This window comes from Aedes aegypti, chromosome 3 (assembly GCF_002204515.2).
Source record: "Aedes aegypti strain LVP_AGWG chromosome 3, AaegL5.0 Primary Assembly, whole genome shotgun sequence".
NCBI classification, from domain to species: domain Eukaryota; kingdom Metazoa; phylum Arthropoda; class Insecta; order Diptera; family Culicidae; genus Aedes; species Aedes aegypti.
In genome coordinates this window covers 168,788,397-169,056,804 of record NC_035109.1, presented here as the reverse complement: position 1 = coordinate 169,056,804, position 268,408 = coordinate 168,788,397, and the positions used below count along the sequence as shown (strand labels likewise).

The window sequence follows — 268,408 nt, the reverse complement described above, 5'->3', positions numbered from 1 at the left end:
TGCCACACGAGATACGAATGCGAAAATGGCAACTTAGGCAAAGAAAGCTCTCAGTTAATAACTATGGAAGTGCTCATAAGAACACTAAGCTGAGAAGCAGGCTCTGTTCCAGTGAGGACGTAATGCCAAGAAGAAGAAGAAATTGCTAAGATTTTACTTAAAAAACGATTACATTTTTTGTTTGTTTAAATATATTAGAAAAATAGTTTTGTACAAAGCGGATACCGTATGTCAAGCCCACAGCTTAATGTGGTTTTATAATTTCACACTTCTACATAATTTTGAACATAGTGCTCATATCGCCCCAAAGGTGCAAACTTATTGATATAATCAAAACAATTGAAATATTTCATAAATTTGATAAAAGTTTTGCTATACGGCCAGAAAGGTATGAGTGAATTTGTTTACGTAACAAAAATATCACTTTCAAATGCTCAAATGTTATATAAGAGGGTAAATTTTTGGACTACAATGTATTTTTGACAATATTTACGTTGTGTTGTTTATTTTTTAGTTGAAATTTATGGCCGTCATATCAATTTGATGATATTCATCAGAACCCCAAATAATTTATTGAAAAACTTCGGTATGAACGACACAAACAAGGGGTGCTCATCTTGCTCCACCCCAAGTAGATTAAATCATTAATTGCGACGAAAATCAAAAGTTATGGAGACCATAACGTTTTCTGTAGTGTACTTTAAAAAAATGCAAAGTACTGTGGACGTTATTCTGGTGATGAGTGAAGGAAACATGATGTAAATGATGGAATGACACAAAACCGTGTCCTTGAAGTTGTGGTGAACAAAAGATGTAATTATGGAACCGGGATCGACATAAAAAAGATTTTTTTGGGAGTTTGTAGTCAGTTATGATTTTATTTCGATCGGGTGTCTACATTGTTTCCACACCTATGGAATTGATAATAATAGCTGAAGCAATTAAGTACTTTTATATTGACATATGAGGCAGAGTTCTCCAATCAGAGTAGGAAATCCCAGAAATGGAGACACATGGGCTACACATGGCAGTATATAGCCTTTATTCATGTGCTTATACGAAAAAGTTACGCAAGAGGGTTCACTATAACACGATTGACTGTGATATAATCAAATAATCAAGCTAAACTTGATACAAATTTTGTGCATCCACCAGTGTTGTGAAAAACTCAATTTCTCACAACTCACGCTTGAGATTTTTCATGCGTGAGTTGTCAACCAAGCAACTCAGTAGTCAAAACATCATGGATGACTTGGGTCACCTTTTTGACTCATTGTCTCGTATTTCCACATTTTACTCACACACGGCAATAATTTCTTGTTAGTCTGGTAAAATTATAGTAATCCTTTCTACCGTAAACAACAACATTCGGGTTTCACGAGTTTTTGCCGGACTGAATCATTTTTTACGGTTTGAGTTGATTGAGTTTATTTTGCATCAAAATCTCATGCGTGAGATTTGCTAAGCAGATCTCAAATGAGTTTGCTCTCACGGGAGAGCGTATTGATTGAGATTTGAGTGTGAGTCTATCAACACTGGCATCCACTAATCTACTCATATATTTCGCATTGAGTACATTATATGTACACGCAAAAAAATTGTGCGGTAAAAACTACCATTCTAGGGGGTTAGCTTAAGCGCTCGCACCGGCAATTTTCAGCTGACCAGAAATGCGCTTGATTTTACCATGTCTGTAGTTGAAATCAGATTGTTGTAAATTATTTCTGTCAAATGTACCAGTAATGCGGTGGGGTGTACCGTAAACATAGTATATTGGTCTGAATTTCCATGGTAGTTTTAAGAATGGGCGTAGTCAGCTAAAATAGTTATTTTTACCACAGAATTTTTTCCCGTGTAGGGTTTGAAGTGCCTGATTTAGATTAAAGGAGCGGAATTACTTCGGATGGACATGGTGTCTTCGTCGTAATCATTTGTCATAAGATGAAGAATAAATGCGATGAAGAAACAAAATCGATACGGCGTTATCCGCAAAACTACACACAGGGCACAGTTTGCAAAACAAACACAACAATTTCAATGGCTAACACTGAAGCTGAATATATTTATGTATACGTTAATGATGTGAGGTTCTGGAAAATGCATCCAAACAGCAACAACAAGATTTAAATACAACTCTACATAAAACCTTTACAAAATTGTTGCACATACAAGAAATGAAAGGATACCATCTTCATCTTTTCTGGCGTTACGTCCCAACTGGGACAAAGCCTGCTTTTCAGATTAGTATTCTTTTGAGCACTTCCACAGTTATTAACTGATAGCTTTCTTTGCCGATTGACCATTTTTGCATGTGTATATAGTGTGGCAGGTACGAAGATACTCTATGCCCTGGGAATCGAGCAAATTTCCTTTACGAAAAGATCCTCGACCAGCGGGATTCGAACCCACGACCCTCAGCATGGTTATGCTGAATAGCTGCGCGTTTATCGCTACGGCTATCTGGGCCCCTAAGGATACCATATAAAGTTTTGCTTTGAAATCTTACATTCTCTGTACATGTAACGATATTTTACAATATTTGTACCTCTAGTTTTAGTATATATATCGTATAAAGCTCTGTGTAAAAATCTTCCTTCTTATTTTACTTAAAAAATGTAAATAACAAGGCCAGTAAGAGTGAACATGCCATACAAAATCGGAACAGTGCCATACCCTATATTATTGTACAGATGTTTATGTTTATAGCACCTATTTGTCCTAGATAATGAGGAGGTCGAAGTGAAAAATGGCTCAATCAGCATCTGAGGTTGGTTTCAACTCATGAGACAATTTCTTTCCGAGTTCAAGAGTTTATCTTTCGATATCTAGGAGGGAAACGATTCCGAATCAGTGGAATAGCAGACCTCTTAACTTCTAAAATTAGCTTTTTGTTTCAAGGAATCTAAATGTTTCATGGGATGAAACCTGTTCACAGTTTCAAAAAATGACTTTGAACCTTATAAGTAAAAGCAATAATTTGATACGCTAGAGTACCGATGCATGGTCAAAATCAGTATCATTCAACCAGCTTAGTGGCCGAACCTGATTAAGGGGCGCGCTTTTGAGAGTTTAATGGTGACAAACTGTTTTCTCCAAAAGGTATAAATAGCGGTATCTTTTTCTTAAGAGGCTCTATGCAAAATGGTAAAGAATGATATTTGTATAAAATACGACTACTTCATTATTTCTCAATAGTAATGGAGTATCAGGTATCAGAAGGCCGGCTCCAAAGGCACGTTTCCCACCAGTTGGGAGATTTGTGCCATCGCCATATTTGAGCCTATTTCATCATCTACCCGATGGGAGAGGAAAGGGAAGGGAAAGATGGGAGGAAATAGGAGTGGGGTCCCTTGAAGAGGGAAGATCGCATAAGCGAAATGAGAGCATGTAGCTCCATACCACAATGGGTTCGAACAGCGCCCTAAAAAGGGCACTGCAAAACGCATGAGCGTAAAGAGAGCCTATAGCTCATTACCACAGCGGGTTAAGAATAACAGAATGTCCTGAAGATTCAGGCTTCTGTATTCAGTTTCACTTAATAAGTGTTTACCAAGTAATTGGAATCGCATTTGCGCAAAAACTGGACAGTTACATATCAGGTGATACGAAGTTCCGTAATCGGAGTCACAACTATCACACACAAATGAGTCAGCACGCTGAATATTTGCCATGTGATAGTTGAGTCGGCAGTGGCCTGTCAACGCTCTGACCAAGAGACTGCAATTCTGCTTTGACAGATTTGTTAAATACTTCGCCACCTTTGGAGATGGCTCAGTAATATACAATTTTGTTCGACGACACGACTCCAAACTATTCCAATATTGCTTGTGCTGAGTTGCCGCCCAAGAGTTTATCTGAAGCTTCACCCAGCACTTCGAAATTGGAATAGCCGGCTCAGGGCCAATGAAGTCATGCGATGCTCCATCGCGAGCTAGCTCATCAGCCAATTCATTTCCAGCGATGGAAGAATGGCCAGGTACCCATACAAGGTTTACAGAGTTGACTGAATTCAGTTCCTCAATTTGAGTTCGACATGCGATAACAAGCTTCGACCTTGAGTTGGCCGAAGCGAGAGCTTTTATAGCAGCCTGACTATCTGAACAGAAGTATATGACTTTACCCATTACGCGCTGTTGAAGTGCTGATTGCACTCCACACATAAGAGCAAATATTTCCGCCTGAAAAACGGTGCAGTTTCTACCAAGTGAGTAAAACTGATTCAGCCTCAGCTCACGAGAATATACTCCTGCACCAGCTCTACCTTCAAGAAGGGAGCCATCAGTGTAACATACTATATTGTTTGATATACTTCTTTCCAAATAGCCAGACGTCCACTCTTCCCGTGAAGGGAATTGTGTGGTAAATGTCCTGTAAGGAAAGTTACAAGCAATTGTGAGATCACTTGGAGCAAGGACAATTTTGTCCCAATTCACCAAAAGTGGAAACAACGAAGTGTGTGTAGATCTACGATTCACTGGATTTTTCTCCAGTAGATCCAGTACCCATAAACGGTAAGAGCAAGAAAGTGCTTCTTGTTTAAGATATATGTGTAGTGGCGCAACGTCGAAAAGGGCCTCGAGCGCTGCTGTGGGAGTTGTAGAGAACGCACCAGACATCGCCATCAAGCACATCCTTTGGAGATGGCCCAATTTTGATTGGATTGTTCTCACTTCGCCCTTTTGCCACCACACAAGACATCCATATGCCAATATTGGTCGAACAACTGTTGTGTAAATCCATTTGATATATTTGGGTTTGAGGCCCCAAGTTTTACCAAAGGTTCGCCGGCATTGACCGAAGGCCGTACAAGCTTTTTTGACACTGAAATCAATGTGAGCTGTCCATAAAAGTTTGGAATCTAGAATGACTCCGACATACTTTACTTGATCAGTCACATTAATCTCAGTGCCAAAAAGACGTAAAGGTCGAATTCCATCGCGGTTTCGTCTTTCCGTAAAAAGAACAATAGATGTTTTATTCGGGTTAACCGAAAGGCCATATTGGCGACACCAACTCTCGACTACCTGAAGAGCACTTTGCATCAGGTCGAATAGGGTGCTTATGCACATACCAACTATCAGAGCTAGATAGTCGTCGGCAAATCCATAAGTTGGAAAACCGCAATTATTGAGTTGCCTCAATAGCGTATCTGCTACGAGATTCCACAAAAGTGGTGACAAGACTCCCCCTTGGGGGCATCCGCAAACACTCAATTTTCGAATCGCTGCTTGACGCAATGTCGAGAAGAGATGTCGGTTTTTGAGCATTTGATGAATCCAATTGGTAATCATTGTAGGTAGCCCATGGTTTCGTGCGGCTTCCAATATGGCATCGAAAGACACGTTATCAAAGGCACCCTCAATATCCAAGAAAACACCCAAGCACGATTGCTTCTGAGCGAATGCTTTCTCGATATCGTATACAACTTTGTGTAAAAGAGTCACAGTGGACTTTCCAGATTGGTAAGCATGTTGATTCACATGAAGAGGCATGTTTGCCAGATAAACATCACGGATGTGATGATCGATAATGCGTTCCAGACATTTCAGAAGAAAAGAGGTCAGACTGATTGGTCTAAAACTCTTCGCTTCCTCATACGACGCACGTCCTCCTTTTGGGATAAACTTTACAGTAATATCACGCCAGGATTTGGGAATGTACCCGGTAGCAAAACTGCTTACAAGTAGCTTTTTCAAAACATGTTTGATAGACTCAAATCCCTTTTGGAGCAGAACAGGATAAATCCCATCCGCTCCTGGAGATTTGAAAGGAGCAAAACTATTAAGTGCCCATTGAATCGATTCAGTAGTTACGATACTGCGAGCCGAGGCCAGAGACTCGTAACTACATGAAAAGACATTTGGTTCATCCGTAGATGCTATGTCCACACATCCGGGGAAGTGTGTATTGAATAAACATTCTAAAACTTCTTCATCGGAAGAAGTAAAGTCACCATTAGGTAAGCGAATTTCGTTCACTTGGAAATCCTTAGATTTTGCAAGAATTTTGTTCAACCGACTGACTTCACTCAAACTGGAAACATTTGTACAAAGGTTTTTCCAGCCGGATCGTTCAGCAGAACGAAGAGCCTTCTTGTAAGCCTTGCGAGCTGACTTGAACGACTCTGATCCAGCTGAATGGCGTCTTATAAGTAAAAGCAATAATTTGATACGCTAGAGTACCGATGCATGGTCAAAATCAGTATCATTCAACCAGCTTAGTGGCCGAACCTGATTAAGGGGCGCGCTTTTGAGAGTTTAATGGTGAAAAACTGTTTTCTCCAAAAGGTATAGATAGCGGTATCTTTTTCTAAAGAGGCTCTATGCAAAATGGTAAAGAATGATATTTGTATAAAAAACGACTACTTCATTATTTCTCAATAGTAATGGAGTAGAACGACATGCACTAAACAAAGGACACGGGTATACCACAAAAGATCAAAGAAAACTGATCGCAGTGGTTCATCCCGAACAGAAACAGATAAATATGTTTATAGCTGTATGTAATTGTATAATTTTATTAACATTTCTACTATCTTAGGTAAGCTTCATGTTCAATAACAAATTCTAATGATTCCAATTATTCGGAAGAATTGGGAACATTGATAAGATTGAAAAATTGTAGCATTGTATTATGTTCACTCTAAATTTATATATGGATATGCCAATAAGTGAAGTCGATAAAAACGGCACACCTCGATGGGCTGGTCATATTTCGTGAGCGCATGCAGAAATAATGCTCAATTTGAAACGTCTTATAATTCATTCATGTTCCAGATATGTCAAGTTGGTCTTTAAGCTGTTGAAAGTCATCAAAATTAGTGTAACTTTAATATTCTCCTATAAAAAAAACGTCAAGAATACAAAAATCGACTTTTTCAATTTTTCGCCGATGAAAGATTTTTTAATATGTAGCAAGCTTTTTTTGATCACCAAAATTTACTTTTAGTGAAAAAAGATACGATGTTCATGCAAGTTCGATGATATGTGTGTTTCAGCACACTGTGAGCTTTTTTTTGACGTAGAAGTACGTCTCTCTTCTCTATACAGGAGTGAAATTGGAATTTCAAAACCAAGAGCGTTACGTTGGCATGAAATATTTTAAACGTTTATAACTTTTCGCTGGCTTAACGAAATTTCTTGATTAGCATCTCAATCGAAAGCCAAGACATCAAAGCTTCATGTCGTTTACTTACTGAATCCCACATACCTGTCCAAATAGTTTAATAACTGTTTTAAAAGAGAACGTTGATTTCAAGCAAATCTATAAATAGGGGTGACTAGAGAAAATTTGACGTCATTTGCTTTTCACTCTCCGATTGGCTCGCATCTCAGCAGGCGACAGATCGGCTTGTTCTGACCGGGCGTGCTTCTCAGGCACAGACATCGATAGTGAAGGACGCCCCCGTTTGTCTTGCTTCGCTCAAATCAAACTGTCGAGCGAGCGAGAGAAGATGCCGTCCGAAGCTAAAGCCATCACCGCTGCCACCGCCTAGAAGAAGAAGAGAAGCAGTCCACAGGAGAAATTGCGGTCGAACTGTGAACACGGTCGGGCGAGTCTTTCTCGCTTTGTGGTTCACCGCTTGTTTGCGTTCACCCAGCCATCGTCATCGCCGCCGCAAATTTCATCGGCCGAGAAGCTGTTGACCTACGCTTCAAAATTTCGACTCGTGATGAAATCATCATTGGTGGTCAAGAAGCAATCCCGTTAGGAGCAAATACCAGAAGCCCCCTGAGTTGTGCTGGTCCGAGCAGTGTTATTTATCCGTAACAACATCGAAGCTAACAAAGCCATCGGTTCTTTTCAGAGCCATCAAATTTGTGGAAAAGAGTTAAAAGAGAAATATTTCCGACTTTATTTATAACTTCTAGTATTCCTAAATCAATTTCACGGCCTCATACAAAATTTCATTTGTCGTGAATAATTTATGACTCAACCATTTGGGATTGTACTCGCGGACGCTGCTGCAGTGCCGTCGGGTGAGTGCTCATCATTTCACAACGATTGCAAAATAGAGTGGCTTTTCCAACAGCGCCTTTTATGTTCCATATTTTATGGGAACACTTTGATTAGGAAAATTATCCCATGTGACAAAATTGCGACATATTTAGAATGCTTTTGAAAAGACATTCTCATTGAACAATTGTAATAATTTTGGCACCCATGGATCAGGAATTTACCGTCATAATAAAGAAAACTATTAATTATCAATAGCTCGTATTGAATATTTAGGGAATGCCAATCATTCCAACAATTCATGTTCGACCAATTTCTCACGTATTAGTATTCTCCGCAATTTTCAAGTAATTCCAAGCAAAAGACATTATTGGCACATACCCATTTCCCAGATTGGTCGATCAGAAAGCGAAGAGCACAAAAGGGAGGAGCATCATCTGCTATTCCAATGTTATAAAACATGCTGCCTTCGTTGGATTCAGTTTCATTCCATTTCCGCTTTCGAGCTGGTAAGAGCTCCTCCGAACTTGCTTAGCGAGAAGTACCTCGCTGCTAGGAGCCTGCTGAGCTGTTAATCCAGAATCTGGTTTGTGAAATCGCTCAAGATTTCAAGATTGAGCTAAGTTTCCAGATTTCAACTAAATCCCTGTGTACGCTACTCTGTTGCTGTTGTGTACCCATGAAATATTAAGCTTGTTTGTCGAATAAACAGAGAACTTATTCACATCTTCTTATTCTTCTTCTTCTTGGCATTAACGTCCTCACTGGGACAGAGCCTGCTTCTCAGCTTAGTGTTCTTATGACACTTCCACAGTTATTAACTGAGAGCTTTTGTTGCCAAAGTTTCCATTTTTGCATTCGTATATCGTGTGGCAGGTACGATTATACTCTATGTCCAGGGAAGTCAAGAAAATTTCCATTACGAAAAGATCCTGGACCGACCGAGAATCGAACCCAGACACCTTAAGCATGGCTTTGCTTTTTAGCCGCGGACTCTAACCACTCGGCTAAGGAAGGCCCCAACTTATTCGCATGCATTTGCAACTTTTTCGATTTTCCATACAAAATGACCAACTTTGGTAAGTTAGATCTCAGTTATTTATGGAAATGTTTTCGAATGAAACATTCACAGAACATCAGATGTAACTCGAATTTTAACATATATTTTTGAAAATTTTTCCAATCACAAGTTTATAAGTAATAACGGTTTACTAAACTGTAATTTTCGACGAAAAATTCAAAACTTTTTATCTTAAAATCTGATAGCCTTACACAAAAACTGTCTTCAACAAACTTATTCATCTCGTCAAAATCTACAACTTTTCTGAAGATACCATGAAGCTATTCCTTCAATATGTTTAGTTATGTCAATCATAAAAAATCGTCATAAAAATCACTTTAGTCAAACCGTTACTGCTTTTCAACGTGTGATTGGAAAAATCACTCAAAAACATATGTTAAAATTAAAGTTATGTCTGATATTCTGTTAAAATTTCATTCAAATCTGTCCATAAATAACTGAGATATAGTTTATCAAAGTTGGTCATTTTGCATGAAAAATCAAAAGAGTTTCAGTTTTTATTTCTCAGCGAAGAATCACACCATCATCGAAAATAGCGCGAAAGCAATAACCAATCGCGTGCGAGTAGCGAACGGAGTGACGAAACAACCAAGCGAGAACCCCACCACTCGCCATCGGTGAACGGAGCTCGAGCAAATAAAACCACTGGTTGTTCTGCTCCCAGCTCATTCACAAATCGAACGGCATAACGAACGGATCAAGCAGCGGAGCAGCAAAGAAGAGTGCGTGAAAGCCACAGCAGTGTGCGAGTAGCGAACGGAACCAGAGAGCGAAAGCAACAACTGAAAATCATTCAGTGGACGGATTAGTAGTCAGCGCCAACCGACGACCTGTTGGAAAGTAACGCCAGCAAAATATACACAATCTGCCTCTCCTTACCATTCATATTCTTGTACTTGATGAATTCAATGAAATGGTTTGGTTTGGCGATGGAGCAAAGAGTTATTAAGGATGATTTTACTTAACAAAGAGTTGTTGATAAATATTCCAATCAATAAGAGTTGTTTTGAAAAAGTTCACTTTTATCAGAAATTTCTGCTTTACCAAAGAGTTGTTAATGAAATTCCTGCAGCAAAGGGTCGAGTTTCTCCCCACGAATATTTCCAGCCAGAACCAATCATGGAGGACAATCCATCCCGAGCATCACGGCCCCCACTTCCAAAATTCTCGAGTATGGAAATTGGAAAATTAATACATAATGCTCATCTTGTACATCTCTTGCCAAGACATCAATTTCATATAGCCTATTTCTCAGATTAACGCAATAGACTAACATGTAGAAAAATTTCAGATCAATAGTTGCTTATTACAACAGTTTATTGAACAGTAAAAAAAAAATCTGTCGCAATTTTAATACATTTTCCAATTTAATACTCGAGAATTTAGGAAGTGTTCCCCCATTATATGATAAATCAACGATGCTGTTAGAAATACCATACAATGCTGAGTAGCATGATGTTATTACGTTCCGACGGCGCTGCAGTGGTAAATTCTCAAATTCATGTAATTATGTGGGGTAAATTATGTGAACCAAATTGTAGTATACCGCGATATTTAGATCATTATAGATAAATCAGTAAATATCATCCAATAAACCCTTTTATGAACGTATGTTGGCCCTGAAAAGGGCCGATTGAGCTTGGATGCTGTGACCACGAGTTTACCACAAGGCGAAATCTAGAAGCGCGGATCGGTCAACCTAGAAATCTTGAGCGATTTCACAGACCAGATGCTGGATTGGCAGCTTGAAGAATAACAGCTCAGCAGATTTCTAGCAGCGAGGTACTTCTCGCTGAGCAAGTTCGGAGGAGCTCTTACCAGCTCGAAAGCGGAATTAGAATGAAACTGAATCCGACGAAGGAAGCATGTGTTATAACCTCAGAATAGCAGATGATGCTCCTCCCTTTTGTGCTCTTCGCTGATCAACCAATCTGGGAAATGTGTATGTGCCAATAATGTGTTGGGCTTAGAATTACTTGAAAATTGCGGAGAATGCTAATGCGTGAGAAATTGGTCGAACATGAATTGCTGGAAGGGTTGACATTAACTAAATATTCAATACGAGATATTGATAATCAATAGTTTTCTTTATTATGACGGTAAATTTCTGATCCATGGGTGCCAAAATTATTACAATTGTTCAATGAGAATGTCTTTTCAAAAGCATTCTTAATATGTCGCAATTTTGTTACATGTGATAATTTTGCTAATCAAAGTGTTCCCACAAAATATGGAACATCAAAGACGCTGTTGGAAATGCCACTCTATTTGACTATTGTTGTGAAATGTTGAGCACTCACCCCAACGGCACTGCAGCAGCGCCCGCGAATACAGTCACAAATTGTTGAGTCATAAATTATTTATGACAAATGAAATTTTGTATGAAGCCGTGAAATTGATTTATTAATATTAGAAGTTATGAATAAAGTCGGATATATTTCTCTTTTAACTCTTTCCTACTAATTTGATGGCCTTGAAAAGGGCCGATGGCTTTGTTAGCTTTGATGCTCTTACAGATAAATAACACTGCGGGATGTTATCAGTTGATTGTCATGATCAAACGGGGAATCCTCAACTCAAATGTATAAATTTGAGCAAGTTATTTGCTTAAACGACGAACCGAAAGTTTCGTGACGTGGATGGCGCACAACAGTAACAGGTAGTGGATCACCGGGCTTAAGTCAAAATCTGATGATGGCGGCGATGACGATGGCTGGGTGAACGCAAACAAGCGGTGAACCACAAAGCGAGAATGACTTGCCCGACCGTGTTTACAGTTCGACCGCAAATTCTCCTGTGGACTGCTTCCTCTTCTTCTTCTTCTTCTTCTTCTTGGCGGCGGCAGCGGTGATGACTTTGGCTTCGGACGGATCTTCTCTCGCTCGCTCGACAGTTTGATTTGAGCGAAGCAAGACAAACGGGGAGGTCCCTCGCTATCGATGTCTGTGCCTGAGAAGTACGCCCGGTCAGAGCAAGACGATCTGTTGCCTGCTGAGGTGCGATCGAAGCGGAGAATTGAAAGCAACAAAAGTCTGGATGACTATGACAAAAGTCTGGATCAGCAATTGGTATATGTTGGTTTGCCGCGGGTTACTTCACTGCAAGGACTATTTTTGACAAACTCTACCAATTCTTCCCAGTTCCATCACGCCAAAGGCAGCAATTCCAAGGGTTGACTTGAGGAATGCGCTGCAGCGCTTAGGCAATCATCGATTAGTGACGCTTTGAGACGTGAAATACTGGATCATAGTGGCCCAACCTGCATGTTGATGAGTATCAATGTACAGAGCCTAAATGCTGATGCAATGGATATTGCTACAGACCATAGCACTGGACCGATTCAATCGATTATCACGATCGAAGCACCCGAGCCATCAAACATCTAATCTACTGGAGGAGTTTGGCGAACTACAGCTGGAGCCAGAAACCGATCACCCAACCAAGCAACACAAGGAAGCAACGACCAAACAAACAAATTCAAACATCTGGCATTATTCCTGGAACACCATACACTGGTTCTCGAAACCACAGAACGACAAATGGTTCTTTTCAGGACTACCAAAATGAGTCGAAAAAGAGTTAACTTCTGAAAACTTCATCAGATCAATAACAACACAAAAATAGTACACTTACAAATTCATACACATGACAAATCAAATTATTAATCATCGTAGTTCTACGTCAACCCCGCGGTAATGTAATAGACATTACCCACCCCAAATTTTTTTTTTGGTAAAATTACATGGAATGAAAAGAGATGAGTTTCCGAATTTACTGTTCCATATTGCGTTTAGTCGCATATACTCCTAGATTTTGCAGACGATGACTACATTGGAATCGATCGCAGTGCAGTAAAGCAGGTTTTCACTATTTTAAAGATGGACAACTAGGATGAGCTTGTAATGCCATTTCATCTACCCAAACGTATATGGTTGCATGTTGAGAAAGAAGTAGGTTCAGATGTGTTGGTGTTGAAGCAGTGATTGATGGAGATGTAGATGAATTTGTTGAAGACTTGTGACGTATGATAATAATGTTCCCCGTGTAGTAAAAACACATGTTCTTCTTCTTCTTTCTGGCATTACGTCCCAACTGGGACAAAGCCTGCTTCTCAGATAAGTGTTCTTATGAGCACTTCCACAGTTATTACCTGAGAGCTTTCTTTGCCGATTGACCAGTTTTGCATGTGTATATCGTGTGGCAGGTACGAAGATACTCTATGCCCTGGGAATCGAGAAAATTTCCTTTACGAAAAGATCCTCGACCAGCGGGATTCGAACCCACGACCCTCAGCATGGTCATGCTGAATAGCTGCGCGTTTACCGCTACGGCTATCTGGGCCCCTAAAAACACATTTTCTGGCTGCGAATATCTCCTTTTACGGATTTCGAAACCAGCTTAGCGACCCGCAAGTTAGTCTAGCTCTAATCGACTATAAAAGTATTCACATGGCTTATCTTCTAACTATGAACTATGAAAACAAAACATACTTAAGCCACTCCGGTATGTTAAGTCAGTTGTGAATATTTAATAATATAACAACGGTAACAATTGTATACAAGTTACGAGCAGTTTGCCTAACTTATTGAGCGTTTTCGTAGTTTTTTTTTCAGTGCTATTAAAAGATTTAAACAAGATTTATCGAGATTCTTCCTAGGGATTTTTTTTAAATTGGTCCAGAGGTGCAGAATGGTCTCAGGAATCGAGCCCTGTGCTCAGATTTGATGAACAATTTTATTTCATAATAACGGTCTGTCGAAGCACCGTGAAAAAGTAAATGAATTTCGATAATTTGGCCGCCATAGTCGGCTTTAGAGCTTTTTCATAAGCAAAGACTTTTCCAACCCCATATCAGCTAAATCAAAAATCGAAAAAAACATTGTTTTAAACACGCTGAAAATTTTCTAAACACCAAATCTTGTAGGGAGCCGGATCCTATTCTAGGCAATTTTGATTCACTTCGGCAGTGGGGTTTTTTGAAAGCTGCAGAGCTCATATTTGGCCACAATGTGCATCGTATTGATGCGCTTCTGATTGCATGGTTTTATACAATTCGGCCGAGAAAAAACCCCCATGCCAAAGTGAATCATGGAAGTGCCCAAGTGGTTCTGCATCCTATATAGACTATTAGTTACGAATGATGGATTCCAGTACTTGTTTTCAAAATATAAAATTAGAATTCTCAAATAAAACTTTTAAAAAATATTAAAAAAAAATATCTTGGATTACGATAATCATTTTAATACTCTATTTTATCAGAGAGTTCCGCATGTGATAGACCTTGTTATAAAACATCATCTCATGACGTTTAACTTAATATATGTTTCATATTTCCAATTAGCTTCTTCTTTGTTAGTGATTTAAATGGAAAGCAAAGAAACTGTCATTTCACGTAAATCCTCATTGGGCTTTTGTTCGGTGGCACACTTGGCCCATAGTTCTGAAAAATATGTTATTTTGGATAATCTCCATACTCCTCCCCGCTTTTGTTTGACTCGAAAAAACACTGGCTTTTTTATAGCAATTTTACTAAGCATAATGAATAGACGGGGTTGGTCGTCTGATGGCTACCGCTTCTGCTTCATATGCAGAAGATCATGGGTTCAATCCCAGGCCCGTCCCTTTCCTCGTACTTTGTAGTTGTATATCTCTCACTTGCTTCTATCTTCCATTCTAAATATATCACACTCAAAAACTATTCGTTCATAGCAAACAATAGAACCAGAGACGGACAAGAAACCGTTTCCCTAACGCTTCCTACTTCCACGCGCACGCCTTTCTTACGCCTGATATATAGGCAGTCTGCTAACCACAAAAGCGAACCTCTCTGCCATGCCTTTCCCCCAATCCATACACTCCCGCATAAACTGACGTGGATGCAGTGGAATATACGGTCTACGTGGGAGCCAGTTCAATGCATCGTCAATTCCTCCCCCTTCCCCTCATTGGTCTGCATTCTGACGTGGCAGGTGCCATGGTCTTATCCACTGGTGTACTAAACTAACTCGGTCGAAGAATTTTGACACTAGAGCGGGTCCAGATCACGTGGGGATCATACGGGAGCGTGCCCCGCTCAAGTGTCACAATTCTCAGTCCGAGTGAATTTAGTACACCGGTGGATTAGACCATTGTTGCCTAAAATAGAAGATCACCAGCACTTATACACTGAGGATGCCTGTTAGTCCCAAGCAGTCGTTCGGTTGGTTCCTTGTGTAAGTGCAGCTGATCTGGCGATACTGGAGTGCATCCACGGGCGGCCAATCAAGCTCAAGCTCAAGCTCAAGCAATTTTACTAAGCATAATGAAAAAAATATGTCATGCAGATTTTTTTCTCCAAACTGGTCAAAATGATGACCAACGTAGGCATTATATCCAACAATTTCGAACGAAATATTTGATTCAATGACAATTTCAAATTAGGAACTCGACCACTAAAATCAAAAAGCTTCTAGCGTAAATGCCATAAGAATCCCAGTATTCCTAAATTTCAAAATATCCATCGTTCAAATGGCAGAAATCAATAATTCAAGAAATTTTAATATTCGAAGAATTTTAACGGAATCCCAGAGATCCTATTGGATTCCTAGTAGTTTCAACTAGATTACCTGGATTTCATCTAAAACTCCAAGAATCGCATTGAAATCACAGGAGTCCCGATTTTCTCCAAAACATATTTCCAATATAATCATCTATCGAATTTCCCAGGATTTCTCCCATAATACCAGGATTCCTATTGAAATGGCTGAATTCTCCTTGTAATCTTAGTAATTCCCCTATATTCCCTAGATGCTGATCAGGATAATAAAATACCCTAAAAAAATCCAGATTGCCATTTTTACAGAAACTATACCATAAAACTAACATTTTCGCTTTCAGAATCTAAGAATTCGTATAGAAAACTTAGAATTCTTCTCAAATTCTAAAACATTCTATAGACATTATACAGTGATACCTCCATGAGTCGATGTTCCATAACTCGATATCGACTCATGGAACCATACTAAAAAATTTCATGGTTACTACGATGGTCCCCTCAAACAGCTTTCCAAAGCATTTATTTCCACGACTCGATATTTCCATGAGTCGATGGTCCCTTCAGATATCTACTCATGGAGATTTGACTGTAGTATTCTCACCGAAATTCTTGAAAACCCAAACTAAAACTCTTAATTTCAGTGTAGTTCAACTGAATCCCTTAACGTCATACGGGAATCCCAGAATCTATATTGACATCTTTCAGGTTCCAAGGGCTTTCATTGGTAGTGGATAAAGACTCCCAAAAGTTTTACCATAAATTGCAAGAAATTATACCGAAATGCAAAAAATTATACTGAAATCGTGGAATTTCCAACCGAAATCTAAAAATTTCCAATGTACCAGAATGATCTTCGATTCTTCTAGAATTACCACAAAAACACCTGAATTCTTGCCGGAATCTACAAATTTTCTAAAACTCTAGCAACCTCCTAAATCAAAGTCCAAATAAAAACCAGAACTCTCAATTTCTACTGAAAACCAAGAACTACCATCAAAATCGCAGAGTTCTTACAGGAATCCAAAGATTTCAACTAGATGCCCAGAACCACCAGAAGCACAGAATTCCAATTGGAGTCCCAGCAAACCTTACATGAAATCTCAGGGGAATTGTCATTGAAATCATGGATTTCAACCGGAACTCAACACTGCCCCTCATAATTTCTTCCGGAATCGTAGATTTTCTTCAATATACCTTAAGGTTCATTGGTATTTCAAAGTTCCCATAGGTATTTCAGAATTCTTATTGGAATCCTACAAAACTAGAAATCTTCGGAATTCTAGCCTAAATCTTAGAATACCAACAATTTCAACTGAAATCTCAGAACAAAGAAGTTTTGATAACTTAGAACTTCCATTGCAATCTCAAAATTCATACCGGTGTCTTGAAGCTTCCTCCAAGATTTCTGAACACCAATTGGGATCCAAAATTCAAAAATATAGAACATGCACCATAAACCACTAGAATCCCTCGGCAAGGTTTTGTGTGGCCCGCGGAGTGATTTTGAATATTGGAGTGGTTGTAATTTCACAAATTGAAAATTTATCATCTGTTAAATCTCGCAAACTTTATTTCTATAGTGGGCCCTTGGATTAATCTTCAGATTTTTTTTCTTTCACATCAACACATGTGGAATAGCTATTGAGAAACTTAAGGAAATTGAAATAATTTCTTATTTCTAGAGTTTGTCAGATAACCCACAGTTTCTTCAACTCTTGGTATCAGAATAAAGATAGAATAAAAGTGTTTTTTTTTTCTAAGAATTTCTATTTTAGTTCCAAAATTACACTGAACTTCTAGTTCTGCTGTGGCTAAGAATTTTATATGACATGTAGCTTAATTGTTGATATTATACTATTGTTTCAGTTATCCTATTAAAAATGTAGAAAATATTAGAAGTCTGTCAAAGCTTGTTTAATCTTTGAAAAACTAATCCACACGCTTTACATCTGAAATCGGTACTGGATTGTTTGTAACCATGTTGTTTAAATTCCGCAAATCTTATAATTTTTGACGTGCATCTTTGTACGAAAAATGAACTCTTGAGAATCAAGGTACATCGGTGATATTAAGAAAGATTATTAAACCGTTAGAAACTGTCGAGCACAATAAGATATCATATTTCAGAAGTCACCTATCGACCCCACCAGTAACCGAGTCAAGTTGAGTAACAACTGTTGAAAAACTCGAATGACAGAGACGAGCCGAGCAAATTTTTTAGACGACAGTATTGTTCGTTTTGTAACGAATAGGTTTCGTGCAAATCCTCAATGTGGGGAAATAAATATGTACTCACACGCCAATTTGTATGTTGAGCAAAAGCACACACCTTACATTCAATGCACAATCCAAAAGTGTACGTTATATGTGCGATACATGTGGATTTTGTTAGATCCAATATATGTCAAACATGATGTGACGATACTTTGATGTGACAACATTATTTAGGTGTGACTCCATTGGAGGGCAAAATACCCAATAAATCGAGTCGTTTTGATCAGACTTAGACATTTGTGGCCCGCGACGTATTTTAAGAGCAAAATGGTGGCCCGCATAACCAGTTAGGCTGAGGATCACTGCCCTAAAGCTTCTACCGGATTCTTGGTATTCTCTTCAACTCATTTGAAATCATAGATTCGCCAACGGATGTGATACTTCCTATCGAATCACGCACTTCAAAAAGTAGACTTACGATGCACCTATCGAATGCTTTTTGGACTGACGTATGGCTAATATTTTTCCATCTATAAAAGCCCTTCTAAAAAATTTGGGGTGGGTAATGTCTATTACATTACCGCGGGGTTGACGTAGAACTACGATGATTAATAATTTGATTTGTCATGTGTATGAATTTGTAAGTGTACTATTTTTGTGTTGTTATTGATCTGATGAAGTTTTCAGAAGTTAACTCTTTTTCGACTCATTTTGGTAGTCCTGAAAAGAACCATTTGTCGTTCTGTGGTTTCGAGAACCAGTGTATGGTGTTCCAGGAATAATGCCAGATGTTTGAATTTGTTTGTTTGGTCGTTGCTTCCTTGTGTTGCTTGGTTGGGTGATCGGTTTCTGGCTCCAGCTGTAGTTCGCCAAACTCCTCCAGTAGATTAGATGTTTGATGGCTCGGGTGCTTCGATCGTGATAATCGATTGAATCGGTCCAGTGCTATGGTCTGTAGCAATATCCATTGCATCAGCATTTAGGCTCTGTACATTGATACTCATCAACATGCAGGTTGGGCCACTATGATCCAGTATTTCACGTCTCAAAGCGTCACTAATCGATGATTGCCTAAGCGCTGCAGCGCATTCCTCAAGTCAACCCTTGGAATTGCTGCCTTTGGCGTGATGGAACTGGGAAGAATTGGTAGAGTTTGTCAAAAATAGTCCTTGCAGTGAAGTAACCCGCGGCAAACCAACATATACCAATTGCTGATCCAGACTTTTGTCATAGTCATCCAGACTTTTGTTGCTTTCAATTCTCCGCTTCGATCGCACCTCAGCAGGCAACAGATCGTCTTGCTCTGACCGGGCGTACTTCTCAGGCACAGACATCGATAGCGAGGGACCTCCCCGTTTGTCTTGCTTCGCTCAAATCAAACTGTCGAGCGAGCGAGAGAAGATCCGTCCGAAGCCAAAGTCATCACCGCTGCCGCCGCCAAGAAGAAGAAGAAGAAGAAGAAGAGGAAGCAGTCCACAGGAGAATTTGCGGTCGAACTGTAAACACGGTCGGGCAAGTCATTCTCGCTTTGTGGTTCACCGCTTGTTTGCGTTCACCCAGCCATCGTCATCGCCGCCATCATCAGATTTTGACTTAAGCCCGGTGATCCACTACCTGTTACTGTTGTGCGCCATCCACGTCACGAAACTTTCGGTTCGTCGTTTAAGCAAATAACTTGCTCAAATTTATACATTTGAGTTGAGGATTCCCCGTTTGATCATGACAATCAACTGATAACATCCCGCAGTGTTATTTATCTGTAAGAGCATCAAAGCTAACAAAGCCATCGGCCCTTTTCAAGGCCATCAAATTAGTAGGAAAGAGTTAAAAGAGAAATATATCCGACTTTATTCATAACTTCTAATATTAATAAATCAATTTCACGGCTTCATACAAAATTTCATTTGTCATAAATAATTTATGACTCAACAATTTGTGACTGTATTCGCGGGCGCTGCTGCAGTGCCGTTGGGGTGAGTGCTCAACATTTCACAACAATAGTCAAATAGAGTGGCATTTCCAACAGCGTCTTTGATGTTCCATATTTTGTGGGAACACTTTGATTAGCAAAATTATCACATGTAACAAAATTGCGACATATTAAGAATGCTTTTGAAAAGACATTCTCATTGAACAATTGTAATAATTTTGGCACCCATGGATCAGAAATTTACCGTCATAATAAAGAAAACTATTGATTATCAATATCTCGTATTGAATATTTAGTTAATGTCAACCCTTCCAGCAATTCATGTTCGACCAATTTCTCACGCATTAGCATTCTCCGCAATTTTCAAGTAATTCTAAGCCCAACACATTATTGGCACATACACATTTCCCAGATTGGTTGATCAGCGAAGAGCACAAAAGGGAGGAGCATCATCTGCTATTCTGAGGTTATAACACATGCTTCCTTCGTCGGATTCAGTTTCATTCTAATTCCGCTTTCGAGCTGGTAAGAGCTCCTCCGAACTTGCTCAGCGAGAAGTACCTCGCTGCTAGAAATCTGCTGAGCTGTTATTCTTCAAGCTGCCAATCCAGCATCTGGTCTGTGAAATCGCTCAAGATTTCTAGGTTGACCGATCCGCGCTTCTAGATTTCGCCTTGTGGTAAACTCGTGGTCACAGCATCCAAGCTCAATCGGCCCTTTTCAGGGCCAACATACGTTCATAAAAGGGTTTATTGGATGATATTTACTGATTTATCTATAATGATCTAAATATCGCGGTATACTACAATTTGGTTCACATAATTTACCCCACATAATTACATGAATTTGAGAATTTACCACTGCAGCGCCGTCGGAACGTAATAACATCATGCTACTCAGCATTGTATGGTATTTCTAACAGCATCGTTGATTTATCATATAATGGGGGAACACTTCCTAAATTCTCGAGTATTAAATTGGAAAATGTATTAAAATTGCGACAGATTTTTTTTTTACTGTTCAATAAACTGTTGTAATAAGCAACTATTGATCTGAAATTTTTCTACATGTTAGTCTATTGCGTTAATCTGAGAAATAGGCTATATGAAATTGATGTCTTGGCAAGAGATGTACAAGATGAGCATTATGTATTAATTTTCCAATTTCCATACTCGAGAATTTTGGAAGTGGGGGCCGTGATGCTCGGGATGGATTGTCCTCCATGATTGGTTCTGGCTGGAAATATTCGTGGGGAGAAACTCGACCCTTTGCTGCAGGAATTTCATTAACAACTCTTTGGTAAAGCAGAAATTTCTGATAAAAGTGAACTTTTTCAAAACAACTCTTATTGATTGGAATATTTATCAACAACTCTTTGTTAAGTAAAATCATCCTTAATAACTCTTTGCTCCATCGCCAAACCAAACCATTTCATTGAATTCATCAAGTACAAGAATATGAATGGTAAGGAGAGGCAGATTGTGTATATTTTGCTGGCGTTACTTTCCAACAGGTCGTCGGTTGGCGCTGACTACTAATCCGTCCACTGAATGATTTTCAGTTGTTGCTTTCGCTCTCTGGTTCCGTTCGCTACTCGCACACTGCTGTGGCTTTCACGCACTCTTCTTTGCTGCTCCGCTGCTTGATCCGTTCGTTATGCCGTTCGATTTGTGAATGAGCTGGGAGCAGAACAACCAGTGGTTTTATTTGCTCGAGCTCCGTTCACCGATGGCGAGTGGTGGGGTTCTCGCTTGGTTGTTTCGTCACTCCGTTCGCTACTCGCACGCGATTGGTTATTGCTTTCGCGCTATTTTCGATGATGGTGTGATTCTTCGCTGAGAAATAAAAACTGAAACTCTTTTGATTTTTCATGCAAAATGACCAACTTTGATAAACTATATCTCAGTTATTTATGGACAGATTTGAATGAAATTTTAACAGAATATCAGACATAACTTTAATTTTAACATATGTTTTTGAGTGATTTTTCCAATCACACGTTGAAAAGCAGTAACGGTTTGACTAAAGTGATTTTTATGACGATTTTTTATGATTGACATAACTAAACATATTGAAGGAATAGCTTCATGGTATCTTCAGAAAAGTTGTAGATTTTGACGAGATGAATAAGTTTGTTGAAGACAGTTTTTGTGTAAGGCTATCAGATTTTAAGATAAAAAGTTTTGAATTTTTCGTCGAAAATTACAGTTTAGTAAACCGTTATTACTTATAAACTTGTGATTGGAAAAATTTTCAAAAATATATGTTAAAATTCGAGTTACATCTGATGTTCTGTGAATGTTTCATTCGAAAACATTTCCATAAATAACTGAGATCTAACTTACCAAAGTTGGTCATTTTGTATGGAAAATCGAAAAAGTTGCAAATGCATGCGAATAAGTTGGGGCCTTCCTTAGCCGAGTGGTTAGAGTCCGCGGCTAAAAAGCAAAGCCATGCTTAAGGTGTCTGGGTTCGATTCTCGGTCGGTCCAGGATCTTTTCGTAATGGAAATTTTCTTGACTTCCCTGGACATAGAGTATAATCGTACCTGCCACACGATATACGAATGCAAAAATGGAAACTTTGGCAACAAAAGCTCTCAGTTAATAACTGTGGAAGTGTCATAAGAACACTAAGCTGAGAAGCAGGCTCTGTCCCAGTGAGGACGTTAATGCCAAGAAGAAGAAGAATAAGAAGATGTGAATAAGTTCTCTGTTTATTCGACAAACAAGCTTAATATTTCATGGGTACACAACAGCAACAGAGTAGCGTACACAGGGATTTAGTTGAAATCTGGAAACTTAGCTCAATCTTGAAATCTTGAGCGATTTCACAAACCAGATTCTGGATTAACAGCTCAGCAGGCTCCTAGCAGCGAGGTACTTCTCGCTAAGCAAGTTCGGAGGAGCTCTTACCAGCTCGAAAGCGGAAATGGAATGAAACTGAATCCAACGAAGGCAGCATGTTTTATAACATTGGAATAGCAGATGATGCTCCTCCCTTTTGTGCTCTTCGCTTTCTGATCGACCAATCTGGGAAATGGGTATGTGCCAATAATGTCTTTTGCTTGGAATTACTTGAAAATTGCGGAGAATACTAATACGTGAGAAATTGGTCGAACATGAATTGTTGGAATGATTGGCATTCCCTAAATATTCAATACGAGCTATTGATAATTAATAGTTTTCTTTATTATGACGGTAAATTCCTGATCCATGGGTGCCAAAATTATTACAATTGTTCAATGAGAATGTCTTTTCAAAAGCATTCTAAATATGTCGCAATTTTGTCACATGGGATAATTTTCCTAATCAAAGTGTTCCCATAAAATATGGAACATAAAAGGCGCTGTTGGAAAAGCCACTCTATTTTGCAATCGTTGTGAAATGATGAGCACTCACCCGACGGCACTGCAGCAGCGTCCGCGAGTACAATCCCAAATGGTTGAGTCATAAATTATTCACGACAAATAAAATTTTGTATGAGGCCGTGAAATTGATTTAGGAATACTAGAAGTTATAAATAAAGTCGGAAATATTTCTCTTTTAACTCTTTTCCACAAATTTGATGGCTCTGAAAAGAACCGATGGCTTTGTTAGCTTCGATGTTGTTACGGATAAATAACACTGCTCGGACCAGCACAACTCAGGGGGCTTCTGGTATTTGCTCCTAACGGGATTGCTTCTTGACCACCAATGATGATTTCATCACGAGTCGAAATTTTGAAGCGTAGGTCAACAGCTTCTCGGCCGATGAAATTTGCGGCGGCGATGACGATGGCTGGGTGAACGCAAACAAGCGGTGAACCACAAAGCGAGAAAGACTCGCCCGACCGTGTTCACAGTTCGACCGCAATTTCTCCTGTGGACTGCTTCTCTTCTTCTTCTAGGCGGTGGCAGCGGTGATGGCTTTAGCTTCGGACGGCATCTTCTCTCGCTCGCTCGACAGTTTGATTTGAGCGAAGCAAGACAAACGGGGGCGTCCTTCACTATCGATGTCTGTGCCTGAGAAGCACGCCCGGTCAGAACAAGCCGATCTGTCGCCTGCTGAGATGCGAGCCAATCGGAGAGTGAAAAGCAAATGACGTCAAATTTTCTCTAGTCACCCCTATTTATAGATTTGCTTGAAATCAACGTTCTCTTTTAAAACAGTTATTAAACTATTTGGACAGGTATGTGGGATTCAGTAAGTAAACGACATGAAGCTTTGATGTCTTGGCTTTCGATTGAGATGCTAATCAAGAAATTTCGTTAAGCCAGCGAAAAGTTATAAACGTTTAAAATATTTCATGCCAACGTAACGCTCTTGGTTTTGAAATTCCAATTTCACTCCTGTATAGAGAAGAGAGACGTACTTCTACGTCAAAAAATCGTACTCACTGCGGTCCAAATCAGTTTCAAAAGGGCCAGACAGGTCATTGTAAGCCAGGAAGGAATTCTTTCATCATTGTGATGTATGTGGAAGATATAAACTACTTTGAAAACAGCCTCTTTGTGCGGTGGTAAGTAAAATTTCTATAGTTTTGCATAAAAAATCATAAAAATTTCAAACTCAACATCACGAGGGATGGGCTAGGGGGGATGCGTCAACTTCTAGCGCCACCAGAAACATAACTCTAAGGGTTTGCTGCCGAATAATGGCTACAGAATTCGATTTCATTCGTATATGACTGAGATTCAGCCATTTTCACATGAACACTCCTATATAAATCCGGATTCACTGGTGTCCTCTTTCGAGAGGACCATAAGGGTCCAAAATGCCTAGGCTGGCCTGAGTTCATCATTTTGACCAGTTTGGAGAACAAAAAATCTGCATGACATTTTTTTTTCATAATGCTTAGTAACATTGCTATAAAAAACACAAAAAAAGCCAAGTTTTTTCGAGTCAAACCAAAGCGGGGAGGGGCATGAAGGGATGGGTCATCCATCACTATGTAGGTACACTAATCACCTTTCCATAACTTTTCAAAGAATTGGATTCGGATGACTATTGACTGAGATCGAAGCATTTTTGTGAACTAAGGCCCGTTCTGCCACTTTAAGGGTTAAATGACACAGTGCTTATGGGAGAATGAGAAACTAACATCATAACGTCACATTGATGGGTTTAATAAGCTTTAAACAAAGTTTTAGAACAATTTACTTAAGATGGCTCACTTGCCCCGAATTCCAATAGTTGTCTGATTTTTAGCGAAAAACATCATTATAATACTGATATTCACACTATTCGGTTGCACAGAATGATAATATCAGTCAGTTTTACGCCTTATTCCCCGTGTTCCCGTGTCGTATCACCACTTGTTATAAAACTATTAATCCCTCTCAGAGCACACATTTGCGAAAGGGAACTCACGTCTCAACGGTTCATCCAATCGAACGAAAGTATAGTGCCGAGCTCAATCTCTTTCGATGCCCAAGCCCAAGACTAGTGCTGGGGGCCGCTCAGTAGCTCATTCACCAACTGCGATGTGTCGCGAACGGGTGTTTTAGGAGGTCTCGCTATCAATCCCCACACTACTCTGAAGAAGACGCGCCTTGTTTCGATCAAAGTCTATATTGCGGCAGTGCGGAACCTGTTGAGTGCGGTTGAAGGATTTAACGACTGCAGACTCTATAGGTCGATCACGTCATTATTGTACTCAGAAGACTGAAAAGAGAAGAATTGGTTCTATTGATTGTGCGAAAAATTTGTCGTCATTAGAGTGCTTTAAAGGAAAAACCCGGCTGTGCTTCATGAAATGGTGTCGTGCTTTATCGTTATCGTCACTTATCAGCTTCTCCTATATGTATCCTGTGTGGTGGTATAGTGCTCGGGTGCTCTAAAGCGGATCTTGCATACATAGGAAACATGTGACAAGTGCAATACTAACCAGTGGACTCCATGGATGTATAGAACTGATTGTTTGTTTAGTAAATTAAAGCAGACCAAATAGTCTTCGAAATGAGCTGCAATTGAAGCTTCCCGCTTTTGAATGTGCTGAATGTTGATTATATAGTGTCGGGCCGGGTTGGAGGTTCAAGTGTGTGCCATGAATAATTGATATTCAGCTTCGTGTCGTCTCTAGTTTTGTGTGTGGTTTTGCATTCCACCCATATATCTATGTGCATAACGAACGGTTCGCAGATGTCTTAGATGCAAAAATCATCACCGCTGACATTAGCAAAAAAATTCAATCGAAAGCTAAGGCAGTTTGCCGTTTGATGGTTGAAAGTGACTCAATCACCGATCATAGAGGGGACGGACCTGGTGTAGTGGTTAGAACACTCGCCTCTCACGCCGAGGACCTGGGATCGAATCCCATCCCCGACATAGTCACTTATGACGTAAAAAGTTATAGTGACGACTTCCTTCGGAAGGGAAGTAAAGCCGTTGGTCCCGAGATGAACTAGCCCAGGGCTAAAAATCTCGTTAATAAAGTCAAACCAACCAAACCGATCATAGAGTGAGTCTTGGGCGCCCCGTTGTCGTCGCTTGGGAATGATTTACGCCTCGAGTTGCGCTGCTGTGTCCTGTTGGTGTTGGTGCTTATCTGTAGTGGAATAATAACGTTGACGGTTTGTAAATCGAAACAATCCAGCCCTCGCATAGTGGGAGTCTTCTGTGAAAACAATATTTAGTCTCAAAATGCCACTGATACCGGATAGCTGAAGTTGTTTATAAATCAAAATTTAGTTCAGGATTGGAGCTAATGCTTCATTATGTACATAATCAGCAAAACTTATACTGTTTTTCGATGACCTCGCTTTTTGTAGTTGTTAAGACATTCATTTTGAGAACAGCAAGTTTCCTACACATTTCTAAAAGTAAAGTCCATTTTCATCTATAGATAACTTTTCAAATATAACCGGGATCGGTAACCTTATGGCTACTCCTTCTTCTTATTAAGCAAGTGTCATAAGCTCAGTCCCATGCCTATTTATTATGTAAACATTTTTGAAAACGTCCAATTTTCCCAGATACATATGAGAATATTTAGATGTATTTACAATTCTTTTGAAGGTATCAAACCCAGCTGTAAAAAGAGTGACTAGGATACACATCGATTCTCAAATGTTCGTAAGGTGCCTATTTTCAAACTCTTATAGATTTCCAAAGTCATGTGCTGTTTTGATTCATATTACGGACACTTAAGGCCTCAGTAAAGTATATCTCATCAAAACGCATGTAAAAAATCATTCCGTATGATTCCTTCGCGTTATAAAACCTTAAATACACTTATTTTTCGAATGGTTAGTAAAGATTTTGATTCTGCAACATGAAAAATTTAAAATAAATAGAAATGTATGGACTTTTCATGATTCTTATTCCGGACGCTTCCTTACTTCCTTACGGACAGGCCAAACAAATCAAAGATAGAAAAGTCGAATCATCAATTGAAATCGTCAAACCACTAAAGAGACGCCTAAGGTAGCAGAGCATTATGAATTTGCATAGATATCTATGGAAAATCCTTATTAGAACAAGCCTCGAAAGTGAGAACTTTTGAACGGCAAAAATTTAAACATTTCGTGTGAAATGTTTCCCATATAAAGTCGAGTGTCCGGAATTTGAAGCTGTCCGCAATATGAATCGAACCGGTAGATTTATATCTAATGGCATTTTCATTTCAAGGAGATATTTTGAGGAAATCAGTGACAGAGCACACTTAGCTCATTTTACGGATTTTGATAAATTTTATTGAAAACTCAACAGATGAGCAGTTTAGTTAAGTTAAGCATCGTAATTGGGTTACTTAGCTGTTTAAAGGTTAAATGTTTCTGTACCTGCAGATTTTTAACCGTTTTTCAATCATTTATGACATCAAGAATAAAATATTAAAATTGTTTCGTACTTAGAAAAATGAGGCCTTTCGAACGACCAACAAAAAACTATAACTTTTCCGTCACTAAACATCCCAAATTTGATTTGAGAGCCAAAACATGGTTCTAATTAGAAATAAGGTCACCTAATTATGATTGATAAAAAGCCTCATGAAGAAAATGGTTATGCCGATTGGTGACACCACTGTAAGCTGCCTTTCCAAACCTCTGATTTCAATTGGTAGAGAACTCGTGCACCTAAATACAAAATCCATGAATTCTAAACATGCAAACTAGAACTGATATTGTGTAATACTGTAATGTCCCGATTTTGTCAGCCCCATTCTGCATTTAGGGTTGACAATAATAAAACTTAAAAGCTTATTTTTATGATTTTGTTAATATAAACATTGTTTTTTTACTTCTATTTTTATGTACCATAATCCAAGGTAACATTGATCAGTTTCTTGGATAATGATGATGATTATTTAGCCACCATCAGCGCAAGGATTACCTATGGCTGCAGAATCATACCGGGATGGAATGATCTACCTGATGGTTTGTTGTAGCAGGGCTAATTAATATCTTTGAAGACCTTTGGAAGACAACACTAAGGCTGTTTTCTCATGATAAAAGGCTGGCGACCCCACGCACTTTCATCCAGTCAACAGTTCAATTAACTCCCTTAGGCTACCCCTCCCCAATACCCAATATATAGTAATATATCATATATAGTGTTATTAAAGTATCTTACCTCTTTGTACCTACAGTTTAATAATATGAAAACTGCGTACATAGGTACAACCAGATTACCACTATCTACGTGTCCAGTACACAAATTATATGATTACTTTCCTCCCATGAAATGAAAAACGGCGGAGTAATCATGAGGATAATCCTCACATGTTTCATGGAATGTTTAAAAGCAATTGGTCATCGATTGTGCAGTTTGTCGCTTCTGAGTTTAGAGCATTATCCGCACTCGAGCACCAATGGCCCTCAAGCAATCACAAACCATGTGAGATTCAATTGAAACAAACTCACCGGATACACCTTTCAGCTGAAACGTCTCCTTATCTGTGAACCATTTAAGAAGGATGATGAGCGACCCACGATCCATCGGGTACTGTCGATACTTAGTTGCAATAACTCCATAATAGAGCGGCTTACAATCACATCCAGAATTGAACGAATTACACAAATTGCTTGAACTATTCGTCATGTTTCTATACTAGGCAAATAAAACAATTTTCAGAAATTTGACGAAGCAAAACATTTTTGCTTCCGTTTTTAATCACCGCACACTTCGATGATCAGTTTCTTGGATAATTAATAAAAATTTGAAATTTCAAAATTTCGGTCTTTAGATGATTGTATAGACGTGGCCAAGGTCATAATTGACTTCATGCACCCAATATTGCCAGTATAGTCGTGTTTACTCTGATTAAAATGAATATACATTTTATTTGCGGGATTAGGACACCTTTGATAATATTTGCGTGGATTTTATCGAGTTAGCCAAGATTTAAATTTATGTTTTGATGCATGGTAAAATGTATATCGAAAAGTGTAGCGTAAAGCCTGATTCGCTGCATGGAATGCATGGGAAATTTCTGCGAGGAATTGATCAAGAATGCGTTTTTTTTTTTCTGATAGCAGTACGCAGTTGAAAAGAAATATCAGTTTAATTGGGAGTCGCTGTAGAAAATTTCTGCAAGGAATCGAGTTAGTTTCCCCCTGAAGAAGACACTAATCCCGTGTCGAAACGTTGGGCAAGAAATAAACCTCGTTTGATTCCCTTAAAGACTGCGTAGCCGTTAAATCAGAAGGAATTACAATCAAATTTTCTGTTTTTGACGAACTTTCTTACTAAAATTCATTGAAAATGTTACATATGTTTAGAATTGGTGAACGAATTGCCAGACAACCCCCTCCCCCATTCTTGTGGCCCTCAAGTTAATTCTCAGCAGATTGAGCACGAAATGCAAATAAAACACAGTTTCCCTACATATTTCAAGAGTATCTCTTGAACCATAAACAAGTCTTCTTATTTCAATTACTGCTCCTTTCGGAACTTAGCAAAAATCTTGGGGAAATTCAACATTTTGTTGGAAAATTATTTACACTTTTACTTGCAGATCCTCAACGAGATCAACAATCCCTTTTACCTTATTTTCTCATAATTTTGTACCGGAATTGTTCGATAATTATTGTCCCGAATTTCACAAAGAGTATTCCACAATGTACTCTTTAAATTATTCTACCGAAAATATTTCAAGAAACTTCTTTCTGTATATTTTCCTCAGATTTTTTTCAAAAATTTCATCAAAACGTCCACCCGACTAACAGACACCCTCACAGTGTACAAGTGTTGGTGATCTTCTATTTTAGGCGACAATGGCGCCTGTCACGTCTGAATGCAGACCAATGTGGGGAAGGGGAGGAATTGATGTTGCACTTATACTGGCCCAATGTAAACCATGGAGTCCGACTGCATCTACGTCAGTTCATGCGGGAGTGTATGGGTTAGGGAAAAGGTATGGCAGAGAGGTTTGCTGTTTGGTTAGCAGACTGCCTATGTAGCAGGCGTAAGGAAAGGCGTGCTATAATGATAGAAGAATGGAAGCGTATGGAATCGGTTTCTTGTCCGTCTCTGGTTCTAGCGTTTGCAATGAACGAATAGTTTTGAAAGTAAGAGAGTGAACGACAGAAGCAAGTGACAGATACAACTACGAAGTATGAGGAAAGGGACGGCCCTTGGGTTGGACCCATTTTTTCTGCTTTTAAAGTAGAAGCGGTAGCCATTAGACCACCCACCCCGTCATCTTCCAAAGTTCTAGGATATGATTCAGAAAATTGTTCCATAAATTTCACTACAAACATTGACTCTAACTTCAACTTTTAAGCTTATATTGGATCCCATTTTTATCTCTATGATTTTGATGATTTTTTGAGACGACATGTACGTCCAACACGTTTCTTCGAATTTCGCTAAAAATCTGAAAGGTTTCTGCTAGATACAACTTCAGGTTCAGGTTCTAACGATTTTTTTTATTAGAATGATACATGATAGAAATTCAAAAACAATTAATAATTTCATCATGGAAAACAACATTTTTCCAAATTGCTCAGAAACAATATATCTTTTTTTTAATGTTCAAGAAATTTTCCCAACATTTTTTAGCAGAATTATATTACAGTTATTCTTAGAATAAGTTTCATTGAAATACTTTTTTAGAATATTTAACAACTCTTAGAGATAAGATTCTGATAACAATTCATCTACGGAATTTTTACATAAAAATCTGGTAAACCACTTCCAGTTCAATGGAGAAATTCTAGCAGATATCTTAATAGAATTTGAGAAGTAATAACTGACGTGTTGGCAAAGCAATTTAAGATGTTATTATAAAAGAAATGTTTGGTCTCTGAGAGACAGTCCTTATAAATACTATAGCATAATCCATAACAGAATATTTCATTGCAAGAATATAGAATCATACTTTTCAAAATTATATTTTGAGGAGACTTTTTAGAAATAATCAAATTTTACTTGGGATTTAAAGAGTTCAGTATTCCTTAGATATGTTATTTTAAATTTCAACAAGATTTTTTCAGAAATTTTTCTGTTAAAATTGTCTGATATTTATTAAATATTTTCTCAAGAATTTTCTCACAATAAGCAATTGGAAATGCATCTTCTGATAATTAATTTGGAAGCTCCTTAGACCATCAATTTCGGAACAATATTACCCATTAATGATCATTAGGAATTTCTGGAAGAAGATTAAAATCATTTCCTACGATATACCGTTTTGATTCATATTACACTTAAGGCCTCAGGGAAGTATAACTCAGCATAGGACATACAAAATAAAGCATTCTGTATGATTCCTCAGCGTTATCGAACATCGGAAACCCTAAACTTTCGAATGGTGAGTAAAGGATACGCTTTCGCAACTTGGGATATTTTAAATAAATCGAAATGTGTGGCCTTTTTATGATTCTTATTCCACACGCTTCCTCAATTTTGCCTAATATTCCGGACACTTTGATTCGAATTCCGGACAGCTCATGGAAATCCTTGAAAGAAAAGTAAAATTATCAATTAAATTCTTCAAACCACTAAAGAGACGTGTAAGGCGGTTGGGCATTAGAAATTTGCATAGATTTGTATGAAAAAAACTTATTAAAATGAGCCTCGAAAGTAGGAACTTTTGAACGGCAAAAATTGAAACATTTCGTGTGAAATGTTTCCCATACAAAGAAGAGTTTCCGGAATTTGAAACTGTCCGTAATATGAATCAAAAGGGTAAATAAATTGACTCCACCAAAAATTTCGGATTTTTTTCTTCCTTAAAGCCTAAATACAAAATCGTAGTAGAACGGTATTTTAGGTGATTTTTACGTCCAACAGAAATAAATAACATAATTCGTAGAAAATTAGCATGTTTTTTTAATTTGAGTTTTACAAAACTATGGTTTTGTCACTTACGCCCTTCTGCTAATCATTTACTCCTGAACTTACGCTTCATTTAGAGTAATTCGTGTACAAAACTATTGAAAATATGCACTGTTTACGAACTTTGTCAATTTCCCAAGGATAAACAACTTTTATGGGAAAAACTACGCAATACTCCAGATACCAGATGGGGAGGGGGTCTTGGGAAATGTGACAAGCCTTATAATTTTTGTATTACCCCTAGTAATGCTTTCTGTTTGTAATACAGTCAACAGACATTATGTATTATCGAGTAGGTATATTATTGCTAGTGGCATTATGAGCATTTGAAAAACAAGCTAGATAAGCGTTTTCTTACGAGCTACTCCCACTGTGCATTGGCGGAGTGAAAAGAAAGAAAAAATATCGCACATCAAGTGATAAACGATGGCAGAACTCCTTATCGGTGAAAAATACAAATAATTTCATTTTTCCTTGTTGAGTGTGCTACCAGTTTGCGGCCCAACCAGTCTGTCCAAGGCGGTCGTTGTTGTTCACAGCCATCACCATCGGCATATATCGACACCCACCGATATAGATTTCACAGTGTGTGCTAAATTTGGATTTCGCAAGTGAGAAAGAAGAACACACCTCAATTGATTTCGATTACGCGCTGAAGCAGGTCCAACGCAGTTCCAATCGTCAATTAATACAACCCAAAACCAGAGATCGCGAGTGTGGAATTAATCTTTCGCTCGGTCAACAAAGCGGCAAAGGGAAAATCAGCTTCAGAAAAAAAAAACTCTTGTGAATTGTCGGAAGAAATCAGTTACATAAAACAACCAGTCGTGAAAGCAACGAATCGCGACCACGTTCGCTTCAGTGCATCGTCTACCTTTTGGGGCGCATTTTTGGAAGCATCTTTGCCTTACCTGTGCGACCTAACATACCTAGTGCAAAACCAGTGGAGCCTAGCCTCGAAGAAAGCTGTGTCGTGTGTGATAATTAATTAAAAGTGAAGCCAAGAAAAACTGGATTACATCAGACGGTTGAACGCTGCTGAGCACCACCGGTTGTTCATCTGAGACGACTCCCAAAACTCAAAAGGTGAGCAAACTCCGATTAAGTGGCATGGTCATGTATTTCTAGGAACCGTATCACGAATTCCACTTGTTGGTGTTGCCTTGTGATTCACGGGTTAGATTGTATGCATATCATATGGCTGGTGGTTGGCGCGTTAGGAACGGATGACACACAATGTCGTTTGCTTCGGTTTGGCATTGCAGTATGAAATATATTGCTTGAATGCACTCTCAAAACAACGAGTGTAGGCACGAGGGCACTACTGATGGGTGTGGTGCAGGTTCTTTTGGATGCTCTGCTCAGTCGGTTGGTAGGGGTGGCTGGGGTAAAATGCACTGTTAGGGAAAAACATACTTTGTCAATTTTTCTGGGGTAAACAACTTTTGAGTGATTTTTTTTTTGACGTTAACTACGTCTTACGGCAATATACTGGGTGTCAATTGAAAATCTAAAATGTTGCGAGCGTCACGAAATTATGTAAGATTTTAAATTCTAATAACTCAGCCATTTATCGGTAGATTTTCAATATTTTCCCACCAATCGGTCGGAAATTTATACAACATTTTACTCAAATGGAGAAAACTTTTGATTTTTGACGATAGACTGTCGAAAATTGTTAAAATGTCGACCCCTTACTTACCCAACCAAACTCGTTCATATTGTCTTCCACGATTCCTTTGGGTTGGCTAGTGCACTATAAAAGCAGACCAATTTCTGCTTCTTCGCGCATTCTTCTTTTGACGTTAACAACGTCTTACGGCAATATACTGGGTGTCAATTGAAAATCTAAAATGTTGGGACCGTCACGATATTATGTTAGAGTTTGAACTAAAGGAACGCTGCAACTATGAAAATCGACTAAAATTCAAATGCAAAAAATCACTTGGCGTAGTTAACGTCATGTGGTCGTGTCTTGTACACAACCCCCTCTAATTTTTTGAATAGATTGAGGTTGGTGAAACTAAGTTAGGCTTTAATCAACATTTTGAAACAACATATTACATATCATTTTCCACAGCAATTCAGAATTTTAACAGGTCAGTTTATTTCACCTGCTTATTAGAGAAAAAAAAACCCTTTCAATTAACTTAACCTAAATATATAACGCATTAATCGTGAGAATAGAAGATTGCAACAATTGTTGTCTTAAATTATTATTCATTTTATCGACATTTGTTCCAATGTTTCAACATTAGATATTCTATGTAATTATGGCAGGCGCCACCACACTGATGGTGTCTGTTAGTCTCAAGCAGTCATCTGGTTGGCTCCTTGTATAAATGCAGCTGATCTGGCGATACTGCAGTAGCAACCACGGGTGGCCAATCAAGCTCAAGCTCAAGCTCATAGTAAAAGTTTGTTTTCATGGCTACCTCGATGGTCCTTCGATCGCATTTGCACTGGTTTTGTATTTTATAACTTGGAGACATCCCTGGAAGACTAACTAAACAAATTTGGTTGGGCGCCAAGAGTAACTCATGGCTGATCAGCGGCAGCTACAGTCAGCTCAAGGAGGGCCCAGTTAACCACGTAAAAATGTGCATCCAAATAAGGTATGCATATTCGAACGTCGAAAATCAGAATCGCACAATATGCCAAATTAAACGTACTGAATGTCAACACAACTTGTATATAATTCTCCACTACGATTCAATAACGACGATCTGCATTGTAATCAAAACATGTCGCAAATAGTGCAGCATAGAATCGCATCAACTTTTATGAACTGACAGATTGTATATCAATCCAGAACAGCATCAAATGAAATCGTATTAACTTAGCAAAAGTTGCCAAATCCAAAAGTCACATGCTCATGACTCGCTGGAAACATTATTTTTTATTTTCTTTCAAATTGTGTGGCATCGTATTGCTGACCACGGAAAGTCTGAAAAGTCGTGTAAAGTTGGTATATGGCCTCCCCTTTGGTATGTATATAGCCTTTTCGTGCATTATATACGAGTGAATTGATTCATATAGAATTATGTATAACCAAAATGTTTACTGATGGTTCACAGAAGGTGACCTTTCCTAGCGGCTTACGAGACTCTGTAATAATCCCTCATCTCTAGGGTCGGCACGATTATCCTATGCTGTTTCGCGGAATTCAGGAAAACACTTGAGTTGCCTTTTCACACTCCTGTTCATTCTTCTTCGCCTTCTTCTACTGTCTAACCTCGCAATCTACCTTTCTCTCTACTTCACCCACTTCTTAAAACTATTCTGACGTTATCTCTTTCACCTTAATGGCCTCTGCCGACGTCTTCACTGTTCCTGCTTAGTCCATGGTTTTCTGCAACGTTTGCCGCCACACCTGGATTACGCGATGAGTGCCAGAGATGACCACCAGCTTGACTCCTGGTCTAGCGATTGGCCGAAACTTCATTTGCCCAATTTTGGGTTTAACCACGGTGCTGTTATACGGTGTTCTGTAGAAGGGGGGGGGTGTACAGGTGTTAATTCCGGTTTGGATCTAAGGGCTCCAACTACTACCTGTGTCCCTTACACACCACGCTCACTCGTCCACTTTTCTTTGGAGGGATTACTTGGGCAAATGGTCGATATTATCCATTGCGGAGCTCATCCGCTCATGCCTATCCGTGCTTCCTTGCATCGCTCTCTGTTTGGCGGGTACCAGAAACCAGCATCCGGCTTCTAGCCACGTTCTTCTCATTCGTCATTCTCTGACACTCCTCGTCGAACCAACAGTTCCTTGGTCTTCGTTGAGCAGTACCAACCACTTCTCGCGCTACTGTGCTCACCGCTCGGTAGACTGACTCCCACAGATTACTGAGGGTGATGCTCTCGTTGATTTTGCTATTCGGCTCGTCGAGCTTTTGATGGTAGTCCGCAGCTACACCATCTGTTGACAAGCGTTGGTTATCGAAATGCAACGATTGTCGATTTCTAGTACTTGAAACGGTTGATAACCGTGCTCGAATTTTGCAACATTGATGACATCGGAGGGCCCAGATAGCCGTAGCGGTAAACGCGCAGCTTTTCAGCATGACTAAGCCAAGGGTCGTGGGTTCGAATCCCACCGGTCGAGGATCTTTTTGTAATGGAAATTTTCTCGACTTCCCAGGGCATAGAGTATCTTCGTACCTGCCACACAATGCAAAAATGGTCATTGGCATAGTAAGCTCTCAATGAATAACTGTGGAAGGGCTCATAAGCTGAGAAGCAGGCTCTTACCAGTGGGAACGTAACGCCAGAAAGAAGAAGAAGATGACATCGGAAAAATGTCGGCCGTCTACCAGAACATGGTCAATTTGATTGCAAAGTTTGCCATTTGGGTGTTCCCAGGTGTGCTTGCGGATATTCTTGCGTGCAAAGTAGGTGCTACTGATGGCCATCCCCCTGGTGGTAGCACAGTTCCCTAAACGTAGGCCGTTGTCGTTGGTAACAGAGTGAAAGCTCTCTATAGGGCGGAAGAAGTCCTCTTTTCCGACCTGCGCATTTGCGTCGCCGATGATAATTTTCAGATCGTGTTTTAAGCATTCTCCATAGGTCTTGTCGAGACATTCGTAAAACGCGTCCTTCACGTCATCGGGTTTGTCGTTAGTCGGTGCATAGACGATGATCAGGCTGTAGTTGAAGAACTTGCCCCGAATCCTTAATGCGCAGATTCGCTCGTTGATCGGCCTTCACCTAATATCGCGCTTCATCTGCTTCCCGATCACTATGAAACCGACTCCGTGTTCAGCTTTATCGCCAGCGCTTTGGTAGATGTTGTATTTGAATGCGGTGTTAGCGACGGGGTCTACCGCTCTGAATTCACGTTCTACAGATCTTAGTCAACGCACTACCTGAATAGCAGCCACATACACGCCAACTTTTCGCAATTCACAAGCCAAAAAGGTTCACTCGTCCAGGTTCATTTAAGGTCATGACGTTCCAGATACTTCTTCGTCTTCTTCTTGGCATTACGTCCTCACTGGGAAAGAGGCTGCTTCTCAGCTTAGTGTTCTTAAGAGCATTTCCACAGTTATTAACTGAGAGCTTTCTTTGCCAGTTTGCCATTTTCGCATTCGTATATAGTGTGGCAGGTACGATGATACTCTATGCCCAGGGAAGTCAAGAAAATTTCCATTACGAAAAGATTCTAGACCGACCGCGAATCGAACCCAGACACCTTCAGCATGGCTTTGCTTTGTAGCCGCGGACTCTAACCACTCGACTATGGAAGGTCCGTTCCAGGTATCGAGTTTCCAATCATAGTCCTTATTTCGTTGCCATGTCGGTTGCCGAAAGTATCGTTCGTTATTTCTCATTTCTCCATTTTCCGTGGTAGGTAAAAAATTCGATATGCTACCTTACCAGGGCCGCGCTACCTACATCACGTTGATGGGGCTGCCATCTTAGGTGTAGCTGACGTAATACAGCATTTCATACTCAGCTGCTGAATGCCAGAACAAACGCTGTTTGCGCCGAACCTCCTGGTGTACAGATGCTCAGAACGTACCTTCTCACTCTAGCTGATGTCAGAAGGACAACATGGCCCAGGCTGTACTACCAGCTAAGTACGCAACCCTTAGCTGGCGGTCTTTGTCATCATTTGACCCGTCGAAGCGCGAGGTAGGAACTTGTGAGGACCAGTGCTATGTTGGTCACTCCTTCCTGATTGTTGGCTCACCATTTTGCAGTGCTGTCTGGGTTCGAGTCCCGGTCGATCCAGGATTTTTTCGTAATGGAAATTTCCTTGACTTCCCTGGGCATATTACCTGCCACACGACATACGAATGCGAAAATGGCAATTTTGGCAAAGAAAGCTCTCAGTTAATATCTGTGGAAGTGCTCATAAGAACACTAAGCTGAGAAACAGGTTCTGTCCCAGTGAGGACGTTAATGTCAAGAAGAAGGAAAAGAAGAAGAAGAAGGGAAAGATATCGAGATGTAGAGCATCGAAATGTGGAGAGTCGACTGTATGTTCAAAATTTTCTTTATATTTTTTGTGAACATGTAAATTTGGTGAACATGTAAATGAATTAAATTTGAATTTACTCATAAAATTAATATGAAAACTTTGAGAAAAATAAAATAAAAACTACGAGACTTTTGGCTTCTTGTCCGGAACTGAGGAATTGGATTAAAAACAAATATTTTTAAGTACTCGTCTTCCTGGCTTAATGAATTATTCACGCAAAAATAGTGTTTGGAAAAAGTTTAATTTTCCCTAATACCTACTGCAATTGGAATAACAAATCGTTTATAATCATGCAGGGTGGACGCATAACAACTAGATTCGTCTAGTTGAAATACTTCATTCGTATTGTTTAGTCTTCATCTCGGCTCATCTTCCTTGACTGGTGCACTTTACCCCAGATCCCCCTAGTCATTACCAGTAGTGAGAGCGACAAGCAGGCAAATCGCCTACCTTCCTATTACCTGGCTGCCGCTAATGTAGCGAAATGAATCGTTCAACACGTTTTGAGCGAAAAGTGTACAATTTCTTGCGTGACATAATTGCGTCTCGAGAGGATTCACCTTTTGGCATGATATGCAGGGTCTGTACGTCGCCCTATGTAACGTAGGGATATGGTTGTGTAGTTCATTTGAATAGTTCCGTGACTATGAAGGGAAGCCAAATCATGCCATTTCACAGCTTTCAGTGTTAATTAAAAACAAGTGTGTGTACCATCGCATAACGTATGGAGGATCAAGTAGGATTGTGAAATGTGAATTTTGAGTACACAATGTGAATGAACCAGTTAACTAATGAGCATTTGAAAGTTTGTTTACAGGTCTTAGGATATTCAGGAAATCTCACCGAATTTTGAGTTTTTGTTTTATTTTAGAACTCACTTGTCGAAATTGAAACCAAGTTACTCAAGATTTCGAATGTTTCAATCAACAGAACGTTTTCGACACATGTTTTGAAACTGATTTCTAAGAAGTAAGAACAATCATTGAAAAAAAGAAACTATTATTTTTTTGTTATCATACAATCAGCTTGCTTTCCTCCATCAGTAAACTTTTTGCAAAAAGTCATTTTGAACAGAATAATGGTTCACATCAATGAAATAGTTATTTATGCAGCAAGTTGCGTCGTACATTCATCCAATGAGACTTTCCGAGTAATTCATGTTCAAATTACAACGTTTGGAAAAAAGTATGATATTATAAAAAAACCGTAATCATTCCATGCTTGCATTTGGCGAGTAGTGATTAAAATAAGTGACGATAAAATCGAAACCCCATTGTACTTCAACTGCAGCAAAGTTTTCCAGCCGGAAATAGTTCTGATTTCATACGAAAACCAGTCATCACTATAACGGCCTTGCTGTTCTATTATCAAATCAGCAGCCTCGCTATATGTACTGCCCATCTCTCACTACACACTGTAAACATGTGTTTTTCGAAAAAGTATGAGTGGAGTAAAGACACGCATTGCAGCCTGACCCTTGGCCATCGCTCCAAGTCATGTACAAGATAATGGTTTAAGCCCGCAGAGGCGTGAGTGTGAAGTTAAATAATTGACGTCGATTAATTTTAATTAATCGTAGCAAATGGTCAAAGATTAACTACTGGAGAATCTCAAACATTGGTGTCGGTTATATGAATGAAAGCAGTTACAACTGGGTTTGTTTAGGACCTAGTTAATCCAATAGGAAAGAAGCTTGATTGGTAAACTGCCGCTATAGGTCGATGTTCAAATAAAAACGGCTTATAAGGAGTGACATTGATGTGTATACTGTTATTGTCGGAAGACTCCACTTTCTGCATACAGACTACAGGTGCCGGTCGGTGTTCGTTGATCGGGGTTCAGTTTCTTCATTGCCATCTATGAATTACCTTTCTGCGCGAAGTGGTGTGACAACACATAAACGGTCAGGAACTGGTAATTGCGGTTAGTAATGTTGTTCCGAGCATTAGTCACTATGTTTAACTGATGAATGTTCCTCGGTGAGTGCTTCGCATTTTCGCTGTCGTAAACCTTTTCTTTTCATTAATCGTACGCCTTGTGCCTCCACGCTTAGGTGATCCACTCGATGGTGGTTGAATACATTTTTTGGTGTGAAGCCTACCGGTGGAGATAGTCATCGTATTGAAGCTATGTGGTATGATTCATTGAATGCAATATTTCCTTGTCTTGAAGAATCCCCTCCTCAGCCATAAGACTCACACGTGTGGAAAGAGTGATCTTGAAAATTGGTAGGAATTTGATCTACTTTCTTATTTATTGTCAGGATTTTATCACGCAGCAAGTTACGTCTTGTTAGGCGTCAATTACTTGACGGTCTGTACTAGTGCTGACACGGTGCTCCCGAGACTGTTTTTATCAGAAAAAAAATCTATATCAAATCTGTGCTCACCAGTCGTTTTCTATGACTAACCTACACTGCCTATAACTGCATATTTGTAACATCCGACAAAAGTATTAATGCCTACTTTTGTCGAATGTTACAAATATGCAGTTATATAGAGCACGAAGTATGCATTTTGTGCCAGTATGGGAAGAAACTAAAATTTCTAAAAATTATCAAGAGCTCAACACTACTTATTTGAAGCTGAAATTGTGTACAGTTTATATCACATATTGGGTGAATAGACAGAAAATAAATCTGATAAATATTTCATTATTACCACATTATGAGGCCCATGTATAATCTCAATGTGACTGTTATACGTTTATATTTAGCAATGTGACAAAACAATTTGTTATTTTTTTTCAAACTTTCTAGAACATTCTCACAGATTTTATTAAGTTGGTCGAAAGTATTTATGATTTGATGGCGTTCCACGGTATTAACTCGAAATCGTAAAAAAATGTCGAATGTGACAAATATGCAGTTATGGGCAGTACATGTCTGGACAAAAAAAAAACATTGATTCGTTTTGGATTTAGTCTTTTTTGATGATAATACTCCACTAATTCGAAGGAATTCAGAGTTATTTGGACGATATCACATTTGCTGGGATTATTAAATAAATTGTACGGTCAAAAGTATGTCTTTAAAGTTATGTGAAACCTCTTTGCGGAGTTTTGAATACCAAATATGTCCTTTTTGCGGCGTTACCTCCAAAACATTACTTTTCAATAGATGCGTCATTAATCTAATCCGTATATCATGTTTCAATGTTGTCAATTACAAACTGTAATTATCTACATGTTGCATAAGCTTTGCACAATTCACTTACTTTTCATAAAGCTGTAAGACGTTACGGAGCCAATATTCTTCTTCTTTTTGGCATAACGTCCTCACTGAGCCAACATTATATTATTATAAATCAAATAATTTTCATTGCATATTAATCTGAATAACAAGGCGAAATTGGACAATCATTTTCTTAACTTTTATCCAAATAATACTTTCAAAACTTTTCGTTTCGTTTCATTCGTCCTTGCTTTGCTAAATTCTTATTTCCAATTGCGATCTTTTTGATCGAGTGTAACTCTGATGAACAGTGCGATCTCAGTGGCTCCCAACCTTTTTGAAGTTGCGTTCCCCCTTTAAGCTGTACAAACATAAACATACTAGCAACAACGCGGACTCCTAAAAATGTATTTCTTGTTATTAATGTTTATGAATATCTGTCAAAGATCTCAGAATGATTTAACAGATATACGAGACAGATACATTTGACAATAACGCCTGTAATCCATCACAGATATTGCAAGAATTCTGCTATGATTCTTTGAAGGATTCCACTAAGCATTGAACCAGGAGTCTATCAAGTATGCTTACAAGAGTTCGACAGTGAACTTCCTTGGACGCTCTTGCCAAAATCAAACAAAAAACTTCCAGGACAAGTAGGGTAAAGAACCGTTCAAAACCTCTAAGATCCACTCTGATATTGGGGGTTTTCGGTGCAACTCATCATTAACGCTCTCTTGCAAGACAAGCTAGGTATCTTATTCCTCATGTTTATTCATCAATCAAGGAAAACAACACCTATGTTTAATGACTTAGTGGGTCTCCTAAGAAGTCGTCACGACAAGGGATCACGGACACCCGGTTAGAAAGCCCTAGTATTCATCCTTTACTATTTTGTTCCATGTAATGTTCAGAGCAGAGATGACATTCAAAAAAAAAGCTGGCAGAGTAGGCTGTTTATCTAAAGTAGGAGTTTTCAGTCTTTTTGACTAGCGGATCACTTTTTGAAATAAAATAGTTACACAGAGCAGCTTTTCTCCATCCCACTTCGTTTTAAATCCACGCTTGAATAGACTCTATAATGCCTACGAAAATCATTAAGTAGGATTTTAATTATTTGTGATTTTATTTTGAACTTATATTTCTAATCTAACAAAATCTGTTTCATTTGATCGGTCAAGCTTTTTATTTCAGGCTTAAACTGTGACAATTAGGCATCAATCTAACTATATTTGTTTTGTCGTCATTTTGTGGCTCTCAAACGGCAAATTATTTTGTTTAATAGGTTACACAGCGCAACAAAAATGACATTTTTGCGTGTCTCAAGGATCAAATTATGTGTCTCTAGTCGATTTCTGGTTGCTGAATCTGATGCCTTTCTCAGAAATTTCCCAGCACGTCACAATTTTTAGCTACAGGTCGCCAAAGTTGTATAAAACATTGGTTTTATTGATGTTTTCCTAAAATTTGAAGAATATTTTATCAAACTTTTTTTATGATCTTATCCACTAAGCATGCAAAAAAGGGCTTAAACTTTCGTTTTAGATATATTTTGGTTGAAATTTCACGAATAAATTTAGATTAAACCGGTTTTTTCAGCATGCTTGCAGTCTCTATACAAAATTCTTCGTTTTTCTTATATGGCAAAGTACAATACTTTTCTTAACCATCAAAAAATTACTTTTCCGAATTGAAAGTATCATAAACTTTGATGATAAGTATTGTTATACACATAAAGTTTGAATTCTGTGGCAAATTAAGCAAATAAATTGCCTTACAAGCTGGCAAACTTGCGTGCAAGTTGGATGAAATAGTCAATTTTTGCATTTTCAACAACCAATATCTCAAAAACTAGACGTGCTATGATATTTCTGTAAACGGCAATAGATTCAGCAACCCTTAATTGAGAGAATAGCAGTATTATGGTACTTGAGACAAAAACGTGTTCCGCAGTGTTTTGTTCAACACTCTCGGAAATATTAAAATAATTTTGATAAAACTTGTGAAATCTTCCAAATTTAGCAAAACGGTGTCGAATTCTTGATTTTTATCAAATTTTTCATGTAGGTATCTCAGATTTTTTTTGACAAGGATAAGTAGCCCGACAAAACATTAACACCCTTAAAGTTTCAAAATATCCTGTCGGGGAAAATTGTATTTCTTCAACTTTAAACGTTCTTTTCTATACAAAATTCAAGAAAACACAATTTGCATCCAAAATTGTCTCTTACAAAATGTATGGGAAAATTTCCACCAACGTAATATTTTTAACCTCCCTTCTAAGCCCGTTTTCGTAAAAAATATCCAAGATACATCAAAAGATCGATTATTATCGAGATTTTGCCATCAAGTGTATAAGACTCGTTGAAACCGTATTTCATCATCCATAGTCTCGAAAACACCATAAGGTGAAGATGAATTCAAACCACCTCCAAATTTTGAAGCGCACAAATCTAGAGAAAAATTGTGGTCGTAAATGAAAGGTCACAATCAACGAGTGATCTAATTTTTAGTGAGATCGGTTTGATCACTATATTTGTAATCCTAAAAATTCTAGGTATTGCTTGGTTTGGTATAATCAAAAACGTATTTTAATCTTTCGGTTGTCGCGCGATTTTTTGTGACGTGAGTAGTCGCGTGTTGTATTTTGTACAACACCCTTGGTTTTTCATGTTCAACATAAAATACCTCGCGATCCATATTAAATATAGAAAACCATCTTGCTAAAGTTGTTAAGCAGATCAAGGGCTGACATGCGGTGATTATTCAGTTTCTGTGGCGATGCTAGGTGCATGAAAGTTTGTATGTCAAATATTTCAGGAGCCTGACCACTTAGAAAGATGACGTCTTGGGCAAAGTTGTTCAGTGGCTCAAGGGCTATCATTATTTGATCAAAAAACTCGAGATTTTGCCACTAGACGGAGCTAGTGAACATGGAAATTTTATTTTGCAGATATCTCAGGAGCCTGACCAATTAGAAAGATAACTTCTTCGGCAAAGTTGATCAGTAGCTCAAGGACTACCATTATTCTAGACAAGAGATTCGAGATTTTGCCAGCAACTTTGCCGAAGAAGTTATCTTTCTAAGTGGTTGGGCTCCTGAGATATCCTCAAAATTATAGTTTCATGCTCACTGGCGCCGCCTGGTGGCAAAATTTTGATTCAACTTGATCGAACAGTGATAACCTTTGAGCTACTGAACAACTTTGATGTAAACAAAAATTGCTGAGTATTGTTCTTAAGAAGATTCTTGAGGAATACACTTTGTTTTGGTGTCGATAGATATTGTTACGTCTAGTGGTCAGCGTTCAGGGAAAACCGTACTCTGTCCGTTCGTTCCAATATGACTTATCCGTCAGGTCCTGTGTGCTACTCATACTACTTACTCATGTCCATGCTTTCGAGTCAAAGGGCAATCTCGTAGTGTTCTTTACCGGCATCGCAGTTTTGAGAAAACTCTTCACATCGGTCTAACGCAGCTAGGATGTTGATACGCTTCTGCTCGAGTTGTAGAATCTTATTCTTGGTCATGTTGTCCGAAGTTTCCCTTAAATCAAAGCTCCGGTAGAGACGCAAGGAGACGTAGGTTGCTTCTAACGTTGCTCACCTTGTACAAGGTGGAATAATGCCTTGTATTTTATAGTATCTGGAATCAGCAACCTCAGTAGTACGTCTAATTTAAATTCACTACTTCTTTCAACACGTCTTTCCTGTGGCGGCTTTGGAGAGAATGGTAATCGGGCCTATTCATAGATACCCCGGGCCTATTCATTTAAAGGGCTCTAGTCTTGACTATTGTTGGCGTGCGCGAAAGGAAAACTCGTCTAAAGCCTAGCTGAATAGCAGATATCTTTATTGTAAAATGATGGCATATAAATCAAAGTACAACAGCGCGACAGACCGAAGGTTAAAGCAAAAAGTTAAGATATTTCAGAGTAGGGTGCAGAGCTACTTGGGCACTTCCATGATTCACTTTGGCATGGGGGTTCTTGTCGGCCGAATTATCTGAAACTTTTTAGACGCTTTAGTACGACGCACCTTGCGACCAAGTATGAGCTCTGTAGTTTTCAAAAAAAAAAAACCACTGCCGAAGTGAATCAAAAGTGCCAAGAATAGGATCCGGCTCCTATTGGTACAAGTTTTCAAACCTGTCTCGAAGCATCTGCTAAGGCTTCGCGTAGCATTAACTGCTCCGCGGAGCACTATCTGAAAGCCGCTGATCTAAAGAATAAAAGACTCATCGTAGAGTAATCAACAAAGCGAAGAAGATTTTCGAGTATAAAATAAGTTTGCGCACTAAGAATTAAGTGTCCACGATTATACCGTCTCTGAGAAAAGTTATATACCTCCTGGAGTACGATTTCTTGTGTTTGGCTCTACCGGTTATAGCGGCTAGTGTATTTAAACTCGATAGGTACAGTAAGCAACTCAGACAAATGAATATAAGCAGTATATAATGTCTACCTTATTAAACAGCATTCATGAAATTTAAATTATTTGATTAAATTTGATAAGCTTGAATTATGGTACAATGTTGCAACAAACGTTGGCTTTTATACATATTTAGCAGCACGAAACTCAAAAGCGATGATGGTGGCGTGTTTTAGACACGTGCACAGTGATCTCAACGTTCTTGGGTCGATTCCAGTTTAGCTTATAAATTTCATGAATGTAAATACCTTATAAAACTAGTAACCATCATAATGATTACTTTTGATAGGTTTTGATAAGGTATCATATCAAACAAAAAACAATATTCTCATCCATGTTGTATCACTGCTTTGAATGTCGTTAATTTCGTATTATTTCATACACTACGGACACTGCATTTTTAATAGTAACAAAGGTTAGGAAAACTCTAATTTTTTAGCATAAATGAACAGCAGCGATCAATCTTTGCTTACCTTCGCAAAATGCTACAACCAAAGTGGTGTTTATTCAAGAACCTTACTTTCACAGGAGAATTACTATCTTGGTAACCTTGTGGACACAGTTTTTGTTACTTTCAGTAAACATGAAATGGCGAACTCGCATGTCGTGCATACGTGCTCATTTATAAAGCAATCCATGCTACACTCATTTCTGAGCTACCTAACAACCAGAAATGTATGTGCTGTCACAATTGATGTTGCTGTTGATGACCACAATGGACCAATGCACGGGTTCACTCGTTGACGTTTGAGCGGTGCCGTGTTATTTATGTGGCCATGGCAACAAGTGAATTCGGCTCCGCTCAAATGTCAAATTAGTGAACTCGTGCATTGGTCCATGGACCGATGCACGAGTTCACTAATTTGACATTTGAGTGGTGCCGAATTCACTGGTTTCCGTGGTTACATAAATAACACGGCACCGCTAAAACTTCAAATAATGAACCCGTGCATAGGTTCATAGGAAATACGTCTATCGTTCGGTGTATTTACCACATGATGAACCATCCCCAACGGATGATTTCAAAAGAATTGTCGTACGTTGCCTATGAAAAGGCCTTCCGCTGATTCTGGGCAGTGATGCTAATAATCATCACATCATCTGGAGCAGCTCAGATATCAATTTGAGAAGCTTCAGTCTGATCGAATACTTAAGTAGTACAGATATTGGATTACTTATTATAGGCAGGTGTTTTTGATTCTTCTACAGACTTGTTCTCCCGAATTTATGAATATTGAGACGTCGCACGGTATGTTTTGGACATGATACGAAAATGTCTCCAAAGGGGCCCTGGGGGAACCGACTATGGTGTTCCGGAACGGTCCTCTAATCCAAATCAAGTTTGAATGATAATAATCGATCATTATCTTTTTCAGTCGGCTATTGAAGATGTAGCTGTATGATAAGTAAATTGAAGGTGGAGCTGATATGATTAAGAATCGCTTCATCTTCTTCTTCTTCTTTTTGGTATTACGTCCTCAGCGTAGTGTTCTTATGAGCACTTCCACAGTTGTTAACTGAGAGCTTTCTTTGCCAAAGTTGCCATTTTCGCATTCGTATCTCGTGTGGCAGGTACGATGATACTCTATGCCCAGGGAAGTCAAGGAAATTTCCATAACGAAAAGATCCTGGACCAACCGGGATTCGAACCCAGACACCTTCAGCATGGCTTTGCTTTGTAGCCGCGGACTCTAACCACTCGGCTAAGGAAGGCCCCTCCAAAACGTACCCTACGATTTGTTTTTAAAATTTTGGCCAGGCATGCAGGTTAGCCAAGACAAAGAATTTGATGAAATTTTTTTTTTCTGGTAATAACAATCTGAGGATCACCGTCACGTGTGCTTATAAAATTCACTACTGTACGGTTGAATGATGATAAGGTCGACTGAAAGACGCCACTCGTGGATGCTACGCTCACTGTGTCATGCATTTGTCGATTCAATAAACGTTCTCGCTGCTGGCTGACGCCGGATGTGACGGCGTGGAATGTTTGGTTTTAGAGAATGCTCTACATTCCGATGTTTGCAACTGTAGCGAAGAAAAATCAATTTACTCCAATTGACTGACCCTAACTGTATGATTTAATTGGTTATAAGTAAGAAAAAAGAGATGAACGCATGATTGAAGTACCTGCATTAATGGAAATTTAAGGTTTTTAATATTTTATTTTCTACCACTATTTGTTTTTAAATTCGTTTCTGATTATTAAGGGAACTGCATTCGTATGTTTAAATAGATTAACGGCAAGTCAGCATCGAAAACGATTTTTAGTATTTTTTACTAACTAACACATTTTAACAAGCTTTTCACAACAGAAAACATACGTTTTGCTTTTTCTAAAGCCTTGACATCATTTAGATCACCTAGGTAAAACTGAATAGAAGGAAATTCTTGACAAAGATTTATTTTTGGCGATTGCCAGATGGGATTATTTTGATTGATTTTATGAAAACTTTTATCAAAAAATTCTCTGCACATTTTCTTAATGCTCATTTTTTATATATGGAACTGACTTGCGATTTACGAAAAACCAGTCCATATTTATTTCTTCCTGTACACTCAGTTGAGCCTCCTCGGGAATCTTTGTTTTACAATTCTGAGAAGAAACCATATAAAAAAGGGGTTTTTATGTTTAAATAAGGAAGTTATAGAACAATAAAACTGGCCATTAAGTTATGCAATTTGTTCTACCTTTGTCAAACCTCTCTATGTGAACTGGTCCGAAAAAAGATATAAATGTTGATCAAATATTAAATCGCTTATAAAGTTGATCTAACCAATGATCTTAAAGCTTTCTCAGTCTTATGTTAATGACCGCCATGGAAACAGAGTCTTTCTGTGTGCTGTTTGGGATTCCATAAATTTGTAAAATTTTTTGGACATCCTTGGATAGAGTGCAGAGATATTTGAGCACTTCCATGATTCACTTCGGCGTGGGGGGTTTTTTAACGACCGAATGGTTAAAAAATAAGAATGGTTTCAGTACGACAAACATTTTTTTTTTTTGAGGCACTGTGTGCTCGTGGCCACTACCTTCTTTACCGATACAGATCTATTTTAAATTTATCTATATTTAAAAAAGACAATTAACACCGTCTTCAGCCATAGGCTGCACAGACTGAACATAACTAACATTAGACAACGGACACACGGAACGACCAGTGGACCAGTGAAGAATTTTTCGTTTGACGAAAAGTTTTCTCCGACTGGGGCAGGAATCGAACCCACACTCCGTAGCACAATACGCCTAAACGACTGACGCCGCTAACCGCACGGCTACAGAGCCCACTACATCTACTTTCACTCTCTCCTACTCTTTTACTCTCACACCGAGCAGGTAGGAGATAACTTTGCTGTTAGTGAGGCTTGCTGCCTGCGAAGAGGGACAGTTTGTCTCAGTCAACATCTGATACTGACGGAGGATGGATGTGCTCCCCAAAGCACGGTCCTCCGTGAGGCGTCTTCTGGTGGCTGGACTTTTTTTTTGTGGAGGGGCTGGGAATCGAACCCATGACCTTCCGCTTATGAAGCGAAAGCGTTACCTCAAGGCTATAGACCCCCCACGACAAACATTGTGGCCAAAAATGTGGCGCTCGTCCACTCATGGTTTTGAACAGAGTTGCTCGATGTCACCATCAATGCTTAAAATTTGCTGATTTGTACAGGCCGACTGCGATACAAATCGGATCATTCCATATCACATCAACATCATGCTGTCTACTCCATCACCAGTGCATTGATGACGATAGACTATGGATATCACTGATGGGTTAAGTTTAGCTTTAAATTGAGCAGATAAAATGGCAATTTATCAGTACGATATTTTCGACAGTGTTGCGGATAGATTGAAACTATGTGTTGGTCACTGAAAAACATCAATAGCATGGATAATGACCACGTGATCACTCATTCTGCAGTGATTTTGATCTAGAGTGCGATGTCGCATCACTGCTGTTGGTTGTCAAATCAAAGTGATATTGATAGTTTGAGACCATCAGACATCAGCTGATATGATTGATATTAAGCAACTCTGGTTTTGAATGTAAACGCGCCTCTGGATATAGCCTTAAATTCTTACCAGGGATTATAGAATTATGTATAGGACATTAGGTAAAATAAAAAGAACTCATCAAATAACAAAATAATCATATCAGATCATCTCTTTCCTTCGCAGACTGACGTCAAAATGACGATGGGCAATATGCGTCCGCTAAAAATCACCACTGTCGGCGATGGCATGGTCGGCAAAACGTGCATGCTAATTACCTACACACAAAACGAGTTCCCCGTCGAATACGTGCCAACGGTGTTCGATAACCATGCCTGCAATATCACAGTCGACGAGAAGGAATATGCCCTCACACTTTGGGACACGGCCGGCCAAGAAGACTACGAAAGACTACGACCGCTAAGTTACCCAAATGTAAGTGCAAATTGGTTGTCATTGGCTGTTATCATCAGTTTTATCATCCGTAACCTTTTCTTTCTATTGTTATTGCAGACTGATTGTTTTCTTATATGTTACTCCATATCAAGTAAAACATCTTTCGATAACGTGCTATCGAAGTGGTACCCCGAGATAAGGCACTATGCGCCCCACGTACCGATTGTGCTCGTTGGTAAGAACTTTTGCAATAAAATTTTACACTTTAATCGCCTATTCTCAACTTACCGAATTCCAGGAACCAAAAGCGACCTCCGAGTACACGGATCGGAAAAGTTTGTCACAACTGCTGAGGGCAAGAAACTGAAGCACAAAATCAAAGCTTACTCACTGGTAGAATGTTCCGCTAAGAAGAAACTCAACCTCGGGGAAGTGTTTGACGAAGCCGTGCGAGCGGTGGAGAAAAAGCCCCACGCCAAACCACGTGTCTGTACGATACTCTAGCTCCTCCCTGTGGCCCTTTTCTAGTGTTTTAGGTTTCGTTATTAACTCTATATTATTGTAGTTATATATCAATAAGGCCACGGCCAGTGATGTTAGGTAGATAATCTCCTTTCTACTTAAACAATCGACTCAGAAATCTATAGTGAGCTCCACAAAAAAGTCACATTTGGCCTTAATCAGAAATGAAAATCCAACAAGCGAAAAACAAAAAAAGAAAAGTATTCGACGATTTCCTACCGTTATAGTATTGTGCATATTGACCACAGAAATGTTTTCTTCAAAACCTACATTAGAATGAGTGATCGGATATTTTGTGCTATATTCTTCAGATGTATAAGTTTGTTACATTTTTGATTGGATATTTTATTATATAGTTCCAACGTATGGGACCCATTTCCATATTCATCAGCTAGTCATACGATTTTTGTCAATATGATCGATGAAAATGTAACTAATATAACTTGTAAAATATTTGTGTACAGATCCTTTCGCTTATCTTTTTGTGTTCAGAATGTTCTGCAAGAAATTATGAACAAGTACATGATGACATCCATGATTTTTCTCATTACAGTTAAATCTACTCTAAAAAAAGTTACACAAAATCAGGCTCTTCTGCGTCAACACACCGTTTGTGTTATCTTCACAAAACCTAAATAATAATGTTGTGCTGATTTCCGTTTCGCATAAAGCGGATCCATACAAGAACAGGTAGCATTTTAAAGAAGACATATAATTCTCATGATGCGTCCTTATGCGAAATGTCCCATTCTCGTTGATTTCTGGCTAATGTTTCCAAACTTCACGACGCACAGATATGCTTAGTATTGTAGAGCTTCTTCATGTGTTTATTTGTTTATACTTCATCAACAGGCAAGTAGTAGCTCCAATGATGTCTTAAAATATATGCACAGTACCAAAAAATAATGTGATTTACATCTTTTGGGATGCACATAAAAGAAGCGAGCCGAATGATGTAAAATTGTTTCAAATTTAAAATACGTTAGTGTCTGATTCGGGAAATGTCGATCACAGTTCCATCGTTTTCGAGTCCTTTAACATGTAAAATTACATTTTTTGTTCAATACATCTTCATGGACACGTTTTTGTGTCATTCCATCACTTACATCATGTGTCATTCAGTCATTACCAGAATTACGTCCAGAGTAATTTTCATTATTTTTAAGAGTGTGTATATGCAAACATTAAGGCCTTTTGGTGCGTCATCACAAAATGGCTTCTTCCAAAATCATTAACATATTGTCATGATAGTATTGGTATTTGCAACATCGTTGAAATATAACTGCTTATCACCTGATTTAATGTATAATTTATGCGAAGAAAAATGCTTCAGGAGGTATTTCAATATTTAATCAACACTTTCAGATACAGCATTATCAATTTAGCGACAATATACATGAGATTTATATTCTCAAAAAAAAATCTCCGACACTGAACGAAAGCACCTTCTTTGTATTGAATGATTCGTAACTCACATGGCCGCAAAACATAATTTTCCTTATTTTGAATGACTACGAAAGAAGATGATGCTTCCACCGACTACAGAACGAAAATCATCCAATTTAGTAATGATGTGCTGTACATAGCCGTATGACAATAAGTAGATAATTGAATGAAGTCAACACAAATGAATAACCTACAGCTTCTGAAGGATTTTATTTCCTTCCATGTCCTAATTCGAAAATCATTCAACTACCATCTAAAATATCATACAGAAAATTAATGATCCCAACTGTCAAATCATCCTTGAAAACATTGTAAAAATATGGTGGCAGCAGCATGGTGTGTTGACTTTTCCATCATGGATTTCGTAGGTAATTGCAATTTTAAAATGAATTCTCCTAAATAATCTTTATTGGCATCGACCGAGGTTGCAACTAGTACTGTTTGTTTTAGTTTCAGGGATATATCGAGACCGCTTATGCACAGTTCGTGCAATCATGTATTTTTGTGCACTTATGGTGTTTGGACGAGTATTTGGTGGAGTCACAACGGGCAGACAGCTACTCCTGCGGACATGAGATAAACTCATATTTGTGAATAATGGAAATAAATAATGAAGTGTATTAAACTATCAACGTTTGGATATTTTTTATCCCATTGGAATTATTGTGATGTTTTATTACCAAGCATGCAATGTGGTTTGTTTACATCCATGAATGATTATCATTCAAATTCGAACATCTTTTTGAAAGGAGAAAATAGTTTCAAAATCGGATGATTTTCATTCGGCGTGATTTATAAACAGATGATTCCAACAGAGATGAAAATCATCCTGAATGTGTCTGAAAATAGGCATGGGGCTCGGATGAGTCGAAAATCATTCAGTTCAAGGCGGGGGATAGGCCTTTTCATGTGACAGATCCGTCTATGCATTTGTTTACATCGGTGAAGGACCGGTGCTAACACGGGCCTGTCATTTTCATAGAAGAACTGTCAAAGTGCTTCCCGATCAGCTGATTTGAGACGTCGTGTGAATAGGCCTATTCCGTTCAGTGGATTTCATGCCGCATTTCATTGCCTCACACAACTACACTTGTAAATAGAAGGTGCTTACCTTTTCGATTGTAATTCAGCGGCAAACATTTGTGTTTTGGATTCCATATTGCGTTCACTACACTTCCACTAAACAAATCTTTTATTCACTTGCCTTAAAGGAACACATTACCACCGGGATTTCAATGTTTATAAAGTTTTATCAACCGCATCACTCAAAACTATTATGGCGATGGTTTTCACTAGTTGCGAACCGACGCCGCCACCGCACACTGAGACATGCCTGTGTTTATAGTCTAAAACATCCAACTTTTTGACGTAGAAGTACGTCTCTCTTCTCTATACAGGAGTGAAATTGGAATTTCAAAACCAAGAGCGTTACGTTGGCATGAAATATTTTAAACGTTTATAACTTTTCGCTGGCTTAACGAAATTTCTTGATTAGCATCTCAATCGAAAGCCAAGACATCAAAGCTTCATGTCGTTTACTTACTGAATCCCACATACCTGTCCAAATAGTTTAATAACTGTTTTAAAAGAGAACGTTGATTTCAAGCAAATCTATAAATAGGGGTGACTAGAGAAAATTTGACGTCATTTGCTTTTCACTCTCCGATTGGCTCGCATCTCAGCAGGCGACAGATCGGCTTGTTCTGACCGGGCGTGCTTCTCAGGCACAGACATCGATAGTGAAGGACGCCCCCGTTTGTCTTGCTTCGCTCAAATCAAACTGTCGAGCGAGCGAGAGAAGATGCCGTCCGAAGCTAAAGCCATCACCGCTGCCACCGCCTAGAAGAAGAAGAGAAGCAGTCCACAGGAGAAATTGCGGTCGAACTGTGAACACGGTCGGGCGAGTCTTTCTCGCTTTGTGGTTCACCGCTTGTTTGCGTTCACCCAGCCATCGTCATCGCCGCCGCAAATTTCATCGGCCGAGAAGCTGTTGACCTACGCTTCAAAATTTCGACTCGTGATGAAATCATCATTGGTGGTCAAGAAGCAATCCCGTTAGGAGCAAATACCAGAAGCCCCCTGAGTTGTGCTGGTCCGAGCAGTGTTATTTATCCGTAACAACATCGAAGCTAACAAAGCCATCGGTTCTTTTCAGAGCCATCAAATTTGTGGAAAAGAGTTAAAAGAGAAATATTTCCGACTTTATTTATAACTTCTAGTATTCCTAAATCAATTTCACGGCCTCATACAAAATTTCATTTGTCGTGAATAATTTATGACTCAACCATTTGGGATTGTACTCGCGGACGCTGCTGCAGTGCCGTCGGGTGAGTGCTCATCATTTCACAACGATTGCAAAATAGAGTGGCTTTTCCAACAGCGCCTTTTATGTTCCATATTTTATGGGAACACTTTGATTAGGAAAATTATCCCATGTGACAAAATTGCGACATATTTAGAATGCTTTTGAAAAGACATTCTCATTGAACAATTGTAATAATTTTGGCACCCATGGATCAGGAATTTACCGTCATAATAAAGAAAACTATTAATTATCAATAGCTCGTATTGAATATTTAGGGAATGCCAATCATTCCAACAATTCATGTTCGACCAATTTCTCACGTATTAGTATTCTCCGCAATTTTCAAGTAATTCCAAGCAAAAGACATTATTGGCACATACCCATTTCCCAGATTGGTCGATCAGAAAGCGAAGAGCACAAAAGGGAGGAGCATCATCTGCTATTCCAATGTTATAAAACATGCTGCCTTCGTTGGATTCAGTTTCATTCCATTTCCGCTTTCGAGCTGGTAAGAGCTCCTCCGAACTTGCTTAGCGAGAAGTACCTCGCTGCTAGGAGCCTGCTGAGCTGTTAATCCAGAATCTGGTTTGTGAAATCGCTCAAGATTTCAAGATTGAGCTAAGTTTCCAGATTTCAACTAAATCCCTGTGTACGCTACTCTGTTGCTGTTGTGTACCCATGAAATATTAAGCTTGTTTGTCGAATAAACAGAGAACTTATTCACATCTTCTTATTCTTCTTCTTCTTGGCATTAACGTCCTCACTGGGACAGAGCCTGCTTCTCAGCTTAGTGTTCTTATGACACTTCCACAGTTATTAACTGAGAGCTTTTGTTGCCAAAGTTTCCATTTTTGCATTCGTATATCGTGTGGCAGGTACGATTATACTCTATGTCCAGGGAAGTCAAGAAAATTTCCATTACGAAAAGATCCTGGACCGACCGAGAATCGAACCCAGACACCTTAAGCATGGGTTTGCTTTTTAGCCGCGGACTCTAACCACTCGGCTAAGGAAGGCCCCAACTTATTCGCATGCATTTGCAACTTTTTCGATTTTCCATACAAAATGACCAACTTTGGTAAGTTAGATCTCAGTTATTTATGGAAATGTTTTCGAATGAAACATTCACAGAACATCAGATGTAACTCGAATTTTAACATATATTTTTGAAAATTTTTCCAATCACAAGTTTATAAGTAATAACGGTTTACTAAACTGTAATTTTCGACGAAAAATTCAAAACTTTTTATCTTAAAATCTGATAGCCTTACACAAAAACTGTCTTCAACAAACTTATTCATCTCGTCAAAATCTACAACTTTTCTGAAGATACCATGAAGCTATTCCTTCAATATGTTTAGTTATGTCAATCATAAAAAATCGTCATAAAAATCACTTTAGTCAAACCGTTACTGCTTTTCAACGTGTGATTGGAAAAATCACTCAAAAACATATGTTAAAATTAAAGTTATGTCTGATATTCTGTTAAAATTTCATTCAAATCTGTCCATAAATAACTGAGATATAGTTTATCAAAGTTGGTCATTTTGCATGAAAAATCAAAAGAGTTTCAGTTTTTATTTCTCAGCGAAGAATCACACCATCATCGAAAATAGCGCGAAAGCAATAACCAATCGCGTGCGAGTAGCGAACGGAGTGACGAAACAACCAAGCGAGAACCCCACCACTCGCCATCGGTGAACGGAGCTCGAGCAAATAAAACCACTGGTTGTTCTGCTCCCAGCTCATTCACAAATCGAACGGCATAACGAACGGATCAAGCAGCGGAGCAGCAAAGAAGAGTGCGTGAAAGCCACAGCAGTGTGCGAGTAGCGAACGGAACCAGAGAGCGAAAGCAACAACTGAAAATCATTCAGTGGACGGATTAGTAGTCAGCGCCAACCGACGACCTGTTGGAAAGTAACGCCAGCAAAATATACACAATCTGCCTCTCCTTACCATTCATATTCTTGTACTTGATGAATTCAATGAAATGGTTTGGTTTGGCGATGGAGCAAAGAGTTATTAAGGATGATTTTACTTAACAAAGAGTTGTTGATAAATATTCCAATCAATAAGAGTTGTTTTGAAAAAGTTCACTTTTATCAGAAATTTCTGCTTTACCAAAGAGTTGTTAATGAAATTCCTGCAGCAAAGGGTCGAGTTTCTCCCCACGAATATTTCCAGCCAGAACCAATCATGGAGGACAATCCATCCCGAGCATCACGGCCCCCACTTCCAAAATTCTCGAGTATGGAAATTGGAAAATTAATACATAATGCTCATCTTGTACATCTCTTGCCAAGACATCAATTTCATATAGCCTATTTCTCAGATTAACGCAATAGACTAACATGTAGAAAAATTTCAGATCAATAGTTGCTTATTACAACAGTTTATTGAACAGTATTTAAAATCTGTCGCAATTTTAATACATTTTCCAATTTAATACTCGAGAATTTAGGAAGTGTTCCCCCATTATATGATAAATCAACGATGCTGTTAGAAATACCATACAATGCTGAGTAGCATGATGTTATTACGTTCCGACGGCGCTGCAGTGGTAAATTCTCAAATTCATGTAATTATGTGGGGTAAATTATGTGAACCAAATTGTAGTATACCGCGATATTTAGATCATTATAGATAAATCAGTAAATATCATCCAATAAACCCTTTTATGAACGTATGTTGGCCCTGAAAAGGGCCGATTGAGCTTGGATGCTGTGACCACGAGTTTACCACAAGGCGAAATCTAGAAGCGCGGATCGGTCAACCTAGAAATCTTGAGCGATTTCACAGACCAGATGCTGGATTGGCAGCTTGAAGAATAACAGCTCAGCAGATTTCTAGCAGCGAGGTACTTCTCGCTGAGCAAGTTCGGAGGAGCTCTTACCAGCTCGAAAGCGGAATTAGAATGAAACTGAATCCGACGAAGGAAGCATGTGTTATAACCTCAGAATAGCAGATGATGCTCCTCCCTTTTGTGCTCTTCGCTGATCAACCAATCTGGGAAATGTGTATGTGCCAATAATGTGTTGGGCTTAGAATTACTTGAAAATTGCGGAGAATGCTAATGCGTGAGAAATTGGTCGAACATGAATTGCTGGAAGGGTTGACATTAACTAAATATTCAATACGAGATATTGATAATCAATAGTTTTCTTTATTATGACGGTAAATTTCTGATCCATGGGTGCCAAAATTATTACAATTGTTCAATGAGAATGTCTTTTCAAAAGCATTCTTAATATGTCGCAATTTTGTTACATGTGATAATTTTGCTAATCAAAGTGTTCCCACAAAATATGGAACATCAAAGACGCTGTTGGAAATGCCACTCTATTTGACTATTGTTGTGAAATGTTGAGCACTCACCCCAACGGCACTGCAGCAGCACCCGCGAATACAGTCACAAATTGTTGAGTCATAAATTATTTATGACAAATGAAATTTTGTATGAAGCCGTGAAATTGATTTATTAATATTAGAAGTTATGAATAAAGTCGGATATATTTCTCTTTTAACTCTTTCCTACTAATTTGATGGCCTTGAAAAGGGCCGATGGCTTTGTTAGCTTTGATGCTCTTACAGATAAATAACACTGCGGGATGTTATCAGTTGATTGTCATGATCAAACGGGGAATCCTCAACTCAAATGTATAAATTTGAGCAAGTTATTTGCTTAAACGACGAACCGAAAGTTTCGTGACGTGGATGGCGCACAACAGTAACAGGTAGTGGATCACCGGGCTTAAGTCAAAATCTGATGATGGCGGCGATGACGATGGCTGGGTGAACGCAAACAAGCGGTGAACCACAAAGCGAGAATGACTTGCCCGACCGTGTTTACAGTTCGACCGCAAATTCTCCTGTGGACTGCTTCCTCTTCTTCTTCTTCTTCTTCTTCTTGGCGGCGGCAGCGGTGATGACTTTGGCTTCGGACGGATCTTCTCTCGCTCGCTCGACAGTTTGATTTGAGCGAAGCAAGACAAACGGGGAGGTCCCTCGCTATCGATGTCTGTGCCTGAGAAGTACGCCCGGTCAGAGCAAGACGATCTGTTGCCTGCTGAGATGCAATCGAAGCGGAGAATTGAAAGCAACAAAAGTCTGGATGACTATGACAAAAGTCTGGATCAGCAATTGGTATATGTTGGTTTGCCGCGGGTTACTTCACTGCAAGGACTATTTTTGACAAACTCTACCAATTCTTCCCAGTTCCATCACGCCAAAGGCAGCAATTCCAAGGGTTGACTTGAGGAATGCGCTGCAGCGCTTAGGCAATCATCGATTAGTGACGCTTTGAGACGTGAAATACTGGATCATAGTGGCCCAACCTGCATGTTGATGAGTATCAATGTACAGAGCCTAAATGCTGATGCAATGGATATTGCTACAGACCATAGCACTGGACCGATTCAATCGATTATCACGATCGAAGCACCCGAGCCATCAAACATCTAATCTACTGGAGGAGTTTGGCGAACTACAGCTGGAGCCAGAAACCGATCACCCAACCAAGCAACACAAGGAAGCAACGACCAAACAAACAAATTCAAACATCTGGCATTATTCCTGGAACACCATACACTGGTTCTCGAAACCACAGAACGACAAATGGTTCTTTTCAGGACTACCAAAATGAGTCGAAAAAGAGTTAACTTCTGAAAACTTCATCAGATCAATAACAACACAAAAATAGTACACTTACAAATTCATACACATGACAAATCAAATTATTAATCATCGTAGTTCTACGTCAACCCCGCGGTAATGTAATAGACATTACCCACCCCAAATTTTTTCTGTTGTATTAATTTTCAGTGCGAAAAGGTTGGGCAAAGCATAGAAACTTGAAACTCATACGTTGTTTGTTTTTCGATTCTCTCAACTTACAGAAACCATCTCTACGAAGCATAAAATCATACCAAGTGTTTATCAATTTGGACCACCCAAAATAATTGAAAAGCACCACAGTGCGATGCGTCGGGATGCGTCTATCGTGTGTGCACAATCATCGTGATCGTTGAGCGCAGTGATGTCAGAATTGCTATCTGTAAAATCATAGCATTTAATGTGGATTGATCACAAAAATCATTAAAATTTTATTAAATCAGTGATCTTGTGATGAAAAACTATTTGCAAAATGATAAGTTTTTATAATATGCAACAAATCGTCCCCTTAATGCTACAACTAGATAACTCGAAAATCAAAATTTTGGGATGTGTAACTTTGAAAATATGACCGTTTTACAAGGTGATGGTTAATCGCAGAGAAAATGATTGAGGATTAAACTTTAACATGTGTATTTTGAATCACACGCTTATGAGCTGCGGATATTTTGCAGTCCAATTAAGAATAATGTTTTGCCATATTGAAGTCAAAAATTTCAAATTTCGAGTTATCTAGTTGTAGCATCAAGGGGACGAAATGTTCCGAAAACAAGCATATAACAATTGCTAGAAAAATCTGTCACCAATCACCTGGCAACACCGTCATCCCTTGCAAACATAAACCGTACCGATGCATAACAAAAATATGCGATAAATCCAATAGAAAATAGATAAATTCCGTTGTCCTTCATTAAATTGTTATGTTTTCTTTTGATATGTACGATTGAACAGTTGATTTTGATTTCCAATACTCGTCAATCTACTAAATTTCCCATGTGTTTACATAAAAATATGCTTAACACAAATGTTATATTTTTTGTTTGTTTGTTTTGAAAATATACATGGAAAGCCGACACTACTACTGTTACATCAATGATGATTCTAATGATTCTTTGAGTTACACGCCGCTTCACCTTAACAACAGGGTACAGTGACGTCAAAAACAATAATGAATAATGAATTTAAAAACAAATATTAAATAGTTAGGCAATAAAACGTAAACCAAACACTTAGACTAATTATCTCGTTCAGCGAAAAACAATGAAAATCTTCGACGGAGCGTCTCTCGGATAATGTTGAAATCAAACAATGAAGATACTCTGTTGAAAACTCGCTGTAGTCCACTAAGAGCACCGTGAAGTCCATAATTTGTACGAAATAGAGGCAGTCTTAGGCTCTTAGCATGATGTTGTTGCGAAGCGAGCGTGGGCGGACGTTCAAATTAATTTGTTCCAGAATGGTTCCACAGTCGATGCGTCCCTGCAACACATCCGCAATAGTCAAAGCTCTTATGACATCCCTTCTACAGCGAAGAAGGTCCAAGTCTATTAGCTGACAACGACTTTCGTAGCTCGCAGGCGAAACGGATCTCTCCACGGTAACTTGCGAAGTGCGAATCGAAGAAATCTTCGTTGGACAGATTCGATCCTTTCCGCTCCATTGTTGTAAGCGGGGTTCCAAATCGCAGCGGCATATTCCAGCGTGGAGCGCACAAGAGAGCAATAAAGCGATTTCAGGCTGTAAACAGCTGAGAAATTCTTGGCGATTCTGTAGATGAAACCGAGAGTTTTCGAAGCTTTACTGACCGTGTACGAAATATGTTGTTTGAGTGATAACTGTGAATCAAGGAAAACACCTAGGTCCTTGATGTGATCCACACGTTCGAGACTCGTCCCGAGCAAACTATAAGGGAACGCTATTGATCGCTTTTTCCTGGAAAACGTTATGATGGAGCACTTTGTTAGATTCACTTTACAAAAAAAAGATACACTTTACAAAAAAAGAAGAAGAGATCATCCCACGAGCAGGTTTTTCAGTATGTCATATGTTAAAATAACACACCTAATGTGTTGGTCCAGAAGAGCTCGATTTGGTGTGAATTTTACTAATTTTTGTGTAACTTCGTTTATGCGTGAAGCAGCATAAGACCTAGGGCGGTCCAAAATTCAAAAAAGTTTTAAAATTCAATCTAACTTATCGTTTTTACCATCATTACCATAAAAATAGCGTTCTGTGAAATTTTCAGCTTTCTCGGTGGTGATTTAAAGACAATGTAGGTTTATAAGGAAATTACTATGTAGAAATTTTGAAAAATGTTCCAAGCACATTACTGCCCATAACTGCATAACAGTCACATTCGACATTTTTGACAAATTGGAGTTAATACCATGGAGAGTCATCAAATGATAAATACTTTCGATCAACTTAATGAAATCTGTGAGATTGTTCTAGAAAATTCGAAAAAAAATACCAAGTTGATTTGTCACATTGGCAATTGTAACCGCATAACAGTCACATTGAGATTATATATGAGCCTCATATTGTAGTAGCAACGAAATTTCTATCAGAATTATTTTCTGACTATTCACCCAATATGCGATATGAGCTGTACAAAATGTCAGCCTCAAATAAACTCTTTTGAATTCTTCATGATTTTTTGAAATTTTAGTTTTCTCCCATACTGCCATAAAATGCAAACTTGGTATCCCATTTACTCAATGCCTACTTTTGTCGAATGTTAAAGATATGCAGTTATGGGCAGATTAGTTAAGTACAAACTTATCATCCCATAGCGAAAACTCGTTCTTCAAACCATAATGAAGAAAGTTGATCAAAAGAGAAATTCAATCCGATAAATGAAAGAAGATATCTCGATTACTTTTTCAAATCGACGTAAGTAACTTTTATACGGTTTTGAGATAATTAATTAGGAAAAATTACAATCTATCTTCTAAAACTGTTTAAAAATGAATCACCTTTTTAACATTTTTTTTTGCCGTGTACTTCGCTCAAATTTTGCATACACTCAGTTCACGTTCAAAAACTAGGTAGTTTCTATTATTTCCCACAAAAATAATTGTAAGAAAATGATAAGCCGTTTCATTCAGTTACTTTCGACGTTTTTCTACCAGTGTAAAATCGGCTCAAGTAGTGTTTTGTTTTGATTCGTGGTTAAGTCACTTTGTCTCTCCATACAGCGGGGCGACGAAAGTAGTAGTTAGGTTGCGAAAGTTGAAAATCTTACTTTCGTCGTTTTGTAAATCCGGAAATTAAACGTTCTAAAAGTGAAAAGTTGAGTTGGTACAGAGCGGTACGTGTAGAATTCCGCCTGTTTAACACGTAGGATCGATAAAGTAAGTTTGTAGCGCAGTTGCTGGCTAGTGTAGTGTGCTATTCCTATATCTAAAAAACAATGCGCTCTCGGGCTAGGCATTGGATATATATAGAAAGCGTTGTGTTTGGATGGGCATCTAATTCTTCCGAAAGAGGTGCACTTTGCGAAAGAGGACCACGTGATTATTGAGCTGAAATCGAATTCAGGTTGACTTCTGCGTTCATGAGTCCTCTCATGGCGTAGTGGTTAACGCGCCCCAACTAGAGATCGGGGAGTCGTGAGTTCGATTCTCACTGAGAAGACGTGTAACTTTTTCGCAAATCTTCACATCAATTTGTCCATCTAATCCAATTGCAAATTATATGTAATGTTTAGCTTTTCGGTAGTTGTTAAACTTCCACTCGGCTGGTTGGCCGTAAACCACGATTCATAATTAAAACAAGTATTTATCGAGCAACGGACTCATGTTCCGTAACCGGTCGTTTGAGAACGTCGCGACCCATTGGAAGCCCACACAATAGAAACCTCAGCCAGCGCAGTTGCTGGCTAGTGTAGTGTGCTATTCCTATATCTAAAAAACAATGCGCTCTCGGGCTAGGCATTGGATATATATAGAAAGCGTTGTGTTTGGATGGGCATCTAATTCTTCCGAAAGAGGTGCACTTTGCGAAAGAGGACCACGTGATTATTGAGCTGAAATCGAATTCAGGTTGACTTCTGCGTTCATGAGTCCTCTCATGGCGTAGTGGTTAACGCGCCCCAACTAGAGATCGGGGAGTCGTGAGTTCGATTCTCACTGAGAAGACGTGTAACTTTTTCGCAAATCTTCACATCAATTTGTCCATCTAATCCAATTGCAAATTATATGTAATGTTTAGCTTTTCGGTAGTTGTTAAACTTCCACTCGGCTGGTTGGCCGTAAACCACGATTCATAATTAAAACAAGTATTTATCGAGCAACGGACTCATGTTCCGTAACCGGTCGTTTGAGAACGTCGCGACCCATTGGAAGCCCACACAATAGAAACCTCAGCCAGCGCAGTTGCTGGCTAGTGTAGTGTGCTATTCCTATATCTAAAAAACAATGCGCTCTCGGGCTAGGCATTGGATATATATAGAAAGCGTTGTGTTTGGATGGGCATCTAATTCTTCCGAAAGAGGTGCACTTTGCGAAAGAGGACCACGTGATTATTGAGCTGAAATCGAATTCAGGTTGACTTCTGCGTTCATGAGTCCTCTCATGGCGTAGTGGTTAACGCGCCCCAACTAGAGATCGGGGAGTCGTGAGTTCGATTCTCACTGAGAAGACGTGTAACTTTTTCGCAAATCTTCACATCAATTTGTCCATCTAATCCAATTGCAAATTATATGTAATGTTTAGCTTTTCGGTAGTTGTTAAACTTCCACTCGGCTGGTTGGCCGTAAACCACGATTCATAATTAAAACAAGTAAGTTTGTATACTTTTTTGACTTGAGTCTGTATGAATAAGTTTTCGAGATATATTCATGAATTTGTTTACTATTATAGAGCTTCATATAAGAATATAGCCCTGCAAACTTCTGCAAAAATCCAAAACAAAATTAGCTCAAAAAGGATTTGTTTCTTCAGCAACATTCTTTATTGAGGTTTGAATAATGAGTGTCAAATATAAGATGATAAGCTTCTACTTGCATTACAGTACTGACGTGTTGGTAACAATTTTCAAAATTTCTCCATAGTAATTTCCATATTACACCTTTGGGCCATCTTTAAAACACCACCGAAAATTTCCAATAACACTATTTTTATGGTAAGAATGATATGAGAGATTGAATTTTTTAGTAGTTTCAAATTTCGAACAGCCCTAATAAGGCCTAACGAATCCTTCAAAGGCTTCGTACCGAGAGCGGAAATATGCATAGGCAAGGACAGAACGGAATCATGTTGACAGATGGACACGAAGTGATCGAAAGGTAGAAGCATATGATGTAACCGGTTGGTTCCAATTTTTAGATTTTCGTGTTTGTATGAGTTTTTGCGTTTATGAAAATTCACGTTTTTGAATATAAAAATGCAGTAGGCTACACTTCAGCGAGAATAACGTACCGCTGCAAACAAAACGATCTACGTTGCTGAATGGGATTTGCAGATCTCGCACAAAAATGGTGCATAAAGAAAACCCACAATGAGATCAAATTGCTGGGCGTTTTCAACTTCTAAAATTGGAAGATTGGTCAGAAGATATTCAGGCGTCCGTGTGTACAGATTGGTTAGTGTAGTGCAGATTAGAAAATCAACAATAGCTGCATCAGTAAGTACAACAATTCCTCATCTCGCTTACACGCCACAAAAATTTGTCCAACCCACACCCACACTTTACAGGAAGGGATCAATAAATGGTTTTAAGAATGTGAAATTACTAGTTTTATTTCTTAGTTCATACCTAGTTCGCGAAGCCCCTCCGATTACCCAATAACATGCCGACCCTGCGATACAGTTCAGGGGTCTCATGTTACTGAGCTAGTTTACCGGGAGTGACTGGAAGTCACTGTAGCTCTCCGGGGATTCCCAAGGGAGTCTCGGGGGAGTTATAATGATGAGCACCTGAACGCATTTGATCGGGACAAAAAAAAGTGATGGGTATGACAGTACCGTAATCTGGGGCTAAATTGATTAAAAAAAGAAACGGACACCGTCTTCAGCCATTTAGCTGCACAGACTGTAACTTAACACTAGACAACGGACAAGCATGCTCCAGTGGCACAGCCGTGAAACATTTGTGACGAAAAGTTTCGATGGCCGAAGCGGGAATCGAACCCACACCCCATGGCACGATGCGCTCATTGCCTGACGACACTAACCGCTCGGCCACGAAGCCCAGTTATATAGTCGTCTCTTCGTTTTCTTCCATTTATATGAAATAAAATAGGTATATCTATCTATTCTAGTGAAATAAAATAAATATATCTCCACATTGAGAAGGGATTCAAGAATTTTCTGCTCAAACAAGTTTTAAAATGTATAGCATTACGCAAAGTATATACACACTGCGCATCAAAAAGAAACCAGTTAAAAAAATGTTATTTCTTACTCCGCATAAGTGCTCAACTTTCCTCGCAGCGTATTCAAGCCAATTGAAAAACTTCCTTAACATCCTAAACACAATTTATTTAATGATTTTTTTAAAACCCTCTATGTTCATTGGCTAGAACATGACGTGACAGCTCAACTAAGACTACCCCATTGTTTTCCAGTCGATAACCTTGACGATACAAAAGCCAGTGCTACCAGTACCCTTGTTGAGAAAATCTTGTGAACAAATTCAAATATCGAGGCTTACAATTTGGTTGTTTCTTGCACGCATCATTCATTCAGTGCAATAGAGGATGCTGGTTTATTCAAAAATCAGGTTTATATACAAAACCGGCTATATTTTTAGAGAAAATTGGCACCATTTCCGTTATACTGCCTTCATTTAAGTATTTCATGATAATTTTAGCAATGTAGGAGCACAGACGGTAAGTATAACATCGAATATAAAGTCGTTTTTAATTTTTTGAATTTAATTATCGCTTTTTATGGCAACTAAGCAGCATTTAACAAAGTTTGACAGTTTGGGCATACTGTTTTAAGAATATACGCAAAACCAATGAAAACGGATAATAGTTTTGCATTTTCTCATTAGGAAAGAGTGTTCTTTTTTAATAACGCAATATTAGTGATGTAATAAATTTGCAATTCTAATGGTGTTTTCGCATCTTAGGAGCCCAAATACTAATTTCAGAGGTATAAATAAGGTAAGTTATCAGAAGCCACGTAGAAGTCATGTAGTTTATAGTAGCTTTTATAACAACAAGGTGTATTATATGAGTCTTTTATCATGGCCGTGACAAATAAGGGTCATTCAGCCACGGCAAGCAGTTTAAATAAGGTATTTTATGCTGCAATAAAGCCACAAAATTTTGAATTTATGTTTTGGCTCAAAAAGGTTTTGAAAAGCTGAATTACAAAATATCATCTTTTAGCACCGTCAATGTCGCCTCTAAATATTATAGCATTCACGTAACTGTCATAAAACATTAATAAATCTACTCGAAAAAAATTGCTGTTGGATTGTTACTTGGGATAAATCGAATCACTTAACAATGCTGATCATGTAGATCCAATGTCATAATACCCAACATCGACCGAGACCGCCGAGAGCCGCTACAAACTACTGAAGCAACTCGATCCGTAGACATGCAGATCGCTGAGTTAAGACCTCAAATTAATGAAATATTGACAACACTAGCTACTATCACCGTACCTAGGCCGTCTTCATCCGTAGAGAACGAACAAAGCCATTCTACCCCAATGCCATCGCCTAACACCCGTGCAGAAACAAATTCGTTGTGTGAATACAGTCATGCAGATGTTCACACTTAAACAGAGTGATTCCAAGCAACAGCACCAAAATTTGGTAAATTTTTTAATTCATTTTTTTCTATTGAGCTGAAACTTTGCACAGTTTTCCAGTTCCATCTAAATCGTCATTTTCCGATATCAAATCTTCAAGTTGAGTCACGACTAACTTTTCAAAAGGGTGTATGTGAAAATGGTTCAAAAATATTCAAAAAGCTGCACAGCAAAAACGGTTCGTTCGATTGTTAGACAACTAAAGAAACAAAGTTAGACAACTAAATAAAGATTCCAAAAAAAAATACACACAGTAAAAAAAAAATTTTTTTTTGCATTAAAAACATAATTTTTGACACAAAAACTCAAATATCTCAAACCCCTATCGGAATACCAACGTAATTTTTTGAGGGAAAACGGTCCATTATATTAGCTATCTACCATAAAAATTTGGTGATGGTAAACCAATAAACAAAAAAGTTATGACATTTCAAACATGTCAAAATTTTCACATTCAGTAGAAAAAAAATTTTTTTTTTCGGTGTAAATTATTACGGGAACCGCAGTTTGTTGCTGATTTTATTGTTAAGGGCCTTGCGTGAATTAAACAAGTCGTTTTCATGTATTCATTAGTATTATGTATATTATATGTATAAATATTATGTATATGTATAAATATTATATGTATATGTATATATGTATAAATTAAAATGAATTAACAGATTACACGAAAATAATTTTTTTTTTTACCAGGATATTTTTTTTTAGAGTATGATCAATGAGTTTCTAAATGTTATATATAAACTTTAAAAGTTTTGGATTTGGGTATGCGTTATGAGATCATGAAAACATTTTATTAATACTTATTTATTTATTTATTGTTATTCAATTTTTTTACAATATCGAACACTTTTGCATCATTATCAGTACAGTTCGAGTATAGTTTTGCTTTAATTTTATTTTCTGACAATGGAATGAAACAGTGAAATTTTTGGGTTCCTTGGATCGTTTTCGCGTTATTATATTGCTCGCTGAGCTCTGATGCCGTTAATTCGTACTCTTCAGTAGTAGTAAAACAAAATGATAATTTTGTTAAATCTTCTTCTTTTCTGCGATTCGCCCAATCAAATAGTTCTTTTGCAGTTTTAATTGGATGCTCACGTTCTTTGGTTAAACTTGCTCTTGTGGCCATGCGCTTTATGGTTCCTCCAATAGCATCACAAGGACCTTTGCCATGTGACGTAGCAAAGAAATGCCATTCTGCATCAATTCCGTACTTTGATTTAAATTGACATAGGCTCGAAAAATTCTTACGGTTTTTGTACTGCGATGCTGCTCCATCAGACATGAAATATATCTTTCTGATTTCTTTATCAACGCGTAAAAAGTTAATCATTTTGGCAATATTTGTTCGACTGAGTCGTGTCTTAAATCTTCGGAAATTACAATAAAACTAAAATGTTCAATTTGCGTACTTCCATTGAAATAAATAACGAACGGATGAATTGTAGCTTGTTGTACGTTCCAGTGATGGGACTGCACTTCATCTTGCAATACAAAGCTATAGTTTTCAGAAAAATCACAAATGACTAAAAATTCACCATCTTGTAATGTATTTTTCGTATTTTTTAAAAAGCGGGATTGCTCTGTTTTAATAAAGTCGTGAGGAATTAAACTTTCTAATTTCAAGCAAAAAAATGACACAAACTCATCTACAGGTTTTACAATAGTTTCTAGGTCACACCTATCCGTGGTCACCCATTGCTCAAATGATAACTGATCAATATAATTTTCTTCAAACTCAGCGAATAAAGTATTTTTCAATGATGAAGAATCTGGACAATCCAAACAAGATCGTAGATAGCAATTTGATGTTGTATTTTCACACAAAAGACTACCAGTTAACATTTTGATATCACGGTGTGCCAGAAACCGTTATTAACGGAAAAAAATGTCCATGAATTTGGCACCTACCATTCGAAAGATATAGTATTCAAGCATCTTCTCCGTGAATTTGAAAATATTCTAACGAGGGAATCGAAAGTTATCGTGATTTGAAAGTTTTGAGCTATTTTGGAAGGGAAATTCACATGCTTATAAATATTCCCCAACGGTTCGTCATTATTAACTTGTAAACCAGCCAAGTTATCACCAGCTTAAAATTAAGCATTCGAAACATGTGATATCCAAGCACCTTCTCTGCAAATTAAAAATCATAACGTCGAGAAAATCTGAAGTTACAGTGATTTGTATTTAATGAATATTTCCATGAAGTTTAAATTAGGGCTGATTTATATGCCTTTGTTATGAAAGTTTACGTAATTTGCAAATAAAAATGTCTATAGGACTGACCCTCGGCATTCAATAAATATAGTAGTCAATTATCTTCGCAGTAAGTTTTAGATTATTTTATCAAAAGACAACATAACTAGAGTACTTTGAAGTTTTGGAGTCATTAAGATTTTTTTTTCAATCGTCTAAAATAGTGTTCGCAACACGCATTCAATAATTTCGACACAAATTAACTTAAAAGATTTTCATTCAACTTATATCTTACATTGAAGAAATGCAGTGTTTCGTTAAATGATAAGCAAATGGATTCGTTTTTGTGAATGTTGTTTCATTTCTGCGTGTTTTGCGGGGCAGTGTTTCGTTGTGACCCAAATAAGCATATTGGCGAACCCGAACAATTTGAAAGTGGCACCATGTTGCTCAGTCGAGGTTAGATTATCAACTAGTGAGATCGTTTTATGCTAGTGTTTTAAATAAGTTAAATATGATGGTTCACATTTTGTTCATGACAGCGAAGGGATACGTTTATATATGTGTTTGTTCAATTAATAGTTAGTAGGAGTTTCACTTATAAGACGCGACGTGAGACAGGACACAACACTTATTGTTCTTACAACGATTAAAAGGAGTTAAAATTACCTTTTTAGTCGACCGGTTTCGGGCTCGATGTTGCCCATCTACGGGACGATGTCCGACTGATTACATAATTTACTAACACTAGTATTCGTACTGTAGTCAGTATACGTCGAGAAGTGTTGAAGGTTACTGCATTTTCAGCTTAGTCAGGTGGAAGAGTGGAGACACAATTGGAGCATCGTCCTCATTCATTAGAGGACGATCAGATGTTGCGATATACATGGACTCCCATGCATTCAAGTGAGATGTTTTTCTGACGTTTTTAATCAACTTTGCATTCTCCCAGTCGACAGTGTGATCTAGGGTCGATGTATGTGCTGCTACACTTGAATCATTAGCACGTTCGTTTTCGACCGCGTTCCTATGTTCTCGTAGGCGAATTTTGAACTTGCGCCGAGTCTGGCCGATGTACACTGCAGGGCAATTACTACATGGTATTTGGTATATTCCTGATTTTTCCTCCTGCGGGATTTTGTCTTTCAGGTTGCATAACAAATCTTTTAGTGTGTTGTTGCTTTTGTAGACTACATGAAAACCGTGGTGTTTGAGAACTGCTTGGATTGGGTTGGTGATCTTTGGGTAGAACGGGAGACTAATTCTTTTAACCTCGTCTTTTGTCGATATCAGTGTTGTGGCATTTTTCCTGTGTTTTTTCCTTTCATGTTTTCGTAGAATTTTATCTACGAACTCCTTACCGTAACCATTCAGTTCGCCTGCTCTGTGAATTCGATTTCTCTCTTCCACAAAATCCTCTCTTTCCATGGGTATATTATAAAGCCGGTGCGCCATGGAATGAAACGCGGCTTGCTGCTGAGCACCGAAATGGTAGGAGTCAGAAGTTATATACCGATCCGTGGATGTTGGTTTGCGGTATATTCCAAATTTTAAATAATTGTCAGCCTTCGCTGATGGTACCGTGGCAAGACTATCTGCACTTGGTACTTCTGGTAACTCCTCAGTTGTTGTCGGTGCATCTAGTAATTCCTCAGTTGTTGTTGTTTTCGAACTTCCTGCAACCTGATCCACCGATGATGTACAGATTGCCCGTTTGTCAACGTTTAAACGGCAGGACGTACAAATGCGTAAATTTGTAATCAATGTAGACATTGGAGCATAACCAGCCGCTTTCAGTTTATCTATGGTGCTTTCGGTGAGATTTCGTAGCTCATTCGAACACTTTTTTTCTGCAAACGGCCTGCAACAGTTGAGAAAGCGACTACTCATGTTGCTCGTTAGATTTTAATAAACAAAATCACTTTTAAGTTTTTACTGACTAGTTTGGTGTCGTTTGCTTGACTGAAGAAAAATTTTACAATTAAATCTTTTATAACCATAGTGGTAGTATATTTTTAGCTTTTTCGTGAGTATGTTCATGGTATGTACCTATCATGTTTTTGATGTTGTTGAAGTTACTCGCTTTCTCCCAAATATGATTAACAAAGTCTATTCTCTACCAAGGCGGGTCTATACCCAGGTGTAATCAGATTTTAACTTTGTGGAGAAAACCACCGCCGAGAAAACCGACCTGCTTTACGTATACTAGATCACCTGGGTAAAGACCCGCCTTGTTCTCTACGAGGTAAACTTTTTGCAGGTAAACTAGTCGTATACCTGTATAGAAAACTTTTTTTGTAGCTTTTGTCTTCAATATTAGATTTCTTATAGGTTTCTTTTATCAAAAGGTTTCAACACTATTGAGAGAATTTTTCTTCAGTTACGTACAATAAAAAATATGACACTATCAAGACTTTAGATCACAACACTGGATCGCGTCTAACTTTCTAATAGATGCTATAATAGTTATGAATAATTAAATAAAATATCATGAAAACAACTTGTTAACCTCATGTGGTACCCTTAACAAAAAATTCAGCAACAAACTGCGGTCCTAAAAAAAATCACCAATGAAAAAAAAAAAAAATTCACTAAGTGTCAAATTTGTGAAATATTTGAAATGTCATAACTTTTTTGTTTATTAGTTTACCATCACCAAATTTTTATGGTAGATTGCTAATATAATGGACCGTTTTCCCTCAAAAAATTACGTTGGTATTCCGGTTTTGAGATATTTGAGTTTTTGTGTCAAAAATTATGTTTTTTAATGCAAAAAAAAAATTTTTTTACTGTGTGTATTTTTTTTGGAATCTTTATTTAGTTGTCTAACTTTGTTTCTTTAGTTGTCTAACAATCGAACGAACCGTTTTTGCTGTGCAGCTTTTTGAATATTCTTGAACCATTTTCACATACACCCTTTTGAAAAGTTAGTCGTGACTCAACTTGAAGATTTGATATCGGAAAATGACGATTTAGATGGAACTGAAAAACTGTGCAAAGTTTCAGATATTTTTGAAATGGTCGATCAGAATCGACTTGCATGCCTCCGTGGAATCCCTCAACAGAATCGCCGAGAACTCAACAGCTGATATCTCGGTAATAATTTGACGATTCTCGGTAAACGTTTACCGAATCTCGATAACGTTCGCCGAGATCTCGGCAAAACATTTGAATTGCCGAAATCTCGGTAGAATAAGTACCGAGATTCGGCATTGAAAATTACGAAATTTTCAGCTGTTGGATTCTCGGCGAAACGTTTTTCTGAGGTCGGTGAAATAATTTAAGTGTGTTTGCGGAGTAGATGAAGAACATTATCAGAATGACGTCAATAAAACGTTCGATTTGTATTTGACGAATATTATTCCTAATATTGTCGCACCGCCACCAAACCGGATCGCGCCAGTGAGACTCGCGACGCGCCTCAACTCGCACGATTTTGAAATCAGTTTTTTAGTGTGGCGCTGCATTCTTACGATTTTTATGAACACAGCGCACTATTCACATATTAGCTGCGACGCACGGGACCCGAGAAAACAATAATTATAAATAAATGTTGGTCTTGATTTCTACCGGATACACAGTATAACTGAACTTGAAATCATCGCGATGGTTTCTCGTTGTTTAAGCTAAGTATGCTGTTCCGCTCAAGAAAAGTAAAAATTTCTGCCCAAGAAATGGTCAAGAAATTTCGTACAGGGAGCTCCATTTGAATTGACATTTCCTTTCAACTGCGTACACCCGATTCTGTTTTTGCACGGATTTTTTACACGGCCGTGCAAAAAAAGTTTCCATACATTTTTTTCCGCCAAAACTTTATTTTTGCATGAAACGTCGAGAAATAGTTTTACTTTTTTTACACGGTTTTTGAAATTTTGAACTGAAAACTTTTTTTGCACGGGGGATGCATACCGTGCAGCATTTCTTGCAAGAAATTTCCCACGCATCGAGATAGGCGATTACTTTTCAGTTAAAGTGCATACTTCGCTTTAAGGCCGGTTAGCTACTGACAAGAAAAGGATTTGATCGCCTATCTCGATGCGTGGAAAATTTCTTGCAAGAAATGCTCAAGAAAAGCATTTTTCGTTGATCGCAGTACACCCGATTTTTTGCACGGGGGATGCGTACCGTGCAAAAAAAGTTTTCAGTTCAAAATTCAAGAAATGGTCAAGAAAATCACTTTTTTCTGATCGCAGTACGCAGTTTTTTTTATTTTATTTTATTTTATTGATGTACAAGGGGGTCAGGGGCCAAGTCTCCAGCATAAGTTTAAAAACTCACACCTTCCATAATACACCGGGGGTTTTGGAGTTTGGGAAGTAGGCAACGCAACATCTTTGACCAGAAGGTTCTTTAAGTTTTGCTTTTACTCTAGACTTCCCCTACACGTATGAATGATGCAAGGTCGAAAGAACATGAATCAGTCATACATATAACGGTAGTGAAGTGTTTTGCCTAAGGATATGTGAAAGGAGGGATTTTGTGTGGTGTTTTGTAAATCGCTCTGTGGAACAAATTTGTTATTAGTTAAATAATAAGTTCATTTGATTTACCTTTCAATTAGTATTCAATGGTTACAGAAACTTTATACTTAACAAAGGCGTGGAGTGCAGCAAGCTAGGTGGGCGGATCAAGTGCGTATCGATTTGGCGAGCGTGGGGCAGAACCGAGGATGAAGAGATGCGACCGCAAACCGACGTTTTCTCGGCCATTACGCTGCCATGATAAGAGATGCCTTTCCTCTTCGATGAATTATTCCTCGAAGCGGGTTAGATATGAAAACAAGGATAAAGAGAGAAGGAATGTTAGTGATTGTTACATGCTTTATGGCAGTATTGGCGTACATTGAAGTCATACAAAATTAGCTCTTTGGATTCCCACGATAACAATCCCTGAAACTAATGATAAACAACAAAAAATGAATCCGAAAGAGCGAGAACCTTGATGTTTCAATGTATGACAATCCAGCTTTATTGCATGTGAGAAGTTCTTGGTGATATTCTCACAACGGCCATTCAGAATGGTTCGACGGATGTAGATAAAAGATCATTATGATAAAATTAACGCGACGACATGTTAGTAAACTCAAAACGATTATTATATTTGCAACTGTTAATTTAAATAGTTAAGCTAAGGGTCGGTTATTGCATATAACTTTATAGATAAGCAGCAGTAAAGCACGAACGCGAATCCATCCCATCTTCAAATGCACAACACTTCATTCTGGAATTTTAGAACGTCCATGTTGTAACTTGTTCACACAAGAAATCTGCCTCGACCGAGTTGGCAGAACGCGCCCATACCCCTTTCTGAACCAAAGGACAGGGAACTAATACCATAATACCTTAATTACAAATACAAAAGCTACTTCTATGTTATTTCCACTACTACGCTCACGATAATTATGTTATGATCGTTAGAATAAAAACGATAGAGGTTACTACTCCATAACAGAAATACTACCCAAAGAACGCTATTGTCGCCAGTGTTGGTGTGATAAATGCAAAGTAGTGCAAAAATGCGTAGAGGATTAAATAAGTTATTAATTACAGCATTTTGTTCAACAATATTATATTATATTATGAAAGATATTTCAAAATGAAACATTTCATTAACATCAGTGCCATCAGTTTTCTAATTATTATACATATATCAGTAATATTACTAAACTATCTCTAACACTGCTACAACCTACCTTACTAAATAACGCAATACCGTAAAATGCCGTAATTCAGAACATTTTGGAACATTTCTCAAAAATCGTAAATTATTGTTAATGACAATTTTAATTGGAATTATTATGCATTACCAGCATATACAAATAGCGGTATGGACAAATTTCAAAATTTTTCTTAAATTTCGATTAATTTTGGACCAAATATGCGGATTTAGGCGATGCGCTGAATTACGGCACCTTACGGTATTACTAAGGTAATAATTACTACATTGTTAGTAAACCTAACACAAATGTCTATTTTCAATGACCTGTGAGACGCAGAGACCACCCGCACTCACTCTTGCGCCTCATGGTCTACTGAAAAAGATTTATGTATATTGAACTAATACTACTATTAGAAATAGTGCTACTGATGAAGGTGATCGTTGGTTTCCCAGTCTTGTTAGTGATTTGAGTGTTAGTAGAGACTGGTAGTGAGCCCTGCCGGTCCCTCCAGCATTACGCGTAGTTATCTGGTGTTAGATCATGCGACAGTAACTAAACTCATGCTGAAGGTGTGATAAATCAAGTGTAAAATATATTTAAGCATTGAAACACATGTCATTATTTAATTTAAAACTATTAGACTAGCTTACATTTTATAAGTTATAATTACGATTATTTTCGCGATCAATATATTAGTATTAGTATATTTCACAATATCAACAATATGCAATCACTTGATAAATCACCGTCAATCCCATCACCTAAGGGCAGGGTATTTTCTGATCGCAGTACGCAGTTGAGAAGAAATGTCACTTCAGAGCCCCCTTTAGGAAATTTCTTGACCCTTTCAGTCAAGGAATTTCTTTACTTTTCTTGAGCGAAACAGCATACTTAGCTTTAAGCCTGACTTGCTACTGAAAAGGAATCGCTAAAGAAATTTCTCGCCGATTCCTTGCAGAAATTTTCTACAGCGACTCCCATTTCAACTGACAGTTTTTTTTTCAACTGCGTACTGCGATCAGAAAAAAGCGCATTCTTGATCGATTCCTTGCAGAAATTTCCCATGCATCAAGATAGGCCGAGAAATTACATGTCAGCAGCGAATCAGGCTTAAACTGTGGAAATACGTCAAAAAGGTGAGCCAACTCATCCATGATTTTTTGACTGCTGAGTTGCGGGATTGACGCATGAAAAATCTCAAGCGTGAGTTATGAGAAATTGGATTTTTCACAACACTGGTGTCAAGAGGAATAGATTGCTCTAAACTTGATTACGTTTCCTTTAAAATTGCATTGAACGAACATTATATAGTACTACAGTCATCTCTCCCTTACTCGATATTGAAGGGACCATCGAGTTAGGGAGGTATCGAGTTACAGAACATAAATCCAGTGCAACTGCGATCCAAGGGACCATCGAGTTAGCCATGAAAACCAACTTTTACTATGGTTCTCTAACTCGATATCGAGATACGGAATATCGAGTAAGGGAGAGTTAACTGTAGCTATGAGTGGTGTTACTTGGCCAAAACTAATCAAATTCCGTGAATTTGTCGAATTTTGTGTCACGTAGTAGCTGTTATTGATTGTTTTATTGTTTGCTGTTGTTTTTCCTGAGATACAGATGATGACTGTTATAAAAATAAACTATGAATGAATGAATATGGTTTTATATTTCGTATGAATACTATATGTATCGATGTTGTTATATTGTAATGTTTATGTTCTATTTTTATGGTTTCATTGAGACCTCTCAGATCAGATGGATAAATTAATAAATACAAATACAAATTTCCAACGAAACTTAAAGCGTCCGGATTAAATTAAATGGATCAAGTTTCTTGGAAAATTGTCATCATTTGTACAACTTTACATCGCACAAAATACAAGCGACTGAAAAAAGTTTTTTTTTTTCTTTGGATTGTCGTACTCGCCAGACTGAAAAAAGTTGATTTGGACATGATCTCGGAAAATACGGAACAACTCCGGTGTCCGGTGGCCATTATGCATGACCTAAAGGATTTAAGAAACTAGACCAAATCACTATATCTTGCTTCATTAACAAGAAATATTACGGATTAATTTAGCGAAGTTATTATCGAAAGAAAGGATCGATGAAGAGATATCGCTCATATCACTTAGGCCCTATTGAAGTAACAGTGTAGAATTGTACGGTCATCAATGATCATGCTCAAATACGCTGCTATTTGTAGATCAAATGGATTTCGGCAACAAACCTAAACAATTGTGCAATATTAAATAAGTTTTGTATTACAAAGTAAAGATAAACGAGATGAAAACATATCAACTTAGTTAGCTTGCAAGGCTTGAATTGTAACACATCCCAGATCCATGATTTGTATGTACTCAGAACCTCCTCCTTGCAAACGGAAGCAACATTCCTATAAATAATAAAATGCAACATTATGATCAATTGTAACAATTTAATTTACAAACGCAAAACTCACCCCCAGTTTGTCGCAAATAATGCTTTTTTGTTTATCGCTCAATCCATCGTGCAAAACAACGAATTCGGTAAGCTGTTCGAATAGCTGCCCAACGCTGTACGCATCATAGGTGAGATTCCGGACGTAATCTTCGAGTTTTCCGTAATTCGCAGTCTTGCAAACGGAGACAAAATCTTCCAGGTACTTTCTCGGAACTACACCGGACATCTCCAGTATATCCGTGTGCTGAATTTTTGCTTCTTTGCCTTTTAATCGGTGGCACGACTGCAAAGTGGTGATCGCCCGACGCAAATCTCCTCCGGAGATGTCCACGATTTCCCTGTAGGCTTGATCTTCAACGTCCACATTCTCCTGTTCACAAATGAAGCGCAACCGCTCTATGACCTTCTCTTCTCCCAGAGGCTTAAAACGGAACTTGGTGCAACGGGAAGTGATTGGCTCGATGATCCTCGAAACGTAATTACACACCAAGCAGAACCGCGTAGTTTTGGTTTCCTTCTCCATTGTCCGACGTAGAGCGGCCTGTGCAGCGTGTGTCATGGCATCGGCCTCATCCAGGATAACAATCTTGAACGGTGGACATGGTTTGCCATCGGTTCTTGTGCCACTGGCCGTCAGCTGGGCAAACGTTTTAACCTTGTTACGAATGACCGCAATTCCCCGATCATCGGAAGCGTTCAGCTCAAGGATTCGTTCCTTGAACATGTCACCGAAAAGTTGCCGGGCTGCAGCCAAAATCGTACTGGTCTTACCCGTTCCTGGGGGTCCGTAAAGCAACAGGTTGGGAAGATCGGCTGTGGACAAACTCTCGCGAAGCACGGCCACGACTTCTGCCTGTTCGACAACATCGTCGACACTTTTCGGCCGGCTAGAGGGAATAGTTAGAAACAACAAGTTAATATTTACTGCTCTATTACGAACAATACAAACAATATTATCGTAATCTGGGATAAAATTGATGTACTACAGTATGTTTTATTATTGTTTGTATTATCATTCAAAATCATAAGATCATTCGAAGGGCAGACATTTTTAAGCATGAACAAAATAATTTATTCACAAATTTCTTGATTTTTATGAGCTTATGAATATAAGGAAGAGATATACAATTAGAAATACTGATTCGAACTTTTCACGACAAGGGTAATTTCGATCAATGTTGCCCCGTTTTACGGTACTTACTATTTCTCGACCCATGGAACGGAATGTGTTTTGGTGCGTTTCTCAGACGATCCGTCGCTTGGGCCGGCTTTCGAGGGAGAATCCGATATTTTCCCGGTTTTCAAGAATGCGTGCATGATTGTTGGTAGTTAGACAAACCAGCACTGTTAACACTGTACAGTTTCCGACTTTTTGATGAACTTTTAGTACGAAAAACTGACAAATTCCAGGACAAACTTGTGTAAAAACTTAAAAACCAAAAACGCTGAATTTGTTTGGTTTGACAAGGCGCGAACTGTTGCGTACTGTAACGAAATGTTACATTTCTCTGAACAGTCAAAGAACGAATTTCGTTACGTGTATAACGTATGAGCTGTACGAAACCAAGGTCTCTTGAAGAGAGGTACTTCAATCTGCACGGAAAAATCAGACTACCTAAAAGATAAGTATTTTAAACTCATATAGAGTAAACTGCACTGAATTTTTACTCACGCTTGGCTTATTTTGCTTCTCTCGTGACAGCATTGTTGGGCAGCGTCTATTTAGGCCGGAACAAAACCTTAAAATCTTCTTTTGTCAGTTTCCATCAAAATGTGTCGAAGGGGGGACAATAAATAATAAAATGATAATTGGGTCCTAAAATTTTTAATGAAATCTTGTTTTTATTTAATAACACGAAAAAGCATGTTACTGTAACTACTTTAGCAATTTTCCCTGCTCAAATAATGGCTATATCATGTTTAAACTTTAATTTAAAAATTTGGTCCATAAATGAACCTTGACACTTTTGATCATGTTTGACGTTCGCTTAGTCGACAAAAACACCACAGGGGTTTTAGTTCGACCACTGGGGTTGTTCCTATCTGACATTTCGTAAGGGACACGGAAAACAAATTACACCCAAAATTTGAGTTTAAGCCAAAGGATGTGACAAAATCTTAAAAAAATGTTTTTTGGGCTTAAACCAACGGAAAACATTAGAAAATTGAGTAAACATGTGTTTTTGGCCTAAACTTAAGCGTTTGGCACTAAAATTGGGACAGGGCTTTAGGACCCTATTCAGGTAAGTTTTTTTTATTATTCTATGCTGCAAAACCATGTTTTTGCAACATAAACCCGTCAATCAAAATGTTTTGAACTATTACCACGTCATTTTTTATACCATTGGTCCTACATATTGTTGGAGTATGCAATGGTTGTGCCTCGTAAGCAAAGCGGCAACACTGATGTGTAGAGAATGGCGAATGACGCATGCGCCGGTAGGGCAGGCGGCGAGCGCGTCAAATAGAAGGAAGAAAGGGAGAATGGAAAGTTTGCCATTCATTCGTAATGTTACTATTCAACCCGAGCAGACGTTTATTAAAGTTTATCTCGTTTCATTCACACAAGTGTTTCATTCCTTGTCCGGTTTCCTTTTCTTCGGTGTTTCGCTTCCGTTGTGCCGTGTCCACCTCTGCCCAACAGGTTATGGACCCAGCAGTGCCGAAGGGAAGGTTCCGGATTGCGTAGGAAAAAGGTTCCGAGAGAGCGAAAGTGATCACGCCGTGTGTGAGTGTGTGTGAGTTGTTTTCTCCGCAGTGGTGATTTTGTGTGGACAAAATGGCGGATGTGAACAAGTTTGCGTTTGCCAGGTTGAGCAACCACAACTGGCAAATATGGAAGTTCCGGATGGAGATGCTCCTGACGAGAGAGGAGCTGTGGTATGTGGTCGGTGATGCAAGGCCGGCTGTAGTGACCGATCAGTGGACGAAGGACGATAGGAAAGCTCGTGCCACTATCGGACTGTGCATAGACGACAATCAGTTCGGTTTGGTGAAACAAGCGGACAGTGCGAAAGCTTTCTGGGATGGTTTGAAAGCTTATCACGAGAAGAACACGGTGACCTCGCGTGTGTCGTTGTTGAAGAAACTGTGTTCGTTGAATCTCGCGGAAGAAGGTGACCTTGAGAGTCATCTGGTGGTGTTGGACGATTTGTTCGACCGTTTGACGAATGCAGGCCAACAGCTGGAGGAATCGCTGCGGATTGCGATGATCCTGCGTAGCTTGCCTGATTCGTACGGTGGTTTGGTCACGGCGTTGGAGAGTCGTGCCGATGCGGACATCACGATGCAGCTTGTGAAGTCAAAGCTGATCGATGAGTTCGAACGTCGGAGGGAGCGTTCCGGCGAAATGCAATGTGAGACGAAAGCGATGAAAAGTGTGGTAGTGCGAAACGAAGTGCAAAGCGTGGGTGGACTCGGCAATAGAGCGCCAGTGAGAAGATGCTACTTTTGCGATAAGCCCGGTCATTTGCGTCGCAACTGTCGTTCGTTTTTGCTAGCGAAGCAGGAGCTAGAACGTGAGTGCGAAAAGAAGAAGAAGCAGGACGACAGAGTGCGTGTGAATCAAAATGCGAAACAAGCGAAAAACGAAAATTGTGGTGCCAGTGTGTGTTTTATGGCTGGAGTGGATCAGCGAAAGTGCTGGTACATTGACAGTGGAGCGAGTCGGCACATGACGGGCGACAGGAACTTTTTCAAGTCACTGAAGGAAGAAAAAGGCCCAAGTGTAGTGTTGGCGAACGGTAAAGTGGTTACCGCCGCTGGTTGTGGCGAAGGTGTAGTGCACGGTGAGGACGGAAATGGAAGCAGAGTTGAGGTGAAGCTTACCAACGTGTTGTACGTTCCGTCGTTGAAGAGTGGACTGGTTTCCGTGGACAGACTGACGTCGAAAGCGTTTTCGGTGAAATTTAAGAAGGATGGTTGCGACATTTGCAATGCATCCGGTAAGAGAGTGGTCGTATGTGAAAAGTCGGGGCCGTTGTATCAGCTGAAGCTAGCGAAAGTTGAGAAGAAAGTGGAGGGCCAGCGGCCGATAATTGGCGAGAAGAAGACAACGAAGGGAAGAAGTTCACTAGTCAGTGTGGTGAGCTGGTATTCGGAGAAGAAGCCGAATAGAGCCGAAGAACGTGAAGAAGAAGAATACTTCGATGCGGACACTTCAAGCGAGGAAGTGGAGCCGTTGCAAGTTGCGGAGTCCCAAAGTGGAGGATCAGATTCGGATGCTGATAACTGGAGAGAAGTTAGACGATCCAGGAGGAGCAATCGAGGAGTCCGACCCGGCCGGTTGGTAGATTACGTTGTCGATGCTTGAAGCAGGAGGAGTTTGACCCAGCAAGAAAGGCAGAGAGGATGCGGACGAGTACGAGGACAACATTGAGGAGGAGTGTTGGAGTATGCAATGGTTGTGCCTCGTAAGCAAAGCGGCAACACTGATGTGTAGAGAATGGCGAATGACGCATGCGCCGGTAGGGCAGGCGGCGAGCGCGTCAAATAGAAGGAAGAAAGGGAGAATGGAAAGTTTGCCATTCATTCGTAATGTGATGTTCGATCCGTTCAGACGTGTGTATTAAAGTTCTCTTGCGTACAGTATAGTTGATTTGTAGTTGTTTCTTTCCTACCGAAATCCTGGTTCCGCGTTCCGCTTCGGTTGACCCTGTTCTGCGTTGTGGTGTGTCCACCTCTGCCCAACACATATAACATATTTCATAATTAGAATTTTCATAACAATATCCAATTCAATCAATCTCCAGGTTTATTACCCATAATCTTGTCATATTATTTGCAAACCTTAGCGAACATGAGGTAATGTGTCCTGAAAAGCAGCTTTGATTGCACTTATTCTACATTATGTTTTTATATGTATAGAGCAATTTTCCCCAGTAATATGATTTTATTTTATAACGAAAAATAGATTAATAACGTTTAATAACGAAACAATTATGATAAGGTATAGTAACACATTCGATACGCAGCTTGTGGATGATGATAACGCTTTCAATTTTTATATATCAAGAAGAACAAGAATCACCTAGGAAAACATGTAACATTGATCAGCAAGATCGAAATGACCCTCCTCGTATAAAGTTTGAACATTTTTCCTTGAAACATTTTCAATGCATGAATTATGCTTCTCATTCTCATCTTCTCACATGAACAACACTAAAGAAATTGCAAACTTAATGTTTATGTACTTGGAACGCATATAATTTATTTATCTACCTCAAGATTTTATTTATATGTGCAAACATAATCATCATTATCACTTGTTTAGCCTTTATTGGATATCGTATGAGTCATATATACGACACTTATTTCACCTATGTTTGCACAAACATAAACATTATTGGCGACAATTTATAGTTATAAATTATGTTAGGTCACATATAGTTTTTATGTTCTTTGGTTCAGTGAAAATTTTGCAACGGTCGTGATGATAGAGTTCGCATGAAGGCAAAAAAAACTTGTTTTAAATTGTTCATGGAAATACTAATCGATTAATTTCAGAGAAATAGGAGAGTGCATCATTGCGATGAAAACGGAAAATAATGCATCATAAAAGTTGCACTTGTTTGATGCCCCCGGAATAACGAAGGAAGGCAGAAGCCTCGAACTACAACTCGTGAAGCACAAGGTAAGCCTTGTGAATATTTTTGATATTTGCTCTTTATAATAAAGATGTAATGAACTAATTATGATAAATTAACTTATACAAAATACCACAAAGGATGCGGACTTCACATGGGAATAAACAAAGGATAGTCGTTGCTTTTTGAGGTGCACATGGTGATTGGAATTAGTAATCCTTTATAAGAGAGATTCGTGGAAGCTGACATTTCTGTCAAAGTGTGAGCCAATCGAGCAGCGAGAGCTGTCAAAGTGTGAGCCAAACGAACATGCGTTATGTTTGTTTTGAACTTTTCTTGAAGAGTAATGTAGTCCGCTTGAAATTATTTCGGTAAAAGTAATTTTACATGAAGCAAAAATAAATGAAATATTTTTCTTTTTTAAATTTTTGTCAATGCGATTTTTAGTTATTGATTTTTTCGGCTGTTCATTAGTTTGGATATGTAGCACTGACTAAACTGACGTGGTGGCTAGAGCATTTTGCTTCATGAATAATAGCCAAATATTTGAATGAAAATACGTTGGAACACTTACTCCACCTGGTGGTTTTGGTAAAGAAACACTTTGACGGACAAATCTTTAGCACTCCGAGGAAAAACTACACATGTTCGGGTAAAAATACGAGGAATATATTTAATCATATTGGGGAAATAGAGAATACAAAATTCTAAGCTTTCCTTTACGAAATAAAATTTTCTTGACTCAAATATATTGCTTTAGAATCAGACTCACATGATTGTCGATAGTTTTGACAACACTAAAATGCATCATACGAAATTGATTTAGTTTATTTTAGATTTAGTATTTTACTCATACCTTACTAGTTTGAAACCAGTGTGTATTGTTTGGTTTGACTGATGAAGATGCTCGTTGTATAAATGTCACCTTCGTACTATTGACGTTGCATCAGTTTGACATTTGCGACCACTCATCATTTGAATTGACCGTTGCATATTTTCGGTTACCGTCTGCAATCGAGAGTCACGTCAGTTTAGTCAGTGTATGTAGCTCAAAGATCTATAACGAAACAAAATACACTTTTTAGCAATGAGGAAGTCATGTCCGTGTTACAATATTATTCTCGTTGCCGAGCAAAATCAGCATTGCTGGTCAGTTGCTAAATCATTCTATTTTACTTCCGCTTATCTCTCTATAAAGGATCACTAATTGGAATCACTTAGGAGTGCTGAGTCCTGAGTCAGGACTAACAGAAAGACAACAGCAGCGGTGTGCCTTTGTATTGATCGTGGTGCATTGTTGAGCAATTTTATACAACTCGAATTTGTTTGTTATGCAATTGAAATAAATGGAACAAAAAAACAAAAGTCATTATTGTTCAAAATATATATTTTATCAGAATATGACAAATAACTATTATGAATCACCTAAAAATAAACATCATAAAAGTCACACATACATTTTATTTATTGTTGTTAATTGATTTTATCTCATATATAACATAAGCGTCATTTGTTGGAGATTCGATAAATTTTATGTTTCCTCCACACATAATTTTTATTTATGGCAACCCTTTTTGAGAGAAACTAGTTTAACTCATAAAAAGAGTAAAGGGCCTTTACTCATTAAAGAGTAAACCGCTTGTACGTCAAGTCAACGAGTAAATTTTACCCATTATGCCTAACTAAATAATTGAGAAACAGGGTAAAATTTACTCTCTTTGAAATATGAAAATTAAATTTAATTTTTGATATTTTTTCCTATAACAATCATATAAATATTGAAACATTTTATTCAATCACATATTAACAATGTTCCGATGCGGATGAATCATTTACTAAATGCTGATTTGCTTATCTGCTAAAAGAGGCTGCGGTTGCTGGAGGAACAGCAAAACATACATGGTTACTCAGCAGCAAAGGCTTCCTGTAAAATAAACTGTTCACTTAATCAGAACACAACAAGAAAATTTATTCTAGGGCCCATTCACAAATTTCATAACGCTTGAGGAGGTGGGTGGGTGTTCTAACGATGTTACGGCCCATATAAAAATTGAATAATATGCAGAAATGAATGAGCCCCTACTGAACCTACCTTGAACCTACACGCATTTATGGAAACTTTTTTCTTTAGGGAAAACAACTTAAGTATACCATAGCCCAGTCTGGTAGATAGCTTTACTATTATAAACTGCAAGAAATTTTTCACTCATTAAAGAGTAAACCAACGGAATTTACAAATGGGCACAAATTACACATTATGCGAAATTTTGAACTACCCCTTATTTTGACAGCTTCATATATCAGAAAAAAGTGGGTATTTTTTACACCTCAAAGGGTAATGTCAGGTTTACAGTGTAGGCCCTTTAATAAAACAGGTAACATAACGACTGTAACGCATATCTGTCAACTGTCTCGCCGTCAGCAGTGTTGTTTTTGCTCCGCTGTTTGTTGTGCGCTTGTTGTCGGTTCTCGCTAGATTGGAATAAAACATAATTTTGTTTCAAAATGGATAATGTACAAACAAATTTCATTCTATTAGGTATGTGTTCATAAACGTTAATCAATATCTATTACTTTCAGCTACCGCTTCAACAAGGAGATCGTGAAAAATCGGAAAAGGTTAAAATAGCCAATCAAGTGAAGCACATCCCCAAAGATGCACAAGTGATTATGTCCATCCTCAAGGAGTTGGGAGTAAGCGATTATGAACCGAGAGTTATCAATCAACTTCTGGAGTTTACTTACAGTGAGTGCGAGGGCCACGGTATTTGTTCTGTGAAAGATGAACTACATACTTATATTTCTGTTTCAGGATACGTTACCTGTATTTTGGACGATGCTAAAGTATTCGCAAACCACGCCCGGAAGAAGGTCATTGAGTTGGACGACGTGAAGCTGGCCACACAGATGATCCTGGATAAAGCTTTCACCAGTCCACCTCCGCGGGACGTTCTCTTGGAAATCGCTCGTAATCGCAACAACATCCCACTGCCGTTGATCAAAACTCATTGCGGGCTCCGCTTGCCGCCTGATCGTTACTGTCTATCGGCCTGCAACTACAAACTTCGAGCTGTTCAGCAGTCGAAGAAGATGAATAAGTCTGCAATCGAACAGCGGTCCACATTGAAAACTACACTGGGCAAGGGGGCCTCTGCATCGGTGACAACCGGTGTGAAACGTCCTGCTGTGCAATCAACTCCCAAAACTCAAGTGGTGACGATTCCTAAGCCTGTGTTCAAATTCACCTCGACGGCTACCAAAACCGTTTCGACAAAAACCGTTAAGACCAGCAATCCCATTGGGGAAGGACCGAATGGTATAGAAATCAAAACGGAAGTGGTGGATGATCCTCTGGCATTTGGCACGAGCGATAGCGAAGTTGGTAGCATGAAGCGGAAACGTGAAGAGGATGATTTTGAAATCGTTCAGTAGAATGTGAGTATATAATTTACATAAAACTCAATTGTGGGTTCAATATTTTAGTCTCCTAAATATTTCTATGATTTAATCCATTATGAAGACTAATAAAGCTAAAATTCTTAAAATTATTCAATGGCAACATGTTGGAAATCCGAAAGCCTCTTTGCTTGCAGTATACCGACATAAGCTTTAATTTAACCGTAACATGAGGATATTATCTTTTTTTTTAAATTTAATTGATTTCTCTGTTCTCATTAGTAACTGTTGAAGTGCTATTAGAAAACTTTAAAAACAAGATCTCTGAAGTGGGGATGTAATGCCAATAGGAAAAAAGCATACGGAAGACCGTGTCTCCAAATGTGATAAACTGCATGAAAATTTAAGGCTAAAAGACCAGTTAATTCGTTCAAAATGGAAGAAACGGTCATGGAAATATTTAACTGATTTTCAGCATTTTAGTGAGAACAATGATGAAAGTTTGGTTGATAAATCCAAGCGAAAGGGTTCGTGTTTTTTGTGTTGCCGGTGTGACTTCAGTCTAGGATGGATAACACAAATTTATATCGCGGAAATGTTGCATTTATTTAATCGTTAAACAAACTGTGGTTCATCACTATAAGTGCAGGCATAAGCCCTTCCCTTTTCCGATGACCGTAAGGATGACGTTATTGACATTACTAAGTTTGGAGTTCTTGAAATTGTTTGGAGTTCTTGAAATTGTTTGGAGTTCTTGAAATTGATGGTATGGTACTCCCAAGCTGCATCCGTTGGTTCCCTGTACAATTTTAATTGTTCCCATCAACCACGGTATAGCATCTACGAATTGTAGGTACGGTAATCAATGCTTGCTTATGCTTATTGAGTGGAGAACAATAATACATTTTCAAATAATTGATTTTGAACAAAAAATGCTTTTGATAGGGAGTAGAGTTGATTCACTTCGGCAGTGGGTTTTTGCGAAAGCTTCAGAGATCATATTTGACCACAATATGCGTCGTACTGAAGCGATTCTTACTGCAAAGTTTCAGACAATTCGGCTGAGAAAAAATCTTCCATGCATAAGTGAATCATGATAGTGGTTAATTTTCATTTATTTAGTTAACATGTAAACAGATAACACTGAATCCACAATTTCACGCCACAATACTCGGTTCGTGGCCGCATCTCTCCATCCTCGGTTCTGCCCCATGCTCGCCAAATCGATACGCACTTGATCCGCCCACCTAGCTCGCTGCGCTCCACGCCTTCTTGTACCAACCGGATCCGAAACGAACACCATCTTTGCAGGGTTGCTGTCCGGCATTCTTGCTACATGCCCTGCCCAGCGTATCCTTCCAGCTTTGGCTACCTTCTGGATACTGGGTTCGCCGTAGAGTTGGGTGAGCTCGTGGTTGATCCTTGTCCGCTACACACCGTTTTCCTGCACACCGCCACAGATCGTCCTAAGCAGCCGACGTTCGAAGACTCCAAGTGCTTGCAAGTCCTCCTCGAGCAACGTCTACGTTTCATGCCCGTAGAGGACTACCGGCCTTATGAGCGTTTTGTACATGGTACAATTGGTGCGGGTGTGAATCTTTTTTGACCGCAGCTTCTTGTGGAGGCCATAGTAGGCCCGACTTCCACTGATGATGCGCCTCCGTATTTCATGGCTAACATTATTGTCAGCCGTCAGCAAGAATCCAAGGTATCCTCGTCGATCGTAACACTGCTACCTAGGCGAGCCGTGTCGCGCTCGGCCCCACCAGCTAGCATGTACTTTGTCTTGGACGCATTCACCACCAGTCCAATTCTCGCTGCCTCGCATTTCAGGCGGGTGTACAGGTCTGCCACCTTCTCAAATGTTCGGCCGACAATGTCCATATCATCCGCGAAGCAAACAAATTGGCTGACGCCTGAAACCTTCACACAATTTTGCCCACCTTCCATCGTCGCTCTTATCAGTCTCGTGAGCTTTCCGGGAAAGCTGTTCACGTCCATGATTTTCCATAGCTCTACGCGGTCGATACTATCGTATGCCGCCTTAAAATCGATGAAAAGGTGATGCGTTGGAACCCGGTATTCACGACATTTTCGGAGGATTTGCCGTACAGTAAAGAGCTGGTCTATTATAGATCGGCCGTCAACGAAGCCGGCTTGATAACATCCCAGGAACTCGTTTACTACAGGTGACAGACGACGAAAGATGATCTGGGATAATACGTTGTAGGCCGCATTTATAATGGCGCTCGCTCGAAAGTTCTCACAATCTAAAGAAAGGCGTCAATTCTTGTAGATGGGGCATATTACCCCTTCCTTTCACTCGTCCGATAGCTGTTCTGTTTCCCAGATTGTGCCTATCAGTCGGTGCAGACAAATGGCCAGCCTCTCCGGGCCCATCCTTATGAGTTCAGCTCCGATACCATCCTTACCAGCAGCTTTATTGTCCTTGAGCTAGTGAATGGCATCCTTAACCTCCCTCAAAGTGGGGGCTGGTTGGTTTCTATCCTTCGCAGTACTGACAAAGGCATTTCGTCCGTTGTCACATCTTTCATTGCCTGTGCTTTCAGCGACATTCAGGTGCTCGTCGAAGTGCTGCTTACACCTTTCGATCACCTCACGCTCGTCCGTCAAAATGCTCCCATCCTTATCCCTGCACATCTCGCGGCACGAAGCCGTTATGGGATGCGTTGAGCTTCTGATAGAACTTACTGGGCCAGTTTCTATTTTTCAATTGAGTGATTTTTAAACAATTTAACATGTACCTAAACTTTAGAGCAACATTAATTCCAGTTTAAACCTTAAGGTGTATCCCAAATTCCGTAGAAAATTAAAAAAAAAATATTGCTCTAGACCGAATATTTTCGTTTTGGTTTCAAATAAAAGACAATCGTGGCTTTCTTAGCATAGCATAGCATTAACGACCTATACAATGCTCAGCTCTATCAGTTTTGAGAAATCTATATGTACTGTCGCAAAAAAAAACGTTTGAGATGAACGTTTTTTCTACATAATAGAAATAAACAAAACAAGCCTCACATTGTACACCTGGCCACGTCCTTACAATCGCTGGGGGAAGAGAAGGAATGTTAGTTCAACATCTACTTAAAAAGATACAGGGAACCCAAACTATCTTCATAGACGTCACGGGATAGAAATATTGTGTAAGTAGGGTAGGGTGTATAGGAGGATGTGCTCAATTCGACAATTTAGAGCATTGTTGGTAACATATGATATTGCGCATTTCTTCCACCACTGGACTATCGCAGAATTTTTTACAAGTGCGGAAACGCCAATAAAAGTGCGCAATGGCATCAAATCGGGTAGGTGTCTTCGAGGGACTCATTCTTTGTAAATCAGAAAAAAAGTGCTCTGAAGACATCAACGTGATTTGATGCAATTCTGCACTTTTATTCACACTTTCGCACCTAAGAGGCCGCACTCCGCAGTCCAGTGGTGAAAGAAATACACAATAATAAGTACATAAATAATAATTTTGAATTTACCTGATATATCCGAACCATTACTGCAATAAAATTGTTGATTAGATGAATATAAAAGAACACATAATTTCACTGCATTACGTGCACAATACACTATCCCTATTCCACAGTACTACACAAACGGCGCAACTGACACGATTAATCCCGACCCCTTCGCCCACCCCCACAGGAGCAAGCGTCGCAGTCAAAGGATCACACACTTCTCAAAGGGTGTCCCCTCGTGGCTCTCTTGTGCCAAAATTTTAAACATGCTGTTTTTTTTTTTTAAATGAGCCTCTGTACGTGCCATAAATTCTTTTGTTCTTTTGACTTTTAATGTGCGCCGTGTGTTGGTGCTGTCTCGCTTTTTCTCACGGGCAACTTGAAAACAGAGCGCACAGTATAAGTCAAACGTTTTATAGCATGCAGAGGATCATAGGCTCATTGGCTCATGAGCCTGTGCATGCTATAAAACGTTTGACTTTTACTGTGCGCCCTGTTTTCAAGTTGCCCGTGGGAGAGAGCGAGACAGCACCAACACACGGCGCACAGTAAAAGTCAACTGAACAAAAGAATTTATGGCACGTACAGAGGCTCATTGCTCTACAAAACACACCGTGTTCTGCTTCTTCTTTATGGCATAACATCCCACAGGCCTGTGTTGGTACACTGAAATGAATTTTATTGTAGAAACTACTAAATCCATGGTAAAATTAAGAACTGCACCAACGATTTTCAACCGACTACATTAATCTGTTAACTCTACCAAAACATAGTCAACATCACTACACAAGAAAATTTCTTCTGTTGATTTAACCAGAGTTGTAGTATTTTTGACTAGAAACATTCTAGATTTGAGAAGTTTAGCATCATACTTTTGACCACACTGTGTTGTACGGTGGGTGTCACGGATTGAAATACAATGCTTTGTAGTGGATGCTACTATGGACATAGTCAAATTTACTGCACTGCTCAGTGATTTTCACCAGATTATAGTAAACTTAACAGATTTTTGTAGTCGGTTGGTGCAGTTCTTAATTCTACCATGGATTCGGTAGATTATACAACAAAATTTGTTTGCGTGTAGCAAAGCAAAAAGTTTTGAGCTAACCCTTCTCCAGTAGAGAAGCTAGGTAGAATAGAGGACGCTACGATGCTTTACTGGTTCCCCTATGGTTTGCTCAATTTTCACCACCTAATTATTGCGAATATTTTGTAAAATTTTACTTTCGTCGAGTTAGTTGAGTGCCGGCCAATTACGCGCCAGGTTTACGCGCTGCCCAGATCCACTGTGTGTGGCCAACGAAAACGAGGACAAATGGCAAAAGGGCCCATTCACAAATTTCATAACGCTTGAGGGGGTGGGTGGGTGTGCTGGTAATGTTACGGCTCATTCAAAAACTAAAAAATATCCATACAAAAAACGTTACATGGGGGTGGGGCGGTGTCCAAAAAGGCCAATTTCAGCGTTATGAAATATGTGAACAAGCCCAAACTGGTCTACCAGCTGACCGTTGTGAAGTGTTTATGCATGCTGCAAGGTACGGGTATAAATTTTGGTCCGTTTAAATATTAATTGACTGTGATACAAAAGTTGCGAAAACTTTTCTTATTTATCTGTGGTATTATTAATTGTGCGCCAGGTAGTTGCGCGCAGTGTTGTGTGGATTGAATGCTACCGAGCAGGTATAATAAGCGCGCTGTCCATGATAAGAGATTCACCCTGGCGCATAACTGATTGACAGTCACAAAGAAGATAGAAACTAAAATATATCTCAAGAAGCGCCATAATTTCAATCTTGTCGCTCCCACGCGACGCCTATCCACTAGGGTGCGGGTTATTTTTCAAAAGTTCTCAGAAACATTAAAATAATCAACCATGTCCAGTCCCTAAATTCGGACATCTGATGCATACCTTGGTTTTAAATCCCGACACTTGTGAATCAAAATCCGGACACCTGTATCGCAACATAAATTATTGGAATAAAATCGATAAAATTGCATTTTAATTAACTTAAGGGATCATTTGATGTAGGCGTTTGATCTGTGAGGCACGTAAAGAAATAAATTTCATAACTGACATATTATTGTCAGCTGAACATTGCAACGCGTAGTTGTGCGTTCGTCAAGGCTTTCTTTTGAACATGACCAACACTGCAGAGAAATCAAACTGGAGCTGCACTTTTTTTTTTAATTAATTATCAGGCAAAGGTAACTAGATCATGAATGTAACTTAAATGCTTAATAGGCTTGAAAGAAGATGTTATGGATAAAATTATATTACGGTTGTTAGGAAAATTTTCCAGTTTGCGGTACCGGCAGAGTTCTACCGCAGCTGTCAAAGTTCTACCGCAGCCTTCGAAATCATTCCATCATTGAAGCAAACAATTCAATCATAGTTTGCGTGAAAGAAAAAACGCTATGAAAAATAGCAACAAACAACAATCATCAGTTGCCTTTCTTCTCTAGTCTGCGTTGGACGCAACAGCAACGAGCGCTCGGTCGGAGAAGTAAACAAGTACCTAGCTGCCTTTTGTTGGGTGCTGCTTTTGTTCGTTCGGTGTGTGCTATTTGGCTATCAACGTTCGGTACCACTATGGAAGTGTATGCTAACACTCTTCAGTTTCGGTTCCCCGCAAGGGCTATGCCGCCCTCATGGTCGGAAATTGCGGAATTCGCCAAACGGGTGCATTCGGACGTCATGCAAATGGAAGTTGTCTATAAACTTCCACAGCAGAGATCCGTGTGTGTAAAATATAGATCACGGGAAGCCATGGAGGAAGCGCTAAGGCGGAACGAGGAATTAATCAAATTTTATTACGCTGACGGGAGAGCTGTGGACGTGCATATGTCTACCGCGGGAAACAAGGTGGCTTACGTCAGAGTGTTCGACCTCCCTCCGGAGGTTCCTGATAGCGTTCTGGTTTCGGTTCTTACGGAATACGGAAAGGTCGGGAATACTACTCGTGAAAAGTTTCCTGAGGGACTGGGACTTGATCACCTATACACTGGTGTTCGAGGTGTCTATTTAGACATAAAAAAGGAGATTCCGCCATCTCTGGAACTCGGCACTTGGAAAGTGAGAGTTTTTTATGACGGACTAAAGGACAAATGTTTCTTATGTAACCAGGAAGGACACTACAAAACCTCTTGTCCAAACCGGAAACCAAAGAAACCCAAACAGAAGGAAAAGCACTCTGGTTCGTTCGCTGAAGTAGTGGAGTGTGGAGCTCCAGCTTCGGAGAATGTGGTGATAATCGAGGAGGAAATAATACAAGAAGAGTTTATTGGAGACGGACCAACAATCGATTACACATTGGAACAGCAGAGGAAAGAACAAGAAGAAGCACAACAAAAACGAGGAAGGCAGGAGAGAGCGATAGCGGAGTTGGCGAAAGTGGCTAACATGTTTAAGGATCATGTGAATAGACATGAAGCGAATGAACGTCGAGCTCAATTCGCGGCGTCAGGATCGGTTTCGACGGAGATGTTGCGTCCAAAGAAAACAGCTAGAAAAAGCTAGTTACTTTACGGTTAATTAATTGTAATAATATATTGTGACAATATCACTTCTCGGCTCCGTTAAGTGTCATGCACGTTTGAGCCTTCCAAATAAATACATAGAAAAAAAAAAAAAAAACAACAATCATCACGACGGTATCCAAGGTATCATTGAAGCCTACTGATGATTTACTAGTGCAAATCAGTGATGTGACAGCTGCGGTAGCTTATCGTTGAACCGTAAAACGGAAAGTTTTTCCTAAAATTGCAATACAAAAGATTGCTCGTTTCTACATTTAATTCATGATAATTATCAAAGTGTCCGGATATTGGTACCGTCTGGATTTTGATTCACCACGGTACATGCTGCCGTTGAGGGAATTTCTTAAATCCAATAGTGAAAATGTACCGTGGTGAATCAATACCCGGACAACTGAGCATACACAAATGTTTAAACCCCATTTTTAATGAGTATTCTTCGTAATTCATTATTCATCATTCGTCTTTTTTATCAAATGAATAGTTTTATGTCAGATCTTAGTATAGATGATGAATTTTTTGATAAAAATTGAGATTACACTATTAAAATAGATAAAACAATGTGGATTGAATTGTCTTTAAATCCGGACACCTGCAGCAAGCTATGTCTATATATCCGGATATTTTTGGATCAAAATCCGGACAGCGACATTTTATCATGGAATTATGAAAACAATCACTTAAAAGTTTTGAAATCTACTGAATTTAACACGTTTTTAATAGCTTGTCGAATGTATACTTGCTGTAATAGTTTTAACGTTGAAATGTATAAAACTATTGTGATATGTTTTGAATTTGTTTATCGGTATATCGGTTTATTTTGCGCGAAGTAAGAGGGAGCATGGAGAAGAAAGCAATGAATACTAGATGGATAGGTACCGTAAAGGGAACGGCGAGAGAAATTGTATTAGATGTTGAAGAGGGCATACCATATGAAACAGTAAATATTACTTGAAACGTCCTTCCTTGTGGCTTACGTCTCCTATGGGAACGGCTTGGTGTGTTTTGAGAATGACACTACCAAGACAGCCACTGTGGCCATTGTGATATGGTTACCTGAGTTGAAAAGCCTATGGCTTGAACTGCAACTATTATTAATTTGTTCAATTTTACCACACTAAACAATGCGTTGAATTGTTCTTTACACTCATTTGGCATGTTTTGGTGTTATTTAATGTTTTGTCTTGATTTTCATTGTAAAAAACATTTTAACGCTATAAAAATATTGGACTTCACTTCAACGTCCGGATTTAAAACCACTTGTATCGAAAACCGGACACACACCTCTTTGGATTTAAAACAGATATTTACTGCATATTTCTGAAACGTGGTGCCACTGAACTCTTAAACTAGCGCTTCGTGAAAAATTATATTGTGAACACTACATCAAAAGTAATATTTTGATACTTAAGTTTCAACTATACATTGTGAGTGTGCTCTTCGACGCTACCAACAAAACCGCATGCACCGCGAAAAAAAGTCATTCATCTGAAACAACTTTTTTGTTTTCGTTATTTTTACTTATTTTAGCATTAGTAACTAGATTACAAATGAATGTACAGTGATCAGTTATGATCATAATAGAAGGTTTAATTGAAAATTATCGTTTTAACATTTAATTTGGCCGGAACAAATCTTAAAATCTTCTTTTGTCACTTGCCTTCAGAATGCGTCGGGGGGGTGTGGGGGGAGGGGGGATCAATGAATAATAACATGGAAATTCGGGTAAATTGATCATTTATTTTTCTCAAATGCTGCCAAAACCAATATAAGTATATTTTTTGGTGTTTCTTTTGGAATCGCCTTATCTTTGATTCATAACTGAGGTATGGTTTTCAATACCCCACAGATATGAATCAACGCTTCTAGGAATATGGTAGACATTTTAATTCCCAGGAAAACGCGTAAACGTCCATTTTAATTGATTGCGATTCTTTATAGATTTATGGTCAACGTAGGTAAAATGTGACCGTTGTAATATCAACTCTATTTGATGAGATATTCTCCATTGAATCGTCCTCCATATGTGTGTGCTATCCATAACTATAAATTTATTGCATTTTGATGTACAAGTTGACGAATCACAACAGTTTTCACAAACTTATACTTGGAAAATGAATCTTGAATTGTAGATAAGTTCGAATATCCGCCCTGATGGAACATTTCAAGTTTGATATGATGAATAATAGCGCTTACAGTCACCCCACAGTTATGGATCAGCTAAAGGTAAGTTATTAGAATAAAATATGATTACAAATCATGGTGACCTTGTACATAACAAAATTACCCGCCTTGCAATGCCAAATATAGTTGTTTTTGAGAATACACATACAATATTACGATTATTATCGTTATTCGCTGGAAATTTCAGATGTTGTCCATCCCACAGATGTGGATCAGTGGAACAGGAGGGTCCTTATTATGGATCAAAACGACTCATATTATGGATCAGAACACTATAAAAGCAATTTATCTGTGAAGTAAACGAATGGTGTTTTAGTGAAAGTATAAGTTTCGGCGTTTCTTTCGGAATCGCTTTGTTGTTGATTCATAACTGTGGTACCGTAAAACGGGGTAACTTTGATAGTTTTTTCGAAGAAAACTTCAATATTTATGCATGCTGATGCAAAGGATTACAATTTATATTTTTAAAACAAGTACTGACATCCTAGCTATCGATTGCACTTGATAGATTGCCAAAATATTCTGAATAGATATATTATTTTTCATACAATGGAAAGTAGGATTTCTGTTTTGGGGTAACTTTGATAGTGGAATATAAATCGAACAAAATTGAATGGATTTCGGAACATTTATAGGGCGTTGCATAGCTCTAGGCGTTTAACGCTATATGGAAATTTCTGACTTAGATTACAAAAATGGTCCCAGTTTGTAAAAATGGCTTTCGCTAAGAAAGACCGAATTCATGTTCTACTATAACTAGGCTGTCAAGGATAAGTGACGAAATCATTATGACTTCGTCAAATAGTGATCGTAAAACAGATTCTTTGTAAGCGTTGCAAAAATGGTAAAATTTGGTAAATTTTTAATATTTGCATAAAAATCCTCAAATGCTACAAATAAACTTTAACACTTCACTTTTTGCAAAAAAAAAAATAAATAAATAAAATACTAAAATCACTAAGGTGAGCAAATACCTTTAAACCAAAGACAAATTAAAGACCTTCATGTCCCTTGCAAATGCCCAAAATTTTATGGCTCATAAGGTAATCTAGAATGCCGTGAAAAGTGTACTGCGATGTGTCAAACTTGGGTACCTTTTACACTACCGAGGGACCAAATGCAGTACTAGAAGTGGTATCCAATCTGAGCCCGAGTGCGACGGACCTGTTTAAACTCTAATATGTAATATGTGTTGCTTATCTTGACAGATAGGCCTATTTCGTCTGCGACTTACAGACTTCTTCAGAGTCGAGCACTCGACACTGAAGAAGTCTGTAAGTCGCAGACGAAATAGGCCTATCTGTCAAGATAAGCAACACATATTAGAGTTAAAAGGTATTTGTAAAGGTAGTGATTTTAGGTTTTTTTTTTTTTTTGCAAAAAGTAAAGTGTTAAAGTTTATTTGTAGTTAAACATACTCTAATAATCCCTCCCAAAGTTTAATATAAAAAAGTGTAGTCCTCAAATGCACCTGATTTAAACGAAAATAGATTTGACATACAGTGTCATACTAATACTCTTTACTTTTGCATTCGTTTTGCTTAACTGATTTACAGAAACTTCGTTATTTCGTTTAATATGTTGTGGGTCTCGCACTATCAAAGTTACCCGCATTATCAAAGTTACCCCGTTTTACGGTATGTTATTCAATGCCCCACAGTTATGAATCAACGCGTCTAAGCCTATGGTTGACATTTTATTTCCTACAAATGAAAAAAATGCTTAAGCATGTTATTATTAATTGCAAAGCTGTACAGATTTATGGTTTACTTACGTAAAATGTGTGTTGCGTAATTGCAACTTAATTTGATGAGATATTCTCCATCTAATCCAACACTGATCCACATCTGTGTGCTATCCATAACTGAGGGATTCCACGGAGGCATGCAAGTCGATTCTGATCGACCATTTCAAAAATATCTGAAACTTTGCACAGTTTTTCAGTTCCATCTAAATCGTCATTTTCCGATATCAAATCTTCAAGTTGAGTCACGACTAACTTTTCAAAAGGGTGTATGTGAAAATGGTTCAAAAATATTCAAAAAGCTACACAGCAAAAACGGTTCGTTCGATTGTTAGACAACTAAAGAAACAAAGTTAGACAACTAAAAAACATCATTTTTGTCACAAAAACTCAAATATCTCAAAACCCTATCGGAATACCAACGTAATTTTTTGAGAGAAAACGGTCTATTATATTAGCTATCTACCATAAAAATTTGGTGATGGTAAGCCAATGAACAAAAAAGTTATGACATTTCAAATATTTCACAAATTTAACACTTAGTGAAATTTTTGTTTTTTCATTGTTAATTTTTTTAGGACCGCAGTTTGTTGCTGAATTTTTTGTTAAGGGTACCACATGAGGTTAACAAGTTGTTTTCATGATATTTTATTTAATTATTCATAACTATTATAGCATCTATTAGAAAGTTAGACGCGATCCAGTGTTGTGATCTAAAGTCTTGATAGTGTCATATTTTTTATTGTACGTAACTGAAGAAAAATTCTCTCAATAGTGTTGAAACCTTTTGATAAAACAAAAACCTATAAGAAATCTAATATTGAAGACAAAAGCTACAAAAAAAGTTTTCTATACAGGTATACGACTAGTTTACCTGCAAAAAGTTTACCTCGTAGAGAACAAGGCGGGTCTATACCCAGGTGACCTAGTATACGTAAAGCAGGTCGGTTTTCTCCACAAAGTTAAAATCTGATTACACCTGGGTATAGACCCGCCTTGGTAGAGAATATACTTTGTTAATCATATTTGGGAGAAAGCGAGTAACTTCAACAACAACAAAAACATGATAGGTACATACCATGAACATACTCACGAAAAAGCTAAAAATATACTACCACTGTGGTTATAAAAGATTTAATTGTAAAATTTTTCTTCAGTCAAGCAAACGACACCAAACTAGTCCGTAAAAACTTAAAAGTGATTTTGTTTATTAAAATCTAACGAGCAACATGAGTAGTCGCTTTCTCAACTGTTGCAGGCCGTTTGCAGAAAAAAAGTGTTCGAAAGAGCTACGAAATCTCACCGAAAGCACCATAGATAAACTGAAAGCGGCTGGTTATGCTCCAATGTCTACATTGAATACAAATTTACGCATTTGTACGTCCTGCCGTTTAAACGTTGACAAACGGGCAATCTGTACATCATCGGTGGATCAGGTTGCAGGAAGTTCGAAAACAACAACAACTGAGGAATTACTAGATGCACCGACAACAACTGAGGAGTTACCAGAAGTACCAAGTGCAGATAGTCTTGCCACGGTACCATCAGCGACATCTGTTTCAACAAATCAATCAGAAGATGAGTGCATCCAGAAGGTCAACATCGAACGCTTCAACGAAGGGATAGCTGGAATAAAAGTGACTCCGATTAAATGGACGAAGATGGGTTACGTCAATTATCCCGAGAAAAAATACCGTGAAATCAACGAAGCTGTACGAAGAAACCTCAAATTAGGACCTGAGGATGTGGAAAATACAGACTACGATGAGGTAATTATGAATATGAAGGAAAGGTTCTCGAATCTAGCCACGGCAAGGAAAGAAAAATTATTGATTTTGTCGATGCTGCTGTCGATGCTCGTGGTCTATTCAAGACGCCATTGATGAGTTCAAAACCAATAGAAATACAGCAAAAGAGGCAAAACAATTCAAAAATAACTATCTTGCAACCAAAAATGCTAGGTCGAGTACTTCATTAACAGATGAGACAAAAGAAAAAATAATTCAATATTTTGAAGACGATGAAGTAAGTAGAGCTATGCCTGGCCAAAAAGATTATGTATCTGTAAAAAAAGATGGAAAGCGTCAAGCAATCCAAAAACGATTAATGATGACTACTTTGAAAGAAGCGTATAGACGCTTCAAGGAAATTAACGAAAATATTAAGGTAGGTTTTTCCTCATTTGCAAGCCTTCGTCCAAGGCAATGCAAGCTTCTATCCAATTCAGGAACACATAATGTTTGTGTGTGCACAACACACGAAAATATTAACCTAATCTTACATAGTTTGAAAAGAATCAATTTATCAAAGGATATTAAAATGTTAACTGGTAGTCTTTTGTGTGAAAATACAACATCAAATTGCTATCTACGATCTTGTTCGGATTGTCCAGATTCTTCATCATTGAAAAATACTTTATTCGCTAAATTTGAAGAAAATTATATTGATCAGTTATCATTTGAGCAATGGGTGACCACGGATAGGTGTGACCTAGAAACTATTGTAATACCTGTAGATGAGTTTGTGTCATTTTTTTGCTTGAAATTAGAAAGTTTAATTCCTCACGACTTTATTAAAACAGAGCAATCCCGCTTTTTAAAAAATACGAAAAATACATTACAAGATGGTGAATTTTTAGTCATTTGTGATTTTTCTGAAAACTATAGCTTTGTATTGCAAGATGAAGTGCAGTCCCATCACTGGAACGTACAACAAGCTACAATTCATCCATTCATTATTTATTTCAATGGAAGTACGCAAATTAAACATTTTAGTTTTATTGTAATTTCCGAAGATTTAAGACACGACTCAGTCGAACAAATATTGCTAACATGATTAACTTTTTACGCGTTGATAAGGATAAAGAAATCAGAAAGATATATTTCATGTCTGATGGAGCAGCATCGCAGTACAAAAACCGTAAGAATTTTTCGAGCCTATGTCAATTTAAATCAAAGTACGGAATTGATGCAGAATGGCATTTCTTTGCTACGTCACATGGCAAAGGTCCTTGTGATGCTATTGGAGGAACCATAAAGCGCATGGCCACAAGAGCAAGTTTAGCCAAAGAACGTGAGCATCCAATTAAAACTGCAAAAGAACTATTTGATTGGGCGAATCGCAGAAAAGAAGAAGATTTAACAAAATTATCATTTTGTTTTACTACTACTGAAGAGTACGAATTAACGGCATCAGAGCTCAGCGAGCAATATAATAACGCGAAAACGATCCAAGGAACCCAAAAATTTCACTGTTTCATTCCATTGTCAGAAAATAAAATTAAAGCAAAACTATACTCGAACTGTACTGATAATGATGCAAAAGTGTTCGATATTGTAAAAAAATTGAATAACAATAAATAAATAAGTATTAATAAAATGTTTTCATGATCTCATAACGCATACCCAAATCCAAAACTTTTAAAGTTTATATATAACATTTAGAAACTCATTGATCATACTCTAAAAAAAATATCCTGGTAAAAAAAATTTTTATTTTCGTGTAATCTGTTAATTCATTTTAATTTATACATATATACATATACATATAATATTTATACATATACATAATATTTATACATATAATATACATAATACTAATGAATACATGAAAACGACTTGTTTAATTCACGCAAGGCCCTTAACAATAAAATCAGCAACAAACTGCGGTTCCCGTAATAATTTACACCGAAAATTTTTTTTTTTTCTACTGAATGTGAAAATTGTGACATGTTTGAAATGTCATAACTTTTTTGTTTATTGGTTTACCATCACCAAATTTTTATGGTAGATAGCTAAAATAATGGACCGTTTTCCCTCAAAAAATTACGTTGGTATTTACGTAGGGTTTTGAGATATTTGAGTTTTTGTGTCAAAAATTATGTTTTTTAATGCAAAATAAAAAAAAAAAATTACTGTGTGTATTTTTTTTTTGAATCTTTATTTAGTTGTCTAACTTTGTTTCTTTAGTTGTCTAACAATCGAACGAACCGTTTTTGCTGTGCAGCTTTTTGAATATTTTTGAACCATTTTCACATACACCCTTTTGAAAAGTTAGTCGTGACTCAACTTGAAGATTTGATATCGGAAAATGACGATTTAGATGGAACTGGAAAACTGTGCAAAGTTTCAGCTCAATAGAAAAAAATGAATTAAAAAATTTACCAAATTTTGGTGCTGTTGCTTGGAATCACTCAACTGTGGGGTGACTGTGCAACGAAGTAGATTGAAGCCCTACCTTGTATGGTGAATACAAATCAACTAGATTCGTGTTTTGAAACATCATACATGCTGCTTGGTTTTTTTATTTCGGCACATCTTCCTTACTTTACCCCAGGTTCCCCTACAATCACTATGCTGAAAGAACAAACAAAATCGGGCAAAATTATCCTAACTGGCATATAAACAGCTCTTACGAAGCTTTCGTGGCTCCCGATGTGGGTCAACCGTATCGATGTAATCGTGCATAGAATGGGAGAAACAGCTTACGGTAACTCATCCACGATTTCGACTGTTCTCCCCGATCCGCAGTGAAGTCTCTCTGCTCTTTAGGTCACTGTTACGCTACCACCCACCAAGCATCACGCGCTGGGTGCCTTTGGTGAGCTTTTTTATGCTCATCTGGAAGAATGTTTGCGTCGTGCTCGAGCATCCCATGTACTGCTTCTGCTGTAGTAGACTAACTAAGTGCTTCTAGGGTTCATTCGCGAGTTTGATGTCGTTCAAGAAGGACGTGATTTTACACCTGGTGCATATTGAAACGTTGGTCCAGTTTTAGGGGACATAGCCTTTTCTAGCTAAACTCCAGATTAGCAGTCGCAGAGGGTGTATGTGATTGCACCTGCAAGAAATGTGTTATCCCGGGGGTTTGTGTGGATTTATGATACATCGCAACAAGGATTAGAAGAAACATGTGAAAGTGTGACGACATTTCCTGGCGTAGAGAGCAACCTGTGCTGTGATGGAATTTTAAATGAGTGAGATTTATAATTAACGAGCCCTTGTTTGCGCCCGCACATTTTGTGTTTTAAAAGTGATTACATTTTCCGCATAAGTGTGTGTCGTAGGTTGGGAATTAAGGCTAACGTATAAAAAATTCATACGGTTCATATGAGAACCGAAGTGCTGTGGATGAAACAGGAAAACCGAGAAGTGAAACGAATTGAGGGTCAATATTTGCGTTTAATTTCCCCGGGGCAGTAATCAATTACACTCGCCAGGTAATAACCCACTTCCAATTCAATCTAATCAATCAATAAGGTACGCAAAGTACAATCTTTATCTATCAATACATAAATGTTATCTGCTATTTAGACATTAGTCGGCGTCTTTCTCCTAAAATGATAAGAAAGAATAAACATGTGATTGGCCGCAGAATGTTTGTCTACACGCAGCACTACACGCGAATGGATGGTCGGGTTATGAACTTTTTTCTCTGCTTTGTGGTTTCATACCGCCACAACTATATTGTTGTTTTTTATGTTGTTGACATCATTTGCGGACATCTATACAGCTCTTTACAGTAGCGAGAAGGCATAGTGCTGTAGTTGTTGTATACATATACCCACTCCATCAAGGCCTTCAACTTTAGGTTGATTCATCAGACATAGGTAATCCAGAGAGTGTGAGAGCTCCATGCCTAGTAATCGGTGGGATCTAAGGCTAAGACCAAGGTCTTATCGTTTGGTTGGATGTGGTTTTGCCTAGTTAGCGAAGCATTTTCGCAGTTTTTGGTGGTTTGAGGTTCAGTTAAATAAATAACAAAGAACAGATGATAATAACACAGAATAAGCGAAAAAGAGTCGTAGCTGGTTGGAACTGGTAACAACAAATTGATCTGTGTGGTTATAAATTGATTTTTTTAGAGATTCTTTTCAAGAGCTGATGTTTCGTTTGTTTTGAAAGCTTTTAATATTCTTCAAGGTGTAATACTAGACTGGTGTAACTCTCAAAGTTTGAACTGGTTTAGAAGAAATTTGGCTGGGTACACGGCAGTATGGAAATTACTATGGATAAGGCCATTTTTTTAGTTTAGCTCTCTATCTCTGCATCATAATATTCTATTGAAAAGTTCACCAACTCTCCCAAATTAAAGGCTTCCTAGCTAAAACTTTGCTGAAGACCATATTTTGATTGGATATCAGGATTGGCGTTGGGCAAATTTGACCAGTACCGATGTTACTGAATCGATTCAAATTCGTTATGTTGAATCGATTCATCGATTTAATCGAATCAATTGAATCGATGTCTTTGAAACAATTCGATTTTCAAGCTCAAACGAAAATTTACAAAAAAAAGCTCTCAGATTAATACTAAATGCAATTGCTTACGATTTTCAGAATTTCTTCAATTGAATAACGTTTTAAATTAAAAATTATATACCGTCAAACGGGGTAACTTGCAACACTTTTCAACTTCAAAGCTATATGGATGAAAAATTTATGGATTCAGATGAAACAAAAACCATCTAGTATCCTTATCGCCACGTAACGAATACCACGCGGTAATAATTTTATCAGGATTTGGTTTTCTGGAATCAGGAGAGATGAAAAATATACATTTTTCATGCTACTCCTGATGTGGGGTAACATGCAACACAGAGTGCTTCTAAAAGCATACTATTCAAAACATAGCTCTGATGAATTTAATTGCGAAATTATTCATTTGAATATGATTTATTCGTGCTGTTCGGAATTTGAGTCAAGGTGTTCGAAATATGAGACAGAATGAACACAGTGTTCGGCATTTGAATCAAACTTGTTGTTTCAAACTTTTACGTTAAAACAATACTTAATCAGTTTAAATGAACAATTTCATACGCACACTCAATAGCTAACAGTTAGACTTCTAGGAGAAATTAAAATTTCCACAAATATCAGCTAATTAATGCCTATCAGATGCATTTGAAGCCACTGTCTTAAGTGTTCGGAATATGAGTCAAAACGGTATATCGTATTATTATGAACATTCAATAATTGTCTGCAGTAAAAGCATAACAACAATCAAGAACAGAATGATCTACTCTTAGAAAACTAATTATTATTGATTGAATTGTGAGTATTAAACCAATTCGATTGAAATTTCCATTGGTATTGCATAGAGTGTCTACACGGGGAAATTCTAGCTTGTTATAAGTTTTTACAGTTAATGGAAAGCCATTAAAACGATCTACAAATACAAACATTTTTTTTTACAAATAGTTCACATAACTACTCTTTTATTCATATTTCGATCAATGCGACGTATCACATACTGATATGTATGCTGAAAATAATCTCTTTTTGTGTTTTGGGATAACTATCAGCATATGCAGAAATTTCCCAATGGCGGATCTGCTATGTAATTTTGATGCAGATTTTCAAAATTATTCATCATGTTCATGAAGAAAATAAAGCTAATTCTAATTTTAGGCGCTTTATGTATATTTTCTAATATTCTGTACTAAACGTGTATTGAATTGATTGAGCTACAAAACATTTTAATGTTGTTGAACAAACATATAATTTTGTTTTTTCATGCGTTGTTGATGACGAGCCGCAAGAAATATCCAACAATTAGGATTAAAATTGCTGTTGCAAGTTACCCCACAAGGCTAGCCAAAAACTTTCTTGAATTTTTATAGTGTTTAAGGATCAAATTATCAAAACTTTTATATTGTCTATTTGTACACTACTAAGTACTGTAACTGATAGCAATAGCCTCGAATGACATATTTATACCGTTTGTGTGGTATGAGGAACGATTTTCAGCGTTATTTTCATACAACGCAACGTGTTATATGATTTTCACCTCCAGCAAACCAACCAAAAAAGAAAAAAAATATCCAAACACGAAAAAATCGATTTTTCGAACATCGATTCAAAATCGCCCATCGCTAATCATGATAAATTGTTATTCACTACCTATTATATTTAAATTGAGTTTGCATTCTACATGCTTCATCAACTGTTCGGCAAAATACACACAGTAAAAAAAATTTTTTTTTGCATTAAAAAACATCATTTTTGTCACAAAAACTCAAATATCTCAAAACCCTATCGGAATACCAACGTAATTTTTTGAGGGAAAACGGTCCATTATATTAGCTATCTACCATAAAAATTTGGTGATGGTAAGCCAAATAGTTATGACATTTCAAATATTTCACAAATTTGACACTTAGTGAATTTTTTTTTTTTCGTTGTTAATTTTTTTTAGGACCGCAGTTTGTTGCTGAATTTTTTGTTAAGGGTACCACATGAGGTTAACAAATTGTTTTCATGATATTTTATTTAATTATTCATAACTATTATAGCATCTATTAGAAAGTTAGACGCGATCCAGTGTTGTGATCTAAAGTCTTGATAGTGTCATATTTTGTATTGTACGTAACTGAAGAAAAATTATCTCAATAGTGTTGAAACCTTTTGATAAAAGAAACCTATAAGAAATCTAATATTGAAGACAAAAGCTACAAAAAAAGTTTTCTATACAGGTATACGACTAGTTTACCTGCAAAAAGTTTACCTCGTAGAGAACAAGGCTGGTCTATACCCAGGTGACCTAGTATACGTAAAGCAGAATTAATTTTTTTTTCGAGCCTATGTCAATTTAAATCAAAGTACGGAATTGATGCAGAATGGCATTTCTTTGCTACGTCACATGGCAAAGGTCCTTGTGATGCTATTGGAGGAACCATAAAGCGCATGGTCACAAGAGCAAGTTTAGCCAAAGAACGTGAGCATCCAATTAAAACTGCAAAAGAACTATTTGATTGGGCGAATCGCAGAAAAGAAGAAGATTTAACAAAACTATCATTTTGTTTTACTACTACTGAAGAGTACGAATTAACGGCATCAGAGCTCAGCGAGCAATATAATAACGCGAAAACGATCCAAGGAACCCAAAAATTTCACTGTTTCATTCCATTGTCAGAAAATAAAATTAAAGCAAAACTATACTCGAACTGTACTGATAATGATGCAAAAGTGTTCGATATTGTAAAAAAATTGAATAACAATAAATAAATAAATAAGTATTAATAAAATGTTTTCATGATCTCATAACGCATACCCAAATCCAAAACTTTTAAAGTTTATATATAACATTTAGAAACTCATCGATCATACTCTAAAAAAAATATCCTGGTAAAAAAAAAATTATTTTCGTGTAATCTGTTAATTCATTTTAATTTATACATATATACATATACATATAATATTTATACATATACATAATATTTATACATATAATATACATAATACTAATGAATACATGAAAACGACCTGTTTAATTCACACAAGGCCCTTAACAATAAAATCAGCAACAAACTGCGGTTCCCGTAATAATTTACACCGAAAATTTTGTTTTTTTCTACTAAATGTGAAAATTGTGACATGTTTGAAATGTCATAATTTTTTTGTTTATTGGTTTACCATCACCAAATTTTTATGGTAGATAGCTAATATAATGGACCGTTTATCCTCAAAAAATTACTATATTTGAGTTTTTGTGTCAAAAATTATGTTTTTTAATGCAAAAAAATTTTTTTTTTACTGTGTGTATTTTTTTGGAATCTTTATTTAGTTGTCTATCTTTGTTTCTTTAGTTGTCTAACAATCGAACGAACCGTTTTTGCTGTGCAGCTTTTTGAATATTTTTGAACCATTTTCACATACACCCTTTTGAAAAGTTAGTCGTGACTCAACTTGAAGATTTGATATCGGAAAATGACGATTTAGATGGAACTGGAAAACTGTGCAAAGTTTCAGCTCAATAGAAAAAAATGAATTAAAAAATTTACCAAATTTTGGTGCTGTTGCTTGGAATCACTCAACTAAAAAATTAGGTTAAATGTTTATTCCTACTTTATACATGCACTGTAACATTGTGTTCACTGACTAACTTCTCTCTTGCTCAAATGATCAACGTAATTGCCTAACCTTCCTTAAGATATGGGTGTAAAATGATTTGAAAAAGCACCAGGTTGTAACTGCCGCAAACTACATACATGCCATGGATTATTCATGAGTTGCATTGCGGTGACAAAAAGTGCCAAGTTTCGAATGGACAAACCTGCAAAATGTCTTCGCTATTTACTTTTCGTTTCCGCTTCATTTATGGTGGAGCGGAAATTTTGGCGAACGTTTCTCGAGTTCTTTTTCGTAGATAGGAACCTTAGAAGCGGTGCTTGGTTTCAATTTGAAGTCATGTGTTAAATTGCAAAGTGATGGTTACTATGTATGTAATATATTGAAGTCAAACATTGATACACATGAAGTTTGGTGAATTATGACTGTGAGTACACTACACACTGAGCAAAAATTACCGACTTCGGTGATTCGTTTACCGAAATCTCAACAGCTGAACTGTCGGTAATCGTTTCGGTAAACGGACGTTTCGGTAAACGGACTGATCTGTAAGCTAGGACAGGAGCAGCAACTGTCAAATTTACCGACTGATTGGTAACGTTTACCGAAAAAAGGGTGGTTTGTAATTTATTTTGTAGGATAATTGTATTTTTATTTTAGAAATGAAAAATCTCCGACGGCTTCCTGTGTGCAAGAAAAAAGCAAGAAATCATGTTTCCTATTTCATTTTAATGTATTTTTTTTATGAAAAATCACTTGTTCGGGACAATCTTTCTCTCGTTGATGCTCACGGTTATCAAATCTTAATCTCGTGGCCAATAATCATCCATCTGCTCGTTCTTCAGCTGGTAACAAGGATACGTTTTGAAGTTGCATGTAGAATGATACCATTTGCGAAGCAGGACATGCGATAGGAACCGAGCACTTGAATGTTTTGCCCTATACGTAATGATGTGCAGAGACAGCTTCTATCGAGTGCATGTGGTCATCACCCAACCATCTAAAAAAACATGTTTTACTTCGCGAATAATTTATATCCTAAAAATCTTACCGTATAGCGTGGCTGCTTATATTTCGCATATATTCTCTTCACGATATTGATAAAACTGCCTCTAACACCTGGTTTTACAACACAGAAACATCGAAAAAACCAGAAGAGCTGAACGAAAACATAATATGGCGGAGTTGACGTTTCTCGCTGTCCAGGTTACCGATTTCGGTAATGACGGACATGTTTTACCGAAAATCAGCTAATAGCTTTACGGATTTCGGTAACATGGCTGATTTACAGGGTAATCAGTAAAAACTTTCACCGTATTCGGTAAATTCGTGAGAATTCGCTGACCGTTCGTCTTTTCATTTACGGATGTCGGTAATCAGGCTATAAATTACCGAATTATCAGTAAATTTCTACATTACAGATTTATTCCGCTAATTTATTTTACCGAACTCCGAGTGTCTGTTTAAGTGTGTAGTGCTCACAAGTCATTTGACAAACCGTTCAGTACACCACCGCTTCACATGATTCACATTGCCATTGGAACAATGCCTTGTTCCTAAAGTACCTGTAGTGTAGTGTAGTGTATTGTATTGGGTCATCTACATATGTATTTAATACACACAGATGACTCTCGCTAGTAGGATTAAAAGGTGCCATTGCGCATCGTACCTTCGTGCTGTGCGTACACAAATTATTAGTGTACGCAATGCTCGTTCTTTATTCAATACTAGTGGTCCCGGCAAACTTCGTTTTTCCATCAAGTAGGCTGTTGAAAAATGTTATGAAATCTTCCATACAAAACGGTAGATTAGTTTTCTCCCGTTTTCCTAACTATTTCGAAAACTTTCCTAGACTTTTTCATCGCACGAACACGTCGCATCCCCTGTTGAATACAACAGTGAAAAAATATGCAAATCCGTTGACCCTTTCAAAGGCCATTTCGTGACATACAAACACCATTCCATTTTTATTTATATAGATAGAGAACGAGTTGTTTAATTTTCTAACAGCTAATAACATACATATAGCAGTTATTAATGAAACTTATTTGAAGCCTGGATCCAAACTCAAAGGAGATCTAAACTATTTTGTTTATCGTAATGATCGACTTGATGGGCATGTGCAGGAGTTTGTAATTATCATTCATAGGCGTATTGAAACTAAAGTTTTTGAAACTCTAGGCGTTTCTGTTTAAACACAACTTGGTAAATTTACTTTCATAGCTGCCTATTTGTCTTTTAAATGCTCTGGGAAGCAGGTGAAGTTGTTCCAAACAGACTTGTGAAAATTGACTCGCAATAAGTCATTTTTTTATCATTGGTGACTTCAATGCCAAACATCGTCCATGAAATAATTCGCAAAGTAATTCAAAGGGTAGAATTTTATTTGATTATTTAATTTTATTTTAATTCGCAAAGTAATTCCAAGGGTAGAATTTTATTTCATGAGTGCTCTTAGGACATTTCTCAATTCAATACCCTGATAGCCCTACTTGTTTTCCCTCTTCTAGAAACCCAGATAAAAGCGTATCATTTAGTGAATGGAATAAACCATTAATGTACAATATAACATATTGAATACAATACAGTGTATTGTAATTCAATGAATGTCGAAGCAACATTATTTTTGTTTGAATATACAATTCAAAAACAATATAATATATTGTAACATAACACTGTATTGTTTTTTATTGTTTTTATGCCTTAAAATTTTGGTCTAATTACCATTTTTGCGTAAAACAACTTATGCTTTTTTCTGTGTAGCTTGGCTGAAAGAAGTAAAAAAAAACAAGTTAAGAAAGAAATGTTTGGTGAAAAATATTCAAAAAGTAGAAATAAGTGGTTTTGTAGAAGTCACTTGACATTATCTGTAACGACGAATGCAACCATGCTAAATATCATTACTTCTATAGGAGTTAAAATTATTTAGCAGCTGTTGGCACGAATATCCGGTAAGTTGGGGGACAATCCATACAAAATACAAATTCTATACTTTTAACCACTTATTGAAATACAGTTCGTTGAATAGTTTTTGTATTGTACAACAATACACAAATTGCTAATCAAGACAATACATGAACAATATATCGTATTGTATTTTCAAAATGTATGTATGAGAAAATATCTATATTTGTATTGTTACGATACTTAACAACCCATACAGTATATTGCAAAAATATCATATATCATACAGTGAACTGATCAAAACAATATATTGTACTGTAAATGTATTGTCATTTTACAATATACTGTATTGTATTTCCAATATATTGAATGGTACTGTTACAATTCGTTATATTGTTTTTGTATTGTATTTTTTTATCCGGGAACCCTTCTACGATTGATTTGGTCTTAACCGACTCTAGACACTTTTGTAGCCAACTGGTAACTCACGCTGATTTTGATTCTGATCATGTTTCTGTTACATTTCAAATATCCCGTAAAGCGGTTTTCAATCCTATCAGCTCTACGTTAAATTATTTTCAACCCCACTGGAATACATATGAAGCATACATCGATAGTAATTTTGATGTTAACATACCTTTGCAAACAAAACTTGACATTGACAATGCTCTTGAAACTTTAACTAATTCCGTTGTTGAAGCTAGGGGCGTTGCAATACCAAAATAAGAATTAAAATTCGAATCCGTGATTATAGACGGTGATTTCGAACTCTAGATCCGCCTTTAAACGTGAGGAGAAGGCAATTTCAACACAGAAATAAAAATCCATTTAAATTTCAGCGAAAAATCATGCACATAAAGGGAATGCCAGATATGTCGCAATTTTACATGACAGATCGTGTAAAATTATATCAACATCATGTAAAATTATGCGAATTGTCGCGTAATCGGTTAGAGTTTATGCTAGATTACACGATGTTCAGCGGAAACTTACATGATGTTTTTGTAATTTTACACGATGTGACGGGTAAATTTGCGACATATCTAGCATTCCCTTCATGTGCATGATTTTACGCTGAAATTTGCATGGATTTTTCTTTCTGTGAATGCACTCGCGATCCTGCAATAAGAATTATATGGCAGGATCTGCAAAAAGAAATCTATAAAAACGAGTTTCTCGAAGTAGAAACAAAAATTTTGAAAATAAAATTTCGCAATTGGACCCTGGCTCTAAGCCCTTTTGGAAATTATCTAAAATTAAAAAAAAAAAACCCTTAGAAGCCAATTCCGGCAATGAAAGAGGAAAACAAATGATTCACGCTATGTCTAAACCTTTCGATTTTGAAAATATGACCCCAATACTGAACTCTAGCGGAAAAAATTCTGAGGTACATTCGATTTGCATAATCTGCTGGTTTAGACATAGCGTGTGATTACTTATTTATTGCGCAAAAGCTCGAAAATTTAGTATGCAGTTTGAAAGCGCGAACAATATAAATTTAGGATTTACTAGTCCAATAGAAAATCAATTTACTCAGGATTTCGAAAACATTCTCGATCAAGAGAACGTTTTCGAAAATTTCATTCAGTATATTTTTCATTCTTAGTTGATATATTTAACAAATGTTTTCAGTTGGCATATTTTCCCAACAAATGGAAGTATGTCAAAATTGTACCAATTTCAAAACCTGCAGAAGTTTCCAGCTATCTTCTTATCAGCTTGCTTTCCTCCATCAGTTCACATTTTAAAGAGGTAATTTTGAACAGAATGATGGTCCACATCAACGTTCACAAAATTCATTTTTTGCCAATGAATAGTTCGGATTCCAACATGGACATTCGACCACTCATCAACTTTTACGTGTAACAAATTTGATTCGTTCCAACAAATCTGAAGGCTATTCTACTTATCTCGCTCTTCTAGGCATAGAAAAAGCATTGGACAGTGTTTGGCATGAAGGCTTAATCGTAAAATTAAAAAACTTTAATTTTCCAACATACATTGTTAGAATAATTCAAAGTTAAGTATCTGTCAAATAGTACACTTCAGGTTAATTATCAGAACTCCAGGTCTGAATACTTCCTGTAAGAGCTAGTGTTCCTCAAGGTAGCATATTATACAATATTTTCACATCTGACTTACTTTAGTTATCTCAAGGATACTTGTTTTAATTATGAATCGTGGTTTACGGCCAACCAGCCGAGTGGAAGTTTAATAACTACCGAAAAGCTAAACATTACATATAATTTGCAATTGGATTAGATGGACAAATTGATGTGAAGATTTGCGAAAAAGTTACACGTCTTCTCAGTGAGAATCGAACTCACGACTCCCCGATCTCTAGTTGGGGCGCGTTAACCACTACGCCATGAGAGGACTCATGAACGCAGAAGTCAACCTGAATTCGATTTCAGCTCAATAATCACGTGGTCCTCTTTCGCAAAGTGCACCTCTTTCGGAAGAATTAGATGCCCATCCAAACACAACGCTTTCTATATATATCCAATGCCTAGCCCGAGAGCGCATTGTTTTTTAGATATAGGAATAGCACACTACACTAGCCAGCAACTGCGCTGGCTGAGGTTTCTATTGTGTGGGCTTCCAATGGGTCGCGACGTTCTCAAACGACCGGTTACGGAACATGAGTCCGTTGCTCGATAAATACTTGTTTTAATTATGAATCGTGGTTTACGGCCAACCAGCCGAGTGGAAGTTTAATAACTACCGAAAAGCTAAACATTACATATAATTTGCAATTGGATTAGATGGACAAATTGATGTGAAGATTTGCGAAAAAGTTACACGTCTTGTAACTTTTTCGCAAATCTTCACATCAATTTGTCCATCTAATCCAATTGCAAATTATATGTAATGTTTAGCTTTTCGGTAGTTATTAAACTTCCACTCGGCTGGTTGGCCGTAAACCACGATTCATAATTAAAACAAGTATTTATCGAGCAACGGACTCATGTTCCGTAACCGGTCGTTTGAGAACGTCGCGACCCATTGGAAGCCCACACAATAGAAACCTCAGCCAGCGCAGTTGCTGGCTAGTGTAGTGTGCTATTCCTATATCTAAAAAACAATGCGCTCTCGGGCTAGGCATTGGATATATATAGAAAGCGTTGTGTTTGGATGGGCATCTAATTCTTCCGAAAGAGGTGCACTTTGCGAAAGAGGACCACGTGATTATTGAGCTGAAATCGAATTCAGGTTGACTTCTGCGTTCATGAGTCCTCTCATGGCGTAGTGGTTAACGCGCCCCAACTAGAGATCGGGGAGTCGTGAGTTCGATTCTCACTGAGAAGACGTGTAACTTTTTCGCAAATCTTCACATCAATTTGTCCATCTAATCCAATTGCAAATTATATGTAATGTTTAGCTTTTCGGTAGTTATTAAACTTCCACTCGGCTGGTTGGCCGTAAACCACGATTCATAATTAAAACAAGTATTTATCGAGCAACGGACTCATGTTCCGTAACCGGTCGTTTGAGAACGTCGCGACCCATTGGAAGCCCACACAATAGAAACCTCAGCCAGCGCAGTTGCTGGCTAGTGTAGTGTGCTATTCCTATATCTAAAAAACAATGCGCTCTCGGGCTAGGCATTGGATATATATAGAAAGCGTTGTGTTTGGATGGGCATCTAATTCTTCCGAAAGAGGTGCACTTTGCGAAAGAGGACCACGTGATTATTGAGCTGAAATCGAATTCAGGTTGACTTCTGCGTTCATGAGTCCTCTCATGGCGTAGTGGTTAACGCGCCCCAACTAGAGATCGGGGAGTCGTGAGTTCGATTCTCACTGAGAAGACGTGTAACTTTTTCGCAAATCTTCACATCAATTTGTCCATCTAATCCAATTGCAAATTATATGTAATGTTTAGCTTTTCGGTAGTTATCTCAAGGATGTTAAAAATCTTTGTTTGTGGATGATGCAGGCCTCTCCGCGAAAGGACGAAGCCTGCGTGTCATCTGTAGTAAATGTATTTATTCACTTATTAACAAAAAATCAAAACTTTGTCTTAAGGCGAAGTAGGCCGTCATTGAAATTTGTACGCATCGTCAATGATGGTTGCTGAATCAAGTCACAATTTAGATTTATTGAAAATCGGTTGGTATTGCACTGACGAAACTGAAAAAGTATCAGCATACTTTCTGTACGCCAGCGCATATAAGGATACTTTTCCATTGCAATTTGAACTGTGCGAACTGAGTTTTATCACTTTGAAATTGCGACCTGAAACGTCAACATGGCTGCCGAAACGAATGACGGGCTACTTAGCCTTAAGAACAAGCTTTTGTTCTTCAAAAAAAATTCAGGCCAGCCATGTTGTACGCTGTACCAATATGGACTGTTGAAGCTGTTGAAAGAAAGAAAGCTCTGAAGACGATTCAAAATAAAATTTTGAAAATGATTCTGAAGCTTCCTCCCTGGTAAAGTACTAATAAGATATATAAAATAAAATAAAATAATTGATAATTAAAGACAAAAATCGTTGCAATCTTCTATTGCCAAGATTAATGCGTTATATTTTTAGGTTAAGTAAATCGAAAGATTTTTATTTTCTCTCTCCTTTGTTAACAAAACGTTAATAAATGATTAAATTAGGATGATAATGTTGTCTAATAACACAGAACACCTAGATATAAGAAATGAATGTAATGTTTAGAATGTTACTAATAAAGAATTAAAAAAGCACTTTTAACGCCTAAATGTAGGCAATTTTTCTTCTAAATTGGCAAACTGATCATATAAAAACGAGGTTTTCTTTGCTATTTCAATATGCGATTTAATATTTTATTGGAGACTGGATCAAGAATTCACATCGAAGATTAATATTTGGACCTTAAATACCCAAATTATGTCACTCTAAAATGGGAAGGGGGGAAAGTGTGACAAATCTAACGAAATTTCCAGAGAATTCATACAACCCATGAGGGGTTTTAGAATGTTCAAATAGAGCATGACTAGTAATCCTTTATAAGGATCACTAAGCATGACATTATTTGAGTTTCATCCTCAAAGCCCAAATAAAACATCAAAATATCATCAATATAGATCTATGCACACCATTGTGAAATTTTGTTGCTGACATTAAGTACTGTAAAAGAAAAGTATTGAATTTAATTCGCACTATTTTCATTATTCCAAAGCCGAACCATTCTGTTCGTCCAAAACCTTATTACTTCGTTCCAAACATCTTGGTGTCTTGATACGTTTGAAACAGGTGTATAAATACAGAAACGATCACAATGATATGACGTTGAAGTGATGTCGATGCCTTCCTTGTATCGAGAATTCGATGTTCACTCGATAAATCCGCTCTATGGTGAGTGAGCACCAACGAAGGCCCCCCAAAATCATGTTGTAGTGGTTAGGTATGCATGACCGGAGATGTTCTCTTTCAGCTGATGTCTCTGGCCTCTCGGGGTTGACGCGAAACGAGAGCTCAACCATCAGAGAGCCACTCTGTGTAGATATATCCACTAAACGATGTAGAATGCCCTGACTATTTGCGGAATCGCAATTTAGTGCCGGTATAAGACATCGCGAGTGACGACGAACTATCGTAGGGACTCCGGATTGTGTAAAACAATTTGATTTTGTTGATGTGTCAAATTTACGACTAAATATCTAGAGCGATACAACGGTAAAGAATCAAACTTCAAACGTTATTTGAATCATAATTAGGGAACATTCTCAGTTTCCCGGTTACGTTTGTTTAGATTTAGCAGGTGTATAAGCGCTTTACCAAATTAGTTACGGTACTATAATTACCTGATTCTAAATGGTCTTGATGTGAAACAAATCGATTGCTTTCATGAAGCAAAACAGTTCAGCAATAGTGATAGTGAGATTTAAGGAGTTTTATGGAGCAAGCTGTTCTGGACAATAGGAAACAATCTGAAGGTTATTACGATGTGACTTGCCCACTATGGGAAGAAGACGATGATGTCATGAGCTTACCTCATTCGACAGAAATGTTTTCTGCATCGTGTCTGGGACAGTGTTATTGGTAAAGGGAACACCGGTCGGTGTTTCGATCGGGCATGAATGAATAACGTTAGAACCAGTTATTGGGAAGCCTTCGGCAAGGTCGTAAGCAATTTGCTATTATCAAATGATGGAGTAGTTCCTTAATCAATTACGCACATAGGATATTGGGATTGAATTGTGTATGAATTTCGATGAACAAGTAATATGTACACAAGTTAAATCCTAGTGCGATGCATACATTTATGCATGACAATATCAATTGTACTGGTATTCTATTAAACAGAAAGTATCGGAATTTCGGATGAAATTGATCATTTTCTCAGTTTTTTCAAGCTTGATTTTAATAATGTTATCAATTCCACCAAACTAAATGTAGTAAATCAGTACGACGGTAAACCTAATATAGGTTGTCCCAGAAAGTATGTGCACGACTTTTATAACAATATGTTTTAAATAAATAAATATTTTTATATTTTTGTATTTTTCCTTGGGGTATTTCAAATGCTGCCTATGGAAATTTTGCTAGAATAAATAAAATTTTACAATAGAAATTTTTATTTAGGAAAATTATTTTAGGATTTCTAGCCAGCACAGACCCTACTTTTGTGTTTTGTTGGAACTTAACTAGTAATGATTTTTTTTTTCAAAATCCTTTGATGTGGTGAGTTCAAGTAGGGGAAATCAGGGTAAAACCGACACTGTGAGTAAGATCGACACCCTTTGATTTTTCAAATTTTGAACAGATTTTCATGCAGTTTCCACCAAGCTCTATCTTTACTTGTGAAATGTTGTGTTTTGGATGACATTACAACTGACGCTACTAATGAACTGCCAAAATAAACAACAAAATCATATTGGATAACATAGAAGCAACAGTAGTTTCATTATTTCGCTGTTATTCTTTAACTATTTCGCACGTGAAATTTTTAAAATGCCATTATTTGTTCTGTGTCTACATTATCATTTACTACTATTACGTTCATACAACATGAAGGAAAATTTAATTTTTGGTTTTTCGACAGCTGAGAATGCTTTTGAAATATAAATGTCCGCTCGGGCTAAGATCGACACTTTCATTTGTGGTAAAATCGACACCTTTTTTTGCTTCATAATCTACCTTCAGGGAATTTTTCTTGTCGGAAGACTTCCTCTGTAGTTTATGTGAGTCTTTATTTTCGAATTCCAGTGAAGTTCATGGATGGCTCATTAACTCATAAACTCATTCGATAAAGCTTGAAAAAAAATTTCTCATTTGAAATTGAAGAATTAAAATAATTTGAAATGTTTTCACATAAATTAATCTTATTGTTTATTTACAAACCATGAGGTTCGACAGTTTTTAATAACTAAAATTAATTACACTTTTGTGTCTTGTTAAAATAAAACAGTAATTGTTTTTAAAACCAATCATTTGCCACAACTTCATCCTCGTAAAAATTCCATGAACACAAATTAGTCATATCCTCATGAAACGGCCTACTTTCCTGCACTGAAGTATGCAGTGCGGGAATAGTCATTACGCAACTGAAACCAGTGCTGTAATGATTCATTACGCAACGCTTTCTCATTACAATTTACATTACAATTTTTCAGAAATTGTAAAATAATGGTGAGTGCATTCCGATATAATTTCTGATACCCTCAAGTGCTCTTTTATGAAATTGCATAAAATGTTGTACGTAACTCGTTGCAGAACTCGATTTTTAGGATAAATTTACGACTCGTGCTGTAAAAATAATCATTCTGCAACTTGTTCCGTAAACTACTATTACATATCACTAAATATACTTTACTTGAATTGATGTACTTTTTAAGATTCACCACTGACCCCCACATCGAAAAGCTCATACATAGAGCCTTTTGCTAGTGGATAATTACTTCGATAAAATCTATTTTAAACAAACACGCGGAGGTTAAAATAACATATACAAACAGTTTGAAAACCCAGTGGAGCATTGTTTCTTTGAATGGATTCACAGACAATGTTTCAGAAAAATGTTTCAGAATGGTAAACATATTAAAAACAACAGTGATAACGATTGTGGTTTTATGGCTTAATGGCTTAGTGGCTTTAAGTAAATAATTATGAGTAAGAAAATTATGCAGGTAAAATTAGCATGATCCAGAAAATCCTACATTTTTGAATGGTTAACACGTACTGTAATGTAATCTTTTATATTCCTTATTAAATATTGCTTGAGCATGTTTTTAAAATAAATACTGTTAATTATATATTAGATCATTTGGAAGTGAATTACATTTTAAAGGCCCGTAATTGCTGATGAGTTCTAGCCTCAGATTCGTGTATCCTCTGCTTCTCGAAAGTTCAAATACATGTCTAGTATTATGTTGTATAGTGTTGTGATGGAAACTGAGATTCTTCGAAGTATTGTGAACATACATATTTGTTTGGGAAACGCGCAATGGAAGAGCAGGGAAAACTTTGTGATTAAACTTACTGTAGAGCGAAAATGTTGAAAAGAAGGGAGCTAATGTAAAAATGATTTTCAAGCATCTGTTCTGCAAAACCTGCATTCTTTTGGTTTCGCGGCATGACCCCTGACAGTCATGAGATACTTAAGAACTGAATGGATACAAGCATGATTAAATTGCATTAGTGCCGTAAAACGGGGTAACTTTGATAGTTTTTTTTTCGAAGAAAACTTCAATACTTATGCATATAATTTTTCATATAATCGAAAGTCGGTTTTCTGTTTTGGGGTAACTTTGATAATGGAGTATTAATCGAACAAAATTGAATGAATTACGGAACGTTTATTGGGCGTTCAATACCTCTAGGCATTTAACGCTATATGGAAATTTCTGACTTAGATTACAAAAATGGTCCCAGTTTGTAAAAATGTTTTTTGCTAAGAGATTTCAGACCGAATTCATGTTCTACTACAACTAGGCTGTCAAGGATAAGTGCCGAACTCATTATGACTTCTTCAAATAGTGATCGTAGAACATATTGTTTGTAAGCGTTTCAAAAATGCTAAAATCTTATAAATCTCTAATATTTGCATATAAATCCTCAAATGCACTTGATTCCAACGAAAATAGCTTTGACATGAAGTGTCATACTAATTCTCTGTACTTTTGCATTCGTTTTGCTTAACTGATTAACAGAAACTTCGTTGTTTCGTTTAATATGTACCTTTTAAGCTGTACCGTAAAACGGGGTAACTTTGATAGTGCGAAACCCACAATTCGCACTATCAAAGTTACCTGCAATATCAAAGTTACCCCGTTTTAAGGTACATATTTGTGCACAAAAGAACGCTCTCTCATTCTCTCATTTCAGATTATGGGGTTCAAATTTAGTGGATAAGACTATTACTGCCAGATACACTCCTACTAAAAAATCTAATTTTAATCTTCTGAAAGACATAAATTATTAATCTGCTTTTCCCTTAATGTGAGTGAAAACATTGCAATATGGTCCAGTAAGCAAATTTACGAGTTAACATGTATTTGGAGATATTAAATTAAACTTAAGATAAAGACTATCTTGTTCAAACTTAAGTTTTAGTTAGGATTTTTGTTTAGTATTGTTCACATTCGGGTGGTTTTTCAAATGAATCAATAATTTTTTTCATTTGTAGAAGTTATAATATACAAATGCAAACTGATACAAATTTTGAAGTTTTTGCATCCTTTTGCTTAAACGGTATCAACTACACTGGTCCCACAATTATGAATCCATTAAGGCTTTGCAAATAAATATAGCAAGCTAAATAAACAACATATTTTAGTGCATTCAACACCAAATGGTAAAGTTGGGCATATACTTACAGTTCATGCACATTGTACTCATTGGAATAGCTGATAACATTGAAAATTTTCACTTATTTGCACATCGTCTAAAACCACATTTTATGAATCGGCGAAAAACCTGTCCACAAATATGAATCAATATGACCGCAATTTAAGAATCAGCTAATTATTTTCTACTTGTTGTAGTCCATATGTGTATGAGAACACTGTCTCGGACATCATAAGGGATACACAGCGGTAGACTGGAACCAGTTCCGAGAACTCAGGAAATGAATGATGATGGCTTGATTCAAAATTGTACCATCTGCTGAGCAGTTAAAGTGAACATATATTTGTAGACTAGTAAACCCCTTAAGTCTGTTAATTTAACCGTGAGCCAACGGTGTAGCCTGGAAGTTAATCCATAGGAACGTAGGGCGATTAGGGACAGAAAGGACATATTAAATAAATGCATATTTTAAGACCATAAAATTGCGATATTATTCAGTTACCCTCAGCTTATTACCAAGTTCGTAGTTAGTACGATGTGTTGCAATCATTTATGGCGAAAGCAACACATCGAATGTCAGACAAACGACATAGAAATAGAAAATTGTGTCAAAAACAAGGTTGGTAAAAAGGTATCGGGGCAAAATGAACGTTTTCATGTAATTTAGAGAATAATATATTAAAAATTAGTGGCATACGTTATGATATATAGAAGAGCTCCACCTCTTTCACATTAGCAATAAGAAATATTTTAGATTAGTAACTTGCTTATAAACCGATTCAAAGCTGAGAAAAAAAAAATCAAATTGGAGAGGTCAAATGAAGCAGATCATAATGTTTTATATCGTCAAACAGTTCATATGCACAAAATGCATGAAAATTTGATAAATTATGCATATTCTTGGAGATCAATTGCGCCTCGTGCGTTCATTATGCCCTTAATCACCTTGCGTGCAACAATTGCGATCCCAAAAAGTTATTACATACACCTGATATCAATACGAATCCGGAGGGATGCAGACTGGCGCTTTTTTAACTGGATAGTTATTGCTTCCTACAGAAGCAAACAAGATCATGTAGCACCTGGAAGAGCCCAATAACCGTAGCAATTCATCATGACCATGCTAAGGGCGGCTCGTGAGTTTGAATTCCGCTGGTCTAGGATGTTTAGAGCTGGAAAAAAGACAAGTTTTGATCATTGATTAATTAGAAAATAATGCTGTCAGTTAATAATTGTGGAAGAACTTAGTTGATAATCATTTGAGAAGCAGGCTAATCGCTAGTAGGGAAGTAACACAAAAAAAAAAAGAATTGAAAGGAGGCGCATATCAAGTAGGGTAAAAACACCGGTTTTGGCCAGTCTAAGAGAAATTGTCAATAAAAATTATATGGGAAGCCCTATTTATACTACAAATATGTCAAATGCAAGCTCTCAATCCATATAGGGAAAGTGTACCAGTTATAGCCATAGTGGTTCCCTATTTGGCCATATGCAAAATTAAGATAACTTTTACATCTTTAATCTTTTTGAATGTTTTAACATCAAAATTTATCCTTTACTTTATGGCTAAAACACAAAAGATTTTTCAAAATGTGAAGGCGTTCAAGATATCACGTATGGCGAAATAGGGAACCACTATGGCCATAACTGGTACACCTACCCTATGTCAAATGCAAGCTTTCAATCCAATATCGGAACTGAGCTAAAACCCTTTTTCCGCTTTGAAAATCTCGTTGGCCACCAGAACCACTTTCGGCCAGAGATTTGATTTCGGTTCCTAAATTGGCCAATTACATTGATTTCTTATGAGAGTGGCCAAATTTGGAGTACCCTGGCTAAGTTAGATGTATGGGTGTTAAAATTATAAGGAATTTGATATGTTTTGAATCAACTCGGCCGAGTAAATGATTATAGCTGTATCATTTGAATGTGATCTACTGAACACGAAAAGTTTCATTCTGATTGGCGATGTAAAACAGTGTATAATCAACTATGGCTGCAACTGACGTATGACGAAAACCGGTGCTTCTACCCTACGTCATAAATTTTTCAGAAATCCTATCCAATGACACTTTTTCTGTTTGGTTCCTTCCAGACTTGACTACAACAATTTATTCGCCTTTACGTACTACTTTGTCTGATATTCATGATTTATGAACGGTCCCAAAACCATGTCATGCACTTTTCGAACTCCCATCACAAAATCTGTTTTTGATAATTGATTATAAATGGGTATAACATTTAAAATTCATCAAGTTCTAGCAGATTGACCGCTGATTCAAAAATTGTGACAGGTTTATTTCCCACATTTTATGAATCAAGTATTTCACGCAAAAATCTCAGACAAATCTATCATATTTCACATTTTTATCGTATACCCATGGTTATTTAATCTGTAAATGTTGTATGTAACTCATTCTCGTACAAATATCTTTGTATTAACCTTTTAAAACGTCGCTTCTAAATAGCCGTTTACAGGCGTGCTTCTTACGAAATTGACTAAAAATACATCCTCATTGGCAGCAAACATAATGCATTGATTCATTTGGAAAGCATTGAAATGGTTGGACACATTGTGTAGCTTATCAGCCAAAATGTTTCTGTGATGTTTTTTAATGAATTTCATTATAATTGTGGGTGATTCAACTGTGTGGGGTGACTGTATAATAAAAATTTAATTTGTTTACCGGCATATCAGTCTATTTTGCTTGAAGTAAGAGGGAGCATGGAGCAGAAATCTATGAATACTAGATGGATAGGTACCGTAATGGAACGGCGAGAGAAATTGTATTAGATATTGTAGAGGTAATACCATATGAACTAGTATTACTTGAAACGTCCTTCCTCGTGGCTTGGCGTGTTGTTCGAATAACACTACCAAGGCTGTCTTGGTAGTGTTATTCGAACAACATGCCAAGCTGTTCCCATAGGGGACGTTAGTGACAAGGAAGGACGTTCCAAGTAATACTGTTTCATACGGTATGCCCTCTTCAACATCTGATCCAATTTCTCTCGCCGTTCCCTTACGGTACCGTCATTTCTGGTGAAATTGATCATTTTTCACGGTTTTTCTTGTCTGTTTTCTATAATGTTGACAATGCCAAACAACTGAATGCAGGAAAACAAGTACGAAGGTGAGCCTCATTGGTTCATGTATTGAAATTTTCTAACAAATGTCATTTCAGTGCTAAGAAACATCTCTAAAATAAAAAAATCGGTGGATCTCATTTCGGGGTGAAATTAATTACTTGCCAATGCGATTATTGTTAGTTTTCAAAACAACTGTACACAGTAAATGTGTGCTCCCTGAATCCGAATATGCTTTCTAAATTCTTAACAATACAATATTTATAGAAATAATGAATAGTCAAATTTCAAGAATTTCACGGAAACGCCTAAATGTATGCAATTTTCTAAGGAATTTCCGGATATCTAACAGAAATTCAATTATTTTACCCGAATGAGCAAATTGGTATGAGTTTTGGTGATGAAATCTTATTTGGGGATGTATCTTAAGCATCATTACAAACTTTCAGGTTTATACCATGTTCGAATCCTGTTTTAGGACTAGAAGTTTATGGGTGTTCCTCAATACTATACCGTGGATGGTTTTGAAATTTTACATTATTGTCATAGAAATAAACATTCTTTAACGCAAAAAACTTCACAACACACAATTCGACAATAATAACGACAAACAACGTTCATTCACTGTAGGTTACATTAATATTTGTGCTCAATTGGGAAGAAATAAAATCGTGTGACACGGTGATAAATTTCACCCGAATTTACGGTACCTATCCATGTAGTATTCATTGCTTTCTTCTCCATGCTCCATCTTACTTCGAGCAAAATAGACCGATATGCCGGTAAACAAATGCTCAGGTTATTTGTAGTTCGTCATTAACATTTCGGCCGATTCGGACTACTAGGAGCATTTTGTGTGGATAAACAATATTTGGTTACTAACTTTTCTCACTGACTGTAGCTGCTAAACTCCCAGATTTATATATTGCTAATCGTGAATAAATGTTCCTAAATTCTTTGTCTACCTTAAACGTATGTGGATCAATTTCAAAGCAAACCCATGGCTCATGATGTACATATACAAATGTGATAACGATGCTAGAGGAAATAAGACAAATTTAATTCCCGTTGCTGTGGCGCTTTATGGATCAGGTTACACAATTTACGGCATGTCGTATTTTCCTCAAGGGGGAGACTGAGAGGAATCGAATGAATCATGAAAAGAATAGTAGGAAGTCCGTGAAGTTTCGTGCTCTGCTTTGTAAGCCTTTGATCTGCAACAAGGGTGGATAATCGTGACCGTTTAGTCCAGATTAAGTTTGTTTTTAATGATTTGGGGCATATCGAGATGGGAATAAGTACGATATTTTTCAGGGGAACCCCTGTTTTTGTACGTTTTTTTAAGTTATCAATTTGATTGAAATCATTTCAACAATTTTGCTAGTATATTTAAGAATGTTCCTGACAACTTTACAAAAAAAAATAAGTTTTCCATTTCTAACTATCCAAACTTTTTTGCAATCTACTACAGATGACACGCAGGCTTCGTCCTTTGACGGAGAGTCCTGTGTCATTCGAAAACAAAGATTTTTTATATCCCTTGAGGTAACTGAGGTAAGTCAGATGTGAAAATATTGTATAAAATTGATCCCAAAATACTGCCTTGGGGAATATCAGCTCTTGCAGGAAGTTTTTCAGACTTGGAGTTTTGATAATGAAGCTAAAGTGTAACTTTGGAGAATTCTAACAAAATATGGCAGAAAACAATAGTTTTTTTAAATTTTACATTCAAGCCTTCATACCAAACTCTGTCGATTGTTTTTCTATTTTCTAGAAGAGCAAGACTAATAGAGTAGCCTTTAGATTTGTTGGAACGAATCAAATGTTTTACACATAAAAGTTGAGAAATGGTCGAATGTCCATGTCGAAATCCGAACTGTTGGGAAAAAATGAATTTTCGTTGATGTGGACCATCTTCTGTTCAAAATGACCATTCCAAAAAGTTTACTGATGGAGGAAAGCGATCTGAGTGGATGATAGCTGGAAGCTTCTGCAGGATTTTTGTCCGGTTTTAAAACTGGTAAAAACTTGGCATGTTTTCATTTTTCATTTGTTAAATATTACACATTTGTTAAATATATCAACCAAGAATGATAAGCAATTTTCTGAAGCTGATGTAGAGAGTTGTATCATCGTCAGGGGGTTTCATATTTTTGAACTTTTTTATAACATTTCTCAGTTCTTCCAAATAAGCCTCCCACGAATTTTCGAAAACGTTTCTTCGATTGGTAGCAAGTTTTTGAACTTTTTCGCAATTAGTAAATAATAATTTGCTTTCTTCTTCCAATTTGAGAAATTTAATTTTCAAAACTTTTGATTCTTATTTAGAATTACGATTCTTTTTATTAAATTGAGAAAAATGTTTTTTTTTTGCAAATGCTGCCATATAATATTCATAGCAGGAACGCGAGTGCGTTGAAATTGCCTTCTCCTCACGTTTTTAAGATTGATAAAGAGTTTAAGATCATCGTCTATAATCACGGATTAGAATTTTACTCCACATTTTGGTATTGCAATGGCGCTTGCTTCAACAACGAAATTTGCGAAAATATCGAGAACATTGTCAATATCAAGTTTTGTTTGCAAAGAAATGATAACATCAAGATTACTATCGTATGTATGTTGCATATGTATTCTAGGCGGCTCGACAATAATTGAAAGTGGAGCTGAAAGGTTTGAGAATCGCTTAATGGGATATTTGAAATGTAACTGGGACATAATCAGAATCAAAATCAGCGTGAGTAGCCAATTGGCTACAAAGCGACTAGAGTCGATTAAGATCAAATCAATTGTAGAAGGGTTTCTAGAAAAAGAAAAACAAGTTCCAGTTAAAACTTATTCTTACGAACGAGAACCTAAAACAAAATACTTCTTATTGGGAACCTATTGCTGTATCCCTTCCAATCTTTCGATGTACATACAACTTGCCTTTCGCTGCTTCAATCACATAGTCTCGACAACCGCATAATTTGTCTTAAAATTGTTCGTGTTTTATTTTGATTTGAATATTTGGTGTTTCCTCATCGTCTATTTTTAGCACGTCCAAAGCATCGCACACACATCCAATGTGGTGAACTCGAACGGTGGGAATAAACACATCACACATCAGAACCCCACAGAATTCCACCACCATCCGGTAGCTGCACACCCGATTCAACACACTGTACAACTTATCACACACTTTATTGTGCACCCTGAACATACTATTCATGAATATTCTTAAGAAACTGCAACGATTCATCCCCGTCTAGTCATACCCCGAGTGATATTCGTTGAGTTAACAGGTGTTTGTCAGCAACGCAGACTGCACTTCATTTATCAGATTGCTTACTAATTCATTTAATTTTAATTTTTAAATTATTATTATTGATTATGTTTGCGTTTTATATTTTCAGTTCAAAAGTTATCGATGGTTCGTTAGAAAAACATATTGGCAATATTGGTGATAATTTCATAGCGAGAAATTTCCGATCCATCCGGGGGGAGCATCCCAGTACGAGTGTAATCCCATCCAAGAGAGAAAATGAGGTTTGTTTTCATAAGAAGAGCACTTCCAGCTCAAAACGATAATGAAAGTAGCATTTTCAGACTGAATATTTCACTGTGGAACACGTTTTCATCTGAAGCACCAAAATACCGCTATTTACTCAATTAAGGGTTACTGAATCCATTGTCGTTTTCAAAAAATATCATAGCACGTCTAGTTTTTGAGATATTGACTGTTGAAAAAGCAAAATTTTAGTATTTCAGCCAACTTGTATGACAATTTATTCCCCTAATTTGTCACAAAATTCAAATTTTATGTGCATAACAATTATTATTAGCAATGTTCATGATATTTTCGATGCTCAAAAGTTATTTCTTAATGGTTTCGAAAAGTATTGTATTTTGCCATTTAAGAGAAAAAAAGAATTTTGTATGGAGACTGCAAGCATGTTGAAAAAATCGAATAATGTAAATTTAATCGTGCAATTGCTTGGTGAATTAGATCACAAAAAAGTTTGTTAAATCATACTTCAAATTTCATGTAAACTTCAATGAAAACCGTGTTCTATATAACTTTGGCGACCTGTAGCTAACAATTGTAACGTGGTGGAACATTTCTGAGAACGACATCAGATACAGCAAATGAAACTTTACGCATGCATTAGAAGCTATTAGATATGGCATTGCCCATTAAAAAATTGCAAAATTTCCCAAACAACATTTTAAAAAAGGCCTATAAAAGAGTATTTTCAGAATTTGAAAAATTTATAGCTCAACACCGTGCATTTGATTGAAACGGTTTCTTCGCAGAAATTTCAGTAAATAACTAGGACTAGGTTTAAATAAAAATATACTACGAGGAAAAATCATAGCGAATCCACGTTAGAATAAACCCATTTCACGTTAAATCGTATTACAAATTGGCAGCACCCTCTCAGATTTCAATAAAACTTTTTGGATGCGCAGACCTTGACTAAGTAAGACACTTTGCATACATAGTTTTCCCAATGTTTATCTGGACTATCTTTTGGATAGGGCAAAACTTTTGTACCTGCTTTTTTCAAAATAATATAATCGAAAAATGGCAACTCATACAAAAAACTGTTGTGTGAATGAATTTTAGACAGTTGTCTTAATTTTTAAATAAAATACTGAAAAAAAATCCAGTTTGTGGCTCACAGTGCAAAAAAAAAAATAAAGTAGATTAAAACATATGGTCTTTTTTTATTTTAATAAAATTTAGTCACAAGATAGGTAATTGTGTTTACTATCAACCGTCCATACAAAAACTTTTTCTTGTTTTGAATTAAATGTTTTAGCTTATCGTTTTCAAACCAAACTAAAAAAGTGAAAGTCACAATTATCTTAGAATTTAATGAAGCTCAATACGTCAGTCAATTATGTCTAATCAGTTTACTATAATTATCGAAAATTTCATACTTGTTTTTAATTATGAATCGTGGTTTACGGCTAACCAGCCGAGTGGAAGTTTAACAACTACCGAAAAGCTAAACATTACATATAATTTGCAATTGGATTAGATGGCAAATGTGAAGATTTGCGAATAAGTTACACGTCTTCTCAGTGAGAATCGAACTCACGACTCCCCGATCTCTAGTTGGGGCGCGTTACCACTCGGGCTAGGCTAGGATCCGATGTTCACTTTACACATGTTCAGATTCGAGTGTATCAGTTTGAACACGAGAACAGAGTTCAAAGAGAGTTTGAAATCGCCTGAACCAACGTGTTTGAAGTTCATTTGGGAAGACTGCATTTCGACCCATTCGGAATGTTATGCGAGATATACAAGTTTGTACTGTAATCATCATTTTTTTTAAATAAAAAATGGAATGGTGTTTTTATGTCACCACTTGGCTTAAGAACGGGTTACTGGATTTTAATAATCTTTGTTTTAGAATTGAATATTATTCTACAGTTGAAGACACACGTTAACACAAAATTTGTGCCAATTTTCAATAAATTTTAGGCCCTGAAGATGGTCTAATAGCCGGACCAAAAAGTAGGCGATGATTTAAAATTAGTCAACGCAATTAATTAGACTGAAAGCCGAAACTACGAAAAAATCTACCACCTATCCAGTCGAAACATACTACGGTTGTTTTTTCGTTTTTATTTTATTCACAGTACAGAATTCTAGATCTCTATGCATGAATTAAATAAGTCCCGAAAATCATTTCCGGATATGAAATATGTTTATACTAACGAAGACTAATACGTCAAAATGATTCAATAGTGTATTACCCGAAGGATTGAACATAAATTCTCAAAAAACGCACATTATTCCATTCGCCAAAAAAAAAAGAAAATTGGTAATTTCTGGTCTTCATATGAAAAGAACTTTAATTGCACAAGAGTTAAGTATCTAAGTAAATAAATAAATAAAAAAAATAATAAATAAATAAATTGATATGGTTTTGTCCTAGGATAATCATAGAAATTATCTAAAAGTTACATCAGGAATTTCTCCAAAGATTCATTAGGATATTTTTCATTGAAGTTCAAAGTTCTCGAGGATTTTATCCGGTGATTCTTCCATCGATTTCCTTAGTATATCCTCAAGATTTGCGTTTAGAAAATCTTTAAAAAATCTTTGTAGGATCTCCTTGAGCAACAACTGTGGTTCAGTTGAAAGATTAGTGAAATATTATCTAGAGGAACTCCTTGTAAAGTGTGCTGTGTGCTGAATAGCCCCTTAAAAATCTATATGTCAAAGAACAATTTGAGAGAAAAAGATTAGTTTCATTATTTTAAATTGGTTTACTTTCAGAAGAAATGTAAAGCTATTTCTAACGTTATAGAATAGTTTGACTTCTGATAATGAAAACCTTACAAAGAACATTAAAAATATCAAGTCTATTCTAAAGTATCAACATGTTTTCTGGGAAAAAGGCCTCAACAGGACAATGTCCCCTGGGCCCCCACATTTATAAATATGGCCCTGGGTCTGAGGCCGATTATGATTCACTTGATAATACGACCATCATTTGACCCAGAATAACATTACCTACTTCAATGTGGTGGAAAACAAAACTAAGGAAAAATGTGCCAAGCAGAAGCTAGGAAAACTTCAAAGGCTAACAACAATGTGCACAACAGGCAACAATGCGCAGCGTACCCACTAAAGCTTTACATGCCATTCTAAATCTTCGTCCGCTATATTAATTCATTCAATTAGAAACCGAAAACCGCTCCTCGATTTCACTAATGGAAACTTCTTCTTAGTGGTGACATCGAAACATCTTAAATTATATTAAATTTTTTCCATTAGTCACAGTCAATAATTGAGCCCACCCTCTCCCCGTTTCGAGCGCTATGATATTTGTGGACGTCGCAACGTGGATACGATTTTTCTTAATGTGTCTTTTTCTAATAGTCCTTGTTATTTACTTACATCTGCGAAGATACCATTTTAATCAAATGCACCGTTTTGAGTTATAAGTTTTCAAATTTTAAAAATCCTTTTATTTCATATGCCCTTTTCAAAACGTAGTTTTAGCAAAATTTGGATGGAAAGTGCCATATTATGAGGCTATACATGTACAGAATATCATTCAATTTGAAAAGGGTTGCGTCTAGACGATTTGCGTTTTGGCTTGGAAATGCTCAGAAGCAAAATTTGATTCTATGATTTGTGTTTGCGTGCTGTGCTGTGCTGTGACTTCATTCTCACTCCATCTCTCGTTTTACAAAGATTAGATCACCGGGTCGCATTCAGTGCAGAAATCGTCGCGTATATGTTCTAGTTTTCTCAAACGAGGTTAATTGAATTATCAGTTTGTGAATATTTCAATATTCTTTTTCCGTTTTCTGTCCTTTGATTGAAACAGTGATACCACTAGTGGCATAAGTGACACTGGAGAGATACCCAGCAGCTCATTTCCGAGCAGTTCTGAGGACGATAAACTGTTGGGTGAAACTGGGGCAGCAAACGACGTTGTCGACGAAATGACTGGCGCCAGCAAGGAGCAAAATCCGGAAAAAGAGGAAAATGCACAACTCCAGGGCACTACTGGCGACAACGTGGGCTCCCTGCTGTATTCCTTCGCCAAGAAGGTGGTGACAGTGGGTATCATATATTTCGTCGGTTACATGGGCTGGTCAGTGGCATGGTTGATTACACCGGTCTTACTGTCTGTGGCACGCGAACAGTGGCGAAACAAGAACGAGACTCGTCGTAATGTGGCCAAAGCATCGGCATTGGCCAGTGATAAGGAGGTCATCCTGGCACGGCTTGGTGATTTACCTGCATGGGTGAGTAGTAATGGATAGTCGATATTTACCTTTATATATTTTCATTCATTATCATCATCATCATCTTAACCGTGTGTCGGAACGTGTCAATATTTGTCAAGCGTATGATTTATTTGTGGAAAAAGGTATTAGCAACAATTAATGATGAAGAGATGAATGGAGAGATAGTTGAGAGATTTAGTGTAAGCACAGACGTTAATCATTGCAAAAACTATAATGTAGCAAAGTCTAATACAAACATTTCGAACCTGTGTTCGTGCTTCTAATCTCTCAGAGGATAGTGAGAAATTTTGTTTAAAACTCAACTGAAATTTTTGAACTATTTTAAGTTATATTATTTCATTTATGGAAGAATCGACTGTATCTTTCAATTGTGGAATTTACGGCTACGCAGTCTTGGAATGATTAAAACGAGGTTTATTTTAACCCATGAGCGTTTTGTACATCGTCCGTCTGGTCCGGGGTGCATCTTTCTCGACCGTAGTTGCTTCTGGACCCCATAGTAGGTACGACTTTCACTGATGATGCGCCTTCGTATCTCTCGACCAACGTTGTTGCCAGCCGTCAGCAAGGATTCGAGGTTGACGGAGTCATTCACCACCTCGAAAGTATCTCCGTATATCGTGACTAGAGTTTGCATTCCCGGGAACATTTCCTGGGATTGAGATTTCCCGGTTCACGGGAAATGATTTTCTGTTTCCCGGAATTCTCGTCTTTCCCGGGATTTCCATATTTTCCGGGTTGCTCTATATAAAAAAACTATCTATTTTCAAACGAAAACCATCGCAAAATTTACTTTTCATATAATTCTAACCAATGAACTCACTAAATCCCTAGTTGTATTTCGATGCTGATTTTTTTCTGTTTTTTACAACTATGAAAGAGTTCTTCATAAAATGGATATCGTTTTTGATGAAAGAGTTTATGCTATATAAAATAAAGGAATTTTCGTAGGATCTTTTCTATAAATTCAGTAGGCTTAAAAAGGTTTCATGGATATAACAGTCACAATTTTCAATATAAAGACCCAAGTTGGATTTTATTCTAAACTTCATTCGATCATTTTTTTAACATAGTCGATTTGTGTATCAATGATACTTAGATAAATAGTTCCTGAGCTTCATGTCAAAAAATATTTTGCAACGATTTATAGCAAAACGGCCATAAAAATCCACTAGTGCGACTATAGGGGACTGTCTATTAATGGAACACTGACCCTACACGCAATACGAATAATTTGATAAAGACAATTCCACCAAATTAGCTTTATTTTCACATTTCACATTGCTACCTGCTCTGTTCTGCCTTCTGCTCAATTACGCCTATCAACAAGTACTTTGCACTGAGAAAAATCAACACGTCAAGGCCGTGTGTTTTACTTATAGATTTGCGCAATGAGGAAAATCACATGATTTGAGTGTGGTAGCCATATGGATTTCGTCACTGACTTCACGGTATAATAACATGTGTATCCAACTGATTTGCTTATTGAATTCGAAATGTAGTAGCTTTTGATAGTCATGTGTGATAGAACATGAATATCATGAGACTGAAAGAAGAAATTTGATAGAGAACTCTTGCTCCTCAAAATATGGATTCGCTCGTCGCAAGCTCACTTGAATGTTTTTTTTTTTTCAAACAAGTGAGTCAGCAACAAGCGGGGCACCGCAAATCCATAATTTGGGAAGCCTGGGATTAGCATATTTCATTTTATTCGAAGCTGAAAGCTAGGAAAATCTGTTAGTGGAATCCGATTGTTCTTCAACACCATACGTTATATCCAATGCTGGAAGTTATGCATGTTATTTATAGAAAACTAGAATGAACTCCTCATCTTCACTCGGACATCTTCACTAATAGAGAGAAAAATGAATCCGCAAATTTTCCTCTAACACTTTCAGCTTCAGAATTTGCTTCTTTTCTTTCAACACGAGGTCCGACCGCAGTTTAGTTCGCTATGGGTTGATCACAGACAATTTAGAAATTTGGAACACGGAAATCGATAGCAAGCTCATCGAATTCAAATCGACCAACTTGAACATGATGATCATGACACAAGATAATCATAAGTTAAACACACTGAATCCGTGTTGGGTGATAATTAATGCACCTATAGGTTAACGCATATGAATTTTAAATGGAAAGCTTCAGGAACTGATGTGGAAAACTATGGAATTCATGTTGTTGGCTGATGAATCAGTTCATGAAGCAAAACTAAAGAATCGAATGTGTAACACACACGAAGTTTGTAAGAAAATCACAACAAATCGATATAGACGTTCATGAATCGATCCATAATTTTGAACACACGGATCAAACGTGTGGATTTTTTTCAGTGAGTTTTTGACGCATTCATCATCATTACGAAATTTGTTGCTTCGCGTTTCAAGCAGGTGAACAAATCTGCCATCCTTTCAAATTGTCTCCCAATAATATCCATGTCGTCCGCGAAGCAGACAAATCGACCGGATTCTGTGACAATCGTACCACGGCTCTAAGAAATTTTGAACAGCTGGCACATAAGTTCATCACCTTTTCGTAGTCTCCGGCAAGATTCGAAAGACTGGAGTGTTCATTCAAGATCTTCACGCAGTTTTGCACACCGTCAATCGTTGTTCTAGTCAATCTTGTAACCTTCCGGGAAAGCTGTTTTCGTTCATGATCTTCCATAGCTCTCCACGATTGATACTGCCGTATGCCGCCTTGAAATTGATGAACAGGTGGTGCGTAGCGATCTGGTACTCACAGTATTTATGAAGAAAAAGATCTGGTCCATTGTCGAGCGTCCTTCGATGAAACCCGCTTGGTAATTTCCTACGAGCTTGTTTGCTATAGGTGATAAACGACAAAAGATAATCTGGGATGGCACTTTGTGGGCGGCGTTCAGGATAGTGAATCCAGTTACCATACCACAATAAGTTGAAACAGCGCCCTGAGAAGGATGTTTCAAAATACAGAAAGGGCCGTCCACAAACTACGTGGTCATTTTTTTTATTCCCCTCGTGGTCTTATACAAAAATTTTAATACTGGTAAGAACCGTGGTCTTTGGCTAGTCTTTCCCATTCTTTATGACCACATCCCAAGTAACAATTCCACAGCAATTGGGCATTCGTGTGGATTTATTAATGTTTTATGACAGTTACGTGAATGCTATAGTAGCTAGAGGCGACATTTACCGTTGCGAGAAGATGATATTTTGTAAGTCAGCTCTTAGTTGTTTTCAAAACCTTTTAGAGGCAAAATATAAAATCAAAATTTTGTGGCTACAGAACCAGCTTTATTGCAGCATGAACGGCTATGATAAAAGATTGATATAATAAACCTTGTTGCCATAAAAGCTGCTTTTAAACTGATTGACATGCACTTGTATCTTGATAACTTACCTTATCTATTCCTGTTAGATCAGTATTTCGGCACTCAAGACGCGATAACACCATTAACATTGCGAATCTATTACTCACTAGACCAACCAATAATGATAATCCACGTTGCGAAATTACTCAAAAACACTTAATGCTCATGAAAAAATGCGAAACTAAAATCCATTTTCATTATTTTTGCGTATATTCTTCATAACAACACGCCCAAACTGTCAAACTTTGTTGAATGCTGCTTGGCTACCATAAAAAGCGAAAAAAGCTGAATCATCTTCAATCAGCATTTATTAAGGCAATTTTACACCCACAAATGCCGAATCATAACATTGTGTTCTCATTTGTGTATTTATGATGACAAAACAGCATTTGTCGATGATAACTATCAATTATAGTTCCGCCATATTAATTTTACTCCGGTTGGTACAATTTAACTATTTTCGAATCGAATTATCTTCATTAATTTGATCATAAGATGCGATGGTATGATAATTAAATTGATCAAATATAATTTTCAGCACAATTACTGCCGAAACAAACCAAGAACTGCTGAATATGTTTTATTCATCGCCTGGTGATTTATTTTAGCAAATGCTAAAAAACCAGATATATAGCACTTTCAGAATGTTGCTTCTTTTTCATCACATTTCACTGTAAATCTCACTCGGCACTAATGATTTGAGCACTAAATCCAGATAAATCACTTTAAATAAAAAGCACTACAAAATAAATTATCACAGACGTGTTTTGAATCTTATTTTGTTTTGTTTACGTTGGAATAAATCCGGCAAGATCGAAGTTATGATAAAATCATTTTCAAGATGAAGCGACTTTCATCTAGGACAGGTGGCCTCAAAACAGCTACCATTAATGCTATTTTGCTTTATTTGTGTGACATAAATATACACTTCATAGCCTCTTTTAGAGTGGGCCAACTAGTCACGCTCTAGTCTACAAGAGGTTTTGGGGGACGCGATGAAGACAAAAGTGCCTTGACCGTGGTTTTATGGGCGTTTATTTATAGCACCCTGGAAGTAATTCGTAAAACTAAAATTGTTACTTGGGATGGTTCATGGGCGGCCCTTAGCATAAAGAGAGCTTTCCCTGAAAATTCAAAATCGTGGTTCACTCAATGTTTGTTTACCAAGAAGTTGAAATTGCAGTTGCGCTAAGCCTGAGTTACATATCAGATGATACGAAGTTCTATTATTGTACTCACAACGATCACAATCAAATGAGTCAGCTCGCTACATATTTGCCATGTAATATTTAAGTTGACAGTGACAAGTCAACACTCTAATCAGAGGACTGTAATTCTGCTTTAATAGAGATAGAAGAATGTTTTTTTAATACTTATTACCATTTTTATATGATTTCTCAGCGTTATCGAGCTTCCATACCACTTAACTCTCTAATGGTGGGTGAAGATTTTGATTCCACAACATGAAAAATTTAAAAATAAATAAAAATGGATTTTTCATGATTCCCATTCCGGACGCTTCCTCGGTTTTGCTTTATATTCCGGACACTTTGATTTGAATTCTGGACAGCTAATGGAAATCATAATTACAAATGTCCAATCATCATTTGAAATCTCCCAACCACTGGAGAGACGTTTCAAAAGCACCTTAAATATCGGAGAAAACAATTAGGATAGCTTCGGAGCGAATGTATTATCGATAGTATACAACAGTGGACTTTCTATATTAGTGTGCATGGTAATTCACATTTTTAATTCAAATTTTTGTCAAATAGACATTATGGATGTGATGAGAGTGCTTCATAAAGCCATAAAGAGCCGTTTTGTTATTTATTTGCGCGTGTGCGTTACACTTGTTGGTAAAGAACTTCAAAACAAAAAAATGAGCTGGATTATCAATTGGTGAGCTCGTTTCAGGCTTCTATTTCAAATGAGTGAAATATGTTTAAAGTATCTTTATCATGAAAAGGCATGAATGTTGCGTTCATGTATATGATCAAAAAACTATGATTGGTTCAACACTCCAAGTGTCGTACTGTAATTAATATTGTTCATAATACATATTGAAGGATTTGCTTTTTATTACTTTCGGGATAAACCGCGGGATAGGTAAAACTAATTAATATTTATGATTAATTTATGACGTGCCCAAACATCCGTGAAATGTATATTGCTGTACATTTGATATTGCTAAGCGAAGATAAGCTGATCTCCATACGAAAAGTGTCACATACGAAGGAAGGTGTCCTAAATGGCCAAATTGAATCATTTTAATATGCAAAAAAATCATCGATATCATATTATTACTTAGCATCGCTTTGATTGATGATTATGAAAGTAAAAGCATCAGTGTTGATCAGACTCATTTCCCCGAAATTCGAATTGTGAAGCCATGAACTGTTATAACTGTGCGTTGTATTCCTGAGATGGAGGGGGAGGTGGTTGGGCTTGAGTGTTGCACATGGGATCCGACAGTTTCGATCTCGGTGGGCCGCAATTCAAGTTTCGGTGAAATGATTCGCACTCACTCACTCACTCATTTCATTTCACCGAAACTTGAATTGTGGCTCTCTGGGATCAAAATTGATTGATTTTGTGTGCAGTACTCAAGCTTAACCATCTGCTTTTCTATCTTAGGCGGATAGAGCATGGCTGTAGTAGTTCGTGGCTTCGTAGATCGGAAAATGTTATTTTCGGGGAAATGAGTCTGAACAACACTGAAAAGCATTATGCATTTTATCGAGTTACCACAAGATAAAAAACTCGTACTGCTACTGTGTAAATGATGAGTGAATAGGCATACCGTTCCAATTTTGTACAAAAGATATCCACCGACACGAGAACCAATTGTTTGCCCCCCTCTTCATAAAAACCGGAAACAAACAAACAAATACAAATATTTGATGCTTTCCCATGACACAATGGTGAGAGTTGGAGTGTAAAAACATCCCACCCGCTGTTATCAACAGTCGTAAAACATGGTGACATGGTACAATAATTATATTTCGTTGACGACACTCCTTCTCCTTCATGGCATTAACGTCCTCACTGGGACAGAGCTTGCTTCTCAGCTTAGTGTTCTTATGAACACTTTCACAGTTATTAACTGAGAGCTTTCTTGGCCAAAGGTGCCATTTTCGCATTCGTATATCGTGTGAAAGGTACGATTATACTCAATGCCCAGGTAAGTCAATGAAATTTCCATTACGAAAAGATCCTGGACCGACCGGGAATCGAACCCAGACACCTTCAGCATGGCTTTGCTTTGTAGCCGCGGACTCTAACCACTCGGCTAAGGAAGGGGTCTGCAAGTTATACTCCGGTAATTTATCCAAGATCATTCGCAAAGTAAACATCTGGTCCGTTGTCGATTGGCCCTCATAAAAACCAGCCTGGTATTCGCCGACGGTGGACTCCTCGAGCGGTCTCAGTCTGTTAAACAGGATGCGTGACAGTATTTTGTATGCTTAATTCAGAAGGTTAATCTTTCTGTAATTGACGCACTTCAATCCACTGTGTTTTATTTTCTCGATTTCATGCGCTTTTTAAATAGCGCCCAAACCGTTGATTGATGATAGAAAAACTATTTTTTTCAAAACATTTAGATAGACGTATGGTGTTTTGGGCAAAGTTGTAGGATTGGCAATTTGAAACAACTTTGTCGAAGACACAATTTTTCTATCTCTTATACTTTTTGAGATATATGCCGTTGTATGTGAATGGCCCCTAAAAATCATACTTTTTATCATAACATTTTTCCAAGATTTTTAACATTTTTTGTGTCTTTTACAAAGTTGTTTGTCATAAAAAAACCCGTGTTTTTGCTGAACATATCATTACTCTATCTTTTGAAGTAACAAAGTGATTCATGAATTACTCTTTTTTCAAAGGGTAGTTTAGGCCTCTATAACTGGCTTCGGCGCAAAATGGCGCAGACAACTCATACAAATCATGAAAGTACCATATCTCCTCTTTCCGCATTTGATAAAAACTGTTGTCTATAAGCGTCTTTGCATGGGTTTTTACTATCAAACAAATAAGCCTTATTAAAATAAATTCGACTGATAATTCTTTTACTTTAAGAGATAGAGAGGTGCGATGTTCAGCAAAAACACGCGTTTTAAGACGTTTAACAACTTTGTAGAAGACATGAAAAATGTTAAAAATTTAAGTAATCGTCCATAGTTCTTCAGCTGACACTTTTTTAACATCTTATATGGTCGGTGAGTCCACAGCTTGACCGTCTTCATCAATATTCACCCTGTTACTCGCTACATTGTCATTTCCGCCGTTCAACAACTGCTGAAAGTGCTCTTTCCCTGGGCAGCCACCGTCGTTTAATCGGTCTGCAAATTTCCCTCTCAATGAGCACACGGCGGGCACTGGTACGGTATTGTGCCGCGATTCGTTGACTGTTGCATAAAACTTCCGCATATCATTCCGGTTCATGCTATCTTGAGCTTCAGCTACCACACTTTCTTCGTGCTGTCATTTCTTTATACGGTGGATTTGCTTTTCTTCCGCTCTCGCTGCCCTGTACCGGTCTCTATTATATCGTGTATCGCCCACAATCATACGGCTTCAGGCAATACGGATTCTGAAACGTTGCATAGTTGAACCCAACATGCTAGTTTTATTGAAAATATTGTAAATGGATTTTGCATCATCACAAAAATGTATAAATAACTATCACATATTATACAGAATATCGCAACAGTTTTACTTATTTTTAATTATATTTACAGGTATTCTTTCCAGATGTTGAACGTTGTGAGTGGCTTAATAGGGTATGTTCTCATTCTCCCTTAGCTGTTAAGGTATTTTTTCACTAGTGAATGATTCCTCCGTTCCAGATCCTGAAGCAAGTATGGCCCAACGCGAACTTCTTCGCAAAGAACCTCATCAAGGAATCCATCGAGCCCAACATTCAACAAGCGTTGGCCGGATACAAACTGAATGGTTTCAAATTCGACCGAATGATCTTGGGAACAATCGTAAGTATTACTTCGACTATGGAAACAATTTGCAAATGGTAAACTGACACCGGATATTTTCAGCCCCCGCGAATCGGTGGGGTAAAGGTGTACGAGAAGAACGTGTCCCGTAATGAAATCATTATGGATTTGGACTTGTTCTACGCCGGTGACTGTGATATCAACTTCTCGTTGAGTGGATTACGGGGTGGAATTAAGGACTTCCAAATCCACGGTACGGTGCGGGTCATAATGAAGCCACTTATTTCGCAGATGCCTCTGGTCGGTGGTCTCCAGATTTTCTTCCTAAACAATCCGAATATCGATTTCAACCTGGTGGGGGTGGTTGATCTGCTTGACATGCCCGGGTTGAGTGATATTCTGAGGAAAATTATAGTGGAGCAGGTCGCCGCTATCATGGTGCTACCAAACAAGCTGCCAATCATTCTGAATGATGGTGTTCCAGCGCTTTCACTGAAGATGCCAGAGCCGGAGGTGAGTTTATGGTACACGGTGTGTTTGGAATCGTTATTAATGAATAGATATGTCCATCAATTCGGGCACCTACCTTTCGAAAGATATAGTATTCAATGAGGGAAACGAAATTTATCGTGGTTTGAAGGTTTTGGGCTATTTTAAAGGGATGTTCAAGAGAATGTTGTACTTTGAAATTTGAAGTTCGACGTTCAATAAGAGGTTGCATACTGATTTTTTAATAATCGAAAACTTTGATTTCATCAGTACATTCTTATTTTAAATCATCAAAAGTGGGTATCGCATTTAACGCTATTACAATTTTGTTTAAATGAATAGAATAGTAAAATAAGTTTGTGTAAGGTGTGAAATGAATTTTGGTCATATATGTATTTACGTCAACTATGCGAACATTGGCAGGATACTTGGATCTTTTAAATTCCTAACGCAAACCTGACTATTATTTGGTTGTATAATGGCGCACTTTTAGGGAATACATTAAGCCAATAAATATCCCTTCAAAATAGCCAAACATTTTCAAATCACGATGACTTTCAATATTATATCTTTCGAATGTTGGGTGGTCATTTTTTTCGTTATTAACAGTTCCAGACCCACCGTGTATAATTAATGTGTCGCTCATCAGCCAGACTTTCACCTGATTTTGGAATTTCCTCTCAGGGTGTTCTCCGAATTCATGTCGTCGAGGCGAAGGATCTGATGAAAAAGGACATCAGTGTTTTGGGCAAGGGCAAGTCCGACCCGTATGCCATAGTGTCCGTTGGTGCTCAACAGTTCCGCACGCAGACCATCGACAACACGGTCAATCCCAAATGGGACTACTGGTGCGAGGTAAGTAGCTTAGCTAGGTCATTCCGTTTTGAGTTTGGAGTTTTTTTTTTCACTACCAACATAGCATTCTACCCTACCGGTTGTTCGGTTCACATACTTACACATCTGCACACCCACACTAGAACAGAAGTAGAGTGAAATAAATCCGTTGAATCCATTATTCCGCGAATAAACAACGGTCATTTGAGACTAATTAACACCATGCCCTGAACTAACCATTCCGAACTAGATTTTATCTGGTGTTCTCGTGGGAAAAATCCAGAGTGTAAAGATTGGAAAATTTGTGGTTGGCTTGCATGCAACGATTAGATGTGCCGTTCTGTTGATTTCCCGTTTTAGTTGTTATTTCAGGCGTGTTGATTCAGACTATGGTTTTGGCGAAATAACTCACATGGCTATCGTTAGGCTGGCAATCGAGCATCATGTCAGGCAGCTTGTAATTGATCGTACAAAAATATAATTTTATTCACCAAATCAGCTTGATTCATATATGGATCATCAATAAATGACGTTACATTTTTTGGCTTATTTTCGACAACCCCCGTAGCTAAATTGCTCATAGCCAATACACGGTTCGTGACTAAATAAAATGCTATTTTCTCTTCCTTGAAATGTTACGTCACTTATGGAAGATTTTTATCTTATTAAATCTTCTTTTGTTTATTCATTTTTGATTTCTGTCCATGGCTAAAGTTATCATCATAGTTTAAAGGTCCTATTGAAATTGGAGAAAATCTCAAAAATGAATAGGCTGTTTTTTTTTTGTAATAAATGACAAATAAAAGAAAACAGCTTTTTTGTTTCACAAACAAAACTGCGGTGTGTTTTTTTTTTCAAAGATTTATCGTTCTCCTCTTCAAAATCTACTGCAGTTTTACTAAGGCCTTTAAAATCTGCGATAAAAGAACTTACATATTATCATTTTTCGTTGTTTATTATATGATTCAGTGGCGTAGTCATAAATTAATTCTATGAACATAAGGGGTCTTGAGAAAAAAAATGTTTTGACCAGCATACACAAAAAATCCTTATGAGATGAACCAGCCTAGGGCTGAAAGTCTCAATAATAAAGAAAGAAAAAAAAAATCCTTCCCAAATCCCCCTCTTCCTACCTAGAGTACGTCCAAAACTGCAAAACTATTCATATTGTATATTGCAATCATAAATTATCTCAAATTTATGCATAAAAACTGAAAAACAAGGATATCAAAAAACATACTCCGGATAGTCGAGTCCGACCTGTAATTGGAGTCAACATGCTGCGTGTTATCATATTTGTTTGTAGTGGTATAAGAAAATAATTAAGAGCCAGTTCGCGAGAGCCGCAATCCCATCTTGTATCGATGTTCTTCGAGCCGGCTGAAATTATCAGGGTTTGTTCTATCATGTAAAAGAAGATGTTTTGCAAAATTATAGATTTTTATTTTAGGAGGAAGTGGGACAAAATAACCCCCAATGATTTTCATGTCACAAAACATGCAAAATTTGTGGAATGTTCCCCATTTGGTATAAAGTCGTTTGGCATAATGGCCGTTTGGCCTAATGTTCATTATTTCATAATGGTCGTTTGGCATAATGAGTGATTTAGAATGAATATCGGCATGTTTGGAAGCTTTTACCGAGATCAACAACATCGAGTCCATAGCAAAAATGGTATGTATATACTCATCAAGCGTGGTGTTTGTTCAGAGATTTGCCAAGCTATGGATGTCGAAAATTGTTGTGAGAGCATAACGTCGTGACGGGTCTGGCAAAAGTTCATTTCAGAATAATAATTAGCTTTACATCCCAAAACATAGAGTTTTGTTGCGGATCAAGCTCTATCCCAGTTGGGGCGTAACACTTGATACGGAAAGCTCTAATCCAAAGATCTATTATTGCAGCATAATGCAAAAATAGCCCATATAGGAGAGCAGATTATTTTTCTTTCAAAATGTTTAAGGTTTAAGGTGATTATAGAATGAAGCCACACCTCAAATTTTCAAGAGTACATGTCTTGAGAACCAAACAGTGCTCCGCGTTGAAAATTTGTCCCACTGGCCACCATCAGCAAGCAAGTAATTTGATTGATTTTCAACGCGAACTGTTGTCAGATTCTCCAGACTTGTGCACTTGAAAATTCAAAGTTTGGCTTAGTTTTAAAATCACCTTAGCTAAACAAAATCTTCTCACAGCATAACTCGAATAAACAACACAATTAAAAAAAAAAATATATGTGTGGCAAAATTTTTGAACGAGTCATAATTGATTTTAATCTTGGAAGTGTAAAGTAAAACCATCGTCTATTAACGAAAGAAGGGAAAATTTGTGATTGAAATATTATTGTATCCAGCATATCTCGAAAGGGACCACGTGTTTGTAAAAAAAATATGTTCAAATATTGGCAGGTTCTAAAGTAATGATAATTTTAACAGCACCGCTTGCAAGAACTGATAAAACAGCAAAATGTAAGAATGTTTAACATTTAGCTTTACTTAATTTTATCTTATACAGGGTACCCCCGTTGGTTTAACCACATTTAATCTGAACACTTTTTAATTTGTACCCCGCTAATTTTCTCAGACTAAAAAATGTTCAAATGTCATTTAGCTCATGGAACGGAGTAAAGTGAAATGGAACGCTGTGGAAAGGAACTCAGAATCAAAACAAAACTGTGAAAGAGTTAACCAGAAACAAAGTTCTAGGGTGACTACAAGTTCATATTTAAAATGAACCCCGATGATTTGCATGAGGTACCGTTCAAATAAGAGGGGGTGCATGGTAACAGTATAAATATAAAGAATATCCTATTAAATAAAATTTATTATTAAAACAACAGAAGATTAAACGCCAAAAAATATTGCGGCATAATAACAATGTCTAAAATATATAGCCCCAAGAACAGCCTATAAGAGAAGGTAAAATTTATTTCAATTTTAAATCAACAGTTTTTATACTTATAATTATGGTAACATCATATTAAGAAAGAACATCCAATGTTTGAAAGAAGGGTAAATTTGTGCTAAGTATATCAAAATCTTCAGTGCAAAAATTTATTCCAATAGCGTAACTTAAAAGAAGAATTAATATTTTAATTTACCGAGGCGTCTGATTTAAAAACGGTTTTCGGCAAAGTTGTAGCTGATTATTGTATCTCACAAAACTAACATTAGTCTAATCCCCAAGAGCACATGGGCAAACACTATGACCGATTAATTGAATTGCTTGCTTTTCCCATAGTAATTCCCATACAAACTTTAAAGTGCTTGTGCAGTCTCAGTTTTCATCCAAATGAGCTCAAATTTTGGGAGAACACTCAGAATTTGGTCTAAAATCGAATGAGCGGTGTGGAGCAAAAACGATTTTTTGAACCACTCTTATATACATATTTGGATATATTAAATTGGTAAAGAAAGTTCGCAGTAATTGATAAAGGGAACGCTCATAGAATATTTCACTGCAAATCAAGCTCTGTCCCAGTTTGGATGTAACACTTGATGAAAATTACTTGATAAAAGAAGGGAAAATTATATGCAAAATATTAAAAGCTGTAATCTAAAGATCTAATATTGTAGCATAATGCAAAAATAACATATTTACGAGAGCAGATTATTTTTCGTTTAAAATTTTTAAGGCTCTAACGCAAAAAATCTTCCCACTGCATAACTCAAACGAACAATACATTTTTAAAAGAAAATAATGTAGTTAAACGTTTTAACGACTCAATGTAAATTTTAATTTTGGAAGTGTACGTGATTGATTTTTTTTTCCAACATACCTCGAAAGGAGATCATGTGTTTGCAAGAAAATATGTTGAATATTGGCAGGTTTTAACGTAATTATTATTCTTACAGCACGTCTTGCAAGAATTGATAAAACAGCAAAATATTAAAATGGTTAATGGATAGCTTTAATAAATAATAAAATTTAAAACAGTATAAATATCAAGAACAGCCTATTTTCAAAAGAAGTCAAAATTTATGATTAAACCAATAGAAGATTGGACGCCAACAATTATTGCGGCCTATTATAACCAAAAGACATAAAAAATGCGTTCAGAATCATCGGTTCCCCGAATGCCAGTTCCCCGGAGCAGTTTAAATAGGTTCTATAATACAGGGTGTCCGCAAATTATCCGAACAGCAACATATTGGAAAGATGATCTCACATTGAAAACAATGAAAAATCAATGTCCAAAATACCTTTTATAATACATCTATATGTTAACACAAAATAAAACTTTAAAAAATTTCGAAATGATTGCTTGTCACTGAGATAGGCAAATTCAAATTTTTCGGAGACGTTTTTCCTGAGGGCCGCTAGTCATACTGGGGATGTGTTATCCCTAGAACCTAACAGAGATGATTCCAAATTTCCTATTATTATTTGAAGTAATCTACAGGTTAGTGGCTTCAAGTTAAACTGGAAATAGAAAATTGTATGGTTCAAATCCAGTGAGTTCTATGGACATTTCTCTTCCGTCATAAAGCTTGGAATACAGCTCCCTTTAAGACACCTCAATACATTTGGATTGGTTTTGCAATTATTTGAAATCGGAAATGTGTCAAACTTATTTCTTAAGAATATAATAAGCCAATGTTTAAAACCATGCAAGAATATTGAATTTATTATGCTCGATTGTATAGAGCCAAGTCTTCAAAGTTTGTACGGATAATTTGCGGACACCCTGAAGTCTTCAGTGGCTGGATAGTGAACGAGAAAGAACGATAGGCAATCAAAAGAAGGAGGTATTCTGGTATTCTCGGCTATACACATGTAGGCAAAAATGCTGAGGATGGTAAAACTCGAAAGAACCTCCAATTAAATAAAGAAGGGTGCATATTAGACTGTTGGTTCGTTCACCACCCTGAAATGTATAAAGTTACGACAATTATGAGTGCCAAAAACTTTTCAGGGAAGTGGGCTAATCGGGGAAACGAAATATTCAGGGAACTGGCCGTCAGGGAAACGACATTCGGGGAAAAATAGCATAACCCATAGAAGTAACTGCAGTAATAGATTTCTCTTTTTGCTAATAATTTGAGCATATCAATGTTATCGATTGCCGCCCTTTTGACAGTTGGAAACAAAAAAAATATCTAAAAAATAAAGCTCCAAAGTACAGCCTATGTGTAAAAGAAGGTGAAATTTATTTAAATTATAAATCAACGGTCTTTTTATCTATAATTAGGATTACATCATATTTAGAAAATAAAAAACAACTTCAATGTTCAAAAGAAGGCTAAATTTGTGCTAAATATATCAAAATCTTCAGTGCAATAGCAATGCATTATTCCAATAGCGAAGCTCAAAAGAAGAATTAATATTTAAAAGAAGGGTAATGTCTGGATAAAAAATAAAATACTATTGGCAATAACTTTCCTAATATGCTTTAGTTTATTCAAGAACATATGATTGTTGAATAAAGTGTCATTTTGAATCAATTGGCTCCAAAACATGCCTAATATCATCTGAAAGATTCAATAGAAACGTAAAAACAATATCATCTTGAGAAATTCTTGGTTTCAGACTCAATATGCCAAACGGTCATTATGCCAAACGACTTTATGCCAAATGACCATTATGCCAAACGATTTTATGCCCAACGACTTTATGCCAAATGCCCTACCACCCACAAAAACTGATGTAGGGTAAATTGCCAATTATTGCACGAATAATTATGCCATTAACAAGTTTTTCATAAAAATTTTGGTGATTTTCAAATCACCTTTTTTCTTGCCAACCGAACTAGGTCAAAAACTAAATATGGCTAAATATGTAGGACAACTCATGGGCTTTCATTTTAGGTGTAATAAAAAAAACTTTATATTTAGTTTCTCGACCTAGTTCGGTTAACAAAAAATATCGATTTGAAAAAAAAAACTAATTTCATAAAAATAAACAGGTTTATCTCGATTTGACTCATTTTTTAAGTCCAAATACCATGTTCATTTCGAAGTTTATATTGAAACGAGTTGACCCCGGGAGAAATGCTCAGTCTCAGAAGAGGACTGGCCTAAGCCCCAAGCAGCTGGTCTTGAGCCAACGGCCGCTTCCGGGGTGGGCACCAAAGGCCGTCTTCTGTCTCCCGGGTCCCAGGGCGTGTTCAGTAGGGGAGAGTTTCGAATGTGGGAGTCCTACAGAAATGGAATGAATTCTCACTTACTTCAATTTATTGATAACCTTCGGTGCTGGGCGACGTCTACGGCGGCGGGGGTTCCCCCACGTTTACTCGACGTTGGAGGGCTCTATGTTGCGGACGTCCCGAGGAAAGCGGATGCGATGGGGTATCTTCAACACGGTTGCTTCATGCGGTAACTAGCAGGATCGTCTCCGCTGGCGGACAGTTTAGGGTGTTCGTGAAAGGCGTTCGAAGCAGTCTCTGGTCACCGATCTATATGCGGGTGTCGACAATAGCCGGAGTCAAGGGGCTGGCCGGCGGGCCAGACGATGACGGTGTCTGGACTGATGGGCCTCAAGGACAGGGCTTGGAACTTCGCTGCTGGGGTTAGAGCCACGTGCTCCCTGGACGTCACCAGGAAATCTCTTCGGTTACTGAGCGGGAGTTACTACCAAAACTGATTTCGGTTCAGCTTATAGGTTGGCGAACCCGGTAGGTGGTTGGCCGAAGTTCCACAATACACCACTTGCTTGGAAACTAAGGGCTGATGTCGCAGGTAATTGACGCCACGAGACAAGATTCGGTCAAATTCTCTAAATCGGACATCTTTTCAGGGTGGGAGTCTCTTCTACACTGCCGCCTCTCAGCTTCATCGCATCATATCAGCCCCAACACATACATTCTCCCCGGGTCGATGCTGCGCAGCCCGGTGCCAGGCAGCCATGTTTTCGAGGTCAGCATCAAACTCAAGAACAACAATGTACATTGGCGTAATCATATTAGGGAATTTTTTCTCCGATATTTAAATATGTTGCACGCTAACCATTGCAACTCGAATTAACTTACTGTACTGCATACGGATAGTTTGCAACTGTTTGTTTGTGCTAATAAAACTGTTGTTGTGAGAACATAAATTTATCGGCAAAAAAGTTTTCACCTTGCTCGATTGTTAGTCCTTAAACGACTATTTCTTTACAAACATTGAGCTGTCAGTGGGAACCACTTCCCAGTGGGAACCAGAGATGTTTGCTCGTTATTTTCCAATGGGGCTGTACGGGCGGTGTTAGGCAGAGAATATGATTATACTAGAGAAACGCGGAGAGGATTTTGACTTTGTTTATAAACAATATTTGCAATGACTATCAATAATTGTAGTCATTCAAACCATATTTTAGTGTGCGTATCATCCTATCAGTCGCCATGAGAAACCAAGCTTATCAATGACGTCACTTTCGTATCGCTTTTCACTAACACACATCCATCGTCTTTTTTGCGATACATCTCTTTGAGTTTCATTGAATTTGCTCGATTGGAACCACGTTTGACGGTTCAATTGGAACCTTTGGTTTCAGAATCCGTGCTTCTCTATATATAAACAAATTCTCTGGTGTCAGGAGGCTGATGCTGCGTTTTCCCCCATCCGTTTTGTGGTGCAGCCACTGTTACGCAACCACCCATTCGTCAAGCAGCGTTTGGAGCGTTAGATAGCCAGCCGCCCGCACCGTTCAATTTGCACGTTAACTTGCTTCACATCTTTGATTACCCTACAGTCCCACATCTATTTTAACCATTTTTACTGTACGGTAAGGTAACAATATAACGTAGATTAAACACGCCAAATTTCATACAAATCCGTGCATTTTCGCTTTAGCTATTGCAGTTTTTATTGTTTTTGTAGTTTTTTACATTTTTTCATAAGGGTTAGTTTTTACTGCTTCCCCCTAATATAGAAATCTGAAATTTGACTTAGTATCTTCTTTTCTATAGGAAAACAAATTCTGTAAATTTAAGCTCGATCAGAGAACATCAATACAACCTCTCTTGGCAAGGGGTTGCGGTACTCGCAAACTGGCTCAACCTCAAACAGTACCCCCAATTTTTTTTCCGAGAATTTTTAAAACGGCGGTTTTGGATTACACCTCTAAAGCCCATGAGTTGCCCTACAAAGCGTCATATTTAGTTTTTGACCTAGTTGGGTTGGCAGTGAAAAAGTCGATTTGAAAATCACCAACATTTTTTATGAAAAACTTGTTTTTTTCGACTTGAAGCACTTACAACATCCATATACCATGCTTATCTTAAAGTTTATATCACATAGAGTACTCATGCCAAATTTCAACATAATACGTGCACTTATACTATAGTTCTTCTTTCTTTTTTCTTTTTTCTGGCGTTACGTTCCCACTGGGACAGAGCCTGCTTTTCAGCTTAGTGTTCTTATGAGCACTTCCACAGTTATTAACTGACAACTTACTATGCCAATGACCATTTTTGCATGCGTATATCGTGTGACAGGTACGATGATACTTTATGCCCTGGGAAGTCGAGAACATTTCCAACCCGAAAAGATCCTCGACCGGTGGGATTCGAACCCACGACCCTCGGCTTGGACTTGCTGAATAACTGCGCGTTTACCGCTACGGCTATCTGGGCTCCACTATAGTTATATAAGCTTTTGTAATTTTGCATGTTTTGTGACATGAAATCATTGGGGGTCATTTTGTTCCACTTACCCCCAATATAAAAATCTAAAATTTTGCAAAACATCTTCTTCAGAACAATCCCTGAAAATTTCAGCCTGATCGGAGAACGTCCAGGTGCTTAGGTGTTCGGATCTCGAATCAAAACGGTATTAGCTTTATTTCTTCATATAAACCATCATAGGACCTTTATATTATCACTTAAAACAACGAGAATTTTAACAGAACTCTATTTACATAACACGCAGCATTGCAACTTTTACAGCAAAAAGCTGCTGTTACGACGACAGTTGCGTTTTTAATTCTGAAACAGTTTGAATGACCCACACAGATAAAAATATTTAAATTTAAATGTGATGTACACTGAGGCTATTCATCTATTGTAACGGCATCACGTTGAATGCTACATGAGGCAGGTTTTCCGACTTTGCTTCTGAGCGTTGCTGTTATAACTGCAAAACTTTTATACTGTGCTGCAAAACAAGTTTAAGGATCATGCATATCCGAAAATAATCTTGTTCTTAGGTTTCTTTTGTAACGAAATTCTCAGCCCTATGATAGTTCAACTAAGGGCTACTGGTTTTACTTCCCGAACTGGTACCAAAAAGAAATAAAAAAAATCCAAAAAAGAGATCAGGAGTTCAAAGTTTTCGTGATTTTTTTTAGTAAATCTGGCCAGACATTTTTCTATAAATCTTCTAGTACCGGACAGTTCCCAATATATTGCACATTTGAAAGAAGTGTGAACTAAATACAAGTTTGGTCTTACGTATACTGTCCACCAGTTCCGGCTTGATTTTTTACATGATATCTCAGTTATTTTTTACCAGTGTCTTAAAACATTTGTTTTCATGAATCTTGTCCATCGTGGTATCGAACATACAAAAGAAATAATAAGAATAACTGTTCAGAAGTGTATAGGAAAAGATGTTATTTTTCATCATATACAGGGTGTCCGCTTATTATTCGTACACATTTTGAAAGCATACCTTTATGCAACCAGGATGAACAAATTGAGCATTCCTACATTCTGATGTCAATTATTTGTAAAATCAAGCAGAACGTTGTGAGTGGTCTAAGCGAACGGTGATTTTCAAAATTATGATGAAAGATAAAAGTCTCTCGAAATCACTGAATTTGAACCAAATAATTTTCTACTTCCAGCCTATCTTGAAGCCAAGATCTTGTAGATATTGTATTACTTCATTAGGACATTCGCATGACCCACTTTTAGAATTTAGGGAGAAAATATATCTAAAGTGGCTAGCGGCCGTCTATAATTACAACTCCAAAAAAATCTAATTTTAAATGCCAGTACGAAGCAATCATTTTAAAATTATTATAAATTAAAAAAGTTATATTTCATTGTTCGGATAATTTGCGGACATCCTGTATGGAGCGGTTTTTTTGATGGACGTCTTGAAGGCTACCTACATCAGGGAAAGCATGAAAAAATAATATTTAGTCCCTCGAAATTGCAGGAAACCAAATTATGATAAAATAAATACCGCGTGGTATTCTTTACATGGCAATTAGGATGCCAAATTGGTGTTTAGTTCATCTGAATTTTTAAATTTTTCATCCATATAGTTTTGGAGTTGGAAAGTTTTGCAAGTTACCCCGTTTAACGGTACTGATTCTATATCGGCCTTTTAGAATTTTTTCCATGAAATTAGTTCAAGATACCTACAAAAATTATACCTATGTTATTTTTGAGGATGACCTCAAAAAATATATTAGTGAATCTTCCATGAATTTCTTTAGAAAATCCTCCAAAGGGCATATTTTCTGATTTATTAAGATTCCCTTCTGAATTTTCGTTCAATTTCTCCAAGTTTTTAACTTAGAATTGCTTTAAGGGTAGAAGTTAGTCCAGAGATTCCTGCTATGATTATTTCAGAATTTGATAAATTCCCCAAGGAATTTCTCAAAGAATTTATCCAGGATTTTTTCCAAGGACGCCCAGGATATTTTTAAGATATTATTGGAGAAATTCTAGAAAAAAAAATCCTTATATCTTGTGGTAATTTCTGATAAAACTTCTGCAGAAAATTCTAATGAACTCTTGCGGGAATCTAAAAACTCACTTATTTCAGACCAAGTCTTGGAGGTTTTGTTAAAATTATTTTTTAAGATTATAATTGAAAACTAACACAGCGTAACAAAAGTGATATTTGTTTTCGTGTCTCAAGAATCAAATTATGTGTCTCTATTAGATTTTGGATCACTGAATCTGATGCCATTCTCAGAATTGTTCCAGCACGTCACAATTTTTAGCTACTGGTCGTCAAAGTGTATAAAACACTGATTTCATTGATGTTTACATGAAATTTAAAGTATGATTTATCAAACTTTTTTGTGATTTAATCCATCAAGGATGCAAAATATAACTAAAACCTCATTTCAAATATAATATGGTTGAAATTGCACGATAATATTGATTTTTTCAACATACTTGCAGTATGCATACAAAATTCTCTTATATGACAATATGCAACACTAAACCATAAAAAATAACTTTTGAGTATCAAAAGTATTATAAACTTTGATGATAAGTATTGTTATACATATAAAATTTGAATTCTGTGGCAAATTAAACAAATAAAAAGTCATACAAGCCGGCAAACTTGCATTGGATGAAATAGTCAAATTATGCATTTTCAACAGTTAATATCTCAAAAACTAGACATGCTATGATTTTGAAAACGGCAATAGATTCAGTAAATAGCGGTATTTTGATGCTTGAGACAAAAACGGGTACCGCAGTGTAATCAATTGAATCGTTGGATAAAATCCGGCAGGATTTTTTGAGTCACTTCTTAAAAAACATTGAACACGAAAAATCAATAGGAAAATTTCAGAGCAATTCCTCAGATAAACCGTAGACACATTCACAAAAGAATTCATTTGTAAGTGGCTGACAAAATCGGCATAGAAACTTCTTGAAGAATTCTCGTAGAGGTTCATAGAAAAATCTTTAGCGAGTTTCTTGAAAGACTCTGCAAAGACCCTTGGGGATTTGCTTGAAAGAAATCTTTTAAAAATCTTTGTAAGATATGCTGGAATAACGACTAGAAAAATCGATGAGAAACTTAAATTAATGGCAAAATTTCTGAAGCAAATAGGATTATGAAGCAAATAGGATTATGAAGTAATTCCTTTGAGAATTCCTAGTTAGATATTCGTATCAGAATTCACTGCAAGGAGAAGGAAAATATTAACTTTAAAGACCATTTTGATCAAAAAATATACCCTAGAAATCTACCATTACAAATAGAGACTTCTTAGAGACTTGCATTCAAATATAGAGCAAGTCTTCAAAACAGACCTGCTACTAGCCCTGAGAAAGACCTCACTACAACGTTAGTCTTAAATAATACTCTCGGGGTTCGGACTTTCCAGGTAATCGACTTGATAGGGATAATCATTTAATACAGTATTAATAAAAAAATAAACCTGATAGGGTTAAAAAGACTGAAATGCAAGTTTTTATGATTTGTTCACGTAGCAATAATTGAATTTCGTCTATATTAAGACCTAAGAAGGCCAAATATTTGACACGTGTGTTGTTAAAGCAATTGCAGATGAGCATAAACATTTGCTTTGTGAATGTACTTTCAATGTGCCATTGTTGCATAACAAACTTTTCGTTCATTTATATGCATTCTAGTGCAACATAATTTCGCCTGATCTACGTACATGACTTATATGAAAAGAAGGACATGCTAAGATTAATACAGGGACATTTCTTATACATATTTAGTAGTGTTATGGTAAGTTGGGGCTTAAAGATTAAACCACATCAGCGGTATTACTAGGCTACCGAGTAAAGCTAGACCTTTTTGTGTTTAAGTATGTACATAGATACGAATCAATTGCAAAAATTACACTTAGATACAATTTCTCACAGAACATCTCAACAACAATTCTTCTATTAATAATATTTTTCACAAACAACTTCACTTCATCAACAAAAACTTGAGTTATTCATGGTAGACTTTAAAATCCAAATTTCTTTCTTTCTTATTATTTTCATCTTTCTTGTTTTTAGTTTTTTGAACCATTTATTACACATAGTAATGGCACCGGAAGTAGAAAACGTGTAAGTTTTGGTTGTTTGGCTGCTATTGTTTCTTTGCTTTGTTACTTCAATCAATTGTTGAAAAAGCGAGTCCATGTACAAAGAATGAAAATCGCACTTAAGTCTATACATTATCGAGGTTTGAACAAAGCCACTTCCAAGACTGATGCGTTTGTGAGTTATTTACTGCTACATTCATTTTTCAGTTTATAATGTAAGGTATTTATTCGCGATGCTCGCTAAAGATTGCGACTGCCAGTTCTTTTCTTTTATTTATTCTTATCTTATTTGCCATGTGAAACCCCTCTTCCCTTTTGACACTGCGTATCGCTCGATCATCAAAACAATCCAACACACCATTTCTTCTCTCAATTTGACAACACAACACCACATCGATGATATGCTTGCTTGCTCATATTACCAAAAAAGGCGTTTATCCACGCGGAAAGCGGCCAACAATTGCAGATAGTTCTCAACGACAAAGACGCCGGCGGCGACGATGAACTGCTGGGAAGGTGAGATTGTTTTTTAGTTTGTAATTATATGTAGGTAAATTACTGCTTAAGTTTATCAGGAGCTGGTGTTCAGCTATGTTTTGGTCTTGGTTCTGACAATTGCGGGAAGTGGCCGGTTTGCTTTTTGGCTTTATTTGTGTGATGTTACATAAATTTAATAGCAGGGTAACTGAAGCATTCTCATTATGTAGATAACCTGTACTAAGTATTATCATTATTGTTCAGGTAGGGTGCTTATTAATTATAATGTTGAGTATTTGAGGAGCAACATTGTTTATCCCATGTAACATATTCCTTGTCTAATACAAACAATGATGCATGTGCCGATGTTGCGTTTTAATGTATATTTTAGCAAAATCCCTATCATATTTAACAGTTTAACAACAGGTAGTTGTCCTTTTATACATTTACTAACTGTTTCAAATTGAATCATCATTTGATCATTATTGATTTGGCTACTTTTTTGGTTTTGTAGGCTGAGGTAAACGCAACGTTAGGACAGGAAATCGAACTCAACCTTTGGGATTGGGATCCTGGCTTCCCAGGAGTTCAGAATGACGACTATCTTGGCAGGTGGTGATGGGGTTTGCTTTTCGTTCTTAGTTGACATTTCTTGCTTTATTCATCCGCTATTAAAGCTCATGCTACGATTTTCAAGCGGATGCGTTTTCTCCCAGAATTTAAACCCCATAGAAATACGCGATGAATGTTGTTTGAGATTTTAGAATAGGTGACTGTGTGTTGTACTGAATCGTTGGCCCATCATTGTTGGATTGAGGCTCTAATACATTCATCAGATTGTAATGAAAACCTAAGGATCGTTAAAAATGACGCAGCATTTGTTTTTTATGGTTTAACATTGTAGCGATTTCTTTGATCAAGTTAGTCTTAAAATTGTTGCATCATTTTTAATGATCCTTCATCATTATCCACACAACTTCATAAATTGCCTTCTTGCAAAGAAACTTCATTATCAAAAACCATCAAAGACCTCAGAAAACAGTTCCAGACTACTAAACCTATATACCATATGTATTTTAAATTACAGTCAACTCTCCTATTTCGTATTTTTGTGAGAACCACAGTAAAAGTTGGTTTTCATGGCTACCTCGATTGCCCATTGGATCGCAGTTGCACTGGTTTTGTGTTATGTAACTCGATACCTCCCTAATGCGTCCTGCCAATATCGATTTATGGAAAGTTGACTGTACACAGGTTTGCAAGATTTTGGACCCAAGAAAATTGAAGCGTTCGTCAGAGTTCTGTTGCAATTAAAGGGCAAATTCGTGATTCTTATGCCACCATTAGTTTACATTTTTGTGAAACTTTGCTACAGTCGATCTAAAATAGGACATTGTGTTACATTTGAACAGACGTTCGCATAAGCTCCTTGTTTCTGCGGATTATATCGAATAGGGTCGATATACGATCGCACGGGTAGAAATCAGAATCCAAAAACAAGATTATGACTCATGATATCATGATTTCAGAGTGTTTTCAGCTTATGATTTGGACTTATGATATCATGAGTCAGATTGCCGTAACGCAACACACGCGTTATGTTTTTGTTGGATCGTCTTAAACAGGTGGTACATGATTGAACATTGCATACCATTGATTCTTCACTTACCTGCAGGTGTAAAACAGACAGATTCTTGCAGCCTTTCCCAATTTCGTGTTCAGTTCTCTCCGGACCTTGCCGACGGATGTCCGAAGTCCATGCACTTGAAGCATCGCATTGGTGGCCTATTGGCTCGTGTGACGAGTCTCAGTGGGCGTATCGATCAGCCAATTCTCATCTTGCCTTTCTCCACCAGTTTGTTCACCGTATCAACTGGTTGCCAAAACGTCGCTGGCATTGTGCCGTCGTACGACTTCCTCAGACGGATAACCATGGCCTCTTCTCCAAGGCTGCATTGCTCAACAACTGCTTCTTGAAAGTGCTCTAACGTCAGCCTCGTTTGCCAAAGATTTTGAGCTCCTGATAGGGGATCGCTGGGTCACTCTTCAGCTCAAACAGCATCTCCCCTTTCTGGGTGCGTCACGTTCAAACCACGTTTTCTACTAAGTCCTTCAGGTTCGTATTGTTCTTAACTTTTCGAAGAATATCTGCGTACGTTGTTTGGTCGTTTGCCTTATCAAATATGGCAACTCCTTTCGACCACTCACGCTGCGGGCTTCTCTTCGTTTTCTTCTTCTCGACCTTTTTCTTCTCCATCTTTGCTTTCTGTTTCTTTTTTATCTTTGGCGTTGACGACGATTTGTCATCCGTCATTGTTTCCGTCCTATTTCGGTACACCTTTTCCTGGTGCGCTGCTTTTTTTTGGACTTCCTCTTGTCACCTCGTACCTTCGGGGTCCTAAGCTTGTCAGCCGAAGCTTGCTCGGTAACCCTTTTCAGTGCCTGTTCGGCAAGCTCAGCTTTCTGCTTGTTCATGGCAGCGTTGACAGAGGATTTGATGCTCGTCAGCTTGCTCTTGATCGCGGCATGCTCATTGCGCCGGTCCTTGACGAACTGGATGAGTTCATCGACCTTATTCTTCAACTCCGTAAACCTCGAGTTTTCAGGTTTTTGCCCTCCTTGAGCAGCGTTGTACGGTGTGTACACTGGACTCTGAATCCCTAATCCTCCTTGTAGTCCTTGTGTGTCCCATTTCTTCGAGCTACTGCTATACGTCGGTAGATTCTCCGTGGTATGCGCCGGCGATTGTGGCACCTTACAGCTTTTCTGGAACGCACCTGCGTTCTCGACTACTGCTGTGTTGAACTCAATTGTATCGGAATTGTTTTGGAAATGCACCATTTTTGTGCTCGTCGTAAGTAGTCGCCCATGGTGATGTATGCAAGTAGTGGTTGACCCGGCCCCTTATGTGATGCCAAGTACAGAGTCAGATCGGCGCAAATCAGGAAAGGTTCAACTGAGCCTACTTCCACCAGCTAAGGTGGCGGGTTTAAAACGTACTTGGAGGCCTGCCAAGGTTTTTACGGGACGCGGCAACCGTACCAGTGGGTTAACCACTCGCCGTTTCAGAGAGGTGTCATCCATCTTTACTAAGGATGTAGAATAGCACGGCTGTCAGCTCTGTAGCGTGGTCCATAGTCGTGTCTATGTTCTAATGCTGCCAGTCTTCCATAATCAGGATCTCGCTGGCATGGATCCTAATACGCCAGTTGGCGATTGGCTAAAGTACTTTGAAAGCGGTACGGGTCGCTTGTACGGAGATGTGCGTACGGACTTGTGGGTTTTTGTAGGAGATCAACAGAGCCCTGCATTAAATCCCCGCCACCAACCTTCCCTTGGGCTAACTGGAAACCGGTAAACCGGATCCAGGGCCCGGTCAAGCTAAGTGTACCATGTACAAGACGCTGATTAGACCGGTAGTCCTCTATGGGAATGAGACGTGGACAATGCTCGAACAGGACCTGCAAGCGCTAAAAGTTTTTGAACGACATGTGCTTAGGACGACATTTGGCGGACTAGGTGAGCACGGCGTATGGAGGATAAGAATGTGGCAAACCACGAGCTTGCGCAACTCTACGGTGAACCCAGTATTCTGAAAGTCGCCAAAGCTGGAAGGGTACGATGAGCGGCGTACTTTTAAGGCCGGTACAAAACGAAGATTTATACGTTTTTTATCAACTCTATGGTGAAGAAACGATCATTATCTTCCTGCCAGTGGTATTGGTTTAGATGTTTATACATTCATTTGCTCAGAAACAACGAGCTACACACGTGGTTACCAATGGCTTTTAGGGCGTTATCACAGATTATGCGAGAAATGCTTTTTAGCTCAATGCCAAAATTTAATGCCATTCGAAACATTAAACATATTTTGAATAAAATTCTTCAATAGGTCTACCAGAGAATAATAATAATAATAAATGACAAAAATATCACGAATTCCTAATTGTTTTTTAAAAGTGCTCTGAAAACTGCTTTTTCAATGTTGGGTTCGAAAATTTGTAACCCTGTGTCAAAGGACGATAACAACAATGATTGTCTAATTAATCATCTAGCTTTAATAATCACTATTCTATACCTATCATGAATTAACATTTGGTTCAGCTTATTGGTTGTCTAATGTATGAAGATTTTTATTCAAAACTTACAATATTGCACTACATTCATAAGTTGCTATGACGACGAATATACTATTTGAATCCTTGTGCATCTGCAACAGGGATAGCTTGTAAGAAAGTTCATAAAAAAGGATTAGAAAACTAAAGTTTTCATCTCCTAATTATTTTCTATTGTAGTAATTAGATAGCTTAAGTCTTATTTGAAAGAAAAGTAAATTCAGTGGAACAAACACAGGTTTAAAAGATTTAAAAGGTATCAACAAATATATGTTGTAACTTCACTTCCTCTTTCTGAGTTGTTGGACGTTCGTCAAGCCAATTGCTGTACATAACTTCACGCAAAAATCCTTAAACACTATTCTCACAGCACCTACCAAAATGCAAAAAACAAAAACAGGACATCTTTGGCATACCCTAAGCAATCAATATCATTGTTAATGGAAATCTATTTCTCATTTCTTGTCTTTTTTCTTCAACGCGTCCGTGTACTACTAACCAAAACTGCCGATCATTTCAATAAAAACAACCAATCATTGCAAACACATTTCACCTCAATCTGGACGATGATCGCGATTCTAAATTGACTTAACCCATTGCCAAAAAAAAAAAACAAACGACGACCCTCGCAACTCCACGATCTCGCAGGCTTGTGTTGACGTTTCTCATCAAACCTTGATTGGCATAAAGTTATTCGACTGGGACCGAACTGGCGACCACGACCCCCTAGGCAGGTTCGAAGACAAGTGCTAAGTCCATTTCTATCTGCTTTTATAAAATCAATATTTTTCGGAGGAATTGTAACTATTTGAAACAGAACTGCCTTTTCTCTCTTTCTCTCAATTAACCGTTTTGATTTCTTCACGCTGTTCTTCAAGATAACTCTTTCGGCTTGCTCTGAGTTCGTTTCTGTCACTATGATCAAACAAGATTATGTTTCTATCTCTATCGCATATACAATAGTTATAATAGTTTTGTAGGCCCTACTAGGATTGGCCCTTTAGGATATAGTTTAGAAGATCATTCACCTCAAGTAGAGATTTACCTCAATTTGATGACCAGACCACTTGATGCAACTGCTTGGAGTGCTTGATGCTTACGAATTATGTTCAATTATGTTTCCTTTATATGTTGTGCATTACTTGTTATATGCTCTCAGTGTAGTCGAAAAAGGCATGCAATTCAAGAATTTTTGTACTCTTTCTCAGACTAATTTGTGTTTCACTATTTCCAATTAATCATCACGCAGAGCCACCGTCGAGATCAGCAGTGTTACCAAAAATGGAGAAATTGATACTGTGAGTAAAGCATTGCACTTGAGTCGAATACTTTGTTAACAAAACTTACGTTTTTCAGTGGTTGACACTTGAGCAAGCCAAGCATGGTTTGGTTCACCTGAGATTGACCTGGTTCAGATTGAGCGCCGACAAGAACGATCTGAAAGCTGCTCTGGAAGAAACTCAACTGCTGCGCGTTACTTCGATGAGCACTGCCTTGCTGACGGTGTTCATAGATTCGGCCAAAAATCTACCGGTAAGTCGATTTGTGATAAGAGTTCTTAATTGTGGAATAAAAGGTCTAGAGAATATAAAATAAAAGGTCGAACGGATTAAAGATCAAAGAAGAAAAAATGCATCCGCGAAAGATCGAAAATGTAGCTTCAAAGAAGGAATTTCCAATGAAGCACCTTTATCTTTCGTCTTTCGACCTTCCAACGTTCTGTCTTTCAAATTTGTCTTCTTGTCATTTTATTTTATAACTATCTTAATTTGCATGCATTTGCAAAATAAAAGCTATTTCCGTTCTTAAAAGCATTTTTTTTTTCGATTCCAAACAGCAAGCACGTCAGCAAAGCCAACCGGATCCTTATCTGGTGTTAAGTGTAGGAAAGAAAACGGAACAAACTAGCGTTCAGATGAGAACCGATGCTCCTGTTTGGGAGCAAGGGTTCACATTCTTGGTTGGAAATCCGGACAACGATACCTTGCAGTTGAAGGTGGTCGACCAGAAGACTGGTAACACGCTGGGCTCGTTGGTCTACATTTTGAGCGCACTGATGGAGAAAAAAAATCTGGAACTGATGTCTCAGCCGTTCCAGTTGCAGAAATCGGGCCCCGAAACCAAGATCATCATGTCTTTGTCTCTTCGAGTCTTGAAGCGTAGTCGTGACTCGGTTGATGATGCTACTTCCGATAAAACGTCTACATCTGAGGGATACGGTGGCGATAGTACCTTATCGAGATCGAGTTCCATCAGAGCTGCTCCTTCGCCGCCTGCAGCTGATTCAACAACTTCGGAACAGGTGGTTGCCAGTTCCATCAAGCGACAGGAATCTCGCAAATCTACGACCTCGGGTATTACCGACCAAATGACCATTCAGGAAGAACCGTTCGTTGTGTCTACGCTAAATACAGTCATGATGGCTACTCCACCCAGAAGTCCTAATTTGAGTGAAAATGGCTCAGAACTTTTGCGACGTAGTCCGAGTACCACTTCTTCCGCAGGATCAGCTGGTCTTGGACGGATCCAGTTAACGATTGCATTCAGCGTTCAACGACAGCGATTGCTCGTGATCGTTCATAAAATTAGCAACATCCCACAGAAAGATCCGTCTAATATTCCGGATCCCTACGTTAAACTGTACTTACTTCCTGGTAGATCCAAAGAATCCAAGCGAAAAACCAATGTCGTTAAGGACAACTGTGATCCGGTGTTTGACGCTACTTTTGAGTACATCATTTCGAATGCCGAGCTGGTCAACTCAGAATTAGAAGTCACGGTTTGTACTCAGAAAGGATTCTTCGGAAGTCCAGTCATCGGAATGGTATGAATACATTTGAAGCATGTGCTGATGAACAATTAACTGATGTATTTTCTCTTTTTCGCAGCAAAAACTGATTTTGAGTGATCCGGATATTGCAACGGCGCAAGGTGTTAAAGCATGGTATGATTTGCTACCGGAATCAAAATTTGAGTAAAACAGCGTACCAGCGCTAACAAAGCTTTACAGTCACATTTACATAAGATTTTCACACCATTATGAACGAAGAATTCAGTAAAATACATGGAAATTATCGCGAAGCGTATTTTAATTCATATTTATTCCTCTTATACAAAGAAAATGCACTTTTTGCAAACAAATTCGTCCACAATTTTTATCTCTTATATTCGACCGCGTGTTTTAAAGATTTTACAAATAGAAGAGCACAAGTCAAGATTCTCGTACAGCACTATGGTATTGAAAAAGAACAATGATGCAAAGCATCTTCTTAGTTTTTTCTACATTTCTAATGATATTTTTTTTTCCTAATTCTAATTAACGAGCAACTTTAAAATCAGGCCAAATTCAGAGCAAAAAATTCAGATGAGAGATCCTTTTGTAGAGATAGGAGTAAATGTTGTAGGATTTCAGCAGGTTCCTGCCTCTTTATCAAAGGCTTGTAGATCTTAGGGTACTTCCTGATGGTTTGCGCTAGCTGACGGTAGTCATCCTTGAACTGATCTCAATGAACAATTATATTGTACACGTCTTGAGCATCCGAGTTAAACAGGATTTTTATTGGAGAAGGAGCAAAGGGGATGACAAACTCAGTCGCAGGAGGAGGGGGAGGAGGGGAATAGATTCTAACGGTCTTTTTGGGCTTTTTCATGTCGGCGTTGATCTACCTACCTTGATACCTTGATGGCTACAGCGTAGCATCACGCCATTGCCGGGCGTATTGTAGAGCTCCATCTTCGTCGGTCTTGGGCGAAACTTCTCCAGTTGCCCCGAACGTTTAGGGTCGCCAGGTCCTCTTCCACTGCGTACAGCCAGCGTATTCGTGGTCTTCCCCGAAGCCGCCAGCCTCTACCTGGTTCCCTGCTGAATATTATTTTCGCAATTCTTTCTTCCGACATTCGCACTAAGTGACCAGCCCACTGAAGTCTGCCGTATTTTACACGATTGATAATATTCGCATCTTTGTACACTTGATACAACTCGTGATTCATGCGTCTGCGCCACACACCATTTTCGAGTTTCCCACCGAGTATTGTCTGCAGCACTTTACGCTCGAAAACACCGAGAGCTTTCCGGTCTGACTCTTTCAACGTCCACGCTTCAGGGCGAATTTAGTTTCGGTTTGCAAGCTGCGGGACCTAAGCTGGTTACGTAGTCCGTAAAAGGCCCTATTCGCAGCCGCAACACGTCTTTTCACTTCGCGGGAAACGTCGTTGTCACATGTCACAAGTGTTCCAAGGTAAACAAATTCTTCAACAACTTCAAACACATCCCCATCAAACACTACCTCAGCACTTACACCACAATGCCTGACTCTATCTCTACCTGCAACCATGTACTTCGTCTTGGTAGAATTGATGGTCAGGCCTATCCTCGCTGTCTACCTCTTCAGAGGCACGAAGGCCTCTTCCACTGACCTGCGATCGATTCCAATCAGGTCTATATCGTCCGCAAAGCCAAGGAGCATGTGCGGCCTTGTGATAATAGTGCCATTTCTTTGCACGCCAGATCTCCTAATAGCACCCTCAAGTGCAATGTTGAACAGTAAATTCGAAAGTGCGTCTCCCTGCTTCAATCCGTCTAACGTCACGAACGAGGTTGACACCTCGTCTGCGATCCGAACACTTGATTTCGAACCATCCAGCGTAGCACGTATCAGCCTAATTAGTTTCGCCGGAAAACCATTTTCAGACATTATCTGCCAAAGCTCATTTCTTTTCACTGAGTCGTACGCCGCCTTGAAATCAATAAACAGATGGTGAGTCTGCAAGTTATACTCCCGGAATTTGTCTAGGATCATTCGCAAGCTAAACATCTGGTCCGTTGTCGAACGGCCCTCACGAAAACCAGCTTGGTATTCGCCGACGAAGGACTCCTCGAGCGGTCTCAGTCTGTTAAACAGGATGCGCGACAGAATTTTGTACGCCGAATTCAGCAGGGTAATTCCTCTGTAATTGGCACACTCCAGTCTGTGCCCTTTCTTGTAGATAGGGCGGATGAGGCCATCCAACCAGCCGGTGGGCAATTCTTCGTCCTCCCATACCTTCAGAAGTACTCGGTGGATCGACTGGTAAAGCTGCGGCGTTGATCTAGGTTTGCATAAAATCGGTCATGTGTTCTCGAGCTTCCCTGAAGGTGTCCACGAACCCTTTTACAGAGCTGTTCAAGTGCCCGAGCTGACCTGTAATGGTCTCCAGGAGCTCGGCTTGGTGAGAGACAGCTCGGTCCCGAGACTCTTGCACACGTACGATCTCCTCATGTTCAATCATGCTTCCGAGGAGGGACAGGCTGATATCAAGAGCCTGCAAATCAGAAAAAGTGGCCATAGACCGGACCTGAGATAGCAGCCTGTTGCTGGTGGAGGGAGAGCAAGTTTTAAACAGGCTGGTAAGCAAGGGGAATAGAGATCAGCCATGGGACATTTGCATAATGATCTCATTGTAGTCTTTGAGATTGCGCACTCCCCTGAAGGGGTTGAAAAAGTGGCCCTGATAGGTAAAGCAGTAGAGGGTATCAAGATTCTTCCTTAACCACTGTTACGAAGCAAAACAAAGGTCAGTATAAACGAGGTTATCATCGACACCTACCGGGATCTCCACCGGAGGAACCCCCGATGACTCTTGGTCTTCAAGAGGGAGCGGGGGAGCCTCTTCAGACAGGATGGATGAGATATACGGACCCATCGGGGGCGGTCTGGGGGATTCGGGTTGAACTGCTGACGGAGTTGCTGGAGGGGTTGACTTCCCAAATTCCCCACTCACCCGCTTGGTAGGTTTCGATGGACTAGCCACACCACTCATTCTCCGTGCAACGGCTTCCTTCTCACGTTGCTCTTTTTCTAGAGCCTGAGGCCTTGCCTCCCCTGAAGTTGGCATGCCTTCTCCTTCGGGATGGGTCGAAAGGGCCTTGGAGGCGTTGCGATTGATAAGACTCAGCACGGCGGGATCGGTATTAAGAGTTAACGGGGAGTGGAGTTGGGCTTCTTGAATCTGCTAGGACAATCCTGTCACTTGGTCTCGGGAGAGACGGTCTGGGAGCTGCTGAACGGTCTTGAGAACGTTAGAATCCAGAAAAACTCGGGTATCTTGAGAGTTTTTGCTCATTATAAAAAGGTAACAAGACAAAGTAGAGTTTGAAGGTAAAACGAGATAGCAGATGTATTCGGAAATGACGGGAAATTATATTTCTCTTCTTCTCTTCTATTATCAAGCTCTTTAAGGCACCGAACATGAACAGAATATTTGAAATTGTCTCCAAATCGTGTCAATTAGTAGGAAAGAAATTCAACAAATAACATGCAAAGTAAGTGACATAACTGTACCATAAAACAATCAATAGTTGCCTGGCAAGGGGAACTTTTTGCTCTCGGATAACAGTCCTACTGAACAGTTGTGCTGCCTGCGGCCTTTAGTGTTTAGTGCAAGAAACGTGGACTTGTTGTGAAGCGTAACTTTTAGCTGTTAAATTCGATTGTAGTACCCGGAGCTTATGGAAATAATGATAAAGTGCACGACAGTAGAGAAACATTTAGCTTTATGCTCATGATAAAATTTTGTTGCAAAGAAGTATAAATTAAAGTTATAATATGCATAGTAGTGTAAGTCTTGTTATGGATACAGTGAGAAGCATAGTTATAAATTTGCTCTGATAAGAAAATTGTACTTGTATTGAAATGAACACATGATATGAATAAAACGTACTTCAGATTTATTGTCATTTGCTATGATCGAACAATTATTTTATTTTTTATTTCATTTGAAATAAAGAATTGCAGTATGTAATATCACTCGGAGCGATAAAACTTCTCTCCTTTATCGGCGGTCGTCCATTCAAATTCTAATAATTTTTGTTGTTCCTTTCCAGTAGAGGTAAAGTACTATCTGGGCACTTCAACAATTTACTTCGAAATAGTTTCTCGAGCATTTCAAAACGACGCATAATGTGACCAAACATGAGTTCACTCGCTTAAAAAAACGAGTCCTGCCGAAGTGAATCCAAAGTACCGTAAAATGGGGTGAAGTTGATCACTTTTATGCCATTCTGTTCTATTATTCCTAGTAGGATCCATGTATTATCATCCAAATATTTTTAAAACCTGTACTGGTTGAATATTTATCGAATTATACAAACGTAATTTTGACGAAATGTTATCATAATAACAAAAATATTTTTTAGAAATCAAAAAGTGGAGTTTTTGATTCCGGGGTAAAGTTGATCAATTACTGCGATAGGTTTCGTAAAATAAAGCGATATGCTAATCAAAAGATTTGGGGTCACTGAATCTGAATTAAATCTCAAAAATTTTACAACCTATTGATAAATCGGTTAATTTTAGAGTTGAAAGTTGTGAATTACAGAATACACCACATTAAACGCCTTAAGGTATGCAATTTTCCCTTGAATTAGCAACTCGCTCACAAAAAGAACGTGTTTTTTCTCTGAAAATGAAATTTTATCGTCAGTGCAAATTCAAAACTGAGTTCACAGAATATACTTGGAATGTGTGAAACAGTTTATTTAAATAGTGTTTTTATATAGCCTTGGCAATAGTCGATTGTTTGGAGAAGAACCCTTCAACAGTTCATCAAACATTTCATAAAAACATTGTTTTTACATAGTATAGTTATCTTGCAAGTAAAAACGAAGTTCAAAACATCAAGAGCAGATATCAGGTTATGTGGGCTTCGTGGCCGTGCGGTTAGCGGCGTCAGTCGTTTAGCCGTATAGTGCAGGCTATCGACATGATGGAGACACCATCTTCTATGGTGACAGAGGGCTCGATTGGCTTGTCAGATAGATCGGGCCCGGGACATCCTGTCTACTGCAAATCGCTGCAGTTGATATAGGGCATGTCCATTGCCTGGTATAGTGTCACGGGGCGTGGGTTCGATTCCCGCTCCAGTCGGTGGAAACTTTTCGTCAAACGAAAAATTCATCACTGGGCTACTGGGTGTTCCGTGTTGTCCGTTGTCCAATGTTAGTGACAGCAAGCATAGGCTCATAAATAAAATCCAGCAGTGCGGCTGAGAAGGGTTAAGGGGGTTATAACTACCTCTATTAACCTGAAGGTCTTAGATACAAAAGTCAATTTGAACAAATTGAGATGTAAAATTGTAATGGAATCATTCTATTAGACTTCGATCCTATGACTCCTAATACGCTAGACTGGGTGCGTTAACCAACTACGCCACAAACGGGTAACGATTCTGCAGCGCAATCGGCCAACCTGAAACCAAAGTCCGTCACGACCCCATATTCTCCTTCACAACCCTACACCCCTTTCAGCACTCTGCCTACGAAGCGAATTGGGCATCTCAGAGAGCCGAAAGAGGTGTAGGGTAGTGTGAGACAATATATAGATTCTCGCTCCAGTCCACTTTTTGGATTGCATTTAGGTCCCATAACAACTGTGTAAAATTTCAGCTCGATCGGTGAAACTATATTTACGCGCCAGCCGTTCAAAGTTTGTATGGGATTTACTATGGAAAAACTTACTTTTACAAAGAAAAATCGCCAGAGGTCGCCCATTGAAAAAAAAAAATTCTGAACGCATACCTCGATAGGTATTTCTACGATGAAGAATATTGCCGAAGACCGTGAAACAATCCGACTCATGTGAAAAAAGTTATTCAATGAAAACCTATTAGCAAGGCGACGTTGATTAACACGTAAAGGAATAACAATAATAACAAAATTGGGCAAAATTTCCAAATGGTACAGTCAACTCTCCCTTACTCGATATTGAAGGGACCATCGAGTTAGGGAGGTATCGAGTTATAGAACACAAATCCAGTGCAAATGCGATCCAAGGGACCATCAAGGTAGCCATGAAAATCAACTTTTACTATGGTTCTCTAACTCGATATCGAGATACGGAATATCGAGTAAGGGAGAGTTAACTGTATTTGTTTAATTACTTTTTTCACAAGCATTGGATTGCTTTGCGGTCTTCGACAATGTTGTTCATCGTAGAAATACCTATCGAGATCTGTGTTAAGAATTTTTATAGAGGTCAATGGGCGACCTCTGGCGATTTTTCTTTGTAAAAGTAAGTTTTTCCATAGTAAATCCCATACAAACTTTGAACGGCTGGCGCGTAAATATAGTTTTACCGATCGAGTTGAAATTTTGCACAGTTATTATGGGACCTTAATGCAATCCAAAAAGTGGAGTGGAGCGAGAATCTGACCATATAACCATTTCTCAGGCTAGTATAGGGTTGTGAATATGGGGTCGTGACGGACTTTGTTTGCAGGTTGGCCGATTGCGCTGCAGAATCGTTACCTGTTTGTGGCGTAGTTGGTTAACGCACCCAGTCTAGCGTATTGGGAGTCGTGGGATCGAAGCCTACCAGAACGATTCTATTAATTTTCACAATTTTATATTTCAAAAATCGCCAGAGTCGCCCATTGATCTTTATAAAAAATTCTGAACACAGACCTCGATGGGTATTTTTTACTATGAAGAATATTGCCGAAGACCGCAAAGCAATCCGATGCTTGTGAAAATAGTTATCAAGCATAGACTATTCGGAAATTTTGCCCGATTTTGTTATTATTGTTATTCCTTTACGTGTTAATCACCGATTTTACGGTACTATGTATATGTTAAATCTTAAGGTCTCTTGAACACACTGAAGTAGTGAAATCCAAAAAGTGGACTGGAGCGAGAATCTAAATATTGTCCCACACTAATGCGTATACTCGTATACTCGAGGTGCTGCGCGTACGCAGTTGCGACATCCGGTTGCTTAAGCCGCTCTAGGTCATACCGGGGCAGCCGTCGGTGCCGTACGTTGTTGACGACGCAGTTTAACCATCACCAGATAGTGGTAGGTCCTGACGTCGATAATGTCGGAGATGTGCCGTCCATCAATCAGAACGTAGTCGATTTGTAATTCTGTCTGCTGTGGTGATCTCCACATGTATCGGTATGGATTACCCGGAGAGGGTGAGCTGGATGAAGCCCCTCTTGAGAACTGTTGGATAACAGTGAAAGTAGCCATCAAAAATGCAGCTGAGAGCAACGTCGGGTTCGTGGGACGGAGTCGACGAAACGATTGGTTCGACGAGGAATGTAGATTCTGGAGGAGAAGAATGCAGCATGGGTGCTGCAGCAAGGGACCCGTGGATCGTTATAGACGGAAACGGCAACAGCAGACCAGCCTCTTTCGGGAGAAAAAACGCCTCCTGGAGGAGACGAAGTGCGAGGAGATGGAACAACTGTGCCGGTCTCAAGAAACACGTAAGTTCTATCAGAAGCTCGACGCATCACGCAACGGCTTCGTGATCGTGCCGCGAGCCGAGATGTGCAGGATAAGGATGGGAGCATTTTGACGGACGCGCGTGAGGTGATCAAAAGGTGAAAGCAGCACTTCGACGAACACCTGAATGGCGCTGAGGGCTCAGGCACTGAAGAACAAGACAACGGATGAAATGCCTTCGTCAGTACTGCAGGCGATGGGAACCAACCAGCCCCCACTTTGAGGGAGGTTAAGGATGAGATTCACCAGCTCAAGAACAATTAAGCTGCTGGTAAGGATGGTATCGGAGCTGAACTCATAAGGATGGGCCCGGAGAAGCTGGTCATTTGTCTGCACCGGCTGGTAGGCACAATCTGGGAAACAGAACAGCTACCAGAGGAGTGGAAGGAAGGGGTTATATGCAAGAAAGGCGATAAGTTAGATTGTGAGAACATTCGAGCGATCACCATTCTAAATGCGGCCTACAAAGTATTATCCCAGATCAACTTCCGTCGTCTGTCACCTGCAGTAAACGAGTTCATGGGAAGTTATGATGCCGGCTTCGTTTACGGCCGATCGACAACGGACTAGATCTTTACTGTACGGCAATTCCTCTAAAAATGTCGTGAATACCAGGTCCCAACGCATCACCTTTTCATTTATCCGCCTGCATTCACACAACACGCATTGCATGTATCGCTCATGGAAGATAACGAGCCATGAACTAAAACAAGACAGACACACACCACCCACTATTTGGCCCCGATCACTGTGTGTCAACACTTGTAACATTCGCTGACCCACACTCATTCTGATCGAGAAACAGAGGCGAATATTTTTTATTTTCTGTGCTATGTTTGCAACCAAAGGGGTGTTCAATGGTCCAATATATTATAGTTAGGTTGGTAAAGGCTGCATTATCAGAAAATATGAAAGTTATTACCAATTTTATGAAAAACATAAATCACCCGAATGGCTCGATACTGTTGCAGTCTGTGAGAGTTGCTGCTCTTGAACGCTCTCGTGCCACGTACCAAACGAGAGAGTAAATGTTTACATTCATAGGGCTCTCCAAATGTGATGTGACACGAACTGCTATGGTTCGCGAACACTCTCCGAATATGGTTCAATCGGCTTATTCTGATCGAAATCCAAACACTGGCGGCATAAGATAGTATCAACCGCGTAGAGCTATGGAAAATCATGGACGCGAACAGCTTTCCCGGGAAGCTCACAAGATGATGTGCAAAATTGTGTGAAGGTTTTAGGCGAACTCTCCAGTTTGTTTGGATCCCACCGGGGACTAAGACGAGGTGATGGACTTTCGTGCCTGTTGTTCAATATTGCACAGAAGGTGTTATGCGGAGAGCCGGGCTTAACAGCCGCTGTACGATTTTTACGAGATCCAGTCAATTTGTTTGCTTCGCGGATGATATGTACATTAGAGTGGTTCAAAAAATCGTTTTTGCTCCACACCGCTCATTCGATCCTAGATCAAATTCTGAGTGTCCTCCCAAAATGTGAGCACATTTGGATGAAAACTGAGACTGCACAAGCCTTTTAAAGTTTGTATGGGAATTACTATGGGAAAAGCAAGCAATTCATTCAATCGGTCATAATGTTTGCCCATGTGCTCTTGGGGATTAGAATTATGTTGATTCTGTGAGATACAATAATCAGCTACAACTTTGTCGAAGACCGTTTTTAAATCGGACGCAACGGTAATTAGTTATTGATTTTTGAATGAGTTGTGAAACTTTGGCTATAATTATTAAGCTGTTCTGCAGGCATCACTGAATATATGCAGGAAAACATAGTAGCCATGATTTGTGCGTGCTATCTTTCGCGCCAGGTGCACCTATGTTGCCTGTTCAGAAATTAAATGAGCACTGCTGAAAAATTTGTGACTGGATATAAATCAATAACTAATTACTGAGGCGTCCGATTTGAAAACGGTCTTCGGCAAAGTTGTAGCTGATGAATGTATCTCACAGAATCAACGTAGCTCTAATCTCCAAGAGCACATGGGCAAACACTATTACCGATTGAATGAATTGGTTGCTTTTCTCATAGTAATTCCCATATAAACTTTATAGGGCTTGTGCAGTCTCAGTTTTCATCCAAATGAGCTCAAATTTTGGGAGGACACTCAGAATTTGGTCTTGAATCGAATTAGCGGTGTGGAGCAAAAACGATTTTTTGAACCACTCTAAGTACATAGTTGGCCGAACATTTGAAAAGGTGGCAGACCTGTACAGTGTACACCCGCCTGAAACGCGAGGCTGCAAACGTTGGGCTGGTGGTGAATGCGGCCAAGACAAAGTACATGCTAGCTGGTGGGGCCGAGCGCAACAGGGCTCGCCTAGGTAGCAGTGTTATGATAGACTGGGATTTGTTCAAGGTGGTTGACGAGTTCGTCTACCTTGGATCCTTGCTGACGGCTGACAATAACGTTAGCCGTGAAATACGGAGGCGCATCATCAGTGGAAGTCGGGCTTACTGTAGCCCCCACAAGAAACTGCTGTTAAAAAAGATTCACACTCGCAACAAATGTACCATGTACAAAACGCTCATAAGGCCGGTAGTCCACTACGGGCATGAAACGTGGACGACGATCGAGGAGGACTTGCAAGCAATTAGAGTCTTCGAACGTCGGGTGCTTAGGACGATCTTTGGTGATGTTCAGGAAAACGGTGTGTGGCGTCAAAGGATGAACCACGAGCTTGCCCAACAGAACCGAGGATGGAGAGATGCGGTCACAAACCGAGTATTGTGGCGTGAAATTGATGATTCAGTGTTATCTGTTTAAATGTTAACTAAATAAATGAATTGGCCGGTATACTCATGATTTTCACTAAATCCACTCTGAGCAGATATTTGAATATTTCTGGTCTTGAATGCTCTGACCCTACAACATTTTAATTTCCAAGCTATCATAATGCCACTGATTTCAGGATTGAAGATTTGGATTATGGAATAATTTACTATTCTGATGTCAAAGGATGTTTGAAATCTGTTTATCATAGATATATGCACCCAGTTTGACCATTGAAGCATTAAATGATTGTTATTTTCCAAGAAATTGTTCAGTAAGAGTGAACCAACTTACCAAACGATGGTCTTTAGTTCAGTCAGAGTGGACCAAGTGCACTTAGTGCTTAATAAAATCGTTCTATTAGAGGTTTGGATTATTGATTTTTGATTCATGATTATCACTGCTTTTTATATTATTTGAAAGTAACTCAAAGATGTATAGAAATATTGAACCAAAATTTAAACGAATTGAAAAATTGCAAAGTGTTAGTTGAAGTCTAACACTTTGCAATTTTTCTCGAAATATGAAAAATGTCACTTGGTCCATTCTGCACTTAACGCCGACCAAATGCTCTGTTCTTCATCGTTTCGTTTGAACCTGTTCAGATACCTATCTGTTTAAAAATTTCAGGAAGCGAAAAACGAAAACCACGTGGATCATATTCCCTCCCTCTAAAGCCACGTGGGTTATGTACGACCTATTTATATCGCAACATTTAAATAAATTACATTTTCATCAGATATTCAGATTGTTCAACCATGTAGTAAGGTGGTTTTATAGCATTCATTTTATTAAACAAGCTTTTTACAAACTTTCGACGCTAAAATCACCTGAAAGCTCGAAAAACATAGCATGTGTTGCGATGTTTGGAAGATTCTTCAATGTGCATTGCTGTATTGGTGAGCACAGCAGATCCGAATGAGCCAGAATAACAAAGAGGAAAAGGAAGCTTCCACATTGCATACCGACACCGAGCCAATCGACCGGATGGATAGATCAAAACAATCTAAAAGGAATGAGCCGAAGTGGCAACATGGGAAAATGAGGCACCATGTGTGCTATATCGATGTGTCACATTGTTTGCAAAAATGATGTGTTGAAAGATCCAGAAGTTTGATGATTTCACCAATAGTATTATTGGTCAAATTACTGAATTGATAACGATACAATTTTGTTAGTGAATGAGTTTTTTTTCCTCTCTGTGGCCGGAATGCCTTTGTTTTTGTTTTTATTATCCATTTTATCGGGTTCCACGCCATGCTGCGCTTTGCGCATGCGTGTGGACTGCTTATGTTTGTATGAATTATTTGCACAAATTCAGTGTTGTTGTTGATAAACGAAGGCATTTTGAGGTTGAAACGCACACCAATGATCCAGCTTGTTTGGCAGTGTTGGAGTTCATTCACTCGTGTCGTCGAGTAAAGAATTAAAAACACGTTCTGCGCACTGTATGTGTAGTAGTGCGATTGCACGCTCGGCTAGGTTCGGAATAAAAGAATATTTTTATATTCATCAGAATCGTAAACATCGAGTCATTCATTTTCATACCAAAGTCTGTGCGATTCAAAGATGGCCGTATAATGTTTGTGCTCCGCAAGTGATAGCGTGGAAAAGTGCAAGCTTGAAAGTGAAAATTAAGCTTCAAACGAGTGTTGAAAAACATTCAAGTTGATTGACAAGCTGACATTTGGCTATTAAAAGTGTTATTGAACAGTTTTGGCAACATACTGTTGATATTGAAGTTGGATTCATTTGTCATATAATAACAAAAACAATTTTGTTGTATAGAGAAGTAAAACTAATAAAAATCATAATAAAGACTATTTTTGATTGTATACATTAAGTTTCGAAACAATTTAACAAAGATTGTGAAATATTAGCATTCGTTGAATCAGAAACAATTAGTGCACTTGCTGGCGGAAGTGATCGACGGGGCATCCCAGCTCCGGGGAGCCATATTTAAAAATAAAAACAAAGGAAATCATCTGTTTTTTCCATCCTCGGACAAGTTTTAACGTGAAATATATAAAGTAGATGATATAATCGTGCTACTTTTTTCATCATCATCGTCCACCTAAGTCGGTGTTAAACTCTGAGTAAGTACATACGACTTGTTTGTAGTACTCGAATGGTACATATTACAATAATACTCGAATATGAATTTTAGTCCCGGGGCAAAACAAGTATAGTCTTCCATCTGCTGCTTTGAGTACGAAAACATGCGATATTTGTATTTATCTGGCTGGTAAACATACCAATACTGATGACCGTCTGTTTATGAGTTGAGTAGGGTAGAAAATCGCCAATGCCTTGTGATCAAAACATTTCGCTGAAATCTTCTACGCTACAGCCCAATCCAAGCCAAGCTGATGTCAGCGGGGGCAAGATGGGTGGAATGTTTTGGTTCCCTTTATTGATTGCATTACTACTCAGCACTGCTGTTGTTGTTGCTGCTGCTAGAACCTGAGCAAGTCGATATTGATCTTTGTTGCGCAATGGCTGTGGTGGTGCAGCCTATATGTAGGTACTTTCATGATTCGCTTGTGTACGAAACAAGTATCGTGCTAATTTCTATAGGTTTTGAGTATATTTTTTCATGGATAGGAAAAATAAAGGATAGATTAAAAAATACGTCCATCGTTTTTGGAATTTCTAGATTTCCTGCCAAATACTTTCCAAGCTGTGAAGTGACTAACGTTACAAAAGTGATAAAATGTTCAGCTTCTGGAAGCATTTTTAGATTTTTTTTTAGCAGTATCTGTAAGATAGGTTTTTGGGTTCTCTTGAAAATCCCTATAGTAATTCCTGTTGAACATAAATACTACTGAAGAAAGTCTTCAAAACATCTGGGGGTCAAGAAAATTTTCAATAATAATAAAAAAAAGTTATGCCACTTATCTTAGTACATTGAAGTAGGAACACGTGGGGAAGGGGCTGAAAGGGGGAAACATTGATGTGTTGATTTAAGAATTCAAATCAACAAAAAATCAAGTTAATCAAGTTAATCAAGTTTATTTATTAACGGTGCATCTCATTCTAAAAGAAATTTTCCCACGTATTTGATCAACAAGTCCACCGCTAGGTCTGTTATGAACAAACTCTTGAAATATCATTAAACTGTTTTACGAACAATTACTTCAAACGTATCTTATTTTCTCTACAGAAAACTGTAAGGAAATTCCATCACCCATAACACTGCAATTTTAAAATTTAGAAATAATGCCAATCAATGATCCTTGAAGTTTGTCCTGGAATTTTGTTAAAAATTACATTCCAAATATCATAGAATGTTCAGAGGACTTTGTGGGATGATTCTAGAGAATATTGAAGTTCAAGGTAAGATGACTGGCAGAAATATCAGCAGAATTCATGAAATAATAACTGGTGAATTTGTTAAACTTGGGCATTAGAGGAAAAATTATTGGATTAATATTTTACAGTTGATTTCACCAGTTCCCCCAAGTGAGTTGTCAAGTTCAATCTTCCAGCAAAAATATGCCAGAATCTAGTTAAATGTATCCTGTATGTTAGCAATTATTAGCAATTGCTTTGAGAATTTCCAGCAAAACACTTCAAAAAAATTCGCTAATTACTCTGTACATGCTCCTAAACATTCCTTATAAACCAGGCCTGCCCAACCTCTTTAGCTCTTTTTTAACATAAATGGTTGGTGCGTTCGCAAAAATATTCCAACAGTAGACATCTTTACCTCAAATGACAGCTTGACCGTATATCTAACTGATCGATGCATTTAAATTTGAATTTTTATCTAGTACTTAGCAAGCGACGTAAACAAAACTACTAATTGAACTTTAACTTTAAAGTTCAATTAGTAGTTTTAAACATACTCTAATAATCCCTCCCCTAAATTTAATAAAAAAGTGTAGAGGTAAACAAAGGCACAAATCATTGCGGCCCGCGGGGTGCACGATTTTTTCGAGCAAATGGCATCGGTAGCCTAAAATAGAAGATAAACTTTAATTTTACTTTAAATTTACTTCATAGATATACAACAGAACTTTCATTTGAGGTTAAAAATTCGTATATTGGACTATTACTACTATTACTGCACCAACCATATATGTCAAAAATAACCCAAAAAGGTTGGGCAGGCCTGTAATAAACCATTGAAAATTCTACTAGCATAATTTACACACTATAAATTTCAATTAAAAAAGATCCCAGGAAATTTCAGAAGAAAGTAAAAATCTACATTCTCAAAGTACGAAATCTCATGCTAAACTCGGACAGGAATATCATCAATAATAATACTAGCAATCGCACTGAGAAATTTTATAAAAGTCCTTGGAATATTTCGACAGTAATTTATAAGGAGTTTTTTAAATTAATGTTCAAAAGTTACATAAGAACTATTGAAAAAATAATTTTCAAAACATTTCCTTTGGAATTTTGCTATATAAATATATACATGTCCAAGAATAACTTTACGCTATAAAATGCTTTAAAAATGTGTCATGGATTTTCTCCAAATATTCTGACAACAAATCTTCCAGACTAAAGCAATCCAATTTCTTCAATACATGTAAGGTTGGCAAAATAAAAAACATTTGTGGACGTCTGGCATAACCCAGACAACCTGAGGTCGCCTAACAATTTACGGAAAAAGTCGTTTACTTGTGTGAATTTCATCGCGGGTGTGGGGAATGAAATCGTTTGATTGATAGATTTTCTCGCACAAAACGCAGATTTCTGAGTTTATCATTTTATAAGCTCATGAATGTCTTGAAATGTTAATTTTTCTGGAATGTGTATTTTGTATACATGTAAATATCTTGCAATGTTAATTTTCTCTTAATCTACAAAAAATCTTGGTTGAACATCTGATGAAATTCACAGAAGAATTCTAGAATGTAATCAAACAGAAAAAAAGGTTAAATGTTTAAAAAAAAAACAGCAATAGTTTTGGTTAAGGTGAATTGAAGCCAAACCTCAAATTTACAAGAGCACAAATCTGGAGAACATAACACCCGTTTGAGCTGAAAACTTAATCGGTTGGTCACGAGTGACTAATCGATTAAGTTTTCAGCCAAAACGGATGTTTGGTTCTCCAGATCCGTGAGTCGCTGTTCCATGCCTCGATATTGACTCATGGATCCATACTAATAACAAAATTGTATGCTTACTATGATGGTTCCAAAACATTCCTGTTCCATGACTCAATATTTCCTTGGTGCCATCATTAAAACAGTGATTTTGAAAGATGAAAATAAATAATAGTACACTGTAACAGCTATATTCCACTACCTAATTCATAGAATCTTCTAGAACTTTTGAAATATTTCACAACAGTATATGAGGCTGTAATTATCAGAATGATATATCAGATTGAAAAATTACAACAGCATTTAGGCCGCGTGGTCGATGGAGTATGGTCAGAGCATAAATTTGGGCGATTTTGTGGTCATCAGTATCATTGTGCTTTGCAAAAGTGTACCGAAAAACGGGGGAACTTTTATAATTTTTCCGACTAAAACTTGTATATTTATGAATTCTGTTTCAAAGAATTAGAGTTTATGTTTTTAAAACAAGTACTGGCATCCTAGCTATCGATTGCAGTTGACAGATTGCCAAAAAATGTGTTTTGAATGGATATATAATTTTTCATATAATCGAAAGTCGGTTTTCTGTTTTGAGAATACTTTAATAATGGAGTTTAAATCGAACAAAATCGAATAAATTACGTAACATTTATAGGGCATTGCATAGCTGTAATTTTTTGATTTACTTTACTATTTTATTATGTCCTTTGAATGCCGTCAAAAGATATTTTTTATGTTTGCCCCAATCAAAGATATTCATAATCAAAGTAGCCATGTTTTTGTAAGAAAAACAACAATAACTCCAAAACGGAACCAGATAGCGAGTTTTTACACTCATTAAATTACGCATTTTTCAGAGCTCTAAAAGTGTTTCATAGACTACTTCGATGAGATATTTGAGTTTCAAACGCTAGAGCCAGAAAACCAGTTTTTTTACATATATACTATAATTTCTAAAAATAAGAAAGTTAGTTACACAATTTTCATGAAAATGTGGTCCACCCTATTTTCAACAACACCAAACATAAGCCTTAACTAATAAAAACAACTTTGTAGAAGACCGTTTTCATCTAATGTTACATATTAAAGCTCAAAATGCATCTTTCCGCGTAAAATTGTTTTCCTGAGCATAGTGCAACGGCTTCAACATAACTTTCACATTTTCCATTAATTTATTAACATTAAAAACATTTTCCTTGCGCTTCTCCACATTTTAAGAATTTTTTGGCAATTTCTTCAACATATACTGCAGGAAACTCCTTAATTTCAAGGATTCAGGACCGTATGACTCAAAATATAAATTTTCCATCATCATACGAACTGTACGAATTTGTCGGAAACCCATAATTTACTTTTACAGCGTATCTCTTCGCAATTTCTAAAAAAATCATTGACGATTTCTTAAGCATTTCCTTCGAATATTCTCCAATGGTTCCTCCACGAACTTTGCTTGATTTTTTAACAGCACATTTTCAAGAAATACGGATAAAGATTCCTCCATGAATTAGGAATCTTGAAGTATTCTATTCTTAAAATCTTCCAAAAGATTTCTGCTTATAGGTGTTGACGCTGCGATTGTAACTGTTCAGTCGAAAATGGATTACCAACTGGTGAGCTCGTTTCATGCTTGAAATAACACATTTGTATCATAACATGTATTTTTTATGAATTTGTTGAACAAACTATGAAAGGTTCGTCACTTTAAGTGTTGACATAAGCGCTCATTCATGTTTTATGAAATATCGAAATACAAACCTTTGAATAGTTCGATGTTTAAGATATCGATGCATTGATAGACAACTTTTTAAACAGAGATTACACAGAAACTCCAAAGATTACTCCAAACACTGCTCTAGAAATAATTCTAGGAATTAATGTATAATGTATGTGCGGTTAGTGTCACCAAGCATTCAGCCGCATCGTTCGAAGGAGTGTGGGTTCGATTCCCGCTTCAGTCATCTTCATTCTGCAACATTGTTATGATTATTCCTGGCGTTTTGTTTTGTTTAGAACCTTTGATAGTATTGCTACCACTGCATCAAAATCGTATTGACTAAATAGCTATAAAACTGAACCCGTGGAAAGGTATCAAAACCTACCGAAACGTTCCCGACTAGAGGTATATAACAAAAATATAATAAAATTTTATCAGAATATGATATGCATATTATATTATAATAAAATTTAGTTGAACCTCGTTATCCACTGAAAATAATGAAACAAAAATATATCATATTGTGTTATATTTATTTTGAATATATTTCTTTTTGTTTATATTTAACAATTTTAAAATAAAATTAATTACACATCTGTGCATTTTAATAAACTTGGGTTTTTAAATCAAGCGAAATATATATTTTTCATTTGAGAAGAATGAAAGACTAAACTCTTGGATTTGTAAAACCAGCCAAGCGGTAACAAAATGTTACGATCTTAATTTAATTTTTAACTAGTTGCAAGTGATTGAATAGTAACTTGTTGCGACTTTAAATTCCTTGCTTTATATCAAAATTATAATATATACAGCATTATAATTTTGATACTTTGTATCAAAAACTATAACTGGACTTGATATGTTTTTGATAGATTAAAAACACATTTTGTTATATTTATGTTACAATTCATAGAACTTTTTGATATAAATTTAGTTATTTTTAAAACATCCTGCATCAACATTGTAACAACCTATGTTCAATAAAATCTTCATATCATAATAACATAAGCTGATATAATTTTGTTATCTACCCATAGTCGGGTTGTTATGAATCATCATAAACAATCGCTCCAAGATTGCTAGACGAACGCTTGAGAGAAAACCACGCCACATCTTGAACGCAATGGAAAATCACTGCGCATGCGTATGTTTTGATTGTTTTGCACTCCTTAAATGTTATGTTTTTCGTTCAGGTCTCAGAACAAATCATCGCTTGCCACCCGTCGCGACGGACATGTCACCCCCTCCTGCGTCGTCGCTTGGTGAGGGGGGGGGGGGGGGTGGGGGGGTGGTGAATATTAAAATGCACTCGAAGGAAAATTTATAGATCACAGATAAGTGGAGGAAGATTTGCTTGGGGGACTCACCATTTCAAAAGTGTAGGAAATGAAAAGAAAAAAAGATGAGATGTTTCTACATTGCAGGGCCTTCCTTAGCCGAGTGGTTAGAGTCCGCGGCTACAAAGCAAAACCATGTCATGCTGATGGTGTATGGGTTCGATTCCCGGTCGGTCCATTGCCACACGATATACGCAAGCGAAAATGGCAATTTTGACAAAAAAAAGCTCTCAGTTAATAACTGTGGAAGTGCTATTTGAACACTAAGCTGCGAAGCATGCTCTTTCCCAGTAAGGACGTAATGCCAAGGAGAAGAGAAAAAGATGTTCCTACATAAAAAACTGGAACAGAACACGAAGATTCATTAAACCGGAATTTTAGGGATATAATTACTATTACCTGTCTTTTGGTTACCCTTACAAAAGTATAGAAAAACAGCTTGAACCCCTTAACAAACTTCACTTTCTTTTTGAGAACAAAGGCACCCTTTTTATGGCCGTACAATCAAAGAACCCCTCCTTCGATGCATAGGGCGAACATTCAAAACGTGCAGGTAAATTCGCGAGGGGAGTTTCGAATCTAGGTTGATGGGCCAGTCAGGTTAAACATTGCGTTAGGTTCCCGGGGTGAAGTCAGTGCAGAGGAATTTCGGCGACCCCTCTGCTGTTGATTCTAACAAGAATTTATCTGAGGAGGGTGACACAATCCTTTTGGGATTTCGATTTCTAATGGTTGGATTCAATTGAGAATATAGTTAGTTTAAGGTGTTTTGGAGGGATGTGGTTGGTTTTTTTTTTTCAAGGATAAGACGGTCTTTCATATCGTATAGGTTGATGACCTGTGCTATAGATGATTTTCGTTTATTATAAAACCATTTTCTTTAATATATCATATCATGCTAAGAAGCTTGTTTTTATTGCAAAGTTTAAATTTATAGTTCATAAGTGGATATATGCGTTGCATATATTTGTTACATTTGGCTTTAATTCCCCTAATGTGATTTTTGAAAGTTATTTTTTATCTAGCTTGAGCGCAAGATACTTAACTTCATCTGATCAATTTATTGCAACCCCTCTCATCGTAACAACATGTCTACTTGAAGGTTTCAAATAAAAAGCTTTCGGTTTATATGGGAATATTATTAGTTGAGTTTTGGAAGCATTAGGAGAAATCTTCCATTTCTGCAAGTACCAAGAAAAAATATAAAAACATTTTTGCAATCGACTACAGATAATAAGCAGACTTTAGCGGAGAGGCCTGTGTAATCCGCAATCAAGGGTTTTTGATATCTCTGAGGTAACTCAGGTAAGTCAGATGTGAAAATATTGTATAATATTGGTCCCGAAATGCTGCCTTGAGGATCACCAGCTCTTACAGGAAGTCTTTCAGACCGGGAGTTCTGATAATTAAGTGTACTATTTGACAGATAACTATGAATTATTCTAACAATGTAGGTTGGGGTAATCTTAGGGCATTGAGTATCTTTATATTCGCCACCACTTATTTTTTTTGTGTATATCATTCAAAAATGGTCAATTGGCAAAGAAAGATCTCAGTGATATAACTGTGCAAGTGCTCATAAGAACACTTAGCTGAGAAGTAAGCTCTGTCCTAGATGGGAAGTAATGTCAGAAAAAAGAAGAAAAAGACACAAATTTTCGAAAATTTTGGTTTCAAACAAAGAAAACGTTTGAAGTTTTATACTCCTATGAATGATGATAGATTATCAAATTGTTAGTTTCTCACAATTATAATATCAAAAAATCATGTTTATCAAACACTTGAGTTTGATTTGATATTTTAAAATCAATAAAGTACATCCATCAATTCAATACGCCCAAAGGAAGCAAATCGATTCCACCGGAGTTATTAAAATAAATTGCTTGTCTCAGTATTATGCATCTCAATCGCGTAGGTCTGCAACCCGTCGTCATTCATAGCAAAAAATGTCCCCAATCGAACCAATTAGTACAGTTAGCTCTCGGATTGCATCGGCACCAGTGTTTATTTCTTTATTTAGTGTCGTCAGATACCAAATGGGAACATGATTCGATTTTCTTATCGCTTTTTTCGTGCAAGAAGTGTAGCCCGGTGAAACATGAGTGCGCTGGTAAGCAATTTCACGGCTTCTAGATTTTTTTTGTTCAACGTGTCCAATCCTACCAGACAGATTGGGGAAAACGTTTCGCCAAAAGCACCACAATAATGTGAACGACCAAGTTCATGGCCATTCGGAGCCCACGTTGCAATTGGAGGTCTGGTTACTTTCGACCACGTTGGGAGTTTTGGACACTTTTTGTGCTTCGAATTTCGCATTTCGGTGGTATTGTTCAGTGTAGTCACATCAATCACCGGCATGAATATGGACGGATGATTTCTCAAAACAAACAGTTTGTCGATGCTGTTGACGTAGGCAAACAACATGCGCAGCTGAACAGCAAACCCCGAAGGAAGCGATGCCCGATCAGAGGAGAAAAACATAATTTTAACAACTGGTATTATTTATTAAAACAAAGTGTATCCGAATTTGTTATAAAAGAAGCTGATGAGATCTTCAAGTAACAAATTTTAAACAAAATTTAAAAATATATTAATTGTTTTGTTTTTGTTATATTATTGACAAATAAAAGTTAGGTTATGTTTCCGAAAAATTGGATATTGTTTAAGCTTGCTGTCGTCTAAATGATGTAAAATTGGGCAAGATTCTAATAACAACAATTTTTCCTACATTTCCATTACAATTGAAATTATCTGCCCAACTATTTTGAGTTTTTAAAATTGATTTTACAAAATTTAACCTCGATTTTATAAGTTAATTCGGATAAACTCTTTGCAGAATCATAAATATCAGCAGTCAATATAATTATGATCTAATTTTACTATGTCTTCCTGATCGGGTATGGTTTGCGTTGGCGTTTGGAAAGGGGGCAGAATGGGAAGAAGTGAGCATTAGGTTCGTGTTCAAGGATACTGGGCCACGTGCAACTGTATTGTCCTGGAAGAGTGCAGACAGCGCCGCACCGTAGGGGTTTACAACCGTGGGCGGTTTTCCGTTAACGGTATTTTGCCATTGATGAAGCTCGCGACCCACGGGATCGAGCATAAATGCGCTGTAATGATTTGTTTAAACAGGATTTGATGTAATATGCTTTGGAATTAATAAACGTACTAAGTATTGTAAATGGATATTACAAATACCTGGACGCATTTGTTTCGATAAGCTTGTTTGAAAAGTATTTAGTTATACACCATGGAAAGTTTCATGCATCTCCCATCTTAAACTATATTCTTGTTAACCCCTCTACCGGAAGCTTCGTTTTTTACCGCTAAAAAAATATTCAATTCGCGATAACTTTTTTGTTTCTTGATATTTTTACACATGTTTTTCACAAGATCTCAAAAAACTCTTCTAGTTTAAGAATCTATGTCGATATTAATCATTGGTGATCTAGTTTTGAAGATATTCCGATGTTCCTTGGGGGACCGACATTCTCCATACAAAATTTCTTTGGCGATCATTTTGTTTTTGGTCAATTTATCAAAAAATAAAATGTAGACTATACAATGCCAGGTAATAAGGAGCTACTCTGAAAATATCATACAAATCAGTTCAGTACTCATCTGAAAATTACAATATGAGGTTTTTTAGAGTTTTCAAAATCTTTATTTGTCCAGCGTGATGCCACAAACATAAATGCTTATTACTCGAAGACGGCTGCAACAAATTGCTTAATTTTTTCACAACATACTCGCAATAATGTATCATTCCAAGTTGTGAATATACGAATACAATAAAAATTATGTAGCCTGAGAAATTTACGGGGGTTATGGCTACGCGTCGGTCACCCAAGGAATTTTGGAATATCTTCGAATCCAGATGACCAATTACCAATATCGACACATATTCTAAACCTAGTATAGTTTTTTGAGATCTTGTGAAGAAATGATGAAAACATATCGAGAAACAAAAAAGTTATCGAAATTTGAATATTCTTTAAGCGGTAAAAAATGAAGCTGCCAGTAGAGGGGTTAATATAGATTAAAAAAAACATGTATTCATTTTTTTTTCTTCTCAGCGTTTTCAATTCTTAGCTTTTGGGGCTTTGGAATCTATGACATTTGGTCGAATTACATTTAGTCGAATGACGATTGGTCGAAAGTACATTTGGTCGAAAGGACATTTAGTCGAAATGGGATTTTTCAGATTATTTCACAGAGGGACGTATTGACGTTAATTCACAGTCATTGTGTAATTGAAAAGGGGACAGTATGTATGGCAGGTAATAATACTGGAGGTTATAAACGCTAGAACAACATTATAATATGCAAGAAATGTGCATTGGCCCACTGTTATTTCTTGAACAAACTTCTATTTGCGATGAGCGATTTTTCAGGATTCGAGTTGACTCACCCACAATGTCGGTTGAACCCTTGCGTTGTTGCCGTTACATGATGTCATATTTCTCACTCCGGCTGATTCTGCAGATCGGGTGAATCGTGACAAAATGATCTCAAATGGAAGCAAGTTAACTTTTGACAGCTAAGTTGATTCTTCTAATCTCACATGACACATCATAAATATAATTCTCTTCTTGGATTAGTTTCGATTTAATAGTTACGAATCGAAGTCAATTACACTACCATCTAAGCTAAATGTTTTCTCAAGAAATGTAATTTAGTTTGAAGTCGCATTCACTACAAAATTTCACCATGAGTAGGGAACCGTATCCTACAGGTGGAAGTTTTAATGCACTTCGTCAAAATCTTTTATTAAAAGCCACCCAAATTGGCCCCTTTATTCTACGTATAAAAGTGAATTATATGTAGACAATTCATAGTGACCAAGTTGTTCTATGTTCAATGTGGTCTGATCCACACACTTCATATTCTTAAACACATGTGGTACTTGACTTCTGATGAAGAGTATGTTTACCCAAAATAAACGTGCCCCTCATCCTCATCATCATGGTGCAAAATATCTAGTTCGTTTTCACATCTGTTTAAAAAAATTATTTTAACCAAACTCGACCAAATGTCCATCCGACCAAATGTACTTTCGACCAAACGTCATTCGACCAAATATCTTTCAACCAAATGTCCTGAAGCCGGGGCTTTGATACACTGTACAAAACACAGCGTGCCACACACTTAATCGTAGAATTTAATCTCGGTAAAACTGAATGACGATTTCAGTCCGTAAAACATATTTTTACTGAAATCTCGTTTAATTTTGACAGATGAACAATATTGACAGATGCAAATTGACGAATATCGGTAATTTGGATGAATTACTGAGATTCGGTAATGTATTTTGCGACATCAATCGGCAAACCACAATTTTCACTGAATTTCGGCAAAGCGCATCTGTCAAAATCTAAAACTCAAAGCTGCGTAACCCAAAATATGCTTGAAATGTTTAAGACGTGGAAAGGAGCATTCCAGGGGACAAAAAACATGTAAGTATTCATGTAATTCACTGGCTATTGTGATTATTACGTACAATTGTGCATTCAGATCATCTGTTCAGTGTAGTCAGCATTCATCTATTGCTAGCTTTAATACATTTTCAGGAAATTCGTTACTAATGAAGCACGATGAAAATGGCAAAGGAAGCAGGCAAAATCCAACTTACATGGAAAAGGATAATATATCTCATATTGAGGGTAAAGCGAGATTATCAGAGTGGCGGTATTTCATGCATTTGTAGTGCAGGCATTAAATGTGAATAATAAATTTGTTTTCTAATCAAAATTTTATTTATTATTCATTGTTTTTATTATTCTATTCATCCAGTGAAAAATAATATTGCTTCGCCGAATTTCGGTAAAGGTATACCGAGATTTCCGGCAATGGATTACCGATCTCTTCGTCAAAGTTTGACAGTTGGGTTGATTTATAAATTTTGCAGTTCGATCGGAACTTTGAACTTTTACCGAGATTTTTAACGAAATCTCAGCTGTTGGGTTCTCGGCAATTATTTTCGCCGGCCTCGGCGAAATAAATTAAGTGTGCAAGCTTTGAGATTGATAGGTATTTTAGGTTTTTGAATTTGATTTGATTCTGAGAAGAGAAAATAGGCAACGTTAAAGATATTAGAGTAAGGTGGGGCAAAAGTTCGACCGTAGTGGTATAATCAATATTTTAAAGAAGACAATAACCATTACGAAGAAATTAATAGCTTACAGTGGACCCTCAACACATTGGCTACAATTTTGCTGAACAAACTTGTGTCAAAATATTTACCCATATAAAGTTGTAAAATATTTTAAATTTATTGTCTTATACGAACGTTTGTCCCACCGGTGAGGCAAGAGTTCGAATCAAGTGTGGGCAAAAGTTCGCTGGCTGAACTACAAAACATCGATGCTCTTGTGTCAAAAATACTTTTTTTCTCAGTTATTTTATTAGTTGTAAAATAATGATTGCATAAAAATACTCACTTATTTTCAATAATAGCAATTTCTTGCACAACTAAAGCAACATGTGGAATATTGCTGTTTTCTCACATTATCAGGTTTATTTAGCTAAATTTAAAGATACTTTGTAGATTTCAGGCAGTTTACACGGTTTTTCGTGAATAACTTTTGTCCCGCTAATTTGAACTCTTACCCAACTATGGGATAAAATTGGTTTCCAAACATTTATGCAAAAACTAACACAATTAAGCATTCTTATGAAAGGCCTAGGTAAGGGCTTACTATAGTATTATCTAGTAATATTTATTTATTATTTCGTCCCATGTAATTTAAGTTCGAACTGAAATTATAATTTTTACGTCTGAAAACCATATATCGCTAAAACTCTCTCAAATCTTGATCGATCTATATGGTATTTAGAGTGAAAGTCCCTTACTTGAATGCCATTAAAACCAGAACAACATTTATAACATTTGAGCTAGAAATGTTGAAAAAATCTTTTCTGCGATTTCTCATCGTAATACGCTGTTTATCATAACGTCAATCTGTCATGAAATGGCCTACTTTCCTAAACTGCATTATACAGTGTCTCAATAGTTATTACGCAATAGTAGTTAACGTAACAAGTCGATGATTGATTATTTTTACAGCACGAGTCGTACAGTTCTCCAACGAGCCTTGGCGAGTTGTGTAATAACGACGAGTGCTGTAAAAATCGAGTTCTGCAACGAGTTACGTACAACATTTTTTGCAATTTCGTAGAAGACCACTTGAGGGTATCAGCAATTATATCGGAATGCATTCACCATTATTTTACAATCTCTGAAAAATGGTTGCGTAATAAATCATTACAAAACTAAAAACAATTGCGTTATGAGAAAGCGTTGCGTAATGAATCATTACAGCACTGGTTTCAGTTGCGTAATGACTATTCCCGCACTGCACACTTATGTGCAGGAAAGTAGGCTGTTTCGTGACAGATTGACGTGATGAAAAACAGCCTATTACGATGATAAATTGCAAAATAGTCATTGCGCAACGGATTTCACTTGTGTATTAACTATTACCTCACTGCATGATCCAGTGCAGGAAAGTAGGCCATCTCATGACAGGTTGGCGTGATTAAAAACAGAGTATTTCGATGAGAAAATGCAAAAAGGCTATTACGCATCGTGTTTTCATAACTTAACTGCATGATTTACTTAATAAATCATTTCCTAACAAATTTTCTGAAATTTCAAGTGCTCTCAAAATTGCAAATGTTGTTCGCAACTCGTTGCAGAACTCGATTTTTACAGCACTCGTCCTTATTATTTAACTCGTCAAGCCTCGCCATACAAATATACAACACGTGTTGTAACAATCATCATTCTGCAACTTGTTGCGTAAACTACTATTACTTCACTCCAACTTTTGCCCTACTTTATTCTACAAAGCGCTTTTATTCACTCACCACTTATTAATTATCTTCAAAGGCATGTGAAAACATTTGGAATTGGTTAATTATTCAAGAAGTAATGGTCAAATAAAGTAATTTTTGATGCACGGTGCTAAAATGAAAACCGTGCCTTTTACAGAGAAAAAACAAATTTCAATGATTTTTTATCACGTACGGACGGAGTGTTCAGGTTAAAACGGAGGTCAATTGAAATACTAGCGATAAAAATATGTGAAAATTCAACTATTTTAGTCTGAATTCGTGTCGCTGCAATAGATAACATCCCTAATTTTGATGTTGTGCGCTAGAACTACACAAATTCCTTGTTTTTCTACCAGAAACAAGATTAACGATATCATCTGGTGCTCATTTTACTACCCCTGCCCCTAATTTAACTAAATATTTGGAGAAAACAATTTTTACTTTACTTGATTATGGTCTCAGACAATTTTTTTGTTCCACAAGTTTTCATAAATTGGGTTTTGAAGATAATTCTGCTAAAAAAATCAAAATTAGTTGAAAAACAACAAAGTTGTGTTAACTTCTCTGAAGTTTATAGGGAGTCGATGCTGGTTATGGACCCTTTGCGTATTATGGACCCCCTACAGAAAAACATAAAATTAACACTCAAAGCAACTTTATTCCTATGAAAATCCACCGGGGGAACTTCGATTACATTGTTAACCAGCAGTTTCAGGCAAAATATTTGGTTTGAGACGCATAAATACAGATATTTGAACAGTTTTGTAAATGAAACCACACAAGAGGGTCCATAATACGCATTTCCAGGTGGGTCCATAATAGGCTCGTCGGCAGCGAGCCGGATTACATGGGAATTAAATGGAGGGTCCATAATACGCAACGTCAAATTTGTAAACAATCCTATTATGGACCCCGGGAGGATCCATAATAGGCATTCGGACAACAGTTTTTCAAATGCATATTTCGCTGGAAAAATCGAATGATTTTGTATGTTTCATAGACGTACTATGAAGTAAAGACATTGAATTTGTTGTTAGACTCCACAGAATGAAAATGAGTCTAGAATGAATTTCAGCTACTAAGGGGTCCATTACTAGCATTGAAACCCTATTTCATAACTTGAAAATTCATCTTCAAGTCGCTTGTGCCACGAACTATTGAATTTGCAATACACAAATTGTGAACACTTCTTGACATCAGGTCCTGAAAGTACACACCTTCGATGTTACCTTTAGATGAAATATTTCTCAATAAAAGTTTTTGTGAACATAGGTATTTGACGATATTTCTTTTTTTTTCGGGGTTTTCTAGTGTGAACATTTCTGAAAAACAGTAATTTTTACACATGTTCTGATCATAATTTATAATCGATTTTTTTGACCATATTGTTTTTGTTACTTTACACTGGAGTATTCTCAACTTTATGGTTGACATTAACATTGTGCCTATCTGATAAAATTCAGCTTTTGAGCCTCTTGAGCTTATTATGTTTGAGATTTTTGTAGATGTTTGCAGAGATATGTTCCCATATAAAAGTAAACAATAGTATACAAACTCATGGATATCTCTTCTCCCATCCGTCGGATTGAATTACTTCCAGCAGCAATCTTCACCTAAAGTTTATACTAAATTTTGTATAAACACAAAGTTCTTACAAATTATGTTGACAAACATTACCAATTTGTGAAAGTTTATGTTTGCATTTTTTTTTCAGTAGACTGTTCTAAAATGGAACTTATGATTCCTACATTAAGTTCATTAATAGTTTTCTAAAAATACATTCTAATATTTACACTTCTACGGAAATTTCTATGCAGTTTTCTGAGCATCTCTCTGCCATTTTAAAGAAAAGGGTACTCTAGATTAAACAATAAATTTCTTAAAATATGCATCTCTCTTAAGTTATCCTCTAAAATTGAGTTCTTTCTTTCGATTCAACTTCCAGGAATAGGAAATTCCGTGAAAATCCAGAAAAAATATTTGTCGAAAATTTCACCACAAACTTCTAGACATTCCTCTAAGTTCTAACAATATTTTTCCATATATGTTTGTCAGGGATTATTCTATAAAGTGTAGTTGAAAATCCATTTAAATATTAGGGTGGTTCAAAAATCTGGTTTTTCGTCTACAAATTATTAAAAGCAAGAACGTCTTCTTATCGTTTTTCACAAAATTAGGAAACATACTTTTTTATGTTTCTAGTCAATTAAGAATAAAACTACCCTCGTTTCTGCTTTCTCGCAAGAACCTTAACGAGCTTCTTTAAAAAAACATGTTATCTTGAAGACAAGTGAAAATTAATATATGATTTTTTTAAGTTTTCCATGTCTAGTTACGGCCAGAGTGGTACAAAATACATAAATGCTCATTTCTCGAAAACGGTTACACTAATTTGCTTCAATTTTTCACAACAGACTTTTATTAAACTATTTTTTTGATAAGCGAATAACCGAACATGAGAAAAATCATGTAGCCCGAGATATTTACATTGGTTATGGCTACATGTCCAGGGTTGTTAACGTTAATCAACGATAAACGCCGTTAACGTTTATTGTGCTCAGGATCAACGTCAACGTCGTTGCGTTAATTTCCATGGTTGTTAGCGTCAACGTTAACGTGTTTACGTTGAATCAACGTCAACGATCACCGCTAACCCAAGCGTTGATTTTATGTTTCGTACAGGTTCTCCGAGAATGTTTCGAAACTTCAATAAACAGCACGTTTCTTTGCTGATACCCCGTACCCATGGAAAATTGATTGAAAAAATCTTAGTTCACAGTGCAGATCAATTTTGGCACACAACAGTCAGCCTCTTTGAACTTCAGTTCGTGATTGCTTGCTCTCAACGTTCCTGCTACCCGCAACAATTGGGCTGGAATCGTTGCCAGACAGTGGCTTCCTTTGCCTCCAGCCAGCACACGACATCCTTTATTTACTCATCCAACAACCAAATATTTCTGAGTGACCGCCCCCAGGATTACCCGACTTCTCATTTTCAAATACAAGTTGCCATAGTACCCTAATATACCATAGCAGACAAAAGTTTTCATTGCAATCGAAGGTAGCAATAGTCGTAGAGCAGATTTTCCCACTTCCGAGAAAGTGGAGCTCTAATATAATTAGCATTTTCCATCAAATCCGACTAAGAGAAAGTAAGTAAACATTTCATAAAACCTGTAATAAGATCAAGCTTTTTTTTTATTCTAAATAATTGTTTCTGAACATGGTATGTTTCAGTGGCTAAGTTATTATTTTTTTTTCAGACATTAGAATCTTCAAATCGATAACGTTAGAAATAACGAAGTCGTTGACGTTGAATTAACGCTGTACATTAACGTTATCGTTAAATTGTTTTTCAACGCAATCAACGCAAGCTTTGTTAACTGTTACAGGCTAACGTTAACGAATTAACGAAACGGCGTTAATCGTTGATTAACATTAACAACCCTGTATAGGTCGGTCCCTCGAAGTATTTTGGAATATCTTTGAAATCCGATGTTCAAAACTGACACAGAAAATATTCGAAAACAAAAAAAGTTGTGGCTATTCAAAACTTGCTTTGTGATAAAAATATGATGTTGCCAATAAAGGGGTTAAGATCAAATTTACCGCTACCCGCGGGCAATTGATCACTTTTCTACAATTTTTGGTTATGTTATCCTTTGGGATTCAACTATAGACAAAATAATTTCCACAAAATCAGTACTTTATTGATCTCTATCCATTCATGTATTCGATTTTTCATGATATAACATATAGCATTTCATAAAATTAGTTTTTGTATCAAAAATTGAAAATGACACACTAGGGCGAAATTAATCACCATATAACAAAGTAGGTTTTAGATTGAAAAAAATCTCTATCAAAAAATAAGGGTCTCCTGCATCTAAAAATGACATAACAATTCTTACAACTCGTGTATTCGATCTTCTTATTGCAAAATCAAACTATGTTCATCTGCATAATACGCCTAAAAGTAGTCAATTTCCCTTGATTTGTATCAGCCTAATGTACTCATATTAGGCTGATACAAATATTAATTTTCTGTCACGTCAACAAACCCCTTCAAAAAGTCTAAACTATTGAAGGGGCGATAAAAAAAGATCATTTTGTTGATTTGTGGGAGTTATTTAAAATTTTAAAGGTAAAAAACCAGTAGAACGACGATCCAGTTAAAGATTGTAAAAGGAGGAAATTTTAACGTCAAAAATAATAACTTAAAAATAAATTTGTTAGGTTTTTTTTTATTTATTTATTTTATTTTATTTTTTTTTTTATTTTTTACTTTTTTTATCTCTTTTCGTACCCTTCAAATGGTCTCGAATATAAAAGAAAATTAATATTTGTATCAGAACTCGGCGAGCCTCGTTGGATAAATGTACAACTCGTGCTGAAAAAATCATCATTTTGCAACTTGTTGCATAAATAACTATTTTGGTTGAAACAGAAGCATTTGCAAAAACTTTGTTTTGCTAAGGTTTAATAATTTGAACTTTTCAAAGCACTGATATGAATGAATATGGATCCTCTATTGAAAATGTATGCCTAACATGAGTTGCAAAAATGATATGAGCAATGATTTTTTTTTCTAAAATGGAATCACCGAAAACGATTCGTGTGATTTTTGAAATTTTCATTTGAAATATTTTAAAGAAATCGTCTAACCTTACGCGTATTCCGCGATTGTTTATAAATTATATATAAATTATGATGTTTATAAAAAATATAAATTTATGAGTTACTTAAAATGTAAATGGCTTGTTAGAGTTGGGCTTAACTATTTGTATTAAGAGGCAATCAATTTGGTTAGTGATGGTATTTTTAATACTTTCGAACATTATTTTAGATTATTTAGAAGAAAGGAAAAATCATTTTTTTTAAACATGCTTAAGATTTTCAATAAACAAAATGCAATGGATTCAAAAGTATAAAACTTGTCACTAAAGCATCTTGGAATATAATTTTGTAGAAACATTGAAAAAACTGATCTATGTTACCTCGCATTACGATAACCATCTTACCAAGTCCTCAACATGATAGGCAAGGTATGGGTTCTAACCACTACTGCAGGCCCTTTCCCGAGTAATATTCCAAAAATTTCATATGAAATCATTACATTCAAATATTACTAACTAAGTGTTCTCTAATGGAATCCGTTGTTCATTAATATTTTTTCCTGGATTACCGTTTTCGGAGGTGAGAATGGGTCAATGAACGTATTTTCTGATTGATTTGTTGTATTGTGAAATGTTTCTTTGAATTCGAGAATACTTTCAATACATATGTGAATGCTGAAGAAATATGCAATCATGCGGAGTAAATTGAATATTCTTGCATGGTTTGATGTATTCACTTATTATATTCTCAAGCAGTTAGTTTGACATAGTTCCGATTTCAAATATTTGTAAAATCAAGCTATATGTGTTGAGCGGTCTTAGAGAGAGTCGTTTTTCGTGTTTTATGATTGAAAATAAATGTCTACCTGTTTTTGACCTGTGTAATTTTCTATTTTCTGCTTAACTTGAAGCCAATAATAATAGGACATTTGGATTCATCTATTTACAATTTAAGAAAGAAAACATCTCTAGTATGGGTGCGGCCCACAGGAAAAGCGTCTCCGAAAAATCTGAATTTGCCTATCTCAGTATGAAGCAAGCATTCCGAAATTATTTCAAATTACATTTGGTGTCAACACATTAAAAAGGTACATGGACATTAATTTTTTATGGTTTTCAATGTGATTGTCTTTGAATCTTTCTCATATTTGGTTGTTTCGATAATTTACGGACACCCTGTACAAATGTGCTGATACATGTATACCATAATTCCCTTAAATAAGAAAGTTGGCTATTATTAATTCTATTGGAATGTGGATCACCCTAATTTTGAATAACACCAAACAAAGGGCCTTACTAATACAAACAACTTTGTAGAAGAAAAATTGCATCCCAAAGCTCTGAATGCATCTTTCAGCGTATATTTATTTTCTGAACTACAGTGCAGTATAAGATTGACTCAAGTATTGTTTTGTTTTGATTCGTGGCTAAGTTATAATTCCAAAAATCAAACGCTAAGAATGTTAACCCCTCCACCGGCAGCTTCATTTTTTACCGCTAAAAAAATATTCAAATCGCGATAACTTTCTTGTTTCTCGATATTTTTGCACCATTCTTCTACAAGTTCTCAAAAAACTCTTCTAGTTTTCGAATATGTAGCGATATTGGTAATTGTTAATCTGGATCAGGAGATATTCCAAAAATCCTTGGGGGACCGACGCGTAGCCATAACCCACGTAAATATCTCAGGCTACAGAATTATTATCGTATTCGGATATACACTCATCGAAATGATATATTAATGCGAGTACGCTGTGAAAAAATGAAGCAATTTGGTGCAGCCGTCTTTGAGTAATGGGCATTTATGTTTCTGTTACCACCCTGGACAAATAAAGATTTTGAAAACTCCTAAAAACCTCATATCGTAATTTTCAGATTTCTACAAGAATACTGAACCGATTTGTATGATTTTTTCAGAGTAGCTTCTCATTACTTGGTATTGTATAGTACACATTTTTTTTTTTGATAAATTGACCGAAAACAAAATGGCCGCCAAAGACATTTTATATGGAAAATGTCGGTCCCCCAAGGAATATCGGAATATCTTCAAAACTAGATCACCAATGATTAATATCGATACGGCTTCTTAAACTAGAAGAGTTTTTTGAGATCTTGTGAAAAAATGGTGCAAAAATATCGAGAAACAAAAAAGTTATCGAAATCTGAATATTTTTTTTGGTGGTATAAAATGAAGCTGCCGGTAGAGGGGTTAAAATCGAGTTGGTTCAGAGTGGAATCTTAGTTTATTTACTCTTATGGCTAGTTTCGGCTATTTGAGAAAGTATTCGAATAGGGTAGGAGAAAAAAAAACGAAATCGCTTATCTACGGATTGTGAATCGTGCATCTTACGAATATTTCATAAAGCTACTGAATCGCAAAATGCTGTAATGTACAAATAACAATGAATGAAAATAGCGTTATATGTACGAAATATTGTTTACGAAATAGATTTTGGATAAAATACGAAGAACAATTTTCAGTGTAATAAGAGCAAATCAGGACAGTCCACTTCCACCCAAGTTTCATACAACTTTTAAACAACTCTCCAATTATTGGGCATAGGGGAACTGGGGGTAAAATGAACACCCTAAGCAATTTTCATGTTTTCTTACTTATGAAGTAGTCAGATTCTTTTTCAATTGCTTAGAATTGAAGAAGGCTGTTAATGCAATGTAACTAGTTGAAATATTGTGATGGAAATATAATTTTATCAACATTATTATAATTTTGAAATTTTCTTTCCACAGATCCAATGTTCCAAACATGTGGGTAAAATGAACATGTAACGGGGGTAATATGAACATACAATGGGAGTACTATGAACATATGCTGGGGGTAAAATGAACCATGTCTGTCCAGAAAACTCTCGGCATCTGAAATAAAATCCGGTAATATTCGTACTTCCTTGGTGTTCATATTACCCCCAAAGAATCTACATATTCAAATCATTTGATCTCAGAATTTAAAAGATAAAAATACTTTCAATTTCCGTATACTTTTTATAAATACTTTGAAGATATGATGTGCTACGCAGCTCAATTGATTTTTCATGATTTTTGTCATACAAATCTTAAATTCCACGAGTGAAAATTTACATCATATGAGAAAACGGAGGGGGGGTACTTTGTTTTTGTTTATTTTTCCAGCTTTTGACAGTTCAAGATCACACTAGAGTTGCCGAAATAGCTCCTTAGTCTGAAGATTGAGGATGGTGCTATGTTTTGTATAGATTAATAGCATAATTACCGTAAAACACAAACCTGTTCATTTTACCCACAGTTCCCCTACATGTGAGATTTTGACACAGTGTTCATTCCCCTAAGGTGCATTTTTTAAGAAACCACTAAAGTGACAATTTGAAAAAAGGTCTCATTTTCCAGCTTTGTCAATAATTCATTGACAATAAAGTACTAGCTCACGAGTTTACTTTTTGAGTTAAGCTGTTGCAAGGCACACTTCATTTAATTTGTAATTATTTGTAAACAATGTTCCCAATATTTGCAGAGATATTCTACATTCACGATGCGGCCCATAAATAAAATACAAGAATTTGGTTATAGGATTGCAAATTTTAGCAAACTTCTATAGAATAGAATTTATGAACAGTTCTGAAATAAATTACAAGATTCTGCGTTTGAAATTTGTTGAACACGCCCATAATTACAAATTATTGATCCGTGACCTTTTTGGCAGAGTACATTATTTTTTAACGAAGTTTGTGTAAAATAGTTAAAGGAATTTCAAAAGAATATAGTATAAGTAGTGTTTCACGGATTTTCTTGAATCACAAATCTGAAATTTGATGCATATTTGTACAACAACAGTCCCGCTTACCAAGATTGTTACTTGCTACGAGATACCTTTGAATGAAGGTGTTTTTGAACGTATAGGTTGTTTTCAAATCTTCAATTTTGTAAAGCGCAAATTGTTTATTATTGACGAGCCCCCAAGTAATCTTTTGCAATCAACACGTGACTTGTGTGGGGAGAAGTTATCACTTATGGCCAGACAATAGTGTGAATGTGTGTGCGTATTCTGAGACGTTTGAATGTTGAAAATCAAAAACAAAATTTATCCTTTCACTGTATCTGTTGTTGTACATAATAATATTTGGGATTTCATTGAGATAGATTGTTTTCGCATGCAAAATATGTTGCCTTCTATTTAAACCAGAATATCTTTCGATTTGAAGTTGTTTTGGTCCAAAACTATTTTGGACAAAAAAAGTTCTAAGTTATTACCTGTGAAAATACTCCTATACGTTAAGGTTAGAAGCAATCCTGTCCTAGTGAAGGTGTAATGCTAATCAGAAAAAAAAAATCAATTTATCATACTTCAGAACTATAAGGGAAAGGATTTAGTAAGAATTTAGTAGTGTTTCTCTCGATCACCCGCACCGAAAGAAGTGTAGCGTGTGTAAAGCGATTCCCTTCTATCTACACACGCTTGAGCACTCGTAAAATCCCCAGAAAAAAAAACACCTTGTTTCTCTATAAGTTCAGCAAAACAACAACAACTTGTCGACTTGTGTGTGGTACCGCTCAATGTGTAATAACTAGGACCAACAACTCGCGTCCCCCCTCCACAATACATGACGTCATTCGCGCTGGTTCAAGAGTAGGTAGGTATATGGGTTGTGCGAAAACAAAATAACAGATCGCTATGGCTTTCGATGCGGCGTTATTTGCCAGCATAAACAACATTTCAACTGGTTGGTTTGGAGAAGGGAGAGAACATGGGGGAGGCAGCTAGAAGTGGAAAATGAATGTGAAAGAGATTCTTAGACTTGATAACTTTATTTGTAATGGTGTGGGTGTCCGTTAAATGATCAAAACAAATGACTAGACGATAGCCATTGATGGTACTGTCGGAGAATGTGCGCCCATGAGTATGATAGTGAAAGTACTGAGGGCGTGGGAAGAATTGAAACTGCAGCTTTTCGAAGGATGATGGAAGTATGACTGGATGTTCTTATCAGTTTGTTCTGGATTTTGCATAAGCTCTTACTTGGTACATCTTCCACATTACACACTGTTCAATAGAGTTAAAAATCGTATTATGATTTGTAATTTGTTTTACTATCATATAATACTGAAATCATGCAGCAAACTTTTTTTTATTAAATGAGAAATTCAATTTTCCTATTACGGTCAAATTTTTGCCCCAACTTATTTTACACTTCAGGTTGACTTTCTATAAGTGTTGGTGTTTCTTAAGACAGTAGTATTGTAAGATATTGTAGGATTCATATTGTACAATATTTTCACACCTAAATGAGTTATCTCAAGGAACGAAGCCCAAGTGCAAATGGTTGCGTGTTGCTAATTTGTTTTTATATTATTTTTCATACTTGTAATAACGAAATAAATCTCCTTATGCTATCAAAATCTAATTTATGATACTACTTCATAAATCAAAAACTATAGATGGCGCTGGTAACAAATTTCCTTGATACATCTATATCTTGAGACCCTGATAAGCTGGAAAGTTAGTGTCTTCGACAATGTTTGCAGCATATAATTGGCTACCTGATAGTAACAAACATAATTAAGAATTTATCCGCTAGGCGGCGCAAGTAACTAATTTTATTCAATGTTCAACATCTCGAGAACTAGATAAGCTTGGAGGTTGGTTTCTTCGAAAAAGTTTCTCAGCAGTTCAAGGGATATCTAGCAGTAACAGATCTTATCAGTGAATTTATTCGCTAGGTGACATCAGTAACAATTTTTCTTCAATTTTTAATATCCTAAGATCCTGATAAGTTAAAAGATTGAAGTCTTCTACAAAGTCTCGAGGGGTACCTAAGGCAGCCAACACAGGATGCTCAATAATAAATACATTGAATCACTCTAAAACATCGTGGCATCTCATCATCATCATCATCTAAACAAAACAAAATGGCATTTTTTTCTGTTGCTTGTATTTTTGTGCGATGTGAAGTTGTATAGATGTTTACAATGTTCCTAAAAACTAGAACTTATAGGAAGTTGAGTGCCGGTGGACGAAATTACGGTACTCAACTCAAAACCGACTAAAATGACACTCACACCATTTTGAGTTTTTGACTCACTCACAAATTAAATCACTTTCAATGTCCAGCCTAGGATTCCATAGGGTTACAAATCTTTTTAGCTTCACTGTGCACAAAATATGTGCCAACGTTTGTACTACCCATTATTTCAAACGTGGACGCGCCTCTACCTTGGAATATCCTTCTGCATTTATTTCCAAAGAAAACCTGAAAATATAGGTACAACATTTGTTTCAATAGTCTCAGGCTTTTGATGAAATTCATAGGAGAATTTTTAAAGGGACCTTAGGAGGAATCACTGATATACCGTAATTTCGGGTGAAATTGATCATTTTTCACGTTTTTTCTAGTCTGTTTTCTATAATGTTAACGAAGCAAAACAACTAAATGCAGGAAAACAAGTACGAAGGTGAGCCTCGTCGATTCATGTACCGAAATTTTCTAACAATCGTCATTTTAGTGTGAAAAAAATATATCTAAAATAAAAAATCAGGGGATCTCATTTCGGGGTGAAATTGATCACTTGTCAATGCCATTATTGTTAGTTTTCAAAACAACTCGACATGATAAATTTGAGCTCCCTGAATCCGAATATGCTTGGCAAAATCTTATCAATGCAATATTTATATTAATAACGAATAGTTAAATTTCAAGAATTACGCGGAAAACGCCTAAATGTATGCAATTTCCTAAGGAAATCAATGATATCTAACAGAAATTCAATTATTTCAACCATTTGAGCTAATTGGTACGAGTTTTGGTGATGAAATATAATTTGGGGATATATCTCAAGCATCCTCACAAACTTTCAGGTTTATACCATGTTCAAATCCTTGCTTAAAAATAGAAGTTCATAGGTGTTTGTCATTACTTCATCGTGCATGATTTTGAAATTTTACATTATTTTCATAGTAATAAACATTCTCTAACGCAAAAAACTTCACAACACACAATTCGACAATAGTTACGACAAACAACGTTACTGCAGCTTACATTGATATTTGTGCTCTATTACGAATAAATAATATTGTGTGATACGATGATCAATTTCACCCTTCTGATCAATTACACCCGATTTTACGGTACCGTTATCCGGGGTAACATTGATCATTTTTCTGAATGTTTCTTCAATATTTCGTATGAAAATGCAAATGTTGCAGGTTTTATATTTTTAAAACAAGTACTGCCACCCATAGCTTGAGACTATATACTGTATTTTGTTTGTTGAAAGGTTTAAGCATGTTGTAAAAATGTTTTAGGCGATTTTTTGATTTAGTTCATATGGGGTATCATTGATCTCCTATATACACAACGTTCGGTAATACTGAAAATATCGTTACTTACTTAAATCATGGCCCCTGAAGCCGAATATAAAGACCAAACGCTTACAAGTCATTTACTTTTTGAGTTATTTTAAAATTAAAAACACCTCGAACCGCGGAATACGCCTAAAGGGAATTTTACATTGCTAACAGTAATTCAGTAATGTTGCCTAATTGAGCATACTTATAAAAGTTTTGACAACGGAATCGTTTTCGGCGATGTCATTTTTAGTAAGAATAACATTTTGCTTGCTTATATCGTTTGCAGAACTCATGTGAGACACGAATCTTCGGTAGTGTCATCCTTAACAATTAAAATAATTATTTCGAAAAGTTGACAAATTCACGCATAAGGTAAACGCAATTTTCACAAAAATATTAACTTTTATTAGCTGACAACCATTTATGAACATAAGAAACAGAAGCACCGTTCATGATTTGAAAATGTTTCATCAATAAATGATGATACAAACTTTTGATGAGGTGAGTCATTCCGATCAATGTTACCCCGCTGATCAATGATACCCCGGATTACGGTACTAGAGTAATCTTTGGAGGTATTCGTGAAGAAATCTTTGGAGGAATTCCTGCAGAAAGAAATCCTTGAATATTTATCGGAAAAAAGTTCTGGACTAATATTTTAAGAATAATTTTCGATGAAGTCCCAGGAGGAATGCCTGAAATTATTCCTAGAACAATATTTGTAGGAATTCTTGAAAGAATCATAGAGGGATCCCTGGGGATATTCCTTTTCCTGGAGGTATTCTTGAAGGAATCCCTGGAGGTGTTCCAGGAGAGATCTTTTAAGCAATTACTGTAAAATTTTGTAAAGTATTATTAGAGAAGCTTTTGGAGGTATTCCCAGATAAATAGGAGGTAATCTTGGAGGAATTCTTGGAAAAATTTCTAGAGGTAAGCCTCGAGGAATCCCTTGAGGTAGTCCTAGAGAATTCTTCGGAGGTATTCTTTGAAAAATTCCTCGAGGAATCCCTGGAGGTATTCTTGGAGGAGGACCTGGAGGTATTCCTGGAGCAAGTTTTTGAGGTATTACTGGAGGTATTTCATGAAGTATTCCTGGAGGTTGGTTAAACAAATGTCCCATTTTTGCTTTACCGGAACCGAATTCAGAATACCTGGATGGATTCAAGTTCGCCATTTGATTTATACCATCATGCATATTCAATACAATATGAAAAGTCATAAAGCTTGAGCCATTAGAATAATCTGGTACCGAAAAGTCGATAAGTGTCCCATATAAGGCCTACCGGATCTGATATCGGAACATGCGGATAAAGCCATGTCTTGTTATTGATATCTGGCACCATGTATATTTACTTATAGATGAAATATGTAAAATTCCCTTAGTGTCCTATCGGAACCCTGGTACAGCTGGTACCATGTGGTCACAATGATCCAAGCTGCTCATGATAGTATCTTTCTATCTAAGTGCCCATCATATAATGATTCAATCGATATTTTAGAGCAGGTCTGCCCAACCTTATTGGCTCTTTTATGACATAAATGGTTGCCGCGTTCGCAATAATGTTCTGATCTGAGAAATTTGTTCTTCAAATGAAAGCGTGGTAATATATCTGATTGATCCATGTATCAAAATTCAAATTTATAATGAACTCTTTGTTTGCGATGCATGCAAAGGCAAACATCAGTCCGGCCCACGGTCTGCACCATTCTTCGACTTAACTGCATCCGTAGTGAAGAGTATGATATAAAGTTGAATATTTATACATGAATCAATCAGATATAATACCAAGCTTTCAATTGACGTACAAATCTCTCAGATCGGACTGTTATTGCGAACGTGACAACCATTTATGTCAAAAAAGTGCGAAAAAGGTTGGGCAGGCCTGATCTAATGGATGTTTTCTTTTTCGCAAACAGATGTTTCACTGCCATTGATCACCCTTGATCCAACTTTGCCGAAGATGGTTGCCTTCTAGCCTATCAGGATCTCGAGATATAAATAGTTGAAGAAAATTTGTAACGAGCACCAGCAATAATCTATGCTTTGCTGCCCAAATTTATCGAAAACACCTACCTTCTAGCATATCAAGATCTCGAAAATTTGTACGCTTGTTACACTTAACATAAAATTTGGAAGATAATTCTGAAACAGCTTGCCAAGTATAGGACTTAATAATTACATAAAACAGGGGTTTTGAGAACTAATGGCTCTTGAATAACTTGTTGTGCGGAGTAACGCTCCATTTCAAGCGATAGGGTTATTAGTTTATCACTAAGATTATTCAGACCTTTGGAGGTCTTTATTTCGTCTTTGGTTCTGTTGAAATGAAATCGACTACAAACAAGGCTATTCCTCCATACCGAAGGCTATTGACTGATATCGCTACCAGCCAGCTCCTCTCTTTTATTTCATGTCTGGGTAAATATATCTACAATTCATTCACTTAAAGTACTACCTCTACAATTCTTACCCATAGACATCTCCACTACAGGGTGTGTGATGTACCTGCTCTCCAACACTCCTCCTCATCACACAACCTTCAAACCGCCATCTGCCACCGAGCTCTCTTGTCCACTAAGCTCCTCCTGGCACTGAGCTCTAGCTACCGAAATCCTCCTAGTCGAGCTTCTCCAGACCAGCTGCACCATCGTCCTCTTGGTCAACCGCGCCATCCTACGAGCTCCTCCTGACTCTCGAGTTCCTCCAGCTCTTCTAAGCTCGTCGTCCGATCAGCCAGCATCCGCATCTTCAGCCTCGTTCTCAGCATCTTGGCCTCCATTTCTTGGGCACCTCGTCCAAGCCACCTCCCGTCCAGACTCCACCTCCCGTCCAGGCTCTACCTCCTCACTGAGATTCTGCCTCCTCGTCCAGGCCATGTCTCCTCGTCCAGGTGCTTCCTCGTGGTCCCTCATTGAAGCCGCCACAGCGTCCTCCAGGCGTTCCTGGGCCCATAACCTGTTGAAAATAAAACTACGCAAACAACCAGGCTATTCATCCATACCGCAGGCTACTGACTGATATCGCTACCAGCCAGCTCCTCTCTTTTATTTCATGTCTGGGTAAATATATCTACAATTCATTCACTTAAAGTACTACCTCTACAATTCTTATCCATAGACATCTCCACTACAGGGTGTGTGATGTACCTGCTCTCCAACAGGTTCAGCTGTTGAGATTTCACATACTCTCTGCCCAGTCGGGAAAATTCCCAACCCGAAACTATTGGGATTTGAACACATGACCCCTGCAGAATAGTTCTCGCATAATCTGAGATAACGCCCTAAAAGCCATTGGTAACCAGGTGTGTAGCTCATTGTTTCTGAGCAAATGAATGAATAAGAATCCAAACCAACACCACTGGCAGGTAGAGAATGACCCTTTCTTCCACATAATGTTGTTAGATAACGTGTAACTCTATTTAAAGGCTCAGAAACAAGGTGCTACACACATGGTTACCAATGGCTTTTAGGGCGAGATCATAAATTATGCGAGAGTTGCACGTTTACCGCTATGGCTTTCTGGGCCCTTCACTAAGCCTAAGAACAGGATTTGCACCAGGCAGGACATAATGACAACAAGAAGAATACGAAAAACATTGTCGTGTAAAGGAACATCCACTATCAATGGTTCCTCCCTCGTCATGCAAGTTTTTGGAATTTCGAAACATTTTGCTCCTCAATCCCCATAAAAGCAGGACCTAATTATTGATTGTTTGCTGCAATCTGCTAGATTTCTTGAAATGCCGCTGAAAATTCTCGGGAGCCCGCTATAAGTTCCATGTTTTCTTAAGATTCATGTTATGGATTGTAATGGAATTTCTTCATTGAAACACCCTACGAAACTTAAAATTACACTATGAAAACTGTGTTGACGTATCTTATGGTAAAACATTGAAGTAAAACATATGGTAAAAATCAATTGTCAAAATGACATGAGTGACGATTTTAGTTGAGTCGACAGATTATAAGAATCCGAACTCCAGATTGATTTGGATGAACTCTAATATTCGATCTATTGTAACTGAGTCGTTTCTTTAGCATTTTTAAGGGCTGTAAACCACGAAATGTAGCCATGACTCGCTTCAAAATTGTCCACGAACTTATTTAGGTTTAATCTCAAAATTTGATGAACAAGTATTTACATATGCTCAAATACGAGCAATTTGAAATTTTCATGTCAGTCCTGCAGCCTACTGGTTGAAGGCATAAATCTTGGCATGGCATGATCATTCAGAATCACAAAAATCGATGTTTCAAAAGCAGAATAGATTAAAACTCGCCTAAGTTGAATCCATTTTCACAAAAACTTTCGCTTCTATACACTTTTTCGCTTCCTGTTTTTCTAGTTACTCTATTTGTGTATTTCTAGCTATTGCTTTCTTCAACAGCCACCAATCGTATTGATAAAATTTATTTGTTGTGTACCGAAAAAATCAATCCAAAAAATTCCACTGTCATGTTATCTTGCATTTGCCTTTCTTCGGCGCCAACAATTCAGTTTCGAATCTGTAAACTTTCTGCAGTAATTGAGCGATGTTATTTAGCAAGTCAATGTGAAAAAAAAACTGGGAAATACCCAAACGATCTGAATCAAGAACTCCACCACACTCAAATGCTTCTGTTATGTGAGGTGGTATCCAACTCGTTCTAATATAGCGACTGAACAATGATCATCGGTTCTCTTTTCGCGAAATCGAGAGCACACTCAATTTTACTTTCTTAATAGTTTTGTTTACATATTTTCAGTCTGTGGTGCTTCGGTGTTGAATACCTAGCAACGTGTAAAGGTATTTGCAAATTCCATAACAACACTGAGACTGCCACAGTTTTTTGCACGTTGAACTAGTCGTTGTGAGTAATAATCCGTTTGTGGACTAACTCGTCTGGTCTATCGCGTGAAGTCTATCGTCCCAAGCAAGGAAAAATATATTGACTGATAAACACGTTGGCAGAGACCAAACATTGAGATTGTGGAATTTAGTTGAATGAATAAATAGTGTCTATGTGTGATGTGTGATATAGGATGAAGGGGATGTAGGGCTATAAAGCTTAATGGAGCAGGCATTTTCAGCTAACCCTACTTTTTTGTGATTTCGTACATGCAGTTCCTACTATTGGGCAGAGATAAGGAATAGGAAATTGACAATAAGAGAACGAACGGCTTTAGAAATTATTGTTAGGTACTTACAGCAACAGTGTAGTGAAGTATGTAACAAATAGTAACACGTACTTTTTTACGTACCGCCGTTCGGGGTGAGATTGGGCTAAAAATGTGTAGGTCCTGATATTCCTTTAAACAAACTTCAGATTATGCTTTGGCTTAACGTCGCCTCCTAGTCCCAAACCCAAACTACGGCATTCGAACCCTAAGAGCAGAATCTTTATGAAGAGAATCAGAAAAGCAGATTCAAGTTTTGTACTTTTTAATTCGTGTGGTTAGTGTCACCAGGCATTTAGCCGCATCGTGTTGAGGCGTGTGGGTTCTATTCCCACTGCAGGCCAGAAAAATTTTCCGACTGTGCCGCTGGGCGTTACATGCTAGTCCGTTGTCTAGTGTGGTGATTCTTTCAAAGGACAAATCGTCCACTGGAAGCATTAACGAGTCGGTGTCAATAAGAAAAATAAAAACAAATCAAGCCCCATTCCTTACACTGAAAATAACATCATAGTATCATGAACTTCCCAAAACTGTTTATTTTTACTATGCCATGTTATAATAAAACATTTGACCCTCACTACACTGAAATGAATGGTATCGTAATTCGAATTACATCATAGCAGTAAAATTTACAATGGACAAATTTCGGAGAAATTACTATAAAATCAGTTAAATTGATTGGCATTCCATTACACTAAGAATGCACACGGTCATTTATGCATGGTAAATTTAAGAATGCAATGTTCTTAAAAAGCTCACATATGTTCTGAAGTTTATGGTTTAATCCACCATATTTGTTGTAATAAATAGAACAAACAATAGTTTTCACAAATGAGTTGTAATGTCTACAACATATATGATGTTAAATTTACTAACTACGAAGTAAATTATTCCTATCGTGTTTGTTTACTGGTCACCATTTTATCTCTCATTTGCGTCTTTAAAGTTGACGTGCGGGGAAAAAATCAAGTTTCCATTCTAGTCAGCATATTTCGAAGCATTCGGATTTGCGAAAATAATAAGCACTGATTGGAGAACTCAGAAAGCCATTAATGGTAAATCAGTACTTTACAGAAGCTGTTTTTCACTCATTTGTTTGCTGCTGTTTCGTCTTCAGATCCAAATGGGAATCGTGTGAAGTTCAACAACTTTTCCTTCCACTATCCATTGGACGTTATTTTTTCATGGAACATAGCGCAGTTTGCAATTCGATAAGGATTATGGCTGCAGATTCTTCGATCAAAATTATTTTCTGCTCTAACGTAGATCTATTATTCCGGTGGTAAGTCTATATTGATCCGTAAATTTAGTTTATTTGTTCGCTTGCATAATTCTTGAATATTTATACTACTTTCAGCGGCAAATAGATCGCTTTTACGGACCCTAAGTAAGCTGTGTCCTACATAATATGGCTTCAAGGATGTTCCTTTCCAATTTACCAATGTTTGGAAAATGTGAAACGGTCCCCAATACATAAATAAAATATACTAGCTGGCAACACACCGTAGAATGTATATTTGATTAACAATACTATTATTTTTGTGTAATGTTTTATCATCTTGCTAAATAAATAAAAAAATATGTTGTTTTACTAATAAAACAAAGGACATATTATTCATTATTATACAGGGTGTTTGGTTCCATGTTTTTAATAATTGGAGGGTAGATAGGTCTCCATGAGATATGAAAAAGTGCCCATGGAACATAGGGTCGCAAATCACTGCTAAGTGAGTTATTCACGATTTTAAGATTTTCAACTTGTTCATCTTTGGAACCACATATTTAATTAACTATGCGTCATACATTTAATCTCAGCGCATGAATCGAAAGCTTATGATCTAATCTATCTTAGTTTCTTGGACGTAATTTTTGTAGAAAATGATTCAAAGGCTCAAATTACGAAAAGTTTGCAAAAAGTGACGGAAAAATCAGCATTTTTCGACGTATTTTTATGAATTTTATTAAAATTATCGTAATTAATGTTAAAAAAATTCTTCTACAAAATATGCATTAACTTGTTAGCTACCAAAGTGTCTTTGAGAGCAAAAGTGTATCTCTTGTAGATTCGTCACAATATCATGTTGAAAGTTGTGCTTCAAAGAGCAAAAAAATCAAAATAAATATCGGCTGATAACTCTATTCGTTCGTCCGTTCGTGTGTTGATGCCTCCGCTGTGGATGAAGTGCTCGGAAACGACAGATGTCGGTCGTGCCGAAGCGAAGGGGAAATGAAATCGCTTCGCAACATGCGCCATTTTTTTCTTCTCTTCGCGGCGTTTGGTTTGCAAACAGACGCATAAATAGATTTAGTGCGGTCGCCGCACGACCACCGCAGTAGCGAAAGTGTGTTCATAAAGACTGATCCCTTTAAATTCCTCGCACTAGTAGCTGAGCTACGGTGCAGATCAGATGGGGGGTGCGCTTGCGCGTGTAGCGAGGACTCAATTTATGCATTTCTCGCCTATAACGTGGAACTTTTGATGCATTTTGAAGGGTTTTAGGTCGTCTATTGATTACATAGAGGTGGACAAGTGAGAGTAGAATTTATGACGTGCCATTCACGCCGTTGTAAAAGTACAACACTACCAAGTAAACCTCGCCCGTGATACACAGCACGAGCGAGGTGAATTCTTAGGTTCAATAAAGTTATTTAGGTATCGCACTAATGCTCAGCGTAAACTGTTGGAGCAGCAGGATGAAATATCTCACCAAATTAGTGACCGTCTATCCTACTACAGCTTGGTTTTCTGTATAAGGTTGCTTACAAATTATGTTCAATAGATCAATAATCTCTCAGTTAACTATTTTTATAAAATCAAATAATAGACCTATATGTAATATTTCATAGAATTTTCAGTGTCGTATCCAGAGAATTGCTCAGGGGAGACGAACGACGCAAAAAAGTTGATATTTTTACAAAAATTGGGATGGCTTAAGACGGTTCAACCACATCATTTAGTTTTTCTTTTATCCAGCAAAATAATAGAATAACTGCATAAAATTAAGAATTTCTTTTGAAATTGAGACTTTGGCAGTTTAATAGGTTCTATGTGCAGTCACAACAATTAAAAGTCACAATTTGTAGATCAGTACTTTTCTTAAAAAAAAGCCTGAAGCCTTGCAATGTTTGTAATATGAAATCAAATATTTTGAAAAAAAAAAATCAAATAATTCATCAAATTCCAACATTTTTACTTCATTATTGAAACAATTTATGATAGATTGAACGAAAACGACACAATTTTATCAAGCAGGTTGATAAGGTTCTTGTACAAGAATAATAAAATATAAATAAACCTTTTGTTATGCTCTAAATCAAATAGTAATCAGATCAGTACCCAAATATTTGTAGTTCAAAATTTCATTTTTTTTCTCTCTCTCTCTCTCTCTCTCTCTCTCTGTTGAGTTACTGAGTTCTATTTTTTTTAAATTTGAATTAAAAACCAAGAGAAGTGTTAATTTTGAACGATAACATTTGAAATATTTGCAGTTTGCTCTAATAGATGGAAAATTAGAAATCAAATTGAATATAATTTAACAATTAAATGTATTGAAATGAACTTAAAACAGTCACAGTCACAATTAGAAATTGAAGCTCTTTCCAAACTTTAGTCAAGTTTTAATATCAAGTTAACTGTAACTCTAGCGATGGCAAAATCATTTGAAATTTGACTCATAAACATATTCAAGGCATAAATGTGTATGATTTTACACGAATTAAATTAAAAAAAATACCTGCTGGAAACCCACCAAAACCCGGAAATATGAGAATATGTCATTTTTCAAACAAAACTAGTTTCATGTTATTTAAAACTCCCACAGCAATTTACGGATGCTAATGGTTGTCACTATGGCAAGCCTGTAAAATTTCGTGAAGGGAAATATCCTTCATCATTTTAGTAACAGAACCTCCGAAGTGTCAAGAAGGCGAAAGTGTAAACACGACACGTAGCAAAACATTTTTTGGGATGAACAATATTTCATTAATAGTATCAAGAACTTTGGTGATCACTAAAGCCTCTCACTAATTTGAATTTCAAATCCAAATGTTTAATTTTAAAATTAAAATTCAATTCAAATTTTCAAAACTGAATAAGCCAAACATGGTTTTAAGAGCGTTTTTCGTATTTCAAGTGGTTTCACACCAAAAACTTACTCCAAAATCCACTAAGGTGGAGAGGGAGTGAGGGTTGATCCTCAAACACACCCCCTCCCACTGATCACTTGTTTCTGTTTTGTAGACAATATGATCTTAATTTTCTTTCTGGCGTTATGTCCCAACTGAGACAGAGCCCTGCTCCTTAGCTTCGTGTACTTATGAGCACTTACATAGTTGTTAACTGAAAGGTTTTCTCAGCCAAAGTTGCTGTTTTGTATGTGTATATGGGCAGAGGCATATACGTTTTAAATAATTTATATGGGACAAAGTCCACGAGACCCCTCCCAGCTCTGAAATTCTTTGGAAATGAGCATGTAGCTTAAGGACAGCCAAAAAAGCACTGAAATATTAAATAAATGAAAAAAAAAACTCTAGTGGAATTAAATGGTATAGTACTAGATTCGGGTTTTCTTTTATTTATAGGTATTCCACTAAACAGCTCGAAGATTTAATACACAATATTCTTAATTTTTCTCATGATCTCAATTAAATGCTTTTCACACAAAACAAAAGCATGATTACTGCATTCACATGAAAATATTAATTTAGAAAATATTCAAGATCTATCCTGCAATTTCCAAGTTGTTCCAATAATTTCTCCACAAATTCCTTCAGGAATTCTTTCAGTTAATGTTCTCAGGAGTTTCCCAGGGATACCTTCAGACTGAGACCACTTGAGGAATCCTTTGTCGGCCAATACCAGGCTGGTTTTTGGGAGGGCCGATCCGACAACGAATCAGATATTACCAGATACATCTTGCAAATGAACTTAGATAAATTCTTGGAGTATAACTAGCAGACTCACCATCTGTTTGGATTGGAGACGAGGTGTCAATGTCGTGTGTGAATTTAGATGGAAGTAAGGAGACGCACTTTGGAATTCATTGTTCAACATTGCACTCCAGGGTGATATTAGGAGACCAGCGAGCAAAGAAATGACACTATCATGACACGGTCACATCTTCTTCTTCTTCTTGACATTACGTCCTCACTGGGACAGAGCCTGATTCTCAGCTTAGTGTTCTTATGAGCACTACCACAGTAGTTAACTGAGAGCTTTCTTTACCAAAGTTATCATTTTCGCATTCGTATATCGGGTAGCACGTACGATGATACTTTATGCGCAGAGAAGTCAAGGAAATTTCCATTACGAAAAGATGCTGGACCAACCGGGAATCGAACCGAGACACCTTCAGCATGGCTTTACTTTGCAGCCGCGGACTCTAACCACTCGGCTAAGGAAGGCCTACGGTCACATATGGTCCTTGGTCTTGTGGACGATATCGGCCTCATTTAAATCGATCGCAGGTCAGTGGAGGAGGTTTTCGAGGCTCTGAAGAATCTGAATATCTCCAAGAATTCGTTGAGGAATATCTGCAAAACATCTTTCAGCCATATTTTTAGGGATCACCCCTGATACTCCTTCAAGAATTATTTTATGAATTTCTCCAGGATTTTCTACTGAAATTGTTTGGTAAATTCTGGCAAATTTTTTTTTCAGGGATTTCCTATGAGAAACATCAAAGGATTCCTCTAGGAACTCCTCTAAAATTTCTTCGGGGATTTCGCGGATTTCACCTAGCACTCCTTCTCTTAGGAATTCCACTAGGGATTTGTTCAGAATTTCCTCCAAAGATTTTAACAGGAATTCTTCCAAAGATTCTATCAGGAATACCTCTTTGAATGCCTCCAGAAATATTTACATTTTTTTTTCTTTATTAATGTGAATTTTAACACATATGGCTAGTTCTTCACTCATACAGAAAAATATTTAAAAGGATTTCTCGTAAAATACATCCAGAGCTCCCTCCAGGAATTCCTTTAATTACATTCCTTCAGCATTTTCTCCAGAAATACCACCAAGAATAACTCCAAGAGTTTCTCTAAGGATTCCTCTAAAAATACGTCCAAGGTTTCCTCCACGAACTACACAAGAAATAACTTTAAAATTCTACTAAGAATAGCTCCAGGGATTCGTTAGGATTAACTTCATGGTTTCTTCCAGGAATACCTTCAGGTAGAGGAATATCTTTCAGGATTCGTCCATAAATTACTGCTTAGATTCTGCTAGCAATAGCTTCTAAGATTCCTCCTGAAATTTGACCATGGGTTCCTCCTGATAAATTTCAGGATATTTTTATCAATTTCTCCGTCATTTGTATAGGAGCTGTCTAGTAACATCCTGTAACTTCTCCGGAGATTCCTGCAGAAATTCCTCCAGAAATACTTTCATTTTTTCCTCCAGGAATATCTCCAATGATTTGTTAGGAAAACCGTCAGGGTTTTCTCTAGCAATCAATAACATATCCATTGATTTTTTTCAAGAGTACCACTAGGTTTTTCTCTAGGAATACTTCCAAGGATTCCGTCAGTTATAAACCCATGAATCCCTACTGGAAAACGTTCAAAGATTTCTTCAGAAATATCCTACCTCCATGAATATCTCAAAAGATTGCTCCAAGTAAACTATGAAGATTTCCTTCAGGGAGTCTTTCTGGAATTCTGTTTAAACTTTTCTTCGGTGACTCCTGCAGGCATTCCTCTAAAGAGTTCCTCCAAGAATTCCTTTAGGGTTTCATCCAACGATTTCCTTAGGAATCTCTCCAAGGATTCCATCCGGAGCTTCTCCATTGGTTTCTTCAGGAATTCTTCCAGAGTTTCTCCCTGTTTTTAAGAATAACGATTTGGATTTTCTCTTGGAACTTCAAAGAATCCTTCTTAGAATAATTTCAGGATATTTTTCATGATCTTTTCAAGAATTCTTATGGAGATTTCTACAGTGACCCCTTCAGGAATCAATCCATTCTTAAAAACAGGGAGAAACTCTGGAAGAATTCCTGGAGAAACCAATGAAGAAGCTTCGGACGGAATCATCGGAGAGATTCCTATGGAAATTGTTGGATGAAATCCTAAAGGAATTCTTGGAGGAACTTCTTAGAGCAGTGTTTCCCAAACTTTATTAACTTTCGCCCCCTTTAGGCTAATATTTTTTGGAATCGCCACTTTAATTTATAAAACACATATGTATGCCAAAAAAATGTCTTCGATTTGCATATCCCTTAATATTGTCGGTTATCGGACAATGATTAAAAACGATTAACTGAACAGTATTTTATACAGTCGACTATCCACATCTCGATATCTCACCCTATGTCGATGAATTCTTCGGTCCTTTTATTCTGCATATAATTATCATCTCCATGTGTCGATATCTTCGTCGATCGATGTACTGCTCATAACTGCATATTTGTCAAAATCGACATTTTTGAAAATTTCGAGTTTTTACCGGGGAGAGTTATCACATGACAAATACTTTCGATCAACTTACCGAAATCTATGAGATTGTTCTAGAAAAAAAAATGCATAGTTGTTTTGTCACATTGGCAATTGTAACCGCATAACAGTCACATTGAGATTATACATGAGCCTCATAATGTAGTAGCAACAAAATTTCTATCAGAATTATTTTTTGACTTCTCTTCCTATATGCAACATGAGTTGTACAAAATTTCAGCCTCAAATAAGCAATTATGGATTCATAGTGATTTTTTTGAAATTTTAGTTTCCTTCAATACTGCAATGAAATGCAAACTAGGTATATCATTTACTAAATGCCTACTTTTGTCGAATGTTACAAATATGCAGATATGGATAGTTTAGTCTTGTAGTTTTTTCATTCCTGATTTTCTTTCCGTACGTCGCTATGCCCATTATCAAAGGATACTAGTTCAAATTTTCGTGATTCAAAATAATATAGGTGCATAAGATGACGTCTGCTTGTTTATTATTTTGCTTATTTTCCTTCGTATTTCCACGCAATCAACGCATGCTTCGTAAACTGTTTAAGGTTAACGTCAACGAATTAACGAAACGACGTTAATCGTTGATTAACGTTAACAACTCTGTTTTGTACGCATATTTATCGATCTACAGCAAATTGTTAACGATTTTCTTCGAATACTTCGATAGGTAATCTCAGAATAACATATTATGAAAACAATATGTGAAAAATGGAATCCATTTCATTACAGCAGTGTTGTCAATTTTGATGATTGTCGATGTACTTTGAATGGTCTTCTAAGAATGAAGCAATTGTGTTTCTATTGTGCTTTAAATGTGACATTGGGACTTAATAAGTAACTCTGTGAAGGCGTAAGTTATTTTTCATATTAATACTATATTAGCACTTCCGTCAGGGCGTACTTTTATCCAAAAAAAAATCTAATCATATCAGTTCCTTTCAAATTTAAAATATTTTTCTCTAAAAAATATAGGGGAAAAATGATTTTATGATATCTGTAAAATTGTTGCTCCAAAAATAATTCGATTTTTACCATCAGGCTTCTGATTGATGATGTTTTCTAAGAACAAGCCTTTTATGAAAATAAAAAATATAAATTGTCGAATTTTTCAGCCAATTTGAGCAATCATTCGTTTTGATAACCTCCAAAAATCGACCGTTCTAATCGTTGTTCTATATTCGTGTGAAATTTAATTATTTTGGAGATTTTTTATTATCACAACATTGTAAAATACTAGTCGAACGATGTACAGAAACCCGATTGAAATTTAATTAATAAATTTAAAAGTCACAGCATGCACAAAGTGTCCATTTTATAAAATGAACAGTCCTTAATTTCAAAGTTCCATACAAAAAAGCTCCTGGTATTCAATATTGAACATTGGGATAATTACTTAAAATTCTCAGATAAATGTTTTGAACTTTCAAAACATGTTATCTGTGTTCTCAATGATATCAGTGATTTATCTTTTCGATTCAGAGAAAATCTCAAATACCGATCATTCACATGATACGGAAAAAATGAATGCATATTACAAACATTTTGTTTTTGACAATCATTCAGTGTTTTCTATCATAATTTTAAACGGAACATGCTTAGAGTTCTAAGCAGTCTAAGATAAAGGAAATCATGAAAATGATTTAGTTTAGAAATGATTCTCCTTCAGATGCATTAGTAATAGTTTCTTGTTGTATAGTTGTACTTGAGTGTGTTCTTCAAAGGTTATAAGTAACAATTTTCAACTGCTCCCATGTCAGCTTTTTCTAGTTTTTCGCTCCCCAATTTCTGTTTTACAAATTTTCGCCCCCTTGGACCTGAAAATCGCCCCTAGGGGGGCGAATTCGCCCACTTTAGGAATCACTGCTTTAGAGGATTCATCGGGTTATAACTGACGGAATCCTAGAGAAAACCCTAGTGGTACTCTTGAAAAAAATCAATGGATATATTATTGATTGCTAGAGAAAACCCTGACGGTATTCCTAACAATTCATCAGAGATATTCCAGTTAGCAGTAATTTATGGACGAATCCTGAAAGATATTCCTCTACCTGAAGGTATTCCTGGAAGAAACCATGAAGTTAATTCTAAAGAATCCCTGGAGCTATTCTTAGTAGAATTTTAAAGTTATTTCTTGTGTAGATCGTGGAGGAAACCTTGGACGTATTTTTAGAGGAATCCTCAGAGAAACTCTTGGAGGTATTCTTGGTGGTATTTCTGGAGAAAATGCTGAAGGAATGTAATTTAAGGAATTCCTGGAGGGAGCTCTGGATGTATTTTACGAGAAATCCTTTTAAATATTTTTCTGTATGAGTGAAGAACTAGCCATATGTGTTAAAATTCACATTAATAAAGAAAAAAAAATGTAAATATTTCTGGAGGCATTCAAAGAGGTATTCCTGATAGAATCTTTGGAAGAATTCCTGTTAAAATCTTTGGAGGAAATTCTGAACAAATCCCTAGTGGAATTCCTAAGAGAAGGAGTGCTAGGTGAAATCCGCGAAATCCCCGAAGAAATTTTAGAGTTCCTAGAGGAATCCTTTGATGTTTCTCATAGAAAATCCCTGAAAAAAAATTTGCCAGAATTTACCAAACAATTTCTGGAGAAAACCCTGGAGAAATTCATAAAATAATTCTTGAAGGAGTATCAGGGGTAATCCCTAAAAATACAGTTTCTTCAGAGCCTCGAAAACCTCCTCCACTGACCTGCGATCGATTTAAATGAGGCCGATATCGTCCACAAGACCAAGGACCATATGTGACCGTAGGCCTTCCTTAGCCGAGTGGTTAGAGTCCGCGGCTGCAAAGTAAAGCCATGCTGAAGGTGTCTCGGTTCGATTCCCGGTTGGTCCAGCATCTTTTCGTAATGGAAATTTCCTTGACTTCTCTGCGCATAAAGTATCATCGTACGTGCTACCCGATATACGAATGCGAAAATGATAACTTTGGTAAAGAAAGCTCTCAGTTAACTACTGTGGTAGTGCTCATAAGAACACTAAGCTGAGAATCAGGCTCTGTCCCAGTGAGGACGTAATGTCAAGAAGAAGAAGAAGATGTGACCGTGTCATGATAGTGTCATTTCTTTGCTCGCTGGTCTCCTAATATCACCCTGGAGTGCAATGTTGAACAATGAATTCCAAAGTGCGTCTCCTTACTTCCATCTAAATTCACACACGACATTGACACCTCGTCTCCAATCCAAACAGATGGTGAGTCTGCTAGTTATACTCCAAGAATTTATCTAAGTTCATTTGCAAGATGTATCTGGTAATATCTGATTCGTTGTCGGATCGGCCCTCCCAAAAACCAGCCTGGTATTGGCCGACAAAGGATTCCTCAAGTGGTCTCAGTCTGAAGGTATCCCTGGGAAACTCCTGAGAACATTAACTGAAAGAATTCCTGAAGGAATTTGTGGAGAAATTATTGGAACAACTTGGAAATTGCAGGATAGATCTTGAATATTTTCTAAATTAATATTTTCATGTGAATGCAGTAATCATGCTTTTGTTTTGTGTGAAAAGCATTTAATTGAGATCATGAGAAAAATTAAGAATATTGTGTATTAAATCTTCGAGCTGTTTAGTGGAATACCTATAAATAAAAGAAAACCCGAATCTAGTACTATACCATTTAATTCCACTAGAGTTTTTTTTTCATTTATTTAATATTTCAGTGCTTTTTTGGCTGTCCTTAAGCTACATGCTCATTTCCAAAGAATTTCAGAGCTGGGAGGGGTCTCGTGGACTTTGTCCCATATAAATTATTTAAAACGTATATGCCTCTGCCCATATACACATACAAAACAGCAACTTTGGCTGAGAAAACCTTTCAGTTAACAACTATGTAAGTGCTCATAAGTACACGAAGCTAAGGAGCAGGGCTCTGTCTCAGTTGGGACATAACGCCAGAAAGAAAATTAAGATCATATTGTCTACAAAACAGAAACAAGTGATCAGTGGGAGGGGGTGTGTTTGAGGATCAACCCTCACTCCCTCTCCACCTTAGTGGATTTTGGAGTAAGTTTTTGGTGTGAAACCACTTGAAATACGAAAAACGCTCTTAAAACCATGTTTGGCTTATTCAGTTTTGAAAATTTGAATTGAATTTTAATTTTAAAATTAAACATTTGGATTTGAAATTCAAATTAGTGAGAGGCTTTAGTGATCACCAAAGTTCTTGATACTATTAATGAAATATTGTTCATCCCAAAAAATGTTTTGCTACGTGTCGTGTTTACACTTTCGCCTTCTTGACACTTCGGAGGTTCTGTTACTAAAATGATGAAGGATATTTCCCTTCACGAAATTTTACAGGCTTGCCATAGTGACAACCATTAGCATCCGTAAATTGCTGTGGGAGTTTTAAATAACATGAAACTAGTTTTGTTTGAAAAATGACATATTCTCATATTTCCGGGTTTTGGTGGGTTTCCAGCAGGTATTTTTTTTAATTTAATTCGTGTAAAATCATACACATTTATGCCTTGAATATGTTTATGAGTCAAATTTCAAATGATTTTGCCATCGCTAGAGTTACAGTTAACTTGATATTAAAACTTGACTAAAGTTTGGAAAGAGCTTCAATTTCTAATTGTGACTGTGACTGTTTTAAGTTCATTTCAATACATTTAATTGTTAAATTATATTCAATTTGATTTCTAATTTTCCATCTATTAGAGCAAACTGCAAATATTTCAAATGTTATCGTTCAAAATTAACACTTCTCTTGGTTTTTAATTCAAATTTAAAAAAAATAGAACTCAGTAACTCAACAGAGAGAGAGAGAGAGAGAGAGAGAGAAAAAAAATGAAATTTTGAACTACAAATATTTGGGTACTGATCTGATTACTATTTGATTTAGAGCATAACAAAAGGTTTATTTATATTTTATTATTCTTGTACAAGAACCTTATCAACCTGCTTGATAAAATTGTGTCGTTTTCGTTCAATCTATCATAAATTGTTTCAATAATGAAGTAAAAATGTTGGAATTTGATGAATTATTTGATTTTTTTTTTCAAAATATTTGATTTCATATTACAAACATTGCAAGGCTTCAGGCTTTTTTTTAAGAAAAGTACTGATCTACAAATTGTGACTTTTAATTGTTGTGACTGCACATAGAACCTATTAAACTGCCAAAGTCTCAATTTCAAAAGAAATTCTTAATTTTATGCAGTTATTCTATTATTTTGCTGGATAAAAGAAAAACTAAATGATGTGGTTGAACCGTCTTAAGCCATCCCAATTTTTGTAAAAATATCAACTTTTTTGCGTCGTTCGTCTCCCCTGAGCAATTCTCTGGATACGACACTGAAAATTCTATGAAATATTACATATAGGTCTATTATTTGATTTTATAAAAATAGTTAACTGAGAGATTATTGATCTATTGAACATAATTTGTAAGCAACCTTATACAGAAAACCAAGCTGTAGTAGGATAGACGGTCACTAATTTGGTGAGATATTTCATCCTGCTGCTCCAACAGTTTACGCTGAGCATTAGTGCGATACCTAAATAACTTTATTGAACCTAAGAATTCACCTCGCTCGTGCTGTGTATCACGGGCGAGGTTTACTTGGTAGTGTTGTACTTTTACAACGGCGTGAATGGCACGTCATAAATTCTACTCTCACTTGTCCACCTCTATGTAATCAATAGACGACCTAAAACCCTTCAAAATGCATCAAAAGTTCCACGTTATAGGCGAGAAATGCATAAATTGAGTCCTCGCTACACGCGCAAGCGCACCCCCCATCTGATCTGCACCGTAGCTCAGCTACTAGTGCGAGGAATTTAAAGGGATCAGTCTTTATGAACACACTTTCGCTACTGCGGTGGTCGTGCGGCGACCGCACTAAATCTATTTATGCGTCTGTTTGCAAACCAAACGCCGCGAAGAGAAGAAAAAAATGGCGCATGTTGCGAAGCGATTTCATTTCCCCTTCGCTTCGGCACGACCGACATCTGTCGTTTCCGAGCACTTCATCCACAGCGGAGGCATCAACACACGAACGGACGAACGAATAGAGTTATCAGCCGATATTTATTTTGATTTTTTTGCTCTTTGAAGCACAACTTTCAACATGATATTGTGACGAATCTACAAGAGATACACTTTTGCTCTCAAAGACACTTTGGTAGCTAACAAGTTAATGCATATTTTGTAGAAGAATTTTTTTAACATTAATTACGATAATTTTAATAAAATTCATAAAAATACGTCGAAAAATGCTGATTTTTCCGTCACTTTTTGCAAACTTTTCGTAATTTGAGCCTTTGAATCATTTTCTACAAAAATTACGTCCAAGAAACTAAGATAGATTAGATCATAAGCTTTCGATTCATGCGCTGAGATTAAATGTATGACGCATAGTTAATTAAATATGTGGTTCCAAAGATGAACAAGTTGAAAATCTTAAAATCGTGAATAACTCACTTAGCAGTGATTTGCGACCCTATGTTCCATGGGCACTTTTTCATATCTCATGGAGACCTATCTACCCTCCAATTATTAAAAACATGGAACCAAACACCCTGTATAATAACCAAGTAGCAGTCATTTCAACACAGTGAAAATAATAAGTTTGTCTTGTATATTTGACTACTCAATAGTGTATCGTTAGTGTAGACAACAACCTGGACAAAATTATGTCATAATGGTAAAAACTACAATAGATCTTCTTATGATAATCATGAGATCACTTCGGTTGAAAAACGTTGGTGCGAGTCTGTTAATGCCAACCCTTTTCGTAGTGATTTTCACTACAAAGTTCTTTTCAGTGTATGTTTCAATTAACCCGTATAGGCCTGAGTGAAAGCAAAAATACTAAAATCCTCACCGCTCAGCGAATTCTTAACGAATTCAAATGATTTTTTGTCAGTATACTGGCACACATATTTAGTTTCTGGAAGTGGCCAGAGGAAGTCTGAAATATTCCTGTGGCCGAAGTTGTTCCGGTGGATCAATCAATTACATTCATTTTAAGGTGAAGATGAATCGAAGCCAAAATTCAAATTTTCAAGAGCACGGATCTGGAGAACCAAACATCCGTTTTAGCTGAAAACCTAATCGATTGGTCACCACCAGCTGGTGACCAATCGATTAAGTTCTCACACTCTAACTTGACGCTTTTGAGGTAGATAAGCTATATTAACTCTTCCTTGAGCAAAGCTTGTTGAAACTAGGCCACCATCGGCACACATCTTAAGAATTCCAATTTTATCCCGACTAGAGGCTTGTAACAAAAAAATAATAAAATGTTATCAGAATTTGATATGCATATCATATTATGATATAATTATGTTAGGCTCCGTTATCCATAGAACATAATAAAACAGAAATATAACATAATGTGTTTTATTTCCCTTTAAGATATATTTTTGTTCATTTTTAACAACTTTATAACAAAATCAATAGATAGTTATGCATTTCAATAATCTATCTATCTATATAAATAAAAATGGAATGGTGTTTGTATGTCACGAAATGGCTCACGAACGGGTAAACGGATTTGAATGATTCTTTTTCCGTTCTGTTCGTCAAGGGTTCCGACGTGTTTAGGTGTATAAAAATCCTAGGATATTCACCGGGAAAGTCGGAAAAATGAGCGTGAAAGGAACTTTCATTTTGTATGGGACGATACATGGCGTTTTTCAACAGCCTACTTGATGGCAAGACGAAGTTTGCCGGGACCACTAGTAAACAATATTATCGTATATCGAACAGTATTATAATTTTGATACTTTGTATCAAACATTATAACTTGGTTTGATATGTTTTTGATAGAATTAATACACATTTTGTTAGGTTTATGTTACTATTCATACACTTTTTGTTATAATTTTAGTTATTTTAACATCATCCTGCATCAAGTTTGTAACAACCTATGTTCGAAAAAAACTTATAACACAATAACATATGCTGATATAATTTTGTTATGTACCCTTAGTCGGGATGTCACTGAACCGCTAGTATATGCTAAAACTAGAACGTGGTCGTTTCGGTTTTCCCAAAATAGTGAACTTCTCGTTCGCAAGCTAGCCAAACAGTTAGCGAAAAAGCCCTTGTTTTGTTAAATTGTAGGTACTATTTACGTGATAATTCCCTTGGAATACGTAGCAAACTTAATGCCATCGTATAGATAAAGGATGCAGCTTTCATTGAAGCTAAAATTATTTTGGCAGCCAATTTGAATTTAGCCGCCATCTTGAATTTTGTCAGAAAAACAGTTTTTTACCATTATAGCACCGTTGATTTTGAATTCTGAGGTCGCCATCAGAAAGATGAGATAAAGCTGAGTAAGATAGGTGAGCAACGCTATTTTTTTTTGTAGGCCGCAATGGTGATCGCTCGATAGTTCTCACAATCTAACTTGTCGCTTTTCTTGTAGATTGGGCAATTTTCCCCTTTCCTTCCACTCCTCCGGTAGCTGTTTTGTTTCCCGAATTGTGCCTACCAGCCGGTGCAGACAAAAGGCCAGCCTCTCCAGGCCCATCTTTATGAGTTCAGCTCCGATACCATCCTTACCAGCAGCTTAATTGTTCTCGTGCTGGTCAATGTCATTCTTAACCTCCCTCAAAGTAGGGTCTGGTAGGTTCCCTTCATCCGCAGTAGTGACGAAGGCATTTCTTCAGTTGTCTCGACCTTCATTACCAGTTCTTCCAATGCCATTCAGGTATTGGTCGAAGTGCTGCTTCCATCTTTCGACCTTTCGATCACCAAGATGATCATCAAGATGTTCATCAAGATGATCCCATTCTTATCCCTGAACATTTCGGCTCTCGCCACTAAGCCGTTGTGGGGTGCGTTGAGTTTCCGATAGAATTTCGTGCTTCTTGATACCGACACAGCTTTTCCTTCTCCTCGCACTTCGTCTCCTCTGGACGGCGTTTCTTCTCCCAAAACAGGCGGGTCTGCTTTAGCCGTTTCCGTCTATAACGTTCCACGTTCTGTCGGGTCCCTTGACCGCCCGCGCTGCAATTTTTCATGAGAGGCCAGGATCTGCCTACATTCCTCGTTGAACCAATCGTCCTGTCAACTTCGTCCCACATACCCGACGACGTTGCTCTCAGCTGCAACGTTGGTGGCTGCCTTCACTGTACTCCTTTTGCCGCTCTAGATCATACCGGGGCAGCCGTCAATGCCGTACGTTGTTAACGACGAAGAGTTTTGGGCGCAGTTTCACTATTTAATTGAGTGGTCCGAGTCTAAGTTTGCGTCACGATAGGTTCTGTCGTCGATTATGTCGGAGAAGTGCCATCCATCATTCTTGATTCTGTCTGCTGTGCTGATCTCCAGTGCGGAAGGCTGTACTGGAAGTAGGTGCTACAAATGGCCTTATTCTTATTCTCGATATTTTATTTGTTAGGCTCTGCCGTCCCTGTGGGCACCATGCGAGCCGAGCACACTTACAACTACTTTTTCAACAGTACAGAGTCTTCTTTTTCTTTCTGACATTACATCCTCACTGGGACAGAGCGTGCTTCTCTGCTTAGTGTTCTTATGAGCACTTCCACAGTTATTAACTGAGAGCTTATTGTGCCAATGACTATTTTTGCATGCGTATATCGTGTGACAGATAAGAAGATACTCTATGCCCTGTGCAATCCAGAAAATTTCCAACCCGAAAAGATCCTCGACCGATGGGATTCGAACCCACGACCCTCAGCTTGGTCTTGCTGAAAAGCTGCGCGTCTACCGCTACGGCTATCTGGGCTCCAGAGTACAGCATCGAATTTTATTGCTGTATCAAACGAGGCATCGTTGCACTCAATACCTATTGCTATTTCTGCTGCTGTTATCCGGTCCCAGTCACCAACGAAGTTCATCCAGAGAGTGTTCCATTGTAAGAAGCATTGGCCAGTTTGCCGGTATGGGAGATGTTTTTATGTATTAACATCTGAAGAGGGTCAAGTGCCTTAGGCGCTAGCTGATGGCCGAGGCTGACAGGCGTTCCTCAGAGCATCGTCTTCTGAGTTCGTCTTCTAGCAGCTTGATGAAAAGTATTGGAGGAGGGCTGAACCCATGACCATTCGATTAAATCAAACGTGTAGCCAACTAAGCTGTGCACGTTTACTATGCTGAAGTTGAAGAACCGGCCTATCATCCTCAACTTGCACATTTTCTCATTGATCGACCACCATCCGATCACGTGCATCTGCATATCACCTATCACTATGAAACATGTTCCCAGCTCATGTGTGCAGCCGCAGCTCTGGTAGATGGTATGTATGGTCACCTCTAAACGTTCGTACCATTGATCCCTACCAACATACTTCTTGAAACGTTACGTTTGCTTTCGATGAAGTTGAGAGATTTACGATTCCACGTATCTAGCTTCCAATCGCTAGCCCCTTTACGTTACTGTGGTCTTCGTCGATTGTCCCGGTTCGTATTCTCTCGTTGGTTATAGGTCGCTTGATTTTTTTACGGCTGACTTACACCAACTCCCTAGATTTCTGGAGGTCCATTTTCCTTAAAGGCTCGAAGGGCCATAGTGTACAGTTAACTCAAGAGCGGTCGCGCTTTCAGCCAATGCCGGCACCGCCTCGCTCGAGTTGTATATGAAAAGCGAGCTGTTTTCGAAGTGCGTTTACTCAGTACACGCATGCGACCGATCTTGGGTTAAGATTAGAGTTTTCCTCTGGAACTCGAACGATGATCATCCGATCCAGACATGAAGAACAGACACTGGTGTGAGTCGCTTCTAATATGGACTACAGACGCTCCAGGTTTTTAGAACATTCCCAGTCAGCATAAGACTAAAGTTACCACCGGGGTTGGTTACCTGATCTTCCCTAAGGCTCCTTGTATCCCTGCCAGTACCACCGGTTGTCGAAAATATCGTTCCGTATTTCTTCTTCCTCCATTTTCGTGGTAAGTTAATATTCGGTAGGTTATCTCACCAGGGTCGCGCTACCTACATCGCGTTGATGTGGCTTCTATTTTAGGTGTAGCTATTGTAATACAGCATTTCGTACTCAGTCATTAGATGCTAGAACAGACGCTGTTAGAGCCACATTCCTTGTTCAAAATACGCTCCGGTTTCTTCTTTTTCTTTGCATTACGTCCTCACTGGGACAGAGCCTGCTTCTCAGCTTAGTGTTCTTATGAGTACTTCCACAGTTATTAACTGAGAGCTTTCTTTGCCAAACTTGCCATTTTCGCATTCGTATATCGTGTGGCAGGTACGATGATACTCTATTCCCGGGGAAGTTAAGAAAATTTCCATTTACGAAAAGATCCTTGTCCGGCCGGGAATCGAACCCAGACACCCAGGTCCCTATGCTCCGGTCTCTTCTCCTCAAATTTATTGATGTCAGAAGGACAACAGTGCTCAGACTGCACTACCAGCTAACTACACAATCCTTAGCTGGCAGTCTTTGACTTTGTACCACCGAAACGTGATGTAGAGCTAAAGCTAGATATTCCTTCTTGATTGCCGAGTAACCGTTTTGCAACTGTTTAAAATCCTTGAGAGTGCTGAAAGTAGTATTATTTTAGAAAAATTAGGCCGTTATATTCAACGTGCACATGACGAAAAGTAGGGAAATTTAGAAACAAGTTCCTTTCTCTTAGACGAAATTGACACATCCCAAATAATAGAGAATTGCCCTGGCCGCGTTCTTACGAAAGCCGAGGGATAAGGAAGGATCACATGTATCAGAAGGCCGGCTCCAGAGGCACGTTCCCCGCCATCTTTCGCCAATACTCTTTTAACATGCAGCCCATGATTTTTCATCCGAGGAGGCGCTTCACCAAGTTCTCCCCCAGTACAGCCGCGCACCACCACCACCAGAACACGCGGCTTCGGCTGTTTTGTCGCGGCTTGTGTGTGCAAGTTGACCGCGAAGATTCGCGATCGGTTCCGCTCAGCTCGGGCTCCGTCACAATCAGTCGAGCTGAGACGTTGATAAACACAAGTCGCGTTTTTTCAAGCAAACAAGTCGATAGTGCTGAGTTGAAGATATTTTTGGGTGATAAAGACTATCGTTTTGCGGAACCGAGTTGAAAACTGTTTAGAAGCTCCTAGACTGGTACTTTGCGGTGTTTCGCAGCCTCGCAGCTGTTTATCCGCTATCGATTTGGGGCGCAGGAGCACGTGTTCGAGGATAGATATTTTTGAAAGTGTGTAACAGTCCAGGGCGGAATTGGTGGGTTCGATTTTGGAAAGTTGCTCGATACAGCGAGTGACTATTTGATTTCGCACAGTTACGAATCGTTTCGAATTTGATTAGCAAATAAAAGAAGACTCAGATGACTTGGTGCGGGGACTTGGGACAAAGAAAAAAAAAACCCGAGCGGAGTGTTTGTGAGTTGAATAAATATTGCTGCTAGAGGAAACGTTTGAAGACCTGAATGGTCTGATGTGTGCCAATTCATGTCACGACTGATAACCAACGGTCAGCTTATCTTATCAGCGCGCTCCGTGCCAGCAGGAGAACGTGAAGGAGTGCAAAAGCACACAATTGCCATTCAGTGCGATGTGATTAATTTGTTTTTGTTTTGAAAGTTGTGCAGATGTACTGTCCATTGTATCACAAAACAGAATCGTAAAATGTTACAAATGTTTCGAGACGAAAATCTTTATAAATAGACCATGAAGTAAATGCGGAAATAGAGTGACCCCTTGCGAAAAGTGGAAACCCGTGAAAAAATACTTCAAGTGAATGAACATATACATATACCGTGGTGTACATAAAGCGTCAAGTATATAGTAGGTGAAGGAGCAAAACAAGAACCAAGACGAACAGATCGAGAAGAATACTAAGTGGCAAGTCGAATCAACCCTTTCGGAAAGCCGCTTCAAGACAAGCGTGCTTGGTTGTATTGGAGGTGTTTGGTGACCAGAACTAGCAGAACTAGCAGTTGATGTAAGTGGCGTTAGGATTGGAATTTGAGCTTTTCTGGGGGATGATGAGAGGAAGATACTGTAAGGCGAGCGGGAATTACCATCGAACAACATCATATGACGGGGCCGACGATCAGATTAGCGCTGATTAGAGTTGTTTATAGGCGTCACAGCAGCAAGTGCACTAGCGGGTGGATTGACGAAGAAGGTGTTAACAAACTGTATCATGGACGGTGGATTCAGAAATACATATTCAAATGCGGCAGGTGTTGGCTGAATTAACGGAGACAATCAAATCAGTTTCTTTCGGTAGCTAGCAAAGAGGGTTGAAACATGTTTCGGGCAGAGTTTATAACCGAGCAATTTCATATGTCATTTGCATAACTGGTCGTGAAATTCGCAAACCTAACTGATTGGCACACAATGAATGCGGAATAACCATTCTACTGTTGACCCAGTTATTTCGGATTTTAAGTGATGCAATATAACCGACCCTTATCATTGATAAGAGCACGGGGTGAACATTTGTGCGATAAAACATTCAAGATTATGCGGTACAAATTAAAATTTTCCCATAATAACGTGTTGTTGTACCGCTCTTTTGGCAAATTATTCATTGTTTTTGTAATTTACTGATTTTGTAGATCTTTTGCAAAATTTAAATAAAATGTTGTGTAAGCTAAAGTCTAAGCAACTGAACAAATTTCAATAGGTGGATACACATATTTTGCATATAGGTTATATTTGGCTTGAATGCCTTCAATGTGATTTTTGAAAGTTAATTTCTTATCTAGCATGCGTCCTAGATGGATACTTAACTTCATCTGACCAAATTTATTGGAACCTCTTTCAACGTGACAACATGTCTACTTCAAGGTTTCAAATAAAGAGCTTTTGGTTTATGTGGGAATATTATTAGTAGAGTTTTGGAAGCATTAGAAGAAATCTTACATTTTTGCAAGTATGAAGAAAACATATCCAAACTTTTTTGCAATCTACTACAGATGACACGTAGGCTTCGTTTTTTGGCGGAGAGGCCTGTGTCATCAGCAAAGAAAGATTTTACCTGAGGTAACTCAGGTAAGTCAGATGTGAAAATATTGTATAATATTGGTCCCAAAATGCAGCATTTTGAGGAACACTAGCTCTTACAGGAAGACTTTCAGACCTGGAATTCTGATAATTAACCTGAAGTGTACGATTTGACAGATAAGTTTGGATTATTCTAACAATGTATGTTGGACAATGAAAGTTTTTTTTTTTAATTTAATTTAATGATCAAACTTTCATGCCAACCATTTTTTGCATGATTTTTCTCTGTCTAAAAAAGCAAAACCAGTAGAATAATCCCATATTTTGATTGACTGTCAGAGTTACAACACTGAACGCTTGGCTTGTAATTTGGACGGCACCCTGGAAGAGACGTTATCGCCATCAAACTAGGAAGCTTTAATTGCATTTTTAACCACCACCGGATTACTGGACCACCTTTAAAAACCTGCGATAAGGGACGAATGACCTTCGGGTTAAAGTCCCTCTCAAACAACAAAAACAAGTAGAATAATCATCAGATATATTGGAACGAATCAAACTTGTTACACGTAAAAGTTGATGAGTGGTTGAATGTCCATGTCGGAATTCGAACTGAAAATTTGCAAAAATTGAATTTACATTTATGTGGACCATCATTCTGTTCAAAATGACATTTTGAAAAAAAAAAAAAACTGTCGGACGAAAGCAAGCTGATTGGACGATAGCAAGAAGCTTCTACAGGAATTTTGTCCGGTTTTAAAATTGGTACAACCTTAGCATTTTCCATTTGTCAGGAAAATATGCCAACTGAAATTGTTTAATTCCATTTGTTAAATATATAAACTAAAAATGATAAGCTACTTTCTGGAAGTTTCTTGATGAGAATGTAGAAAATTCCATCATCCATAATCAGGGGCTTTCATTTTTTTTTTATTTTCTTAATAATAGCTCTCACTTCTTCCAAATCAGACTTCCAGGAATTTTCAAAAACCTTCTCTTGATTGAGAAAGCTTTCAAAATTCTGAGTAACTCCTGTATTAACCTTGTGCAGCGCGCACAGCATAGCATGTTTTTGAGCGTTTTCACAATTAGTTTATTTTAATTGGTTTTCCTCTTTCAATTCCGGTATTGGTTTCTGAGGTTTGTTCAAAATTTTAGATCATATTCAAAACGGCTAAGAACGTGGCTCTCGTCCAATTGGGTAATTTATTTTTCAATATTGTTGTTTTTCGATTGACTAGCATGTTTTTAAATTTCTTTTTGTAGATCCTGCCAAATCAGTTTCATAGCAGGATTACGAGTGCGTTGAAATTGGCTTCTCCTTACGTTTTTAGGACGGATCAAGAGTTGAAGATTGTCGTCTACAATCACGAATTCAAATTTTACTTCACATTTAGGTATTGCAATGTCCCTTGCTTGCCCCCCTCACAATGGAATTTGTTAAAGTTTCAAGAGCATCGTCAATATGAAGTTTTGTTTGCAAATAAATGTTAACATCAAGATTACTATCGATATATGTTTCATATATATTCCAGTTGGCTCGAAAACAATTAAAAGTGGAGCTGATAGGGTTGAGAATCGCTTCATGGGATATTATGAATGTTACCGCTGGACATTATCAGCATCAGCTTGAGTAACCAGTTGTCTACAAAGGTAACTAGAGTCGGTTAAGACTAAATCAATCGTAGAAGGGTTTCTAGTTGAGAAAAAGAGAAAATTTTAGTATTAAGAAATAAAACAAAAATATGTATATGTAAAATGTACTAGTCTACGTCGGTTGACGAAAATAAATAAATAAAAATAAGTAGGAATATCAGGGTATTGAATTGAGAAATATCCTAACGAGCACTCATCAAATAAAATTCTGCCTTTGGAATTACTTTGCGAATTATTCCATAATCGATGTTTGGCATTAAAGTCACCAATGAAAAAAAAATTGACTTATTGCGAGTCAATTTTCGCAAGTCAGTCCGATGCGAATTTACTTGCTGTCCAGTGCACTGAAAAGGCAAATAGGCAGCTTTGAAAATATATTTTTCATGCTGTGTTTCAACAGAAACATCCAAAGTTTCAAACTCTTTTGTTTCAAATGACGAAAAAAGTTGATGTTTCACACGCCCATGAATGATGATAGCAACCCCCCCTACATGCTCCATGCAGTCGATCATTTTAATAAACAAAAAAGTTTGTATCTGTTTTAAGTTTGGTTCCCGGTTTCAACTAAGTTTCAGTAATAACTGCTGCATTTATGCATTGATTATTGATTATTGCAATGTTATTAGCTGTTAAACAAAATCAACGACTCGTCCGCTATAGTTATCCAATAACAACTTTATTAGTAAATTTTACGCCCAAAAAAAAAAAATGATCCAAATCTACTTTCCCGGTAACTCGACCTTTCACATTCGGATACTATCCCGCCCTACCATCGTCGTCGTCATTTGCCTCATTAACCGTACCGTGGGCGTATTTACTCACAACAATGGGGATGTTATGTCCCATACTTTTGCCCCACATTCAAACAGAAGGCTAAAAATAAATCGGCGACAATATATTTAGTGAGTAGGCGACCGTGCAAAGCTTCCTTGACATTTTTTTTCACTTATTCTTGTCTTGCATCGACTGACGAGAATGGATGTGCCTACATTTTCCGCTAGAAGAAGTTTTTCCGTTTGCTTGTGGACTGTTATGCGAAAGGGCATGAGGCATCGCATAATGTTACAACATAGGTATTACAGTTATAAGAAAATAGATATTGTAGAATATTTTTCAGTTAACGATCGCTTGATCATGAATCATACCCATCAGGAAGATCATAATCATGCTCATTCACAAACTAATTTTAATCCGTCGGGTAGCCGTTCGAATCTTTCTATTCCGAATGTATCTACCCACGGTAAATCCTTTGCCGATATCGTAGCAGGAAATTCGAACTCCTCCCCTGTTCGATCCATGGGTACCCATTCAACTTGTTTCAAATCAAATGGAAAAAACCCTACCGCCACAGGTAACTCCGCTTCTTCGTCTACCGGAAATTCCAATGGGAAATCGCATGACATGTCTGCCTCTGATTTTAATTTTCTAACTGAACAATTGAATCTAATGATTGATGCAATGTTCAAAGCCACCACTATGACTGAAGCAGTCCAAGTAGGTGTAAAATTTACAAATCAAATTGTTATTGGATTACGTTTTTCTAATGGATCCAAATAATAATTTAAATATTTTAAATTGGAATGCTCGTTCTCTGAATGGTAAAGAGGACGAGCTGTTTAATTTTCTTACGGTTAATAACGTGCATATAGCAGTTATTACCGAAACGTATTTAAAACCTGGATCTAAACTCAAAAGAGATCCTAACTTTTTTGTTTATCGTAATGATCGACTTGATGGGGCATGTGGGGGAGTTGCAATCATCATTCATAGGCGTATAAAACATCAACTGTTTTCATCATTTGAAACTAAAGTTTTTGAAACTTTAGGTGTTTCTGTTGAAACACAGTTTGGTAAATATACTTTCATAGCTGCCTATTTGCCTTTTCAATGCTCTGGGCAGCAAGTTAATTTGCTCCAAACTGACTTGCGTAAATTGACTCGCAATAAGTCAAAATTTTTTGTCATTGGTGACTTTAATGCCAAACATCGGTCATGGAATAATTCTCAAAGTAATTCCAACGGCAGAATTTTATTTGATGAGTGCTCTTCAGGATATTTCTCAATTCAATACCCTGATAGCCCCACATGTTTTTCCTCTTCTAGAAATCCATCTACGATTGATTTGGTCTTAACCGACTCTAGTCATCTTTGTAGCCAACTGATTACTCATGCTGATTTTGATTCTGATCATGTCCCTGTTACATTTCAAATATCCCAAGAAGTGATTCTCAATCCTATCAGCTCCACTTTCAATTATTTACGAGCCGACTGGAATATATATAAAACGTATGTTGACTCTAATCTTGATGTTAACATTTCTTTAGAAACTAAACTTGATATTGACAATGCTCTTGAATCTTTAACAAATTCCATTGTTGAAGCCCGGAGCATTGCAATTCCAAAATGTGAAGTAAAATTTGAATCCGTGATTATAGACGATGATCTTAAACTCTTGATCCGTCTTAAAAACGTGAGGAGAAGGCAATTTCAACGCACTCGCGATCCTGCTACGAAAATTATATGGCAGGATTTGCAGAAAGAAATCAAGACACGTTTTGCTCAATTAAGAAACAAAAATTTTGAAAATAAAATTTCTCAATTGGACGCTGGCTCTAAGCCCTTTTGGAAATTATCGAAAATCTTGAAAAAACCTCAGAAGCCAATACCGGCATTGAAAGAGGAAAACAAATTATTACTAACTAATTGCGAAAAAGCTCAAAAACTTGCTATGCAGTTTGAAAGTGCGCACAATTTTAATTTAGGACTTACTAGTCCAATTGAAAATGAAGTTACTCAGGAGTTCGAAAATATTCTCAATCAAGAGAACGTTTTCGAAAATGCCTGGGAGACTGATTTGGAAGAAGTGAGAACTATTATTAAAAAATTCAAAAACATGAAAGCTCCTGGCGATGATGGAATTTTCTACATCCTCATCAAGAAACTTCCAGAAAGTAGCTTATCATTTTTAGTTGATATATTTAACAAATGTTTTCAATTAGCATATTTTCCTGACAAATGGAAAAATGCTAAGGTTGTTCCAATTTTAAAACCAGACAAAAATCCTGCAGAAGCTTCTAGCTATCGTCCAATCAGTTTGCTTTCCTCCATCAGTAAACTTTTTGAAAAGGTTATTTTGAACAGAATGATGGCCCACATCAACGAAAATTCAATTTTTGCCAATGAACAGTTCGGATTCCGCCATGGACATTCGACCACTCATCAACTTTTACGTGTAACAAATTTGATCCGTTCCAACAAATCTGAAAACTATTCTACTGGTCTTGCTCTTCTAGACATAGAAAAAGCATTCGACAGTGTTTGGCATGAAGGTTTGATTGTAAAATTAAAAACTTTAATTTTCCAACATACATTGTTAGAATAATTCAAAGTTATTTGTCAAATCGTACACTTCAGGTTAATTATCAGAACTTCAGATCTGAAAGACTTCCTGTTAGAGCTGGTGTTCCCCAAGGCAGCATTTTGGGACCAATATTATACAATATTTTCACATCTGACTTACCTGAGTTACCTCAGGGATGTCAAAAATCTTTGTTTGCGGATGACACAGGCCTCTCCGCCAAAGGACGAAGCCTGCGTGTCATCTGTAGTCGATTGCAAAAAAGTTTGGATATTTTTTCTTCATACTTGCAAAAATGGAAGATTTCTCCTAATGCTTCCAAAACTCAACTAATAATATTCCCACATAAACCAAAAGCTCTTTATTTGAAACCTTCAAGTAGACATGTTGTCACGATGAGAGGGGTTCCAATAAATTGGTCAGATGAAGTTAAGTATCTAGGGCTCATGCTAGATAAGAATTTAACTTTCAAAAATCACATTGAGGGCATTCAAGCCAAATGTAATAAATATGTAAAATGTCTCTATCCCCTTATTAATAGAAAATCAAAACTTTGTCTTAAGAACAAGCTGTTGATATTCAAACAAATTTTCAGGCCAGCCATGTTGTATGCTGTACCAATATGGACTAGCTGTTGTAATACCAGGAAGAAAGCTCTGCAGAGAATTCAAAATAATATTTTGAAAATGATTCTGAGGCTTTCTCCCTGGTATAGTACCAATGAGTTACATAGAATATCCAATGTTGAAACATTGGAACAAATGTCAAATACAATCATTAATAATTTCAGGCAAAAATCGTTACAATCTTCTATTGCCACGATTAATGCGTTATATGTTTAGGTTAAGTTAGGTTAAGTATATTTAAAAACGTTTTTTTTTTCTTATAAGCAGGTGAAATCAACTCACCTGTAAAAAAACTGAACTGCTACGGCAAATGAAATGTAATATGTTGTTAACAAAATGTTAATTAAATCCTAAATTTGTTTTACCAAATTAGGATGATAGTGTTGTCAAATAACACAGAACACCTAGATATAAGAAATGAATGTAGGTAACCGATCAGTAATCATACCACTTTATTATATCAGCTCTATGCAATTTTGTTTTACTAAATGATTTGTTCGAAGTTCAATCTTCTCTTCACATAGTAGCTTAAGAGCTCCATTTATTTTCAACGAATTTGAAACCCACCCCCTCCGTTAATTCATTGCAACATTTGCTGCACTTAATCCTGAAGATCAGTATAAAATGATGGATATATTTTCATAGAAATTGCTGGAGGAACTTAATGATGCATCCATACTCGAATTTTTACCAATATCTATCATAGCTCCTTGTAGGTTTCCTGGAACAATCCCTAAAAAACTGCAAAAATCAACGTTGGAACTCCTGGAAGAATTCTTGTTAGGTTTCCTGGAACGAATCATACACGAGCTTCTTTAAAAAATGTAGCACAAAATTGTGAAGATTTCTTGGTAGAACTCCTGTCGAACTCTTTGGAGAAAATTATAAAAAAGTGGATAAATCTCTGTAGCAAATTCTGGAGAAATTCCTCTATGCATGCTTCAAAAACCACTGGATAAATTCCAGGGAGAATTGGTGGTGGTCCTCTAGATGCATTTTATGGAGGGGTTCCCTCTGAACGTTAAATTGTCTCAATTTAGGTCTGTAATGAAGCAGCTTTAAAATCACATCCTTTCGAATTTGAATATTTTTTTGAATCCAACTTCTCGTAGGTCCACAAACTAAGTAACGCTTGAAAAAGGTAGGCTCAAGCATTACGACTCATACAAATTTATTAAAAAATAATCATACAAAAAGTGTTACGGAGCTCTAAAACTTCCATTTTAGCGTGATGTAATAAATGGATGCTGTTTTAGATGGTCGAACTTTACTCACCAAATTTTGAATTTGTCTTCCAGCAATTTCGTTTGCTAAACCAATTTAGCAATACATCTTTGTCTTGATGTACAGCACTTCTGATTTTTTTTTACTGGAATTCAGCAATCTGACTTGCTGGATACTTGTCAACACAGTCAAATTTACTTATTTTCAGTAGTATGACAAATGATTGATAACCAGCAGTCGATTAGAAAGTTTCCGCAAACCAGTAAACATAATTACTGAACTCCAGCAAAATGTTTACTTGTCATCCGAGAAACTTAACCATCCTATACACAATTTCTGGACCATTTTAGCATGACACTTTGAACTATGAAGGACACATATTTTTCTTTTTCATGGACAGTTAGCAAAATGGAGTTAAAAACCTTCTTGGTTATTTTTTTCTAAGAAGCATGTCCTTTAACGGTTTGAAAAACTCCGTATTTTAAAAAGTTCAAAAATTTGATTGATAGATTTCCTTAGGATTTGATTTAAGTTTTTCTTCCGATTCTGTTTATTATATACAATATACAACACAAAACATAAGTTCATGAATTCTATAGTAACATTGCTTTCCTGTATGTATTTTTCTAAGAATTCCACCAATGATATGTTCAATTTCTCAACATTTTCCTCCAAGTACAGTCGACTCTCCACATCTCGATGTTCTACATCTCGATATCTCTCCATATGTCGATGATTGCTTCGGTCCCTTCATTCTGCATACGATTTCTCTCTCCATATCTCGATATCCTCCTTATCTCGATATCTCCATATCTCGATGTGTTCCTGTTGATTTTATGTTCCCAATTTTCTCTCTATATGTCGATATGAACATTATCAAAGGTTACTAGACCAGATTTAAGCAATTCAGAATAATTTGGAAACTCGAAATGAAGTTTGTTTGTTTATTATTTTCTTAGTAACGGAGTGATTTTCAATCTAGTGTTCATAAAATTAATGTTCTTTGTCTCGATCTCTCCCTATCTCGATGGTCCCTTCGATATCGAGATGTGGAGAGGCGACTGTATTTCCTTTTGATTTTCTTTAGGAATTACACTCAAAATTCCTTCAAGGATTGTTTTAGGATTACTGTCAATATTGGGATATCGTCAAGATGTTTCTTTATACATTGCTCATCGTATTTTTTTTCTGTTCTAGAATTCTTCTACACGGGTAAAATCAGAATCCAAAATCATGATTATGCACCCGGATATCATGATTCCAGTGTGTTTCCATATTATGAAAATACACCATGATTTGGACTCACGATATCATGAGTCAGATTGTCGTAATGCGACACAAGTTGCAGCTGAGTGCTCGAAATCATGCATCGCATGCTCGAAAATCATGATTCGCGCATCCATTTCGAATCTATTTATATTTCTGTCAGTCAACCCGATAAAATGAAAAAAAAAAAAACAAAATATGGAAGAGCAAGATTTGTACCTTCTGATTGAGAGCCACGCACTTTACCACAGTACCAATCTATCGTGATGAATGATGGGTGATCGATGCGAATGACTTGAAGCAAAATGCACCGATTTCGTTGTAAATTCTTCGAAGAATTCTTGCATAAATCTATTTCAATATAACTTAAATAAAAAACCTTTTGAGTTTCAGATCAGGTTTTTGGCTGATTCCTCGCAAGATCCACTGCGTAGTGTTGATAAAACTTTCAAATGATGGATAAGATCTTCAGAAGTCTGAATTTTAGTTGGACTTCTGACATGAATGTAATGAAGACATGAAATTTAAAAATTTAAACCTTTGTAGTAAACCGGTTGATTTTGAAGTTGTTTTTCGTTGGCCAGGAAGGAGGGTATCGTTGGCTATGTATGAAAGTCTGGATAATCTTGGGTGACTTGAAATTTCGGTTGTCTCAAGCAACATTACTAGCTAAATAATAGTTTATGCAGTTGAAATATTTTTTCCCCTCTTATTCAGCAAAAATAATTGTTGGAGTGTTCATTGAGATACGCAGTTAAATTCGTTAAACCTTCCTAAGCAGTTACGGAACTAAACACTCTCCAATGGAGTATACTCGTAGCATTGATGATAAATAACTCACAAATTTCTGAGTTGTCTACGAACAGTTGTTCTATTGAACTCTATCTTGATTTGTGAAGTCAACCTCCAAAGTTGTATAAAATACTGGTTTTGTTTGAGTTTAGTGTTTAGTGATCTAGTTTACGAAGTATGCAGAAAAGGGCTTAAACTTTTATGCAGAGTTGCTTAATATCAATCATATCAACTGATGGCTGATGATGATGATGATGATGATTATTATTTAGCCACCATCAGCGCAAGGATTACCTATGGCTGCAGAATCATACCGGGATGGTATGATCTACCTACCTGATGGTTTGTTGTAGCAGGGCTAGTTAATATCTTTGAAGACCTTTGGAAGACAACACTAAGGCTGTTTTCTCATGACAAAAGGCTGGCGACCCCACGCACTTTCATCCAGTCAAGAGTTCAATTAAATCCCTTAGGCTACCCCTCCCAAATACCCAATATATAGTAATATATCATATATAGTGTTATTAAAGTATCTTACCGTAAAATTATAGAAATAAGGAAATTAAAAATTATACTCAGCTTAATCCAAATAAACTCAAAAACAACGTCCAGGAAAGTATTTCAAGCTTGAAAGTCAACCAGTTTGAAACATGAAATGAACATCAAAAAATCGAAAAATTTTCTCCTCCTGAAAAGGGAGAAAATAGTTGATCATATCAACTGATGGCTGATGCTCTAAAACTGTCAATATCACTTGCGAGCTATCAATATCACTTTGATTTGACAACCAACAGTAGAGATGCGACTTCGCACCCTAGATCATAATCGCTGCAGAATGAGTGATCACGTGGTAATTATCCATGCTTTTAATGTTTTTCAATGATCAACAAGTAGTTTCAATCTGTCTGCAGCACTATCAAAAATATCGTACTGATTAATTGCCATTTTATATGCCTAATTTAAGGCTAAACTTAACCCATCAGTGATATCCATAGTCTATCGCCATCAATGCACTGGTGATGGAGTAGACAGCATGATGTTGATGTGATATAGATTGATCCGAAATGTATCGCAGTCGGCCTGTACATATCAGCAAATTTTAAGCGTTGATAGTGACAGCGAGCAACTCTGACTTTCATGTAGGATATAGCTTGGTTTAAGGTGAAGATAAATCGAAGCCAAACCCCAAATTTTCACCTCAAATTCGAATCTGGGGAACCAAACATTCGTTTGAGCTGAAAACTTAATCGATTGGTCACCAGCTGGTGGTGATCAATCGATTAAGTTTTCAGCTCAAACGGATGTTCGGTTCTCCGGATTTGTGCTCTTAAAAAATTGAGGTTTGGCTTTGATTCATCTTCACCTTAAATTGCACAATTAAATTTCGATTCAATCAATTTTTTCAACATGCCTGCCGTTTCAATATGAAAAATTTACGTAGGAGAAGGTATCGACCGTGATTGTTTTCATTTTATTTTGTTTTCTGGCTATAGCGGTTATGCGACTCAAAGCTAAAGGGAGTCTATAGAAGCAAATGATGGAAACGAATAGGTGCGACGCCTATGCACCTATTCGTTTCCATCATTTGCTTCTATAGACTCCCTTTAGCTTTGAGTCGCATGACCGCTATAGCCAGAAAACAAAATAAAATGAAAAATTTACGTTTCTTTTATATGGCAAGATACAAAACTTTTCTAAAGCATCATCAAATAACTTTTGTTCATCAAAAATATAAAATTTATTAATAAGTATTCTTGAACACAAACAAATCGTCATACAAGCTGGTAAACTTGCATGCAAGTAGACTCAAGTTGTTATATTATGCATTTTCAACGGCCAAGATCGCAAACACTAGACATGCTATGATATTCTAGACAACATCAAAAGATTCAGCAACCCAAGATTATGTAATAAATATGTTGGTGCTTGAGTCAAAGAAATGTTCCGCAGTGTAATTCATCAATAAGTTACTTATTACCCACGAAGATCTTATGACATTCCAGGAAATTATTTGATGAAGAAGGGCGCCCGTTGAACTCAACCATTCATCTAGCTAAATAACGAGATTTTACTTGACGTGTACAGCGTGTCAGTTATTCTGCAGGTAGATCTTATGGCACATGTTTCCGGTAGTTCTTGTATGAATAGGAACTTCTGTTATATTCACCAAGAGTTAAGTTTTTTAAACATATATGAACAAGTAACAAATTCAAAATTCTTTAATATGTATCAAATTATTTCAGCCCCAACCAACATTTCAAGAAATTCTTGGATAATTCAGACAGTTCACGTACATTTTTACTCAATGAACTCTGTTTAAGTTAGCTTGTTTCATTGAATTACAAAGATCACGTACTGCATCAATTGTCGTCCACTATGTTGCCCACGTATGTAAATCTTATTACTGAAAGTTCTTGGATGTTTCAGAGCATCTCTTAAATACAACACAACAATACAACAACAAAATCAAAGCAACATGCTTTGTTTTTTTTTGGATCTGCAAAGATTTTCAATGGTTCATAGATTATGATTGTAGATCTCGAGACTATATTCACGAGTATTCTGAAGTTTAGTGCAGGTATGACTATTACTATTCCATAGACAAAATATGTCTTAATGCAATATTAGGTTAATTACTTTTCATAGAAATTCTTTTTTGTTCTAGATATACCTATTTAGTTGATCAAAGTTGTGAAAATGAGAGGGTTAACATTTGAAAACTACAAATAACTAGAGTCTTAAAAAAAATAAGTTTAACTACTCATGCAGACAAATTGGCACGAAATCAAGACCGAACTCATCCGTAAAGTTTCCTTGCGATTCCGATCCCACCAAACAAAGCAAATCCACCACGCGCTCGTTGGGAATGTAAATAAATAGTAACGACCAGCAGCGCTCAACAACGATGGGAAACAAACTTGCATAGCTGTGAGTTTGATGGAGGCGCGTGTTCTTTTAAATACCCCTACATCGGCACACTACTGATTACACAACGTGCACCAATCATCATCATAGTTTAGAGCACGGCTTGGCTACTTCCTATACCAAAACAATCCCGCTCAGTCACTTTCCACTTACATTGCCTAGACAATGTAGGTAACCTACCTCCCGTATGTGAAGCTGAAGTTCAAGGCTTTTGTTCGCGTGTGCTCCACTACTGTGTATTATGGCAGGAATTTATCGTTTACTTTTACGCGGTGCGGCCGGTTGGCCGAGTTCTACCACCACTACCGCTGCAGAGATGATTTTGAGAATCTACTTATCCATGTTGAGCTCTTAATGCTTAGTGTGACAGGCTTATGTAATAATGGTAGAACGATATTCGAAATAAAATTTTTGATACTATTTGAAGTGGGCAATTGGCGTTGACGGCATCTGAAAAGGTAGTCATTCCACAGACAAACAGATACTGAACTCAAGACATTCTTTGAATGTTTTTGGTATTTTTGGGTTTCCTTTAGCATACTGGTAAAGTCCGCGGCTACTAAACAAAGCCAAGGTGTCTGGGCTCGATACCCGGTTGGTCCAGGATCTTTTCGTAATGGAAATTTCCTTGTCTTCCCTGGGTAAAAGGGGGTAACTTTGAGAACTGAGAAGCAGACTTTGTCCTGTTGAGGACGTAATGCTAAGGAAAGGTAGAAGGCGTCCCTTCTTAAACAATCTTCCAAAAACTATTCTTCTACAAATATTACAATATATCTAATATGATTTTTTATTACTCTTATTATCTTTTCAGAATCGATTATTGAACCATAGAACGGTTGTCGGTGCAGCTCCCGTTTCATAAACCTGGATATGAGCGGTATCGGAAACGCTCAAGGCACTAATGTTGGCTTCTCCACCATATCGGAGTTTTATGATCAGTCCAGCGTGAGCAGTAGCAGCACCATCAAACTAGAGTCCGTTTCTCCCAGTCCGTCCTCCAGCAGCACATCCATGATGGACGCACTGAGTAACAATCCGATCCTGACCACGGCTTCCGTACCCATTCCTTCTCGGCATGCAAACCAACGGATGATTACCGATCCGACAGACTACTTCATCGAAATCGACCAATCTCAGTCACCCCATATGCTGCAGGATATCAGCTTTATAACCACATCCGCCAATTCCAATCTTAGTGCTTCGACTCCAGTGGACACAATTTTTACTCTTCAGAATATTACGGACGCTGGTCTCGTAGGTGAAGGAATCCAAATTGGCACAATTAACATCAACGGGTTTGCAAACCCGGAAACATGGAATGTGGATTCATTCGGACAGATTATCTCACCCTCGTCAACGGTCTCTTCCGCGGCAAACGCACTTGGTCAGCAAGGTCAATTTCACATGGATGAAGACGATATCTATCAGCTCGATAAGGACGAGCTCATTGGTGATCCAACGCTAGGCGATATCTTTGCCCATGATCTACTGCATGAGGACTTGATGCTGTTGAATCCTCCTCTGAGTCAACCATCGCCGAACCTCAGCGCCGACAGTGGCAGTGGCAGTGCAATACATCTCTCACCTAGTTTACCACAGCAAATTCTTCGGTCCAATCCAAATTCAAATGCTAACAACAACATGATAATGATGATTGGAACCAACATGCAACAAACTAACGACTTACACGTTCCAAATATGGGCGAACTCTACGATGAACAAACTCGAATTTCAACTTCTCCTTACGCTACCAATACCAACATCAGTTCGCCTGCAACTTTCTCTCCTGGTAGCCACAGTTCCAGTCCTTCGCTGGGGTATTCTCAAGCGCAAACCCCTCCACTCCAAAACCGGCTCCATCAGCAGCTACAAATGAATGCTATGAATAACAACAATCGTTTGCTGAAGATGGACCATACTGACAAGACTAAGAATCAAAATGTGACGAACAACAATTTCAGCAGAAACACTGGCAACGTTGGCCAGGTGCAGTACAACCCGAAGTACTCCACATTGCAGCAGCTGCTGATGACGAATACGGCTGACAGGAGTGGAATGATGCTTGGACAATCGGTGCCTGGAAACTCTTCCGTGCTGATGAGTGGTGCTTCCCTGAGCCCGGGCAGTTTCAGCGGACGTAGGATGCTGCATCACATGCATGCCCAAGCCGGTTCTAGTCACTCGGGCATTGGTGGTGCTGGCAGTGGTGGCGGCACGAGCGGTGGTACCATGTCACGGCTGTCCTCTTCGGCACCGACCCACATGGGAATGGACGTATTGATGTGGCAACGTCGGGAGCCACGGCCCCATTTGCTGTCCACCGGAAGCTTGGCGGAAGCTGGATCGACTTCGTCGCTTAGCACCGGAAGCGTTCTCAGTCCGGAGGCGCCGGACTTTTCGCACGATGAAGGATATTCTGACGACAGCGATCATTACGAGGACTTTTCCAGCGGTGACGGTAAGTTTTTAAGATTTTTTGTGTATATTTGGTATGAGATTAGGAAGGCTATGGGGCTCAGCAGGGCGGGTGCTGAAAATAATCAATTTTTACGCAACGCACTTCATGAAAAAATAAACTTAGTGTAATTTCATTTTGGGTTTCTTCCGAAGCCGAAAGTTTAACATGCAAAAGAGCGCATTATTTGCCTTGAGGTCGAAGAACTTTCCAATTGGTCCGCGATTCTGGTGTGGGGTAAATTTCGGCTCAGTTGCACCTACATTCATCTGCCGGTTATACTTCGCGATCTATCCAGCGGTAAAACTATCCTTCTCCGACGAAAAATCTCCCAAAACCGATAGCTCGTTACTGCTCTTCTGGTTCACAGGCGCCCAACAACCGATTCCACGTAACGATCGCTCAACTTGGTTTAATCCATGACAGAGCATCAAGCCTACTCCAATAATTGTACGACGTCTTCTTCTCGTGAGCTCCGCTCAAAGTGGTTGGTTACTATTGTCCAACATTCCGACGTAGTCATTTCTGCCGCTTCCTTGAACCTCCATGCCTGTGCTCTCAGCGCTATTCAAGTGTTCGTCGTAGCATTGCTGATATGCGATGGAACCCTTGGTTTTTTTTTAAATTACTGTTTCTATCTGATGTCGTGTCTTCGGTACACGACACACTAGTAATGCGTCGAACTCTTGGCGGTTCCGAGAAGTTTGCTCGGTCGACATTCATCTATTCATCACAAAATCGTCGTTACATACCACAGAGGAAATGGATGTCGCAAATTGCTGCGGCTTTCTTACCTTCATCGGTTAGATACTCTCTCCTTGCTTTGAACGGAAAAGTGCGGTGTCTTCCAGTCAGCGTGTGTTTAATCGTTGCTCAATTTTTTGATGGATCTGTGTGATACACAAACCATCGCGCTGATATTTACATGATGGTCAGATGCGTTGTCAGCGTTTATTTCGAAAAATTGCGAATAGAGATATGGTTGATTTGGATTTCTATAAAGCTGTTGCGGGGTGTCCTTGCGATTTTGTATACTGGCCGATGGGGATAAGAGCGAACTCCTTTCCACCATGTCATTGTTACTACAAAACAATAAGCCTGTCGCTTTCGATCATCCATCCGAGATCAATGTGTCCCATAAGGAGCCCGGATCGGGAGAACCAAACATCCGATTAAGCTGAAAACTTAATCGATTGGTCACTAGCTGGTGGTGACCAATCGATTAGGTTTTCAGCTCAAACGAGTGTTTGGTTCTCCAGATCCGTGCTCTTGAAAATTTGAACTTTGGCTTCGATTCATCTTCACCTTAACGGAGCATCGTGAATTTTCCATTCTTAATCCAATTACATCGTATTTGCAGAGGGATCTGACACAGAGGATATGGGACAAGCATCAGGCGGTGGTCCAAGCAGCTCCAAGGCGAAGCGATACTTCTGGCAGTACAACGTACAGGCCAAGGGTCCGAAAGGTCAGCGGCTGGTCATCAAGACCCACACCGAGGATCCGCACTTCCTGAACGAGGTCACCGATCCGGTCTTCAGCCCGAATTGCTCCGTACGCGGCATAAAGGTTTGTAGCCTGAACCGGCACACACAACGTGTTCGCATCCGATGGCCGTCGTCCCATCTAGACGCTGATGGCCACCGTCGCGCTGTCTGGGGATCCGATGCCAATTAAATCTATTTTTTCTTGATAATTCTCTTAAGAACCTTCGTTTACAGCACAGTGGAAAGGCACGCAAAGGTGACGGCAACGATCTGACGCCCAATCCGAAAAAGCTGCACAGCATCGGCAAGGAGTTGGACAAACTGGGCCGGGTGATCAACGACATGACTCCGGTCAGCGAGCTTCCGTTCAACGCACGACCGAAGACAAGGAAGGAGAAGAACAAGTTGGCTTCCAGGGCTTGCCGCTTGAAGAAGAAGGCTCAGCACGAAGCCAACAAGATCAAACTATACGGACTGGAAACAGAACATAGTAAGTTGAAATTAGACTGAATGATCGTTCGATTCCAAAATTAATTAAATTTGTTTTTTTCAGAGCGTTTGATGAATGGCATCAAGCAGATGAAGCAAATACTTGTGACCAAATGCAGTCAGGTTCCCTCAGAGCCCACAGAGGATCAGAAGCAAAATATGGAAACGCTAGTCAGCTCTGCAACAAGTGAGTTCATACAAGATTACCCTTATCTTGCAATAATCACTCATGGACGATGATTTTCTTTTTCTAGAGCTGAAAATTGCCGGAAACTCTACGGAATTCGTCAACAGAATATTAGATGTTATCAAAGCTGGTAATAGCGTCAATATCGACAAAGTGCTGGAAGAATTCTAAATTCGCCTTAGATGGTATTGACGGGAGACGAGATGAAACGATTTGAATGATGAGACTGTAAGATAATACTAGACGTTAAGGCAACAGATCATTTTTGAACTTGTAATCACTAGTGTAGAGAGCAGCGCAGAAGACCATTTGCACCTTATTTATGCATACTTTCTTCTTTTTGTACGACGCAATGAGGAGCACAACGCGGGCATCAGCTGATACACTTCTCCTGGAAGAAGTGTTGATGTGGCCAATATCAGGGAAAGAGAATATTATTTTCTATCGATCCAACGTGTCCCGACGAGTCAGTTTAACTGGCTGATTGATTGAGGTGATATCTGGTAGCGGTTGAACCGGGTGATAGATTCAAGAAAATGTGGTAGAATCGAGCTCAGGATTGTTCTGTACGTTCGAATAAAAATGAAAAGACAGGCAAACAGTGCTCCTTACGTTTTGTTGAGATTAAACGCTCGAAAATATTGAAACTTTAACGTTGTGTAACAATGTATAATCTACTGTACTGGATGGACGAAGAATCGCTGAGGCTTGGACTTGAATCGGATGAGATTCGAGTTCAGCCATTTTCCAAATAGGAATGACGATTGATAAAACTACTGCTGATGGTAACATATGTACCTTCTATATTCATATTATGAAGTATAATTAAGTATCAAGTTTGTATAATTATAACAATAAGATGATTTATTTTAACCAAGTCCGAGTGATAAGTTTAAGCACAGTTGGTTCGAGTGTTACAGAGTTGGCAGAAAATTACTACTATTGATATTCACATTTATTTGGTCAACTTGTTGAAAAGAAAATTATCCAACGCAATCAAAGTTTTGAACATATACCGTAGATAAGTAGCTTTTAAAATTTCATTTACTTCAAAAAAGTGAAAATGATGCGTTTTGTTCTGTAAATTACAGAGAGCTAATATTAAAGTTGTATCGTTTATTGCTTAACCGCAGTGCGTAGGAAGGGCGAAGGACAGTTTTCACTTTTTTGGAAAATGCGTTTTTGGCTAGGAGAAAGTCGTTTCGTTTGCATTGATATCTCACGGTTTCATGATTTTGCAAAATCAATCATAGAGAAGATACAAACATTTTCCACATATTTGGCACCAATACAATAAACACCTCTCAACAGTTCCACCTTGCATTTACGATGTCATGCTGCTGAAACACTTTACTCACTTCCAAAAGCTGTCAACATTTTATATACCGTAAAACGGGGTAACTTTGATAGTTTTTTCGAAGAAAACTTGAATATTTATGCATGCTGTTTCAAACAATAATAATTTATATTTTTAAAACAAGTACTGGCATCCTAGCTATCGATTGCAGTCAATAGATTTTCAAAAGATTTATTATGAATGGATATATAATTTTTCATATAATCGAAAGTTGGTTTTCTGTTTTGGGGTAACTTTGATAATGGAGTATGAATCGAACAAAATTGAATGAATAACGAACATTTGTAGGGCATTGCATACCTCGAGGCGTATAACGTTATATGGAAATCTCTGACATAGATTACAAAAATGGTCCCAGTTTGTGAAAATGCTATTCGCTAAGAGATTTGAGACCGTATTCAAGTTCTATGATAACTAGGCTATCAAAGATAAGTGGCCAACTATTCAAAACTACATCAAATAGTGATCGTGAAACAGATTGTTTGTAAGCGTTTCAAAAATGCTAAAATTGTGTCAATTTTAAATATTTGTATAAAAAGCCTCAAATGCACTTGATTCCAATGAAAATAGCTTTGACATGAAGTGTCATACTAATACTCTTTACTTTTGCATTTGTTTTGCTTAACTGATTAACAGAAACTTCGTTATTTCGTTTAGTATGTTGTGGGTCTCGCACTATCAAAGTTACCCGCATTATCAAAGTTACCTCGTTTTACGGTACAGTCATTTTGTTCATGTTTCCACCTCTATTTTTTTTTCTTTATAAACAACATCTGTGATTATCTTTGTTAGTGGGTGTCTTTTTGTTTTCCCGTTTATAGAAGTAGGGTTAGTTTCGTAAAATGTTTGCATATTGTTAAGACTAGGCTTACTAAATTCAAAAACACTTGGCTCTATTTAGAACTCAGTACCGACGATTAAAAGAAGTAGATGGTTCCTCAAGTAATCCGTTCCGAATCGCTTCACATTCGATTATCGAATCGTTAATCATTGCAGTTTATGCTACAATTTTGTGTTTCGTTCACTGAGCTGGCCTCGTATTGCTATGGACCCGCATTTCACTCTGTATTTTGATCGATTTTGATAACTGTTATCCTCCCACTTTCCCCCCCTTAAGTAAAGCCAAACGAGATAGCAGCGGTGAAAAAACATGGCGCATGGACTGAATGAAACAGAGAACATTAAATATTTTTACGAAAACCATATTGTAGGTACCTGTATGCCGAAAACGAGTAACAAAGCAGATTGTTAGTGATCTGTCACTAGAGTTAGTGTACACTGGAATAGGAATCTGGTCGAAAATACTACCTCATACAATTGACAAAGTAATGATAGCACGGTAGAAAGATGGTACCAAAAGTAATGTAAAACTCATTTTAATGATACAAATATAACGAGAAACAAACAATAGTTTTGATCAGGCTGGACAAATGTGGATTCGTTCCGGTGAACAGATTACGAGTATATGTAGATGCCATAATGAATGGGACGTTATGAACGCACCAAAACAAGACTTGACACTATCTTGAGCAGTTTCCCGAGCGCGGGAAGCGAAGCAGTTCAGCGTAAATTTTCAGCTACAAATTTCATGCAGCAGGTTTAACCTCTGGCCGTATCTATGGACCTTAACACATACATATAATCATTAATATGTCCCTAAACAAACGTATGATTTACGGCGATAAACTACTAACGCCAAATTGACATATTTCCGATCAATCCAATACCTACGCCATTATGGTCATCTTTTTCCGAAATGAAAGCTTATTATATTTCATACAAGAAACGAAATCTGTAATAGCTGTGCTTATGTTATTTAAGATCAAACAGATATTTGAAATAAACAGTCGAAAACCTGAAACAAAGTTTTTTTTTATGTCGAAAGAAATTATGCTTATAATTTTTAGTAACTGAGAATTTTCATTTACCTTCTAATACAGCTTGCGCATGACGGCCATTAGAGCATGTCTGAAAGAACGTGAATCTTCTGAGCTACAAGTCCAAAGCTCTGGTAGAGATGGATTAACGTGAAGATAAATTGAAGCCAAAGTTCAAATTTTCAAGAGCACGGTTCTGGAGAAACAAACATCCGTTTGAGCTGAAAATAAAATCGATTGGTCACCACCAGCTAGTGACCAATCGATAAAGTTTTCAGTTTAAACGGATGTTTGGTTCTCCAGATCCATGCTCTTGAAAATTTGAATTTTGGCTTCGATTCATCTTCACCTTAACGTTTGAGCGTTGTTGTGTTATTTACTTGACCATAGAAACGAGTGAACTTGGCACCGCTCAAACATAAGATTAGTGAACTCGTGATATGGACCAATGCACGAGTTCATTAATTTTACGTTTGAGCGGTGCCGAATTCACTGGTCTCCATGATCACATAAATAACACGGCACCGCTAAAACGTCAAATAGTGAACCCGTGCATAGGTCCATTGATAATAATTTTTTGAGCTGTTTTGTGAAATACCTATAAATAAATGAATGTCAAATTTTATACTATATCCTTTAATTCCACTAAAGTTTGTATCATTTGACAAATCGTATTTCAACCTTAACTTGTTTTGTGGGCTTCGTGGCCATGCGGTTAGTGTTACCAAGCATTTAGCCGCATCAAGTCAAGGTGTGTGGGTTCGATTCCCGCGTCAGTCCGGAAAACTTTTCGTTAGGAATGTATTTCGGCTGTGCCACTGGGCGTTGCATGCTAGTCCGCTGTCTAGTGTGGTGCTTTCTTCAAAGGGCAAATCGTCCACTGGAAGCATTAACGTGTCGGTGTCTTTTTAACTGCATGGTCGTCTTCAGTGTCAGTATCATTACTGCAATGAATTGAATTTGAATGAACTGAATGGTCGATTTCTCGTCATAGACTTTCTCTTTAGCTATTTACATGGCCGGACGACTATTTTCAACTGCTATTTTTGATTCATTAGGTAGTATTCATCGTTCTTCGTCATGGTGCATCTTGAAATGTTACGGAAATCTACTGCATTTCATGTACTTATCAAAAAAAAAAATCGACGAAAAGAAATTAATCACTGCAGTTCCGTCTGTATTTATGATTTATTTGCACTGTAATTGTTGGCATAAGGCACTGTGTTGGAATTAATAAGCTGAAATCCTACAAGCCACAAGTTTTCATCTTCTTCTTCTTGGCGCTACGTCCTCACTGGGACAAGGCCTGCTTTTCAGCTTAGTGTTCTTGTGAGCACTTCCACAGTTATTAACTGAGAGCTTTCTTTGCCAAAGTTGCCATTTTCGTATTCGCATATCGTGTGGTACGATTGTACTCTATGCCCAGGAAAGTCAAGAAAATTTCCACTACGAAAATATCCTGGATCGACCGGGAATCGAACCCATACACATTCAGCATGCCTTTGCTTTGAAGCGGTGGACTCTAACCACTCGGCTAAGGAAGGCCATAAGTTTTCATCTACGCGGTACCATTTATCGTCCTACATGGGGAGAGTTTGAACAATATAAAAATTAAATTTCGGTAACTAAATTTTTCTTGAAATAGTGACATTTTCCAAAAAAAAAAACATCGATAATTTTATTTCAATGTGGCATTAGAACACTAATCATATACTCTTTGAAGAGTGTAAATATTTAAACAACATTTTGGCAGAAAAGTCTTAAATCAAATCAAACCTGTGCTAGAATTTTCCCACATCATAATGCAAGATTGTTTCTCTGACTAGCGTTCTGAAGTGAAAAAGGGTTGAGAAACTTGCATCTTGTCACCTTTATTCATAGAAGACAGGATCGAGAATATGAGAGAATATGTTACATTCGCCCCAATTGTGGCGCACGCTTGAAATGTTCACAACTATTGATGTCATCAGGTCAAAATTGGGATGAAATCGATAGATGAGTAAATGCTACTCGGGTTATGAGTGGGTATCGTTTGCCGTGTGATAAAAAGGGTAAATATGTTCTAATACATGTAAATTTTAATTGGCGTGTCATCTGGAAGAGATGCCATCTGGTGGAGATTTTGGATGTACTAAAATTCATAGGTAAAAAAATTACGCAAGATTGTAAACAAGATTCATTTCAATATTTCTTGCACGAAAAATACAAGGGCAGTTGTACAAATGAATCGTAAAAATTAAAATCCAAATTGTGTAGGGAATTAAAAAATGGTTTGTATAACAATAATTACCAAAAGATTGAAATTGATTGATGTATATTTCAATTGCTGACGTCATATGGTCGGCGTTAAGTCAGAGTGGACCAAGTGACATTTTTCATATATTGAGAAAAATGGGTTTAATGTATAACGCTCTTTAATTTTTGAACTCGTTTAAAATTTGGTTCAATATTTCTACACATTTTTGTGTTACTTTCAAACAATATTATGTGAAGTGGTAGTCATGAAAAATCATAATCCAAAACTCTGATAGGACGATTTTCTGATGGACTATGTGCACTTGGTCCACTCTGACTGAATTAAAGTCAACCGTTCAGTGAGTTGGTTTACTCTGACTGAACAATTTCTAGGAAAATAACAATCATTCAATGCTTGCATGGTCAAACTGGGTGCATATCACTAAGAAAAACAGATTATCGACACCAGTATCGAAAATTCTTCAATAATCCATATCGTCAATACCGAAATCGGTGGCATTACGATAGCTTTTTTTTTTCTATTTCATTTATTTGAGGCTCAATCGCGTTTAACGCTTTACGGAGCCGAAATTCATTTTTTGTATTGTTTACAAATCATTCACTTGTTTGTACTAAGATTAGTATGGGATTTAGCCAGGGTACTCGTGGCAACTCGAGGTTAATGGTCACAATTTTTGGAAGGAAGGACATGGTGAGGATTGGGTTTAGGGTTTTCTGCAGCACATCCGGGAGGTATATCGTGGTATCGCGATGAACGTGTAGTGGCGTTGGTACCAATTTCTAGCCGGTATTCGTCTGCCGGATGGCCAGGATCCTCAATCCAACATACAGGGGACAAAACACAGTAAAAAAAAACTGGAGAAGAGAACACAGGAGAATTAAACTTTTATACTGGACAAGCGAAGATAATCGTAAATTGCGACCATGTAAATGAGATCGCGGGTGCCCAACACATCTCTAACAGGAACATAGGGTTGTCTACCTCGGGCCGCAAGGGTATCCAAAAGTTGCGCTCTGGAGGCGTCCATATCCGGGCATTTCTAAACTACGTGATCGATGTCATCATAACCATAACCACACCTATTACAAACATTGCTCAGCGCGAGGTTAATCCTGTGCAAATGTGTACCTAGCGAGTAATGGTTGGACATAAGTCTTGACATCACGCGAATGAAATCTCGACCTACATCCAAACCTTTCCACCACGCTCGCAAGGAAACTTTAGGAATTATGGAATGTAACCACCGTCCCAGTTGGTCATTTAGCCAATCGCTTTGCCAACCGTGAAGAGAACTTTGACGTACTAAATGAAAAAATTCATCGTGTGAAATTTGTCTATCATAAATCTCACCTTCCTCAGCGCCCACCTTTGCGAGAGAGTCCGCCTTCTCATTGCCATAAATTAAGCAATGTGAGGGGACCCATACAAAGGTAATCTTATATGATCTTTCGACCAGTGCACACATCTGCTCTCTTATTTTTGTAAGAAAGTAAGATGCATGCTTAACGTGTTTCATCGATCGAAGTGCCTCAATAGAACTGAGGCTATCCGAAAAGATGAAGAAGTGGTCTGCGGGCATGTTTGAGATCATCCCCAATGCGAAGTTGATTGCTGCCAGCTCAGCAACGTAAACCGTGCAAGGTTCCTGAAGTTTTCGGAAGGCGGAAGAGTTTTCATTGCCAGTGGATCCATTGATGCGGGACCCGTCAGTGAAATATCTCCTGTAGGAATCGACATTCTGGTACTTTGCGTTAAAAATACGTGGAATCGTTATACATCGAAGTTGATCTGGGATTCCATGAATAGCTTGTTTCATGGACAGATCGTATTCAACAGAGGAACTGTCATTGGTGAAGTGTACACGTGGAGGGTTATAACATGGAAGACTTATGTCAGATGACATGTAGTAGAGATAAACTCTCATGAATTTTGACTGAGTATTCAGTTTGAGCATTTCTTCGAAGTTTTCGATAACGAGTGTGTTGCTCACCCCACACTTAATAAGTATTCTTAGCGAGAGCTCCCAGAATCGGTTCTGTAGTGGTAAAACCCCTGCCAGCACCTCCAGGCTCGCATTGTGAGTCGAATGCATACAACCTAGGGCGATACGCAAACAACGATATTGAATTCGTTCCAATTTAATAAGGTGGCAGTTTGCTGCTGAGAGAAAACAGAAAGAGCCATACTCTAGAACAGAGAGAATTGTTGTTTTATAGATTTTTATGAGGTCTTCCGGGTGAGCACCCCACCATGTTCCGGTAATTGTTCGTAGAAAATTGATCCTTTGTTGGCATTTTTCCGTTAAATACCTAGTATGGGTTCGCCAAGTGCCTTTTGAATCAAACCAGACCCCAAGGTATTTTGAAGTCAAAGACTGGTCGATGTCTGTTCCCAATAGCTTAAGCTTTAGTTGGGCAGGATTCCGCTTCCTTGAAAATACAACCAGTTGAGTTTTTTGCGGCGCAAACTCGATCCCCAAATTTCTAGCCCAAGTGGATAGATTATCAAGGGAATTTTGCAATGGTCTTTGCAAGATTTCCGCTCGTGGGCCCTTCATAGAGACCACAGCATCATCTGCAAGTTGTCTAAGCGTGCATGGTTCTTCCAAACAGTTGTCAATATCTTTAACATAAAAATTATAAAGCAAGGGACTTAGACATGAGCCTTGGGGAAGACCCATATAGCTAATTCTGGAAGTTGTCAGTTGACCGAGAGTGAAGCTCATGTGTTTTTCTGACAACAGATTGTACAAGAAATTATTCAATATTCCAGGTAATCCACTATTGTGCAGGCTTTCTGACAATATCTCTATGGAAACTGAATCAAAAGCGCCCTTAATGTCCAAGAAAACCGAAGCCAATTGCTCTTTGTCCGCAAAAGCTAGTTGAATATCTGATGAAAGCAACGCTAGACAATCGTTTGTTCCTTTGCCCTTGCGAAAGCCAAATTGAGTACTGGAAAGCATGTTGTTTGATTCGACCCAGTGATCGAGTCGGGATAGGATCATTTTTTCTAACAATTTCCTTAAACATGATAACATAGCGATCGGGCGGTACGAATTATGATCAGACGCTGGTTTCCCAGGCTTTTGAATAGCTATTACTTTGACCTGTCTCCATTCAGATGGAACAATGTTGTGTTCCATGAATGAGTTGAACAGGTCAAGCAACCGTCTTTTAGCAATATCAGGGAGATTTTTAAGAAGATTGAACTTAATCATATCGCGTCCCGGAGAGGAGTTGTTTGATGAAAGAAGAGCCATAGAAAATTCCAGCATAGTGAATGGTCTGTCCAACGCGTCGTCTCTCTGGGTTTCCCAAAATGGCGGTTGAGCTGGAACTGAGTCTGGACAGACCTTTTTTGCGAAGTTGAATATCCAACGATTGGAGTATTCGTCACTCTCATTTGAGGATGAGCGGTTTCGCATGTTGCGAGCCACTCTCCAAAGCGTCGTCATTGAAGTTTCTCGTGAGAGGCCATCGATGAAATGTCGCCAATAGCTACGCTTCTTCGCTTTAATAAGATTCTTCAGTCTTTTTTCGAGCTTCGAGTACTCTAAATAATGTTCTGAGGTACCGTATCTACGAAAAGCTTTAAAGGCATTAGATTTTTCTCGATACAACTGAGTGCATTCATCATCCCAACCAGGTGTGGCTGGTCGTCTTTTGAAGGATGCACTTGGAACTCGTTGCTTTTGGGATTCTAATGCACTTTTATAAATCAATTCTGATAGGAATCGATACTCATCCAACGGCGGGAGAGTGTTGAATGATTCGATACCGAAAGTTACCGCTGATGCAAATTTTTGCCAATCTATATTCCTAGTGAGGTCAAAAGGAACCTGAATTGACTGTTCTGACCTTTCACAATTATTTTTGATAGAGGTTATTATGGGCAAGTGATCACTACCATGGGGATCATCGATAACCTTCCACATGCAATCGAATGATAGTGAACTTGAACCCAAAGACAGGTCAAGGCGGCTTTCTTTGCCGTCGGATGAAATACGTGTCACTTCACCTGTGTTTAAAATATTCAAGTTGAAATCGTCGCATAAGTCATACAAAATAGCCGCTCTATAATCGTCATAAGATTCGCCCCATCCAGTACCATGGGAGTTCATATCACCCAGTATTAAAACCGGGAATGAGAGCATAGAGACTGCATTCCAAAGATGACGGCGGTTTATTGAAACTCTTGGAGGAATATAAACAGAAGCTACGCAAAGATCTTTACCCTTTACGTTTATTTGGCAAGCAACGATTTCTATGCCTGGATGAGTCGGGATGGGGATTCTGTAGAATGAATGGCACTTTTTGATCCCTAAAAGCACACCCCCGTAATTATCATCTCGATCCTGGCGTATAATGTTAAAGTCGTAGAAGTTAAGATCATCTTCAGAAGAAAGCCATGTTTCACAGAGTGCAAATATATCACAATCGGAATTGTGAAGCAAAAACTTAAATGTGTCTAATTTAGGTTTTAGACTATGACAGTTCCACTGTAGCACAGCGATCATATCTTGTACCTCACTTGATGAATTAGCCATCGAAAGATATGATCGAAGCAAGGAGGGGGCACGAGATAGTCAATTCCCGGAGATATTCTTCTATTGCGGGGAGAAAAAGGTCGAGTATGCCTCTGAATGAGTCTGAAACTCCGAGAGCATTACATATGCGATCCACCAGGGCCCTAAAAGTTATCAGTCCTCGCTTAGCCCGGGGCGTTTTCGAGGAAGAGCGAGGGACTTCAGTAGCATTTCTTTTGCTTTCTTGTCTAGAGCTTCTTTTCGAAGTGTATTTTATCTGTGGAGGCGGGGGCGGCAGATTTTTGCTGCAACACGGCACGGAAGCATCAAAGACCTGTTTCTTCGGGATTTTCAAATTTGCCCCACCTCCTTTGGAATTAGGCAAACTTCTGAGGGAAGATTTCAATACCTTACGGCGCAATCCCGGAGAAGATGGAGACTTTCTTTTACCGGGTGCGTGTACCTCCGAAGAATCTCCCCCATCGGTTTCGTCGTCGTTCGCTTCATCGGAAGACAACTCTTGAAAAGAGTTACCAACTGGGATGGCTGATGAAGACTCTTTTGCAGGCGGATTCAAGGCTTTCACCATTTCCGCATACGTCCATACGTCTTCTTGGAGCGCTTCACAATTGAGCGACTCTCATTTCGAATGCGCTTTTTGTATGCCGGGCATTTCTGCAACTCATGCAGATCCTTGCTACAGTAGCTGCATTTTTCAGCTTCCTGTGTGCAAGCATCTTCTAAATGAGCTTGGTTGCATTTGCCACAACGGGGCTTGTTGTCGCAAAAGCTAGCACTGTGGCCAAGCTGCTTGCAGTTGGTACAATTGAATACCTTCGGCACGTAAAGACGCACTGGGTAAAAAACACTATCAATGCAAACAAATTTCGGGAGGACGGAACCAGGAAAAGTCTCTCGAAACGAGGCTGACGGCGAAAAAACTTTCTTATTTCCTTCCATGGAAACTGATTGCAATTGTTTGCAATCCAGTATAGCCACATCAGGAATTGACCGGTTATCAAAAACACCTTTGCCAGTCTTAATGTCTTCACATGTCAGACTCGCGTCGATGATTTTCCCTTCCACCTCGACTTCTCGTGCCGGAATATAGGTAAAGTATTCCACAGCAAAAGCCTCATGCTGAGCAATCTCATTCGCTGCTTTGTAACTAGGTGCAGTTACACGCAGCTTGGATTGCTTCACTTGGTGAATAACGGTCCCTGGATATTTACGCGTCAGCTCTCGGGAGATCGAGAGCACGTTCAAAATCTTATTTTTGCGCCGGAAATAGACAACCCAAGGCCCAGCCGAAGACGGTTGGTAAAACCACGTTCGAGCAACGAGATCTTTTGGAGGCGTATCGCCTCCATCCGAATCGTCCATGCGGGAAGAAATCCAACCGCAACCAAATCAACAAAAAATAAAAAAAAATGTGGAGAAAAAAAAAAAACGTTTGAAAAATATTAATTAATTAGTGGACTATTTTGTACACACCTCCCCTATACGGGCAAAAAATAATAATACTAATTAAAGAAGAAAAAAAAATATGAAAAAAATATGAAAAAAAAAACTTAACCGATCAGTGAGCTATTTTGTACAAGCCTCCCCTTTACGGGCAAAACTTGCACCGGGAGAGAGACAGAGGTGAAGCGAAAAACAACCTTGAACTTGTTTGTTCGGAAATGTAGAGCAGTTCAATAGATATACAAATTGATACTTATCCGTATAGCAGCAGAACGTCCAAGCACCGTAGGTAGCAGACTGACCGAATCGCCTTCTGCTTCGATGTTGCTCTCGGTGCGGGAAAAAAAGTCAATCACCGTTGTGCCGGTGGTGATGACTTTTTTTGTTTGCGGTGGAACGATACTAGTTACACTAGTTCGCTTCCTTCGCAAAGCGCGATCGCCTAAGCACTTAAATGCACTGATTAGATAATTATTAACAGTCGAAACTAGACCAAAAACCCACGCGGGCGGTGGGAGAAAAAGGCCAAATAAACTTTGCAACTTTGTGCCGTGCGATGAGACCGGGAACCTGTCAACCGACTCGTGCAAGCGCTAAGCAAGGAATGATTACGATAGCTTGAAAATAAATGTTTTGCAGGGTCAGAGTATTGAAGGCCAGAAATATTCAAATATGTGTTCAGTCAGAGTGGATTAAGTGAAAGTCATGAGTACCGACCAAACTATACACGGATAAAAATCTGATCCCCTCACCATGATTTACAAATCATGAAATTCATAAATTGGTTAGGTCATAATATCAGGATCACAAATCATGGTTCCTGGAGTCATAATCATGATTCCTTATAAGCGTAACATCGAGTGTGAAAACACTAAGCGGCGCACATTGCTTCATCTAAATCACTCGTAATTCAAGATGACGAAGCGGTTGAGTGGTAGAGTACGTGGCTTACAATCGGAAGGTTCTTGGCTCGAATCTCAATGTATGCTATTTTAACTTTTTTTTATTTTGTCGATCATAAACGGATGCGCAACTCAGCATTTTTGGCATTTGAATCATGATTCCTAGCAATCAGCTACAAAAACCTAACGCGTGTGTAGTGTTACGGCAATCTGACTCATGATATCATGAGTCCAAATCATGGTGTATTTTCATAAGACGAAAACACGCTGGAATCATGATATCATGAGTCATAATCTTGTTTTTGGATTCTGATTTCTACCCGTGTACTGGTCCCATAAGCGGGTTCTAGCACATACCATACATACACCATAGAACTACCATAAACTTCTATCGGACTCTGAAATTGACTCAAAATATGCAATAACCAATCCGTTTATTGCTTTTCAACACTTGGTCCACTCTGTCTGCACAGAAATTGTTGCAATTTCTGACCACCCATCCAAATATGGTAAATGGTCAAAAATCAAAATCCAATGCATCGCATTAAGTAATATTTATAAATTTATATTGATGTATAAGTAGAAGAATCATTCGATGTCGAAAAATCTGACAAATCTATTGAAATATTTTTCATTTCCTCGCATTCCTTAGCGCGTTGATCATTTTCGCTGTTATGGTAATAAGCACTTGGTCCACTCTGACTGCACACTTTTATCGATTTTTATTGATCATCCAAAGTAAATTTGTTACATATCTCTCGCAGTTTACAGCATTCTTTAAATCTGATCAAAGTGAAACGGAGGTAAGGTAATTTCGCATCTAATGAGAGAATAATCCAATTTTCCCAAGTTTTGTACTTGGTCCCCTCTGACTTAACACCGACCATATGATCTATGAATTATCAACTATAATTCATTCTTTTGATATTTAGCGTGTTTTTTTTTCATTGAATCCGATGTTTTTGTAAAAACTTCAACCAAATCTATGTCAACTGATAACATTCCAAAAAATAATAGAGATAGAATACTATCACTATTCAAAAAATAAACTTATTCTTTGTTCCAAAGACATTTAGAATAGTGTTTGACATGTTTAATATTTGAAAATCAGAAAATGATGACAAATCAAAATTTCATCGTGGTATCGGGACCAGATACTATGTTATGTTCTTTAAAAGATACTATAAGTATGTTCTTCAAAAGCAGGTAATACCAAAAAAAATTCCATAAATTTCTTTGAATAACGATTGCTTAATAACAAACGGTACTAAGTGCATAAAAAACTTTGTAAAAGTTTTCAAGAGTCCCATAAGTTATTGAGTACGAACGAAACCTGTAAAATTATAGCGAGTCGAATGTAACAAAAGGACTCCATCATATATGATAGATTTTTATGTGCGATCTTAAAATGACGTTGCTGCTGGTTTGAAGAAAATGAGCTATAATTAGCTACCAAACTAGATGTATATATAAAAGAAGTACTAAACGGAATTTGATCTCGTTACCTCTGGAGCGATAGCTACACGCCCGAGCTCTCTCGGTTGTCTGACCACCTTAGTAAATGGCTGACGAAAGTTGAACACGTTCTGCGTAAAATTAGTATATTACAGAATGGCTTCGACGGTTGGCGGTTTCATTGAAAAGTGATTGTAAGTGCAGTCAACAATGCGTTGATTGTTGAGCGTGGCTGGGGTGGTTTCGTGGCAGATTCATGTAAATTTCTAGCGGATTTAACTGAAATATAGTTGGAAGGGCCTTGATTGGTTGACAGATGGTCATATTTGCTTCAGCTGTTGGCTAATGCTTGTAATTTTCAAATGCCTGCCACAATTTTCCGTCGATGTCAAAATTGCGTGCTGCTCAATAAAGGGTGTCTACGATGAAATTGCCACACTATGAAATTGCTCTAACTTTTCAACCGTTGGGTAGAATTTAATGAAAATTTGGGTGGATTTAGTTCATAGTGCATCATTTACATCCTGCAAGTTTTAAAGTCATGCGTGATAAAATCTTGCGCATTCATCACGAGAACAAGGACCTCTCGAATTCCACGGTGTCGCGATTGATTAAGCGGTTCGAGGAACGATTGACCACCGATCGGAAGCCAAGAAGTGAAGGAAAAAGTATTCCGTACAACACCAAAAATCACAACCGCGTAGTTGGGGCCTTCAACCGAAACCCGAACGCCTCTCCTGAAGGCCCACAACGTCTCAACAATCTTCTGGCCGGATTTGGCCTCATGAAAACTCGAATTTTGCGAATCAATTTTGTGTGTGGCAATTTCATCGTGGACACCCTTTATTCACAAATTTTTGCTGTTAAATTATTAAATATGTCATTGAGACGGTATTGCAAAACAAACCAAGTTATTCATGTTTCATTTTGATATTGATCATATTTTATCACAAAAAAAACTAAAACAATAGCTCACCAGTAGCTTTCTTTTTCTTTCTGGCGTTACGTCCCAACTGCTTCTCAGCTTAGTGTTCTTATAAACACTTCCACAGTTATTAACTGAGATCTTTCTTAGCCAATTGATCATTTTTGTATGTGTACATCGTGTGGCAGGTAGATACTATATGCCCTGGGCGATCGAGAAAAATTCCTTTACGAAAAGATCCTCAACCGGTGGGATTTTAACTCACGACCCTCAACATAGTCTTGCTGAATAGTTGCGCGTTAACCGCTACAGTTATCTGGGCCTCTCATCACCAGCAGCTTTTATTTCATTTATTTAGTTAACATCTAATCAAATAACACTAAACCTACAATTTTAAGTCATAATACTTGGTTCATGACCGCATCTGTCCATCCTCGGTTCTGCCCCAACTCATCAAATGGATTTGTACTTGATGCGGCTTACTGCTCGCTACGATCCACGTCTTCTTGTACTAACGGGGTCCAATTCTAGCACCATCTCTGCAGGGTTGCTGTCCAGCATTCTTGCAACATGCCCTGCCCATTGTGTTCTTCCAGCTCTGACCACCTTCTGGATACTGGGTTTGTCGTAGAGTTGGGCGAGCTCGTGCTTCATCCTTCGCCGTCACACACCGTTATCCTGTAAACCGACAGAGATCGTCCTAAGCACCCGATTTTCGAAGACTCCAAGTTCTTGCAAGTCCTCTTCGAGCATCGTCCACGTTTCTTGCCAGTAAAGGACTACCGGCCTTAAGAGCGTTTTGTACATGAGCATTTGGTACGGATGTGTATCTTTTTTGACCGCAGCTTCTTGTGGAGGCCATAGTAGGCCTGATTTCCACCAGCGCATGCCTCCGTTTTTCTCGGCTAACGTTATTTTCAATTTCCAATTTTAGCTTTAAAAAAAAATAATAAAAAATTTCCAATTTTAGCGTTACCGTAAAATCGGGTGAAACTGATCATCGTATCACACGATTTTATTTATGCGTAATGGAGCATAAATATCAATGTAAGCTGCAATAAATGAACGTTGTTTGTCGTAGCTATTGTTGAATTGTGTGTTGTGAAGTTTTTTGCGTTGAAGAATGTTTATTACTATAAAAATAATGTAAATTTTCAAAATCATGCACGGTGCAGTATTGACAAACACCTATAAACTTCTATTTCTAAGCAAGGATTTGAACATAGTATAAACCTGAAAATTTGTGAGGATGCTTGAGATATATCTGCAAACCAGATTTCATCACCAAAACTCGTACCAATTATCTCAAATGGTTGAAATAATTGAATTTCTGGTAGATATCATTGATTTCACTGCGGAACACGTTTTTGTCTCAAGCACCAAAATACCACTATTTACTCAATTAGGGGTTGCTGAATCCATTGCCGATTTCAAAAATATCATAGCACGTCTAGTTTTTGAGATATTGACTGTTGAAAATGCTAAATTTGACGATTTCAGTCAACTTGCATACAAGTTTTCCAACTTGTATGGCAATTTATTTACTTAGTTTGTCACAAAATTCAAACTTCATGTGTTAAACAATACTTTTCAATGAAGTTCATAATTCTTCCGCTGGTAAAATGTTATTTTTTGGTGGTTCTGAAAAGTATTGTCTTATGCCATATAAGAAAAACGAAGAATTTTATATGGAGACTGCAAGTATGTTGAAAAAATCGATTTAAACTGAATTCAATGGCAAAATTTACAATCAAATTATATCTGTCAATCTTGAAAGTTCAAGTTGTATTTTGCATGATTGGTGGATTAAATCACAAAAATGTTTGATAAATTATACTTTAAATTTCATGTAAACATTGATAAAACCTGTGTTTTATACAACTTTGGCGACTTGTAGCTAAAAATTGTGACGTGCTGGAACATTTCTGAGAACGGCATCAATTTCAGCGACCCAAAATCTACTAGAGACACATAATTTGATCCTTGAGACACGCAAAAATGTCATTTTTGTTACGCTGTGTTTCCTTAGAAAATTGCATACATTTAGGCGTTTTTTCGCGTAATTCTTGAAATTTAACTATTCGTTATTTATATAAATATTGCATTGTTAAGGTTTTGACAAGCATATTCGGATTCAGGATGCTCAAGTTTATCATGTAGAGTTGTTTTGAAAATTAACAATAATGGCATTGACAAGTGATCAATTTCACCCCGAAATGAGATCCCCTGATTTTTTATTTTAGAGATATTTGTTAACACTAAAATGACATTTGTTAGAAAATTTCGGTACATGAGTCGATGAGGCTCACCTTCGTACTTGTTTTCATGCATTTAGTTGTTTGGCATTGTTAACATTATAGAAAACAGACTAGAAAAACCGTGAAAAATGATCAATTTCACCCGAAATTACGGTACGTAATAAATGGACGCTGCCTAATGCAGCCTCGAGGGGCTGCGCGTATGCAGTTGCGACATTCGGTTGCTTAGCCCGCTCTAGGTCATACCGGGGTGGCCGCCGGTACCGTACGTTGTTAACGACGGAGAGTTATGGGCATAGTTTAACCATCACCAGATAGTGGTCAGAGTCGATGTTAGCGCCACGATAAGTCCTGTCGTCGATAATGTCGGAGAAGTGCCGTCCATCAATCAGAATGTGGTCGATTTGTGATTCTGTCTGCTGAGGTGATTTCCAGGTGTATTGGTATGTAAGGCTGTGCTGGAAGTAGATGCTACGAATGGCCATATTCTTGGAGGTGGTGAAATCAATTAGTACGTAAGCCGTTTTCTTTCGTCAGCCGATGGGCGCTGAATTTTCCAACAGTCGGTCTGAACTCCTCCTCCTGACCAACCTGAGCGTTTAGATTTCCTATGATGATTTTGACGTCGTGGCTTGAGCAACGGTCGCGCTCGCGTTCATGCTGCAACTATGCTGAAGTTGAAGAACCGGCCTTTGATCCTGATGACGTTCTCTTATTGCCACTGAAACTAAGCGGGACAATGCTACAGTTATTGGTTGAATTGATCACCGTGAACTTCTATTTAATATTATATATTGGCTTTTCTCGGTGACAACAGACAAAAACAGCATATTTTGCGTTACGCGTTTCGGCTTACTTCACTTCAGCCCTCATCAGACGCCTAAAATTACATTTATTAAACAGTTACAATTTACAAAGAACATTTCAATTTTCACATAAACACTTACAACATGCTGAACGCAACCTTACAGCTTGGTCTGTCACTACTATACTAATGGTTTTCCCAAAACCCCAATTAACGAGCGCACCTTGCTCATCACCCAGTTTCATTTTCGTCAATGTTTCCTCTCTCAGTCGTCCGTGTATGTGGCTCTCCACGCAGTCTCGCCAATAGACCATTGTACGTGGAGTTGAAATTACCGCACTCACGTTGCAGGTTTACGGTCTCTCTTTCTCCCTGCTTTTTGATATGGAAGACCTCTGCGATCATCCTGGTCTCTGGGTTCTCGATGCGTTCCAAAACAGTCGTTTTTTCGAAATCAAAGACATGGCCTTCTTCGATCGTGTGCACTGCTAATCCCGATTTTGGATTCCTCTTTTTGCTGTCATTCTTGTGTTCCGCAATCCTCACTTCCAGCATGCGTTTCGTCTGTCCAATGTAGACTTTCCCATCAGCCGCACCACATGGTATGGAGTACACCACATTCTTCTGCTTCCCTGGTGGTATGGGATCCTTAGTTTTACTGAAAACAGTGTTTTTGATCTTGTTTTGCGGACGGGAAGCAAGGATTACATTATTTCTCCGCAAGATTTTCCCAAGCTTTTCACTCAGGCACGGTATGTACGGCGTAGACACATATTTGTGGGGTTGATCTAACGTACTATCTACTTCCATTGTGTTATAGTGTTTGTGTACGCGTTTTTTCCTAACTCTGTTTATAAACCACGGTGGGTAGTTATTTTTCCGTAGGATTTTCGTTGCTTGGTTAAGCGCTTCTTCACGTTTTTCCCCACACGTTAGCTTAATCGCACGATCAATTAGTGCGATCGCAGTATTTTGTTTGTGTTGGAATGGGCTTTTAGACGTGAAATCCAGATATCGTCCATCTAACTGTTTGGGAAGCCAGGATGTTGTTATCTGGTTATTTCCACGTTCCAACATCATATCCAGAAATTTCATCTTCCCACCCACTTCAATTTCTACCGTAAATTGTATTCGATCGTGGAAGCTGTTGAACGTATCCACGATCGTTTGGATGTGTTCACGCTTCGCAATACACATGCAGTCATCTACATACCGTTTATAGACTTTCATCTGAATTTCTTTCTCCTCCAGGTGTTTCATGCACTCCTGTTCTAGCTTCTCCATTACAACGTTGGCGATTACTGGTGACAATGGTGAACCCATCGGGACCCCAAACGTTTGGCCGCTAGAACAGGAGTGCATGAAACACCTGGAGGAGAAAGAAATTCAGATGAAAGTCTATAAACGGTATGTAGATGACTGCATGTGTATTGCGAAGCGTGAACACATCCAAACGATCGTGGATACTAGAGATGGTCGGGTTTCACATTTTTCAAACCCGAACCCGACCCGTACCCGACCTATTTTATTTCTTCAAACCCGGACCCGACCCGAACCCGAGACAAAAATTGAAAAGTAAACCCGTGGTGCGGCTGATGGTAAACCCGTACCATGTGGTGCGGCTGATGGGAAAGTCTACATTGGACAGACGAAACGCATGCTGGAAGTGAGGATTGCGGAACACAAGAATGACAGCAAAAAGAGGAATCCAAAATCGGGATTAGCAGTGCACACGATCGAAGAAGGCCATGTCTTTGATTTCGAAAAAACGACTGTTTTGGAACGCATCGAGAACCCAGAGACCAGGATGATCGCAGAGGTCTTCCATATCAAAAAGCAGGGAGAAAGAGAGACCGTAAACCTGCAACGTGAGTGCGGTAATTTCAACTCCACGTACAATGGTCTATTGGCGAGACTGCGTGGAGAGCCACATACACGGACGACTGAGAGAGGAAACATTGACGAAAATGAAACTGGGTGATGAGCAAGGTGCGCTCGTTAATTGGGGTTTTGGGAAAACCATTAGTATAGTAGTGACAGACCAAGCTGTAAGGTTGCGTTCAGCATGTTGTAAGTGTTTATGTGAAAATTGAAATGTTCTTTGTAAATTGTAACTGTTTAATAAATGTAATTTTAGGCGTCTGATGAGGGCTGAAGTGAAGTAAGCCGAAACGCGTAACGCAAAATATGCTGTTTTTGTCTGTTGTCACCGAGAAAAGCCAATATATAATATTAAAAAAAAAAAAAAAAAAAAAAAAAAAAAAAAAAAAAAAAAAAAAAAAAAAAAAAAAAAAAAAAAAAAAAAAAAAAAAAAAAAAAAATGCTACAGTGCCAGGCCAACTCAGGACACAAGAGACTCTCCGGTAATCCCAGGGTCGGCTAGCTACTGGGTAATTAAGGGCTTTTCGCGAATACAAAAACTAACAAAACGGAACTTTCACTTTTCTTATGAATTTATTATAAAATTGGATGGTGGGGTTGCAAGCGTCTTCCCTCTTAGGCGCAATCGGCCGGCCGTGGCATGGCCACCTTGGACGGCCGAGAGAAGAATCTCCTTGACGTTTAGGGCCTTCGGCCAGAGATTTTGGTCCTCCTAGAGGACAAGGTCCTTAACGTTTAGGCCCGGAAGCTTAATGGCTTCATGAGCCGAGCCGTGTGTTGGACGGCGGAACCTATTCAAGGTCCGAAACAAAAGAACAAGAGGTCCTGAGCTAGGTTTCTTCCCTTGCGCCCACTTAGCTCCTGCTAAGGGCCTAGGGGGGGAATTGATATTAAACCACTGCACCACGTCTTCAGCACACGGACGCCTAAATCGAAAGAGGCCGATTATTGGCAATGGCCGTCCTTTCCCAATTTTCCCACATTCCGTCATTCTCTCTTTATCTCGTATTACCTCATTTCTCCAGCCATTTCTTATGATTGGTAGCGAAGAGAAACATTCACAGCTGTACTAGACCCTATCACTACTGTGGTAATTCTGTTGTTCTTACACAAGAAACGTGAAGCGTCCGAAATTCAACATAAATACAAAACAAAAATCAACAATTTTGTAACCAACCGGTTACACCCTCTGCATATTACCCATCATTATAACATCTGTTGGGGCCTTCCTTAGCCGAGTGGTTAGAGTCCGCGGCTACAAAGCAAAGCCAATCGCTAGTCCCTTTACGACGTTACTTGATTTCTCACGGCTGGCTTGCAGGGCCTGACACCAACTCCCTAGATTTCCGGAGTCCTTCTCTGGCACTCGAACGATGATCAGCCACCCCTGACATGGGGAACCGTAAAACGGGGTATATTTGATAATGCAGGTAACTTTAATAGTGCGTTACCCACCACATACTAAACGAAATATCATAATTTGTGTTAATCGGTTAAGCAAATCGAATGCAATACTAAAGCATATTAGTATGACACTTCATGTTTTTCATTTGAATCGAGAACATTTGAGAACATAAAATAATATTAAAAATTGATACAATTTAATCATTTTCGAAACGCTCACAAACAATCTGTTCTACGATCAGTATTTGATATAGTTTTGAATAGTTGGTCACTTATCTTTGACAGCCTAGTTATCATAGAAGTCGAATATGTTCTTAAATCTCTTAGCGAGAAACATTTTAACAAACCGGGACCATTTTTGTAATCTAAGTCAGTAATTTCCATATAACGATAAACGCCTAGAGGTATGCAATGCCTCATAATGTTAAGTTATTCATCCCATTTTGTTCGATTTATACTCCATTATCAAAGTAACCCCAAAACAGATACATGGAAAATTATATATCCATTGAAAATAAATCTTTTGGCATTATATCAACTGCAATCGATAACTAGGAAGCCAGTATCGTAAAATCGGGTGTAATTGATCAGAAGGGTGAAATTGATCATTGTATCGCACGATTTTATTTATTCGTAACGGAGCACAACTATCAATGTAAGCTGCAGTAAATGAACGTTGTTTGTCGTAACTATTGTCCAATTGAGTGTTGTGAAGTTTTTTGGCGTTAAAGAATGTTTATTACTATGAAAATAATGTAAAATTTCAAAATCATGCACGGTGTAGTATTGACAAACACCTATGAACTTCTATTTCTAAGCAAGGATTTGAACATGGTATAAAACTGAAAGTTTGTGAGGATGCTTTAGATATATCCCCAAACCAGATTTCATCACCCAAACTCTTACCAATTAGCTCATATGGTTGAAATAATTGAATTTTTGTTAGATACCATTGAATTCCTTAGGAAATTGCATACATTTAGGCGTTTTTCTCGTAATTCTCGAAATATAACTATTCCTTATATATACAAATATTGCATTGATAAGAATTTGACAAGCATATTCGGATTCAGGGAGCTCAAATTTATCACGTAGAGTTGTTTTGAAAAATAACAGTAATGGCATTGACAAGTGATCAATTTCACCCCGAAATGAGATCCCCTGATTTTTTATTTTAGAGATATTTGTTAACATTAAAATGACATTTGTTAGAAAATTTCGGTACATAAGTCGATGAGGCTCACCTTCGTACTTCTTTTCCTGCATTTAGTTGTTTGGCATTGTTAACATTATAGAAAACAGACTAGAAAAACCGTGAAAAATGATCAATTTAACCCGAAATTACGGTACCGTAATCCGGGGTAACATTGATCACTTTTCTGAATGTTTCTTTAATATTTCGTTTGAAAATGCAAATGTTGCAAATTTTATATTTTTAAAACAAGTACTGCCACCCATAGCTCGAGACTATATACTGTATTTTGTTAATTGAAAGATTTAAGCATGTTAAAAAAATGTTTTAGGCGATTTTTTGAATTATCTGATATGGGGTAACATTGATCACATATATAAACAAAGTTTGGTAATACTGAAAATGTCGTTACTTACTTAAACCATGGCTCCTGAAGCCGAATATGAAGGCCAAACGCTTACAAGTCATTTACTTTTTGAGTTATATTAAAATTAAAAACACCTCGAACCACGGAATTCGCCTAAAGGTAGGCAATTTCCTAAGGGAATTCTACATTCTTAACAGTAATTCGGTAATGTTGCCTAATTGAGCATACTTATAAAAGTTTTGACAACGGAATCGTTTTCGGCGATGCCATTTTTAGTAAGAATCACATTTTCCTTGCTTATATCTTTTGCAGAACTTGTGTGAGACATGAATCTTCGGTAGTGTCATCCTTAACAATTAAAATCATTATTTCAAAAAGTTGATAAATTTACGTATAAGGTGAACTCAATTTAGCGTTAGCGTTAGCGTTAGCGTTAGCGTTAGCGTAGTTACGGTATACTTCGTAGATCGGATACTAACAACATTAATGTTTCGTTTGATAATCTCATCAAGACTGCCTTCAGGAACAAGGCTGGGGAATAAACCTTGAACCAATCTTGAATAATATTACCAAACGCAAGAATATTGCTATTCCTGGCCACGCCCATCTTTACCGTAACTTGGGATAAGGGAAGGAAATGTTGATGTAGCACTTACTTAATGAGAGGCCACCGACTCAGCGACGCCCTCATAAGTGCTACGGAGGTGGGGTTTGGGAGGGGTATAAGGTCACGTCTGGATTCGCCTGAGAAGCTGGCGATGGACCCAGGGCATTTGTAGTTTAATTGTTTTAAATTTAATCTTTTGATAGCCGGCAATCAAAAGAGAAAACATGTGTATTTAACTTTGGAGACAATTAGTTTTCTGCTCAGTATTGTATACAAAACAGAACCGATCCCTCCAGGGTCATCGGACAATTCTTAAAAAAAAAAAAAAAAAAAGTACAAACAAAGAACTATAAAAACGCGTTCTGAATATGTAAGCGGACAAAAAACTTGCAAGCACTACGCGCTCTCTAAAAGTAAACTGACCGGAACGGGCAAACCGAAAAACTGTCTGTGAAAACGAGCAAAAAAAATCAGTTTCGTGACAACTGACATGTTGAAATGCGTTATCGAACACCCGGAAAACGAAAAAATACCGATTCTAGAAGTTTCGAAGCATCATATAATCAGACTAATTCTAAGATTCTATGCATAATAATAACGGAACAAACTCACCGGATTGATGTGTTGTAATTATGTCTGTCCCCTCCGGACGGAAAAATATGTTTCGTCTTGATACCATGGCAGCCAAATCCAGTTGAATCACAGCATCAGGAACACAAGTCACTCACTTCACTTTCATCTATTTTTATTATTTTTTCTCGTACATAACAATTATATTTAAACAATGAATATTTGAATATGAATTAGCAGAATAAAATTTCTGTTTTGACGGCAGAGAAAAATTTTCGCGTCCGATTTGCATCACAGCACACTTCGATCCTCTCTACGTATAAGGTGAACTCAATTTTCTCAAAAACATTAACTTTCATTAGCTCATGAATATAAGAAAGAGAAACACCATTCATAATTTGGAAATGTTTCATCAATATTATACGTATTTTTGATGAGATGAGTCATGCTTAAGTCAATGTTACCCCGCTGATCAATGATACCCCGGATTACGGTACTTGTTTTAAGAGTATAAACTATAATCCTTTGAAACAAAATGCATTAATATTCAAGTTTTCTTCGAAAAATCTATCAAAGTTACCCCGTTTTACGGTATGTGAAAAGTATTTGCTGAAAAGCTAAATCCTTTAATATTTTAAGAATATATTGTTAAGCCAAAGTTGTTTAATACTCATAAGGAATCGTAAAATTATCTCCCCACCTTCTAGTTACAATTAGTCTCAAAATATTATTCATTCGGGGTAATAGCCCATTTGGAGTAATGGCATTTGGGGTGATTTTTTTCTGTTCGGGACATAAACCACTGCGACCAATATTTGATCTATTGTAGTATATCCCGTGTCCTTTGTTTAGTGCATGTCGTGTTACCTTATCACTATTGAGAAGCGATAAAGTATTCGGTTTTCTTACAATTGTAATTCCTAACTTGATCGCAGGAAAGGATTCTAATTGGAAGGTTCCGCTATCTATACCCTTTGAAGAATGTGGTGGGATCACTCTCCACAGGCGCGCCCCTTTATCAGTCAAAATCGGATCTCTTGATAAAGCCAAGAAGTTACACCGATATTGTCCATGCATCAGAATCCTAGTCCTTACTTCTTCAAACTAGAGAACTAAATAAATAAAAGATTAGAAAACAAATTGTTGTATTCGACTCATTTTTTTTCCTTGTCTCTAGATCATTCTCGGCAACAGGAAAAAACCGAGGCTTGTCACTTTCAACAAGGTTTAAAAATGTAACAAGGACTAAAAAATGTTCCTTTGATTACTATAATATCCTGTTCTCTTCGTTTGAAGCAGTCAGGACTAGGGTTCACTGGTAGATCTTTACCCTATAACGCACCAGGAAAAGGTGATCTACCCGCGTTATGGGTCATGGGGTGATGGTTACGCTTGTAGATTAGAAGAATTGTATTAAGAGAAGTTTTTGAATAACTGTGAGCAATATTTTGACACAAAACTTGATAGATTATGTTTGTTTGAGGTTTGAACCTTATTCAATAACCTTCGATAGACTTCTGGTTACTGAAGGAATTTACCTAAAGTTTTTGAATAACCACAGACAATTGTTGAAATCATAACTTGATTTTTTTATTATTATTTTATTAAGCATTTACGGGTGTGAACCTCATTCATTATCGTCAGAAAGGTCACTTATTACGCGTGTAGATCTGAATGAAAACCTGGCTAACCATATAGAAGCGTTGAACTCAAAATATATTAGATCACAGTCGTTTTATCCTGTGTGAGTATGACTAAAAATGATGTAGCGGTCAGGGTGAAGAGTAGACTTACATCCAAGAAAACGAAAGTACTCGATCCATCGACGACACTCAGCTCGAGCGACACAATCACTTTTTGTTTCGGAGTGAGTTTATAATTCGCAGTTCAAAAGCACTTAACGCGTTTTGTACACTATACGTAGACTTTATCGGCGAATCTTCAATCAAATACTGGTTTTATTTACACTAACTTCTTAAAAACTTTTTTATTTCACGTAATTTTCCTTGAGAATTGAATTGCACTGATTCTAGTAAAACGTCCGATCCCGGCGAGATGTAGAAGGCGCACTGCCGTCTGATGGGTTTCCCGACAGCACGTAGACCCCGATTTCCACCCATAAAAGTGAGATCTCGTTCGGGAAATGATCGTTCTTGCTCCAGCTCTCCCGCTCTTGGTTGATCTGCTCCTTGTACTAGCGCCAACGTTGCTCCGTCCTTACATCGTCGTACTCGCATACATTGCCGGTATCATGATAGAGGTGTTGGATGGCTTGACCACTAAGGCAGCAGGGTGTCATCCAGGTTGACACGTGGAGTGCTGATACATCTGGGTTCTACTCGGGATGTCGCATCGCTCGTTGGGTGCTATATCGGACGACCACATATTATTTGCATGTGAACAAATTATAAAGCTCATGATGATCATATGATCTATATCTAAAATACCTGAAATCTAAGATGTTCCTGAGTTCAACTATAATTATCTTTAATTTAGCAAAAGCTTCAATCCTTGGTTAAGCATAAGTTTCATCGTCCTAAGTTTTCAGAGCATTTATGAGTATGTGCTGAATGAACTATCAAATGCATTTAAATTCCATTCACGCAATGTTCCGTAAACGGAACTACGTAAATAGAATTTACGTTAAATTATTTTCAGTGTAATTCACATTATCTTACGCAGATATTGTTGATTCCTAAAAAAAGATGATCATAAGCATTTATATTGAGGTTGTCTGTTAGTTCCAACCCATGTCCCAACCTTTGCCAGCTAGCCTAGCCCATAAATCCAATGCTTTATCCATCCTAGTTTCATCACCAGTTCAAACGAATAAACATCACAGACAGCTGTATTCTGTATAGATTTCCCCCGCAGGTCTGACAATCAACAAATAATTCCCATTCTTTCAAAGATGTTGCTTTTTCTTATAGACGCTCCCAAGGATCCCATCCAACGCACCTGCCTCCATCACCGAAGTAAAGAAGAAAAATGTTATTAGGGTCAATAAATAAATTTCAAGTGACATTTTATTGCTCCCCGCTAATTTTGTGGCATTGTGTGCGAATTCCAAGGATGCGAGCCAAGGTGTGCATGTTTGAGCACAGTTGCCATCGAAGAGAGCAATAATCCTTGCTCTGGTGGCCAACCATTCGACTGTAGAGTCCGCTTTCACTTGCCATGCCTTCCCTCTGTCTGACCACAAGATGGTTTTCAGACAAAGTCAACGGCTGTGAAATAGAAATGTCTCCGGTGGGATAAATAATATGTTTGTTTATGCTTGGAATGCAGAAGATATGTTTCAGCTCGAATGGAGAATTCCTCACAGTTGACTGTTTCGTACTGTCACGACCGTAGCGCTAGAAACAAGTATTTTATACAATTCTTGAATAGTCATAACATTATACCTTCATCGAGGGAAGCTTTGAAGATCTTGCAACTAAATTTATGTGTAACCAATCATACA

General features: G+C 37.6%; 5 protein-coding genes and 2 long non-coding RNA genes across 26 annotated transcripts; 5 read left to right on the top strand and 2 right to left on the bottom strand.

Moving 5' to 3' along the window:
• Positions 1-25,159: 25,159 nt before the first annotated feature.
• LOC5579951 (ras-like GTP-binding protein RhoL) lies at positions 25,160-50,937 on the top strand. Of its 7 annotated transcripts, none has more exons than XM_021854482.1 (5): positions 25,160-25,332; positions 32,639-33,063; positions 49,741-49,989; positions 50,068-50,185; positions 50,249-50,937. In XM_021854482.1, exons 3-5 carry the CDS (start codon positions 49,753-49,755, stop codon positions 50,452-50,454), a joined length of 561 nt encoding a protein of 186 aa, XP_021710174.1. In that variant the 5' UTR covers positions 25,160-25,332; positions 32,639-33,063; positions 49,741-49,752; the 3' UTR covers positions 50,455-50,937. The 7 variants fall into 7 exon arrangements, with proteins under 7 accessions (XP_021710174.1, XP_021710171.1, XP_021710173.1 ...); XM_021854479.1 differs by having other exon boundaries at positions 32,471-33,063; XM_021854481.1 differs by having other exon boundaries at positions 25,162-25,264; positions 32,471-33,063.
• Positions 50,938-51,973: 1,036 nt separating this feature from the next.
• LOC110678845 lies at positions 51,974-52,546 on the top strand. Its single transcript, XR_002501980.1, has 2 exons — positions 51,974-52,286; positions 52,369-52,546. It is a non-coding gene; the product is annotated as an uncharacterized LOC110678845 (long non-coding RNA).
• A 24,228-nt stretch (positions 52,547-76,774) lies between these two features.
• Positions 76,775-78,473, bottom strand: LOC5579952 (replication factor C subunit 4). Its single transcript, XM_001652193.2, has 3 exons — positions 78,177-78,473; positions 76,995-77,862; positions 76,775-76,928 (listed from the first exon to the last, which is right to left on the bottom strand). The coding sequence occupies exons 1-3, from the start codon at positions 78,290-78,292 to the stop codon at positions 76,836-76,838; spliced, it is 1,077 nt and encodes a 358-aa protein (XP_001652243.1). The 5' UTR covers positions 78,293-78,473; the 3' UTR covers positions 76,775-76,835.
• Positions 78,474-84,949: 6,476 nt separating this feature from the next.
• LOC5579953 (transcription initiation factor TFIID subunit 9) lies at positions 84,950-86,108 on the top strand. The gene is made up of 3 exons (XM_001652194.2): positions 84,950-85,074; positions 85,141-85,306; positions 85,373-86,108. Exons 1-3 carry the CDS (start codon positions 85,066-85,068, stop codon positions 85,990-85,992), a joined length of 795 nt encoding a protein of 264 aa, XP_001652244.1. The 5' UTR covers positions 84,950-85,065; the 3' UTR covers positions 85,993-86,108.
• A 15,494-nt stretch (positions 86,109-101,602) lies between these two features.
• On the top strand, positions 101,603-163,903 carry LOC5571584 (extended synaptotagmin-2). Of its 12 annotated transcripts, none has more exons than XM_021850675.1 (14): positions 101,603-102,124; positions 125,547-125,793; positions 125,905-126,037; positions 129,844-130,267; positions 138,368-138,409; positions 138,476-138,616; positions 138,680-139,090; positions 139,751-139,921; positions 152,553-152,603; positions 153,573-153,670; positions 158,423-158,471; positions 158,530-158,706; positions 159,011-159,997; positions 160,062-160,506. In XM_021850675.1, the coding sequence occupies exons 3-14, from the start codon at positions 126,033-126,035 to the stop codon at positions 160,149-160,151; spliced, it is 2,646 nt and encodes an 881-aa protein (XP_021706367.1). In that variant the 5' UTR covers positions 101,603-102,124; positions 125,547-125,793; positions 125,905-126,032; the 3' UTR covers positions 160,152-160,506. The 12 variants fall into 12 exon arrangements, with proteins under 12 accessions (XP_021706367.1, XP_021706368.1, XP_021706372.1 ...); XM_021850673.1 differs by lacking the exon at positions 101,603-102,124 and adding an exon at positions 115,162-115,309; XM_021850676.1 differs by lacking the exon at positions 125,547-125,793.
• Positions 163,904-171,765: 7,862 nt separating this feature from the next.
• LOC5571582 (protein CREBRF homolog) lies at positions 171,766-244,286 on the top strand. Of its 3 annotated transcripts, none has more exons than XM_001659741.2 (6): positions 171,766-172,325; positions 237,290-238,936; positions 240,294-240,502; positions 240,655-240,910; positions 240,974-241,096; positions 241,164-244,286. In XM_001659741.2, exons 2-6 carry the CDS (start codon positions 237,349-237,351, stop codon positions 241,265-241,267), a joined length of 2,280 nt encoding a protein of 759 aa, XP_001659791.1. In that variant the 5' UTR covers positions 171,766-172,325; positions 237,290-237,348; the 3' UTR covers positions 241,268-244,286. The 3 variants fall into 3 exon arrangements, with proteins under 3 accessions (XP_001659791.1, XP_021707444.1, XP_021707445.1); XM_021851752.1 differs by having other exon boundaries at positions 240,640-240,910; XM_021851753.1 differs by lacking the exon at positions 171,766-172,325 and adding an exon at positions 222,630-223,621 and having other exon boundaries at positions 240,640-240,910; positions 241,164-242,339.
• A 14,611-nt stretch (positions 244,287-258,897) lies between these two features.
• LOC110678722 lies at positions 258,898-259,124 on the bottom strand. Its single transcript, XR_002501883.1, has 2 exons — positions 259,067-259,124; positions 258,898-258,999 (listed from the first exon to the last, which is right to left on the bottom strand). It is a non-coding gene; the product is annotated as an uncharacterized LOC110678722 (long non-coding RNA).
• Positions 259,125-268,408: the final 9,284 nt, after the last annotated feature.

Bases quoted from the DNA above. Each gene is read 5' to 3' on its own strand.
- LOC5579951 (XM_021854482.1), top strand. From the start codon at position 49,753: ATGACGATGGGCAATATGCGTCCGCTAAAAATCACCACTGTCGGCGAT. The intron at 49,990-50,067 runs GTAAGTGCAAAT...TTGTTATTGCAG, and splicing joins GACCGCTAAGTTACCCAAAT to ACTGATTGTTTTCTTATATG. The intron at 50,186-50,248 runs GTAAGAACTTTT...ACCGAATTCCAG, and splicing joins CGTACCGATTGTGCTCGTTG to GAACCAAAAGCGACCTCCGA.
- LOC5579953 (XM_001652194.2), top strand. The intron at 85,307-85,372 runs GTGAGTGCGAGG...TTTCTGTTTCAG, and splicing joins ACTTCTGGAGTTTACTTACA to GATACGTTACCTGTATTTTG.
- LOC5571582 (XM_021851752.1), top strand. From the start codon at position 237,349: ATGAGCGGTATCGGAAACGCTCAAGGCACTAATGTTGGCTTCTCCACC. The intron at 238,937-240,293 runs GTAAGTTTTTAA...TCGTATTTGCAG, and splicing joins GGACTTTTCCAGCGGTGACG to AGGGATCTGACACAGAGGAT. The intron at 240,503-240,639 runs GTTTGTAGCCTG...AATTCTCTTAAG, and splicing joins GCTCCGTACGCGGCATAAAG to AACCTTCGTTTACAGCACAG.
- LOC5579952 (XM_001652193.2), bottom strand. From the start codon at position 78,292: ATGCACGCATTCTTGAAAACCGGGAAAATATCGGATTCTCCCTCGAAA. The intron at 77,863-78,176 runs GTAAGTACCGTA...TATTCCCTCTAG, and splicing joins GTTCCATGGGTCGAGAAATA to CCGGCCGAAAAGTGTCGACG. The intron at 76,929-76,994 runs GTGAGTTTTGCG...TATTATTTATAG, and splicing joins TTATTTGCGACAAACTGGGG to GAATGTTGCTTCCGTTTGCA.
- LOC5571584 (XM_021850676.1), top strand. The intron at 139,922-152,552 runs GTAAGTAGCTTA...TCTTGTTTTTAG, and splicing joins AATGGGACTACTGGTGCGAG to TTTTTTGAACCATTTATTAC. The intron at 158,707-159,010 runs GTAAGTCGATTT...GATTCCAAACAG, and splicing joins ATTCGGCCAAAAATCTACCG to CAAGCACGTCAGCAAAGCCA.